Raw genomic sequence first — 288,358 nt, 5'->3', positions numbered from 1 at the left:
AGCTTTGATTCAGCAATCGTAAACATTTCATCCACACTTACAGCTTCTCACAAATTTAAGACTTCTCCTTTATATTTACATAGCATAAAAGCACATTTGAAAATAATATATATATATATATGTGTGTGTTTATAGAAGTTAAAATTTGTCACGACATGATAGGGACTGTGATTGCATTTTCTCTTGGAAAACCAATTTGTCAGTAAAACACGATGTAAAATTACGTAAGAGAATCAATAGAGGCCGCTGAACAATATCAGAAGTTCTACCAAAATATTTTTAACTTTTACCAGCATCAGATTGGTAGTTACATATTCGAGAGCAAACTTTAAAGTTTCAAGTCTGAAATGTTTTTGAACGCATTTACTAATTGGCTGTGTTTTAATTGTTTCTTTTTGCCATTTTATCTGAGAAAATTGAGAAAGGGCCTTTTAACACCCTTGGAAAGTTGCACATGTTTCTTATCATTTACAACAATGCTCTTTTGACTTACATAAATACTTTGTCTCAGTCATTCTGATCCTAGATTAATACTGTTCCACACTGCCTCTTCCATAACCTCAACGGCTTGTCTTCCAATCACGATGCTTCTGTTCTCTGGAACTCTTTTACAAACTCGTTTCCTGATGCTACTCCTTCAGAAACCTCCTAAACCTCCTTAAGCCTCCTTAACACCCTGCACAGTTTCTTCACAAGAGCACCACCACATATTCCACATGAGCATGCTATAAAGGTGATGCTTTTTTTTTTGAAACAAGTTTATTGTGTGTTTAACACATACAGTGGAGGACAAATCTTCATCTATTCAAGTTACAAGTAGTTGGCAGCATTTGTAGTCAGTCAGTCTAAATTCATCCCATTGATGTATTAAAAATGTACATTGCAAATATATTTAAAAAAGATCTGGAAGGGAGCAGTTTTAAAATATATTTGCAATGTGCATTTCCAATGCATCAGTGAGATGCAATGGATTTGCATTGATGATGTATATCCAGTCTTAAAATATATGAGGAAAGCCCCATAATGGTACTTTCAAACCTCAGTGGGGGGCTCCTGACAAATTTACTGCAACTCTATGTCGAGTGACACTTTTAGGATTCACTTTCTTCCCTCAGCAGCAAATCACAATGATGGGACAAATGAGTTAGGTCAGGTTTTCCTGGTACTCTTAAGGTGGGTGTGCAAATGTAGAGCAGAGCTGAACAGATTTTGAATATTCCCACGTCATCTCTCTCCTCCAGTACTTTATGATTTACGCCGTTCTTGTCATATTTTAGTGAGCTTGGGGACTTCACCCAGTGTCTCCTCAGACTGACATCTGTTGATATGTGACAGCAGTAAAGCCTGGCAGAAAGCATTGTTACAAGCACCGTACTGCTGAATAATCTTTATTAGTGAGCACTTTCTAATGACATTCAGGTTTCATTGCCTTTTGGTGGCTGTATTATCTGCCCAATTACTCAACTGTTCTGCTTACTCTGACAATTCCTTCTTCTCTGAAGTTTATAATGCAGTTTTTATTTCCCTCCTCATGGGATGTTTTGGCTACCAGCTTGTGAGCAGTTTAGCCGCAGTCACCATTAAATATGAGCATCGTTACTTCTATTATTACAATATATTTGTATATATTTCCCAGTCAAAACCTGAAAGGTTTTGAATTTCAGGAAAGCCACAACCAAATTCATAAAATAAGATATCTAATATGCAAAAACTTACCATTTTTTCTTTTGCAATTAAGAAACAAATGGGTGAAGACGCTAGAGACTGCAGGGGGTGTAATCTGTAATGCATGAAGATATGTCTTCCACTGTGCATGTTAAACACACGATAAACATGTTTCAGAAATAAACTAGAACGAATAATCAATCAGCCATACAACTAGAAGGTCCAAACATTATTCCTCAGTACGGGCTGAGTTATCTGAGACAGGAGAGGTACTGCTGAATGCTGGAAATCTAGAGCAATGCACACAATGTGCTGGAGGAGCTCAGCAGGTCAGGCAGCATCGATGGACGGGAATTAACATTTGATGTTTCAGGGTGAGAGACCCTTCATCAGGTGCTGATGAAGGATCTCAGCCCAAAACCGACAACATTTTGGGCTCCTCCAGCACGATGTGTGTATTGCAGGCTGAGTAGTCCGACCTCATTCGGGTGAACAAAAAGACTGCACGATTGGTCTCTGCTTCTTAAGCTAATTGGGTGAAGGAGGAATGAGAATAGAGTCAGATTTAATATCACCTGCATGTGTCGTGAAATTTGTTTACTTTACAGCAGCAGTACAATGAAACACGTGATTAATAAACATAAAGGAATATCCTGTTACATTAAGAGTGTGTGTGTGTGTGTGTGTGTGTGTGTGTGTGTATATTTAAAAAATTGTTAAGTTAAAATAAATAGTGCAAAATAACAGAAATAAAAACGTAGTGAGGTAGTGTTCATTCAGAAATCGGATGGCAGAGGGGAAGAAGCTATTCTTGAATCTCTGAGTATGTATCTTCAGGCTTCTGTACCTACATCCCAATAGTAACAATGAGAAGAGGGCACATCCTGGGTGGTGGGGGGATCCTTAATGATGGAAGCCACCTTCCTAAGGCACCATGCCTTGAAGATGTCTTGGATACTATGGAGGCAGGTACCCATGACAGAGCTGACCAATTTTACAAGTTTCTGCAACTATTACAATCTTATGCAGCAGCTTCCCCCCCCCCTGCCCCCCCATACCAGATGGTGATGCAGCCAGTCAGAATGCTCTCCAAGGTACATTTGTAGAATTTCACGAGTGCTTTAGTTGACAAACCAAATCTCTTCAAATCCCTAATGAACTATAACTGCTGTCTTGCCTTCTTTATAGCTGCACCAATATGTTGCGTCCAGGTTAAATCCTCAGGGATATTGACACCCTGAAACTTGAAATTACTCACCGTCTCCACTTCTGATCTCTTTATGAGGATTGGTTTGTGTTCCCTCATCCTACCTTTCCTGGTCCACAATCAGCACAATCACAATTGGTCTTGCTGACGGTGGTCCTGCTGAAGGGTTTCAGCCTGAAACATCGACTGTACTCTTTTTCCATAGATGCTGCCTGGCCTGCTGAGTTCCCCATGCTCAGATTTCCAGAATCTTTGGATTTTTTTCTTGTTTGTTGAGTACAAGGGTGTTGCTGTGACACCTCTCAACTAATCAGTGTATCTTGCTGTTGTTTGCCCTTTTCTCACCATCTGAAATGGTGCCAACAATAGTTGTATCATCAGCAAATTCAGGGAACAATCATTTAGAGTCTATTTAGCCCAGAGATACCCCAGTGAAAAGTGTGCGTACATTAACATAAAACTATCCAAGGTCATTCATGTATTATCATTAAAGGAATGGGGTATCAAAACCAATTGATGCAAGCATTTGGTCTTTCAAAATCAAAAGAGGGGGTTGAAAAACTTTAAACTGTAAAATTGAAATAGTCAACCCATGTGAAAGAAGTTAAAATGGTTTATTTGAGGAAAGTTAAGTAGATTTACTTGCACATTATCAGCATGATAGATGTTCCCAAATATGCTTTAATTTTGAGGAAAAATAGTCAATGCAGCAAATGATCTCTTTATATTAGTGCCATTCACAAGTGAGTGCCAATTGTGGATGAATTTAAAGGTGCCATTCACGTAAATGAGCTGATAGATTTTGAATATTCCTTTAATATGTTGTAAGGATCTTGCCTCTGATACTTGCCAGTGTATCCACATAAGACTTATATGAGGTGAAGAATTACTCTTGGTAGTCTTTAAAAAAAGACTTGCTAAAGACATAATGAAAACTGCACTGAGCTCAGAAGCAAAATAGACAATGATGGTATGGATCTGAGTCAGAATTAAAGTCTCACTCAAATTCTGATTTATTGTCATATACTCAAGAGTATGTATGCACAGGTGCGATGAAAAGCTTGCTTGCAGCAGCATCACAGGTGCACAGCATCATATAAGCATCATTCACAAGAAAAATGTAAGCTAAATGCAAATTATACACAATTGTTTTACAAGGATACACAATGAATTAGTTTAGTGCAAAGCGATCATAGTGTTCCAGAACTGCAGCGATCAGGTTGGTTGAAGAACCGAATGGTCGAAGGGAAGTAGATGTTCATGAGGCTGGGGCTGTGGGACTTCAGGTGTCTGTAGCTCCTGCTCAATAGTAGCTGTGAAAAGATGGCAAGGCTCGGAGAGTTGGGATCTCTGATGACAAATGCCCACGATGTATTGGACAGAGTCTGTGAGCTTGATCACAAAAAGAACAAGACTGACGCTTCAGTGCACCTCAGAGGGAGTGTGGGACTAACACAGACGTTGTTATTCAAGTCGGACTTTAATCTTGGCCCCTCTCAGTTATGTCATCTTGATGAAAAGCATCCCATGGTGATATTTCAGAGGAAAGCAGGGGAGATACCATTGTGTTGTAGCCAAAGTTTATTCCTCACTCAACATCACAAAACCAGATTATTACTTTGCCCTGCACAAACTGACTGCTGCACTTTCAACATTACTGCAGTACTTACACTTAAAATGTACAATACTTTGAGATATGAGGTCATGAAATATAAATGCAAGCCTTTCCTTCCTTCTTTGCTCTGGGACAAGCTTTACTAGAACTGTATGAGTGAGGATCGGATTTGGCCTAGTTCTACTGTCACTGAGGTAAAATGCTTGCTGACACCTCAGTGCTCGGGAAAGTGGTCCAAAATATAGAAACAACTGAACATATAGTAATCTTTTAAAGAGAAAATTCCAACCTGGGTCTTGTTTATTTGGCACATTGTGAAATAATGTGTAAAAATCAACTGAGTAATTTAAACTGAAATTGTATGAAGGTAGGGTCCTGCTTCTCTTCCAGTCCGTGGTATGATTCAGTTAACAGGTGAAGCTCAATTAAGACAGCATTTGTAAATAATTTGTCGACAGGAAGTTTATATTGACAGACAGCTGCCTCTAGCTGAAACCCACTAGTAGTGAACTGTTGTCTGTTCTCATCATTCGATCCTGATGGAAAATCCAATCTGTCAATAGCCTTACCAATCATTGTGATGAACCACAGTCGTCCTCCTTGAGCATTGCTGTTTCAGCTCTCATCGTAATCAATGCCCCAATCAATAGGCAGCAGTCACTATTGATGACCCCATCGGTTACCTGATTTCCTTTATATCCAAATCAAATCAACATGGATAATCCCACACTTGTTGACTACCACTAAGCCTACACTTCAACCTTCAATTCCTAAGGAAACAGGTTAACACAAGCATTTTGCAGTATCTTTTACAAAGTACTCCACTTTTTAAAAATAACCCAACCATTATACACAAAACTAAATCCACATAAACACTCATCAATATACACTCAGTGGCCACTATATTAGGCACACCTGTGCACCTGCTCACTGATGCAAATATCTAATCAGCCAATCATGTGACAACAACTCAATTTATAAAAGCACATAGACATGGTCAAGAGCTTCAATTGTTGTTCAGACCAAACATCAGGATGGGGAAAATATGTGATCAAAGTGACTGTGGCCATGGATGATTGTTGGTGCCAGATGGGGTGGTTTGAGTATCTCAGGAATTGCTGATCTCCTGGGATTTTCATGCACAACTGCCTCTAGAGCTTACAGAGAAGGGTGTGAAAAAAAAACCAAAAAAAAAGCAACCAGTGAGCAGCAGTTCTGTGGGCAAAAACACCTTGTTAATAAGGGAGGTCGGAGGAAAATGGCCAGACTGGTTCAAGCTGACAGGAAAGCAACAGTAACTCAAATAACCACATGTTACAACAGTAGTGTGCAGAAGAGCATCTCTAAACACACAACACATCAAACCTTGAAATAGATGGGCTACGGCAACAGAAGACCACACTGGGTTCCAGTCCCTAACCAAGTGGCCACTGAGTGTACTTATTTGTAAAAGGTTTCAACAAGTCACTTTTTTAACACATCTTCAATGTCAAAACCCCACAGAGAGAATGTATAAATTATTGTGTTTGTATTAAGCCACCTTGTTTGAGAGGCTAAGAAAAAATATTCCATGCCATCTCCTGTAAGAAAGTTATTAACGTCTCAGTTCAATGCGCTATAAAAATTCACAGCTATTACAACATCAAATATTTTTTGAATTATAAATGACATGATTGAATATTTTCTGGGTTTTTTATTGTTTAAAACAGTCACAAAATGAAATTTCACAAACATGGTTGATTTATTCACTGGCTAGAATAAGTTTTTCTATTGGCAACTCCCCTTTCACCCCTCAATCCAGCCATACCTGGATAAGAGTTTACCTGAAACTAATTACCTTAATGAATATACTCCCATCATCTGCACTTTTATCATTTCCAAACTCAAATAAACACACGTTTCAAGATCAAAATTCCTGCTGCAGGAGAAATATTGCAGCAATAAACAGAATATTCCAATTATAAATAGTAATTAGCTTGTCTCCCTCCACCAAATGATTTTTTATGTACTATTCAATTTATAAGTAGTAACAAAAAACGTTTTCTTTATCTGTAGTGCAGGTTGAATTTGCATAAGTTGTTTTTTCTCCTCCTTTAATCCTAAAGGCATAAAAACTGGTGATTTATCAGCTCTCCAGTATCTTATATAACTCGTGTACCCGTAGCACCAGAACAATGAGTCTTGTCGTACTTTCAGATTGTACAATAATGGCCAACCACGGGCACCTTTGAGCACGAACTGAATGACAATTGGAAGTAATAGAGCTCGTTCATTATTCCTGTGCATGGCTGAGAAATACAGAGAACAAAGCCACCTCAGTAGACTAAATATGGGACTTACAATCCTTCAGCCAGAAATGAAGATTGTAATACTCACCTTCAGGTTCAGTAGTACTTTACGAACGATTCCTCTAGTCCAGATTCACAAAAGATTAGACAATTGTGCTGGTTATCACTGTGCCCATGAAATCCTATGTCAGAACAGAGTCAATTCTATTATGCCTTAGAATCATAGAGTTATACACCATGGATACTGGTCTTTCAGCCCAACTCTTCCATGCTGACCAAGATGCCCACCTGAACTTGTCTGATTTGTCTGAGTCTGATCGATATACATTCAGCCCTCCTTATACGCGAGTTCCGCATGCGCGAATTCAACCAACCACAAACTGAGAAAACCCAGAAGTGCTCTTCCTCAGCCCTCAACCTCCACAGTTCCTGACTTTAGCATTATTGAGCCTCCTCCGAAGCGTCCTCATTCCCTAAGCAAGACAATGTAACAACTACTGTACAGGTATTACAAGTTTCACTCATTATTTGATCATTGTTCACCTCGCGTTTCGTTCGCTCGCTGCTTGTGTTGTAAGTGAGAGGAACATGTACAATTTTTTTTCTTGTCAATATTCCCTAAAGACAGTGTAACAACTATTTACATAGCATTTACATTGAATTAGGTATTATAAGTGATCTAGAGATGATTTAAAGTATACGGGAGGATGTGCGTAAGTTATATGCAAATACTACGCCATTTTATATAAGGGACTTGAGCATCCGCGTTTTTGGTATCCGCGGGGGGTCCCGGAACCAATCCCTCGCGGATAAGGAGGGCCGACTGTACCTGTGAATCTATGCCCTCTAGTTTTAGACTTCTCCCCTGACCCCACCGCAGTAAAAAAGACTGTGCCCTATTCACCTTACTTGTACCCCTCACGATTTTATGAGGTAACCCTCAGCCTCTTACACTCCGGGGGGGGAAAAGCCTCAGTTTATCCAGTCTCCTGAGAAGTCAAACCTTTCGGTCTCGGCAATATACTTGTGAATTTTTCCTGAACTTTTCCAGCTTAATAACTTCTTGCCAGTTGTTAGGCAGCCAGAGCTCCGCACAAAACTCTACTGTCTCACCAACATCTTACAAAATATAACATAAAATATTACAAAACATAACATCTTACAAAAATTAGCACTCTTGTTCTAAATGCTCTACCCAGAACAGGCAAACAAGTCAATGAACACCTTATTCGTCACTTAGTCTACGTCCTTCACCACCCATCAGCCTGCTAAGGGGAAAGTGTTACAGGGAAAAGCAGCAAGTACAGTATCCTCAATCAAAAATCTACAGTTTAACTGATCAAAGTGAAGACGCCACTAAGAATGCCCTAGCTTCATGGACATTAGTGTCTGAAACATGCAAATATGAATGGGATAGTGTTCCATTCTAAGACAGAGAACTGCAGCAATAAAGTCAACCTAAAATGTTCCGGCTATTGCAGAGATAGGAGGAAATGATAAGGAATAAACAATTTTAAAGTAACAATAGCAAAGGAGAAGATAGAGATGAAATAGCGAGAGAGTGGGTATTTTTGTGGTTTTATTACTTTATGCATCCGTAACTGGAGGATTTTTTTCTGATGCACTCCCAACTATAGATATTCGAGGAAAGATAATTCTCAATCATATTTCCATTTAAATTTGTTTGTAAGGAACTGAGTTTACTGAAATTATCCTTGGCAAGTCTGAATATGGTTGAATGTGGCCAAGCCACTATCATTTAGCTAAAGGCTGCATCTACTGAATATCCCATTGTATATTAAATAATCATGACAATTAAATCACCATCCTAGCATCGTCTATGCAGTATAACTGAGGGATTTTCAACCTATCACAGACATTGCGGGACAGGAACACTTTATAGATGGTGCCTAGATTTCTTCTTTCTTTGATGATGCATGAGATAACCTAAGACAATATGAAGAGCAGAGACCTTCATCTAGTGCCCTGCTAATGTGTGTCCCTCTGACTAACAAAACTAGGGAAACCATAATCACTCACTTATATCTGCAATTCTGCTTTCGTTTGGAATACAAAAGAGGCTGAGCATTTTGTGAGCAGCTGAAAGATCTATGATATCATTCAATTTGTGAAAGCTGGTATAACAATACTTCCTATCATTGCTCCATTACCAACACCTAAGCGTTTCATTGATTCGATTATGGTTATTATTCTATTATGCATTTATTGAGCATGCCCACAAGAAAATGAATCTCGGGTTTGTGTATAGTGACATATATGTAATTTGATATTAAACAGTCAGATTGGGATCCTTCTCTGGAAACAGGCAGCAATGCTCTGCAATCTGTCGTTTTATAGGATTATGCCAAAAGTACATTCAGTACAAAGTTCCATTTGAATCTATACTCTTCCATTCTTTGCTCCCTTGTGTGTTTTTCACTCTAAATGTTCCTTTGTACTTGGTGGTGACACACTCTAAACACTATCTGAGTAAATCATCAACACAAGAAAGTCTGCAGATGCTGGAAATCCAGAGCAACAAACACAAAATGCTGGAGGAACTCAGCAAGTCAGACAGCATCTCAGGAAGTGAATAAATTGTTGATGTTTCAGGCCAAGACCCTTCTTCAGGACTGAAAAGGAATGGTGTAATGGTTCAATTGGATACGTTTACGGTATACAACCTGAAATCCTTACACTTTGCAGGCATCCACGAAACAGAGAAAAAAACAAAAAGAATAAATGACAGAAAACATTAGAACCTCCAAAGCTCCCCTCCCTCTCCCACATACAAGCAACAGCAAAAATATCAACCCTCCCCCACTTACTCCAACAAAAGCATCAGCCACCGCCACTCACCATGCAATAGTAAGCCCCCAGAGACCATGATGTAGTACTCTCCATCCTAACACTTTGATATCTCAACAGACTTTCTTTCTCACTAAAGGAGGGAAAAAGAGAGCCAGGGAGGCCTACAGCTCACAGTTTTGATGTAACAATCTGCAGGAAAGGGGGGAAGACGCTAGAATTTAAAAGGTGGGGGGAGGGGAAGGAGGCTAGATAGAAAGTGACGGGTGAAGCAGGTCTGGGTGAGTATGTGGTCAAAGAGCCAGAAGGCAGCAGAATTCATAAAGTGGGAGCAGTAAGAGAGGGTTTCACTGAACTTCAGTCGAAGAGATTTAAACTTCTTCAGGGTAAAGTTTTGAGTAAAGTTTTTTTCCTAAACTCCCATTCTGTTTATTATTTGCTACCTTCTGTGTCTGGAACCCAGTCCTGTTCTTGCCTGCAAGGTGAAATGTCTTCTCTATGTCCACCCTATCAAAACCCTTAATAAAATAACAAATTCAATCGTATCACCCCTCATTTCTATGGAAAGGCTATCCAGTATATTCAAAGCTTCCAGAAAGGTATAACCTCTTCAGCTGTTATTGTCGTTATAAATCTCTTTTGCAACTTATCCAGTGCCCCTATATCATTTTTATAATATGGAGACCAGAACTGTGCGCAGTTTCACAACGCTGCAGTTGTAACATAAATGGACCTTAAGAGAGTTAGACCGGAATGCATTATTAGAAGGGAGGAGTACAGAATATAAATGGAGCATTTCAAGAATACATTACTCAGAATACAAAGTAAGCATATTGCACTGAGCTGTAGAGCAGGGGAAGAAAGAAACAAATGTTGATAACAAGTGAAGCAATTTGGGAGATAAGGGAGAACAATAACTTTCCCAAATTTACAGGTAAATCGGAGAACAGAGATGAATGTTGAATGTTAAGGAGATTAAACTACTGGTCAGGAAAACTTCAGTAGAAAGTAAGATGAAGATTGCAGACAGAGTAGAGCACAACGTGATAGGTTTTCCTAAATACATTTATCAGGGAAACAAAAGGATCTCTGAGCAATCCCAAAGCTGACATGGTATGAAGTGATCAGAGGTTGGCAGATATTCTAAAAGACTTCTTTATAATCAGTGTTCATGGCAGACACTGTGAAGTAATTCCCAGAGCAGGGATAATTAAGAGGCACAGGCTCAGGCACTGACAAGGGAAAATAAAAAGACATTGAGCTTCATTCTATTTATTCAAAAAGACTTCCATGCATACAGTGCTGTACAGGTCCCATCCTGTGTGTTTTCCAACATATTAGGTACTTTTGACGAGTAGTCACTATTGTAAGGTCAGAAACAAGGTAGCCAACCTGCACATAGAAAGCTCTCACAAAAAATACTGTACCTGCGACAAAGAAAAAAATCATTGTTTTAAAACCAAGAGAAGGATGTCAAGAAACACCCAGCAGAACATCGGCCAGTTTATCAAGGGAAGTTTCCCCTGCTCTTTTTTGACACAGTGCCATGGGATTTTTTTTTAATACTTGACAATGAGAACGGATTTAATGGCTCACTGAAGACACACTTCCAATAGCTAATGCCACGTTAACGTAACATCTCAGATAATGTACTACACACACGACGCAGGAAAGCAGTGGATGATACTTGCAGACAATAAAAGTCAAGTACATGATGCTTTAGTGAAAAAAAATTCAAGACTACAAGGTGAGTGGGACGTTTTCTCAAGAGTGGGAGCGGCCAGTGTCATACAACACCCTGGATCTCTGCATTCTTACAAGCTAGGCTGCCTCTGAGCTACCATTCATCAGCTCAGCTCACAAATTCCTATCCCTCGTCAGTCATGACGTCACCTCAACAATTCCAATTATACAGCAAATGTATCTGAAGTTTAAACGATGTTTTTGTATTATGTATTTGCAAGCATCGATTTTTACAGTCTGTGCTGCTTTATTTCATTTAATAAAAATGTGCTAGGGTCCCTATTAACCCTCCATAAGACTGAAATGTATATATTCATTCCAAGGACTAAAGCCCATGATCTATTCTGGACTAGCACTGCAGTACAGAGGAAGAATGGCACTACCGGGTGAAACATTAAACTGAAATCCTGTCTAGGTTCAGAGCATTTATCACATGTACATTAAAGCCTACAGCGAAATACATTGTGTGCGCTAACAACCAACACACCTAAAGACGTGCTGGGGGAAGCCTGCAAGTGTCACCACACATTCTGATGCCAGCACAGCACGTCTACCATGCTTGACTGAGCAAAACAGAACACTACAAGCATCAAGACAACAGCAAAACAAGCGCCTTTACTCCCTTTCACCTTTCCTCCCATGTAGCCATGCACTCGGACAGCCCTCCAACTCCAGGACAGGCCTCTGGGCCTGCAATCTAGCCACTGAGCTGGGCAGAAGAGATCTCGTGGGTATTATTCTGAAGAAGTATGAGAGTTATACCAGGATCTAAGATAATAATTATTATCTAACTCTATGACCATTTGGCATGGTATCATTGCCGTTTTTCTGAAGATAATTATCTACAAAATGGCTACCAGCTTTTTAAATAAAATACAATGGGCTTCTCACAGCGAGGAAAGGCATCACACAAATGCAAGCCATTATCTTTTTCCAAATATGCCCCCAACAACAATTTCAGTGCAATGAAGATCACTTTTATATTATGGATAAAATTTTCAGGGCACATCTGCCAGCATAGAATCATACTGAAGTGTGAAGTGAGCTTGTATGAGTGAAACAGGATAAACGTTGTATTCCCAAGTTCCCATCTAAAAAAAAACTTCCCACTGGCCATAGATACTAACAATCTCTACAGTGCATGCATCAACACATTTTCATATTCACTCTTCAGTTTTGTTGCAGCTGCTTTCCACTGCATTAAAATAAACTGATGGAGACAAAATACCTCTTTGTGGATGATGAATTGTGACTCAGGGTGTATATGTTAAGAGACAGTGCGACATAAATTTATATTAGTGCACAGTGAAACACAGAAATAAAACATACAGAGGAAATAGGCACTATGCTGTTGAAACACGACTATAACTTCACCCAACAGAATAAATTATAAAATAACATGCATAACAAATACAAAACAGCATTGTCTGACAACATGTTCGGTTTTACCCAGGCTAATTACAGCGGCTGCTGTTTCCCCAGGCAGTAAGTGAGGCTGCACCATAGAGTCACTTTAAAACAGTTTTGTATTTGATATGATATTTTTGTTTGATTTTGAGAAAACTATATCCACAGTTATACTCCAACTGGGGGTAGGTATGGGGTTGTTGACTAAAAGTGCATGGGACATGATGAGGACATTAATTAAACTGGTGGACAATTTTGGCCACTGCATGCTACGAGCCAGCCTATGTCAGAAGAACCATTTTATAGGACTGTAGAGCTTAGGGTCTGATGCACCAATTCAAATGCACAGGAACATAAGATGCTGCAGAGTGTAATGGAAACTCAACCCAAAACATCAGGTCACATCCCTCCACACTATCAACAATATCTACAGGAGGCACTGCCTCAACAGGCCAACATCTACCATCCAGGCCGTGCCAACTTCTTGTAGTTACCGCTGGGCAGTAGACAGAGAAACAAGAAGCCCCACGCCACCAGCTTCAATTGTTCAGTTCTTGACCCAAATGGCACCACACTATTTACCGCAAGATAACAATACTATCCCTGCTTTGATCACCTTGCAATCACTAAAATTGACTTTTTCAAATGTATGTTCTAACTACGTCCTTGTAAAAATGTTATCATTCGTCTTATTTGTGAACAAAGCACGCAACATGCTGGAGGAACTCACCACGTCAAGCAGCAGCTGTGGAGGAGAATGAGCAGTTGGCGTTTCGGGCCAAGACCCTTCGTCAGGACTGGAAAGGATGGATGCAGAAGCCAGAGTAAGAATGTGGGGGAGGGGAAGGAGTACAGGTTGGCAGGTGATAAGTGAAACCAGGTGAATGGATGTGGGTGGGAGTGAAGTAAGAAACTAATAGGTGATAGAAGAGATAGGCCTCACCTATCAGATTCCCTCTTTCAAAGAGCTAAGAGGCGGAAGAGGGAATCTGACAGGAGAGGACAGTAGTAGTAGTAGTCTCTCAAAGCCCGAGGAAGACGGATGTGTTGCGCAGTCAACGTCTGTGGGCACGCATATGACTTCTGAGGCCGAGGTCTGAAGCGCAGATACAGTCGCAGATGGGGCAAGGAGCACCGCCTGCTGGGGCAGGAGCGGACGCCTTCCTGTGTCTTTCTTGACTCGCCTTGAGGCGCTGCATGCGCCAGTTGGCTTGGAAGTTGTTTGCTGCCTTGGAGCATAGATTGCGCCACTGGGACCGATCAACAGCAGTGTGTTCAAGATCGCGGGGCTGGAGTTCGGCCCACTTAAGGTTTGACTTGAGGTTGTCCTTGTACCTCTTCCTTGGGCGACCTTGGGCAGTGGACCATGCAAAGAAAGGGATAGGGGCGCCAGAGGAAGGCCAGTGGTCAGGTGAGGAGAAGAGAAGGGGGTGAGAGGTTAACCAGAATGGGGAATGGAAAAAGAGAGAAGGCACAAGGGGGGGAAATTACCAGAAGTGAGAACTCGATGTTAATGCCATCTGGTTTGGGGCTAACCAAATATGAGATGTTACTCCTTCAACGTGAGTTAGCCTCATTGTGGCAGTAGAGGAGACCATGGACTGATGTGTCAGAATGGGATGGGAAGTTGAATTGAAATGGGTGGCCACCAGAAAATCTCACCTCTTGTGGCAAACAGAGTGAAGGTGCTCGATGAAGCAGTTCCCCAATTGAAGTCAGGACTCACTGATGTAGAGGAGGCCACACTGGGAGCACCAGATACAGTAGATGACCCCCATCAAACTCACAAGTGAAAGGTCACCTCATTTGGAAGCTCTATCTGGGGCTCTGAATGGTGGTGAAGGAGGAGGTGTAGAGGCAGGAGGTATAGCATTTGTCCCACCTGTAGGGGTAAGTGTCATGAGAGAGATCAGCGGGGAAAGGTAAGTGGACGAGGGAGTCACACAGATAGTGGTCCCTACAGAAAGCGGAGAGTGAGTTGGGTGGGGTGGGGGGGGGTAAGATGTGCTTACTGTTAGGAATCCATTGTAGATGGTAGAAATTATATGGAATGATGTGGAGGCTCGTGGGATGGTAGGTAAAGGTAAGAGGAACCCGATCCTTGTGGATGGGGTAAGGAGGTTCAGGTGAGAGCAGCACCAATGGTGGTAGAAGACAAACATCCACCACAAAGAAAGATGACATCTCGGATGTCGGAGAATAGCATCATCCTGAGAGCAGATGTGGTGGATATGGAAGAACTGAGAAAAGGGTATTAGATTTTCACAAAAGACTGGGTGGGAAGAGACAAATGTAAAAGTCAGTAGATTTATAGAAGGTATCAGTAGATCGTCTGTCTCCAGAGATGGAGTGAAATCGAGAAAGGGGAGAGAGGTGTCAGAGAAAAGCCAAGTAAAATTGAAGGCAGGGTGGAAGTAGGAGGCAACGTTGATAAAATTGATTAGCTCAGCATGGGAGCAGGAACCACCACCTATACAGTTGTCGATATAGCACAAGAAGAGTCGAGGAGCATTACCAGTGTAGGCTTGGAACATGAACTGTTCCACGTAGCCAATGAAAAAGGCAAGCACAGCCTTGCCACACGCCTATGCCCATGGCTATACAAGCAACATACACAAAATACTTGTGGAACGCAGCAGGCCAGATAGCATCTACAGGGAGAAGTACAGTCGATGCTGCCTGGCCTGCTGCGTTCCACCAGCATTTTGAGTGTGTTGCTTGAATTTCCAGCATCTGCAGATTTCCTCGTGTCTGCCCATCGCTATACCTCTGGTTTAGAGAAGGTGGGAGGTGCAGAAAGTAAGGTTGTTGAGGGTAAGAACCAGTTCCGCTAGATGAAGGTCTGTTCTCCAGAAAGACGCAGAGAGTTTTAAGGCCTTCCTGACGGGGGACAGAAACGTATATGGACCAGACATTTATAGTGAAAATGAGGCGGTCAGGGCTGGGAATATAAAGTGATTGAAGTGATGGAGAGTGTGTGAAGTGTCACAGATGTAGGTGGGAAGGGATTGAACCAAGGGGGTCAAAATGGAGTTGAGATACGCGGACACAAGTTTGTAATGTAGGGATAGGCAGTAACAATAGGTCATGTTGGGTAGGAGGCAGAAGTGAGCAGTGCAGGGTAAGGGAGATAATAACCTGATGCTCCATAATAGGGTCCTGCTGAGGGTTACTGCCTGGCCTCAACAAGGTAGAGGCCAGTCCACCAGACCAGATCCACACCCCTTTGTCTGCGGGTTTGATGGCGAAGCTGGGATTGGAGCGGGGAGAGTGGAGGGCAGTACGTTTAGAGGGCATGAGGTTCGAAATTGAGAGAGGGGAATGCTGAATTCGAGATGGCTGATGTCTTGTTGGCTGTTAAGAGATGAAAAGATCCAGAGCAGGAAGAAGATCAGAGCGGGCTGTCCAAGAAAGAGGGTTGAAGACAGAATGGGTCACTGGGGGTGAGTGGGGATAAATAGGTTTGTAGACAGAGTTTCTCCCCAACTTTATTCTGGATTCTGTCCCCTATCTCTCCAGTCCTGAGGAATGGTCTCGGCCTGAGAAGTCAACTGTGTGTTCCCCTCCATAAATGCTGCGTGACTTACTGAGTTCCTCCAATATATTTTGTGTTTTGCTCAAGGTTTCCAGCATCTGTAGAATTTTGAGTTTGTAATGTTTTTCTTGTGAACATTGTGTATCTGATACTATGTGCCTGTGATGCAGCTGCAAATAAGGTTTTCATTGCAGCCATATATATATGCACTCAAATTTTGACTTTGATTGCATGTCATGGGTTCTGAAACAGTTTATCTTCTCAGTTTTCTCCTGAGTTTGTAGATTTGATTTATTCTGTGCTTTCTTACCACCAGCAGCCATCCTCCATTTGTTAGGCTTGGCAAGAACAATGCTTGTCCAAGCTAAGACATATAGTACTAGTGGTTCAAAACTAGGAGTCAGCAGTTCAGAGCTACAGAAGAAATTTCTTCACTCAGAAGGTAGTCGATCTTTGGAATTCTCTGAACAAGTGAAGTACAGTCATTAACAAAATTCAAGACAAATTGGTATGTTGTTAAAGGATTCGAGATGTGTGGTTACTGCAGGAAAATGGCAGTGAGGTCGCAGATAAGTCTTATTTTGAGATTTAGCAAGTGTTGGAAGGGCATGGGTGTTCAAGCTCTCTACATCTGCTTCTCTATCTGATATGTGTTGCAGGAAGCTCATCAAGCGTGGTCAGTTTCTGCCTTCAATTGTTTTCCAGCGAGAACTATTCCTTAGAAGAAGGAAACCATCCCTAGTCCAGGGCCCCACAGGTCAGCTGTAGTATCTCAAGTAATGTGCTGTCTGAGAACACCTGAGCTGAAAGCACAGATCCAGCAGAGGATGTTCTGAACTTTGTGGCTTAGTCCAGACTGATGAATTTGCAATAGGATCTTGGCAGACAGTAAATCAACTTTCTTGAAGGCATTACTAAGCATGATACAGCAAGATTTCATGTTATTAAGTACTGTATTTTGCTAACAGAAAATGTCAGAAATATAAATACATTTGTTGGATTATTAGTTATAACAGTGATATCTTCAATGTGATAAACATTGTCAATAAACTGTCCAAAATATTAATATAGATATTATATCAAATAGTTAATCATAATAGGAAAACTCTTTGAACAACGAGGTTATATATTTATAGTAAAAAAACAAATTGAAGAGTGTTAAAGTGCAGTGTAGCAAACATAAACTAAAAGCAAAATGCAATATCCTCACGCAGGAGCTTCAAGTTTACTTTGAACTTGGAAAGTTTCCAAGGGTAAACATCACCATGGTCTAACCATGTAAGTGCCAAGGCCAAGAAAGGTCACCAGCTCCTCTACTTCCTCAGGAAGCTAAAGAAATTTGGCATGACTCCCTTGACCCTCATCAATTTTAATGAATCCCAGACATCCCACCCTGCAAAAACTCATTTCACGGAGGTAGCACCACCACCCCCGCCACCCGCAACCCCATTCTCCCCCCCCCCACCGGTTGACCTCCAAGGGTGTATGTATACAGGACATTTGATTATGAAAGAACACAATAATTTATTTGATCACATATTGAAACTATTTACACACACACACACACACACAGTATAGTCCTTGTTGAGTATTTTGTTGGCAGTCTCAATGCTAATAGCTAAATGCTAATACAAGTAGCTTTTCTATTTCTTTTTCAAACTTTCCTTGTACTGTGATGTGGCTTGCTTGGCAGATTTGAGCACTTTGCTGGAAGTCTCAACCTTATAGCAGTCTGCGTCAATGAATTTATTAATTTTGCAAGACATCAGATTCACAAGTGTTTTGTGAGACAGCTGACTTCTGAATTCTGTCTTAATGTGACGCACCATTCTGAATGCCCTTTCTACATCACAATCAGAATTTGGCAGCACCAAAAGCAACTTCATCAACTAGCAGAGCTCTTTAAATCTCAACTGCCCTGTGCTCATAGATTTTACTTTGGACAGCTTCCCCCAGAACTCACCAACTGGCAAACTTTTGTAGTTTGGCACCAGTCCTTCAAGGTTAGTTGAGACATAAGTCACTGTTGCAAACAGTGCAGCGAGCAACACTATCATTATTTTTTACTCCTATTAGGCAGGGGTACACTTCAGTGTAGTCTGGGGTGAAGTGTGTTTTATATTTTCCTTCTTTGGAGCACTCTGCCATGGCGCTGCAGGACACTAAACTGAACTGATGGACAATGAAAGTCAGAAAGAGGTCGACTGTAAAGCCCACCCACAGAGAAAACTGATAGGTCTACTTAGCACAAAGAGAGACCAATCAGGATGCTCTCTCTGCCACTCTCTCGTTGCGTCTATCACTCACTCTCTCTATCTCTTTCCCTCTTGCTCGCTTGTTCTAAAAAAAAATCAATTTTCAGGATATTGTATATAACTTATGGGCGCCAGGGAGCTGCTTTCGATATGCAGGAGAGTCCCAGAACTTCCAGGAGAGGTGGGATGTCTGCAATACACCACAGAAAGCAGCTCACTGGATGCTTCATGATTTGGTGTGGCATGTACTTTGACCTAGGCCACAAAAAAAACTGCAGAGAGTTGTGGACACGGGTCAGCACACCAGAGAAGACAGCCTCCCCTCCATGGTCTACACTTCTTGCTGTCTCAGTAAAAGAGCCAGCATTATCAAACGTCCCACCCACTTCAGACATTCTCTCCTCTCTTCCCCCCACCCCCAGTCAGGTAGAAGACACAAAAGCCTGAAAGCACGTAGGACAGCTTTTATCCTAAAGACTATTGAATGAGTCCTAGTTCAATAAAATGGAGTCTTGACCTCACACCCTAACCCTTTATGAATTTGCATCTTATTGTCCACTTGCACTACCCTTTCTCTGTACTGAACACTTCATTCTGCACTCTGTTATTGTTTTATTTTGTACCTCAACGTACTGTTGCAATGAACTGATCTACATGAATGGTAGAAAAGGCAAATATGTCACTACACCCCGATACAAGTGACAATAATGATAACCTTGAACACAAGAAAAACTGCAGATGCTGGAGAACCACACAAAATGCTGGAGGATCTGACGAAGGGTCCCAGCCCAAAACATCGATTGTTTACTCTTTACCATAGACGATAACCTTGATCTTGAATATTGAAGCTGATGATGTATATGTGACAAGTGTAAATTTTCCAGTAGAAGCATGACCATTAATCTCTAGCCATCTGGCTATAATCCACTACCTCCTCTCCTCTGACTTCACAGCCCTGCAATTTTTGTGTGTTCAAGTACCATCTTGGAAAGAGTTAACTCGACCCGCTCACTCCATCCTTTCAGATCATTTTTTTCCCCTCGGGTCATCACCAGTTATTTTGGCCATCACTTTTTATCCATGCCTTTGGTTCTCAGCTCCTGACTCATTCAGGACAGTCTAGATTTTCATATTGATGAGTATAACATAAACATAGTAATTGAGCACAGCAATGGAATTTATTATTGAAACTGTGCTAAATATGAGTCTACTTTATGTCCCATTTACTTGGTTTCCATTAAACTAATCTTACTGGCTCCGTGCCCTTTCACCCCTCAGCACCATCCCCCCTCCGCTGCATATTTCTTGCTTTAATTATCCAGTACCTTTTTGAAAGATGCATTCAATTTATTGTCAACTACCACTTGCGACATTATTTTTCATATTCCAATAAGTCTGTCTTTAAAAAAATTCCTTCTCCTCTCCCCATTTACGCTTCAAGTGTTTACCTTGACATTGCTGCCTCTTGTCCTCAATTACTTTGCAGTGAAAATAAATGTGCCTATTTTGTCTAGTGTTATTATTTTGAAGAGCAAATCCTCTCTCAACTTTTCCCACTTCAAAGTATGCAGCACAGATTGCAGCTGCCTGTAAATCTGACACTCACCTCCAACCATTAGCCATCCTCTCACACACACACATATCTACATAATGCAAATCAGGCAGACCCACTGAAGAGCACAAATGATGAAGTCCACCTTGGGCCCATTAAACTGGATCCAGACGAAGCACAAAGAAAACCAATTTGAATAATGCATATTATAACATGGAATAGGTCAGGAAATAGAAATGAAAAGAAGAAAATTGGGATGATGAGGCAGACAGTGATGTCATAGTAGTTCTGATATCTGCTCAGCAATGAAGATGATTAATCCCATCTTGACTCTGCTCTACTTGTCATTCGCAGCTTTACTATGTCAATTTGATGTATATCATACTCAATCTGAGTATGATGTCAATTTTCAATACTAATTATATCTATCATATAGCTTTCCACACATTTATTTTTTCCATGGATTATTTCAGATCATAACAATAAGTTTTTGACTGCTGATGCTTTAAAATTTCCCATTTTACTCTTTAACTGGTTTGATGTACATGCTGCCAACTGCATGGCCCATCTTGTGTACTTCGACCGGATATATACTTGCAAGAATATACTCTGAGGAAGAGTCTCTGCCCAAAATATCAACTGCTTCTTCATTTTCATGGGTATCACCTGACCTGCTGAGTTCTTCCAGCATTTTGCGGAAGTTGTTTTGGATTTCCAGCATCTGCAGAATCTCTTGTGTTTAAAATATATGAAACACTTCTCTTTCCTTAAGGGAAGGGTCAATTTTCTTTAACTGTCCACCCTCCAATTTGTGGCCAAATACAATTATAAGGACAGTACACTGTGGATTCTAGATCTAACACTAACACCATGTTGATGACCAAATAGAAGGGTTGGTAAAATAAAAGATGTATGTTTTTTTAACCTACCAAAAGTCGCATTTCACACAGAGCTTTATCCATATTCATCAATTAGTGACAAGACACAGGTTATATCAAATCCCTACTATTTGGTTTGACCTCTGCATTGACCTTGCCAACATTACAGCTGGTACAGAGTTTAATGATAGTTTCCATAATTACAACAAAGAAATATTTTGCTAATTAGCAGAAGCCCACAGTGTACCCTCCATGGGGAAAATGCTAAACTCTTCTGCCCTTTCCACTAGAAAGTGAGGGAGAAGAATACAACAATATTTAACATGTTGTAGCCTATTTGTAAACACCATTAATCACAGCTTAGCAGATGGTAGTGTTAATTGCACCTGTGGAACTAACAAGACCCAAGGTTGATTACATTTACAAAGTGCTATTATCACATTACAACCAGAGAATAGCAAACTTTACCCAGTGGTGTCGTTTATTCAGGTAAGGAAAGACAGACTGTAATGAATGAATAGCTATCACCGTTTGTTTTCATACACTTTCATCCTCGCCTTTTCTCTCTCTTCCGCCCACCCCTTGACAAACGCAAATACAGATTCAGCTTGATACCGCTGGACTCAGTTGCAATCAAAGCTACTTTTTCCTGCCCACAGCTATTTTAGTTTTAAATGCATTACGTCCCTCAGATCCAATAAAGGACCGCACCCATGGTGGCACTGCATTTACAACCTTAATTAAATGGTACAAGAGGTAGATAGCTCGATCAATAAGGAGAAGAACCAAAAAAAAAATGGTCCTGTGAGAGTGACGGACAATGTTCCTGAGGAAAAAGTTCTTTAGAAACAAAAGTAATTAAAGGATACAAAAATCCCAATCCAAATAATGCACAGGAAGTCAGCAAAACAAGCATGTGAATAAATTGCCCTGTATTCCTTTCTTCCAATGTACTGTAAAAGGAATTCCAGACGTCATTCTTTCTTCTTCTTGGGCTCTTAGCTCCCAGTGGAGCATAGGCCATTGATGACCTCTCGTCTCCATTATCCAAAGTGGATGGTATGTCAGGAGTTCAATGTTTCTGTAACCTATTGTGTCCACTGTACAGGCCTACACAGCTTCACCAGAGCCCTGCTGACCAGCCGTAATCACTTCCATCTCTCATGATGTAAGATTGGATTTTGAGAGGCCCAAATGACATTGCACACTCCAAATTAGTAAGATTCTTGCACTCCCATTTTAATTGGCTGTTCCTAATTTCCATGAAGGGATCTCAGTTTGAAAGAATTGTCGGATTTCTCAGTTCCTGGACTCATGGGGGTTCTCTGTTCTGCCTTTTCTGCACTGGTGCCACAGCATCACTTCTGCCTGTCATATACCAAATGATGAGCCTGCACAAGAGGCAGGCAGCTGAAATAGAGAAATGCTTGCAAATCAAGCCAACTCCACGTGCCCAGCACAAGTAATTTAAATGGTATTGATCCCAGTGATGAAAGACTCTTCCCTAAGAAGATGGCAGGAGCAGTGGTTGGCCCGTATCTGTGGAGACAAAAGCAGAGATAACAATTAAGGCCAATGAGCTTTTATTAGAACTAAGTAAAATTTGGAATCAAACATGCTTTGATTTGGAGTAAAAAAGGATAGTTTAGAGAAACCAAGGGGAAAGAGTCTGCAGTGGGAAGAGCAAGAGAGACTGAATGGTGGTGTTGGTTTGGTAATCTGAATCGGTAAATAGAAGGAAATAGAAGAGGACAGAGGGAAGGATAAATAAAAGATACTGGTATTGTGAGATACAAAACACTGCCCTGCTGGAAATTTAAAATAAAATGGTGAATGTTGGAAGTATTCAGCAAGTCAGGTAGCATCTGTGGAGAAAGAAAATTGAGATAAAGTGATAGTTTGATGACCTTTCCTTGGAAGGGCCCAGTTGTTAAGCATGCAGAGGCTTGCAACCTGAAATTGTTGAAGAATGAGTTTCAAGGTCCGTTGAGTGAGAAGATAAGACGATGTTCCTCAAGCATATGCTGAGTTTTGCCAGAACTGAAGGTCAAAGGTAGAGAGATAGAATAAGAACAGTATGGAGAATTAAAGTGAGTGTGGGTCACTTCTATTGATTGACTGGAGGTGGCTGTACAATGGTCACCCAACTGCTGTTTGGTTGGTCTGTGGCAGGAGACGCTACTTAGTGATAACTAAGTTGGTCCTGGATGGTGAGAAAGGTGGTGTTAAAGGTCAGGTTTTTGCATTTCCTGTGGTTGCATAAAAAGGTGCTGTGAGAATGGAATAGGTGTGATGCGGATAGTAAAGTGAACCAGAAAATCTTTGATGGAACTCAATGAAAGGGACTTGGAGGTATGTTATCTGCTGGGGCGATGGGGTAGTGGTGTGGAGATCGAAGCCTGGTGTCTGGAGGCCTGTCCTGGGGTTAAAGGACTGTGCATGTGCATGGGTGGGAGGGAGGAATGAGGCTTGAGTTGCTGCTGTTGTTTTGTTGATGGTTGCTTATGGTGTTCTGACGAGCATTGTGGGAACACTATGTGGGTGTCAGAACATGTGGCGACACTTGCGGGCTGCCCCCGGCTCACCCTTGACTGTGATGGTTGTTAATACAAATGACGCATTTCACTGAACGTGTCAATGTACATGCAAACATGGCAAACTTGAATCGTGAATTTTATAGTGATTGAAGGTGGCAGAAATAACAGAAAATCACCTGTTAATGGATCACTTCTTGTTTCAGTCCTATTCAGGCTGACTCCCTGAACTCATTTTGCACAGAATCAGATGTTTCAGTATCATGCTGCAGCTTTCATTCTGCAACTAACTTCATCTTTGACTTCTAACACTTGTCCCAATGCAGCTTAAAGCAAACTCTGGCTTGGTATGTTAAAGCACTGGGACTAAACTCTGCTCCCACTTGCACATTTGCCCGTTTCTGATTTCACTCGACTCCTCTGTCTCCTTCTCTGTGGATAGATTAATGAGCAATATTCACTGTAAGACATGGATTCCCATGCTTCTTGTACTATTCCTCCTCCCATGCTGCCCCTAGAAAGGACTCTTATTCCTGCAAGAGGCCTATGTGTTACACCTGTCCATACACCTCCTCCCTCGCCCCCCCCCCCCCCCCCATCCAGGGCTCCAAGCAGTCCTTCCAGGTGAGGCGACACTTCTCCTGGGAATCTGCTGGGGTTGTCTATTGTGTCTGGTGCTCCAGATGTGGCCTCCTCTACATTGGTGAGATCCTTCGTAAATTGGGGAAGGCTTTGTCAAGCAGTACTGCACCCTCCGTCACTAAAAGGACTTCCCAGTGGGCAAACATTTTAATTCTGATTCCCATTCCCGTTCTGACATGCCGATCCATGGCCTCCTCTTGTGGCGAGATGAGACCGCCCTCAAGGTGGAGGAGCAACACGTTATATTCCATCTGGATGCCCTCCAACCTGATGGCATGAATACAGATTTCTCCTTATGGTTAAAAAAAAGTCCCTTCCCCTCTCCTCTTCTTCTATTCCTCACTCCTGCCTCTTACCTCTTCTCAACTTTCTATTACCTCCTCCTGGATCCCCTCCTCCTTCCCTTTCTCCTGTGGTCCACCCTCCTCTCCTATCAGATTCCCTCCTCTCCAGCCCTTGACCTTTCCCACCCAGCTGGCTTCCCCTATCACCTTCCAGCTTACTTCCTTCCCCTCCCCTCACCTTTTTATTTGGGTGTCTTCCCCCTTCCTTGTCAATCCTGAAGGGACCCAGCCTGAAACGTCTTCTATTTATTCTTCTCCATAGATGCTGCCTGACCTGTTGAGTTGCCCAGCGTTTTGTGTGTGATGCTTTCGATTTCCAGCATCTGCAGATTTTCTCATGTTTATGACTGTCTACTCATTGTATCTGTTCTAATGATGATCATTTCTGCACTTGGATTTCTGACCTGATTCCATATTCCCTCATCGCGATTTAGAACATAGAACAGTAGAGCACAGTGCAGGTCCTTTGGCCCACAAAGTTCTGCCAACCTTTTAACCTACTCCAAAATCAATCTAACCCTTCAATCCCACATAGACCTCCATTTTTTCTTTTATCCATGTGTCTATCTAAGATTCTTAAATGTCCTTATTCATCTGCACCCACCCACCACCCCTGGCAATATGTTCCATGCATTTACCATTCTTTGTGTATAGAAACCTACCCCTACCGTTCACCCTATACTTTCCTCCAATCACATTAAAAGTATGTCCTTTTAATGGACATATTAGCCACTCCTATCCTAGGGAAAATAAACTGATAATAAGCCGTAGCTACCCTAGGGAAAATAGACTAGTTTTCTCTCCACCATCCAGGGACTCCAAGACCCTTTCCAGGAGAAGCAGAAATTCACTTGGATATCTTCTAATTTAAGGCATTGCATTCAGTGCTCACAATGCTATCTACTCTGCACGTTGCAAGGGTGACTTTGTGTTTCTTTCATTCTGCTGCTAACTTCATAACTTGGCATATTACAGCTTCGGGATTGAACACCGAATTAAATAATTTCAGATAATATGCATTTTTGGCCTTACCAGAACGGCCGAGGCCCACAACCTCTATTATGAACACCATTTTTCTCTCTATAGATACTACGTGGTCCTCTGAACAGTTTTAACATTCTTTTGTTGCAGATTTCCAGTAACTATATTTTGTTTTTCAAACCCCAGCACTGTTTTATCTTTCTCTCACCTTTCTTATTTCTCTCACCTTATCTCCTACAGACATATCATCCGTGAATGGACTTTATCAGACCCCCTCAGCCAGTGACCACCACTGGCAATGTTCTGTTCCTTCTGGTCTCCACCTCATCACTGATCCTCCTTTTGTTCTCTCCACTCCCGAATCTCCTCTGAACATTAAAACATTCCTAAATTTCACCAGCACTAATGAAAACTCTGATCTGAAAAAGTAACCCTATTTCCTCCACAGATTCTTAAGGGGAAGCTTATTATTTCCAGCATTCTGGAGAGTTACAGAAGCACGAGGGGATGGGTTGATGTAGGGTCTTGGTGAGATCTTTAAGGATTTTACTTAGATTGTAAATACACAAAAGTTATTTTTCTGAATAAAATATTCATTTTTAACAGTAAGGGTTTAAAGTTTAGAATGTTAATCGCAAGAAATATATTGAATAGTTGATACGAGGAAATCTGCAGATGCTGGAAATTCAAACAACAACACACACAAAATGCCGGTAGAACATAGCAGGCCAGGCAGCATCTATAGGGAGAAACGCTGTCGACGTTTCGGGCCGAGACCCTTCGTCAGGACTAACAGAAAGGAAAGATAGTAAGAGATTTGAAAGTAGTGGGGGGAGGGGAAAATGTGAAATGATAGGAGAAGACCGGAGGGGGTGGGATGAAGCTAAGAGCTGGAAAGGTGATTGGCGAAAGTGATACAGAACTGGAGAAGGGAAAGGATCATGGGAAGGAAGGCCTCAGGAGAAAGAAAGGAGGGGGGAGCACCAGAGGGAGATGGAGAATAGGCAAACAACTAAATATGTCAGGGATGGGGTAAGAAGGGGAGGGGGGCCATTAACGGAAGTTAGAGAAGTCAATGTTCATGCCATCAGGTTGGAGGCTACCCAGCCGGTATATAAGGTGTTGTTCCTCCAACCTGAGTTTGGATTCATTTTGACAGTAGAGGAGGCCATGGATAGACATATCAGAATGGGAATGGGACGTGGAATTAAAATGTGTGGCCAGTGGATCTCCAACATTGACTTCTCTGACTTCCATTAATGCCCCTCCTCCCCTTCTTACCCCATCCCTGACATATTTAGTTGTTTGCCTGTTCTCCATCTCCCTCTGGTGCTCCCCCCCTTTCTTTCTCTTGAGGCCTCCCATCCCATGATCCTTTCCCTTCTCCAGCTCTGTATCACTTTCACCAATCACCTTTCCAGCTCTTAGCTTCATCCCACCCCCTCCGGTCTTCTCCTATCATTTCGCATTTCCCCCTCCCCCCCACTACTTTCAAATCTCTTACTATCTTTCCTTTCGGTTAGTCATGACGAAGGATCTCGGCTCGAAACGTCGACAGCGCTTCTCCCTATAGATGCTGCCTGGCCTGCTGTGTTCCACCAGCATTTTGTGTGTGTTGTTGTTTGAATAGTTGATGAAGGGTCTTGATCCAAAATGACAACTATTCCCCTTCAGAGATGTTGCCTGACCCGCTAACCTCCTCCAGCAACTTGCGTGTTGCTCCAAATTTCAGCATCCAGAGACTCTCCTTTGGCAAGTTTGCCCCCCATGAAGATGATGTTATTTGTGTAAAAGATTACCACTCAAGGGCAGGTTTAAAAAAAAAGCCTGAATTCCTTGCAGCAAAAGGGATGCAAAACTATTAGCTTCTGAAACATGATAAAGAAATGGATGGGATATTTTGAAGGTTAGCCTAGCAAAATCAATATTTTCTTTTCTCCTCCTGCTAGAAACATTACTGTTCTACAGTCTATGTATGTTTTAACCATTAAAACAGCAAAATATAATGGGTAAATAGAAACTTAGAAATAAATACAATCATTTACAAAGCAAATAATAGCTGAACAGAAAAAGAAAAAGCAAACTGTATTACATATAATGGTGTACTGCTTCATTGATTACATATTTCCTTCATTTCAATATGTCTAGAAATGTACTTTTTACTGCATCACTAACAGCATTGGCTCTTCCAAACCAGCATATTATAATATTAATAGACATCACTTTAAATTAAATCTGAAATTGTGGTAAATTATAAGCACTATATAAGTATTTTTCAGTAACATTAGTATCAATCATCTTTAGAAAGCCAAGAAATTTATTGCCTCTATGATGTACACGGTGTTTTATATCAATAGTTGAAAAACACTGCTGTCAATACTATCCTTCCTTCTTAGCACAATGGAAGATTCCAGAAACACAAGGAAACATCACTGAGCAGAACAGATAACAGTAAGGCACCCATAATAGTAAACACAAGAGATTCTACAGTTTGCTGGAAATCCAGAGCAATACACAGAATGCTGGAAGAATTCAGCAGGTCAGGGAACTTCTATGGAGGGGAATAAACAGTTGGATTTTCAGGCCAAGGCCCTTCACCAGAAGTCAACAGTGTTCTAATTGGACCTGAAGTGTCAACAGGGGCAGGCAGAGATGATGTGGTGGAGGGGTGTAGTTGGTGGGTTTGTAATTCAACTGAGGTATCTATTCCTGATCACTGCCCAGCCACAGCAGCTTGAAAGAGGCACCCCCAGAGGGAAAGTGACAGTGATAGTACTACAGGGACCACACTGGAGCTGGTATCACAAAAGAACAAGAAAACCTACCAAAGTACTGTTTTATAAGCTGACTGCAGGTACACATAGTATATTTTTATTTCTATTTTTTGCACTATATTTAAGGTAACTATTACATAGATAGATAGACATACACTTACTGGAATTCACAGTTTTTTCTCTATTATTGGTTATTGCATTGTACTGCTGTCATGGAGTTAACAAATCTCACAACATATACCAGTGATATCAAACCTGATTCTGATCTACAAGTAGACTAAAATTTTAGCAGTAAAATCTCTGTTTTGCTCAGTGGTTCTGTTCCGGCATGTATATTATGAGCATTAATATACTAACATCTCAAAAGTTAACCGGAAATAGCACACATTACTTATTGGTGGCAAGATTCGGCTGAGGAAATAAGACATAATTATTTGTACTGTTATATCAACAATGAATATAGAATTGAGACAGGCTTTTATAAACAAATAAAACATTTATTAAAAACTGCTCAAAAAAACCCAAAAGTAAACAAATGACTAACTTAACCAGAAGTTAACTGCTATACAGCAACTCAAACAGTTCTTAAAAGTGATAAATGTGAACACAGTTCTTAAAGCGATAAATGCGAACATAGTTCTTAAAAGTGGTAAATGCAGAAGTCCAAATGATTTACAGTCCATTAGGAGAGACTTTCCTGAAGTAACGAATTCCTCGATGACGTGATGTTACTGCTGATCCCAGTCAAAATATGCCTTGCCCAAAGGATTTACGATGAAGGAAATAAAGGCACTGGCCTTTCCTTGGCGAGATCCTGCTCCAGCGCTTTCTGCTCTTTTAGCAGGGACCATCTCGGATGCAGGTTACTAATTCCTTCCGAATGAAGAATAAGGTTGAACCTGTTTTACCGCTGACACCACCAACTTTTCTCGATCCTTCGGGTTTTCCGTACTTCAGTAAATTCTTCACTCTCCAACTGGACTACAAAGGTAGGAATCAAAACTGGCAGTGGTTTTAAAATCTGCCGGCACAACTTACAATAGAAAGTAAAACTCCACTTTAAAACAAAACATGCGTCAGGAGACAAACACACAGCATAACGGAGTCACTGACGGATCAAGCCACGTACTGACCTGCATCACTGCAGGGCTTTCCCCTTTTATAGCTGCTGAAACAGGCCATCACATGACCTCTCACTGGCAGGAAAATTACATCATGTGACCTCACATTGGCTGGAAATTACATCACTCCACCATCACAAGACCATTACATCATGCCCAGCAGAGACTTAATTACATCATGGTCATGTGACAGTCACAAGATACCCACGTGGTATGTAACAGTACAATAGTGAAATAAGCTTTCAACAGTAAGGCTTGAGTCATTAATGTGTCATATTGGCTACTTAGGAGAACTAAATGAGTGGCTAGAAATCAGCACTACGTCGGTGTAAAGAAGAGAGAAGGCAAAAAGAATTTACTGTCAAAACTCTTGAAGCTAACACTTCCTTCATGAGTTTCCAATAGCAATAATGTTATGACTATTTCCCTCTCTGTAATTGCTTTGAACACTATCCTGTGATGTTGTGTTGTGTGGGAATTCTATAGTACTACTGGGACAAGTACTATTGGGCCTTTGCACAACTCTGAAAAGTACTGTGTAGCTGAAAATAGGTCTCACCTGGAGCGGAACAGTTCTGAAACTTCTTCAAACACGAAGTACACTGCAGATGCCGTGGTCAAATCAGAACGTACAAAAAAGCTGGATGAACTCAGCAGGTCAGGCAGCATCCGTTGAAAGCAGTCAATGTTTCAGGTTGAGACCCTTCGTCAGGACTAAAGAAGGAGGGGGCAAGGGCCCTATAAAGAAGGTGGGGGGAGGGTAGAAAACCAATCAGAGGAAAGATCAAGGGGTAGGGGAGGGGAAGCAGGGAGGGAATAGGCAGGAGAGGTGAAGAAGGAATCTAAGGGGAAAGCACTATGGGTAGTAGAAGAAGGCAGAGTCGAGAGGTGATAGGCAACTAGAAGAGGAGACAGAGTAAAGGTGGGACGGGGGAAGGGAGAGGGAGGGAATTACCGGAAGTTGGAGAATTCGATGTCCATACCAAGGGGTTGGAGACTACCCAGACGGTATATGAGATGTTGTTCCTCCAACCGAAGTTTGACCTCATCATGGCAGTTGAGGAGGCCATGTATGGACATATCGGAATGGGAATGTGAAGGAGAGTTGAAGTGAGTGGCAACCGGGAGATCCTGTCTGTTGTGGCGGACGGAGCGGAGGTGCTAGACAAAGCGGTCCCCCAATCTGCGTCGGGTCTCACCGATGTAGAGGAGGCAGCACCAGATGCAATAGATGACCTCAACAGACTCACAAGTGAAGTGCTGCCTCACCTGGAAGGACTGTTTGAGGCCCTGAATGGTGGTAAGAGATGAGGTGTAGGGACAGGTGTAGCCCTTACGCTAGCAGGGATAAGTGCCAGGTGGGAGATCTGTGGGGAGGGATGTGTGGACCAGGCAGTCGCGAAGGGAATGATCCCTGCGAAAAGCAGAGAGGGGTAGAGAGGGAAAGATGTCCTTAGTGGCGGGAATCTTCTTCCCTGTCTCTTAGTACCAGATGGGAAATCAGTCAGTTATGTCAGCATTAGAAATTTTAGTGTAATTTCCCCCAAATAATATCAATAATAATACACAATTAGTTTACAGCTTAATTGTCAGCCTTCCTTATCTGATTCTTCACCAGCCAGTCCAGGTACATCCCTCTGACAACCAAGGAGCACTCTCCAAGCCCTTCCCATCATTCTTTAGGTATCAGATCTTCCCAGCAGCTAAAGAATGCTGCTGCATTTGAGGTATATCCTTTTAAAAGCTAGTTGCCAAGATCACAATTTCCAGGCGGGATTTTTATAGAACTTGTGGAACTTGTGGAACAAAAATCATTAGGGTGACACACAACTGTTTTAATGTCATTAAAATGTAATGAAGTAATTTTTGGACCACTATTGTGAGGAGAGCTTCAATTATATGTATCTTCAAACTTTCTATCTCAAAATTATGCATTTTCTTGAGCAGTTAATTAGTTTTTATGTATATATTTGTGTGGCTTTACCTCTTTTCTCTGTTGTAGCAATTACCATTTATATAGCATCTTTAGTATAGCAAAATGATACGTTATTTTACAAGATAAAAATTCACACAATCATAAGGAAATATTGGAACATATTGATCAAAACAGTACGTTTTAAAGGGTGTCTTTAAAAATAAGGAGAAGAAGTTTCTTCTAACATCCAAAGAGAGGATGGGTGGTGGGGGCCCTTGATGATGGATGGTGCTTTCATGCAACAGCGCTCTGTGTAGATGTGCACGGTGGTGGGGAGGGTTTTGTCCATGATAGACTAGGCCATATTCACAATTTTTTGTAGCATTTTCCATTCAAGCGTATTGGTGTTGCCATATCAGGCCATGATGTAACCAGTCAAAATACTCTCTCTATCACACATCCATAGAAGTTTATCAAAGTTTTAGATGTCATGCCGAACATTCCCAAACTTCTAAGGAAGTAGAGGCACGGCTATGCTGTCTTCATAATTGCACTTACGAAGGACAGATCCTCTTAAATGATAACACAAAGGGATTTAAAGTTGTTGACCCGCTCCACCTCCACTCACCCTGATAAGAACAGGCTCATGGACCTCTGGTTTTCCTTCCAATCAACAGTCAGTTCCTGATATTCAATAAGAAGATGTTGCGCCACCACTTAGCTGGATTTTCAATCCCCTTCCTGTATGCTGCTTCATCACCAGCTTTGATTCAGCCAACGACAATGGTGTCATCAGTAAACTTAACTATGGCATTGGAGTGGTGCTTAGCCTTAAAGTTATAAGTATAAAGTGGGTAGAGCAGTGGGCTAAGCAACATCCTTGTGGTGCACCTGCGATTGTGGAGGAGATGTTGTTGCCAATCTGAAATGACTCGGTCTACCAGTGAGGAAATCAAGGATCCAATTGCACAAGGGGGTACTGAGGCCAAGGTCTTGAAGCTTATCGATCCCCATTTTGAAGGGATGGTAGTATGAATGGCAAGCTGTAGTCACAAAGAGCATCCTGATGAATGCCACTGGCCTGTCCATATGTTCCAGGGTTGAGTGAAGAGCCATTGAAATGGCATCTGCTGTCGGCCTGTTGTGCTGGTAGGCATACTGGAGTGGATCCAAGTCATTCCTCAGGAAGGAGTTGATGTTTCTTCACCAACCTCTCAAAGCACTTAATCACACCGGATGTAGGTGCTGCTGGGTGACAATCACCGAGGCAGGTTACCACGTTCTGCTTAGACACCAGCATAATTGAAGTCTGCTTGAGGCCGGTTGGCACTCAGACTGCCGAAGCAAGAGGTTAAAGATACCAGTGAATACTCGGCTAGCTGATCAGCACAGGTCTTCAGTACTCGGCCAGATACCCCATCTGGGCCAGTTGCTTTCCATGGGTTCAGCTTCCTGAAGGCTGCTCTCACGTCAGAGACTGAAATCACAGGGTCATCAGGTCTGTGGGAGTTTGTGAAGAATCCTCCACGTTCTGATCGAACATAGGCATTGAGCTCATCTGGGAGCAAAGCATTGTTGTCACTTTGTAAGGGGTAATGGCATTCAAGCCCTACCACAGTTGTTGAGCATCCTTCAGTGATTCAGGTTTGGTCCGGAATAGGCACTTTGGACATGAGGTGGCTTTCCAGAGATCATACCTGGACATCTTGCATCTTACTTGGTCAGCAGATCTTAATGTACTGCTCTGGCCCACAGCAGATGGTGGAGCTCATGGTTCATCCAGCGCGTCCGACTGGAGATGATTCTGAATCCTAGAACATGACCCAGTCCACCAACTGAAAGCAATCCCATAGCCACTCCATGGCCTCCCATGACCATCTCCTTGTTGTCCTTATCATTGGAGTTTTGCTCTTTAGCCTCTGCACGTATGCAGGTCAGAGAAGGACAGCAAATACTCTGAATTTTCCAAAATGCGGTCTAGGCATGGAACAGTAGACTCTCCTTATCGTAGTATAGTGGTGGTTGAGTATGTTGGAATCCCTGGTGCTGATGATAATTGGGCAGAAATTTCTTCAAACAAGACTGATTGAAGTCCCCAACTATGATTTGAAATCTGTCGGAGTGGGCTATTTCTTTCTTAGTAATGGCAGCATTCAATATCTCGAGTGCCTGATTAACATCAGCTTTGGCAGTATGTAAACTGTGGTCACGATCATGGAGAACTTTCCTGGTAAGTAGAACAGTTACACTTGATCACTTGGTGTTCCAAATCAGGGTAACAAGAGTGCCTCAAAACCACTACAGCCAAGCACCACGAAGAGTTTATCATGAAACAGACCCCCACTTTTTGCTGTCTACGAATCAGCAGTTCAGTCCACACTGTGCATCATGAAATCTTTTGGGTGTTAACAACGTATCCGGTGTGAGCCAAGTCTCTGATATTGGAGTAAGCTATGTTTCTGATTCTGTACAGTGGCCCCTCCATACCAGATGGTGATGCAATCAGTTAAATGCTCTCCATGGTACACAAAATTTGCTGGAGTTTTTAGTGACATACCAAATTTCCTCAAACTCCTAATGAAATATAACCTTTGGTGTGTCTTCTTTTTAAATTGCATCAATAAGTTGGGTCCAGGCCACATCTTCAGAGATGATGTCACCCAGGAACTTGAAACTTGACACCTTTTCCACTCAACAAATCAAAGTGTATATTTGCAACAGTGACAATTGATAACACTAGTAGATCTTGCAAAAGTATGGAGATATAAGACCAAGAAAGGACGTGATGCAGACATTTGAATTTGGAGAAGGAAGTCTGAGAATCAGAAAGGGAGTGCTGCGGGAGCCATTTTCATTTTTTGTCTCATCGGGGTTAGGAGAGGTGGGACTGTGCAAGCGTGTGACGTCGGGCAGTGAATTGCGGAAGATTTAAAAGGACAGAAATCCTGATTCGGGTTTTTTAAAAAAAGGGATAGATAGAGTTGACGTGGATAGGCTTTTCCCTTTGAGAGTAGGGGAGATTCAAACAAGAGAACTTGAGTCGAGATTTAGGGGACAAAAGTTTAGGGGTAACACGAGGGGAAACTTCTTTACTCAGAGAGTGGTAGCTGTGTGGAACGAGCTTCCAGTACAAGTGGTAGAGACAGGTTCGATATTGTCATTGGTAAAAAAAAATTGGATAGGTATATGGACAGGAAAGGAATGGAGGGTTATGGGCTGAGTGCAGGTCGGTGGGACTAGGTGAGAGTAAGCGTTCAGCACAGACTAGAAGGGCCGAGATGGCCTGTTTCTGTGCTGTAATTGTTATATGGTTATATGTTATATGGTTATTAAAATCAAAATGCCAGAACTTTAACTGATGTGGTTGACTGATGGGTGAACAGGACATCCTGAGTATGAGCAGCAAGGGTTAGGATAAGCTCAAGTTTCCTGATGAGTGTGGATGGTGGGTTAACAATTCTAGGGTACAGACTGATTCAGAACCACAAGAAGTTTGTAAATGGCTCTAGCCCATCTACGGAAGGTTAAGGTCATTACTTGTCAATGATTTGCATACAAAGTAAAATTTCCTCTAATTAGTATTTAAATGGTATCATCAATGTTCTTAATTCTTGAATACACTCACTAATTGACTAGGAATATCAGCCAGCAGAAATCTCCCTTTCCTTGTTTATACTGCTATAGCAACATTCTCCCCTATAAAAAATAATTTTTTTTCACTCCACTTTAGGAATCAAAGTAGCTTTGAAAACCTTGTGCTAAGATTCATGCTTTGAAAAGCAAACAGATTTCTGCTAATCAACCATTTCAGTCTGCAGATTAAATGATATTACAACAGAAATATTTCTGAGGGTGATGCCTTGAAGTAATGCATCAAGGCAATGAAAATATGATTTGTTATGAGAAAACTATAATTAACTGTATAAGTATAATCTTGCTTTGAAATGGTTTTGCTTTTATTACACTTGTAAATCTGTACAGGATGAGTATTTTCACTGTGGGAGAAAATCAGTAGAAAGAAAGGAGAACCAAAAAGATAAGAATTATCTGCATGAGTAATCTAATTTGCTGTGACTCTGTATTTTTCAGCCTTTAGATTGGTATTAGATTGTATACACAAATGAATGTTATGGCATGAGAAAAATAATTTTCATTCATTTACTTTTATTTTGCTTATTAAGATGAGAGGGAATAAAATATTTTTTCATCTAAAATCAGCATTAAGTACTCCCTCATCAGATGCTAGGATGAAGGGTTAAGCCTTCTCTATATTACTCCAATAATGATCGAAACTTCCTTCCATTAATTGCACGCGGAAGAAAATCTGCACAATATTGTAAGGCAAGTTCAACTAGAATGGAGTTTGTTGCAACTTGCACTTTCCGCATTGTTATTTTTTGGTTCATTCTGATTGGAACATGTTGAGAGATCATCACAAAATTCCCAAACTCCTACAGTGATCCATTGTGGCCCACGTTGAGGTAATACGCCAGCCAACTCAGGAGATTAACTGAACATATGCTGTACCTCAGAAGGCCCTCAAAAGAACATTTGTGGCAAATTAGTTATTTGCAGCTGGGACAGCAATTGGATTGCTACTATTGACTTTAGTTAGTAATACCATTGTTTCTAATTCAGGATTTGTGTGCTTAAAATCTACTTTTCAAGGTTTGACTAAATAATCTACTTTGACACTTCAGTGTAATACCAGAGGGAATGCTGCATTGTTTTAGTGTTAATTTTGCACAGTATGTTAAACTGGATTAATTCATCATTCAGAAAACTGTGTAAATAGACAGAAAAGACATGGAACTTCCCCAGATAATTTCAATCCCAAAGGTAACAAAGAAAACACATTAAATGGCAGGGAGAAGAAAACAAAAACACAAATTCCTTTCCTGAATCTGAACCAAAAGAGTAATCTGCAAGATTTTTATTTGAGAACTTCTATACTGAGGATGAGTTGTTTCTACTCTTAAGTTCTCTGCAGTGGAAGATGCGGGCACAATTCTTTAAATTTTACGTGGCCGTTACACGGGCTACCACATGGACTCAACAGCAAGGTCTTGCAAAACGGGTTTGTCGAATATATCCTCAAAAAGTTGCCAATATTCCCGATTAAGGCTGAAATGAAGGCATTTGGGTCGATTTACTAAAAAACAGGAATTGCCACAGTCCAAAAGAATGGAGAATAAAAAACAAGTAGAGAAGAAACATGAAGATCCCTAGTTTTTCTTGATCACTATATTTGTTACATCTGTAACTCGATGATATTAATGTCAATGACAGTAAAATACATAATTAAGATATATGAAATGGGCTCACAGCTCATTGTCAGGAAAATAATAACCTTAGGTCTATCGTGCTTGTAAAGCAGAGGACATGATGCATAAAGACCTCCCCAGAATGTGACTCTCAAAGATATTTAACAACCCTTTGTACTAAAAAGACCATCATTGATTGAAATAAATGAAGTTACAATAGATTTGTGTTCACCTGCTGAAAGTGGATTGAAAATGGGAATTGTCAGAGTATTCAGTTTGCACAATGATAACACAACTCACAGTCACTGCATAATCAATATATTGATAAAGCATTGCTTTTTGTCTTTAAGGTTTAGTTATATGAGGATCGAAAGAGAAATGAACAACAAATTCAAAGAAGCATCTACAACAGTGACTACTCATCAAAAATAATTCATTGACTGTAAAGCACTAAGGGATAACTTGAAGCTGTTTGTGATGTACATCATTATTTTGTTTTCAGAAAAATGTATATGTACTGATACCAATCACTAGGATGTGTAAGGGAATGGCCAATCTGTGGCTACAGATGTTGATTCACATGTTGGAGGTCAAAAGTCCATTGTGGTAAATTCCAAAACTGAACTTAATAAATCTGGTAAATTTGTGAGTTGACTCAAATTCAATAAAGTTCTTTAAGAGAGCTATTTTCCTTCCTGTCTAATTTCTTAAAATGCCCTTAAAGCAACCAAAATTGGGCACTAAACATTCTCATAACCACATTACCCACCTGGCTAGAATACATTTAAATAATGTTTGAGTTTTTAAAAAAAAAGGTGAAATATGTGACCCCTGTTTGACAGAAAAACATGAAGGTGTTCAGTGGAAATGAATAGGGAAACTTGCCAGGTGTCAATCAGATGGCTGGCTTTTGTGGATAACAAAGAGAGACTAAGTGGAATTATCAGTGTTTCAATCCTGCTTTATCCCTTGATTTAAACCAAGCACTCTACCACAACCACTGAGACATCGTCTAATCATAAAAATAAGCCCTATAGCTTTTACAAAGTAAATACTGCAACAAGATATACATAAATTACTAGAAATCTTCCTTTGATGCTCAGATGAAATTATCAGTCTCTGCCAAATTCACCTTGGTGAATAAATTAACATAGACTTCAAGCATTGGCCCAAAGAAAAACTCATTTTGTTTCCATCTTTGCATATGCTTCCCTTTTTCCCCCATTCTATTTCTTTATTATTGCCTTGAATGTGATCAGTTACCTCAGCAAAGACAGTGAAATCTTGGTCCCTTAGTATCTCAGACAATCCCTGAATATATCACTGAGTAATGACAAGAACTGGTTAAAAAAAAAGTAGTAATTCCATAAGTACTAAACTTGTTCTTATTAAACTATTCTTATTTTCTGACTAAATAATTTAAGATTTGAAACAATATTCTCTTTGATTGCGATCTGATCCAATAACCTCATTGTGGGTTGAATATTATAATTGCCTCCTTTTAATTTTAACAGAAACTACTTCAACACATTTGTAGCTTCCAGCCAGGTAAAGATGCAGCCATGTGAATCACAATACGGGAAGACTTGGATCCATTTTCTATTCTGAGGTAGTGGATTTCAGTCAGTTTGGCAATCACATTTCCTGTTAACTGAAAAACCAGCTACTCCCGACAGATCTGCATCCACGTCAACTCAGGGCAAGATCAATTTTTCTTCTGAAACCTCACACTATGATCAAACAACTTATTTGCACTCATTGCCTTGGCTGACTTAAGGAATTAGCTTGATGCTTGACTGTGATAAAGGCGAAAGGGATATATCTATCAGAAATCAATTCTCTTCCCCAGGGAGACAGGACAGAGAAGGAACTAATAATTTTACAACTACAATGACGACTCTAAGACAATTCAAACATTTGAGGAAGAACTAGTATACAGGAGTTTTTTAAAAGGAAATTACCACTTAAAATGACAAAGTAGGCCTGTTAGAAAAAGTTTATTTAAATGATTAGGAAGTTTTCATAATATGCCTCAAAATATAGGATATGCATTCGAAGTGAATCGACTGTATGAAGAACAGCTTTGGTATGATTTTGTTAGATTGGACAATGTTATCATTAGTAGCAAAACACGCCTGCAAAGACTAACTGTTAAAGATTTAAAAGGCTGTTACTCTTTATCAAATAATCAAAAATGTCCTGGGAATATTAAGCTTGCACATGACACAATAATCTGCACTGGTATCAGCAACCTCAAGAAAAAGGTAAAGCCTGATTTAAATATTTAATATTGATAGGGTGATGCATATTATGGTAATTGCCAAACATGTAGAAGGCAGGCAGGATTCGGAATTGAAGCCTGCGGAGAAAAATTGCACTGTATGAACCTCTAACAATCCACAGGTAAAGCCAAGGAGTAATGGCTAAAAAAAAACAGCAAGTATATGACACATAGAACCATCAGTCGGGTTTTATTGGTTTGTCAGCCTCCCTCCTATTCACAAGCTGGAAAATATGCAAAAGGTACAACCTTGTAAAATCACTTAGAGGGAAGTCTGTACTAAAAACCAGCTTAAAATACCTCAACTATCTATTATCCTAGACAGCATAAACGTTTGAGGGTCTTGACTGACATATTTGACTTACAGAACTAAACTGTTCATTGATTAAATTATTATTTGAATTAGGGAAGAGGGACAACTTTATAGAAAACAGCAAGAACCTGGGAAAAAGGAAAGTAAAAGATATGCCAGCTGTGCAGTTGATAAGAGGGTCAAAACCGATGTTCAAATGGGAGCCAGAAGTTCAAAGAAGTGATATTTCTCCATACAACGAAAGATGTGACAAACGACAATATTTTTTATGGCTAATACTGTTAAATGATATGTTCTTCATTGGATCAAATTTACCATTTTGACCTGATTTACCAATTATCAATTGGTAAACGGGTGGACAGTGATACTATAAATCCAGAGTAACACACACAAAATGCTGGAACTCAGCAGGCCAAGCAGCATCTAAGGACTAGAGACTCGATGTTTTGGGCTGAGACCCTTCATTTGGACTGGAAAGAAAGGTGGAAGAAGCCAGAATAAGTTGGTGGCGGGAGCTGAAGGTGTATAAGATAAGAGGTGATAGGTGAAGCCAGCTGAGGGGAAGGTGGGTGAGTGGGGGTGGGAAATGAGGTGATAAGGTGGAAGGTGGTTAAAATGTAGATCCTGATTTAAATATTTAATATTGATAGGGTAATGCATATTATGGTTATTGCAAAAATGTAGAAGGCAGGCAGGATTCTGAATTAAAATCTGTTGGGAAAAATGCACTGTATGAACCTCGAAAGACTGGTAAATTGGTAAATTAAAGTCACACATACCCAGGTACAGTGAAAAGCTTGTCTTCTATATAGTTCATACAGAACAATTCATTACAACCGTGCATTGAGGTAATATAACATAAAACAATACCAGAGTGCAGATTAAAGTGTTACAGTTACAAAGAAAGTGCACTGCAGGTAGACAATAAGATGAAAGGTCATAGTGAGGTAGATTGAGGTCAAGAGTCCATCTTATTGTGCTTGGAACCGTTCAATAGTCTTACAGCAGCAGGATAGAAGGTGCCTGAGCCTGGTGGTACGTGTTTTCAGGCTTTTGCATCTTTTGCCTGATGGGATGGGGAAATAGAGAGAATGACTGTCTCTGATTATTCTAGCTGCTTTAGAAGTGTAGATAGATTCCGTGCAGGGGAGACTGGTTTCCATGAAGTGCTGAGCTGTATCCACATCTCTGCGCAGTCTCAGACAGAACAGTTGCTATGATGCATCCGGATAAGATGTTTTCGATAGTGCATTGATATTATCCAAGCTTAGGAGGGAAGGTGGAGAATACTGGGAGTCTATGGCTTGTTTAGCACACAATTTAAGCAAGACAGAATTTGTGAATCGAGTGATCTTTGCCCGTCTACCTTCTTGTCCGTAAGTCTCTGATTAATTGGGCCACTGGACATCCGAGGAACGAGAAAATAGCTGGGATACCCTTCATTTATTTATGACACCTCGCCACTTAACTGGGACAGGAGATTATTGCTGAAGTCTCTAATTAATGTAAGTTACATGCACTTTTGTGGCCGCCAGACAATACACTGTGCTTAGAGCAAAGAGTTTTTAAAATAGTGTCAGTTGTGTGTGCTTGTGTTATCTGATGAACACCGATTTAAAAAGCAGTGCTTTTTGCTCATTTTGTTTTCTCTTTTGACTTTACAAGTCTTCAAACCTTTGCCAAGATGCCCTGAAAAGACATGACACTAGCTGACATAGTTATTGTACTGGCCCAATTAAAAGCCATCCACCTAACACCACTCATTGTCGACTGGCAGCGATAACTGGAGTGCCAAAATCTACAATTGCACACTTGATAGCTCAGTAAGATAAACTGCAAGAAGAATGGACGTTACGCAAGAAACAGCACAGAGCAACCCAAAAAAAAAGCGGTAAGGAAACAGATGTTGAAGAAGACCTGAATCAATGGTTTTCCGTTGCAACTAGACAAGGTGTATGTGTTTCACTGGACCGATATTTTTAAAAAACCCAAGTCAGAGGAGCCAGCTAAGAAGCCGGTCATGAAGATTTTAAAGCAACAAATGGTTAGAGGTCTCGATAGAAATGCTGGCAAATTAAATTTAAGAAAGCACACTGTGAGAAAGATAGGACTGATGCTACACGTGCAGGAACGTGAAAATTTACAGAACTCCCCAACTTGTTTCAAAAATTTTGTGCAGAAGATATCTCCAATGCAGATAAAACAGGGCTTGTTGTTCTTAAAGAAAAAGTGGTGCCATGCTGAACAAATACCTTAGCTACAAACACACACCATCAGGTCGAAAGAAACGACTGGATCAATTATCTGCACTAGGCGTCCACGCTGATTTTGTTCATTTACACTCAATCAAAAGAACACAGCAGCATGCACTGCATGAATCCCTCCATCAATTAATTTTAGGAACTAATATAGTGTTCTAATTTTTCTGTATTTCATTTAACAGTAGTTTGTCTTTTTTAAAAGACCTTTTTAACTACAGTGAAATCTGATTAATTGGGACACATCGGGACTAATACAATTTTTCCCAAATAAGCCACTGCCCAATTAGTTGAAGTTTCATGGAAATAGTTAAAAAGGTATAAAAAGACAAACTACCATTTAACTGAGTAACAAATTATGTACTTAAATGAAATACAGAACAAATTAAAACACCACCAATACTACTGGTGGTTGTCTGTCAAATCCGATGATGACAGGAAACCTATGTGGGAGACTTTTTATAAAGTGGAAAAGTTATTGCACTGGGGCAGTTCCACTCGCTCAACCTTGGAAGTCCAGGTCTAGAGGCATATGTTGACCTCACAACTGGGGTCTTCCCTGGCTGCAGTGGAGAACCATGATTTCAATGCCTCGTCTTGCCCTTCGCTCTCCGCGGAGTGTTGCAGACCAGCCTTCGTGGCTGTTGGATCTCTTTGTAGACCTCATCCACCCAGTCCTCCAAAGGTAACTTTGCATACTTGGACAGACGTGTCCCACTCTCAGCAGGGTTTGAGACCCACCGGCTGCCCTCGTCTGGCTTACCCTGCCTGTCAAAGTGGCGTACTGGTGTGTGGCTACCATTTGGAACCGCGGGTGAATGGTAATTGTCCGACTGGCACTAAAGGTACCATTCAAGATGATTGTCATACTTACAAATTTTCTGTAGTTCCTAACTTGCTGAAGTAGTAAATTGTTTCATTTTCACTCCAGGCCATTACTCGCATTTCCAAGTATGAATACTTGAAACCGAGGTGAGCAATATAGTTCTGAATTGTCTTACTGCTTATTTCTTGCCAATTATCAGTGATAAAGATCACTGCTTTTTGAACATAAACATACACAACTGATGCTATTTAAAAACTATTTACTCTAAGCATGGTATAGTGTCTATCAGCCACATAAGCACACATGACTGAAGGTAGTTAGAAACTGTTTGGCAACAGTCTCCTGTACCAAATAAGCAAAATAGTGTCTCAAATAATCAAAGGGAATTCTGGCTATTTTCTCGATTAGCTCTTGTTCTAAGAGTTGTCCCAAATAAGCAGCTGCCCCAATTAACCGATGGCCCAATTAGCAAGAACCCACTGTATTTCCATGAAACTTCAGCTAATTGGGCCAAAGTGTATTGGTCTCAATTAACCATAATCTACTTTTAATATACAGCTGCCTTTCAAACTCTGTATCAGCAAGGAACTAGCTTCTTTAAAGTGAGCAGGCAAGCAAAAGTGAAAACTATAGGAAAAATCTGGTGTAAAAATAATGACTTCCCAAAATATTTTTTTGCTTTCCATAATTTTATGGAATACAATTTCCCTGTGTACAAATAAACAAATATCTATCTATCAGACAATGAATATTCTCTGCAGTCTTACCTCCAGAAAACTTGACAATAAATGTTCAGGACCGATGTTATCCTGAATGCTGACATAATCCCGAAGTAGACAAGACTGATTCTCAACATTTTATTTTGAAACAAAATGCGATTCAGAAACCATAGGAAATACAAGTATCTAATATTCTTGCAGGAATTAGGTGAGAATAGATACATACAGAAGAGAAAATAAATGCAAAATGTTAACTGAGTATAATGAAGTGAAATGGGAAACGACTAATCACGTCTATAAGCCAATTAGGCTGAATGACCTGTTTGAGTAATTTAAGATAAGTGCATATACTTTTTAAGAAACATGTTTCTATTTTCAATGTAATTTTTACAAGTTCTAAATCGTCATTATAACATGATCAGATCCTGCAGGCTGCAATATTCACATAAAGTTACCCAACTATATTCAGAGGAGTTTAAAACGAAAATACTTCTAGTGAAGAGTAGAACAACCTGAACTCAAAAGGCAAAGTTTATATAAATAAAATTTACATTGTACATCATAAAAAGGCAGTGTTACTAACACTTTATCCATTAAAGTTCAATTTACACTGATTGAAAACTTCTAAAAGGACGAACATTCAAGAGCAATTAAAGTGGTCCAAGCACTGATTGGATATAGCTCAGTGGCTGTGTGTAAACAAAGTAAATCACTTTGAGATGGTTTGAAGAGACCTATTTGAGGAGCCTTTCATCCCTTCATCCTTTTGCTGCTTAAGCAATGTAAGAGAATCCCTGTAGGAGGTAAAATTAGGAATCAAATCACATCAAGCAAATGAAACTTGAATACAAGAAGCTCTAACCTTCCCTGTTAAACCCGCTGAGATTTAACATAATGTCTTCTTTGCTTAGGATGTGGTTGAAGCCTTATCTCAAACTACAGATCACGAGCTGACTTAGTCCTCCAACTTGTTGCTCCAAAGAATCCAGACGTTGTTCATTTCCATTAACATTCATGGGAACCATGCAGCTCATCTATGCAGAGTGAATGGACTATTTGCACTTTTTCTCTCGTTTCCCCCCCCCCCCCAAAAAAAACAGCAAAGATAGCAGTCTTCTATGTGATACCCTACCATGATATGCTATTTCAACCCAGATGTTCAGATCACCATTAGCTCAACCTCTGTGGTTACACAAAACCTAAATTGTGGAAGAAAAGGATCTAATCTGGTCATTTCCCTTGAAATGCTGTCCTTAGCCAGATGTTGGGAGCTGATCCAATAACAAAACTAATAGAAGGACAAAGGGCAACTGGTCACATTAAAGGCAGGTTTTGGTTAAAGTCATACAACTCAGAACTAATATTCTGTCCACATAAAGAGCAAGCATTTTTGATCTCCATGATCATGACTATTTTCATTATGGAAACCATGAATTATTAAGACAATCAGAGCTGATCCCAAAAATTGGGTTACCCAAATAATCTAGACTCGTGATTACACCAAAATGATCCATATTTTTCAAATATAAAACATCTATCATGGCGTTATTCCTGAATATGCCAACACTATTATTAATAGCAAAACTTCTAAATTACAAAATATTCAATTCTATATTACTGTAAAAAAATGCAGTTCACAAAATTCTGAACGACTGATCACCTGTCATTCAAACAATAGTATTAATTAACGTGGTACCACTAAATAAGGTGCCCATCAGCAAAGAGTGAATTTTGAATTAAACTACAACATGCACTTTTCACAGCTTTGGAGAATGCTTAGAATCCTCTGAAAATTATTCAATGTAAAGTTTACGACCAATAGCTGACTATTAATTCTTTAGAATGCTTCATCTTCAACATGCACAGTTGCTGTTTTTCACCAAGGTGAAAAAATAATGACACTGAAAGCAAGTAAATTGGCATGGAATTATTTCAGTAACAGTTACCTGCAGCAACAGACACATTCAAAGATTCAATCCCAGGCTGCAAGTCTCTACCTGCTGGTATTGTCAGCATTGTGTGGCAAAGGCTGCTTACAGCATCAGAGAGGCCCAAACCTTCATTTCCTGGAAACAAGGAACAGGAAAACACAGTTGATAATATGTAAGATGAATTGCTCCAATCCACTACTGAAACCGACAGCAAGGATAGCACGAAAATAAACAGTGAACCCTAAACATACTGCAGAGAGAACTTAAGCCTGGACAAACACACAGGACTAGTAAAACAAAATCCTTACACTTGCTATAAATTATTTTTCAACTGTAGATACAAATATCGATGCCAAAGTTCACAGAGGAGCTCTTGAACTTTGACAGTCACAATATGATGTCCAAGGACCTGGATATCCAAGTAGAATCTAATTCCAGAAACTTTACGTCAATCTTCAGTTTATGTTGCAACACCGACACAAAAATTCCCTGTGACCAGTTTAGTACTTAGAAGCAAAAAAGCCACAGCCAACTGCAGAGAAAAACTTTTTCATCAGATTAAAAATCTGCATTTTTTTTGAATTAGTGAAAAATTGTAAAATTAGTCAGCTCCATCATGGGCACTAGCCTCCATAGTATCCAGGACATCCTCAAGAAGCAGTGTCTCACAGAAGCACCATCCATTATTAAGGACCCCCAGCACCCAGGACATGCTCTCTTCTCACTGTTACCATCAGGAAGGAGGTACAGAAGCCTGAAGGCACACTCTCAGCCACTGAAGAACGGCTTCTTCCCTTCTGCCACCGGATTTCTGAATGGACATTGAACCCATGAACGCCACCTCGCTACTTTTCTTCCCCCCCCCCCAATTTTTGCACTACTTATTTAACTATATATATTTACCGTTATTCTGAATTTTTTCTCTATTATTATGTAGTGCATTGTGCTGCGACGACAAATTTAACAAATTTTGTGACATTTACCCGTGATATTAAACCTGATTCTGATTACACAGTTCTCAAAATAACATCCTTATGATATCTCAAACCACTTCTGTTAGAATTTTACTACCAATGTGCAATTAATGCTGTATTACAGACAAGTTCAGCTAAATTGCAAGCGAAGCCTTATACAAATAGATTAGCATATAACCTATTTTAACAATATTAGTTCAGGAATAAATATTGAGTTTGAATCCAGATAACTCCCCTTATTTTTTCTAGATAGTATGTGGGAAGCTTTCCCAACAACAAGGCAGGCAAGCTCTCGGTTCAATGCCTCTCTGAAAGACGACACAGATCATTTAGCACTTTTTTGGTGTTAAACTGATGTATCAGCAGTGCTTCAGTTACTTGGACAGGGAAAAATGGTTATTTCAAACCCTGTGTTATAACACTGTAAAACACAATTAAAAATTTAGCATAATTAAAACTTAATTTTGTATCTTTAAACAGTATCATTGCTGAAGTGCTACTGATTATGACATGAACAAGGAATTTGTTTTACATTTTTTTTTAAATGAAACCTTCACTCCTAAGTAAGTCTCTGCATATTGGGAGCATTATAAGAGCAGTTTAATGCAGAGTTGAACAACCCAATACTTTGTCAACTTCTGATTTAAAAAGTCCAATACTCTGCTTGTCAGTTACGAACAGCATCTAACACTACCTAGAAGAAGAATGGTCCGTTCACTCCACTGGAACTCAGTACAAGGGATGACTGGTACGCGGGTGCCTTCTGTAGAATTTCCAATAGTTCCTACTATTTTCCACCCTTTGGCTGCTTTTGCCTGTGTTGAAGTTAAAGACAAATTGAATTAAGTAACATTACAAAATTAGCTGGAAACACTCCTGGAAAAAAATACTTCTACACCTGGATTTTCATTACCTTGAGCACTTGAGGCAAGCTGTGTGTGCAATAAAGTGTCATAACTTCTACAACTCCAGCACTAGCTTTGCTCACAGTTGGTGTTAGAGGGCAACTGGAAGATAATGCAATGTGAATATTAATGAACGGAAATCCTCCATGTCTCCAAGCATAAAAGCCGACAATAAACAAATAAATTTATACAGTACTTTGTGATATTTAATTTACATCTGAAAATAATTTTATCATCTTTTTAAAACTGGCACAGAACATTACCTTCTCGAGTTCAGCATTCTGACTGCTATCGTACCCTACTACAGGAACGGAGCAGGTTTAGAAGCAACTTAATTAGTTTTGTTATTTTCCATACTAGAAGCTATAGCTGCAGCCTTAACATAAAAGGAGGACAACCTTCTGAATTTGAAACCAAAAAAACACTTTGCTGGTATTTGTGCACAGGGAATTTGCACAAATATTACTGAGGCAAATGATTAGTTAATGTTTTAGTGCTGTACCCTATGAGAACATAATGATAATCAAGATACAGAGATCACTGAAAAGTGGCAAGGATATTTTCACATTAGCCTGGCCGCCTCAGTTTATATTGCCCCAGTGATTAACACACAGAAGGGCCCGTTGCTATCCTGAGTCGAGTTCGAACCATTATTTTTCAGATTCAGATGTAAGTATTTACTGTTTTTATTTACCTAATTATTGGATAAATTTAAGAATATCAGATTCTTAAGACCCAGTTCTTAAAGCATAGATTATATATATTCCATGTTTAGAAGCACAAATCATGCTGAGGTAATTCTAGTTACTTTACAAAATGAATCACAACTGAACAACTGTCATAAATGTTAACCATCCTCTGTATAAAATGGCTCACTAAAAATGTTATTTTAGTGACAGATCTTCTGTCAATCAATAAAGTCAAGGAAGGATTTGTGTAAGCTGCAAATATAGCATGGAGATCGATAACATAACAAATATTTTGAAAAGACTTCAGAGACCTGAAATTATTATTGTTTTCAGTAAACATCCCCATTCTCTATCCATGTCAATTATAAAAATAAGTTCTACATGCAAAAAGGTACCAACTATATTAAGAGTGAAAAAAACTAATTCAAAAGAAAAATGAAGTGAACTTATGTGCAAGTTTTTATTGACAAAGAACTTTTATGTCTTAATTGCAGCAAAGAATCTCTATAGTGGGACTGTACTGATTTATTAAAGTTGCCAATATCCTTAAATATTATTGGACTCACTGATTTAAACGTGGGGAGAAAGAGAATGCCTTTCACGTTCATTAAACAGAGTTGCAGTGCCACCTGCTGGATGATATTGGTGATTCACCCACAGTATTTAAATAACCTATTGCTTGGCTTGCATGTTAAATAACAAAATATGATTTATGATAAAAATTCTACAAACAATTCCAAAATTGTCACCATACTCTGAAATGGCCAAACACAAGATTAAATAACACACAGATTTAATTTGCTTAAAACAAGGAAGTTAATTGCAGGAGCTATAAAAAATTATTTGCCAGAACATAAACGTATAAAGTAAAATAAAGTTGTCATTTATGCAGCTGAACTTTTACAAAGACTATCCTTTACCAGAAAAAAATGTTCAAGACATGAATCTTTTAAATGTCTCAAGGTCAACAAATAACACACAGATTTAATTTGCTTAAAACAAATAACACACAGATTTAATTTGCTTAAAACTAGGAAGTTAATTGCAGGAGCTATAAAAAATTATTTGCCAGAACATAAACGTATAAAGTAAAATAAAGTTGTCATTTATGCAGCTGAACTTTTACAAAGACTATCCTTTACCAGAAAAAAATGTTCAAGACATGAATCTTTTAAATGTCTCAAGGTCAACAAAGTGCTTCATGTCTTCTAAAATTTTTATTTTGATAGAAGATATTTATAAAAGTTCACTCACATGAAGAGCTTTATTCTACTTTATACAGTTAAGAAATTGAATTCAGAAAAATATTCTGAATAATCATACAAGCTGTAAGTCCATAAATTAAACAAATTCCTTTAAAATACAATGGCTTTAATAGTTACCTGTTAGGCTGACTTACTAGAACAAGATCTGTTCCGAGGTAATATGCTGAGCGAAGCAGAGCTCCCATATTCATGGGATCCTGGATTCCTTCCAGTGCCAGCCACAACACTGGTTTGTTGCTGCCTTCAAGTTCAGAAACATCAATAGCTGCTGAATAGCATTGATCATAGTTCACATAATCTAGTGGTGTCACCTCAAGACAAATGCCTTGGTGAACTCGACCCTCACACAACCTGTCAAGCTCCTTTCTCGTCACCTGATGTACTGGCACACTAGTCTCTCTGGCTCGCTGATAGATTCCCTGCATTTCAGTTCTCTGTGTTCGATTTTCCTTAACAAACAGCCTGAAAATCTTTCTGCGTAATTGGGAAAGGGCTAGGCTGCACGGCGCCACACCAAATAGTATTTCCGAGCCTGCCTCCCTGACCAAAGGTCGGGAGGTCTTTAGCAAATTTTGTTTTTTAAAATCGTCGTCTCTAAGGTTCTGAAATTCTGATTTACGGATCTGACAAGGTTTTGAGTTTGGCCATTTGGAAGGGTTTTGAAACCACTGAGTCAAATTGGCATGATTTTGTCTTCCTGAAGTTCTAGTGGAAAGATTGATTCCTGGCCTCTTTACCATTCCATCTGCAGCAGGCTTTTGGAAGCTCTCCGGGAACTCAGTTAATCTCTCTGCATTACCTTTAACATCCAGTTCTGACTTATTGAAGTCAGGTTTGTGGCTCTTATTTGACTTTGATGCCTTCTCAGATTTAACCGTGGAGTAGAGTTTGACTGATGCTCCGTCAGGGGACATTTTCCTTTTGTAGCTGCAATGACGAACGAACAGTAACCTTGAAAACCACCGCAGACTCCTCCTCAGACACCTGGCAGCTTCGTTCAACATAACAGATGACATTTTTGTCCGTTTTAAAAACTCCACCTGTCAAAAGCAAATTGTTTCTGTCAAGTTACTATTTACAATTGCTCACTGCTGAAGCAATAGTGACAGCCCAGTAAGTAAATGCATCACTAAATGTAGAACTAGACTGTGTCAACCAACGGGCCCAACTTTGATTTTTGTTACATGCAAAGGCAACTCATCTAAGCCAGTAGATAAGATACCAGCACAATGTACCCAAGTCAAGCAGGGTGATTTACTGAGTTACCATACCTAATCACTATTCAGTGAACTCTATTGTACACTAGACAAGGACAGAATTTCATCTGAATGTTGGACAAACAGTATAAAAGGGATGCTGGAAACGACACTAAATTCCAGAAATTGAACTAACCAGCCAAATCCACAATTCCGCTGCAAGATCTGGTTAAAGGCTAGATATCCTGCAGCAGGTAATCATCAAAGCCAGGATCAAGTCCCAAGTGCAACTGAATAACTGGACCTGCTCTCACCCAGGTCCAGTAACACTCAAGAATCTTCACATCATACAGGACATAGCAACCCCCAGGTGGCACCCCATCCAAATCCATTCACCCGCTCCACAAAGCGACTGTAGTCCACACCCACTCACAGGATGCACTGCAAGACTGCTTAGCCAGCACCTTCCAAATGCACCCTCTACCAGCTAGAAGGTAGCAGAAAAGGCATGGGAGCACCATCACCTGGAAGTTGTCCTCCAAGCCACACGCCATCCTGACGTTACACTTCATCATTTTTTTCACCAGGTGAAAATCCTGAAATTCTCTCTGTAAAACGCCATTGTAGGTATGGTCTCATCTCAAGGTCAGCAGCAGTTCACCTTCTCACAGGCAATTAGGGGTGGGTTTTTAAATGAGACTCGGCTTGCAGTGCCCACGTCCCTTTAATTCATAGTAGTGGGTACGACCCAGTCCATCATGGGTAAAGCCCTCCTACCTACTGAACAGGTCTACATGAAACACTGTTAGAGGAAAGCAGCGTCCATCATTAGGGAGCCCTACCACCCAGGATATGCCCTCTTCTCTAGGCTGCCATCAGGAAGAAGTTGCGAAAAGGGCCTCAGGACTCACACCATCTGGTTCAAGAACAGTGAACACGCCTCAACCATCAGACTCTTGAACCAAATGGGATAACTTCACTTGCCCCATCATTGAAATGTTCCACAACTAATAGACTCACTTTCAAGGGCTCCTCATCTCATGTTCTCGATATTTATTATTGGTTTATCATATTTTTTTCTTCTTTTTGCATTTGCACAGTTTATGGTCTTCTGCACTCTGGTTGAACGCCCTAGTTGGGTGATCTTTCATTGATTTGGTTATAGTTACTATTCTATAGATTTGTTGAATATGCCCACAAGAAAATAAATCTCAGAGTTGTATATGGTGACTTTGATAATAAAATTTACTTTGAACTTTGAATAAAGGAGTACAGTAAGTGTGTATGTACAACAAAGCATTTCCAAGGGATATTATGTAGTTCAGAAAAAAAAGAGCACAGAAAAAGACCCTTCACTCCACCTGGTCCATGACGACCAAAATACCCCATCAAAGCTTGACCTGTTTGCCAGCATTTGGCTCATAATCCCCTAAACCTTTCCAATCAATGTACCCATACAAGGGTTTTTTAAATTTGTTATTGGACCTGCCTCAACTACTTCCTTTGGCAGCTTACTCCACATACTTGCCACCCTTGCGTAAAAAAAGCTCAAAGTGATTTTTATTATCCGAGTACATGTAACTACGTACAAGTTTGAAAGTTATTTCTTGTGGGCATAATCAGCAAGTCTGTAGAATTATAACTATAAAGGATCAATGAAAGACCAAGTCAAGTACAGAAGACAACAAACTGTGCAAATGCAAATATAAACAAATAGCAATAAATAACGTGAACATGTCATAACAAGGTAAAGAGTCCTTAAGGTGAGATCATTGGTTCTGGAAATATCTCAATGGATGAGCAAGTGAGTGTAGTTATCCCCATTTGTTCAAGAGCCCGTTAGTTGAGGGGTAGTAACTGTTCTTGAACCTGTTGTTGTGAGTCCTAAGGCTCTTGTGCCTTCTGGCTGATGGCAGCAGTGAGAAAAGAGCATGGCCTGGGTGGTGAGGATGCTGCTTTCCTCCAACAGTGTTTTATGTAAATGTGCTCAACGGTTGGGAGGGTTTTACCCATGATATACTAGGCCGAATCCACCACCCTTTATAGGATTTTCTGTTCAAAAGTATTGGTGTTTCTACACCAGGCTGTGATGCAGACAGTCAATACACATCTATAGAAGTTTGACAAAGTTTTTGATGTCATGCTGAATCTCCGCAGGCTCCCAAGAGCTGCTGTCTGTCGTGCTTTCTTCTGAATTGCACTTACATGCTGGGTCCAGGACAGGTCCTTTGAAATAGTACCACCTAGGAATCTCCTCTCAAGTTTCTGTTAAATCTTTCCTCTCTCACCTTAAAACTATGCCCTCTAGTTGTTGATTCCTCAACCCTGGTAAAGACTTGTGATTTAGTGTACCTCTCTAAAAGTCAGCTCTTTTACAGGTCTATCCACGTTCTCCCTATAACTCAATCCCTCAAGTCCTGACAGCATCGTTTTCTGCACTTTTCCAGTTTAATAGCATCATTCCTAGAGGAAGGCAAACAAAATTCCAAGTGTGGCTTCACCAGCATCCTGTACAACAGCACTGTGACCTCCCAGCTTTTGTACACATTGCCCTGAATGATTAAGGTTAGCATGCCAATAACCTTCTTCACCACTGTGTCTATCTGTAACTCCACTTATCATGTCATAGACTCACAGTCATAGAGTACTACAAAAGAGAAATATGCCCTTCAGCCTATCTAGTCCACACTGATACGATCTTCTGCCTAGTCCCATCTGCCTGCATCTCGACCATATCCCTCCAAACACATCTTTCCCTTCACTCCACTTTGTGCACTCTGCAGGGATCACTCCCTCTGTGACTCCCATGTCCACTCCCTCCCCACTGATCTCCCTCCTGGCATTTACCCCTGCAAGCAGAACAAGTGCTACACTTGTCCCTACATCTCCTCCCTCACTACCATTCAGGGCCCCAAACAGTCCTTCCAGATGAGGCGACACTTCAACTGTGAGTCTGTTAGGATCATCTATTGTATCCAGTGCTCCGGTATATCGGTAAGACCTGACGGAGATCGGGACCCCGCTTCACTGAGCACCTGCTCTCCATCTGCCAGAAAAAGCAGGATCTCCCAGTGGCCACCCATTTTAATTGCTGAAATATCCATCCATGGCCTCCTCCACTGTTGCGATGAGGCCACACTCAGGTTGGAAGAGCAACACCTTATATTCTGTCTGGGTAGCCCCCAAACTGATGGCATGAACATCGATTTCTGGAACTTCCAGTAATGCACCCCTGTTCTCTATTCCCCACTCCCTTTCCCCTCTCTTGCTCCTCCCACGACCTTGTTACGTTCTCCTTTCTCCAGCCCCTTATCTCTTTCACCAATCAACTTCCCAGCTCTTCAATTCACCACGTCCCCCTCCCGAGTTTGACTAACCGTGTTGGATGACAGTTATAATGAATTTGCACAGGGTAAAGAGAACTGTGGCATTCTTGTGGTAAATAGATTTGTCCTGACCCACGGTAAGAAATGGAGAGGGACAGATTATCTACATCTGGGACCTCAACAAGTGAAGGGACTCTGAGATTTGAATCGATTAACAGCAGAGAAGGAAGCAATGCTCCGCTGGAGGGGTTCGTGGTGAAGCAAATCGGGGAATGTCAGCAGTCAAAAATGCTTCAACTTACAATGAAGATGTCCGTGGAGCCTCTGCGTTTGTATACGTCCGCCTCCCCTGAACACTCACTCCCTGCTGCCGAAACTCCACCGGAGATTACGGGGCCCGGCCCAACCACACCACATGGAGCTGGCAGGCCCCAATTACTAACGACGCCGAACCTGCCCCAGCCGGAAGGGGAAGTCCCTGCTGGAGCCTCCGCCTTCAGTTCTTGATCGCTCATTATACCGGTTTAAATTAACAGTTCATGACAAACAGTAAAAGCCAGGTTTGGAGTCTGTGGACGTTAAAGTGAGACTTAGTAATTTAAATCCAGAGTTTGTCTCCTTTATTCAAAAGTCCCTAATCGCAGTTCCAGATTTTATGCTGTCCTTTGGAGAAATGGTTGGTGTTTAGTGAGTTGAAATCACTGTGATGGGGGAAATCAAGTCTTTCTTCGTTTTCTCTCCCCCCCCCCCCCCCAGCGTACTTATTATTCATTAGACTCCAGATATCATTTGCTATCTGGTTCCGTACTAGATGGAAGTGAACCCTTTAGCTAGCCCTCCAAATTTAAAAGTTTTGATTTAAAGTGTTGGTTTCCTTAGCTGCAAAAAGTAATTACTAAGTTAAACCGATGACCTCTTCTGGGGTGCAGCTCGGCAGAGACGTCCGTCTCGGACCATTCATTCAAGTCGTCATGCGAAGATCTTTATTCTCTCAGGAATTATCTCTCAGAATCTTCGCAGATCCTGGTTTTAAAGACGGGGCTGCTAACCCCACATCCAACGCTCCTTACTTCACAGCAGGTAAGAGGTGCATAACCTCATTTAAATAGGATTTTGAAATAAAGTGGCAGCATCCATCCATTATTGAATTATGGGAAAGCAAAACAATTTGCGACGTGTATTGATCTGGTACGCTATGGCCTATAAGCTCCACCCCGTTTCCTATAAATTAATAAAACTACTGTAAGCGATAGCTTAAGAACTGAGTTCTGTGGTCCCCAGGCCTGCTGGAAGCATACATTGTGCGTGGAGCATGCCTGAATCCAGGAGGCAGGGCATTATCACCTTCACATACATCAACAAGGGTTAGGACATCAGCAACTGCGAACACCCCTCTGTTGACTGTGGATTATAAAATCCTGCCAATGCCTATTGGCATTCTGATGAGCAGTTGATAGACGAATTCCCCCTAATCAAACCTGTACCCTACCCAGTAGGACCCTTATCGTTTACCAAGGGGGTCTATGGACCCCTGCTCCAACAGCCATGTGCTGCTTAGCTATATGCTAAGGATTGGGGAAAAGATTTGCCTGCTTAGGTTGGACCAAGAGAAAACCTTCAGCCTGATACATACGTAGTAGAAATGCTCTTCAAAATAGGTTTTTAGTTAGGAAATCAGGAATGATTCGAATACATTAAAGGCAAGAGTCATGCAGTCCAAATTAACAAAATGTATGTTTTTTTTCAGTCTAGTCAGGCAAGGTTGCCCACTCTTTCTCTGAGATGCATAGAATCATTTATTGAATGCCATCAGGAAGGGCATAAGCCAGGCAGTGGAAGCAATCAGATCAAATTCTCCCCATGGTACTACTTTCAACTCAAAATCCATGGGTAGAAAGGCTGATAGCAACTAACAATCTGAGCTGGCCTCAGAAAGTGCCAAGGAGTCTTGTTGAATTGTTGCAGTGCATGGTGTAGGTGGTAGAAACTGCTGTTACAGTGCATCAATGGTGGAGAGAGTGAATGGAGTACCTAAAGAGCTGTCACAAAGAACTTGGAAGGTTGAAGCTGCATTCATCCAAGCAGAGTATTCCCATTGCTCCTGACTTGAACCTTGTCAATGTTGGACAGTTTTTGTACTGTTACTCTGTCCTGCTCCAGTTACTGATAGGGCGATTCCACAAGGGTAATAGCATTGAATGTCAGGAGGGATAGCTGAATATTGACTGTGGTTGTGATGCTTTCTCCAAGTATTTTGTTGCACTTATACTTCACCATACTTGCACACGACAATGTTACACAATGTGTGACATGAATGTTATATATTGAGATACAATGAGGTATAGGCTCTTGCTTCAACTCAATTAAGCAGTTATTCCACACAGCAAGATCCATTTCTTCCAAGGCCAAGTTATATTCAAACCACAAAAGGGCCTAAGAGCCTTCTCCACTTGTGTTTGGGACACAGGAATTTTGGACATAAATTACATGCTTGCAATTTAATCAGCATCAGTTATTGATATTTGCTTAGATCTCTGTACCAAAATGTATTATGCCTTGAATGTTCCAAAGCAGATTTAAAATTTCAAGCTGCCATTCTGAACCAATCCACTTGGCACATGATCCCTCCGCCAGTCTAAACCAATTCACTTAGCACCTCCCCTTCTTCCGTGATCTGTCCTATCCCAACAGATTCCCCCATCTCGTCCTTTACTTCACACCCTCCCAGTTCCACCTATCGCATACCACCTTGCACTTCTTCCATGCCCCCCCCCACCTTATTCTAACTTCTCCCCTCCTTTCTAGTCCTGATGAAGGGTCTCAGCCTGCAACATCAACTGGTTACTCTTTTCCAGAAATGCTGCCTGGCCTGCTGAGCTCCAAGTTTTGTGTGTTGCTTTGAAATTCCAGTTTCTGCAGATTTTCTTGTGTCTCCAACAATGGTCTTGTTAGCAAATGCATGACATCCCGTGCTGAAAGCCCCAAATGCAGTAAAGCAGAATTAAAGAGGCCAGGTAGAACATAACAGTTGGAAGAGACAATGGCATTGATGATAGCTCCTACAGATATATCAAAAATAATAGAAGTAATACAGAAGATGGAAGGCTAAAAGCTCAACTCAGGTTCAAATGCATCCATACAGAAGCAAAGAATTTTGAAGCCAATAGTTCCAAAAAAATGTACCCCCATTCATGCACTGGCATGAAGTCTTCATGAGTCAGTCAGACTGATACAAACTGAAGAGAAAAGCAAACAACATAGATAATTGAAAGTAATTCTTTCTTTTAAATTTTTTATTGCAATATTTATAAAGGTCTTCTTGTAAACATATCAGATGATGCCAATCTGCAACAAAAAAAGGATGCAAGTGAATGAAAACACATAACATCAAGTTTACACAATACACTTTCACAATGTAGATGCATAACCATCATTAAAGAACAAAACAACTTGCGATTCTGGTTCTTAGTACTTAAAACAGCAAATACAAAGCAAATCCTCAAACCCACCATTTTAAGCTAGCAAGTCTTAACAGCCAGATCTAAGAGACATCTAAAACCAGTGTACTAGTGCACAAGGGAAAACTATGCCAGAGAAAATTTTCTTAGATCATGTTATTATGGGCAGCCATACATATTTGGGGAATTGAAATGATCCAAAGTGATCCTGTTCCTATGAGAGCCAGCGATTGCTGTTGAACCCAAAACAAAGATCTTTCATCTCCTATAATTCATGGTGTCATATTTTATCTATTGAGGCAAGCACTAAATATAGGAAATAACTTCAGGAAGATACATACAAGGCTTACACAAATAGCAAATGAACAAGTAACACTGGAGTGATTAAAATGCATCCTTGGGTAAGAATGTTTGATCATACAGTTAGTTACCTTATTAGCGACATCCAATGCATCATAGTCTGGGGCCAGGCGTACATAGGCTTTCTTTTCACCATCAGGCCTAAAAGAAAAACAGTTGTTACAGAAGGAAGATGAAAGTGATAAATGCTTAACCTGTACTTGTCAATGTGCATCAGCGGTTCCTTTGAATCAACCTCTTCATGTTAATCAGGTGAAACAAGTTTCCATCATTTTGCACAATGAACAAAATCTATAATCATCACCCTAACAAAAGTACAAAGTTGACCAAACTTATGCCTTCACACTACTCTTCGAGAAAACCAAACTCTATGTCACTTTATATCTCCACAAAAGTCACCTGCCGATGTCTTCAATAACAAAAATCCAATTTACTTCTAGAAGGCATATTCAAAATCAATGTCCTCTTTTACCCATTCAGCCTGCAAAATCTCATCTGATAATTAAACCGTTATCCCTTTGTCCTCATATGGCATTAGACCATGGTAACGTAGAAGTTAGCATAACGTTATAGCCCGGGGTGTTCTGGAGTTCAGAGTTCAACTCCAGCACCTTCTGTAAGGAGTCTGCATATCCTCCCCATGAATGTGTGGATTTTTTTCCCCAGGGTGCTTCAGCTTCCTCCCACAGTCCAAAGGCGTACTGGGTAGGTTAATTAGTCACAGTAAATTATCTCGTGTTTAGGTTTGGATTAATTAGGAGCTACCGGGGTGGCGTCGCTTGAAGGGTCAGGAAGGCCTAGTCCACACTGTAACTCTAAATAAAAATAAATGCTGGCAGGAATGCTTCAGCTAATTGAGCTACCTCACAGCTTCAGCAACCAAGTTTAACCATAATCTGGGTAGAATTTTTCTGTGACTGACTAGATTCCCTGGCAGTGCGTAATTCCTACCACATCCCAAAGCATAATGAAAGGCCAATTTGCTACTGTAAATCACACTTCATATACAGGCAGATGTTAAAATCAGGACAACTGAGGAAAAAATGAGATTAGTGTAAACAGGTGACTTATAGTTAGCATGTACTCAATGGGCCAAAGTACCCATTTCTGTACTTTCCAAATACACGCAGTTTCTTATAATTAAGCAAAGTTCGTCTTAAGCTTTAACATTAATCTAAATTAAACCAATACTGATAGCAAATGATACACTGGATGACCAAAATTAAACAAACATTGAGGACCATTCGCCTTCCACGTGTGCTAATTTGTTGTGGATAAATATCCCACACCCCATGCTTCAATTTGGAGTACTACCACACAATTGTTCATAAGAATTTTCCTTTGTAAAAGAAAAGTTGCATTCCTTCTCAAGTAGGCACATTTTTAAAAAACTGTGCAAGTTTTGTCACATCTTCGACAATTTTTATTCCTCAAACAAAACCAGTAAAATCTCTTTTGTCAAAGGATCATTAAAATGCCACAGATCAGACTCAATTCAATTCTGCTAACTTCAATTCTCTCAGAAAACATAAGTCAAATATTTTAATACATTTCCAGTAAGGATATCTAAATACAAAGCTTGAAGAATAAAATGTTGCACACATCGCCAAACCAGTAACAAATTTAAGATTAACAAGTTGAAACATTTTCAACAATGACATTAATATTTAAATGGTAAAGCTAAAAAAAACCTAAGTTATTAGGAAGCATCCCAATTTGGTTGAATGTAGAAACCCAAAGGGAATCTAAATATACAATTTCCCATCCCTTTTTATATTTTTGATATTACAGCTTTTATATTACAGATTTGATAATCAATTGCAGCTCACCTGATAAGTGTGTTGACTTTGGCTACATCAATATCATACAGTTTCTTAACAGCCTGTTTGATTTGGTGCTTGTTGGCCTTTATATCAACTATGAAAACCAAGGTATTGTTGTCCTCTATTTTCTTCATAGCAGACTCAGTGGTGAGAGGGAATTTAATAATAGCATAATGGTCCAACCTGAAGATGACAAAAACATTAAATTTTAATATACAATTCAATTTATTTGAGGAAAACACTGACATGAATTGAACATTGAACTGAATATTCCTATATTTTAAGGTGCATCAGTGCAAAGTTAAGATAATCACAAATTCTCATTCTTTGATCGCTATAAAACATCATTTGCACCAAATACCTTACCAGAATCTCAATAGTTTATTGAAGATTTAAGCATGACATCTTACTGCACAGCTATATTTTAATATGATGTTCAAACCAGATAAAAGCACCTCTTTTTAAACTGGACCAACACCTCAGCTTTTTCCAATGGCATGGAAGCCAAAAAGTTTAATGCAGTTCTATAACAAGTTATCAAATTTTAACATCAGTCTGTATCTGAAGAGCAACAAGAACTTTAAGAACTCTCTACCAAGCCTCCCAGTAAAGAAGTTCCACTAACATGTTTCATAAGATGCCATTTAACAAATGGCTGAGAAAATATGAAGCCAGCCAGCTTTTCAAAAAATCTAGTTACACAGTAGTCTGCAGATGCAAGAAAAGGGAGCAAACAATTGTTGGAGGAATTCACCAAGTTAAACCTGGATATATACCTGGATGTGGAGGCCAAGTTAAGATGTGCTAAACTGCGACTCCTTGGCTTGCATCTTCAGAAACAGCTCTATGTCCATCTTTAATACCTTTACTTTTCCCTTTCAAGCTTCTTTTGAAGACCCTGACCTGGAGTTACACACAGACTTCAGTTCTTTGTGGGAATGGAACCCGCTCATGGGATTTCAGGACTGGGCGTTATTCCACATGCCAAGGGTTTGGCCTGAGTCCCGCTTGTATTGGGAAGCATACGATCTCAGGGCTCTGGAGGCAGGCGGATCGAGGGTCGTTGTCACGGTAGGAGACTGGTGTGTCATGGCGGGGAGGGGGGAATCTTTCACTGTGGGCCCGAAGACCCGAGATCTTTGCAATCTTCAGGCACAGAGCTCATAAAAAGTGATAAAACAGACTCTTTTAACATTGTAAACCAGCAGATCTCCCCGCTTGCTGTGAAAATGGGGGACACTTCCCTCTCCCTTATTAGGGAGAGAGGTTTGTCGAATGCAGGATGAAATGCGAAGTCTTTGGGGTAATTGCAAGTCGGTGTCTTTGCTATCGCCTAGCTCACACTTGTACTAGGTGGTGGTACTGATGCTTGCTTTTTTTGCCCAATTGGGGGGAGGGACCTTTGGGGTTTACAGGTGGCCCATTTTTCAAATGTTTGCTTTACGACAGCTGAAACACCTACATTAGTACCTGTTTTCGCTAAACACAGGATTTTCACTTCTAAAAAAAGACACGCGCTTTATGTGTGTTTACCCCGAGAAGACTACATGACCATGAAGCCTTGTGCAGGCAGTTGTGTGCACATGCGTGTATGTGCCGATGTTTTCTCCAAATCGATTTTGGCTCGCTGTCTTCCCTATTCTGATAAGTGAAACTACACCATACATACAATATTTCTACTTTATATAGGCTGTATATTTAGAATATCATTTCTGCTTTTACTATATGTTCCTGTTATTTTAAATTTTGTGTGTTATTTGGTATGATTTGGTAGGTAACTTTCTGGGTCTGGGAACGCTCAAAAATTTTCCCTCACATAATGGGAATTGCTTCTTCCCATTACTTTTCGGCTTACAAACGGTTTCATAGGAGCATTCTAACTTTGGTTACTGGGGGGAACCTGTAACTGTCGTTCGTTCTCTGGGGCTCTCCTCTGTTTCTGTGGATGTTTGTGAAGAAGCATGTATATTGTATACATTTCTCTGACATTAAATTGGGCCTTTGAACCTTTGGAACAGGTTGGGGGTGGGAGAGAATAGAGGAAGTTGTCAGTGATTCTGGCCCAGGTCTGCTGCACTTTTTCCCATCCCCTGGCACCACAGAGGTAGTCAATCTGCTGAGTACCTCCAATAGCTTTACTTTTTATTTGTTGAAATTTATCCAGTTCTGATGCTGTCATGACCAGAAATATTAAGACTGCTGTTTTCAACATGTTTCTAATTTATCAACTTTTGCATTAAGAACATCGTTAAAGTAGCCATTTGAGCTATTGTACAGATCCAGAATATTCTGTTCATAATTTACAAAGTTTAAGGTAAATTTATCATCAAAGCACACGTCAGGGTCACATGGGAGCAGGTGGTGGATGGTTGTATGAGCAGCTGGTGCGTATCACAAGTCCTGATTATGCGACCACTGATGCCAGGCAATCTCTGAAAAGTATTGACAATGGCTGGGGTCACCCATCTTGCAAAGACACTGCCCAAAAGGTGGCAATGGCAAACCACTTCAGTAGAAAATTTGCCCAGAACAATCATGGGCATGGAAGGACCATGATCGCCCACATCATACAACATTGCACATAACGAATGAACACATCATATACAAGATTCATTTTCACCATCTACCATCTACACAGCACATTACTATCCCCCATGTCCAAATATGGCTTTCACTCTGGCTTGCAGGGGGAATACAGAAAAAATTAAACATTTTAAAGATTAGGAACAGTTCAAAGACATACTTGTTCCTCCTGGGAGCACTCTTTCTGGGATACTTGGGTTGCCTTCTCAATCTGAGTGTCTTTGGTCTCCTGAAGGTAGGTGTTGTCCTAATTTTCTTCCGCCTGTGACTGTGAACACCTTTCAAAACAGCCTTCTTAGCCTTCAAGGCTTTAGATTTAGCTTCAGTCTTGGCAGGGACAGCTGAGAGAAAAAACTCAATTACATTTTCTGCATTTTGTACAAGATTCTTAAGTAAAATCCATTTTACTTGCATTCTGATTAAATTAATGCAGCAGTTGAGAAGTTTAGTTTGGTTATCTGGAAACATTCTATTACATTGCCCATGCTTGTAGGTCAAGGTGCATCAGTATAAAATAGTCATAATCATATACTATCATCCTTTGATCGCTTTAAAACATCATTTGCACCGATAACTTCCAAAATTCTAAACTTGTGTACCATTCGTGCACTTCCTTTCAAGTCAGTCATGCTTACCGTAAGGACCGTTTGAATAAATTGACTAAAATTACCATTATTTAAACTGATTAACAAATTCAAAGTGAACCTGGATTACTAACAAACTAGCAACTGCAAAAGGAAATTTACCATCTTTCACTAAATTCCAATTAACAAGTTGATAATTTGTAGTAAGCCTTTAATTTAACTGGAAATAAAACCAGGCTTTAACAAAGCTCAAGTACTAAGAATTTCTTTTTAAAGTTTTTGAAAATTCCAGAATTAACCTTTATAAATATTAATGGGGAAGCATTTCTCCATTTATTTCAGAAATAGGTGATAGCAGAAATTCCACGTGGCAAGTTTGAGAAAGTCATTTAGATCTAATTCTGTTGCTTTTCAATGAAACCTTTCCAATAGTTTTGGGCTGTCCAGATTACAGAGTTTAAAATTTCAAAGAAAACTACCAATCATACTACAGAACCATACAAGAGGGATAATATTAATCCTGTAACACAGAAGGCTCCAAATAACGAGTATTTTACTAAGGGCAAAACCAGGACGAACCTATCCATCCAAATGAAATGGTCCCTCTACGGTAAAGGCGTCGGTGTGTACCCCGAGGATGTTCTTGGGCCTGATCAAGATATCCAGTTGCAATTCGCAATGACCCATCCACCACACACAGAAGCAAGGGCGAGGCCTGAAGGACCACTAACTGCTGGTCTAGATCCTCGCCCCAGAGCCCAACTCCCTACTGAGGCTTCCCCCACCTTCAACACCCCATGCTGCAGAGCTCGAAGGCGCCTGGTCTGCAGCCCGGGCTTCAGGCCCCTGTACCACGTTGCCAAGTGGCTACTGGGGCGCCGCGGGGCAAATTGCCAGGGCCGGGCTAAACCAGACGCCCTCGCCGACCAGCGTGGCTACACTGAGCGGCAGAAGTGGGCGCCGCTGTTAAGCCCGAGGCGGGACACAGTCGCACGGCGCTCACCTTCCTTCTTCACCTTCGGAGCCATCTTAGGGAAAGAGAGCGGGCACGGGGTTGCACGGGCTGAAATCCACGGCTTCACGAAGTCTCGCGAGAGTCCTGCCGCAACGAGCGCAAGGCCGAGTGGAAGTTGTAGTCCTCCCAATTCAAGATCCGTAGTTAAAATGGTTAACCGCCTCAGGGCGTTCAGAAGCCCATGACACAAAATGAAGAGTTGCTTTATTGAAGGGCTGTACAGGAAAGCAGAAAGCAAAGTATCATACTCATGGACATGGGCAAAGTGGTGTATGCGCATGGGAGCTTCATAACCACGGGCAGGTTCTCTCTCAGACGCCACACCATCCTGACTGGGAAATATGACACTCGTTATAAATCCTGGAGCTCCCTTCTATACCGCATCTGTGAGTACAGTTAAAGAACCGCAGTAGTTCAAGGTGAGGTAGCTCATTACCATCTTTTAAAGAGCATTTAGGGAAGAGCAGTAATGAAGGCCTTGCAAGTAATACCCAGAAAACACGAAGAAATATAAATAACTTGATTCTCACACCCATTCACTTTGCTATTCCTTAATATATTTTTAGTCTGTTTAGAAAACTTACGTCCAGTCTTTCAAGTTCATTCCTTTAATAATGTGGCTCATGTAACAGAGAACTGGACTGCCCGGACACCTAATGTCCCAAACCAATCCCTTCTTCCTTTTTTCGTTAAAGTGTAAGAGAGCCCAAACCTTGCCACGAAACAACACATTTTATGTTTCAGTGATAATCTGATTCAGATTCTGTCAGAGAGTTAAATTGCCTTAACCATTAAATATAGAAAGCCCATACCAGAGTTGAATGTCCAGCAGGTGGCAATAACGCCATAAAATGTAATTATAAATAATGTAAAGGAAAATTCTTAGCAAAAAGATTATTGTTAGGAATGAATAATGTAGATTAAAGGTGCAGTGGCATAGTATACACACTTTATAGTCACTATATTACTTTTGATAAGTTAAAAATGAAGAAGTTTTTTAAAACTACAAAAGAAAATAATATACAAGTAATTTTGCAGATACTGGAAATCCACAGCAATACACAAAATGCTGGAGGAACTCAACAGGTCAGGCAAAATTTATGGAGGGGAATAAATAAATGATATAAATGTAAATGATATAAGTTAATTATAATTTATATCATTGTCAAAACACCGGGCAGTTTCTATTTGTGTTGTTGGTGCCAGCCGATCAAAACTTTAAGAAAAAGAATGTACTTCACATATGAGTTCCTTATTTTTCCAGACATTTGAATTCTATGTCAGTAAATCAATAGGATAAGAATATCTGGTTAGTCAAAAGTTTAAACACATCAAGGTTAATTTTAACTCCTTCTGCCCAGTGGAAACAAGATCAAACCAGGATGAAAATCTTTCTAAATGTGGGCCAGAATGAATGAACCACACTCCAAGCCCAATTATGCAAGAGGCCTTACCTTTACATCAAGTCACCTGGTTCAAATAGCACCCTCATTTAAGATGCAAATTAGGGTTGTATCAACTCAGTATTTTATTGTATCCACAATATTGGGGCTGTGCAGTAGCGCAGTGGGTAGCACAATGCTTTACAGTACCAGCAACCCTGGTTCAAAAGAGATGGTTGTTGACTTCAGGAGGGCACGGAGCAATCACTCCCCGCTGAACATCGACGGCTCCTTGGTAGAGATCATAAAGAGCACCAGATTTCTTGGTGTTCACCTGACAGAGAATCTCACCTGGTCCCTCAACACCAGCTCCATAGCAAAGAAAGCCCAGCAGCGTCTCTACTTTTTGCGAAGGCTGAGGAAAGTCCATCTCCCACCCCCCATCCTCATCACATTCCACAGGGTTTGTACTGAGAGCATCCTGAGCAGCTGCATCACTGCCTAGTTCGGAAATTGCACCATCTCGGATCACAAGACCCTGCAGTGTATAGTGAGGTCAGCTGAGAAGATGATCGGGGTCTCTCTTCCTGCCATCATGGACATTTACACTACACGCTGCATCTGCAAAGGAAACAGCATTATGATGGACCCCATGCACCCCTCATACAATCTCTTTTCCCTCCTGCTACATGGGAAAAGGCTCTGAAGCATTTGGGCTGTCAGGACCAGACTATGTAACAGTTTCTTCCCCCAAGCTATCAGATTCCTCAATACCCAAAGTCTGGACTGACACCTTGCCTTACTGTCCTGGTTATTATTTATTGTAAATGCCTGCACTGTTTTTGTGCACTTTATGCAGTCCTGTGTAGGTCTGTAGTCTAGTGTAGCTTTCTCTGTTTTTTTATTAAGTAGTTCAGTCAAGTTTTTTGGACTGTGACATGTAACACCATGGTCCTGAAAAAACGTCCTTTAATTTTTACTATGCACTGTACCAGCAGTTATGGTTGAAATGACAATAAAAGTGACTTGACTTGACTTGAATTTCCGCCACTGCTCGTAAGGAGTTTGTATGTTCTCCCTATGGATTTCCTCCGGGTGATCTGGTTTCCCTCCCACAGTCCAAAGAGTAGACTTCTCTAACAATTGAGTCTACTCTGCTGAGCTGATTGATATGTTGTCTCCAGATGACATCAAACGCAATCTCCACTGTGTAGGAAAGTGGTCCAGTCCTGTCCCTAATCCTTGATCGGTTAATTGGTCATTGTAAATTGTCCCATGATTAGGCTAGGATTGAACTGGGTGAATGGCAGGACACGAGGAAATCTGCAGATGCTGGAAATTCAAACAACAACACACACAAAATGCTGGTGGACCACAGCAGGACAGGTAGCATCTATAGGGAGAAGCACTGTCGACGTTTCGGGCCGAGACCCTTCGTCAGGACAGGTATTTAGGAGTCCCTGTGCAGGATACCCTTAAGGTTATCCTCCAGGTTGAGTTGGTGGCGAAGAAGACGAATGCAATGTTGGCATTCATTTCTAGAGGAATAGAGTATAGGAGCAGGGATGTGATGTGAGGCTCTATAAGGCACTGGTAAGACCTCACTTGGAATACTGTGTGCAGTTTTGGGCTGCTTATTTAAGAAAGGATGTGCTGACATTGGAGAGGGTTCAGAGAAAATTCACTAGAATGATTCCAGGAATGAGAGGGTTAACACATGAGGAATGTTTGACCACTCTTGGACTGTACTCCTTGGAGTTTAGAAGAATGAGGGGGGACCTCATAGAAACATTTCAAATGTTGAAAGGCATGGACAGAGTGGATGTGGCAAAGTTGTTTCCCATGGTGGGGATGTCTAGTACGAGAGGACATGACTTGAGGATTGCAGGGTGCCCATTCAGTACAGAGATGCGAAAAAAAATTTTAGCCAGAGGGTGGTGAATCTGTGGAATTTGTTGCCACAGGTGGCAGTGGAGGCCAAGTCATTGGGTGTATTTAAGGCAGAGATTGATAGGTATCTGAGTAGTCAGGGCATCAAAGGTTATGGTGAGAAGGCGGGGGAATGGAACTAAAGGGGAGATTGGATCAGCTCATGATGAAATGGCGGAGCAGACTTGATGGGCCGAATGGCCGACTTCTACTCCTTTGTCTTATGGTCTTACCACAACCAAGGGAGATGAATGACTTCAGACCTGTTGCTTTGACGTCGCACGTGATGAAGACCATGGAGCGGCTGATAATACTGAATCTGAGGCCACAAACCAGGCACGCCCGGGATCCTCTTCAGTTTGCGTATCAGGAGAAGGTGGGAGTGGAGGATGCTATCATGTACTTGCTGCACAAATCCCTCTCTCACCTGGACAGGGTCAGTGGTGCTGTGAGGATTACATTCCTGGACTTCTCTAGTGCCTTTAACACCATCCAGCCCAGGATCTTAAGGCATAAACTAACGGAGATGGGAGTAGACTCACACATGGTGGATTGGATAACGGACTACTTGACAGACAGACCTCAGTATGTGCGGTTGGGAGACTGTAGGTCTGACACGGTGGTCAGCAGCACAGGAGCGCCGCAGGGGACCGTGCTCTCTCCGGTCCTGATCACCCTGTACACATCAGACTTCCAATATAACTCGGAGTCCTGCCATGTGCAGAAGTTCGCTAATGACACAGCCATATTGGGGTGTGTCAGGAATGGTCAGGAGGAAGAGTATAGGAAACTGATACAGGACTTTGTGATATGGTGCAACTCAAACTACCTGCGTCTCAATATCACCAAGACCAAGGAGATGGTGGTGGACTTTAGGAGACCTAGGCCTCATATGGAGCCAGTGATCATTAATGGAGAATGTGTGGAGCAGGTTAAGACCTACAAGTATCTGGGAGTGCAGTTAGATGAGAAGCTAGACTGGACTGCCAACACAGATGCCCTGTGCAGGAAAGCACAGAGTCGACTGTACTTCCTCAGAAGGCAGGTGTCATTCAATGTTTGTAGTGAGATGCTGAAGATGTTCTATTGGTCAGTTGTGGAGAGCGCCCTCTTCTTTGTGGTGGTGTGCTGGGGAGGCAGCATTAAGAAGAGGGATGCCTCACGTATTAATAAGCTGGAAAGGAAGGCGGGCTCTGTCGTGGGCACAGAACTGGAGAGTATGACATCGGTGGCAGAGCGGAGGGCGCTGAGTAGGCTACGGTCAATCATGGAAAACCCTGAACATCCTCTGCACAGCACCATCCAGAGACAGAGAAGCAGCTTCAGCGGCAGGTTGCTGTCAATGCAAGCTCCTCAGACAGGATGAAGAGATCATTACTCCCCAATGCCATTCGGCTCTACAATTCAACCACCAGGGGCAAGACATGTTAAAGTGCTGGGGTTAGGACTGAGCTTAAGTTACCACTCAATGCACTTTAGTAAACTATTTAAGAACTTTTTAAAAGCTATTTATTAATGCTTTTTGGGAGGGTGATTTTAGATGCATATCATATTTATACTGAGTTACATACTGTATGTAATTAGTTTTGTTACAATAAGTGTATGGGACACTGGAAAAATGTTGAAATTCCCCTTGGGGATGAATAAAGTATCTATCTATCTTATGGAATGCTGGCTGGCAAGGCTGACAGGGCCGGAAAGGCCTACTCTGTGCTGTATGTTGATAAAAATACAAAGTATTGTAAATTGAACTGAGTGCAACAGATGTAGAGGTCAAGTTAAAATATAAAACTTAACACTCTGAGGCTGGCTGTTCCATATTTCATCGAGAGTGCTTGGTCTGCTTGCACCTGTTACCTCTACTATGTTAACCTTCATCACATCCTCTATCACGTTAACAAAACCTTTCCCATTTCCTCTGCCAAGTCTTGCAATATTACTTGATGGTGGACGATACAGACAGAACCCAGCATCTTATCTTCACTCCTACTTCAAATAAGCAGTTCATCGCTTCATCAAGTCGGTGTTAAAGGAGTGTTAATGCAAAACTCTAGAGATGGTGAGCAGCTTGGAAGAGATTCCTTATAAATCCTTCCTCTCCCACAGTCTTTCCATTCTGCTTTTGCCTTTCTGCCCCCATCACCCAGTATCTGTAGCCTCTCCTGCACTACTTTGCCTTTTTTCAATCCTTTTGTCAGATTATAAATATGTAATCTTGCAAGGCACAAGTTATCTGAGGAAACAATAAATAGGTGGATCAGTAGTCACATACTGACTAGACTGAGTAATGGGGGCAATTTTCCTTCTGTGAAGACTACTAATGTATTTTATGACGATCTATGATTTTATGATTACAATTACTAATGCTATTGGTTTTTTAAAAATTCCAAATTTATTCAATGTTCAAAGTAAATGTGTTATCAAAGTACATATACGTCACCATAAAGCATCATGAGATTCATTTTCTTGCGGGCATGCTCAGTAAATCCAAGAAACATAACAGAATCAATGAAATACCTCACTCAGCAGGATGAACAAAAAGCCTTTAGCTACTATGGAGGGATTTGAATCTGTTTCTTAGATCTGTAGTCCAATTATCCAGTCTAATGAGTTACCCATTGAGTTAATGTGACTATTGGTGCTTTCACCTGACTTTTACGCAATTTATTTTACATCAACATGTTTATTTTAAGGTTAATGCAGCCACAGAACTAAAACTGGAAACAGTACCTGACAGCATTAACCTTTCTTCACCACATCACATCAGCAGTACAGCATCTATTCAGAATTAAACAGAAAATAGTGGAAAAAAGATCTCAGCAGGTCAGGCAGCATCTGTGGAAAAGGAAATGATAAAAGCTTCATGTTAGTGACCCTTCATCAACTCTTTACACAAATGCTGTCTGACTCCTTGCAACTTTACAGCATTTTCTATTTTTATTTCACATTTCTGACAGTTACACTTTTTGTCTTTAACTTTCAGGTGATTTATTGGGTTGGATTGTCCTGGGTATGGCCCTTTGCCCGAACTCACCACCAAGGAACAGTCACCATACTTACCTTTTTTTAGATTTGGAGGACTGGACACATAGCACTTCCACAACTGACTGGCACCTGCCGAGGCATACAAGGTCCTGAATGGCAACTGGGCCTCAAACAACATATGCTGAAGTCCTGCCCCAAGACATCCATCACTGTCAAAGGTTTTTACATTCTCTTTACCAGAGGGTTGAAGTCTCAAAAAAAAGGCAGGCCTATTATCAGAGAAAGAAGAGGAAATGTCTTCATTCAGATGGTGGTGGTTAAAGCAATTTTAAAACATTTTAAACAGAAAAGTAAAATATATAAAACACATACTTGTACTAACATTTCTTCAGAGTCAGTGAACCTATTCAAATGTTTGGGTCATTGACTGTATGCTAGCTCTCCCAGAAGGAAAGCTAAGGATTCAAAACATCCACCATAGTCCCTGTACCTAAAAAGACCAAGGTAACATGTCTGAACGACCGGCATCCTGTCACACTCACCTCAATAATAGGCAAATGTTTTGAAAGACTGGTCAAATATTACATCTGCAGCATGCTGGCTCCCACACTGGACCCCATATAATTCAACTACTGACACAACCGATCGATCGACAGATGACACAATAGCCACAGCTCTGCACATCTTCCTTATACATCTAGAGAAGAGAATGCTTTTGTGAGAATGCTGTTCCTGGACTGCAGTTCAGCACTCAACACCATAATTCCCTCCAGGCTCGACAAGAAGCTCAGAGACCTCGGCCTTCACTCTGCCTTGTGTAGCTGGATCCTGGACTTCCTGTCAGATCGCCAGCAGGTGGTAAGAGTGGCTCCCTCACCTCTGACCCTCAACACAGGTACCCCTCAGGGCTAAGCCCCTTCCTTTAGTCCCTGTATACCCATGACTGTCGCCACCCACAGCTCCAATCTGCTAATTAAATTTGCTAATGACACTACACTGATTGGCCTTAATCTCAAATAATAATGAGGCAGCCTTCAGAGAGGAAGTCATCACCCTGACACAGTGATGTCAAGAAAACAACCTCTCCTTCAACGTCATAAAAACAAAGGAGCTGGTTGTGGACTACAGGAGGAACAGAGACAGGCTAACCCCTATAGATAGACATAAATGGATCTGGGGTTGAGAGGGTGAATAACTTTAAGTTCGTGGCATAAACATCACTGAGGATCTCACGTGGTCTGTACATACCAGCTGTGTGGTGCAAAAGGCATAACAGCACTTCTTTCACTTCAGACATTTGAAGAAGTTTGGTATGGCCCCCCAAATTCTAAGAACTTTCTATAAGGGCATGTTTGAGAGCATCCTCAACACGTACAAAGAAGCTGGATGAACTCAGCAGGTCGGGCAGCATCCGTTGAAATGAGCCGTCAAGGGATGCTGCCCAACCTGCTGAGTTCATCCAGCTTGTTTGTACGTGTTGATTTGAACACAGCATCTGCAGTGTACTTTGTGTTTGAGAGCATCCTGACTGGCTGCATCACTGCCTGGTTTGGGAACTGTATTCCCCTTAATCGCAGGACTTTGCGGACGTTGTGCAGACAGCCCAGCGCATCTATAGATGTGAACTTCCCACTATTCTGGACATTTACAGAGACAGATGTGTAAAAGGGGCCTGAAGGATCATTGGGGACCCAAGTAACCCCAACCACAAACTGTTCTAACTGCTACCATCTGGGAAACGGTACCACAGCATAAAAGCCTCGACCAACAGGCTCCATGACAGCTTCTTCCACCAGGCCATCAGACTGCTTAATTCATGCTGATGCTACTGTATTTCTATGTTATATTGACTATCCTGTTGTATGTAACATTTATTATAAATTACTATAATTGCACATTTGAATGGAGACATAACGTAAATATTTTTACTTTTCATGTATTTGAGGGATGTTATTAATAAAGTCAATTCAATTTATGTAAAGGGTGGATCAGCAATGGAATGGGCAGCCAAGTGCAAGGACATCTCCAGCTTGTACATTCTGCCTTTCACTGGACATGCATGGAAATCTCTCAAATAGTGATGGTTCACTTCAGAGTAGAGAGCTATTGGTCAGCACCATTTGGACTGATATTACAGTAGGAGTAGCCAATTAAATATCAGAAGAACGTAAGAGGAAACCAACTAGGATCATGGCCCCTTTAGACACAGGAGCAGAATTAGAACATTCGGTCCATTGAGCTTGCTTTGCCATTTGATTATAGCCGAATTATTTTCCCTCTCACCTCCATTGTTCTGCCTTCTCCCTGTGACCTTTGATGCCTCTACTAATCAAGAACCTATCAACGTCTTCTTTAAACCTTCAGAATTTATATTGGCAGCACAGCGGTGGAAACTGCAAGCAGTTTCAAACTCCTGGGAATGCACATCTCACACAACCTCTCATGGTCTCAGAACACTTTCTATACAATCAGGACAGCTCGCCAATGCTTCTATTTCCTGAGGAGGCTGAAGAGCGCTGGACTATGCACATCAATACTCTCTGTTCCAAAGGGGTGTCCTTCTATTCTGAGGCTGTGCCCCATAATCCTGAACTCTCCCACTATAGGAAACATCTCGCCACATTCACTCTATCTAAGCTTTTCAATATTTGATAGGTTTCAATGAGATTCCCCCCTTTCTTCTAAATTCCAGTGAGCACAGGTAGGCCCAAAACATTCAAACAAACTTCATCTGCTAAACCTTTCATTCCTGGGATCATTCTCATAAATCTCCTCCGGATCCTCTCTAATGCCAGCATATTTTTTCTTTGATAAGGGGCCCTAAACTCTCACAAGAGTCCATATATAGACTGACTAATGCCTTATCAAGCCTCAGTATTATATCCTTGTTTTTAGGTTCCAGCTTTGTTGAAATGAAAGCTTACATTACATTTGTCTTCCTTCCTACTGACTGCAAGTTAACCTTTTGGGAGTCCAGCACTAGGACTCCCAGGCCGCTTTGCGTCTCTGATTTTTTAAAATTAATTCCTTATTTATAAAATAACCACATGACCATACACTCTTCTACACTGTATTCCATCAGCCACATCTTTACTCATTCTCCTAATCTGTCTAAACCCTAATGCAGACTCACTGATTCCTTAACACCACCTGCCCCTCCACTTGTCTTTCTTTGCTGATGCATCATCCAAAAATATTATGGTTGATCTACCTTGATGCCATTTTCCTGCCTTAAGTTTACTTCCTTTAATTTGTGTAAATTCTGGAAATCCATCAACCTCTATTTCAAATGTAAACAATGACTGCACCTCCACAGCCCTCCAGGATAAAGAATTCCAAAGTTTCACCATCCCGTGAATAAAAAAATTGTCTCCTTGTCTCAGTCCCAATCAGCCTATTTCTGGTTCTTCATCAGCACCTCTGTCCTAGGCTCCACAATCTGTGGAAATATTTTCCCTGCACCTAACGCATCAGGCCCTTAATGCAGTCAGGATTCTCCATTGATTCTGCTTGGCCCTAGTATGTCACTAGCTCCAGAGAGATATCCACTCTGCTAGTCATCTGTTACCTCTCATTCTACTAAACCTTAGAAAATACAGACTCGGTTTACACTTATCGACTTAAATGATCGATCTGGGATCAGCCTGGTGAATGTTTGGCACACTCTCTGTATAGAAAGAATATCATTCCTTAAGAAAAGAGACCAAACTTTTCTAAAATGCTCCAGATGTTATCTCACTGAGATTTGGCCCATCGAATCTGCTCCATCATTCAATCAAAGCTGATTTTTTTTCAATTCCATTCTTCTGCTTTCTCCCTCTAAACCTTATAACCTATAAATCGACCTTAAATACACCCTTTGTGGCAACAAATCCCACAGATTCACCACTGTCTGAAGAAACTCCTCCTCAAGCAGGACGAAGGGTCTCGGCCCGAAACGTCGACAGCGCTTCTCCCTATAGATGCTGCCTGGCCTGCTGCATTCCACCAGCATTTTGTGTGTGCTGCTTGAATTTACAGCATCTGCAGATTTCCTCGTGTTTGCTTTTTAAATTCCTTCTCATCTCAGTTTTAAAGGGATGCTCCTTTATTCTAAGGCTAAGCCCTTGGATCCTGCGCTCTACAACCAATGGAAACACCCTGTCCACACCCACTCGATCCAGGCCATTCAGTGTCTCGTAGATTTTAACGAGATTCCCCCTCATTCTTCTGAATATTATTTAATTGTAGTAAAATATCTCTGCTCGTGGAGATACAAGAGTCTGGAGCAGCAAACAGTCTGTGTGAACTTAGCAGGCATTTGTAGGAGGAAAGGAATTGTCAACATTTTGGGTCAAAATGGTGGTCCTTTCCTCATTCTCTTGAGGCACCTTCACATCCTCCTCACGACCACATATTCATCATCAATTTGAAATGTTACATTTGAACCCTTTAGCCATATTGTATATATAAATTGTCAATTGTTGAGGTGCTCAAACACAGATCCCTGCACTGCACCATTAGCTTGCAGAGAACCTCCATATTTTCCCTAAGTAGCACACACAAAATGTTGGAGGAACTCAGCAGGTCAGGTAGGATCTATGGAAAGTAATAGACAGTCAACATTTCTGGCCAAGACCCATCTTCAGAATAGGATTAAATCTCCCTGTTTGTTTTTCAGCTGTTAACAAACTGACGATTCAAATTAGTATCATAACACACATTCCAAGGTGATGCTTTAACTTAATTTACCCCTGGATGCAGGATTTTATCTGAACATCCAAGTCTATCACATTTACTGGCTCCTCTTCACCCGGTTTTCTGGATATATCATCAATAACTAAGTTAGAATCAGGTTTATTGTCACTGGCATACGTCGTGAATTTTGATGTTTAGTCACAGCATAACAAATTATGATAAGTTACAATAAGTCGTGCAAAAGAGGACGAGTGAGGTAGTTATCGAGATCATAAACAGGTTAGAAAGGGAAGTCAAACCTAATTTTCCTTTACTAAGCCCCATATTACATAAAGCCAAGTTCTTAGATATCGATCCTTAAATCCCCTTTTGTGGCGGGGCGTGACATTTTGTTTTTGATTACACTTACCAGCAACTTGATAAATTAAAGGCGCTGTGCAAATACAAGTTGTTGTTACAGCCGAATACTAGGGAAATCGTTCTCACATTCTTAAAATATCTTTGAATGAACAATTCTCTTAAGAGGATTAAAAATAGAGTAATAAAACACCTCCTTATACCTGTGCTTCAAACTCTTTTCCTGTAGCTGAAATATTCAGCAGCAGCTGAAATTCCTGGGATGAATCAGCAGGGTGCCCTGGAACGGGGAATGGAAAACAGCTGCCGACTGTAGTTGGGCGCCTTGCGGGATTGGGGAATTTTCTCCACAAGAAAATCCGGCCACGTTGGGATGATCTCTGCTCCTCTTGGGCGGCGAAAGTAAGGCGGAGATCGCGGATTTTAATTCTATCTTGCTCCAGGTCGCCGGTCCGCTCGGAAACTGAAAGAAACGCCTCGGGCGTCGTGTAGCACTTTCACAGAAGTTAACAAGGTGAACAAAAAAACTTTAATTCGAACTCTCCGTCAGCGCTGCGATCGGGTAATGTTATACCTCCCACTGCTTAGGAGGCAACGCGAACGAATCTGAACTACTTTAGAACAACAATCGCACTGCAACTGTGATTTTATTTTCGTACACAACCAACCTTTCAGGTAGAGTGGTTTTATTTGTTTCAATGTTCAGTGCCTTATATAGAGAGGCGATTACTCTGTATAATTGAATCGGAACTTGTGGATTCAAAAGTTAGAGAAGTAACGATTTCGCTTTAGCTTCAAATTTTAATACTCTGTGAAGGTGATATAATTCTAAAAATGCGTAAAGCGAATTATTCCTTTTGAATTTCGATTTGCAAACACAACGGACCCATTAATGCAAATTTAGCAATAATCGTTCATTGTAACATTTATCTTGGCTCTTTTCCAGCTGCGAGGAAGTCTTGTTTTGTAGTTTCCGGAGAGAAGCGGGGGGATGACGGTTTGAGATTGAGAAGTTTAGAGCAGGCAATGACAAAAGGTGGAGGGAAAGGCCTCCTTTCTGTGCGACAGAAAACAGAACGAGGAGGAAGTTGAGGGAAATACAGTCAGTGAGTTCACATCTCCAGAATCCCATCCGTTAACCCTGCGTCCCTCTCTTATTTTCAAATGAGAGAGATTTTCCTTGCGGAAAATGCTGGGTAGGATTATGCCAACAAGAGCTGGATAGCCGCCTTTAGAGACTTCAGTGGTCCAGAGCCCAGGCTAAAGGCGGATTTAGGGAGAGCGGTTTATATCGAGCTGCATTTTGCTGTCAGTAAATTGCGATCCGACTGGGATGCGGGCACAAGTGATAGTACAGGGGGAAGGATTGCAGATGTGCCCCTGCACAGGCACTCGGCAACTCTGCCCTGTTTTGTATTCATTTTAATGGCTACAGCGACTGGAATTTTCCTGACGCGGAGAGTTACTTTGGACAACACGTTATGTGTATTAAGAAGGGTATGGCCTTTGATGTTAACGACGTGAAAACCATAAGAAAGAGACTAAACCGTTCAACCCCTTGTGCCTCCTCCATCGTTCAATAAGATCTTTTACCTCCGTGCACTGATGCCTTGTACCCAGATTCAGCTAATATTGAAAACTCTGTCAGTCTCTGAATACACTCAGTGATACCCATGAGATTACATAGGTTGAAGATTACGAAGATTCACACAATCTGGATGAAGTTTCTTTGTATTTAGCACTGAACAGCTAGCTCCTTGTTTAAATTTTATGGTCCCTGCTTCTAGATTCCTCAGCCAGGGCAACCTCACTCCTGTATCCTTCCTGTCAAGCTCTTAAATGAAGTCGCCCCTCTCTGAGAGAAACACACCTTTTCTGCATAGTTTTTCCTCATTGATCAAAGACCAATTTGGAGATTCTTTGTTGCATCCTCTCTATTACAAGGGTAAGTGGACTGGACCCTTACACAGTGGCTAAAGAAATTCCCCCTCTTCTCCATTCCACCGTTATAGACACTGCACGTGGTTGTCTATGGATAGGGTTATAGACGTGTGGATAGTCAGAGGCTTTTTCCCAGGGCTAAATTGGTTGCCACAAGCAAACACAGGTTTAAGGTGCTGCGGAGTAGGTGCAGAGATGTCAGGGGTGAGTGATCTACTCAGAGAGTGGTGAGTGTGTGGAACGGGCTGCCGGCAATGGTGGTGGAGGCAGATACGATAGTCTTTTAAGAGACTTTTGGATAGGTACATGGAGCTTAGAAAAATAGAGGGCTATATGTAAAACTAGTAATTTCTAGGGTAGGGACTTGTTCGGCACAACCTTGTGAGCCAAAGGGCCTGTATTGTGCTGTAGGTTTTCTATGTTTCTATGTAAAAGGATGCCCCTCTATTCTGAGGATGTGTCATCTGGCCTTAGACCCTCCCACCATAGGAAGTATCCTCTCCACATCCACTCTATCAAGGCCTTGCACCATTTGATAGGTTTCTATTCCTTTTGAATTCTAGTGAATAGAGGCCCAGAGCGATCAGATGCTCTTCATATGACAAGCCTTTCAATCCTGGAATCATTTTTGCAAATCTCCTTTGAACCCTCTCCTGTTTCAGCACATCCTTTCAAAGAGAAAGGGCCCAAAACTGCTCATAATACTCCAAGTGAGGCCTCACCAGTGCTTTATAAAGTTTAACATCACAGTGCATCCATGTTTTTATATTCTAGTCCTCTTGATTGTAGGATTTCTTGAAAGCAAAGACAGGTTACACATTTCATGTCACTTTCAGGATATCCCAAATGTTTTACGAGCTGAACTACAACAGAAGTTCAAGTTGTGTTGTAATTTTTATTTACTTAATGACACAGCACAGAGTAGGCCCTTACAACCCTTCAGCCACTCCGTCCCAGCCACCCCACAACCCCGATTAAACCTAACCTAATCACGGGATAATTTACAATGGCCAGTTAACCTTCCGGGTACGTCTGTGGACTGTGGGAGGAAACTGGGGTGCTCGGAGAAAACTCATGCTTTCCACGTGGAGGAAATACAGAGGCTCCTGATAGAATGATGTTGAAATTTAACTCTGATCTCCGAATGCCGTGATCTATAATTGTATCATGCTAACCGCTACACTACCAAGATACCCATGGTAATAGAGGAAGCACAACAGCTAATTTACATGTTCAAGTTCTCATGAACACTGGCATGATAATGGCCAAATAATATGTTTAAGTAATATTAAGTCCAAGATAAATATTGGTCAGGGCAGTGGGGATAGGCCCTCTTCCCCTCTTCAGAGTATCACCATGGAATCGCTTCAGGAAGAGTCGATGTGGGTCCAGTTTGACATCCCATCTTAAAATGCACCACTAATAGAGCAGCATTCCCTCAATATTGCACTGCTGTGTCAGCCGCCTTATTTGTTCAGAGACCGTGATGTTAATGAAAATTCTGGCACTTATGATACACCCTGAATTGCCACTTGCTGGACCATTTCAAAGTACAGTTGGGGGTAACGACACCAATCTGTCTGAAGTCGCACTTGGCCGTAACTGGTTGAGAACCCAACATTCCCTTTCTTGATTTACTTAAGGGAACCAGGGGTATTATTTGGAGCTCAGAAATGCATTCTCTAATGACATGAATATCTTTTTGTAACTAATTAGTGAACCAGATCTGTTGTTCTAATTGCCAGTGGTGCCTAAGGGTATTGCAAGTGTGCCTAATGCAGCTACAGTCTCAGAAAGGGGAGAGAGCTTCTACATTTTCATTGCCGGGCACGCCATCTTGGTGACGTTGCTTCTCAAAGCAATTCCACTTAATTATATCAGAAGAAATTAGAGATCAACTCTGAATTAATTGTAAAATTTGGTTTTCAGCATTGTTATGTCATTGGTAAGTAATTGTCAATGAATGAAGATTTATTATGATTAGCGATATGAGATATGAAGAAATGAATATTGTATTGACCCACCCTCTGTATGTGGCCTTTGGGATTCCATGACACCAGCAATGGATTGGAAATCAAGAAGAAACCATCTAATAATTATTGATTTAAAGTGAAAGAAATTAAAATTGTTGGCTGGTGATAAAGGCCAAGGACTTGTCTCATTACATTCTGGCCTTACCCATTAAGTAAAAAAATACCAAAATTTTGACAAAGACACAGAGAAACAGACACAGGCCAGTCACTCCTAAAACCCATTCTGTCATTCAGTGAGATCCTTGCTGATCTCTGAACTCGGATGCTCTGTAATATTTGATCCATAGTTGTTGTTACTTTTTCCCCTCTGAATGTTTTAAGGAACATGCTAATCTATTGGAAAAATACTTTCTGATTACACTCATTTAATACACTTAATGGTCAATAGCTAATTTTAAGGTTATACTGTTTTAAAACATCTTGAATAGATTTACTTCTTGATTTCCTTAACCTAAGCTATGAAGTCTAGCCTCATCATCTGACACCCCCACCCCTTCCCTTGAATCACCCTGATGATATTGTTTCCTATTACAGTACATCTTGTGACTTACCTCCCCAACTATGCTAAAGAAATGGCAAGGTTGCTGCCCGATGCACAACAAGGTATGGAGAGGAACATTTTTTTTACCTCTCCAACTAGTTTACTACAAAGCTATAAAAACAAAGTGCTGCAAATTTTCCATAGGCCAAGCAGCATTTGTGTTAATAGTTCAGATCATCAGAACCTTTCTAATGAAGGTTGTATGATGTGTAACATTAACCAGGTTTTTCTTACCGTAAATTCTGTTTGACCTGCTGGTCAATTCCAGCACCTTTCCAGCATCTGCAGTTTTCTTACTATTTTCACTTCAAATTGTTCCACACTGTTCTTTTCCCAAGATTTGTTTTTCTTTCCCAAATTAAACTTCATAATTTGCTACAGTGGGGTTTGAACCCACAACTCCAAAGATGTTGATCTGGTATTCTAATCACTCAGCTGCCATAGGACAAATTAGTGCCCTATTCTTAGACATTGGTTAATTCACTCATTCAGAACGTGGTAATAGTCTATTTTATATTTTGCGATGGGAGCTTAGTTAGAGAATAAAGAATGAAAGATGACTGATGTAGCATAGATTTTGCAGAGCAGCTTTGTGAATTAAATTACTTCTCATCATTCAAGGAACTCACTTTTTAATAAATTACTTTTTCTTCTCAGAGGAAATACCAACAATGAGTGTCCTTCCACCAGTCAGAAGAGACCGAATTATACCAGAGCTACCCTCGGTAAAGTAGTTTTTTATCTACCATTTAGACCATCATTCACACTTTTCTAAGTTTAAGATGTACAAGACACAACACAGCAAATGGCTGAACAATAAAGTGTTCACTTTGGTATGATTGCAGGTTTGTTGGAATTGATGACATTAATAATGCCATTAGCTTTCTGATTGGCTAAGTTCCAACTAATAATAAAGTTCCAGAGATTTAACTTTTTACAGGACACAAACTGCAAATCAGATTCACATCTGCCATGGTGGGAGCTGCTTTCCATATTCCCTCACAATACAAAAGGATTTCTTTCAGCCAGTTGATTCTGTGCTCAATAATTTTCCACTGTAACTTGTTCCTTCCACATTCCCGTGATGTCCCCCAGGTTCCACAGCCACCTTGCTTGAGGAAATTCAGGGTGAGCGGTTAATGTACCAACCTACCCATCCTTGGGAATGTGAGAGGAGGAAACCCGGAGGAAACCCACATGGTCACGGGGAGAATGTGCAAGTCAGCACTGGAGGTCAAAATTGAACGCGGGTCACTGGCAACATGAAGGGGCAGATACTAGCCGTGGCACTATGCTGCCTTACCCAGGCATTTTCAATGCTATATCAAATGTTTAGCGCACACAACAGAGGACAAATTAAGCTTACTAAGTTGTAGTGGATGCCTATGAGCAGTGGAAGGTGGCTAACTAAGTAAAATGTGGTCCTAATGATGTTGTGAATTGATAAGTAACAGTCAAAAAGTTTCTATATATATAAATATTGTGACTGTATGTGCCTATCAGATTATATCTAATGATATTGCAGGTAATTCTCAAAATAGTTGAAGTAGGTATGTCTGTAGAGTTGCTTTCTCCCAAAAAAAGTGTTAAATTGGTTTATTGTGTATTCAGGTACAGTGAAAAACCTTTCTTGTGTACCGTCCATATAGATCAATTTGTTACAAAAATGCATTGAGGTAGTTCAGGGTAAATCTACAAAAGTGCAGAATATAAAGTGTTACAGTTACAGAGTAAATGGACTGCAGGTAGATAATAAGATGCAGGCTGGTACAGTGAATGCCAAATTATCAGCAGATGTACAGCTGTAATGCACCACATCTGGTCCAAGGAATCAGTCTGTCCAGTCCAAATACTCTATTGTCCTAGTTCTGCCTTTTCAACACTGACTCACCCCAATGCCAATGGTCTCCAGGGCAGGCTTGACGAAATATGTAGTCTGTGTTGTCAACAGGGAAGTGTCTGGGCACCAGGAAGCACTCTGTGTAAGCTGAAGCTTTAGGTCTTCGGTGTAACTCCTCTGACTGCTCTGTGAATATGGAGTCCAGATTCTCACTGCCCTGTATAAGTCATGCTCCAGAGCTCAGGGTTCACCCGATGTTCTGGGCCGATCAATAGTCTATTTGATACTGGCACCTTAGACTAGAGATTCAGGGACAACAGCAAGTCCACTCTAATCTGTTTAGGTTTAGTTGAGATCCATGTCCATATCCAGCTCGGTGTACAGTACTGATGGACACTGATATGGAAAGGAACTCCAGAGATATGGTAAGCGGCCAGTGAGAGCCTTGGAATGCGTGTCTTCAAGGATGAGTTAAAACATTGCTGTCATGGTTAAGATAAAATGGTTTCCTATATGTGACAATGGGAGTGGTTCAGATTGTCAACATGACCCACCTCTCAAACTACATTGAACACCACTGATTTATAACCTATGGATTACAAGTGGCAAAAGCTGCTTATTACAATAAGTGAACTGGCATTATCTGCTTCCAACTTCAGTGCACTCTATGGAATTGAAATACGTGTTTATATAAGGAATACTTTACGTTACAAAATGCTCCACCTAACAAATCCCAGTGCTAGGGAAGAATTTAGTTGTTTTTTGTTATTTCATTTGATATTAGGATTTCAGATGATCACCTTGTCCAACTGGTGTCAAGAGATTGATTTGTGTCCCAGGTAAACCATTGAGGCTTCCTACATTGAATCCATTGAATTATTGAATCAAAGCAAACATTATATGTAAACATCCATATGCCTGCTAAATGTAACATCGATACATTGCTGATATGTACTCCATTTCAGGGAAGCAGATTTGTTTGTTAAATGTACTCTTGGAAAAAAAATAAAGGAAAAACTAGCTTTATTTATCTGTACTGTACAGCACATACACCGAGACGTATAGTGAAGTGTCTCATTTGTGTCAGTGACCAACACAGTCCAAATATGTACAGAATTGCACATAAAATGCATGTGTGTGTATGTATAAAATATATGATTGATAGAAATACTGTTTTTAGCCTCAGATGTACATGGGTGGGGAGGGGGAGAATGTTGCTGTGAAGGTGCACCTCCAGCAGGATTCTGCACTTTCACTTTCAGGAGCAGAAAAGAGGAAAAGAAGCTAAATTGTAAAATGGAAGAATTAACTGAACGTGAAAGAAGACTCACAAAGACCAAAGAACGAGTCAAAAGTCTCAAAGTTTGGAAAGTACACTTGGCTGCCTTAGCCCACTAAAGTTTATAAACTTTTGCAAGTGACTTTGCAGCAATTAAATTTATACAAGAATTTAAAAACTAACCTGTCAATATGAATATAAACCCTTGAATTACCTACTTCTCTCTACTTCTAAGAGACTTATGGGTACTAAGGGACTCAAAGGTACAGGAAGATGGTACTGAGATTTTAGGAATGGCAGAGTGACACTGAAAAGTTCAAAGGCCTACTCATGGTTCCACTTAGTACATGATTAGTTACCAAAACAGCTGGGAAAGGCATCTTAAATAACTATGCCATGTATTCATGTAACTAGAGTTGTTTGCAATAATTTCAACGCTTATGCCTTTTATTAAAATTGATCAAGAAAATTAAAAAGCCCGAAGATTTAGCTTAATGGGTGGCAAAATGTTAACTGCACCCATTGAGAAGTTCTAAATGTCTGAGCATGAACTGAATTTAATGATTGCTAAGAGCAATTTTACTTCAGTCACAATACATTGCATTTGTAGAATAGCCTTGGCTTTCATTCACATTTAGAAAGATTTAAAATGCTTGATCAAGGAGACTTTTTGGCATTGAGGTTGTTGTTGAGACTTGTCACTCAAAATAAAACCTTTCTCACTTGCCAGAAGGCTCCTTCTACATAAATTTAGCTGTGATATTACAGCCAAGGCTATTTACTTTTGTGTGGTCTGCCTAAAGCATCAAAGCTTAAAAATGAAAGGTAACAAACATGCTGGAAATCTGAAATAAAAGCAGAAAATATTACTAGCATTCGCCAAGTTGGGCAGCATCCATGGAAGGAGAAACAGAGTTATTTTTCTTGGTCGTAGACAACTTGTTGGTTTTCTTGAATGTAAATTTGCAGTGAATGCAACAATAAATGAAAATTAACAAGCAACACACACAAAATGCTGGTGGAACGCAGCAGGCCAGGCAGCATCTATAGAGAGAAGTACCGTCGACGTTTCGGGCCGAGACCCTTCATCAGGACTAACTGAAAGGAAAGATAGTCCTGACAAAGGGTCTCGGCCCGAAACGTTCTGACGAAGGGTCTCGGCCTGAAACGTTGACAGTGCTTCTCCCTATAGATGCTGCCTGGCCTGCTGCATTCCACCAGCATTTTGCATGTGTTGCTTGAGTTTCCAGCATCTGCATATTTCCTCGTGTTGCCTTTTGAAAATTGACAAGCTGTTCTTGTTGGACATCTGAAATAAATGTGGAAGATTTAGTAATATTTAGCAGATTAGGTAGCATATTTGACTTTGTTTATCTTTCCATAGATGCTGCCTGACCTGCTGAGACTTATCACCATGCTTTTCTTTCATAACAACAAAGCTTTAGCAGAATTTAGTATTATAGCTACTATTACCACTTCCCACAGTTATATACAGAATAAGCTGTGATTGTGCAAAGTAGAAATTACACTATCTATATAATTGTTAACCATGAGTTTCAAGGAGACCCTTGTTTATCATAAACCCTTAATAGCAGTTCGAATTGCATTTTTAAAGCTTGTTGAGATGTTTTACTGATACAGCTAGCTGCTTCATTTAATTCTCTTCCTTACATTTACACTTCCAACCTCACCATCATTCAGGGCCCCAGACAGTCCTTCCAGGTGAGGCAACACTTCACCTGTGAATCGCCTGGTGTGATATACTGCGTCTGGTGCTTCCGGTGTGACCTTTTATATATTGGTGAGACCCGATGCAGACTGAGAGACTGTTTCGCTGAACACCTACGTTCTATCCGCCAGAGGAAGCAGGATCTCCCAGTGGCCACACATTTTAATTCCACGTCCCATTCCCATTCCAATATGTCAATCCATGGCCTCTACTGTCAAGATGAAGCCACACTCAGGTTGGAGGAACAACACCTTATTTACCGTCTGGGTAGCCTCCAACCTGATGGCATGAACATTGATTTCTCTAACTTTGGTTAATGCCCTTCCTCCCCTTCTTACCCCATCCCTGTTTATTTATATTTTTTTTCTCTCTCTTTCCCTCTCACAATAACGCCTTGGTGCTCCCCTCCCCTTTCTTCCAAGGCCTTCCATCCTATAATACTCCCCTTTCTCTAGCCTTGTCTCCCTTTTGCTGATCAACTTCCCAGCTCTTAGCTTCACCCCTCCCCCTCCTGTCTTATCCTATCATTTCGGGTCTCCCCCTTCACCTCCCACTTTCAAATCTCTTACTATCTCTTTTCCCTGTTAGTCCTGACGAAGGGTCTCGGCCCGAAACATTGGCTGTACTTCTTCCTATAGAAGCTGCTTGACCTGATGCATTCCACCAGCATTTTGTGTGTGTTACTTCATTTAAAAACTGGGATTGTTGAGCAGGTATTAAGTGGAGTAGGAATATTGAAACCTAGACCGGGAGTCAGTAGACCACAGATTGGAGCTAGAAGATCCTCATAGAATGGAGGTTGCCACAATAGTGCTACTTGATTTGATTGACCAAATTATATGCAAAAATTGGTGAACAGTTATCAAAATGTGTCTGTCAGCAGAAGACACTGCACTATGACTGAGCCAGAACAATGAAATGTAAGGCCTGCTGAAACCCAACAATTTTTCACAGACATGGTGCCTCCAGCACACTTCTTTCATGTAGCAATCTTATGGAAATAATATGTTAGCATAAAACATCAGCGTTATGCATAGACTGTGGTAATAACCATTTGACACAACTCATTCATGAATTGGTTGCACTAATTTTGAACTCTGATCAGATTTTTTAATATCTCTGTTTATGTAGAATGAATTAGAAAGGTTGAAATTAATGATGATGAATGCTGAGGGCAGCATTAAGAACAGGTCTTCAGACGATGTCACCATGTCTAGACAGGACAACACTTTCAGCCACTCACCTTTTTATTGCAACTTGCATCAAAGCTCATGGCATGTGCTATAAGGTTGCAAAGATATTTCAGAACCCCCTCCCCTCCACCACTTTCTGTGTGTGTGTGTGTGTGTGTATCCAGAAAGTAACAGAAAATAAATTACGAATGGTGATAACACAAATGTTCTCTCTCAATCTGCACAGCCAGTTATTTTCTAATTTGCATACTGCTCCAATTTTATCACTTCTTTCCTAAAGCGAGTGTCTCAGTTAACCTTTAAGATGTTTATTCATGTGGCCGCACTTTTTGTAGGAGTGCAGGTGGTGCATGTCAGCTCTTCGTTCAGCTGAGGAGGGAATCAGAACCCAGCCTAATCCTGTTCTGGTAATGACCTATAGTTGATACTAGATGGTGAACAAGAACAGAAAACCACTGATTGCTTTTGTTGCATTTTTAGTCTGAGGATAGTGATCTGTTGCTCCCCACAACTCAACTCATTCAGTCCAGTTTATTTGAAGGCAATCTTCAAATGTAAATAAGAACACAACTTTACTGTGATTTGTCACTTTGCTATTTCAGTGTTTCACAAAAGAAGCAGCCCTCCACACAAAAGACATATTCAATCCCAAAGTGAAGCGTGCCTGCCACGATGACCGGACTGGAACAGTTGGGTAGGTCCTTTCTAAAAACTTTCAAGCACCTCTCATGAATGGATGTGGCCTATGTAAATGTAATTATATCTCTGAATTTGGTGAGAACAAATCCAATGTTGGTAAGTTCCTTCTGTGAATGTTTCAGCCTCTAGCAGACTGCATTGCCTAAATAAAAATGTGTATGTGGTGAGATCAAGGGAGTTGCTCTTGAGGTGGTATGCCCAGTTATATCACAAACGTTAGATGAAGTAATTCAAAGTTTAATTACTTACAGATTTTGACCATTTTTTTAAATGTGAAGGACCAAAGCAAGCAATCTAGTCTAGGTGTTCTTACTAAGATCAAAGTCATGCTTGTTGTTGTACACGCAAGTAAATATATCCAGAGGTGCAGTGAAAAATTTATTTGCAACAGCAGCACAGGAACATTGCATCATACAAGCTGCATTCACAGGATAAACATAATTTATACACAACTTTTACAAGCAAGAACACTATTAGGATAAATATAAGGACCATTGTGGTGCAAAGTGGTTGCTATATTGAGGTAGTGATTCCGGTTGTTCAGGTTGGCTGAAGGACTAAATGGTTGAAAGGAAATAGCTGTACCTGGTGGTGTGGGACGTCAGGCTTCTGCACTTCCTACCTGATGGTAGCTGTGAGAAGATGGCATCGTGCACATCTTTGATTATAGATTTTGTCGTCTTGTCACGGCACTTCAGAAAGTGCTACAATTGTTGGAGAGGAATGTGTCCATGATGTATTAGGCTGAGTACACCACTCTTTGTAGCTGCTTGTGTTCCTGCTTATTTAATTTACCTAGTGCCTGCATTAGGACATCTTATCTGACCTGCAGAGAAATTTTGAGTGGGAGGGTAAAGATCCAGTTGGGTACCAATGTCCATAGGTAGAACAAAGAAAGAGGTTCTGCTGAGGGAATTTGACGAGCTTAGGACTAAATTAAAAAGCAGAACCAAAAAGGTAATAATCTTTGGATTGCTCCCTGAGCCAGGTACAAATTGGCACAAGGTCAATAAGATTAAAGATTTAAATGCATGGCTCAAAACATGGTGTGTGAGAAAAGGATTTGAATTTGTGGAATATCGACAGGGGTATTAGGGAAGGAGGGAACCGTTCTGATGAATGGGCTGATACTTCCCTGTCTTAATCCCATTCATCTGCCTTCTCCCCATATCCTTTGATGCCCTAACAAATCAAGAACCTATCAACCTCTACTTTAAAGATACCTAATGTCTTGACCTTGGTCTCCACAACCATCTACACTACTGTGTAAAAGTCTTAGGTGTGTGTGTGTGCCTAGGAATTTTCCACAGAACTGTATTTGCCAATGTAGAGTGGAGAGTGAATTTGTAAATCTGGTAGGAGCAAAGGATATCAGGATGGTGAGAATGGAGAACAATGGGAGGGCTGTAGAAGAGGTGGCAGAGGATTGCCAGGAGCGGGGTAGGGACGGTGGTGTGGATACAGACATACCCAGCCCTAAGACACCAGGAAAGGCCATTTGGTTCCAAACAATTAGTTTACTGATCTTTACAGAATGTCTCTCTGGTGCTTCCACCTCTTTCCTCTCTCTTTACCCCCTTCCCACTCTCAGTCCACAATAAAGATGCATATCAGAATGAGGTTTATCATCACTAATATATGCCATGAAATGTGTTTTATTTTTTCATGGCTGCAGTGCAGAATCAGAATCAGGGTTAATATCACTGGTATATGTCATGAAATTTGTTATGCTGCAGTATATTGCAATACGTAATAAAAGACTAACTTATAGTAAGAAGTGTGTATGTGTGTGTGTGTATATATATATATATATATATAATATAATATAAAGTTAAATTAAATAAGCAGTGCAAAAAGAGAAAATAATGGTAGGTGGCGTTCATGGGTTCAAAGTCCATTCAGAAATCTGATGGCGGGGGAAAGATGCTAGTAACATCATTTAACCAAATTTTTATGGACTACAAATCAATAAAAGAAAAAAACATCTGCCCATTCACCTGCATTCAAGGCCTCAAGCAGTCCTTCCAGGTGAGGCAACACTTCACTCGCGAATCTGCTAGGGTCACCTTTTGTGTCCAGTGTTCCCAAAGCGGCCACCTCTACGTTGGTGAGATCTCTGGTAAATTGGGGGACTGCTTCGCCAAGTTCTTTCACTCCATCTGCCGAAAGCAGACTGCTCACTGGCCGAACATTTTAATTCCGATTCCCATTCCTGTTCTGGCATGTCGGTCCATGGCTTCCTTATGCTGAGGGTGGAGGAGCAACACCTTATATTCTGTCTCAGTAGCCTTTAATCTGATGGTATGAATATCAATTTCTCCTTCCAGTAAAACATTTTCCCCTCCCCTCTTCTATTCCTCACTCTGGCCTCTTGCCTCTCTCACCTGCCTATCTCCTCCTGCATGGGTTTCTTCTTTTTTAGGTTTGCTTTCTCCTATGGTCCACTCTCCTGTCCTATCAAATTACTTCCTCTCCAGCCCTTTACCTTTTCTACCCACCTGGATTCACCTGTCACCTTCTCGCTATCCTCCTTCCCTTTCTCTCAGCCAGAAATGTTCATTTCCATAGATGCTGCCTGACCTGCTCCAGCACTTAAGTGTGCAACTTTTAACTAATATTTTAAAGAGCCTAATATAAAGGATGTGTTGAATTGAAGAATGCTTTGATTATGATCAAAACTGGAACATAATTATCTTTTTAAGCATTTTTATTCTGTAACATTTATCTGATGAAACCACGTCTATCAAACATTTTTATCGTCTTAGGCCAGAAAGTTTGCTAAGCAGTAATTAAAGCTTAGCATGCTGTCAATAAAGATTCACTAATATGTTGTTAAACAAAATGCAGTGGTTTTTTTTAGGGATTTTACAGCAAGGTTTGTTTATATGTAACTATTTGTCAGTTGACTCATTTCCCACAAGTGAGCAGGGACAAAAGATGCAAGTAGCACACTTTGTAGACAAGAGACTGACAGCTGGCAGAATTGCGAGTTTTCTGAAATGTTATACTCACATAACAGTCCTAAAGTTCCAGTCAGTTTCATAATGTAATGCTGGTGACATTACACTATGAAACCACATTACTGCATCCATAAAATCTCGGTAATTATTAATGAAGGAAATTGGTTTTGAAAGTAGACTGAACACTAAGGATTCCTCACTTTTTCATTAATAATTCATGGTTTCAGCAGTACAGCTTATTTTTCACATGTTCTCAGTTACTGGCTCTGAATTAAATACAGAAACTTCATTGTTGTTTTAGTCCAGCCCTTTCGCATCAATGTTTTTTCTCATTAAATAATATAGACTGATTCAAAAGTCAAGCGTTTATTTATGCACTGTTTAACGAAACTTGCACCAAACTATTATGTGCCACTGTGACACATTTAATTATTGGCTTATCCAGACCAAATCTGTTGCGATTACATTAAACACTTCTTATTTCATGTCAGTCAAAACAGGGTCCAAGTGAAATCTACGTTTGACGAACATAAAATTCTCAATTTGGCTTTTTTTGGTTGAGAAAGATCAGACAAAATTTATTCCAAAGTCTGTATAGGCTTCATTGGCTAACTGACATTCATTTCCGATCCTAGTTGTTTGAAGAGCTTGCTAAACCATTTCAAAGGGCTGCAACACTTGTGTGTGATTGGAGTCACAAGTAGGCAGATGTTAGTGGATTGTGTGTTTTGTTTAAATAAATACATAGCTTCATGGGCAGAGTCTCGTTTGAAACCAGATTTTTTTTTGCCGAAATGAACTTAACACATTGGAATTGAACTAACAAGAGCTGGATGATGGCCAAACATTTAACACTTACTACGAAGAACAACTGTTTATTAGTATTTCTAGGACTCCAAGATTACTACAAGGAAATGTCCTTCAAGTCACACAAGCCAGACAGATAGAGTATATGGATTTAAAAAATGAGGGACAGGATTAGTCTGCACTTAGAAAGGTGGGAATTAATTAAAGATATGGTTTTGTTTAGGAAAAATCCTATCTGACCAATTTAATTTTTTTTGAAGAGATAACAAAGGATATTGATGTAACAAGGGCAGTACAATTGATGTAGGCAGCCTGGAATTTAGTAAAACCTTTGAGAAGGCTGCCCTGAAAGATTAGAGTTCATATGATCCAGGCCTAGTTGGTAAATTTGAACCAAAATTGGCCTGGTAATAAGAGGAAATGGTTGATGGTGGAGTGTTATTTTAGTAATTGGAAGCTTATGGTCTTGGATGTCCAAAAGGGATTGCTGCTCTGACCTTAATGGTGATAAATATTAATGATTTGACTGTGAATATGGGAGGTATGATTAGGAAGTTTGCAGATAGTCAACAGAAAGAGTTGGTAAAAAAAGGCAGAGCAATTTTAGATGGAATTTAATCATGATGAGTGTGAACAGATATATTGTGGGAGAACTAGTACGGTCTGGTCACAAACGAGTGGCAGAAAATCAGGATCTGGTGTACAGTACAAGGGGCTAAGGCATAGAGGTTAAGATACAACTATATAAAGCATTGGTTAGGCCACAAATGGAGTACTGTGTGATGTTCTGGTTTCCACACGATGGGAAGGCTGTGATTATACTGGAGAGGGTGCAGAGGAGATTTACCAGGACATTGCCTAGGATGGAGCAGTTTGGGTATAAAGAGAGACTAGGTGGGCTAGTTTTTCTTTCCGGAGGAGCAGAGAAGATGGACGGGGCCTTGCTACGAACTTATTAGGGTCATAAATAGGGTAAACAGTAAGAAATGATCCCTGTAGCAGAGGTGCCTGAACCTAGTGGGCATAGATTTAAAACAAAGTGTAGAAGGTTTAAAGGGAACCAGAAGAGGAATGGCTTCAGCAGATGGCGGTTCAATTCTATTTCAGATTCTGTCTAAATGCCCATCCTGACAGAGGTGGTGGATGTATCTAGATGAGCATTTGAATTGCAAAAGCATAGAAGGCATTCCCCATGTCACGAATGGCTTGGAAAATCTGACTAAGCAAATTCTCCAATGCATTTTTAAAGCATTTCTCAAGCTCGTAACAATAATAATGTTACATTGTGTTCATTAATGACTGGATTAGGTATATATTCAATGAGGTTATTTATAAGTAGCATCTAGAGTGATTATTCAATGGAATTAAAGAATTATAGATAGCGTTATGTAAAGTGAAATGGCACAGGTAGCTATAGAAAATGAATGTTTCTGACTTATCCCATTCCCAAGAACTGTGTATATATGTGTAATTGTGTAATATGTGTAATACTATGTGTAATTGTGTAATATGTGTAATACTATGTGTAATTGTGTATATAAAACACACAAATCATTGAGTATTTATTTCCTTCCGGAGATGCTGCCTGATTTGCTGAGTTCCTCCAGCATTTTGTGTGTGTTTCTTAGGATTTCTGGCATCTGCAGTCTCTCTTGTACCGCAAGAACATTACCCTTATGTGACTCAGAGGCAGCATGTATTGGAAAATTGCATTGAGCATTGATGGATTTTTGATATTGTATGATGATGACTCCCTGACCCTGTGGCATGGTGTTAGTGTTTACTTGAATTTCTCTCTTTTGAGGTGTTTTCCTTCACAAAGTCGGTGACCAGTGTTGCTTCACAGGGGACTGATTTGGGACCTGTGCTCTTTTAAGTATTTTTATAAATGACATGGATGAGAAGGTGAAAGAGTTTGCAGACGACACAAAGGTTGGTGGTGTTGCAGATAGTGTAGAAGGTTGTTGTAGGCTATAATGGGACAGCTACAGGATATAGAGCTAGCTGAGAAGTGGCAGATGGAATTCAACCTGGAAAAGTGTGTTGCGATTAACATTGGAAGGGCAAACTTGAAAGTAGAGTACAAGGTTAATAGCAGAATTCTTAGCACTGTGGAGGAACAGATGGATCTTGGGATCTGTAGATCATCAACTTGCATGGCAACTTTGAGCGGAGTGGTTAAGAAGGTGGATGGTGTGTTGGCCTCCAGTAGTCAAGGGATTGCATGCAGGAGTTGTGAGGTAATGTTGCAGCTCTTATTAAGAACTTGGTATAGTGTGTTCAGTTCTGGTCACCTTGTTATAGGAAGGATGTGGATGCTTTAGAGAGAGCACAGAGGAGATTTCCTAGGATGTAGCATGGACTAGAGAGCTTGCCTTATGTGAAAAGGTTGAAATTTTCCCTTTGGAGTGAAGGAGAATGGAAAGCGACTTGACAGAGGTAGATAAGAGGGATAGACAGAGTTGACAGCCAGTGCCTTTTTCCCAGATTGGCAAAGAGAAATATGAGAAGGGATACTTTTAATGCAGGGGTTCCCAACCTTTTTTATCCCATGGACCAATACCATTAAGCAAAGGGTCCATGGCCCCAGGTTGAGAACCCCTGGTTTAATATCATTAGAGGAAGCTGTAGGGAGGATGCCAGAGATGTTTTGTACACAGACAGGAACAGCTACATTAGGAAAATTTAAACAGCTCTTAGAGAGACACATGGATGAAAGAAAAATAGAGGTCTATGTGTGAGGGAAGATTAAATTAACCTTGGAGTAGGTTAAAAGTTCAACACAATATTGTAAGCTGAAGGGCCTGTACTGTAATGTACTCTATGTTCTGTTGGCAGTTCCCTGCATGAACCTTCAGAATTCCTATAATCTAATACTAGGGAGAACTGGCATGTTGGGCAAAGGGCACTGAGCACCTTTGGGTTTTTGCTAGCTAAGTGATCTATGTTCTGGGAATTTTGAGAAACTATCATTCTCTGATAGCAATATGAAAAGGAGACATACAAGCAATTTGTCATGGCAGCCCTGTGCTGCAGGGAGGATTCCATTAACTCCAGCAGTACGTGTATATAATCAAGTGCACCTCAATCATATCCTTAATGTTGAGTACTTCAACATTAGCCAAATAAAATCAGTAAAAGCAGGGGGCCGGGAATCTGAATTGGAAACTGAAATAGTGGAAATACTCAGCTAGTCAGGCAGCATTTGTGGAAAGAAAACAAAATAGAATTAATATTTCAGGTCAAAGGTGAAAGGTTTGTGGGGAGGGGTTGGAAATGAGGTTTCTGATCAGAAATGTTAACTGCTTCTCTTTCAACTGATGCAACCCAACCCTGGGGAACATTTCACCCAATGTTCCCCCTATTTTTTTTTACAGCTGCATGGACCAGCCATTGCTCTAAGCAGGGAATTTTTGCACAGCCTGAAAACTGCACAGCACTTCTACTGTTTTTTTGTAATATGCATGCTATGAATATTTAGAATGAAAATTGAAAGATCACATACTTTTGATTTTATTATTTGATCAGTGTAGTGAAATACAGTACAACAAAGAAAATCTTTTCATGTTTCGGAGACTTTTTCAAGCTGCGTCTAATTCCTCTTGCACAACAAAAGCTATGTGCGCGGGAGCATTTCAGTTACTGCATGGCCACAAACCTGCACAGCTTAGAGGGAACAATAATTTTATGCTTTTATTTTAACTTTACAGTAGGAAAAAATAATGTCTTCTGGTTGTAGCAACTGTGTGGATGGTCAAGTGCTGCAAAGAAGGAAGTTGTCCGTTGAACCAGCTCTTGTCCTTTGTGGGGGGAAAAATCTGATCTGGTTTGTTTTTCCAGTAATTGAGAACTGCCCCCATCAGAGAATGTACTGTTAAGTAGTTATAGTTCAGGTGTTTCTGAGGGTGAAAGCTATGTAGCCAAACAGTTGTAAAATTAAATGTTTTCATGGTTTCCTAATAGTGTCTTAAACAATTCCAAACATGCAGCCTAGCACTCTTAGTACCAGCGATGGGGCACGTGAAGTTGAGTGAAGTTAACCCATTTGTTTCAAGAGCCTTATTGTTCAGGGGTGATAACCTTTCCTGAACCTGGTGGTATGAGTCCTGAGGCTCCTATACCTTCTTCCTAATAGCAGCAGTTTGAAGAGAGCATTTCCTGGATGGTGGGGGTCCCTGATGATAGATGCTGCTTTCCAGTGATTATGCTTCGTGTAGATGTACTGAAAGGTGGGGAGGGCTTTACGAGTGATGGGCTGGGCCATATCCAGTTCATTTTGCAGGATTGTCAGTTCAGGGGCATAGATGTTTCCATACTAGGTTGTGATGCAGCCTGACAATATACTCTCCGTTACTTATCTACAGAAGTTTGTCAAAGTTTTAGATGCCATGCCAAATCTTGCAAACTCCTAAGGAAGTAGAGCTGCTGCTGTGCTTTCTGCATAATTGCACTTGTGTACGGTACAGGTCCTCTGAAATAGTAACACTGAGGAACTTAAAGATGCTGACACTCTCCACCTCTGATCCTCCAATGACAATTGGCTCATGGACCTCTGGGTTCCTTCTCCTAAATTCAATAATCTGCTCATTGGTCTTGCTGATATTGAGTAAGAAGCTCATGCACAAAATGCTGGAGGAGCTCAGTAGGTCAGGCAGCATCAATGGAAATGAATAGACTGTCAATGTTTTGGGCCGAGACCCTTCTCAGGACCGAGAAGGAAGGAGGAGTATGCCAGATTAAAAAGGGTGGGGGGGGTTGGGGGAAGGAGGCTAGTTGGAAGGTGATAGGTGAGGCCAAGTGGGTGGGACAGGTCAAAAGCTGGAGAAGAAGGAATCTGATAGGAGAGGAGAGTGGACTATAGGGGAAAGAAAAGGAGGAAGGGACCCAGGGGGAAGTAATAGGTAGGTGAGAAGATGTAAAAGGTCAGAGTGAGGAATAAAGGAAGGGTGGGGTGAAAATTGTTTGCCGAAAGGAGAAATTGATATTCATGCCATCAGGTTGGAGAATACCCAGATGGAACACAAGGTTTTGCTCCTGCACCCTGAGAGTGGCCTCATCTTGACACAAGAGAAGCCCATGGATAGATATGTCAGAATGGGAATCAGAATTAAAATGTTTGGCCTCCAGGATGGTGGATGGTGTGGAGGTGTTCAAAGAAGTGGTCCCCCAATTTATGATGGGTCTCATCGATGTAAAGGAGGCCACACCAGTGGAGGTGTATGGGCAGGTGTAACACCTCAGCCGCTTGCAGGGATAAGTGCCATGACGGATATTATTGGGTCTCACCAATGTAGAGGAGCCCGCATCGGAGCTCCAGACATAATGGACAATGCCGGCAGATTTCATGTCAAATGTTACCTCCCCGAAGGAGTGCCTGGGGCCCTGAATAGAGGTGAGGCAGATATATGGACAGGTGTAGTACTTGGGCCATTTGCAGGGTAAGTGCCGGGGGGCAATTAGCGGGTTGGTGTTACCACACAGTCAGATTTTCAAACTCCTTCCTGTATCGTCACCTCCTTTGGAGCACTGGTGTTTCTATTCTGAAGGCATGTGTTCTCTAATCAGTGTGTTTGCATCCTGACAGCCTTTGTCATCTGAATCTGACTGCACTCTGAAATCTGTCTGTATGCCGCACTCAGACTGAACACCACACCCCGTATCTTCTGACTGAAATCTGGCTGAAACCCTCCAAATAAACGCTGACTGTTACTCCACGTTCTCTGAGTGAACTCTAGCTGCAGTCTACTTCATCTGACTGCAGTCAGAATGTAATTGACACCATGTAGCTGAAACCTGGCTGTATTTCATATTGTCTGACTGAGATCCAGCCATACCCTTTACACCCTCCAGCTGAAGTCTGGCTGCTCAACAGCCTCTGACTGAAATCTGCCTTTGGACTGAAAAATAATATTCATTCAGAAGTTACTGAAGTGGATTTTGGAAAAAAATGTTTTGGCTAATATCTGAATTGACAGTTGTTTCCGTGAAACCTGATGTCTTCATTGGTTTCTGTTTGGGGTGGGCTGCACCTTCCATATATGTCTGTCGAAGTGAGCTAACAGAAGAGGAATGTAGCAACGTTGGAGGTCCCGGCGCTGCACAGACAGAAGAGGGGCGGGACTGTGAGGAGAATCTTTTATAACTTCACTGCCTCAGGGTTTTGTGATCCCTGAGTGTGTGTCTCAGCAAAAACAGATTAAGTTTGATGGAGAAAATTCAGCATCTCTTCCCCTGGGATTTTTAACCCTGGTGATAGCAGCTCCCAACAAACAGTGGTTTGGGTTTGAGATTTTCCTCCCAATTCTTGAGGATTTTCCACCAACTCCGGTCAGAGATTTGTGAAAGGGACTGAAGTTAAACCAGGAACTGGATAGAATAGCCCCTGCAGGGGGCCCTGCTAAGCATTCATATGACTCCGATTTAGAGGGGCAGGGACACCCTGCACTAGAAGTATCCACAGCCTCGGGTGAGAAACGAGTAGTCATGTCTGTGAGTTTCTTTGGTATTTCTGAGAGACCTAGAGAGAGCTAACAATAGTACATCCTTTCCAGTTCAAAAACTTTCACAGAAAATTTATTATCAAAATATGTATACATTATACAACCCAGAGCTTCATTTCCTGACTCGTATCACGAAACAAAGAAACCCAAAAAATACTACCCATGTATTAAAAACAAAGACTGTCAAACACATAGTGTACAGAGAAGGAAAAAAAAAGCAAATAGCCTTCTGAATTGAAGACTGCAAGAGAGTCCCATAGTTTAGTGCAGAGCCAAGTAAATTCATGGAGCAGCGATCTGAAGCAGCCCACCGTTCGCCTCAAGCCCCAACACACTGACCTTCTCAAGCTGTCTTGGTGCCTAAATCGACATCCAAACATCAGGTTCAATCGCCTCGTTATGCTCTGGGGCCTGGATTTTACTGCCTCAATTCGGCACTTAACCAACCTTTCCAGTTTGGCACGGCACGATGTCCAGACGTCGAGTTCAGTCTAATCAATATGCTCTGGTGCTTGAACCTTCCCACTTCGATTTGGCCTTTGGCACGGCACTTAAATTAATCGAACTTCGGGTCCTCCTCGTTCTCAACAACAGACCTCTGTTCTGCCATGTCAAATGGTCTTCAAGTCCAAAGGGAAGTTACAGACTATTACTTGCAATGATCATTTGCTTGCTTTTTTTTTGGGTGCCGTACTCTAGCAGAGCCTCAGCAACCTCTTTTGATTCAAGTGGTTGTCTTAGAGGAAAGATTATGTGAGTGGTCCCCCACGTCCTTCTCACAGTGCAGTGCTATTTTTTAACGAGGCCAAGTTGCGAGCTCGACACTCAACCCGGCACAGATGGAAAGTGTGTCTGGGAGCGGCCTGACTGGATTCGAACTCGGGAACCTTTGCTCCAGAGTCCGGCACTGATGTCACTGCACCACCAGGCGGTTCCATTTGCCTGTAAAAGTGTGATTAATGAAGTATTTAGTAGGTTTCCTTGTTTCATTAGCCACCAGTCAGAAGCTGCTGAAGTTCACAAGTGCCATCTTTAAAACCCTTGAAACCATTTTTTAATAATAGTGTTTGCATTGTCAATACACATTAGTACTTACTGTATGCATTTATGAACATTTTATTACATATCTGCATTTTACGATCTATTTTGATATAATTTTTTATTGTTTATAATTGTTGAATGTTCTTGTTTCTTTGTTGCATGTTGTGCCAGCACACCACAGCGGATTACTAATACATGTAAAAATATACTTGAATAAAGTAGATCCTTTACTGAGAGCTGCCATTATCAAATTGTCGAACAGTTTCTGGTGTAACAAGCACAAGAGATTCTGCAGATGCAAGAAATCTTGAGTGCTGGTGGAGTTCAGGCAATGTCCGTGGAGGGGAATAATCAGTCGATCCTTCAGACTGAGACCCTTCTTCAGGACTGGACGGGGAGGGTGAAGAAGCCAGGATAAGAAGGTGGGGTGAGGGGGAGTGGGGATGAAGTAAGAAGCTGGGAGATGATGGGTGCAAGAGGTAAAGGGCTGAGGAATCTGATAGGAGAAGGTAGTGGCCCATGGAAGAAAGGGAAGGAGGAAAAGCACCAGAGGGAGGTGATTGAGAGGGAAAGTGAAATGGTGAAGGAGAGAAGGGGAGACATTACTGGAAGTTGGAGAAACCAATGCTTATGCCCTCAGGTTGGAGGCTATCCACACAGAATATGAGTTGTTGCTCTTCAAACCTGAGTGTGGCCTCATCAGTTTTGTGCCCAATATCTAAGAAAGGAGGTGATGGCATTGGCGAGGATGCAGAGGAGGTTTACAAGAATGATCCCAGGAATGAAAGAGTGGATGTATTGGGAGTGTTTGATGGCTCTGGGCCCAAATTCACTGGAGTTTAGAAGAATGAGGACAGATCTCATTGACACATAGTGAATATTGAAAGGCCTAAATTGGACATGGAGAGAGTATGTTTCCAACAGTGGGAGAATCTAGGACTAGAGGGTACAGCATCAGAATAGAAGGACATCCATTTAGAACAGATGAAGGGAAATTTCTTTAGCTAGAAAGTGATGAATCTGTGGAATCCATTGCCACAGATGGCTTTGGAGGCCAATTCATTGGGTATATTTAAAGCAGAGTTTGATGGGATCTTGATTAGTTAAGGCATCAAAGATTACTGGGGGAAGACAGGAGAATGGGAAAATAAATCAGTCATGTTTGAATGGTAGAGGAAACTTGATGGGCTGAATGGCCTAATTCTGCTCATTGGCTTTATGATGAAAAGGGAACAAAATAGTCATTTATTCTGTCTGCATGTTTATACCTGTTCATGTTCCATTGGTGGGGGATGGGTCTAACAACAATGTAAGAATTTTTACATTCTTGAAATATCAATCATTGTTCAGTCGGCTTGTTCTGGAGAAAACTAATACTTTAGACACTGTTGCTATGTACTTGGCCAATTACAGGATCGGTCACAGGCTGTGAGCATTCTGGGGCCAAGCACAAGTATTTGCTGGCAATTGACTTTCCTCTAGGGCTACTCCTATTAAAGCCTCAAAAAGCAAAAATCACTGCATGTGCTGACAATCCACACACAAAAACTGAAAAATGTTAGAAGCCCTCAGCAGGTAAGGGAGCATTTGGGCAGAGAGAAGAAGAGTTAATATTTCAGGTCATTGACCTTGCATCAGATCTGAAACATCAACTCAGGTTCTTGTTCCGCAAGTTTTGCCTGAGCTACAAAAGACTTTTTGTTGAAGTAAATGGTCTCAGTTATGCTGGTGGATAGGTTTACCAATTTAAAAAAATAAATAAAAGAAGAAAAAGAAATGAGAGAACCAAAGGAAATTAAAAGTAATTTAAAACGTAAAAATAGGTTTACCCCAAATCCCGTGAAGTATATCACAGCAGAACCAATTAGATTGATAAAGTGAAAGACTTGCTATGGGTAGAGTGTGGTTGGAAAGAAGAACTAGGGTATAAAGAAGGAAAGGAGCTGATAGACTCCAATTTAAAGCAGGGTGATCATCAGTTCACAACAAAGGATAAAGTGTAATGCATAAGAAAATCTGCAAATGCTGGAAATCTAAAGAAACACACACAGAATGCTGGAGGAACTCAGCAGGTCGGGCAGTATCTATGGAAACGAGTAAACAGTCAAGCTTTCGAGCTGAGACCCTTCATCAGGACTCAGTGCTTTCTAAAAATGTTAATGGAACTTGGGAAGGGGGTACTTGTGTTGCCGCAGTTTCTTGGTGAAGGTTGCTGTCTCCCTGTGGATCAGGCTTCAGGAATGTTTCAGCTGGAACTGGTTAGGCTGAGTGACAGTAGTACAGAGTCAATGGCTTCCCTAGGGTGGGTGATTAGTGGCTCATATAGGCCCCCATTGTTGCCTTCCATCCTCTCCCACTGCCAAGCTGCTGACTTTGGAGCCTAACCATCTAAAATGCCTCCTCCACTGTCAAGATGAAGCCACACTCAGGTTGGAGGAACAACACCTTATATTCCATCTGGGTGGCCTCCAACCTGATGGCATGAACATTGATTTCTCTAACTTCCCGTAATGCCCCTCCTCTCCTTACCCCATCCCTGATTTATTTATTTCCCCCCTCCTTTTTTTTTTCTCTCTCTGCCCATCGCTCTGCCTGTTCTCAATCTCCCACTGGTGCTCCCCTCCCCCTTTCTTTCTCCCTAGGCCTCTCGTCTCATGATCCTTTCCCTTCTCCAGTTCTGTATCCCTTTTGCCAATCACCTTTCCAGCTCTTAGCTTCACCCCTCCCCCTCCTGTCTTCTCCTATCATTTCGGATCTCCCCCTCCCCCTCCCACTTTCAAATCTCTTACTATCTTTTCTTTCAGTTTGTCCTGACGAAGGGTCTTGGCCCGAAACGTCGACGTTGCTTCTTCCTATAGATGTTGCCTGGCCTGCTGCATTCCACCAGCATTTTGTGTGTGTTGCTTCTAAAATGCTGTTTGCTTACCGGATGATTTTAATAGAGACACCAGGGAGAGCAGATGGTGGATTCTGGAGCAACGATCAGTGGGTCAGGCAGCATTCTGATGCATGGTTTTGATGAGATGTGGACAATTCCTTGCAACCCCTCCCACCAGCAGATTCTGCTCAACCCGCTGTGTTCCTCCAGCAGCTGGATCTTTCTAAACTGAGCCTGAGTCAAGCGAATAGGGACAGTGGTCTTTTAATTATCAGGATATTCTTTCTAAAGCATCATTGAGCAGATGATGAAAATGCCCTCTGAGATTGTTCTGTTCCCTCAATAATAGGTTCATTTATTTATTATTATCAAAGTATATAACTCTGAAATTATTCTTCTCCAAATAGCCACGAAATCAAGAAAGAAAAGAACAGCAGCATGATTATCAACCCCCCCCCACCAGATCCATCCTCCCCGCACAAAAAAATGAACTAAAACAGAACAAGCACATCAGCCCCCAAATCCCCCTCTCATATACACAAAAGAAAAAAAAATGAGAGATTGGGCGAACAACCTAATAATAGCATAGTGATGACATCAAACATTTTCCTGGTTACAGACATTAAGTTAACTGGCCTATATTTACCTCTATTTTGCCTATATCCTTTTTTTAAATAATTACATAACATTTGTTGTCTTCCAATCCACTGGGACCTGCCCTGAGTCCAGAGAATTTTGGTAAATATCACAAATGTATCCACTATAATTTCTGCCATTTCTTTCAGTACTCTGGGATGCATCTCATCAGGACCAGGGGACTTGTCTACTGTTAGGCCTACCTCTTTAATGACAGTGATTGTACTGAGGTCCTCACCTCCAACTGCATCCATAACGTCTCTCTTTGGTATGTTAGACATATCCTCCACTGAGAAGACTGACACAAAATAATCATCCATAATTTCCACGTTACCCCCTCCTCATCTTCCAAAGGACTTGAGTTATCTTTAGCCAGCCTTTTCTAGTTTATATAATTATAAAAATGTTTACTATATTTTCTGTGCAAGTTAAAGTCCTCCTTGACAACTGGTGTTACATTCTTACATGCATCAGGTATTTCTTGGTTTATTGCCCATGCCACTGTAAGGTTATTATTTTGTGGCCTATAGACAACTACAGATGATTTTTCCCCCCTTTACTATTCCTAATCTCTACCGAGATGGACTGAACTTACTGCTCCTTAGATTTTATATTGTCTCTCACTATCACTCTGATCTTATCCTTGATTAAGAGGACTACCTTACATCCTTTACCTTCCTGCCTATTCTTCCATGTTATCTGATACCTTTGGATACTTAATTTCCAATTGTCTCCACCCTGCACCCACATTTCTGTAATGGTCAGCATAGCAGACCCCTTTGTACTGATTCGTGCCACAAGTTCACTGACCATGTTTTGAAAATTACGGGCACTCAGATAGTGCCCTTGCACTCATCAACCTTTTTAGAATCTAGTAATTTTAGCGTTCTTTCTAACTTTCACTGTGCTTTCTGCATTTCTTCCCTGTCTTTTTGCCTGGATTCTCATACCCCTGTCATATTCCCTTCCCTAAAGCACTAACAAACAGTTGCCCTTGGACATTGATCCCAGCCTTGCCCAACTGTAAACCATCCAATTTATACTGGTCCCATTTCCCATTGAAACACTGGTTACAATGGAACATTGACAGGATGCAGAGTTGAGCTAAGAAGTGGCCGATGCAGTTTAACCCAGTGAAGTGTGAAGTGATTCACTTTCGAAGGTAGAATGCAGGATTAATGACTGGATTCTTAGCAGTGTGGAGAAACAGAGGGATCTTGAGGTCAATGTCCATAGATTTCTCAAAGTTACCTTGCAAGTTGATAGGGTTGTTAAGAAAGTGTGTGGTGTGTTTGCCTTCATTACTCAGGGGATTGAGTACAAGAGCTGCGAGGTGTAAAGTTGCAGGTATATAAAACTCTGGTTAGACCACATGGAATATTCTTTTCAGTTCTGTTCTAGGAAGGGTAAGGAAGCTTTAGAGAGGGTACAGAGGAGATTTAGTAGAATGCTGTCTGGATTTAAAAGCATGCCTTATGAGGATAGGTTGAGCAAGTTTGGGCTTTTCTCTCTGGAGAGGAGGAGGATGTGAAGTGATTTGATAGAGGTGTACAAGATGATAAGCGGCATAGATCGAGTTGATAGCCAGAGACTTTGTCCCAGGGCAGAAATGGCTAATGAAAGAAGGCATAATTTTAAGGTGTTTGGAAGCAAGTATAAGGGGATGCGAGAACGAAGTTTGTTTTTTACAGAGTGATGAGTGCGTGGTGATAGAGGTAGAAACATTAGGGGAATTTAAGAAACTCTTAGATAGGCACATGGATGATTAAAAGAAAAAGTGGAGGGCTATGTAGGAGGGAAAGATTAGATTAATGTTATAGTAATTTAAAAGGTCAGCACAACATTTTGGGCCAAAGGGCCTGTACTGTGCTGTAATGTTCTATGTTCTATATAACAACCTGCCATCCCAGAAGAGTGTCCATTGGAACGGGCACAAATAGAAATGTGGTGAAAGCCTGGGACTAGATTTTGATAGAACAGGATTCTTGTGACCAAATAGCCAGAGGTGAGTACTGGTGATTCAGAATCAGGTTTACTGTCACCGGCATGTGACATGAAATTTGTTAACTTAGCAGCAGCAGTTCAATGCAATGCATAATCTAACAGAGGGAGAAAATAATAATAATAATAATAATAATAATAAAAAAATAAAATAAAATAAAACAAGATAAACAAATAAATCAATTATGTATATTGAATAGATTATTAAAAAATGTGCAAAAACAGAAATACTGTATATTTTTAAAAATGAGGTAGTGTCCAAAGCTTCAAAGTCCGTTCAGGAATCAGATGGCAAAGGGGAAGAAGCTGTTCTTGAATCGCTGAGTGTGTGCCTTCAGGCTTCTGTATCTCCTACCTGATGGTAACAGTGAGAAAAGGTGATAGAAAGAAGGGAAAGAGGAGATGTTGGACCATGAATGAGGGAGGGTATGGGAGGAAGTTCTGAAAGAGATGAGGAAATGGAAGATAGGATGATCGTAAGAAGGGCGAGGATGACCTCTTTGCAGGCTTAACACATGCAAGTTGCCCTTAGCTTATCTACGCGCTAAACATACTAATTTGTACTCGATTTCCAAAGTTCAGCTTCACTGACTTCATTCCTGCTCATCCTACCAGCAGCTTCTGCCTCCCTATTGCAGTAAGATTTCTTGAACTCTAGAAGTCCAAGCTGGCACCTATTATATTTGAAGTTGATTATTGGCTGCACTATTGTTTGCCTGGTTACAATATGATAAGTACACAGGAAACAAACCCAGGCTCTAACTTTCTACAATCAGCATCTCAGTAAGTGCACAGCGTGTTCCATTGGTAAGACATTTTCTGATTTATAATCTGTAAATCATTGTCCCAGATCTCCCACTTACCTTTACCAACCCTGTCCTGTGTGTCATGGCAATGCATAATACCAGAACTAATATGTTTGGGCTCTTTTGGACACAGTTTAAAGCTTCTCATGTGTTTTTAAAAAAGATACAAATTCATCAAAAGACCATGAAAAGTGACATGGGCAAGCTGTGCTCAAGCAGAATATCAAGATTAGGAACTCATATCCCAAGACTTCAAGAGGGCACCCCACTGGTGATCTCCATTTTCCTCTCCTTTGTTGACCATCTCTTTTTTTTATTTTCATCCTTACGTTAACAATCCAAGTCAGAAATGAGACCAGAACTCAGTAAAATTACTGAGCCAGATGCCTTTTGTATGAAGGGAATAAGGTCTTTATGAAATTAGTGGACCTCATGTCGATATATATTTGTTATTCATTAATATGATTTTGACCTGTGTTTGTCCCCTATCCTCTTTAACAGGGAGAAAAAAGTTCTAGTTTTAGAGAGCTGAATTACTAGCTCATTCATGAGGGTAAGACCAGGTCATTTAATATCCTATTTCATTAGTCTATGTGTAAATGTTCTGCTGCATTTGTAAAATCACTGTAAAACTTTGACCTCAACACAATTTTCCTATCATTTCTCCATTTTCCTTTGTGCCCAAAACTATTCTGTGTAACCAGTATTATTCTCACTCTATGTGGCTTTACCACACTGAATGGCATTACTACAGTGACACTGACAAGAAACTGGTATGTAGTCATACCATAATGCTGATTTGGAACTCAGGCGCATTTCCTCCAAAAGAGTGTGTGTTTCTCTAACATACATGTTATCCGATTACTCGTAAAAGTATTCAGTGCTCAAATAAAGCAAGTTCTTTTCACAAATGTAGGGCAAACATAGATTAGTTAATGTTGAGTAAACTGCACCAGCTAGCAATTCAGTCTGCTCATTGAAACCCAGCAGGAACAATATTTCGATCTCAGTACAAACAAACACTCGATACGTTGACTATATAATTATGGATATTTACTGCACCCGTTACTAATTAGACAACAGAAAATGTTCTTTACAAAATAAAATAGTATAGAGCTTATTGTAAAATGTACAAGTTGAGTTTACAAATAGCGATTTATGGAGAAATTTGTTTGGTTTATGGAGAGTACATACATTTGTTCAGTATTAAAGATTTTTCACTCTGATAGTGAAGCTTGATTAATACATGGTTGCTAAGATAGCTCTATGCATAATATTTTTGATGACATACTATAATATGCTTCAGTTCATGTGTAGCTAGGTAACTGGGGCTTTGTTCATACAAATTCAGGAGCTGTTATTTCATTGAGCAAAGGTTAAAATAGGGAGGAGGGGGTTGGTGGCTAAAAAAGCTGTTTTGTTTTACTTTAAGTGAAACATCTACACCAGAGTCTTAAATAGAATGAAGGTCTATGTGAGAGCTTGATTTCTCATGTATCTGACTACAAATTAAAAGTAAACATGCTGAGCATTGCCAGGGTGGAAAAGCATTTACTTTTGAAAATCAGCAAATTGTGTGACATGTTTCCACAAGGTTTCAGTGCCACAATTAAGAGTAAGACAGTTTAAGACACTGAATCAACAAGCAATGAAGTGGTGATTGCTTTGGTCTCCATGACTATTAATGTAACAAATACCTCAGAGATAAATTGCCTGTATCTATATGAAGTGTGTAATATTTTTATTTTCCTAGCTTTCATCTGACACTTTATCTCCCAGTCATTAAAGCTTCAGATGTTAGTTGTTATTTAAGAATTTCTTGTTTTTGACAACCTGTGCAAAGTCTATATTAAACTTTTCCAGATGAAGCATGGCACATTCCAGGCATAGTATGAAGCTTCCTCAATATTTTTTTGTAATTCCTGGAAGAATTATCTGTGTCAATATTTCCATTTTCCAAACCAAACTCCTTAGAAGCTGTCAGTGTTATGGAATTTGATGACAAATGATTCACACATCTCCACATACTTGGGTACTTTGTAGTAGAAATAGGGAGTATGGAATGCTTCTTGGGAAAAGATATTTGAAATTGTAGGAACTGTGGCCTGTTAGCAGTGAAGGAGCATTGAGTTGGGGCTAAGGACTTAAACAATTCATAACATTTGGATGCTCTACTCTTTTAAATTAATTCTAGTTAACAGTGACTCCATAAGGCCATAATCATCGCATCATATGGGACCCAAGCGCTCCCTAAGATGGGGAAAATAATAGCAAATAATGAGATTAATAGTGTTTACAAATGTAGCAGAATATTTACATGCTGATTAATGAAATAGGACAGTTTAATTACCTCAATTATTACTCAATGAGCTAGTTATTCAGCTCTCTAGAAATATTTTCACCTATTTACAGGATAAAGGACAAATATAGGTCAAATAGTATTGTATTATTTTAATGAACAACAAATATATATCCACATGAAGTGTCTTGACTACCAATTTCATAGAGACCTTATTCCCTTAACACAAAAGATATCTGGTCCAAATGGTGTACCTGCCCGGTTACTAAAGACCTGCACGGACCAACTGGCTGTAGCATTCAATCTCTCACTTGCATGGTCTGAGGTTCCCATCTCCTTCAAATTTGTTACCACAGGCAGCTGTAGAGGCCAGGTCATTGGGTGTATTTAAGGCAGAGATTGATAGGTTCTTGATTGGACACAACATCAAAGGTTACGGGGAGAAGGCCAGGGAGTGGGGATAACAAATTCCACAAATCCACCACCTTCTGGCTGAAGAAATTTCTCCACATTTCTGTTTTAAATGGACACCCCTCTATACTGAGGCTGTGCCCTCTTGTTCTAGACTTCCCCCACCATGGAAAACATCCTTTCCTCATCTACTCTGTCTAGGTCTCTCAACATTTGAAAGGTTTCAATGAGGTCCTTCCTCATCCTTCTATATTTCAGCGAGTACATACCCAGAGCCAGCAAATGTTCCTCATATGATTACCCTTTCATTCCCAGAAATAACCTTGTGAACCTCCTCTGAACCTTCTCCAATGTCAGCACATCTTTTCTTAGAAAAGGAGCTCAAAACTGTTCACAATACTCAAGGTAAGGTAAGGCCTCACCAGTGCCTTATAAAGCCACAGCATCACATCCCTGCTCTTGTATTCTAGACCTCTTGAAATGAATGCTAACATTGTATTTGCCTTCCTCACTACCGACTCTACCTGCAAGTTAATCTTTAGGATCTTCTGCACAAGGACTCCCACGTCCCTTTGCTTCTCAGAGTTTTGAATTTTCTCCCCATTTAGAAAATAGTCTGCACATTTACTTCTACTACCAAAGTGCATGAGCTTACATTTTCCAACATTATATTTCATTTGCCACTTTCATGCCCATTCTCCTAAGCTATCTATGTCCTTCTGTAGCCTACCTGTCTGCACAACTCTACCTGCCCTCCACCAATCTTTGTATCATCTGCAAACTTGTCATCAAAGCTATCTACTCCATCATCTAAATCATTGGTATACAGCATAAAAAGAAGTGGTCCCAACGCTGACCCCCGCAGAACACCAGTAGTCACTGGCAGCCAACCAGAAAAGGATACTTTTATACCCACTTGCTGCCTCCTACCAATCAGCCAATTCCCTAAGCATGTCAGTAACTTTCCTGTAATACCATGGGCCCTTAACTCCATAAACAGCCTCATGTGTGGCAACTTGACAAAGGCCTTCTGAAAGTCTAAATTTACAATATCCACTGCATCCCCTTTATCTATCCTACATGTAATCTCCTCAAAGAATTCCAACAGGTTTGTTAGGCAAGATTTTCCCCAAAGGACGCCATGCTGACTTCTTGTCACCAAGTACTCCATAATCTCATCCTTAACAGTTGACCCCAACATCTTCCCAACCACTGAGATCAGGGTAATTGGTCTATAATTTCCTTTCTGCTGCCTTCCTCCTTTCTTAAAGAGTGGAGTGACAGTTGCAATTTTCCAGTCTTCTGGTATCTTGCCAGAGGCCAGGGATCATCTCCAGTTTGCTTGCCATCACAGCAGGTCAACATCAGATGTAATTTCTCTTGTTCTTCACTTTGCTCTAGGCCAGGGGTCCCTAACCTGTGGTCTACAGACCCTTTTCTTAATGGTTATGGTCCATGGCATAAAAATAGTTGGAAACCTCTGCTCCAGACCATGTGGAAAACAAGAACTGATACATTGTCTGCAGATGCATCCTATCTTGATGCATCATAGTTTGGTATTGCAACTGTTCTGCCGTTGCATCTGCGCATAGAGGCATGCAAAAGTTTGGGCACCCCGGGTCAAAATTTCTGTTACTGTGAATAGTTAAGTGAGTAAAAGATGAACTGATTTCCAAAAGTCATAATGTTAAAGATGAAACATTCTTTTCAACATTTTAAGCAAGATTAGTGTATTATTTTTGTTTTGTACAATTTTAGAGTGAAAAAAAGGAGCACCATGCAAAAGTTTGGGTACCTCAAGAGATTTGAGCTCTCGGCTAACTTTTACCAAGGTCTCAGACCTTAATTAGCTTGTTAGGACTATGGCTTGTTCACAGTCATCGTTAGGAAGGGCCAGGTGATGCAAATTTCAAAGCTTTAAATATACCTTGACTCCTGAAACCTTGTCCCAACAATCATCAGCCATGGGCTCCTCTAAGCAGCAGCCTAGCACTCTGAAAATTAAAATAAATGATGCCCACAAAGCAGGAGAAGGCTATAAGAAGATAGCAAAGCGTTTTCAGGTAGCCATTTCCTCAGTTCATAACGTAATTAAGAAATGGCAGTTAACAGGAACGGTGGAGGTCAAGTTGAGGTCTGGAAGACCAAGAAAACTTTACGAGAGAACTGCTCATAGGATTGCTAGAAATGCAAATCAAAACCCCCATTTGACTGCAAAAGACCATCAGGAAGATTTAGCAGACTCTGGAGTGGTGGTACACTGTTCTACTGTGCAGCGACACCTGCACAAATATGACCTTCATGGAAGAGTCATCAGAAGAAAACCTTTCCTGCATCCTCACCACAAAATTCAGTATCAGAAGTTTGCAAAGGAACATCTAAACAAGCTTGATGCATTTTGGAAATAAGTCCTGTGGACTGATGAAGTTAAAATGGAACTTTTTGGCCACAATGAACAAAGTTAAGCTTGGAGAAAAAAGGGTGCAAAATTTCATGAAAAGAACACCTCTCCAACTATTAAGCACAGGGGTGATCGATCATGCTTTGGGCTTGTGTTGCAGCCAGTGGCACAGGAGGAAACATTTCACTGATAGAGGGAAGAATGAATTCAATTAAATACCAGCAAATTCTGGAAACAAACATCACACCGTCTGTAAAAAAAAAACTGAAAATGAAAAGAAGATGGCTTCTGTACAACAGGATAATGATCCTAAACACACCTCAAAATCCACAATGGACTACCTCAAGAAGCGCAAGCTGAAGATTTTGCCATGGCCCTCACAGTCCCCCGACCTAAACATCATCGAAAATCTGTTGATAGGCCTCAAAAGAGCAGTGCATGCAAGACAGCTCAAGAATCTCACAGAATTAGAAGCCTTTTGCAAGGAAGAATGGGCAAAAATCCCCCAAACAAGAATTGGAAGACTCTTGGTTAGCTCTAGAAAGCATTTACAAGCTGTGATACTTGCCAAAGGGGGTGTTACAAAGTACTGACCATGCAGGATGCCCATTCTTTTGCTTCGGGCCCTTTTCCTTTTTTGTTATTTTAAAACTGTAAAAGTTGGAAATATAAAAGTAATCTTGCTTAAAATATTAAAAGAAATCTGTCATCTTTAACTTTAGGCCTTTTGGAAATCAAGTCATCTTTTACTCGCTTAGCTATTCACAGTAACAGAAATTTTGACTGGGGTGCCCAAACTTTTGCATGCCACTGTCCTCTACTTGTGGATATGACAATAAATTCAACTTTGACTTTGAATTCAGTAGCTCCTCTGTAAAAGTAATGACAGTAAAATCCCATGAATACAATAATATGGCAGTTTTAAATACCTCTGGATTCCCCAAAGGAAGAGATATGCTTTTGTCAGATATAGAAGTAAATCATATATGCACTTTTCTATAGTTTTTTGTAAGATCTATAAAATGAATGTGTTTTTATTTCAGGTTGAAGATTTCCAAGATTATTGTGGTTGGGGACCTGTCAGTGGGAAAGACATGTTTAATCAACCGGTGAGTATGCCTAGTTATGCAACAGTGCTGTGGATCTCGAGTCCCATTTTGTTCAGACTAGTAAGAATGACAGATTGCTTTCCCTCAAGGACTTCAATGAAGAAGATAGATTTGGAAGGATCTACTGTCTTTGGAGGTGGTGCAGAGGAGGTTCCACAGGTTGATTCCAGGGATGAGGGGGTTAGACTATGAGGAGAGAGTGAGTTGCCTGGGATTATACTCACTGGAATTTAGAAGAATGAAAGGAGACCTGGTAGAAACATATAAAGTTATGAAAAGGATAGATAAGATAGAGGCAGGAAAGTTGTTTCCACTGGACATAGCCTCAAGATTTGGGGAGTAGATCTAGGATGGAGATGAGGAGGAACTGCTTTTCCCAGAGAGTGGTGAATCTGTGGAATTATCTGCCCAATGAAGCAGTGGAGGCTACCTCAATAAATATATTTAAGACAAAGTTGGATAAATTTTTGCATTGTAGGGGAATTAAGGGTTATGGGGAAAAGACAAGTAGGTGGAGATGAGTCTGCGGCCAGATCAGCCATGATCTTATTGAATGGCAGAGCAGGCTCGATGGGCCAGATGGCCTACTCCTGCTCCTATTTCTCACATTTACAAATATCCTGTAATTTCACGATCATGATTGAAATGAAAATCAGAAAAACAGCAGACTCTGGAAATCTGAAATAAAATTTTTACTATTAATAATGCAAATTCTTTTAAAAAATCAGTACAATTTAATTTACAGCTTCTAATAATAGCTTCAATAACAATTTAATTTTTCATCTGATCTGGAGGGAATTTTGCTAACATTTGTTTCTGATTTGCTGGACTTGTAACCTGACCAAATCGGCTATATATCTTGCTGTTTATGTCTGACTTGATAAAGTGTGAGGAGATATGCTTTTCATACCTTTTAAATGTTTCCATATTCCCTTCAGTTTCTGTAAGGATATCTTTGACAAGAATTACAAAGCTACTATTGGAGTGGATTTTGAGATGGAACGGTTCGAAGTACTGGGAGTCCCCTTCAGTTTGCAACTGTACGTATGCAGCTGAATGTGTTGATTGCAAAAATTAAACCATATCAGCTTTCATTACTAAAAAGAATTTGTTCTCATCCACCACATTTATTTAATAGCATTTGGTCATATTGTAGCACATTTCCACACAGCTTGGTGAAATAGAATATTTACAGAGTAGACAAAATTTGATACGGAGTCATGAGAAATGGTGCATTTTGTAAAGAAGGTTGCGGGAAGTTGTACATATTGATCATTGAAGATGATAAAATTGATAAACCTGTTTAAAAAAACATAGAGAATTATTCAACTTATATGTAGAAACAAAGTGCAAAAGCAATGAAAAGAGGGAAAGGGTGTAAAGACGGAAAGGGTGAAAAGGTGATTGGGTTGCGTGATACCAATGATGTTAAACTCCAATTATGCGGCAAAACAAAATGAAGTGTCATTTCTGACCTTTAGAAATTCAAAGGAAGATAGAATCAGGTTTATTATCACCAGCTTGTGACGTGAAATTTGTTAACTTAGCAGCAGTTCAATGCAATACATAATCTAGAAGAGAAAAGTAATAAATATAATTAAAACAATAAGTGTATCAATTACAGTATATGTATATTAAATAAATTTTCTAAAATGTGCAAAAAAACAGAAGTACTGTATATCAAAAAAAGTGAGGTAGTGACCAAGGATTCAATGTCAATTTAGGAATTGGATGACAGAGGGGAAGAAACTGTTCCTGAATTGCTGAGTGTGTGCTTTCAGGCTTCTGTACCTCCTACCTGATGGTAATAGTGGGAAAAGGGCATGCCCTGGGTGCTGGAGGTCCTTAATAATGGACGCTGCCTTCCTGATACACCGTTCCCTGAAGATGTCCTGGGTACTTAGTAGGCTGGTACCCACAATGAAGCTGAATAGATTTACAACCCTCTACAGCTTCTTTTGGTCCTGTGCAGTAGCCCCTCCATACCAGACAGTGATGCAGTGTGTCATGGTACAACTATAGAAGTTTTTGAGTGTATTTGTTGGCATTCCTAATGAAGTATAGCTGCTGTCTTGCCTTCTTTATAACCACGTTGATATGTTGGGACCAAGTTAGATCCTCGGAGATCTTGACACGCAGGAGCTTGAAACTGCTCACCTAACAGAGATGTTCAAAATTATAAAAGGTTTTGATAAAGCACGGAGATGAAATGTGTTCACTTGCAGGCAGCTCAGTAACCAGAGCGTTGTATTAATTGCTTAAGAGGAGACATAGCCACTTAATAGTTTCCATTCCCCATGATCAACAGAGTATACCAGACAGGCTGTATCTGCTTGGATTTCAATCTTAATGCCCTCAAATGTCACCCATTTAGTGTACTTAATTCATTTAGTTGTGTTCAGTCTATCATTTCTCAGCTTCTAGCGCCATTCTCACTCTCTACCCTCACCAGCTCTTGCTCCATCTCTTCCCTCCAACATTTTATGCTGGCTATCTATAGCTCACTCCAGCTTAAGGAACTTGACCTGACCTGAAATGCTGCTGTCCATTTGAGCTTCCATACACACTGCCTGACCAGCTGAGTTCACCCAACTTGTTCTAGGTTCCACAATTTGCCGTCTCTGGTGGCTCCAATTAGTATTCAATGGTCTTTGATCACTATTTGCAATCCCTGATCAATACTTATTGATCCTAATCGATATTTAGTGACATACCCCACCCAATCAAGAAATGTTTGTCCGTTCATAGGTGCTCACTGACCCATACCCAATACAAATTGATCTCTGATTGATATTCAGTAACCATTAATAAGTATTCAGTAAACCATAAATGCTGCTCATAAATCTTTGAACAAAATATGCTGATACCTCATTGATTTTCTATAATTTCTGATTAATTACAATTGATGACTGATCAATGAACCATTGATTTATTGACCCTTGAGTGGACTCCAGCTACCAAGCAGGAAACACTTTGCTTTGAAAGCAGGATTGGGTTCAACTTTATTGAATTCTAAGTTTGACTAGGTTGTTGGCTATCTGTATAAAATACTTTTGACTAGGGCAGTCCAGCATCATCTTTGCAACTAACTACTAGCAAAAGAAAAAGGCAATAACACATTCCTGAAAATTATGTGAAGTACAAGGATAGGTCTGAACTTGAATAGTGTATTAGAATACTCTATGGCTTTTAATAAGCTATATAGCAAACTTATGAACCAATGCTCCTGTATAGATTCGGTAAGGCATAATAAAATTTGTAAGATTCTGGTCCTGTTGAGGTGAGAGGTATCAACAACACAGGTGTACTTTTATGAATTGTGGTTTTAGATAGCCCCTCTCTGAAGAAAGCATACTGGACTTATAAGGGCCCTGAGAGAAGCCAAAGCATAACGCTAATTTTGGAATGAGAGGTCAAACTGTTCAGTGGAAAGCAAAGGTAAAATAACAGTTCTGAGAGATATTGGAAAACAGAAAAGAAACTTTATTCCAAGAATTATTACAGAACTAGAACCTAACACTCAGAAATAAATATGTTAAAATATACTTCATCCCTCAAAATTGCTCTCAAAAGATGGTGTGACTGAGTATTGCAGCATAGTATTTAACTGAATCTGGTTGTGAATGTTTGTCCAGAGGTTTCAGTTTAGACTGCATTCATTCATTGCCAGAATCACATTCAAACTGCAGCACATCCAGGCAGAGAGGCACAGGCACAAGGGTGAGCAGTGAAGCCTCTGCTGTTATGGTCTGACCAATAGTAACACTGAATATCATGCCTCTTTTCCTCACATAAACTGGAATTGAAATTGTCCTATCATGGTCCTTCTTCAATCCACAAGCTCTTGCAAGTATTTGTCATAGGAATGACTGGATGACCTTTAACTGAGGAAATTATTTATATTTGACATCCTTTGTGGAGCTCTCTTACTTCTCAGTAAGGCTAAGAATAGTGGAGCAGTAACAGTGCCTATAGAATGGATTAGGTTAAGTGGAGTAGGGCCAGGTATATGGCCTGTAGATTTGCTAAAGGCAGTCTTAGAATCACAGAAATATCAGCCAACACCACACAATCTTAGAAAGGAAGTTCAGTGGCATGTGAAGCCCTTTTGACAGTGTACATGTTGCAGAATGTTAGTTTTGTTCATTGATTTTTGGTTGGCGTAGTGGGATTACTAACTTTATCCTATATTCTGGTGAATTTAAATTCAAGTTTAAAATTAAATTTAAAAGCAGGTATATGGTCATCATCTAATTAAGATATGGTGCATGCTTGAAGATTGGAATGGCATCTCCCTTTTCTGTTTCCTCAGAGGGAATGATAACAGTAGGTTCCTTAACACTGAATAATAAATCCTTTGCTTTTCATCCCTGAGCTACTGTTGACTTGAAGTTTGAGGTAAAAATAATAAAAGAAAAGTATAAAAGAATGAAAATTAAGATAAAGCATGAGCAAGTGGAGCATAAACCGAGAGAACAAAGGGGATGAGGGAGGAGGTTGGGGGGGAAGAAGGATTTATACACAGTTCCTTGTTGAGGCAGAACCAGATTAATAGTTATATCAATAGACTAAAATGTGAAAACGGCCACAGCAGATCAAATAGTTACAAGTAGCAAGATAATGATAATACAAAGGTACATTCAGATGGAGGTCAATATTGGCATATGTATTATATTGAAATAAATCTAAACATCAATATATATTCTCCAATAGATGGGACACAGCAGGTCAGGAGAGATTCAAGTGTATCGCATCAACGTACTACAGAGGTGCCCAAGGTACAATTTATCTATAGTTCTGATATCATGAAATGTAGTTTTATCAGATTTGGAGAGGAGGTTTACATGTATATCGAAACATAGCCTGGGATGCTTGCCTAGTACTGTACAAAGGGGGTGCTGGTAAATTAATTGTTACTGCCTTTCTTGTGAGATTTTCAGCTGGTTCATAAAATATCACAGCTTGCCAAAGGGAACAGGGTCTCCAGAGGCATCTCAGAAATGTCATTCCTCTCATTTGCTGTTGGAATGATATATTTATTGATGTAATATTAGTAGTCATTGGGCTATCAAGTAATCTATTTTGTCCGATATCTTGAGGTACTCCCAAGAGTCTGTACAAAGGCAAGTATCTTTACTGGTGACTCATAATCTAAGTTTGTCTTTGTATTCAACTGGGAAATCCAGCGAACACAGCAGAATTAACAATTCCCACATTCCTGAATCTGTGTTTGATGGGGGAGAAGCCCCTCCCACCCTCGCATCATGCATCCTGTTCTCCTGCTAGTCCTCCCCGCATTCCCCATCCCACCCCGGCAAGCTCCGACACGGGTGAGGTGAGATCCTCCACAGACGTGCAGTTGGTGGTGAAGCTTCCCACTGCTCCAGGAGAGAAATATCTGAGCTCTGAGGCTTGCTCTTCCCTTGTCCAATGCCTGCTGCTGGCAGTTCAGAGGGCTTTTTTTCTGGTGTCCATCCATGATATTTAAAGATTAGCTCTATTTGTCGCATGTGTATCGAAACATACAGTGAAGTGCCTCGTTTTGTGCCCAATCAAATCGGCGAGAATTGAGCTGGGCAGCCCGCACTTATCGCCGCACTTCTGGCACCAACTCAGAATGCCCACAACTCACCAACCATAACGATTCGTGTTGAGAATGTGGGAGGAGGTCACAGGGAGAAGGTACAAACTCCTTACAGACAGCGACGGGATTTGAACCCTTGTAGCTGGTGTGATTTCTGTGTAATGCTGTTCATGCACGGAACAATGACAGCCAACACCCGTCCCTTTCGCTAGCAACGCAATTTTTAAAAATCGGGGCCAATCAGCTGCAGAAGGTGATTGGAAGGCGTAATGAGCATCTGGAGACTAGGAGGCTGCCTTCCAGCAGATTCTGGTACTGATCATTCAACACATCCACACAGCTCTTAAGAGATTAAGAAGCAGACAGCTTGAAGCAAGCCAGATCACAAGAAAAACAACTCCTCAGTAATCTCACACAAACTGCAACAACCTAAACCAGGAGATGCTCTCCTTTTGCTGAAGCCTGCGACAGTTCTGATTCTGCGACAGTTCTGATTTGTGCAGTGCCAAATAGTCTGAATCTAGGCTTGATGCCTCAATCTAGGCTTGAAGCCGTGTCTCCTCATTCAGACAGCTGTAAAGTGTGGCATGTTGCTATTTCAGGGGGGAAATGGGATATCTGTCCATGGTGTCCTGGACTTTATTTTTCTCTAGCCTATCTAATCGTTAATATGATGTTTTTGGAAGCCTGCTATGCTCAGGTTGGTCGAGGCATTCCCTACACAAGCAATTACATTTAAAAACTGCCTTACTGGTTGTAAACCACTTTAAAGTATTAAGGGCAAGTCAAGAAATGCACGGCCTTGTTCACAAAAATAGCACATTCAGCACCATCGTGTGGTGGGGAAATGACTGACAACTATTGATAATTTTTCAGTCTCATTTTGGTTCCATGTCATGGGGTGAAGCAGATCAACCAGTGCTGTCTGTGCTGCTGAGAGCTGGTCACAGGGTGTTCTTACCAGGTGCCACTCTGTCAGAGAAGAGCAGTTGAAGCTCCTTTCTCCAGTGACCTGTATCCAAACAGAATCAGAATCAGGTTTTATAACAACAGCGTATGTCATGAAATTTTTTTTCTTTGTGGCAACAGTACAATGCAGTAAATAATATTAGAAAATAATGTGAAAAGTATATATGTTAAATATCGCAAAACTAGAAATAAAAATATAGTGAGGTAGTGTTCGTGTTTTTGATGTCCAATCAGAAATTGGATGGCAGAGGGGAAGAAGATGTTCTTGAATTGTTGAGTGTGGGCCTTCAGGCTTCTGTATCTCCTTCCTGATGGTAGCAAGAAGAGGGCATGTCCTGGGTGATGGGGATTCTTAATGATGGATGCCATCTTTCTGAAGTATGGCTTCTTGAAGATGTCCTGACATCTGTTGCTGTTAGTGTGGAGGTTGCATATTCACACTGTGAATACATGGATTCCTTCTGGCTGCTTCAATTTCCTCTCACTTCCCAAGGACATGCAGGTAGGTGGGTTAGTTTGTCATAATAAGTCACCTGTGGTGTGTAGGTGTGTGGTACACTCTGAGGAATTGTTAACAGGTAGGTGGAATGAACAAGCTTCTGTGAGCTGGCATGAACTTGGTGGGGCAAAATTACCTATGTATTTGCCATAAGGAAGTTTTGATATTATGTGAATAACAAAATGAAGGAATTAAGTCTTTCCAACCAGATGTATTCCTGAAATAAAACAGAAACTGCTGGACGAACTCAGCAGGTCAGACAGCATCTTTGGCAGGAATTTGGATTAACAGATATAGCTAGACGTTCTGGGCATTTTCTGTTTCCATTTACTTTGATTTTGTGCTTGTATAATTGCCAAGCTTGGGCTGTGAAATAACCTATGGTAAGAGCATGTGTGTCTTGTGACAGTGAGGCAGTGCACAGTTCACTTATACATACATCTAGAATATAAATTCAAGTATCTGATCCAAATTTTAGGGTTTTTTTTCTATTTTGTAACTAAGTGTAATAGTGATGCGGCTTCTGATGATGGAGAAGAAAGATAAGGCTTTGTCTCATTTAGAAATGAGATGGAAACTTACCACTTGGAGATTTAGAAAGTAGGATAAATTTCTCCCATATGGCATGGTTAAATCTTCAGCAGGCCTTAAACTTAAAAGAAAAGGGTGTGTTTGTGGGCAAGTTACCGAATCTCTAGACCTCATTTGTGCTCCTATTAAAAACCAAAATCACCTGGAGCATTCCTTTAGCAAGGAGGTTGCTGCATGCCTGCCCTGTCTCCTGTCCATCACTGCGAGAAGTGAGTGTGGTGCTCAGAACATATCTGTCAGTCATCTTCAGGATGAGCTATTAAATCACTTCTTGACTGCTTTCCATTCCATGGCTATGTGCTACAGGGAGAGTATCTCTGGTGATCCGGCCAGCATGTATCCTTAAGTTAGCCTTTCTTTAAAAGATGAGTTGTATCTGGTCATGGTTAATTAATGAGTGGAGTTGGTGTGAGCACATTTTTCTTGCATTACAGCAGTGGCTGCTCTCCATTGACTATAAAGCTCTGTGGGGTCTTCTGCAAGAAATGTGAAAGGTGCAATATAAATGCTAATAATTCTTCCTTTAGTTAGATAATTTTTCTCAGCTGGCTATATCTTTAACATGTAATTTTTTTGCCTTTCATTTGAATGCATTTAGCTCACTGTTCCATTTCCTGTTATTTCAAATAAAAATAGTACTGCAATCTGTTTTTCAGCAATAATCATCGTGTTTGATGTTACTGACATCGCATCTCTGGATCATGTAAAGTAAGTAAAAAAGTGAAGCTTTAGCTGCCATTTGAATAGAAACCCTCAAAACAATCCAGTTTCTGGTATAACAAACATAAGAAAATCTGCTGATGCAGGAAATCCTGAGCAACACAGACGAAATACTGGAGGAACTGAGCAGGCCAGGCAGCATCTATAGAAAAGACTAAACAGTTGATCTTCTGGGGCCAGGACCCTTCATCAGGATTGATGGAGGGTCTCGGCCAAAAACGTCGACTGTTTCCTCTTTTCCTTGGATGTTGCCTGACCTGCTGAGTTCCTCCAGAATTTTGTGTGTGTTGCTTGTTTCTGGTATAAAATTTATTTTGTGTGTATTGCTCTGGATTTTCAGCATCTGCAGAATCTCTTGTGCTTTTTTATTTTGTTACTCTCCTCTGAGATGAATTGTCATATTTATGATAACTGAAACTCCAAAAATTCGTTATACTGGTTTGAAATCAACCGCTTTTCTACACACTAAATATACTATCCTTCTGAACTTGCTATAATGAAGGCAATGAAATCAAATGCAGAAAATGATGTTCAATGTGCAGTTAGTAGAACAAATGGGTATAGCGGTTAAAACAACCTAGTAGGTTGTATTTTGACTCAAACAGCTTGGTGCATCTCCTTAGGGAGCAAGGACAAGACTGATAAAGGTTTAAGACCCCTACATTGCTCTTTTAATAATGGCTGCACTTTAAAAGTATTTTAATTACAATAAAGTGTCTCTGTGAGGGTCTCCAATCTATGGTTTCAGAGAGGAGCACCAAAACCAGGGACTGTTTTATGCCTGGTTTTTGGTACACCTCTCAAATACCAGGGACAAAAATGTTAACACAGGGCAAGAGAAGTGAGAAATAAAACATAGCAACTGTAAACGTATTTTAACATGAGTTCATTAATAAGGCAGTGTGTACCAGGCAACTAAGACCCCTCCTTTCCCCAACTATGTCTCACAGGTCGCAGCTGCATGTAGTTGGGTCTCTCGGGGTAGGTTGTGTACTGATAATACTCCAAATGTACTGGAAAGAGAGCTGGGCATCCATGAGGGATGTGGTTAGATTGAGTATTTAATATAAGCCAAGTTGTTGCTGTATAAGCTTCATGAATTGTTGCAATTGTTGTCGTCGATGAGACAAAGTCACAGTTGAGTTTATTGTCATGTGCACAAGCCCATTTATGCTTAGGTACAGTGAAAAACTGACCTGCAACAACATCATAGGTACATGACATACTGTATATGCAGCATTGACCAGAAAAAATATGAATTAAATAGTTTTTACAAGAAAGAACACAGTCCATTATAAGGCAAAGTGATCAGTGTTTTTAAACTCTAGTGATTTTGGGCTGTGCTGAATGGTTTGAGAACCAAATACATGAAAGGGAAAAAGCTGTCCTTGAATCTAAAATAAAGGAGAAAAGCAGAGTTGCTAAATTGCACACTTTATCACTTTAGCCCAGCATGTAACAATGAAAGTACTTCCTAAGCTGGCTACGGTTCCAAATACAAAAGGTTTTGAAAAGTGACAATAAATGTCATCAGTTTGAGTCAGAGGGCTCTGTGACGGGAGGGGTGGGGGATGTGGCGCTCGATCCAGCGTACCTGGCCTACTTGCATTGCTCATTTTATTTGAGCCAACTCTGGTGGCGGTGGGTTCCTCCTCCATTTGTGGACAGGAATACATAGAAAATGCATCCTTGTCCAACGTACATCCAACTGCAGAAGTGGCCAATGAACATCTATTGTTTTCTTTACAGTTGTGGGTATGTAGGGAAGTTTTTATTTTGCACACGAGTTTGTGTACATTCTAACAGAACATTGACTAGAGGAACCCACGTTTTAGCTTTTGAAAGAGGCCGGGAAGGTGCATGTACTTAAATCAGCTGTTGTAATCTGACATGTAAGTTGCATGCCTATGTTGAAGAGATTCTGAATATAAAGCTTGGCTAAGATCTGATGGGAAACAGAGGAGCATGATCCCAGAAGTCCTCAAAGATATCTGTGATGTTTTCTTGGCACAGAAATTGTACCCTGCCACCTCTGTGGTTTGGAGATGGATTATGTGCTAATGTAGCAATGAGGTTTCCATGGGTAATGTGAGCACCGTGTCTGTGATCGCTTTTCATCTTCCATATCCTTTCATTGCGCTTTGCAATATCTCAGTAAAATACATGCAAAAGGAAAGCAATTTTTGGTCAAGCTTCGTTTCAGCATAGAATGATGATGCTGTGAAAAAGTAACAGATCTAACAAGTGTTTCAATGTGTAAAATTAGTCCTGTAAGATTAGCACAGAATTTGAAACATGATTTTCTTCTCCATTTTCTCTTTTATCTTCTTAATACGTATTCCTATGCTTTTTGGTCCTCAGACAATGGTTAAAAGATGCTCTCAAAGAAAATGACCCTGCCTCTGTGCTGTTGTTTTTAGTTGGGACAAAGAAGGATCTTAGTGTAAGTACCAACAAAAAGTTGTAAGCAATTTACAAAAATATTGAGTTGTATTTTAATTTAAACACTACGTTGTATTTGAATTCAAATTCTACGTTATATTTTAATTCAAACACTACAACAGTTATTTTTCAAATTTTTTGCATGCCCCAGGATAATGGGGGAAGGAGGAGCCATTGATATCAACAACTTCCAGAGGAAACCTTAGAAAATGCTATTTCCCTCAAAACCCTTGTATCTTTTATACTATTTTATTCATCTGCCTTGATACTCTTAAGGAAAACAAATCCAACCTGTCTCAGTCTCAGTGTTAGCCCAGTGTTGCAGGCTATAGAGAGGATAATTCCACATTTCCAATATCCTAGTAGATCTGCTTTATTCGTTTTCATGTGAAGATTTTGATTTACATTTAGTTTTCATTAATTAACATTTATGGTTTTATTGAGTTAAAACAATATATCAGAATTACTCTTGAGGATGTGCAGGATCACAAGAATCAGAAGTGGTCATGTTAAATACCGCTAGGACACCTTCTCTTGGTTTCCTCTCGTTGCCTTTCCCCTAACTGGGGTTCATCCTGCCCATAGTGTTAGCAAGTATTTTGATGGGTCTCCAGTAATGGGTTTCCAATTGGGAAGTTTTAAGCTAGGAAGCCAATTTCTACAGGCCAATTGACCATGAGATTGGGGAGTGGGGTGCATGCTGTAGATGCCCAGTTCTTGAAATCAACCAAGCCACCCCTCTACTTTTCAATGTCGTGAGCTTACCAATGTTGGAGATAAAATCAACCTTGACTTAGGGTGTGACAGCTAAAGCCAGGTCTATTTTGTTTCTTCTACTTACCCAGTATACCATTCATTGTCCTGTACAGTCTGCTTCCCAGTACAGCCTGATAGAGAAAGATGCTATCAAAATTGCTAAGGAAATGAAAGCTGAATATTGGGCAGTGTCTTCACTAACAGGTGAGTACAGTTTTATCAAGTCCTAAATATATAATACCTATAATCAGCACAGTATCTGATGTTGGTCATTTCTTTGCAGAAGGGATCTATGAAATTCTGTGAGAAGAGGAGCCAATAGTAGAGAATGGACCAGTGCCTAGTTTGGATGAAGGGGTGCTTTGAGCTTATAATGAAAATGTAATTGTAGATGTATTGCTGCACATTATAATCTCTCCTTTTATTTATTTAGTGAGGAGCAGTGTGTAAGAGTCAGCGGATTCTTTATCTGCTTTCATTATTGCCATGGCAGAGTAGCTTCAAGAGGTTGAATGGTCTAAGCATATTCCTCATTGTCTCTGTGGCACCTTTAATCTTTCAATAGGGCTTTGTTATGTAGACATACAGTATATTTAAAAAGAAAATGATTCTAGATTTAATGCTGAAAATAATGTTTGCAAGTTTGTCAGCATTATGTTTACATGTTTCTGTCATATTTCAGAACGAACATGGAATAAGATCTTGTGTTTGAGGTTCCAACTCTACTGGGACTACATTCCCCATGTTTTAGATTGATAGCTGTAGGGATAGTGTCAGAAATTCAAAGATTGAGAAACTGATTCAAAGTTGCAAGGAAATTGTACCAAATATATATTTAAATTGTCCCTGGGTATTTGTGTGTGCTTGTTTGTCAGTTTGTCTGATTGCATGGTACATGGTGTGGTGTGTTTGTGGCTATGTCTGAGGGATTTGAATGGAAGGTGTTTGGTGGAGATTTGAATTAATTTGCAACTCCTGTCACAGTTTCATCCAGCTCCATGTCCTATCTCTCATTCTATGAATATTGTGTGCTCCTTCTCTGTAGTTTGAATAGTGTGGGTACTTCCATTAAACAGCACCTGTATTGTGGAATTTTCTTCTTAAATTTTGTACTTGGACTAGTTTTGAATCATCTATCCTACTTCAAGTCTTGTGAAGTTAATTCCCTCATGTTACTTTGCAACAGCAAAAGGACTCACCTGAATTTTCCAAGGGGATTCTCTCAGTCAGTGAAATTTCAGTGGGAACAAGGTTTTCATCAGTTATGGCATTCATTCAGGAGAATTCCAGTCGACTTTCTGAGGGCTATGAGTTGTAAGGGTGCAGTTTCGTTGCCTACTCAACAACTCCATTAGGTGGCACTGTCCAACCATTCTTCAGCAAATACTTCAGCTCCAAATGTGTTATCAGCCTTATGTCTAAAATGGCAGTGACAAGATTCCTGAAGTAAGCAGTTTAGTTTGTGCAGTTAGCCTTTGAAGCTGAAGTAAAGTGGACCTAATACTTACCTGTTCCCTTTCAAAACAGCATTTTCATTAAAGAATCTATAATAACTATAATATCTTATGGCATCAAAAGTGCATATCAAATAATATGTCTGAGTGCATTGTGAACATTTATATTTCTGCAGGCTTTGGTGTTTTTCTATTATTTTCATAGCCGTGCATGATTACCAGCTTTACCCAGCGTGTGACCTGCCTTTAAGTATCTTTCAATGGAGCTTCTGAGGAACTTAGAGCTTGAGCACCAATTGTGACTGATGGTTTTGTTTTTTAAGCACCAGGCCTTATCCACTGGCAGACTGCCACAGTGAACATGTACATATCCTGCTCCTACAAAGCATCAACAAGGTTGCACATTTATGTGGTGCTGTGTTTAAAAGAATATTAGCGCGAGGATTTTTACAAGTCAGCTCTTTCTTTTGAAAGCTAACACATTCTTCTTCATTATATTTAGGAGAAAATGTAAATGAATTCTTCTTCCGGGTTGCCTCCTTGACATTTGAAGCTAATGTATTGGCTGAGCTAGAAAAGACAGGTCCGAGGAGGATTGGTGATGTTGTTCGTGAGTATAGCCATTAATTACACATGAAACACTTCTTTTCAACTATAGCTGTTCAGCTCAAATCAGTAGAGATGCCAGTAGCAAGGGATGGGCAATGGGCCAACAATGCCCATCTCTCATACAAGTTTTACAGAAAACAATGGATCAAAAGAGACATTATTTTTAAGAACTAAGCACAAGAGATTCAGCAGATGCTGGAAATCCATAATAATACACAGAAACTGCTGGAGGAGCTCAGCAGGTCAGGCAGCACCTATGGAAAGGGATAAAGAGACAACATTTTGGGGCAAGGCCTTTCATCAGGACTCATAATACAGGGTCTCAGCCTGAAGCATCCACTGTTTATTTCCTTCCATGAATACCGCCTGGCCTGAGCTGCAGAGTTCCTCCAGTGTCTTGTGTATGTTATTTTAAGAACTGAAGTTGTTTCCCAAATGATGATTTGCTGGGTCATTGGAGGTGGGACAAGCTGCCTAGACTAGGAAAATTAAAATGGTAGTCAATTTCTCACGATGTCGAAGGAGGTGAATTGGCCCATTGAGATGATGCGATTTCTCAGATCAATCCCACTATTATTCTTCAGTGTCCCAAGTCCAATTCCCTCTCAGATGCTCACTGACACGATCCAGTTCTCCAACCGTCCATTACACCAGTACTCATTCAACACACTGGCATGTCTTTGGGATATGGGAGGATACCGGGAAACTCGTGTGCTCAAAGGGAAAAAGAGCAAACTTCAAAAAGAGGACGCAGGTGGGAACAGAATCGAACACTGGTTGCTGGACTGAGTGGAAGCAATAAAACTCACAGCTGTACCACTCTCCAGCATCATTGGATGTTGTCTGTACCTCTGAGCCGATTGTGGCACAGACTCAAAATAGAGTGCATCCTTTTCGAATGGAGATGAGGAGGGATTTCTTTATCCTGAGAGTGGTGAATCTGTGGAATACAATGCCATGGGTGGCTATGGACACCAAGACGTTGGGTATATTTAAGGCAGAAGTTGACAGATACTTGATTAGTCAGGGCATGAAAGGATTTGGGGAGAAGGTGAGATATTGGGACTGAGAGGAAAAATGGATCAGCAATGATGAAGTGGTGGAGCAGACTTGATGTATCAAATGGACAATTCTGCTCCTATATCTTATGGTCTTAACAGAGGGAGAAGCAGGTCACTTAATCATCCTATTAACTGGTAATGCTGATCATTGAGTGAAGGATAGGGAGAAAACACCCTTTTTAAAAAGTAAATCCTAGTGATTGTGGTACCAGAAGGTTCAGGAGGCATCATTTTTAATTTCACAGCCTGAGCTCTAATTTGGATCTCATCCCTGTTCTAAAATTCTATGTACAAGTGTCTCCAATGATACGGCAGTTCAGGTAATGGAAATTTGCCCGTACAGAATTTGCAAATCACTCTCAAAAATTCTGTGGTACAGAATAAAATTACACTCTTGTGGAAGCTTATGTTGAAGAAATAAACACAAGATATAATTGTAACTTCTCAGGAATAATCAAGCAGATGCCATTGTCTGTAAACATTGCTGCTGCCAGTTCATTTGGCAGCCAGGACGTGGTGGGTGGAGAGGCAGGGGAGCTCCAGTATACTCAAGGCAATGGGGCATGCTCCACTTGTTTGCACCACAAAATTGTAATCCAGCTTCTACAAATATGAGAGGGACCAAAATGAACCATCGTGCCTCGAGTTACTGCTGGAAAGGCTTACAGTATTTTTCAGAAGCTGGTACTAATCTAGTGTTGGGATAAATAAGGTGAAGAACAAAGCATCACCATTCCTGCAGTCATAACTCATTCTAATCTACTGATTCCTGAAATGGATGCTGAGGCTTCCACCTGAGAATAGTGGTGATTCTAGGTCTGCTGATGTCAAGACGTGTGCCCTCATCTCTTTTGTGTTGCCCTTCATCACATGCCCTGGCTTGACTCCTTTAAAAGTTCAAAATTTCAAAGTAAGTTTATTATCCAAGTACATACATGTCACCATATACAACCCTGAGATTCATTGCTTGCGGGCATACTCAATAAATCACGATAGAATAATAACCGTAATAGAATCAATGAAAGAGCACAACAACTTGGGTGTTGAACCAGTATGTAAAAGACTGTCCAGATACAAAATGAAAGTAATAATAAATAAATAATAAATATCAAGAACATGAGACGAACTGTCCTTGAAAGTGGATCTATAGGTTGTGGGAACATTTCAGTGATGGAGCAAGTGAAGTTGAATGGAGTTATCGCCTTTGGTTGAACAGCCTGATGGTTGTGGGGTAGTAACTGTTCCTGAACCTGGTGGTGTGACTTCTGAGGCTCCTATACCTTCTTCCTGATGGCAGCAGGGAGAACAGAGCGTGTCCTGGGTGATGGGTGTCCCTGATGATGAGTGCTGCTTTCCCATGACAACGTTTCATGTAGATGTGCTCAATGGCGGGGTGCATTTTACCCATGATGAACTGAGCCTTACCCACTACTTTTTGCCGGTCTGTCTGTTCAAGGGCATTGGCATTTCCATACCAGGCTGTGCTGCAACCAGTGGATATTCTCTCCACTACACATCTATAGAAGTTTGACAAAGTTTCTATATGGTGTTCAGAGTAGGACTAATCTGGATACTATGCCAGATGACATGGGGTGTGCATCCCCAATCCCTGTCCACTGTCTGGATAAAATCAGATCGGCACTTAAACTGGCTTAGGCCCTGGGACCAAGAAAGCCTGACTAGGGTACAAATGGTGGAATTTTCAGGAATCCACTCTTGTACATGCTAAATTAAATATTTCCAAATTAATTGTTACTATAATCCATAAAGTAAAAAAAAACTCTTTTTCTTTCCTTACAGGTATCAACAACAATGATAAAAACCTATTTAGAACTGGGAAGAAATCTAAGGCGACCTGCTGTCAGTGAGTGACTGGCAACATCAGAGGCTACCTGTTGCACTATAATTTCTGCTTTAACCAAAGATCTGTCATGCCAACAATCATTGGCGCCAACAGAACGCTTTTGTAATGAGAAAACTTGTTAGAAGCTGATGGAATGTGAGCATCCTGCTGGAGACTTTTCCCAAATAATCGCTGTTAAGACACTGCCATTTATGTTAATCCCACATCTCAATATCTTTACCAGTGGAAGAAGTAACGTTATGATGTACAATTCCCACTCTGATGATGCATGGGTTAAAGTTGGTGCTGGAACCAGAAAGAAGATATTTGTAATTTTTTTGACCCCCTCAACTGTTGTTATTATCCTATTACAGGATAGGAATTCATCCCTGGACACACACATTAAGCACATGGTATACATGCATGGAAATTACATCTGAAATTTGGTTCCACTGAAGTCAATAAAATGGAATTTGGGAGTGCATTTGAACATCATTACTCTGTATGCTTAGCGCATGTGATTGAGGAAATATTTTTAGTCCACCTCTCTGATCTGGGAAAAAAAGCAGGGACAATATTCTGTCGCAGCACTATATTTCTGTAGATATTTCTGATGTTTGTGTGTGGGACACAAATGCAGGGAGTTAATTAATAGTACATGCTCTGGAGGAAAGCCATTCATGTTATTTATTATTTAGAGATAGAGTATAGTAACAGGCCCTTGAAATTGCACCACCCAATCACACCGATGCGACCAATTATGTCTTTGGGATATGGAATGAAACTAGTGAAGCCACGGGGAGAAAGGCGGAATTGAAACTGGGTCACTGGTGGTGTAATAGCTCTTCACTAACTGTGCTGCCCCATTTCATCTGTTTATATGAAGGGATGAGAAGTTGGCTATCTGCCTCGGGGTCTGAGGTATCCCACCTGATTTTCCCTGTCTTTGCTAAACACCTTGTTTCAGTAGGTTCAGATGCCAAACTATGATCATGGTTCTGAGTTTGACAGAATGTAAAAACTGGGCAAGATTGATGGTGGCAATAAATATCCAACGTATTCCCAATCTTGAAACTCCTACCAAAGTCATTCACTGCCTGTACTGTGCTTACTTAATATTGATGTGGAAAACTATACCTTCCCTTTCTCCTATGTTTCCAATCTCCTCTCCTATCAGGTTCTTTCTTCTCCAATCCTTGACCTTTCTCACTCACCTGGCTTCACCTATCACATTCCAACTAGCCGCCTCCCCTCCCTCCACGTTTTTATTTGGGCATCTTTCCCCTTCCTTCTCAGTCCTGAAGAAAAGACTTGGCCTGAAACATCGACTGTACTCTTTTCCATAGATACTTGCTGTTCTGCTGAGTTCCTCCAGCATTTTGTGCGTGTATACTTTGGATTTCCAGCATCTGCAGACTTCCTTGTGTTTGTGAAATACATCCTCTGTTTTTCAAACTTATGACGATAACATTTTATGGAGCCAAATTTCGGAAGTAAAATTCCTTGCCCATGCAGTATGTTCATACAATTTTATCGAAAGGTAGTAGAATACTTACACACACTCTCTCTCTATCAGACGCACACATATACACGCACACACATCTGACATACTCTGAGATACTCAAACCACCCTTTCTGGCACCAATAATTATTCCACGGTTAAGGTCACTTAGATCACATTTCTGCCCCATTCTGATGTTTGGGCTTAACGACAACTGAACCCTTTGACCTTGTCTGCATGCTATTATGCATCGAGTGCCTGCCATATGATTGTGTGATTAGATATTTGTATTAACAAACAGGTGTGCCTAGTAAAGTGGCCAGAGTGTACATCAAGGCCAATCTGGATTTAACTCTTCCCCCACGTTTGATTCCATAATCCTTAATACACTTGCCCAACCAATAGCTACCAGTCTAATCCCATATTGCCAGATCTTCCAAAGTGAGAACAAATATTCAGCTAACAGCTTGATGAGTTTTAAGGTGCTAACAGCCACTGAGAGCTCTAGAGATCGAAATGTCCATGAATCTTTACAATTTGCATAAGCCTTTAAAATACAAGTTGTGCAGGCTGTGATTAGAACAAAGTCATTTTCAAAGTCACAGTGCATATAGAACAAAGTCATTTTCGTGGAAGGAACTATCAGTTAAAACAAGTCCAGTATATCCTTTCAGCATATGATCTTCAAGCTTAACCAGGATTTTCTTGCCTTCAAATTTCTTCCTTTAAACTGAATCTATTGTATCTGTGCTGTTAGCAGGTCAGTGATATAGGAATAAAGGGTGCAGGGCAACTGATTATTAAGTACTTCTATGAACTGTTAGAAGAGGTTAGTTTTCAGTCATAGTCCAGCTCTCCAAGAATATAGCAAGTGTCAGAAAAATATGTTGGTTCCCTCATATGCTTGCCTCTTATTCCAAGTTCTCTAATCCCTGATGACACAGTCTTCATCCCACTGCCCACTGCACAAAATTACATCCTTTCACACCTGCTTTTCCCTTCCGGCAGCTGGTAATGAAGACTGTTGGTGGGGTCTGTATCTCACCATTCTATTATTATTCTATTAGTATATTCTATTAGTATGAGCAAAGTTTGCTCAAAACTTCTTATCCATGAACTGTCCATGTTGCTCGAAAGAAAAGCAGTGCACAGATTGAATGACTTTGTAACATTGTTCTTTAGACTTTTTTCTGTGTTCATTATACTACACTTGTCCTTTGTGAAGTATTTTAATGCCATTCACTTTATGTATTTTAATCTACTTGCTTCACCTTCCTTCCTAAATGAGCTCTTCTTATCTGTGATAGTTGTTTTAGTGACCTGACCAATATTCTTTCTCATCCTTACCGACCACAGTGATTAACTATGCTTAAAATAAATGCTCTATAATTACATGATGAAGTGCTGGGAAATAAAAGTATGGTGGCAAGGTATTGCAAATGTAATAACAAACTCTAGATAAAATGTACGAAGACTTGTTGAGAGATGTGTTGTGAGAAAAGTTAAAGAAAATTCTGGTTAATCAATTTAATAAAATTACTATTTTAATGTTCAATAGGAAGAAAATATGCCTTGTCTCTGTACAGAATGCATTTCTTATGATTGAATCGATGGCACACAAAAAGTGCTTTTCTGCATCATAAATCTGTTCACAAGAGAAACTTACTTTTACTCATTAATGTTTAGAGCAAACAAAAATAATTGTTATTCAAATGGAAATTACAAGGAGGCAGATTTATCTGCTTTCTCTGTAAGGTGATTTTTATTGAAACAATAGAATGGAAAATATGGCAGATTGTACAATGATCTCCAACTACACACTCTCCTGAATCCTGCAAAAGTTAAACTTTACCTAATGGTGGTATTGCTGTGTTCAAGTAAGCTAATGAATCCTTCCTTGAAGAGTTGTAAGTGAAGTTGAAAATTCAAAGTAAATTTATTATCAAAGAACGTATATGTCACCATATACAAACCTGAGATTCATTTTCTTGTGGGCATTTGCAGAAAGTACGAGCAAATACGATAGAATCAATGAAAGACTGCAGCCAACAAGACTGACAAACACAAATGTACAAACTTACAATAAACTCTGCAAAAACAAAAAAAGGAAAAATAATAATAAATAAGCAATAAATATTGAGAACGTGAGATGAGGGGTCCTTGAAAGTGAGTCCATAGGTTGTGGGAAAGGTTTGGTGATGGAGGAAAGTGAAGTTATCCTCTCTGGTTTAAGAGCCTGATTGTTGAGGGGTAATAACCGTTTCTGAACCTGGTGATTGGGATCTGAGGCTGCTGTACTTCCTTTCTGATGGTAGTAGCAAGAAGAGGGCATAGCCTGATTGGTGGGGAGTCCTTGATAATGGATGCTGTCTTCCTTCAACAGTGCTCCATATTGATGTGTTCAATGGTGGGGAGGGCACTACCTGTGATAGCCTGGGCTGTATCCACTACTTTTTTAGGCTTTTCCATACAAGGGCATTGGTGTTTCCATACCATGCAACCAGTCAATGTACTCTCCACCATACACCTATAGAAGTTTGTTAAAAGTTTTAGACGACGAGCAAAATTTTTGCAAACTTCTAAGTAGAAGCACCACTGTGCTTCAATACCTCCTCGAGCAACTGGATCCTTGACTTCCTCATTTGCAGAACCCAGTCAGTTCCTGGGTCATGCACATAAGTAACATAATGGCACTTACCTATGGGATCCAGGACAGATCCTCTAAAACCAAGGAATTTCAAGTTTCTGGCTTTCTCCGCCTCTGATCCACTGATAAGGACTGGCTCATGGACATCCTATTTCCTCCTCCTGTAGTTAATAATCGGCTCCTTGATCTTGCTGACATTGAGTGAGAGGTTGTTATGGCACCACTCAGCCAGATTTTTATTTTCCCTCCTATATGGCCTATTTTGTCACCACCTTTGATTCAGCCAGTGACATTGGTGGCATCAGCAAACTTAAATATGGCATTGAAGCTGTGCTTAGCCTTACAGTCATAAGTATAAAGCAAGTTGAGCAGGGAGCTAAGCACACAGCCTTGTGGTGCATCTGTGCTGATGGTGATTGTGGAGGATATGCTCCCGCTGATCCAAACCAAATGAGGTCTGCAAATGAGGAAGCTGAGGATCCAGTTGCTCAAGGGTTGAAGCCTAGGCCTTGAAGTGCATTGTTTAGTTGTAAGGGGATGATGGTATTGAATGCCGAGCTGTAGTCAATGAAGAGCGTCCTGATGCATGCAGATCCGCTATCCAGATGTTCCAGTGTTGAGTGAAGTCCTTTCTCAGGCAGGAGTTGATATGTTTCATCACTGACCTCTCAAAGCGCTTCCAATGTTACTAGATGATAGTCTTTGAGGTAAGTTACCATTTTCTTCTTGGGCACCGGTATAATTGAAGCCTGTTTGAAGCAGGTGAGTATCTCGGACTGCTGAAGTGAGAGATTAAAAAGCTAGCTGATCAGCACAGGTCTTTAGAAACAAGTAACCCATCTGGGCCGGATGCTTTCCATGGGTTTACCCTCCTGAAGGGTGTTCTCAGAGACTGAGGTCATGGGCTGTTGGAGTTTGTGAAGGTGCTTCTGTGTTTTAATGGTCAAAGAGAGCATAGAAGACATTGAGGTCTCCTGAGAGCGAAACCTTGTTGTCACCTCGGTTCACTTTGTAAGAGGTAATGGCATTCAAGCCCTGCCACAGCTATTGAGCATCCTTCGGTGATTCAAGTTTGGTACAAAATTGGCACTTTGTACGTAAGGTGGCTTTCCAGAAATTGTACCTAAACGCCTTGATTTTACTTGGTCTCTAGACCTGAGTATCACTGATTTGGCCCTTAGCAGATTGTGGATCTCATGGTTCAACCAAGACTTATGGTTGGGGAAAGATTTTAAGTGATTTTGTGGAGACACACTCGTCTATGACTTTTTATAAAGTCCGTGACAATCATGGCGTATTCATTCAGAACCTATGATGAGTCCATGGCCACGACCCAGTCTACCAACTCAAAGCAATCCCATAGCTGCTTCTCTGCCTCCCGCGACCACCCCTTTGTTACCCTTTCCTCTGGATTTTTACTCGCTAGCCTCTGCATGCTTGCAGGTAGGAGGAGGACAGCCAGATGATCCCGATATGTGGTCTCAGGATCAAACAAGGGCCATTCCTAATCGTAAACAGTGGCCAAGTGTGTTGAGACCCCTTGTGCTGCTGGTAACATGTTGATGATAATTGGGCAGAGATTGCTTTAAAGAAGCCTGATTGAAGTCCCTGGCAATAATTCGTAAAGCGTCGGGGTAAGGTGTTTCTTGCTTGCTGATTTTGGTCCTCAATACATACAGTGCCTGCCTAATTTCAGCCTTTGGCAGTATGTAAATAGTGGACTTTAAAATAATCAAGTTCTTACTCGACCAATATCTACAATAACCTGTGTTTTTATATTTATTTCAGTCTAACAGATGTACAACTGACATCCATTGAGGGGTAGCAATATATTGGAAATAGCAAGCACAAAAATTTAGGAAGTCACTGCTAATTCAGTCAGCTAGTTATAAAAATGCCATTGACGGAACGAGATCAAGTCACAGTGTATAACATCTGAAACAAATACGTTAGGAACTTTCAAGAGTTGATTTAATTTGACTTCTGTTAGGAAAGTAAATATTTAGGAATTAATTCCCTTCGACTGAAAGTGAAGAGCATCAATCCAAAACTGAATTGAATGAAGCAGTGACAACTTTGTGACAGAATAGTTGCTTTTAAGACAATTGTGCTGATGGAAGCCTCAATGTGTGTGGTTGCTATGGTTGGTGTATTATCTTCAGTGCATTATTCATTTTTATCCTAATTTTTAAGGACTTGCCATTTTTTACTTTACTGTAGAACAATACCTGTTCTTGTAATAAAGATAATTTTGAAATTGATAAGAGTCATCACATCATGGGTGAGACTACACAGAAGACTATGCAGGGTGAACTGTTAGACATTTAGAGACAGGTGGAGTGAATTAGGTGGAGTGAAAAAAGTCCTTTTTACTCAAACTTTACCCCTCAGAAAGAGGGGAAACTTCCATGTTTACCCACATACTGCACAGCAGTGTCTGGTAATGTCTAACTGCAGGATGGAATGAAGCAGGGCAGGAAAAGGGGAGAGAATGAATGTATCAGCAAAGGTACCCAATGTATGTGAGAGATTAGATTTCAAATTGCACAGCTAGGGGAGTGGTGTGGGCAGAATCGATAATACATTCAAAGAGAAATTGGAAGATTAAATGAAAAACTGCAAGAATGTTGGGAAAAGGTGGGGAAATTGGACTGGTTTGTTATTTATGAGCATAACCAACTGGCTCCTTGCATGCCAAATCCTTACTGTGACTCTGTACAGTAAGTGCAAATGCACTAGTTTGGGACAAGGACACATTCCAGTAATTTGCCATGCATAAAGACCAAGCAACTGTATATGATAAAATAAGCCCTGTGTTGTGGCTGGCAGGTTAGAGATAAGTCTATAAGGATTCCCTCTGCTACCCTGCAGGTCATCTTGGGGCAAGGTGTAGCACTTTCTTAACTCCACTATCAGTGTCACAAGAAGCCATGGGAGCGGGTGGTGGCTTGCTGTTTGAGCAGCTGGTGCATCTCACAAGTCCTGGTTGTCAGCCTCTGAAACCAGGCAGACAGTCTCTGAAGAGTATTGATAAAAGCTGGGTTCACCCGTCTTGTAAAAACACTGCCCAGAAGAAGACCATGGCAAACCACTTCTGTGGAAAGATTTGCCAAGAACAACCATGGAATGACCATGATCATCTGTGCCATGACATGGCACATAATTAATGAATGAATTGTGTGAGTGGGTATTGCTTTAAAATTGAAGTGTGGATTGAGCTGGTTGGGTGGGAGATGATCAGTAGGGAACACGAGGAGTTTGGGGGAAGGATGGTAGTGTGATGGAAAGAGGTGGTATTAAATCATCAGGAGATCCGAGGAAGCCAGGGGAGATGATCGGATGGATGTGATGCTGCTAGGAAGAAAATTGGGAGAAGATTCTGGAGGGAAGGCAATCAAATGGGACTGAACAAAAGGTGTAGATGGTCAAGGAGAAAATTATAGAGATGGACAATGTCAGCCAAGATTGAATGTAGGTCAATAAATGACGTAAAAGCTTAACAAAAAAAAACTATCAGTAGAAAGATGAATGTATCAGGCTCTCTAGCATCGGCCCAAGTAAGAATGGACTCTTTATCTTATTTCATCTGTGCATTCGAACTGCTTTTCCTGAGCTTTATTTGTGTCCAGATCAATAAGAGAGACTTCATGATGCATGTTATGCTTCACTTTTTTTAATTACATTTAGTTTTAAAGGCTTTAAAGCTCTCTAGGTATTTATTGTTAAATTGCGGCTGCAGGAGCTCAGGGACACAAGTTGAGCATTTGTATTTCTCTTTAATTTTTCTTCCTCCCTCCGTGTCCTGAATGCAAATTGCAGCAATACCTGTGAAGGCAACAAAGAACATCTTCAAAGAACAGAAAGGCAAGATGACTGTAACCTGTAAGACTCGGTCACTTCATATCAACTTCCAGTATTTCTGAAAAAAGCTGTGGGGTTTTACTTTTATTGTATCCTAAACACCACTGATGTTGAGCAATGTTTAAATGGCCAAATGGATATACTCCAATTCCTCATTTTGCAGCCCTTTTGGCTTATTTTGTTGTGATGTGCCCACCTCTTCACCATGCAGAGGGGTTCCAAATAGCAAACCAGGTGTTGTATCATGCACTTTCTTCTTCCAAAGGGATGTCCTCCTATTTAACCCTCTTTAGTGCAAATTGACAAGAAATCAGTCCTAGAGAGCTAATGAGCCAAGCTAGCTGGCTTATCAATCAATAGTGCCTCTCCACCCTGCTTAGCTCAGGGCTTGGAACATCGCATCTGCATCTAGAACTTGTTTTAGTTCCACTAACACTTATGCAACCTTTGAAGCAATTTGACCCTAAAGAAAGCCTGCCTTCCTTTTGCACACTAAGGGACATTACCTTTAGTTCGGCTGCAGTCTGCCTGAGGTCAGTTGCTACTGTAGCGATCTATGCTTGGACTATTACTTGACAGCGTTTTTATCAGTGATTTGGATGGAAGTTTTAGGGGAACAGATCTTATGCTTGCTAAGTGCAAGGGCAAGTAGACATCACACTTGCCAAGAGCGAAGCTGGCCAAAAGGGCCTATTTCTTTGGATTCTGATTCTATGATTACAGAAACACAAGACACTGCAGATGCCGGAATCTGTAGCAAAATACAAACTGTTGGAGGAACTTTGGGTCAGGCAGCATCTGTGGAGGGAAATGGCCAATCATTGTTTCAGGTTGAGGCCCTTCATTTGGACTAATGATAAAGAACCTATGATTTTAATGACTCAAAGGTGTGTAAGAGAGTCAAGATTTTAGATTAAAGAGGTTTAGGTTCTCCTTTTCCTCCTTGTAATATTTCCTTTGTCTCTCTTACCCTTCTTTCCATTGTTACTCCATGTCTCCCACACCCTAAGATAAGCAGTGACCGTGAGCGACCACAAAATTGACCAAGAATTTTGATGAACAGTTTGCATAGTTTACTACTCCTCATAACCAAAGTGGGTGGAGCAGGGACGGGGGCTGTCATGGCATGGGAGGACTAGAGCGGAGCTGTTGCAAGAAGACCATTAACCCTAATGTTAGGATTCAGGCAGGCTCTGCCTCAGGCCATTTGTTAGATACTTGTTGACTGTATTTTTACTCCCAAGAGTGTTCCTGTGAAATAATGGAATCTTCAGTGGCATGCGTGCAATTGCAAGAGTCATATTCTGTTCATTCATTATATTATATTGACAAATGAAGTGCATGGTGCATAAAATAGATTGGACAAGGCTTTGGGTGAAATATAATAATTGGAAAGACCATAAGACATAGGAGCAGTATTAGGCTGTTTGGCCCACTGAGTCTGCTCCACTGTTCAATCATGGTGGATCCATTTTCCCCTCCTCAGCCCCACTTCCTGGCCTTCTCCCTTTAACTTTTGATACTGTGTCCAATCATGAACCTATAAAGCTCTGCCTTAAATACACCCAATGACCTGGCCTCCACAGCTGCCTGGGGTAATAAATTTCACAAATTCACCACCTTCTGGCTAAAGAAATTTCTCCACATCTCTGTTTTAAATGGACGCCCCTCTATTCTGAGGATGTGCCCTTTTGTCCTAGACTCCCCCATCATGGGAAACATCCTTTCCACATCTACCCTGTCTAAGCCTTTTAACATTCAAAAGGTTTCAAAGAGATCCCCCCCCCCTTGTAAATTCCAATGAGTACAGAGACAGAGCTATCAAATGCTCCTCACATGATAACACTTTCATTCCTGGAATCATCCTTCTGAACCTCCTCTGAACCCTCTCCAATGCCAGTACATCTTTTCTTAGATGAGAAGCCCAAAACTGTTCACAATACTCAAGATGAGGCCTCGCCAGTGCCTTAAAAAGTCTCAGCATCACATCCCTGCTCTTGTATTCTAGACCCCTTGAAATGAATGCTAACACTGCAATTGCCTTCCTCACCACCGACTCAACCTGCAAGCTAACGTTTTAGGGTGTTCTGTACAAGGACTCCCAAGTTCCTTTGCCTCTCAAATATTTTGATTTTCTCCTCATTTAGAAAGTAGTCTGTATAATTATTTCTACTGCCAAAGTACATGACCATGCACTTTCCAACATTGTATTTCACTTGCGACTCTCTTGCTTATTCTCCTAATCTGTCTAAGTCCTTCTGCAGCTTACCTGTTCTCTCAACACCACCAGCCCCTCCACCAATCTTTGTATTATCTGCAAACTTGTCAACAAAGCTAGCTATTCCATCATCTAAATCATTGATATACTGAATTTTTAAAAAAAGGTCACAACACCATCCCCTGCGGAACACCACTAGTCACTGGTAGCCAAACAGAAAAGGATCCATTTATTCCTACTCACTGACTCCTCCTACCAGCCAATGCTCTAAACATGCTAGTAACTTTCCTGTAATACCATGAGCTCTTAACTTGGAAAGCAGTGCAGTGTGTGGAACCTTGTCAAAGGCCTTCTGAAAGTCCATATACAACATCCACTACATCCCCTTTATCTATCCTACTTGTAATCTCCTCAAAGAATTCCAACAGATTCATCAAGCAAGATTTTCCTTTAAGGACACGATGCTGACTTTGTCCTTATCTTGTCCTGTATCACCAAGTACTCCATTACTTCATCCTTAACAATTAGCTCCAACATCTTCCCAACCACTGAGGTCCCTTCTGCTGCCTTCCTCCTTTCTTAAAGAGTGGAGTGATTTTTGAGAGGCTGGAAGATTTGTAGAGTCTCACCTGTACCAGACATAATTATATACAACCTATACAACATCTACATCAGGGGTTCCCAACCTGGTGTCCACGGACCCCTTGGTTAATGGTAGGGGTCCATGGCATAAAAAAGGTTGGGAATCTCTGATCTAAATGCATGAATATCATCAATGTCCTCTTTTAAGGATATCCTTTAAGGCTCACGGTTCATATCATATTATCACACGTGGTGCTATTCCATTTAAACATCAGAATGATGAAAGATGTACCATGTACAGCACTGATCTATCAGCTGTTTTCTTTCTACCTGCTATCGTTCCACCTTCCTGTTCAATGAGTGTTATTACAGCCTCCATTGTTCCTCCAGTCTCAATCCACTGGTCCACCAACAGGATTCGCAAACCTGAAATAATAAATTTCAGAAGTACTATTGAGATGAGTGGTCATTCTGCAAAGAAACTGTGTTTAGTGATGAATCAGAATAGTATGGAAACAGGCCCATTGACCCACTATTAAGAATTGGGCGCCACAGCAGCATAGTGGTTGGCGCGACGTTATTATGGCTTGGGATGTCAGACTTTGGAATTCAGTTCTGCAATATCTGTAAGGATTTTGTACGTTCTCCTCATGACCTTGTGGGCTTCCTCCCTGTGCTTTGGCTTCCTCCCACAGTCCAAAGATGTATCTGTTATTTGGTCATTATAAACTGTCCTGTGATTAGGCTAGTATTGAAGAGGTGGGTTGCAGGGCTCGTTGGGCCAAAGGGCTGTATCTCTAACTAAAATAAAACAAAAATCCATTTACACTAATGCTGCAGTAACCCCAATTTATTTTCTCCATGTTTCCATTCGCAACTCCCAGATTCCTACTACACACCAGGAGCAATTGCCTAATTAGTCCATCAAATACCACGTCTTTGGAAAGCGTGAGGAAAGTAGAATCCCCAGAGCTTTATCGTGTCAGTAAGTTGTATGATTGCTCAGAAGAGCAAACACTGAAACAATATTGACACTTAGAGATCAATGTTATTAAAATGGACAATTATAATAGTGGGCCATTCCTTTCAGAACTTTTGGTTCTCTTTTCATATTATATAAAACTTTGCCAGAACTATCACTTTACACCTGCCACCATATAATTGCTTCAAATGCCAACAGTTCAATTTGAAAGAGAGATGTAAGCTGCTGCTATTACACTTGGAATTAGTTTAAAATTGTCCCATGTACCAAGATAGTGCTGGTAAAACACAATGACAACTTGCTGGCAAGAAGCACAACCATTATATTAACCTAGGTGCTGCCTAGCCTGCTGTGTTCTACCAGCATTTTGTGTGTGTTGTTGTTAGCACAACCATTAATTACTTTATTATTTACATTTTTTCTTGAAAATGATCACTGCAATTAATAGCTTATAACTTCCCCCATTGGAGTTGAGCTTTTGAACTGTCTGTGCAACCTGGCACTTTTGCAGTGTGAACTCAAGTCTCAAAAGTGCAGGACGGTTGTAGCGTGGCGTGCACGGGCCAAAGCTAGAAGGCACGGCCTGGGCCCAGAAACAAGGAATGACCTGCCATTTTCCTCACCTGTCTGACTGAGAATGAGAGATGAGTGAGGTTTGACCAATTTAAGCACTGGGCTAGATTGAAAAGGTCAGGGAGTCGTGGCCGGGGATGAGGGATGAGCCAGTGTTCAACCTGCCGCTCAGTTTACTTGTCTCTGCGCTGAACTGAGGCTGTGGCCTGCAACTAGCAGGCTCCCGGATTGGCTGCCACTGGCCTTGCGGCTGCGGAATCATTTTCAGCTATGAATGTTATTTAGTTACTTTTATTGTTCGTATGATTTGCTTTTTTTCCTGCACATTGGGTGTTTGATGGTATTCTTTATTTTAATGGGTTCTATTGGGTTTCTTTGTTTTGTGACTGCCTGTAAGAAGACAAATCTCAAGTTTGTATGTAAAGTACATAATTTGATAATAAATGTACTTTGACTTTGAAGTCGCAGTTAAACCGTTGTGTATGTATGCCATCCGGACAGATAGAGCCATACATAACAACGCTGGGGTAGTAAAGAGGAATAAAACAGAATGCAGAATAGGGTGTTGAGTTACAGAGAAGGTGTAGTGAATGTAGACAAATAATGCAAGAGCCAGAACAAGGGAGATTGGGAGAACAAAAGTTCATCTTGCTGCATATGAGACACCCATCCAAGAGTCTGATGACAGCGGGACAGAAGCTGTCCTTGAACCTGGTGGGATGTGCTCTCAAGCTTCTGTATTTTTTTCTCCATGGGTAAGGAGGGAAAAGAAAATTACTGAGGCGGGTGGGGGCTTTGGGTATGTTGGCTTCTCTCCCAAGGCAGCAAGATGTGTGGACAGAGTCCATGCTTGACGAATGGCATTGATGCGGGCCTCTGCAGAATGATTACTCAACAAGAGATGTGGCTGTGGATCTGAGTTTTGTTCACAAAGAGGGAAATTGAAACAATGGAGAGTGAAGAGGTGAAGGGGACAGCAGAAACCTCTCATCGAGGGGCAGAGCTTAAAGCTGGAATTATGGAAGAAAAGCGGCAGGGAAGTTAATGGTAATTGTCAAACAATAAAAATGCACAGGGTAGAAATTTGAAATACAATCGCATTTTTGGTTTTATTTTAAAGATGTGGCATCTGCAGTTTGCAGAAATTACACTTGACTGTGCTCCATTCCTTCATTTTGGCTCCAATTAATCCAGAACATAAACAAGAAAGGTTTAAGTTAGCAGCAAACTTCTCTGTTGTGATTGTAACCAGATTGTGTCATAGTGCTATCTGTAGCAGTGTAATAGTTACCCCAGGACCAATAATCTAGAAGTTTATTCAGGGAAGAAAACCTGCTGTTGTGACCTCGGTCTACATGCTTTACAATTCTGACTGTGAGGCTAAGTACAGCTCTAATGCCTTATTTAAATTTGCTGATGACACCACTGTTGTTGGCTAAATCAAAGATGGTGACAAACCAGCAGATAGGAAGGAGATTGAAAGTCCAGCTGAGTGGTGCCACAACACCAATCTCTCACTCAATGTCAGCAAAACCAAAGAGCTGATTATTGACTACAGGAAGAAGAAACAGGCTGTCTATGAACCAGTTTTCATCAGGGAATCATAGGCGGTGAGGGTCAGCAACTTTAAATTCCTTAGTATTATCACTTCAAAGGATCTGTCCTGGACTCATAACATAAGTGCTAATTGTAAAGAAGGCACGGAGTGACTCTACTTTCTTAGAAGCTTGTGAAGATTTGGCATGTCATCAAAAACTTTGACAAACTTGTATAGAAGTGTGGTGGAGAGTACTGAGTGGTTGCATTACAGCTTGTAGTGGAAGCACCAATGCCCTTGAATGGAAAAACCTCCTAAAAGTAGTGAACGCAGCCCAGTCCATCACAGATAAAGCCTCCCTACCATTGGGCACACCTACAAAGGGGGGCTGTCACAGAAAAGCAGCATCCATAAGGATCTCCACCAACCAAACTCTGCTCTCTTTTCACTGCTGCCGTCATAAAAGGGATCTCACACCACCAGGTTCAAGAAGTTATTACTTCTCAAACATCAAGCTCTTGAACCATAGGGAATAACTTCATTCACCCCAACACTGAACTGATTCCACAACTTATGGACCTCACTTTCAAGGATTCTAGAACTTGTGTTCTCAATATTCATTTGTTATTTTTTACTATTATAATGATTAATATTTTGTTTCATTTTCTGTTCTGTGTTTGCACAGTTTGTTGTCTTTTGCATATTGGTTGTTAGTCAGTTTTTGATGTATGTGTTTTTTCATTGATTCTGTTGATTCACTGTGAATGCCAGCAAGAAAATTAATCTCAGGGTAGTATAAGATCACATATATGTACTTTGATAATAAATCTACTTTGAATTTTGAAATATTGCTCCCAATTCCATGCTAGAATGGTTGACTTATAAAGGAAAGTGAGCCATTCAGTTAAAGACTCTCAAAATGGGTATGGATACTAATCAAGGACATTCACATTCCAAGAATATTTTGAAATACATCTTTCCAAATGCCAACCTGCTCTTACGACATCACAGCGCATCTCCATCACTTTCTGTCGACCTGTATAGTCTGAGTAGGCCATTCTTTTAGTTTCCACACAGAGGTGACCTTCTTTCCGGACTGCTAAGAAACCTTTTCCAAGGCGGTTTGCTATGGCTGCTCCTGAAATGTAAAATAGATTTGAGTCTTAGTGGTCCTTGCTGAATTCATGTCTTTAGCTTACACTTCCCCTCAGCTGGATGCTTGAAACCCCCTGAAAATAGACTTGACCTTGTGTCTATTCTCTAAATGTGAATTTAGGAATGTTACACCTGATACCTCAGTTAGTGTCTCCCTTCTGCCAGTACCCTGGCATAAGCCCCATCTTCACTTCCTCCACAAACGTTTGTATTCACAGCTCACCTGTGATATGGTGAAACATCCCAAGACTTTTCACCAGAACTATATTTGGCATGACCTGCTTTTAGGTGTATCATGACAACTTGGCTTAAATAAAGAGTTTGTATTCTAGTCAAACTGCACTTTGTGTTCAAGATAGTTCCATAGCTTCTACAAAGAACAATTGTATTTGCTTTGCATTGTTTCTGCAAATCTGGGTTATTTTTCAGATGGCCAAGACCTATTGTTGAACATTCAGAAGGAGATTACCATTATCACACTCTGAAACAAACTATTAGCTTTTTTCCTACAAGGCACCTGATGTAGGGTCAGGATGCTGCTGAAAGACAACGACATGGAGTTTTCCCACTCTCCTCCTCAGGTAGTACCTCTGAACTGAGTATGATGTGCTTCCAATGCAGTTCTCTGGGGTTCTGGGATTGCCAGTGAAGCCACCATTGATTCTCCCAGTGGTGTCACTGGGCCGGTTTCTTCATCCTGAGCAGTTGGACACACTAAACTCCGTTTCTCTCAGACATAGTCAGCTTGACGTCTCTTTTTCAAGGAAGAGGCTGCTGGTGGCTAATGAAGCAGGTGGGTAGTCTATGTGATTGGACACCCCTTCCTTTACCTACTAAGGGTATCTGATTGCACACACTGCTTTGCCATGAGATGTTTAACACCATCCCAATTACTCATTCTCTGAGCAGTCGTCAGCCAGAGGCTCTACCAGGTCTAGTAAGGATCTTGTAGTTCTTCAAGGACAGTTTGAACCCATCCTTGATATTTTTCTCTCTCTGCCTCATGATCTCCTCCCACAAGACAGCTCAGATGAGTGTATTTGTTTTGGGAGCCTGGTAGCCTGCCCGGTGTTGCTGGCTGAGACCTTGGCGCTGGGAATAAGGATAACAAACGGTGATAATGAAGGCACCATTTTACACCATTCAGCACCAGATTGAGCTATTGTATCACTGAATCAGCCCAGTGGTTCTGAGCCTCTTGGATTCACGTTCTCATGTCCAGAATTTTTCAGTGCCTGTGATGGAAACTGCTACATACCTTCCTGCAGGTCAGAAAGAGTTTCCTTTACAATGTTCTTCAGATCAAATTCCCTAAAGCACTCTAAAAACATAGTCAAAAATTGAATTGTCTTCTGGCTCATAAATGACTGAAGGGAATTTAGTGTAGTGGTTAGCTCAACGCTATGACAGCTCGGGGCATTGGAACTTGGAGTTCAGTCCTGGCATCCCCTGTAAGGAGTCTGTACATCCTGTGTGTGGAAGGTGTGTGTTTCTTCCGGGTCCTCCAGTTTCCTCCTGCAGTCCAAAAGCATACCAGGTAGGTTAATTGCTCATTGTAAACTGTTGTGTTAAATTGGGGTTGTCAGGGATTGCTGGGGTGTATGCAGAGCCAGAAGGCCTATTCCGCATTGTATCTCTAAATAAAATAAATAAATTTTCAATGAATTTCCAATGAATTATGGATGAAATTATTCAACAGAAAAATGAAAAGATCAGTATTCGTGAACCTCTGATGGTGCTTTGACCGCTATCTGTTGCTGAGAGCGGGTGAACCCAAACACAGGACACTGACACGGAGGTAGAGTAATCTAAAGGGTGTTTATTAACGGTTGCAGGGAAGGCCGGGGAGCAAGCGAGGCTGGAGCTGAACGGCAAACAGGAGAATGAATGGAAAGGCAGGCGGCCAACAATCATTTATCTAGACACGGAGTGTGGCTGGAGCTGAACGGCAAACGGAAATGCAGGCAGCAGGCAATACTTATCTGGACACGAAGAGACAGAGTTACACAGGAAAACCTCAGTACTGTAGTAAAACTTAGAATACTAAGTGGCCAGGAACATGAATTAGCACACTGGCTGAAACAACGATCTGGCAATGTGTGGATGCAAAGCCGGGGTATTTATGCTGGAGGTTTAGATGAGAATCAGGTGTGTCGCAATCAAGGAGCCCGGGAGAAAACAGGGAAAAGGGAATTAGGAGTATATAAGGAATCAACAGTCGGGAACGTGACACTCTCACGTGTTCAATATCTTGAACCTGTGATTTGGTCCAATGTGTAGATCAAAATTTTATGCATCTATTGCCTGTAGTTGTGGGATCATCGTCAGAATGAATGAATGGTATTGCACCCACAGTCTTTCAGTGCATTTGGTATCTATTAGGAACATGACTACTATATCTGATATCCTAATAATGAGATAAAGTGGTATTGGTTTACTATTCTAAATTTAGACAGATAAATTTTTCAGCCAAGAAGGTTGAGCTTAGAAATCAAATCAACAAGGAATGTTAATATACTTCCAGCAAGCAAATGTGCAAAATTAATCATACCAGTTATTACAATCCTCAAATCCAACTTCTTTCAAATGGTAGAAATGAAATTGGGATTAAGCCACTGGAATAAGGACAAACTCTACTTAAGCAAGTACTGTACTTGCTCTACCATTCCAAAAATATTTTTTCCAGGCGGCCACGGCACTTAATTTAACCTTATATTAATAATAACATTGATGAATGGGAGGTTTAATGGAATGAAAGGACCAGAGACCAGCAGTGCAGAACGAGTCTATTTGGCTCTCTGCCCATACTCAACACAAAAGTGCTATTGAGCCCATTCTTATCTTTGCTAAGGGAAATGGATGGTACAACTGTTCATTTATTTTTAACCAGACAGTGATGAACAGATACTTAAATCTGTCTTATAATGGGAGAACATAATTCATTCTCTGGATACTTGAGCATGGAGTTTGAAGACCTCCCTTGCACACCTTTATGGAGACTTAAAGAGGTTGCGATCCGGGCCAAAGGTTTTCTGTGGGCTCACTGACTAGAGCAAGCTGCAACCATCCAAGGTTTACTAGCATACCTCTTCCTGCTTAAAATCTGCCTTCTTAACAAAGCACTAGATTGCCTCTCCTGATGTCTCCTTTGTGTCTCACTGTGAAATGTAACCTAGTATCTCTCCAGCAAAAAGTTCTGGAATGTTTTACTATGCTAAAGTTGCTTTTCAATGTAAATTGTTGACTTAATATGGTATAAAAATGAACTTTGAAGTTCAAAATCCATTTATTATCAGAGTACATATACCTTATGCAACCTTGAGATTTGTCTCCTTACTGGCAGCCAAACAAAGAAACAGAAAAGTATCCATTAAAAAATAACCAACAAACACCTAATGTGCAGGGGTGGGGGGGGGGGGGGGGAGAAAAGGCACAATAAATGTAAGCAAGTAGCACTCAGAATGAAAGGGAGTCCTCAGGTAGGAGGCCCAGAGCTGCCAAAGCAGGCCCACAGCCTCAGCGTCAGTCAGCACATAGCGGAGTAAAGGCCACGGAGCATGCAATCACGAACCTCGGGGCAGGCTCAGCGGTCCTGGATTCCAAACCCACTGTTCAGTCGATCTGCTCATCTACAGTCTTGGCACATGAAAGGGACAAGCTTTGAGCTAAAATCATAATGCTAGAAGCTCCCAGCAAGTTAAAAGAGAGAAAGGGAGAGAGAACATTGGATGTTTCAGGCCAAGGGCCCCTTCTTAAAGATGGATGAAAACTGCTGGACTATTGTTTAAGTTAGTTAATTCAGCTATATCTTTTAAGAAAGAGACACTGCAAACTTCCCTGGTCAGGCTGTTTGTATGACTGCTGTCTGAATGTAAGTGGTTGACAATACCAATATCAATGAACAGAATATAGGTTTCAAACAACAAAAAATCCAATAATGCTAGAAATCTGAAAGAAAGAAAATTGCTGGAGGTAGCCATGCAGGTTAGGCAATACCAGCAGCAGAGTTTACGCTTCTGGTTGATGACTTTCCATCAGATTACTGATAAGGAATGTTTCTTATGTTCTCTGTGAATAACTAGATATAATCAACTTGCCTGTCTTTTTGTCTTGAGTGAAGCTGTTTCACAGCCAGCTGGCATAAACACTTTGTTACTGTTTTGCCGCATCTACCTCTCACAGTGCAAATTTGTGCTTCCAAGCTGTCAATCACTGGGACACCTAAATAATTCCACCTTTAAAACTGTGAGGGAAAAATCACAGAATCCAGTAGGGCTGTTCATCATTGGGTGTAAACAATGCCTTCGCCAAGCAACTTGTTGTCAATCAATGGCACCCTGGGAGTTCCTTGTTTCAAAGCTACAAAAACTTGTGAAGCTGAGCCTTAATTAATCAATTACCTTGGCAACTGATCTGGTGTCAGTGCTGCTAGTTTAACGTTGACAAGAAACACACTGAATATTATACTGTGGAGATGTTATCACTTACAGAAACCTATACAGAACCAATTGATCAGATTACAAACATACCTAAAATAAAACCCATGGCATCCACTCCAGCTACGAGGTCTATGGTGTCATTTTGGAATGGTTGGATCAAGTCTTCAACACAGTCCTTAAAGGCCTTTAAAAAGAAGAAAAAACAACACTTTAATCACCATCCATAACATGAAACAAATATTAAATTTGTTATTATCATATTTATATTGTGCTTTTCACAGGAATACTAAGATGATAATCTCCCAACGCAGTGGCTGTATAGATGGATAGAAACAGATACACAAAATGCTGGAGGAACTCAACAAGTCAGCACCTATGGAGGAGAACAAACCATCAATGGTCTGGTCTCGGCCCGAAACATCAACTGTGTATTGCTCTTCGTAGATGCTGCCTGCTTCCAAGAGGACCACAACCCTGTCGTGGTTTGGAGGCTTGTGTGCCTCAAAGGCCCAGAGAGCTATGTTGTCAGGGGTCAAGGCTGCATGCTTTGGCTCTTGCTAGGGTCACCCATGCCAAACAGGTCAAAGGGTAGAGGCCTGACTAGAGTGGTCCACTGGTCCTCCAGGTTCAGGGGGTTCACCTCAGGGCTAACAACCCTGACTGGTAAAACAAAATTGTTACGGAAACAGCAATGAAGAGTCCTTCTACATCTGAGTGTAACAGTATTCCAGAGTCTCCACTGGGACTTGCAGGACTGGCAGTAGTGAAAACCGGGAGGAAGCTGCTGGCATAAAAGCCCTGAACATCACCAGAGACAGAGGACCTCCATTGCTACCCTAAAAGCCAGCTGTGTAACAGGCAGTAAGTAACTAACTAAGTATAGGTGCTGCCTGATTTGCTGAATTCTTCCAGCACTCTGCACATGTTGCTCAAGACTTTCAGCATCTGCAGAATCTCTTGTGTTTATAGATAGGAAGAGAAATTGGTTCACCCTTTGGGTAATTTCATTATTCAGTCAAATCAAGGACAAATAAGAACATTAGTGAAGGTTGCGGAGACTGTTCTAACACTACCATCCCAACATCAGAAGAAGAACTGTATAAACTCTGGAAAGAAACCACATTAAGATCACTTTTCTGAAATCATGGTGGAAGAGTATGACTAGGAAAGTTCAGATGAAACACATCCCTCTAATGTTGGACACCGATTGCCTTTGTCTAAAAGGACAGAAGTTTGGACAAACTTGGGTTGTTTCGTCTGGAGCAGTGGAGGCTGAGGAGAGATCTGATAGAGGTTAGTAAGATTCTGAGAAGCATATATAGAGTATACAGATAGTATCTTCTTCCTAGGGTTGAACTGTCTAACACCAGACAGCTCCCTGAGGGGGTAATTTCAAAGGAGATGTGAGGGGCAAGTTTTTTACAGAGAAAACAGTGCGTGCCTGGAATGTATTGCTCGGGTCGTGAAGGATCGGGGACTTCTAAGAGATGTTTCGATAGGCACATGAATGACAGGAAAATGGAAGGATATAAAAATTGCATAGGCAGAAGGGATTCGTTTAGTTGGCTACTTGATTAATAATTTATTTGATTCAGTACAACATTGTGGGCTGGAGGGCCTGTACCTGTGCTGTACTGTTCTATGTTCCGAGATATTATTGATTTTATTCATTTCAAAGGAAAGCTAAAAGAGGGCAAATCACCTTTCCGACTGGGTGGACACCTCGGTTACCCAGCAATAAGGAATTGGTGGAATGGCAGTAGAGATCTCACAATCTTCTCAAATAGTGGAAGAAAATGGCAAGTGTTCACAATAATTAGTAAAAAGGAGTGTGTGTGTGTGTGTGTGCGTTTGCGCGCCCGTGAGTTAAAAAAGTGTAAAAGATTTCGGAGTGGACACTGGCAATCAGCCAACCAGTGAGAAAGAGTGGTGGGGAATTCTTCAGTGGTATATAGGGGCTTGCCCCTCTGTTATGCTGTTAAGGATAAGCCCAGTCAAGGAAGATGTAACTGTGGGACTAAGAACCTGCACCTGAGAATAGAAGGACATAAGGAAGCTACCAAACTAGAAAAAGTCTGTGTGTCTGGTAAATAGGATAATGTGAAATTGTCCATTTTAGCAAGATAAGTAAATAAAAGAAGGATATTATCTAGAATGTGAGGTTGGATTTACTTTGTCAGGTCTTTTCTGGGCATTATCCAGCTCCTGATGAATTTGCCCAGGTGGGACTCATACACTGTTTCTGCAGGGAAGCACAGGTTAAAATTGGGCAGATCCTGCTCAGCTTTTATGCTCTCTCTGTGATTCACACTGATCCATATCTAAGTGATATTTATTATAGCTAGACAATAGTAAAAACCCGAAAATAAACTAAAGTCTACCTTAAAAAAGAAACAAATTAAAGTATGAGATTAACCTGAGTATTTCAATAACTGTAGTCTTCCTTTGCTGGGAAAGGGTCAATGTCTGATGATCTATGATTACTTTTATACTGTACTTCATTGGTCATGAAACTCCATATCAATAAAGGTGTTTAGTTGTTATAGACCATGTGTTATTGAGTTAACTAACCTGTTGGTTACAATAGATTCTGGAAGGATCAAGCCAGGCATATGATGGGCCCTTGACGTTGGGTGCCATTAAAGCTAGGTACCATCCTTTGGCACACTCTGCTGGGATAGTCAATACATTCATTCTAGAGAAAGAAACAATGTAAAATTATATAAGAACTGCAGCACAGAAACAAGGCCAATCAATCCAAGGAGGTCTACACTGATGTTTAAGCTTCAGAAACTCTCCTTCCCTTCATCCCTTCCCTTAAATGTATTACTTATACTTTAAAGTTCAAAGTAAATTTATTATCAAAGTACATACTGTATATGTCTCCATATACAACCTTGAGATTTATTTTCTTGCAGCCATACTCAATAAATCTATAGAATAATAACCATAACAGAATCAAAGAAAGATCGCCCACCTAGGGCATTCAACCAGAGCGCAGAAGTCACCAAACTGTGCAAATACAAAAAGAAGAAATAATAAAATAATAAATAAATAAGCAATAAAGGTCAAGGACATGAGATGAAGAGTCCTTGAAAGTGAGTCCATTGGTTGTGTGACCATTTCAATGAATGGGGGAGAGAAGTTGAGTGAAGCTATTCCCTTTGGTTCATGAGCCTGATGGTTGATGGGTGGTAACTGTTCTGAAATCTGGTGGTGTGAGTCCTGAGGCTCCCATACCTTCTTCCTGATGGCAGCAGCAAGAAGAGACCATGTCCTGGGTGGTGGGGTCCATGATGATGGACGCTGCTTTCCTGTAACAGTGTTTCATATAAACGTGCTCAATGGTTGGGAGGCCTTTCCTGGGATGTACTGGGCTGTATCCACTAATTTTTGTAGGATTTTTTTGTAAGATACGGAAGAGATCACCAAAAACTACACAAAGTAAGAAGTTATGTCCTCTTTGAAACAAAGCCTAAGAACTAAGCCAAAAACAAAACCTACACCCCAAATGGTTAAAAATAAGCTAGATAACTAGGCCTAATAGTACTAATTGGATCTATCAAATTAGACCATTGAGAATATGACTGTTCCCTATAAATTTAATCTAGACTGGGATTCCGGACACATCCAGATACAAAGGAGATCACTGAAAATTACACAAAAAAGGAAGTTATGTCTTCCTGAACAGCCCTGTACATCCCCCCACTACAGAACCAGCTTCCCCCCCCCAGGCAGACCAACTGTAGGGGTAGCCCATCCTATCCTGTAGGTAGATGTACATCATATAATGCTGCAGACCAGCTGTCCTCAAGCAGACCAAGCAAAAACCTTCTCTGCAAGGCCCCACTCCCTCTTACCACCAGGCCCTTCTCCCTTTCTCTGCCAGGCCCCTCTCCTTCTCCCCGCAGCATCCCACTCTTTCTTCCCAGCAGGCCCCACTCCCTTTGCCCAGCTAAGTCTACCACAGCCTCTTACTGCCAACCCTCAACCTTACCCCTATCCCTAACGCTAACCTCCACACATCCCACAAACCCAGGCCCGCAGCCCAACAAATCATATTTCCCTCATGTGCTCTGGGTCTTTTTAAACCATTGTTTCTGTAACCAAAAATAAATGGAATATTTGTATTTATCTAAAATTCTGTATAAGTACCATGCTAATATCCGCAACAGATGAAATAAAAAGTGCAATGTCCATATTGGTTCATCAGTCTGTGCAGCCTTTCAGGTTTAGAACACAAGACACATGAAAGCAGAAGCAGGTGTTGGCCACCTTTCCCCTCGAGCCTGTGCTAGTGATGATAGTGGATTCATACAGACTTCATCCTTTTCTGTGCTAGTTGCCAATGCCCTATGATCCTATAATCCCCCCAAAAATTATTGCCTACCTCCACCTTAACTACTTCTAATAATCTAACTTTAAATGGAAAATTATGAGAAAACTGAATTCCTTAATTGCTGCTCTTATATGCTACAACACTCTCTTTCCCAGACAAGATTATTTACCCGCATTTAGATCAAAGTAAAATCTGAAGTCAACCACGTGTCAATAGGCACCAAAAGCACACAAAAATAGACAGTCGCTTTGGTTTCGAGTCCTCTCACAATTAACATGTGAAATCTCAATCCATTGTCAGTGGGGTTCTGACTTTAATGTTTGCACATGTGATAATTGTCCCAGACATACCTCCTTCTCCTTCTTCTTCTCTTCCTTCTCTTCCTTGGGAGCTGCTCCTCGTGTTTCAACCTTCTGTTTTGATTCCCTTTCAAGCTCTTGGAAAATATAATTTCCCTTCAGTGAAATCCATTTCTGCAACTTTAATATTAACCACACTTGAATGCTAAAACTGAGAGCAGGACTCCAATTTTGATTAAAGAAATAATGGATCTATTACTTGGTTGATTTGTCTCCTGTGCCTTGGAGCTGCTGCAATAATGCTTGCATAAGTGGTTAGTAATCTTAGGGTCAGCTGCAAAAATAGATTTGCTCCACCCATGAAATCTAAAATAGACCTTGAAGTTAACCAAGACTATCCTGACTATTCAAAATAATAATGAGAATAATCTTAAATCCAATTTTCTGCTGCTTTTTAATATCAAGCTGGACAGAGTACAGAAATTGAGGTTTCAATAATTAATCTAGATTTTGTAATATTTCAAATGATTTCAGCTTGTGATCAGTTTTCACAAGTCTAATCTTACAGCATTGCAATGTGAATAATTTGCATTGCACAGCATATTCTGTTGTTAGCAGAGATTTGAGACACAAGTCCTATTTTCTTATGAAATAGGAGACTACTTTGGCCATTGAAGTCTATGCCAGTTTTCAGACCAATCCCTTTCCTCAAATAATTTTCCTTGTAATATATACCGTAATCCCCTATCAATCCTCTTCGGATTCTATCACCCACCAAAACACTAGGGACATTTACAGCAGTTAATTCACTGATCAACCTGGACATACTTAGGATGTGCAAGGACACTCACTCAGTTAGGGAAGAATAGAGCGTCTAAACTCCACTCAGACAGCATCAGATTTTGGGACTGACTCCAGGTCACTGGAACTGAGAGATACCTGCTCTGTCAACTCTACCTGATGCTGAGAAACTGGAAACTGCTCAGGGTACAATAGATATGATCGATTTATAATCTTCCTCAACAACACTGGTATATGTATTGATTGTTTAATGTTATATTAGAATCAAAATCACATTTATTGTCACTGAAGTTTATGGTATTGTGACAACAACACAGTGCAGGCATAACAAATAACTACAAGTCGCAAAAAAAAAAATCTGTGCAAAAGAGAATAAACAAGATTTGAGCTATTCATGTATTTGACTGAATTGCTTTGTTAATACCGGCCAGCAATTTTCTTTTGCAAGTTTTGCTTCCTCAGATTTTTTTTTATGATACTGTAGCGGTGTGCTACAGGCAGCGCTAAAATTACGACGGAGTCGGTAACTGCAGTCAAAGGAAAAAACTTTATTCGAAATCCTCAGCCTCACTTTTAAGCCTCCCTCAACCTGCCCCCCGTGGCGCAGAGGCTCCAAAGCTCTGTGCTCGCAAACCCCTGTAGGCTATCTAATTGTGAGCCGGTTCGAATGTGCCAGGAAATGGGTCGCCACATAACCCCCCCCCCCCCAGAACCGGCGATACACCCCCCAATGTCCACAGTCTGGGCCAGAACCTGCTTGGGAGGTCGGCCTCTGCGCCGAGGTGCTGGAAACTCGGCCGGTTGTGCCAGGTCCACATGGGCCGGTTTGAGGCGGTCCACCGTGAAAACCTCCTCTTTCCCCCCAACGTCCAGCACGAACGTGGACCCGTTGTTCCGGAGCACCATAAACGGCCCCTCGTATGGCTGCTGCAGCGGTGGCCGATGCCCGCCCCTTCGTACAAACACAAACTTACAGTTCTGCAAGTCTTTGGGTACGCAGGTCGGGTTCCGCCCGAGCTGTGAAGTGGGTATGGGGGCCAGGTTACCGAGCTTCTCGCGTAGTCTGCCCAGGACTGCTGCAGGATCTTCCTCTTGCCCCTGTGGGGCTGGTAGGAACTCCCCGGGGATGACCAGGGGCACGCCGTATACCAACTCGGCCAACGAGGCGTGCAGGTCGTCTTTGGGTGCTGTGCGGATGCCGAGTAGGACCCAGGGAAGCTCATCCGCCCAGTTGGCTCCTCGCAGGTGGGCCATGAGGGCCGACTTCAGGTGACGGTGGAAACGCTCCACTAGCCCGTTCGACTGTGGGTGGTAGGCAGTTGTGTGGTGCAGCTGAGTCCCCAAAAGGCTGGCCATAGCTGACCACAGGCTGGAGGTGAACTGGGCGCCTCTGTCGGAGGTAATGTGGGCCGGTACACCAAAGCGAGATATCCAGGTGGTGATCAGGGCTCGGGCGCAAGATTCGGAGGTGGTGTCGGTGAGCGGGACCGCCTCTGGCCATCTTGTGAACCAGTCCACGATAGTCAGGAGGTAACGCGCTCCGCGTGACACTGGCAGGGGGCCCACGATATCCACATGAATGTGGTCGAAACACCGGTGGGCGGGATGGAACTGCTGCGGTGGGGCTTTGGTGTGCCGCTGCACCTTGGCCGTCTGGCAGTGCATGCACGTTTTGGCCCATTCACTTACCTGTTTGCGGAGTCCGTGCCAAACGAACCTGCTGGAAACCATCCGGACAGTGGTCCGGATGGAGGGATGTGCCAAGTTATGAATGGAGTCGAAAACACGGCGCCGCCAGGCTGTCGGGACGACGGGACGGGGCTGGCCGGTGGCGACGTCACAGAGTAGGGTCCTCTCACCCGGGCCTACGGGGAGGTCCTGGAGCTGCAAACCGGAGACTGCGGTTCTGTAACTCAGAATCTCCTCATCCGCCTGCTGCGCCTCTGCCAGTGCCTCAAAGTCTACCCCTTGGGAAAGGGCATGAACGGTAGGGCGAGAGAGCGCATCCGCCATGACATTGTCCTTACCCGAGACGTGCCGGACATCCGTCGTGTATTCAGAGATGTAGGACAGGTGGCGTTGCTGGCGGGACAACCAGGGGTCGGACGCTTTCGTAAACGCAAAGGTAAGCGGTTTGTGGTCCGTGAACGCGGTGAAGGGCCGACCTTCTAGGAAGTACCTGAAATGCCGGATTGCCAACAGTTCCCGGTAGAAAGCACTGTACTTGAGCTCAGGTGGCCGCAGGTGTTTGCTGAAAAATGCCAGGGGTTGCCAGCGACCTGCGATGAGTTGCTCCAGCACCCCACCGACTGCCGTGTTAGATGCGTCCACTGTGAGGGCGGTAGGGGCGTCCATTCTGGGATGTACTAGCATTGCGGCGTTCGCCAAAGCTTCCTTCGTTTGAACGAAAGCGGCAGCGGACTCCTCATCCCAGGTAATGTCCTTGCTCGGACCCAACATCAGGGCGAACAGGGGGTGCATGATCCGGGCAGCTGAAGGGAGGAAGCGGTGGTAGAAATTGACCATACCTACGAATTCCTGAAGGCCTTTGATCGTGGTGGGTCGGGGGAAGTGGCGGACCACATCTACCTTAGCGGGCAGAGGGGTTGCCCCGTCTTTAGTAATCCTGTGGCCCAGGAAGTCAATGGTATCGAGTCCGAACTGGCATTTGGCGGGGTTGATTGTAAGACCGTACTCACTCAGTCGGTTGCAAAGTTGACAGAGGTGGGACAGATGCTCCTGACGACTGCTGCTGGCTATGAGGATGTCGTCCAAATAGATGAACGCGAAGTCCAGGTCCCGTCCCACTGCTGGAACGTCCATTAACTGCTGGAACGTCTGTGCGGCATTCTTCAGGCCGAACGGCATGCGGAGGAACTCGAAAAGGCCAAACAGGGTGATGAGAGCTGTTTTGGGGACGTCGTCAGGATGCATCGGGATTTGATGGTACCCTTGGACGAGGTCTACCTTGGAGAAGATCCGTGCGCCGTGCAGGTTTGCTGCAAAGTCCTGAATGTGCGGCACAGGGTAGCGGTCCGGTGTGGTAGCCTCGTTCAGCCTACGGTAGTCGCCGCACGGTCTCCAGCCTCCCGTCGCTTTGGGCACCATGTGCAGGGGGGAGGCACAGGGGCTGTCGGACCGCCGGATGATCCCCAATTCCTCCATCCTCTGGAACTCCAGAGGAGCTTGTCCGGGGGAAGCCGCCGAGCGCGGGCGTGGAGGGGTGGTCCCTGGGTCGGGATGTGGTGCTGTACGCCGTGTCGGGGCATGGCCGCTGTGAACTGTGGTTCCAGAACCGATGGGAAATCCGCCAGGACCCTGGTGAAGTCGTCGTCGGACAGCATGATGGAGCCGAAGTGAGAGGCTGGCAACTGGGCTGCACCCAGGGAGAACGTCTGAAAGGTCTCGGCGTGTACCAGTCTCTTCCTGGGCAGGTCGACCAGTAGGCTGTGAGCCCGCAAAAAATCCGCACCCAGAAGCGGTTGGGCTACGGCGGCCAGTGTAAAGTCCCATGTGAACTGGCTGGAGCCAAACTGTAGCTGCACCTGACGGGTGCCATAGGTCCTTACTGTGCTGCCGTTCACGGCCCTCAGGGGGGACCTGGTGCCCTGCTGCGGGTGTCGTAACTCATCGGAGGTAAAACGCTGATCTAGGCACCAGTATTGACCAAAAACCGGCGTCCCGACCTTCTATCCCACACATACAGGAGGCTATCCTGATGGCCAGCCGCCGTAGCCATCAGCGGCGGCTGGCCCTGGCGTTTCCCGGGAACTTGCAGGGCGGGCGACAATGGCAGGCTTCTACGTCCCACTGCTGGTGGTAGAAGCACCAGTGTTCCTTGGGCCGGGGGTTGGCGGGCTCTGCGGCCGGGCCTGGACTGGTTTGCTGCTGGGAGCGTGGCTGGGAGATCTGTGCGATGGACGCCCCGCTCACCTTGTTGGTGTTCCACAGCAAGTCCGCCCGGGCTGCCACCTTCCGGGGGTCACTGAAATCCGCTTCGGACATTAGCAGGCATATGTCCTCGGGTAGCTGCTCCAGGAATGCCTGCTCAAACATGAGGGAGGGCTTGTGTCCTCCAGCCAGAGACAACATCTCATTCATTAAAGCCGATGGAGGTCTGTCGCCCAAGCCATCCAGGTGCAGTAAACGGGCAGCCCGCTCGCGCCGTGAGAGTCCGAAAGTCCTGAGGAGCAGGGCTTTGAATTCCGTGTACTTGCCGTCTGCCGGGGGCGACTGTACGAACTCCGCGACCTGGGCCGCTTTGTCCTGGTCGAGGGAGCTCACCACGTAGTAGTAGCGGGTGTCTTCTGAGGTGATCTGGCGAAAGCGGAATTGGGCTTCGGCTTGCTGGAACCATAGGTTCGGTCGCTGTGTCCAGAAACCCGGCAGTTTCAACGAAACCGCATGAACAGAGGCGGCGTCGGTCATTTCTGGTCCAAAAATCGTTTGGACCGTCGGGGTCACCAATTGTAGCGGTGTGCTACATGCAGCGCTAAAATTACGACACGGAGTCGGTAACTGCAGTCGAAGGAAAAAACTTTATTCGAAATCCTCAGCCTCACTTTTAAGCCTCTGTCAACCGGCCCCCCGTGGCGCAGAGGCTCCAAAGCTCTGTGCTCGCAAACCCCCGTAGGCTATCTAATTGTGAGCCGGTTTGGATGTGCCAGGAAATGGGTCGCCACAATACTCTGTTTGAAGCTGAATACAAATATAATTTCAGACAACTTGTATCATGTAGGAATTTGGAGAAATAAGAAATTAACTTTAATTGAATATAATGTGTTTCATTGCATAATGGTGCTGACGCTTTGCATTAGTTCAACTAAGCTAAAAATATGTTTCTGATGATTTTCATTTGTACTCATTGTCTCAGGCTCCTCGCTCTAGTATCCAACAATAATCAGCCAGCATTGATGGATTCCAGTTGCTCTGATACCATTTCTCCATGACTGCCATGTCCTGGTGAAACTTTTCACTGTGCTGGTCATTGACAGCGCCAGGATTTTCAGGGAAGATGTAGAAATGGGAATGTAGAAAATGAATCTTTAGTGACATTCTGCACTTAATGGTTTTGTGGAGGCCAAGTCCGTGTGTATATTTAAAGCAGAATTTGATAGATTCCTGATTGGTCGGGGCATCAAGGGATATGGCGAGAGGGCAGGTATGGGGTTGAATGGGATCCAGGATCAGCCATGATGAAATGGTGGAGTGGACCTGATGGGCTGAATGGCCTAATTCTGATCCTATGTCCTATGTCCTATGGTCTTATGGTCTTATGCTTGAAGCATGTTGTCAACCAGCTGCATGTAGTTTGGTGCTCTGTAATTGCCAAGAAACTTTTTCAGCACCATCCTTGAATGGCTTCCACGTGATTAAAATTCTTCAAATTGTCTGTTTTTGGCGACCTGTTGATTTGTGGACCAACAAAAATACCTTCCTTAACCTTGGTATCAATATTCAGACTTGAATTATGAATTGAAATAACAAATATGGGTGATTTCAAAGAATGGTGCGTGATAGGGAAATTTCATAGCAATTTTCATGATCAGCAGCCCAAAATCAATAAGATACACCCAAATGTATTCAAGAAACAAAATCTTTGTTGTCCAATGTAATGGAAAGTGGTTCCGCTGTCAGTGAGGATGTCGGATTGAAATTTTCTTTCTGGGCTAATTGACATGAGAGATAGCATTTGTCATCTCCACCTGGTATACTTTACAAATAGGGATCTCATTACAAGATTCACTGAAAAAATGGCCCCGATTTTCATGGACTGGCCCAAGTCTTTTTTTTTTTTTTTTTTTTCTTTCTTTTTTCTTTTTTCTTTTTTAGCCCAAGTTTATCCACAGAACTCTCAGATTTAAGTTTGACTTTTTCCTCTGTTTCAAAGAAACCAATTCAAACTTAATCAAACTCTCCAAAAGGGTGTCACTTTTCAATCCCTCAGTCTCCTCTGCATTAGTACAACAGCCAGTCCTGGAGATGGTATTCCATTTGTGGCTGAATCAGTTCCAAATAAATCCAGGACTTCCTCACTCAACACCACCCCCAGTGACTAGAGAACCCCACTTACGTTCTTTAAACACCTTGCCTTTCAGCCCAACTACATTTAAGGATCCGTTACAAATATTCCAAAATTCAAAGTTAAAGTAAAATTCCCTTCCTTGCTGCTCACTGCTTAACCATAGATCATGTTTTCTTCATCTTGTGTGTCTGCTCCAAATGCTTTACATCAGAATTTCCAAGTCCCATTTGCCCCCAAATAGTCCAGTTAACTTCACCTTTTTTAATCATTATAATGCCGATGTTGGAATCGCTAGCAAACATCTTTACCATGGACCTTACATTTGAGACCAAGTCAACACATAATAAAAAACAAGGGACCTGAAACTGAGTTTCAATCAACCACATTTAAATCTAATCAATTTCAACCCAACTCATGACTCACTTTTAAATCGCACAAGTTTTTACTTTTCTGTAAACCTGCCAGATGCAGTTTCAATTATTTCATCACCCAAAGTTCACACAGACTACACCAAATACACTACCTTCATCATCCTGTTACATTAACTCTTTAAAAAAAGCTTAAAACTAGTTAGACACCACCTTCCACTGAATTTATACCAAACTTCAATTTGCTTATGCTTCCCTAAACATTGTTTTTCATTATCCCACATTCTCCCCCATTAAGTGCATAAAAAAAACAAGGTGCACTGTGCTCTTAAAAGTCCTACCAAGAAAGTCAGAAAAATTATGCTAAGCTGATCACCTTTCACCAATTTTAATGTGAGCAATGTTTAAAAAATAAATGAAGCATCTTTGATGACCTGAGAATGTCTAAAAGGGCCTAAAACTTTGACAAGCTTCCACAGATGCGCAGTGTATCACAGCCTGGTATGGAAACAATCATTGCCCTTGAATAGGAAAGCCTACAAAAAGTAGTGGATATAACCCAGTAATAAAGCCCTCTTCATCACTGAGTACATCTGGAAGGAGCACTGTTGGAGGAAAGCAGCATCCATCATAAAAGCCCCCCAACTATCCAGGCTATGCTCTATTCTCACTGTTGCCATCAGGAAAGAAGTACAAGAGCCTTAGAACTCACACCACTAGGTTCAGGAATAGTTATTACCTCTGAATCATCAGGCTTTTGAACCAGACAGAAAACTTCACTTACCCCAACCCTTGTATGTTTCCACAACCCCCACAACCTCACTTTCAAAGACATTTCATCTCATATTTTTAATTATTTTATTTGTTTTTGTTTCTTTTTGTATTTGCACAGCGTTGTTTTTTGCACATCTTGTGATCATTGATTCTACTGTTTCTCTGTATTTACTGTGAATGTCCACAAGGAAATGAATCAAGGTAGAATAAGGCAACGTATGTATTTTGAAGAACAAGAGGTACGAAGTTTGCCAGAGTTTCACTCAAAGGAGATAAATAAGCCACTGGAAAGGTGGAGGAAGCTACGTATTCGTGGCAGGCACAAAAGACTGGGAAGCTCTAAGTTGGAATTGTATCTGCGGACTCAAACTATAAATCACCGAAGGGGTACTGATAACCGAAGGTAGCAAGGAAAAGTTTGGGGACCTCGGTGACAAAATGAAGGAGTCGTCCCAGAGGCTTTCCTACCACGTGACTTGAGCTTCCTCGATTTTATCGGCGACCACAAGACAATGGAAATAGCCCCCACCCCTGAAGATTGGTCCGTTTCCAACACACAGCAACAACGCGGGTGGTCTCGGTGCGGAGTCAACAGCGCTGACTTCGAGACTGGGGGAGGGAGGGAGCGGCAGAGTGGCTGGAGCTTGACATAGGCCTAGGCTAAGAAACAAGGCCTCACTACACGCACCTTCTCCTCCACGCAGTGCACCACGATTGACGGATACTTCCGACTGAGCCAGCGGAAAAACGCTGGGACTCCCATCTTCTTTCCCCCTCCCGATTTAAGTCAGGTCGCGGCCGCCGAACGCAGTAATGTCGGCCACAGATGGTGGGAGATATCGGCAACCGAGACCCAAATCCCTGCCGCGGCTTCAGTCGACGAGAAACGCCAGGAACTCTGGGGCGGCTGGTTTCAACCAATGGAGAAGCGAGAAATTCGTGCCGGACTGGCCCAAGTCATTAGCACTCTTCAGTCATTACATTGACATATGAGAGCTCCATCAAACTCAGTGATGAAGTATGTACAACCAGAAAGCCAATACTCTCACCCAGAAACCAACAACAAACCTCAAGCACATAGAGCCAGGGGCAAACACTATGAGGTGGAGGATGTCAAATTATAACTATGTGTTCCTTAGGGACCGTGCAACAATGGCTTGATAAATTGTTTCTTGGGTTGACATCTTTTGTTCTATGAGGTAGGATTGAGTAGAGAAAGAGTGTCTCAGTCTTAAGGAGTGCAGAAGAAAAAGGAACTTATTAGAAAAATACTAGATTCTGAATGGTTTTAACAGTAAGGGATGCGTGGAAGCATAGTGGTTAGCGTAATGCTGCTACAGCGCCAGCTGTAAGATTGGCTTTCAATTCCCTCACTGTCTGTAAGGAGTTTGCACGTTCTTGCCGTGATCGTGTGGGTCTCCTCCAGGTGATTTGGATTCCTCCCACATTGCAAAGACGTACGGGTTAGGGGTGGTGAATTGTGGGCATTGTATGTTGACTCTTACAGGCTGCCCAGCATAATAATTGATGAATTGATTTGATATAAATGACACATTTCACTTTATGTTTCGATGTACTGCACATATGAAAATTAAGCTCATCTTTAGGATGTTGAATGGCTATTCCCCTTTGCTACCAGTAGGGGGCAATATCTAAATATATTTAGGACTATGACAGGGAGGAATTCTCTCACCTATAGAGGAGTGCAAATCCTTGAAATTTTCCTCTCCAGAGGGTTGTGGATACTGTTACGAACCCCGTAACTGGGTCACTTACCAGCAAAGATAGAGAGGTCTGTTGAAGTCTGATGGTACTATTCTTAACAGTATTTATTGATAAAGATACACAAAAATAATATCACTGCAAACATACAGATAATATACGTCATCAATACTAAATCTAAAAGCGCGGGTATAATAATAATCAATAAGAAATAGCTCTATCGTTGTCTAGGGGATAATGTATTGTCCGATGGAAATATAAACGTCACTGTTAGTTCGTTCAAGCTGCAGTGTTTTGGTTTGAGAGAAAGACGGGTTAAACTTGCCCAGTCCTTTTATGAGGCCAATCCTTCGACAATCTTTGGGAGTTGGTTTCCCCGTTGTTAACTAAAAGCCGTTCTTCCATGGTAAAAGCCACCGGTTCCGGGGCAAGTGGAACCGAACGCACGTGGCCTCCTCCCAAGTTTTCACGTTTTATTGTTTTACAACATTCAATCACAGTGGATTTAATTTGGCTGTTTTGACATTGATCAACAGAAAAAGAATCTTTCGTGTCAAAGTAAAAATAGATCTCTACAAAAAAATAAAAAGAAAAAGAAGCAGTGAAGTAGTGTTCATGGGTTCAATGTCCATTCAGAAATCAGATGGCAAAGGGGAAGAAGCTGTTCCTGAATCACTGAGATTGTGCCTTTCGGCTCCTGTATGTCCTTCCTGATGGTAGCAATGAGAACAGAACATGACCTGCATGATGGGTGACGGACAGAGTCACACACACACACACACACACACACACACACACACACACACACACACACACACACACACACACACACACACACACACACACACACACACACACACACACACACACACACACACACACACACTACCTCTCCCTCCCCCTCTAGCTCTATTTCTCAATTAGAGAATGATGCACTTTGATCCCATGACACACTTCTGAAAAAGTTAAGGGGTTTATCTACAGTGCGCTGACCAATATTTATTCTGCAATGATCATCACAATATAGACCACATATTTTCTCTCATTTTGTTGTTTGTGGCCTTCTCCTGGGCATCAATCAGCTGCTTTACTCTTCCATAAAAGTGCTGTCTGCACTTTTGAAATCACATCGCTGGTTGTGAAGTGTTCAGTGCAAGGCACAATAGAAATGTCAATCGTTCTCCTAGAATTATCTTTTATGACAAAGTGTGTACAGCCCTCAAAATGTAAAGGTGTCAGTGTGTTGGAAGTAAGGGGATGTGCATGTGGGGTGATGTGCTGTTCCTTGTACTAGAAGGGGTCACACCTTGGAGTCTGTATATTCTTCGATATGATGAGGCAGGAGATCCTCTTCCCATGGGAGGGTAGGAGATGGTGTGATATCGTAGCAGTCAGCATGTCATTTTATGTCACCAGCAATCACCGGATGCTGCTCAATTCCCACAGCTGTCGGTAAGGAGTTTGCACGTTCTCCCTATGACCACATCAGTGCTGTACAGGTGCTTCCATCTGCTCCAATATTCCAAAGACATCTGGGTTAGGGTTAGCCATTTATAAGTTGTGAGCACGTTAAGATGGCAATGAAAGCATAGCAACACTTGTGGGCTGCTTCCAACATAATTCCTGCTGATTTGATTTGAAGTAAAATTATGCATTTTATTCTATTTTACCTTTTGATGTATACTGTTTTTAAAAAATATTTCAATAATATTGAGTAAGCTTTGTGTACTCAAGCTTGTTTGATTAAGCATTCTTGTTTGATTAAATAATTCATTACGGGTTATATGTAAAAATACATTAAGTGCATACATCATTGTGCTACCATTTGATATATGCATGCCTCACTTAAAGTAAACTAAAACTACATCTGTATTTTCAGACTCCTTGCATTTTCATTTGAATTAATTTAAAGTTTTGAAGTTACAAAACATAATATACACGTGGCAGATATAGATCATCTTTAGAAAAACCTTTACGTCCCTGAAGAGTTAGATTTGCATATTCGCTGTGAAGGCAAACGGCAGGACCTGCACGGACCACGAAAAGGGAATTCTGTTAAAGTGGATCACATGCGCAAAATGGAAAACCTTTGGTTTTCCAGCTACTTCAGTGAAACAAAAGGAAATCTGCTCCTCATTTGTGATGCTTTGAACTAGGTCTTAGAAGTTGTTCATCATTTAGCTAACACATTAGCTCAGTGGGTAAAAGCAAAATTCGAAAGCAAATCCTGCATTAGGACTTCCACCTTTAAATTTTTGCAGAACAGTAGCAACTTAAGAAAATGACTGTTTTTTTTTCTGTTTATTGTACTACATCCATACTGGATTTCTGGAAGTTTGCTAATAAATTTGCATTTGACTCCCTTAAGATGTAACTGGTCACTAATTAAACTGCAGTTATTTATCTGATGAAAGGTTATTGTTCTGAAACACCAACTCTTCTCCCCTGTCAATAGATACTTTTTGAACCTGCTGAATATTTTCAGGATTTTCTATTCTTAAGTCTAGTTTTTTTTATACCTGCAGCTTTTTTGTTTTTTGGGTCTTTGTTCACTCATCTCAAATGGCAGAAACAGAACAGCATTAAATCCAATTCTTAAGTGGCTTTGCATTCATCAGATAAAATTGGCAATAATACTTGGCAAACCTCTTCTGTTAAGTTACTTACTTTAAAAAGGCAAATGTTTTCCTTGTGTTGTTCACTTAACACCAGAGAGAGAAAAAAATATATTTGGAGTACAAGAACTGCAAGAGAAAACTTAAGAATGAAATTAGGAGGGCTAAAAGAAGGCATGAAGTTGCCTTAGCAGACAAGATGAAGGAGAATCCTAAGGGATTCTACAGAAACAGTATGTTAAGAGCAAAAGGATTGCAGGGTTCAAAATTGGTCCTCTGGAAGAACAGAATGGTAATCCATCCCTGGAGCTAAAATAGATGCATGAGATCTTAAATGAATTTTTTTGCATCTGTATTTACTCAGGAGACGGACATAGAGTCTATAGAAGTGAGGCAAAACGGCACCAACTTCATGGACCCTATACAGATAACAGAGGAGGAGGTGTTTGTTGTCTGGTGGTAAACTAGGGTGGATAAGTCCCCAGTGCCTGGCAAGGCATTCCCTTGGTTCCTGCAGGAGGGAGCTACAGAAATTTTGGGGCCCTAGCAGAGATGTTTAAATCAACCTTAGGGGTAGGTGATGTACCAGAGGATTGGATAATAGCTAATATTGTTGAAAGGCTCTAAAAATAAGCCAAGGAATTACAGGTCGGTGAGCCTGACATCAGTAAACAGAAAGTTATTGGAAGGTCCTCTAAGGGACCAGATAGTTGTGGACTGATTAAGGATAGTCAACATGGCTTCGTGCATGGTAGGTTATGTCTAACCAATTTTTTAGTTTTTTGAGGAAGTTACCAGGAAAGATGATGAAGGCAAGGCAGTGGATATTGCCTACATGGAGGCAAGGCATTTGACAAGATCCCACATGGGAGATTGGTCAAGGAGGTTCAGTCGCTCGGCATTCAAGGGGAAGTAGTAAATTAGATTAGACATTGGGTTTGTGGGAGAAACCAGAGAGTGGTAGTAGTTGGTTGCCTCTCTGACTGGAGGCCTGTGACTAGTGGAATGCCACAGGAATCGGTGCTGGGCCCTTTTTTGTTTGTCATCTATATCAATGATCTGGATGATAAAGTGGTTAATTGGATCAGCAAATTTGAAGATGACACCAAGACTGGTGGTGTAGTGAACAGTGAGTAAGGCTATCATGGCTTGCAGAGGGATCTGGACCAGCTGAAAAAATGGGCTGAAAAATGGCCAATGGAATCTAATGCAGACCAGTGTGAGATATTGCACTTCAGTAGGACCCACCAGGGTAAGTCTTACACAGTGAACAGTAGGGTATAGAGGAGTACAATAGAACAAGGGATCTGGGAACACGTCCATAATTCATTGTAAGTGCCATCATAGGTAGATAGGGTCGTAAAGAAAGCTTATGGGACATTGGTCTTCATAAATCAAAGTACGGAGTACAGGAGATGGGATGTTATGTTGAAATTGTATATGGCTTTAGTGAGGCCTAATTTGGCGTATTGTATGTGGTTTTGGTCACCTACTTACAGGAAAGATGTAAATAAGGTTGAAAAAGGACAGAGGAAATTTACAAGGATGTTGCTGGGGAGTAGGCGAATCGTGAGGAACGATTGAATAGGTTAGGGCTTTATTCTTTGGAATGTAGAAGATAGCGTGAAGATTTGATAGTTATCAAAATTATGAGGGGTTTAGATAGGGTAAATGCAACCAGGCGTTTTCCACCGAGGTTGTCTGAGATTACAACCAGAGGTCATGGTTTAAGCGTGAAAGGTGAAAGATTTAGGGGGACAATGAGGGGAAACCTTTTGACTTAGAGGTCATGAGATTGTGGAATGAACTGCCAGCGTAAGTGATGCGTGCAAGCTCAATTTCAATGTTTCAGGAAAATTTGGATAGGTACATGGATGGTAGTGGTATGATGGGTGCTGGTCCCAGGGCAGGTCGATGGGAATAGGCAGTTGAAATGGTTTAGCACAGACTAGAGGGGCTGAAGGACCTATTGCTGTGCTGTGCTTTTCTTTGACTATGATTCTATAGGGAACCGATGTCTTAAAACACAGGTAACCAATGAAAGCAGATTCAAAATCTTCAAGGTATAAAGACACATTTATTCACTAGCTTTTTGTATAATCAAGTTTTATTTCAACAATTCCACATTTGCAGGAAATTTTGCAGTTCACCTACACTTGAAATTAAATCAGGGCTACAAGTAAATGACAATCCTGATATCTTTGATACAATAATCATATTTAGTACTGATTTTCCGAGGCCCAAATGTAATAGTTTTATTATTCCTTAAAACTATCCTCCTGAATTGATTTCCAGATATGAATACTTACTTGGTTATATTCCCGCTGAAGAGCACATTTACTGCACAATAAACATTGTTCTCAAATAGAAATGTATAAACACTATCCACAGCAAACCAAAACAGTTTTAAAATACTTCCAAGCTCATTCCAGGCTTCAGAATAGAATTTTGCAAGCACCAAGAGGTCTCTTCACGATTCCCAATATTTGAAATACTTAACATTTTAGATGTCAGAATTCATGTAAAAGTATAACACTGGAAAAAAAATCCATGTATGTAGACGAAGAGATTTCATTCAGGAACCTTTGCTTATAAAGTTATACATCAGTACTGATGATTCCTTATCATAGATCAGAATGTACACTTCCAGCCTTAGGCCCCTCCATTGGTTTCATGAAGATTCCTTCCATCACTTTCCAAGAATTATATTGGTTTGAATACTGCATGCCATGAACTTCATGTTGGCCATTTATTGGATACAGGAGGTGGGATGTTATGTTGAGGTTGTGTAAGACATTGGTGGGGCCTAATTTGAAGTATCATACGCAGTTTTGGTCACCTAACTATAGGAAAGATGTAAATAATGTTTAAAGAGAAAATTTACAAGTATGTTGCCAGGTCTGGAGGATCTGGGTTATATGGAAAGACTGAAAAGATTAGGTTATTCCTTGGAACATAGAAGATTGAGAGGAGAGTTGATAGAGATACACAGAATTATGACGGGTATAGATAGGCTAAATGCAAGCAGGCTTTTTCCACTGAGGTTGGGTGGAACTACAACTAGAGGTTATGGGTTAAAAGCGAAAAGTGAAAGGTTTAAAGGGAATTTAAGGGAAACTTCACTCAAAAGTCGTGAGTATGAAATGAGCTGTCAGCACAAGTGGAGCATGTGAGCTTGATTTCGGCATTTAAGAGGAGTTTGGATAGTTACATGAACAGTAGGGGAATGGAGAGCTCAATGGGAGTAGGCAGTTGTAATGGTTTGGCACAGACTGAACAGGCCAAAGGGCTTATTTCTGTGCTATGCTTTTCTATGACCCTATGATTCTAACTGATGCAGAAGTTACAGTTCTATTGTACTGTCTGTTATTCTTCATTATTTCCTATCTCGTATGTCCTTATAATGTAGAAGGAGTCTGTTTGGCCCATTGAGGTTGCGCCAGCTTGTCCCTGTACCCAATACTTTCTTACTCTAACCCTAATGCATGCCCATTAACAACAGCCTCCATTTCCCTTATCATCAACACTACAACCAGGGAAATTTACAGGAGCTGATTCACTCAACAAGTATACATCTTTGGGGTGGGAGGAGAGAATCGGAGCGGGCTGTCAAAATCTGCTTGTAAACATGAGAAATTCTGCAAATGCTGGAAATCCAAATCAATATGCACAAAATGCTGGAGGAACTCAATGGATCAGGCAACATCTGTGGAAATGATAAACTGACAACGTTTTGGGCTGAGACTCTTCTGCAGGACTGGAAGGGAAGGGAGAAGACTTCAGGGTGAGGCACAGAAGGATAGCTGGAAAGTAGAAGGGAAAGCCAGCTGGACAGGAAATGTAAAGGGCTGGGGAGGCTGTGATCACTGGGAGAACATGCAAACTCCACACAAATAGCACTGAAAGTTAGAGTTGGATCTATGATACGACTTGTGTTGTTCTCCCTACAGTATTGGAAGCTGAGGGAAGAACTGATACTTTTTCTTAAATTATGAGAAGCATAGATAATGTAGATATTTCTTTCCCTAAAGTAGAAATGGCAAACACTAGAGGATATGCCTTGAAGTTATAAGGGGATTGTTTAAAGGTGATGTGAGGGGCAATATTTTTACGCAACGAGTGGTAATTGGTTATCAGGGTAGGCAGTTTGGTAAAGTTCAAGAGACTTCTAGATAGATGGATTAATATGAAGGGAATGGAGGGACTCCAAGTTCAGAATGTTCAAAATAAACTTATTATCAAAGTCTGATGGATATTTACTTCCTGGGCAGGGGCCACTTCGTTTTTTGCTAAGCTCAGCTTTCTAAATGCAGCAGCTGACACTTATAGAAATCAAGGTGTTGTTTTTGATTAAGTTACACTTTCAACCAATATTGGTTGTTTAGCTTCTTGTTGTAAAAGGGAGCCAGCCTTCAGTTCTTAATATACATGACAAACACTAATCAGTTTGAAGTCAAAAGGACAGCTTTGCAAACAATTACAGTTGCAAACAGTTGAAATCAACTGGACTGATTTCTCAAGAGTTGCCGTGTAAGATAATGGGTTATTGAACTGGGCATGGTTCAAACCAGTTAAGTTATTTAGTTCAAGAAAACTTGCTGACCAGATTGATAATACAATATCACTTAGCATGTCAAATGACTGATCTGTTATTGGAAAGTTTGTATGCTCAAAGAGTCAGCTTCACAACATTAATTGTGGAAATCTGGGAACTGTCTCACCAAGAAGCTTTTAGACTGTGTAAAAAGGATATCTGAAAAAATATCGTTTACATGTGAAGTCACACAACCGGCAGAAAAACAGTATAAATGTAGAGAGCAGTTTAGGCTTATTAGAATGGTTAAACAACATCAAGAAAAATGATAGGAAAATGGAGTGAAGAATCTATTCCTCTGCCTTTGATTTCTGTGTTGGATAATTCATTTCTCTACATCATTGGTATGTTATTTTAGCTTATAGGAATTGTACCTGTGGTTTGAAAAACCTTTATGCTTTAGAAATTGTAATTTGGAAATGCTATCAAGATAAAATCCTCCTTGAGTTTTAAATGCATTTTTAGAGTTTTGTCTGGATTGTCATATATCACTAAAAATAAGTGAACTGTGTTTAAACTACTTTCTTAGCTGGAGGTGTCACCTCCTTCATAAGGAGGGGAGGGACCTTGTTCAAATAATGGGTATTGGCAGCTAAACTCACCATGGAGAATAAAGAGTGAAGTGAACTAACTTTTGAAAAGTAGGTAGTTACAGCATTATCTCTCTTTGTTGAGAGTACTCATGGCTATTTATATCTGATAGGGCTTAAAGTCTTCATTTGAGTTTAGAACTTCATGGTAATCAAACCCAATATCATCACAAAAGTAGGTACTTGTCACTATACACTACCCTGAGAATCATTTTCTTGCAGGCATTCAGCTGGTGATATTAAAAGAACTAACAGTCTTGAGGGAGGGTGGCATGAATTACATTTTTTACACATTTACACTGTTTTTCTAGAGTTATGTTGATCCTCTGTGGAGTAACACAAAAATTCCAAGCAACAATACACAAAAGCATTCCTTACCGATTTAAAGACAATAACACAAAGTAACTGGAAACAAAATGGGAAAAAACTTTTCCCTAATCACAGCCCAGAATATTTGAAGGCAGACTGCTTTCTGTTAGCTTTTTCCCTTGTGAAATGTACAAACAAACTGTACTCAAGTGAACAAAATAACAAAAAAAAAAGATTTACCTTTCTGAATGCTGGATGATTCTCAAAAGATATTTCACCAGTTTTAAAAACACTTCCCTAGAGGAAAGTTCAATTTACAGTCTGTTGTCTATTTGAAGCTTCTATTCTCAGAGTTTTTCAGTTCTGCTACTTTGGACTTTGTCTCTCTTTTTATTTTGTTAACCTTTGAATAGTTGTCACAGTTGGACAGAGGGGTTGGTGGGGGGGAGGCAAGGAAATCTTGATAAATTAACTAATCCTACGTGTTCTGTAAAGTTTTCAAACCGAACTGCAGACTGTGTACCTGTGGAAATTTCCTAGCTAACCTGATTGTCAAAATGTATAATTCTGTGTCTAATTGATTTTGTTTTGTTACATAAACCTATAAGACTTACGAACAGAATTAGGCCATTGGCTAATCAAGTCTGCTCCACCATTCCATCATGACTGATTTAATTTCCCTCTCAACCCCATTCTCCTGACTTCTCCCTGTAACCTTTGATGGCCTTACTAATCAAGAACCTAACAACTTCTGCTTTAAATGTAACCAATGAATTGATTGCTGTAGATTCTGTAGCAATGAATTCCACATATTCACCCCCATCTGACCAAAGAAATTCCTCCTCATTTTTGTTCTAAAGGGATGCTCTTGTATTCTGAGGCTGTGCCATTTGGTCCTTGACTCTATCACTATTAGAAACATCCTCTCAACATCCACTCTATCTAGACCTTTCAATACTGAATAGGTTTCAATGGGATCCGACCTCAGTTTTTTAAACTCCAGTGAAAACAGGCCCAGAGCTATCATATTCTCCTCATTAATGCTTTTGTTCCCGGGATCATTCTCATAAACTTCCTCTAGATCATCTCCAATGCCAGAACATTCTTTCTTAGTTATGGTCCCAAAACTGTCTACAATACTCCAAATGTGGTCTGACCTTTGCTTATGAAACCTCAGCATTACATCCTTCCTTTAATATTCTAGTCTGCCTGCATTTGCCTTCCTTACTATCGACTCAGCCTACAAGTTAACCTTTAGGGAATCCTGAAGCAGGACTCCCAAGTCCCCTCTGAACTTCAGATTTCAGTCCCTGTTTAGAAACTAGTCTATGCTAGTCTTTCTATAAAAGTCTTTCTTATATAGTCTTTCTGTAAAAGTGCATGGCCATACATTTCCCTACACTGTGTTCCATCTGCCACTATTTTGCCCTTTTTCCTAATCTGTTCAAGTCCTTCAGCAGATTGTTTGCTTCCTCAACACTACCTGCCATTCCACCTACGTTTGCAAACATCTGCAAACTTGGCCACAAAGCACACAGTTCCATCATCCAGATCATTAATATATAACGTGAAAAGTAGCAGTCCCAACATTACTAGTCCCGGGCATAGTGACTATTTAATTTTGCACAGTTAACTTTCTGATGATTTTGCAGTCAATAGTTGGCCAGTTGAGCTGAATGGACTGGAAGCCAGGTGAGTTAGAAGTTCAATGCAGTATAAGACCATAGGACCATAAGGTACAGGAGCAGAATTAGGCTATTTGGCCCATTGAATCTGCTCCACTATTTCATCATGACTGATCCTATTTTCCTCTCAGCCCCTATCTCCTGCCTTCTCCCTGTATCCCTTCATGCCCTCACCAATCGAGAATCTATCAACCTCTGCCTTAAATATACATAAAGACGGTCGACACAGCTGCCTGTGGCAAAGAATTCCACAGATTTACCACTCCCCTTTATTCCTACTCTTTGTCTCCTGTCAATCAGCCATTGCTTTATCCATGCTAGAATCTTTCCTGTAATACCATAGGCTTGTAGCTTGTTAAGCAGTCTCGTGTGTGGCACCTTGACAAAGACCTTCTGAAAATCCAAGTACACAACATCAACTGATTCTCCTTTGTCTATCCTGCTTGTTATTTCCTCAAAGAATTTCAACAGATATGTCAGGCAAGAATTTCCCTTGAGGAAATCATGCTGACTACAGCCTATTTTATCATATGGTTGCAAATACCCTGAGACCTCATCCTTAACAATCAACCCCAACATCTTCCCAACCACTGAGATCAGACTAACTGGTCTAGAGTTTCTGCCTCTCTCCCTTCTTGAAAAGTGCAATGGTATTTGCAATTTTCCAGTCTTCTGGAACAATTCCAGAAGCTAGTAATCTTGACAGATCATTACTAATGCCTCCACAATCTCTTCAGTCACCTCTTTCAGAAGCTTGGGGGGTACACCATCTGGTCCAGGTGAATCATCTATCTTCAGATGTTTCAGCTTCCCAAGTATCTTCTCTCTATTCATGGTAACTTCACACACATCATGACCCCTGACACCTGGAACTTCCACCACACTGCTAGTGTCTTCCACAGTGTAGACTGATACAAAATATTTATTCAGTTCCTCCCCCATTACTACCTTTCCAGCATTGTTCTCCAGCGGTCCGATATCCACTCTCACCTCTCTTTTACACTTTGTGTCTGAAGAAACTTTGAGTATTCTCTTTAATATTACTGGCTAGCTTACTTTTGTATTCCATCTTCACCTTCTTAATGACTTTTTAGTTGCCTTCTGTTGGTTTTGAAAAGTTGCCCAATTCTCTAACTTCTCAGTATTTTTGCTCCATTATATCCCTCTCTTTGGCTTTTATGTTGGTTTTGACTTCTCTTTTTAACCACAGTTGTGTCATCTTGCCTTCAGAATACTTCCTCCTCTTTGGTATGTACTGTATATATGCTGTGCCTTCTGAATTGCTTCCAGAAATTGTGTTCTTTTCCAATCAATTCTGGCCAACTCCACTCTCATGCCTCTGTAACTTCCTTTACTGCACTGTAATACTGATACATCTGACTTTAGCTTCTCTTTCTCAAATTTCAGGGTGAATTTGATTATATTATGATTACCTCACACTAAAGGTTCTTTTATCTTAAGCTCTCTAATCAATTCTAGTTCATTGTACAACACCCAATCCAGAATAGCATATCCTTTAGTGGGCTCAGCCATCTTGTAGTCTCTTTAGAAATTCTCCCTCCTAGAATCCAGTACCAACCCAATTTTCCCAATCTACCTGCATATTGAAATCCCCCATGACAATTGCAACTTTGCCCTTTTGGCATGCCTTTTCTATCTCCAGTTGTCATTTGTAGAGCACATCTTTACTACTGTTTGGGGTCTGTATACAATTCCCATCAGGTTCTTCTTACCCTTGCAGTTCCTTAGCTATATCCACAATGATCCAGCACCTTCTGACCCTAACTCACCTCTTTCTAATGATTTGATTTCAATTTTTACCAACAGAGCAACTCTGTGTTCCTCCCTGTCCATTTGATACCATGTGTATCCTTGGACATGAAGCTCCCAGCTATAATCTTCATTTAGCTATGATTCAGTGACGTCCACAATATCATACAAGCCAATCTGCAACTGTGCTATAAGTTCATATACCTCATTCTGAATACTGCGCACATTCAAATATAACTCCTTCAGTCCTGTATTCACCCTTTTTGATTTTGTCCGCCTTTTATGCTGCAAACTCATCCTTTTAACTGCAATTTTGCCCTATCAACAGCATCTCCTCACTACACATTGCCTCTGTTTGTAAACCAGCTACCTCATCTTCAGCACTACCATCCGCCTTTCCTACGATACTTCTTGCATTGAAATATACACAGTTCAGTACACTAGTTGCACCATGCTCATCCTTTTGATTCCTAACTGTGTCTGAGGTCTTACGAACATTTGCCTCCACAACGTCTCCACTAACTGTTCTGGCACTCTGGTTCCCATCTCCCTGCAACTCCACTTTAAACCACACCTTGCAGCATTAACAAACCTTCCCCCTGGGATATTAGTCCTCCTCCAGTTTGGGTGCAAACCATCCCTTCTGTACAGATCCCACCTTCCCTGGAAGAGAGCCCAATGATCCAAAAATCTTATGCCCTCTCTTCTACACCATCTCCTTAACCACATATTAAACTATATAATCTTCCTACTTCTGGCCTCACTAGCACATGGCACAGGTAGTAATCCTGAGATCACAACCTACTGTTTAAATTAGCACTAATCTCCCTGAACTCCCTACACAGAACCTTGTCCCTCATCCTATCATCGGTACCTACATTGACAACAACTTCTGGCTGTTCACCCTCCTGCTTAAGAATGCTGAAGACTCGATTCGAGATATTCCAAACGCTCACAACCAATGCCATCTGGGAATCTTGTTCGCACCCACAGAACCTCCTGTCTGTTCCCCTAACTAACAACTCACCTAACACCACAGAGTGCCTCTTCTCCCCCACCACTCTCCCTTCTGATTTGCAGAGCCTGGCTTAGTGCCAGAGATCCATCCACTGTGACTTTCCTCTGTTAGGTCAACCCCACTCCCACCCCCAACAGTATCCAAAGTGATATACCTGTTGTTGAGGGGGATGGCCACAGGAGTACTCTGCAATGGCTCCTTAACCCCTTTCCCCTTCCTGACTGTCACCCAGTTTCTTGTGTCCTGTACCAACCTCTCTACATGTCCTATCTATCACCTCCTGAATGATGGGGAGTTAGAAATATAGAAAACCTACAAGCTGTGCCAAACATGTCGTTACCTTAGAAATTACCTAGAGTTACCCATAGCCCTCTATTTTTCGAAGACTCCTGGATAAGTACATGGAGCTCTTGAAAGACCCTATTGTATCTGTCTCCACCACCATCGATGGTAACCCATTCCACGCACTCACCACTCTCTGCATAAAAAACTTACCCCTAACTTCTCCTTTGAACCTACTTCCAGGCGCCTTAGAACTGTGCCCTCTCATGCTAGTCATTTCAGCCCTGGGAAAAAGACTCTTTCTATCCACACAATCAATGACTCTCATCATCTTATACACCTCTATCAGGTCACCTCTCATCCTCCGTCGCTCCAAGGAGAAAAGGCCAAGTTCACTCAACCTGTTTTCATAAGGCATGCTCCCCAATCCAGGCAATATCCTTGTAAATCTCCTCTGCACACTTTCTATAGTTTCCACATCCTTCCTGTAGGGAGGCGACCAGAACTGAGCACAGTACTCCAAGTAGGGTCTGACCGGGATCCTATATAACTGTAACATCAGCTCTTTGCTTCTAAACTCAATCCCACGATTGATAAAGGCCAATGCACCTCATGCCTTCTTAACCACAGAGTCAACTTGTGCAGCTGCTTTAAGTGTCCTATGGACTCGGACACTGAGATCCCTCTGATCCTCCACACTGCCAAGAGTCTTACCTCAAGAGTTCCAGATCCAACTCAATGCGGATTGTTAGAAGCTGCAGCTGGCTGCCCTTCCTGCAGTTATGGTCATCAGGGACACTGGAAAATCATCCAAATCATTACTCCAATACTGCAGTAACAAGCTCTACCTTGTGTAGTGTTGGACACCTGCTACCCTTATTCTGCTGGTTATTTTACTTATTTAGTGATACAGCACAGAGTGGGCCCTTTGAGCCATGCCATCCCAGCCACCCCACAACCCTGATTGACCCTCACCTAATCACGGGACAACTTACAATGACCAATTAACCTACCCAGTGCATCTTGGGAGGAAACCAGAGCACCAGGGGGTAACTCATGCATTCCACAGGGAGGACTTACAGAGACTCCTTACAGAACAGCGCCAGAATTGAACTCTGAAATTCGGAACACCCCAAGCTGTATTCCTAGGATGTTTCCCTATGACCAAGCAGTTAGAGAAAGCCTTGGAATCATTTTCATTCCCTTTCAGTCACATGAGCCATGTACTAGTTGAGAATGAAAATGCTGCTGATCGCAGTGTGGTCATGTCCAAGTTCCAATAAACCGAAGTGATTAAATTAAGACTTGAAAGGAATTTGCATAAATCGGATTAGCGCTTGAGTTTTTGTCTAATTAACTGGCTGGTTGGATCACATAACAATTATTGCATTTTGTAGGTCACTGACTCTAACAGAACTCCAACCGGTTTTTATGAGACTATATTTCAGAACCTGTTCTGTATATAATTGTGGCAACAAGTCAAAACAGTAATATTCAGTGATGGAGAGAAAAGAAAACATTCTTTGTTTAAAATTTTCATCTATAACTATTATCCCCTCTTATGCTTAAGTGGTCAGTGTAGTAGTATTACTGGAAATTAAACCCACTCATTTAACTTACCCATTTTTTGTTCATATATTGGATATATCTCACTTGGATGTAAATCCAACATATCAACAAAAAATATCTTCTGAATGTCATGTAGAATACTATTTGTAGATAAACTACTTCTAGGCATATACACCGTGTAAATAATATTTTCTGGTCAATAAAGAAATACCATACCCCCTCATAATTAGAAGAAATAAACCTGTTTTCATCATTTATTTCCAGTAATGTCCTTCCTATTTTTGTAGCATTTGATATTGTATGTATCCTGTTGACACTGTCTCTGATAAGACTCAACATTCAGCAATGAATTTCTCTTACGTTTATTCAGTCAGCCAAATTTTTGAAGAAATATATTTCTTTGCGTCTGTCACAGATTCTCTATTCTTTCGAATTACTTCTTTTTTCAGTGCTTTGACCTTGTCCTCCTTGAATCTTCTATTTCTTCTTTGCTGTCCTGCCCATTTTCACAGCCGTTCACAGATTCTCTCTGTTCCTGTTATCTCAATCAGTGAAGATTGACTCCATTGTGTCCTTGTCTCTATTACCCGTGCCTTTTCCTGCATCTGATGCCCGCTCATATTCGAACCCAAGCTTGATTGGTTTTTGTATGCCAGTGTCAAGGGTTATGGGGGAAAGGTGGGATTTGTGTAGTTAGTCATCAAGTTAAACATAACTTTATTAGATGGCATTGAATGGCTTCCTCTTGTTCCCATGTTCGCCATTTTAATCCCACAGTATATTTTATCCCCCAGAAATAGAAATCTCCCCCGCCCATTTAGAAATACACTTACAAACTTCATTTGGATAGCTTTTTGTCTAAATATTCTTGTAACAAGATTCTTCATCCTTGATCCAGTTCAGTCAAGCCCTTTTTTTGCTCACACGTTGTAACATTCTTCCCTCCTTCTGTTTATCCAAAGAGCACAGTCTTGATTACCTGGCAGACATCTAGCTCAGCCATTCATTGCAAAGCTTCTTGGTCAATAGCAACTTCTATCAGCTCCTACCTTCTACTGTTAATAACTCTGAGAACATCTTGGAAATAAAAATATGACTTTTGACTTCGGTTCTATGCTTTAATCTGTCATGTCGCTTTAATCGGTACACAATGGGGGCTTTAATTGGCGAAATGGAGTCGAACATCAGTTTGAGCCCATCCCACAGCCTGCTTGCCACTAGATTCGCACACAGACTTTGGTCTCCTGGGATTCTCTCGAAGGCTGCAGAGCACTGGAACACCCAAAAGATCTCCAAACTTCTGATTTTATCATCACATTAATCGACGAACAATGGAAGCTTTAAATAGCGAAATGAGGTCGAACACTGGCCCGTGTGCTGTCCTGCAGCCAGCCCACCATGAGGTTTGTGTACTCTGTCTCTGCCTTCCAGAATCTTCTCAGAGACCATAGACTGCTGGAACACCCAAACAATCTCCAAATAGCAAATCACAGGCTCCAACAGTCCCAGAATCATATCCAAGTAGAAAAACAAATGTAAAAGACATAGAAGTGAAATATACAGTTTCATGATCTACCAAAGGAACATTGTACACAGGCACCATCTTTACTGGAAGTTTCACTGGCATGTGTCCTGCAATGTGTTGTTTTGTGGCAGCAGTCCAATTCAATACATAAATTTAAAACTATAAAATTACAATAAAAATATTTTTAAAAAATCAAATTAAGTAGTGCAAAAAATAGTGAGGTAGTGTTCATGGGTGCACTGTCCATTCAGAAATATGATGGTGGAGGTGAATGAGCTGTTCCTGAAATGTTGAGTGTGTGTCTTCAGGTTCCTGTACCTCTTCCTTGATGGCAGCAATGAGAAGAGGGCATGTCTTGGGTGAAGGGGTCATTGATGATGGAAGCCATCTTTTTGAGGCATGTCACCTTTTTAAAGCATCCTCAATGCTGGGGAGGTTAGCAGCCATGATGGAACTGAGTTTACAACTTGCTGCAGTCTTTTTCCGAACCTTTACAGTGGCCCCTCCTTACCATAGATGATGCAACCAGCTGGAATGCTCTCCACGGTACATCTGCAGAATTCTGTGACATACCAAGTCTCCCCAAACTCCTAGTGAAATATAGCCTCTGTTGTGCCACTTGTATGTTGGGCCCAGGTTAGATCTTAGAAGATATTGGACCAGATCCATGCCGGAGGGGGAGATGGGTACACAGGATCTCCAGTTATATCAAAATAAACTTTATTCAAAATGAAACATATTTACAAGAATAAGCCATGCAAAGCCTTTTCATTGTTACGTCCATAGTCCTTACATTAAGTAGTGTTCTAATACACTCTTCATACCCAGTAGGACTTGTCACTCACGGGACCCCCTGGCGTGGTATTCAACGGACTTCCTCACCCAACCCGGCCATTACCTGTCCAATAGCAGAAGAACTCTTCATTATGGCTTTTCCCTGCCGAGCTCTTGTGTTAGCTGCAGTATGCTTCTGTTGCAAGGACGAGGCTGAGGACAAACCCAAGTGCAGGACACAGGCGCGGAGGCAGAGTCGTGAGGCGTTAGCACCGTCGCAAATGGGGAACCGGTATCCAGGAGAGTCTTTACACAGAGACAAGGTTAACGTAGAGTATCCAGGAAATGACACAGAGCTTAGAACTGACAGTCCTAAGGAATCAGGAAAGGAGGTTTATTCACACTAGAGTCGACCAACGAACTGACAAGGCATGGCTGTGACACCCAAGTTTTATCCTATGTTCGCTAATGGGAACCAAGTGTGCTGTAATTAGTGGAACTGGAAATGATTGGAAAACAGACAAAGGATTAAGGCCCAATTAAGGAGGTAATAGCAAGATGGGGAATTGTCAGACAGGACCATGACAGTAACCCCCCCCCCCCACCCACCCAAACGGGAGCCTCTAGGCGATCCTCTAGGCTTGTCCGGATGATCCCGATGGAAGTCTTGGATGAGGGAGGAGTCCAGGATGAAGAAGCGTCGAACCCAGAAACGCTCCTCTGAGCCGTGCCCTTCCCAGTGGACCAGGTAGTGGAGGCCCCTGCCCCGACGGCGCACATCTAGTAGCCGCCGGACGGTGTATGCCGGGTAGTTGTCGATGATCCGGCGGGTGGAGGGGTGGAAGCCTGAAAAATAGGGTGGTTGTGCATAGATCTTGGTAGTTTAAGTCAGACTGCTGTGGGGCTGGTGACACTTTCGACCTCGAAAGGCTCAGGAAGCGAGGGGCGAGTTTTTTTAAATGTTTTTGAGAGGGATGATTTTGGATGAAAGCCACACCACCTGCCCACGTCGGTACTCAGGCGCAGGAGCCCTGTGTCGATCGGCAATCCTCCTATTGCGATCGGCTGATCTGAGCGGCACCGATCGATATGGGCCTGAACAGACGGTACCGCAATCTCCGCCTCTTGCGCGGGGAGCAGCGGGGGTTGGTACCCAAGGGAGCACTCAAAGGGAGACCCCCCGATGGCAGTACTAACCAGAGAGCTGTGGGCGTACTCGACCCACGCGAGGTGATCACTGCAGGTAGACGGGTTGTGGCTGTTGTACCACGTAGCGTCGCCTCCAGGTCCTGGTTGACCCGTTCCGTTTGCCCGCTCGTCTGTGGGCCGAAGGCTGACCGAGGCATCTAAGGCTTGACAGAAGGCCTTCCATACCTGCGAGATGAAACGGCGACCTCGATCGGAGACGGTGTCCGCGGGAATTCCGTGGAGGCGGAAGACGTGGCAGACGGTTTCCTGAGCAGAAGGCAGTTTAGGGAGGGCTACAAAGTGCACCATATTGGAAAACCACGGTGAGTGTGGTGGTGTGTCCATGTGAAGGGGGTAGACCAGTGACGAAATTTAAGGCGATGTGCGACCAGGGACAGTTAGAGGACGAAGTAATCCCGCAGGTGGCCGATGAGAGGCTTTTCCCCGGGCACAGACGGAACATGCAGGGACATAGGAACGGGTATCCGCCTCCATGGACGGCCACCAAAAGTGTCTTTTCAGGAGAGCCAGTTTCCGATCACTCCCGGGGTGGCAGGCGAACCGATATGTGTGCCCCCACCAGAGAACCTGAGACCTGACGGAATCAGACACAAAAAGGCGATCGGCGGGTCCAAGTGCCGGGTCATCCTGTTGGGCTTCCTTTACTATCTGCCAAGTGAGGGTCGCCATCACACAGGATGGTGGGAGGATAGTCTCCGGGCTGGAAGTGTCCTCCTTGGAGTTGTACTGGCGGGAGAGCGCGTCCGGCTTCCCGTTCTTGGACCCAGGATGGCATGCGAGGGAAAACTAGGACCGTCCAAAAAATAATGCCCAACGGACCTGGCGGGAGGTCAAACGTTTGGCGGTCTGAATATATCCCAGGCTCTTATGATCAGTCCAAACAATGAACGGGTGTTCCGCCTCCTCCAGCCAGTGCCTCCACTCCTCCAATTCTAGCTTGAGCGCCTGTAGTTCCCGATTCACCAAAAGAAGGCACAGGGATGAAGCTTTTCATCCGGACTTGATCGGTGGGACAGGACTGCTCCTACCCTGGAGTCGGAGGCGTCAAATTCAACAATAAATCGATGAGAGGGGTCCGGTTGGACCAGGATTAAGGCCCAATTAAGAGGGTAATAGCAAGATGGGGAATTGCCAGACGGGACCATGACGGCTTCAGTATGTCCCTCAGCGGATCCTCCTACAGTCTGGAATGTGCCGGTCGGTGTCATTCCTCTATGGAGATCTCAACGCGCTAGCAAACCAACAGCTTTCGGGCAGACCAAAGGGCGCCTTTCACTGCCTGCGTGATCTTCCAGCAGCACTTGATGTCCATCTGTGTGTGTGTGTGTGTCCCTGGGAACAGCCTGTAGATCAGAGAGTCCTCTTTCACGCAGCTGCCCTGGATAAACAGCGACACGGGCCCTTGCATCTTTCTCCTCACCCACAGACCGTCAACTACAATCCACCAACACTCGAAGTTATTCTTCACAGAACCCTTGGCCAGAGGTGGATATGCTCTGGCCTATAAATAACTCAAGCCGCTTCACAGAAACATTATTACATAGATTTTCTGAATAAGGAACCAAAAGAACATGTGAGCATTAATTTGAGCAGCCTGGATGGTTTTAAAGTTACCTTAATGGAGGAAGAGAGTTAGGGATAAAGGGAGATTTAAGGAGGGAATTCTGGAGCCTAGTTTCGGAGAAGCTAAGGCATAAAGCCAAGGTTAATGCGTTTATAATAAAGAATATGTAGAGAACTAGTAATGGAGCTGTGCAGGCAACGTGGGAAAGTATAAGGCTGGAGGAGATTCAGAGAAAAAGAAGAATGCAGTCCGGAAGGATTTGAAAACCAAGATCAGAATCTTAAAAACCAAGCATTGATCAGCTCAGAATCAATTTAGGTCTGTACACACATTAACGGGATCTCTACTTACTTTTGCTAAACAAAATTACTTTAAAATAGTCAAATAAAACACAAACGTTTCCAAATCAGAGCGAGTCCTCCTTACCTTGTTACGCGACGTGCACTGTGAATATCACCCGCGCTCCCTGGCTCGCTCTCCAAACGCAGTGAATTATGCACAGACCCGTTAACATTCACAGCTAGTACTTTTCAGCCAGGAGGCCTGTCGGATCTTCATTGTTAGTTTTCTGGAATCGGAGGGAATTGCTTCTATTTCAGCGTTGGCTACATATCCCGTTAACTCTTTGGACATGAAGGAGCTGGGTGCTTTCGGTAATTGCTGTAACTCTTTCTACACGCGAACTAAGCGCATGTATCCGGAGCTGTAAATCTGATTCTGTGTCTCCACGTTCGAACATCTCACGCAAGACAACCGTCCTTCTTACGACTGCACACCGTCCTTTGGTGTTCTCTCCCCCCCCCCCCCCCGATCCTGATAAAACCAATTAACGTGATTGAATTTACTACAATTGTACACCAAACATACCAATCTAACTGTTGAGACGTTGAACTGAACAGGAAAACGCTTGAGCACTGCCAGCGTCGAAATAACACAGATCATTTGCAAAAAAGTTCACACTGATTGTTCCTCTGGTAATGCCCGTTGAAGTTTTCTTCCCTCCTGTGCCCCGGGGGCTACTTTCAAACCGGTGATCGAATTGTGATTACAAAGGATCAGCCGGTGGCGGGTAAGGAGAAATAAATCGAGGTGACGGACCCGGGAATTCTTTTCTCTCTCAGAGTGATTTTCACCAATGGTTTAATGTTTCTGATTACATCTGGCGGGTATTTTTTGTTTTGACATTCTAATGGAAGATACTGCCAACATCTGGTGGATCGGGCAGTATTTGTGGAAAGGGTTTCAGGGCGAGGGGTATTGGGGTAACTATCGGTCACTGACTATCGGAGTTCGAGGTTCCGTTCAGTCTTCGCCTAATGGAGCTAAAGCGAAGGGGTTACTGTGGGTTATTCCAAGGAGCAGCTGGTGTGTTGTCGTTCATAAAGTCGCGGGATTTACTGCGGAAGCTATGTTTGGTATAATTTCATTTAGTGAAACTACATGCATTGATTGCTATAATTACACAGACTACTTGAATTACTCCATTCACAAATGAAGTTATCGAATGCATTCAGCGCTACAATGACACAGGAAATGAAAATGCAGATGCAGAAAATCCGAGATAAAATGAACATGTAACAAGCAAATTGCTGAAAGGACTCAGCAAGTCAGGCAACATCAATAGAAAGGATGAAATAGTCGACATTTCGGGCCGAGACCCTTCTTCATGACCCTTCGCCAGAATAAAAAGGTGGGTGGGAGGGGGAACAGTAGATTGCAGGTGAGTAGGAAAGGGAAAGGGCTGGGGAGGAAGGAATCTGATAGGAGAGGAGAGTGGACCATAGGAGAAAGAGAAGGAGGAGGAGACACAGGGGGAGGTGATAGGCAGGTGAGAAAATGTAAGAGGCCAGAGTAGGGAATAGAAGAAGAGGGGAAGGAGAGGGATATTTTTCACTCGAACCAGAAATTGCTACTCATGGCATTGGATTGGAGGCTACCTACATGGAATTTAACAGTGCAATACTGAGGGTGGCCTCACCGTGGGATAAGAGGAAGCCATGGACCGACATGTCGAAATGGAAATGGGAATGACAATTAAGGTATTTGGCCACCGGGAAGTTCCGATTTTGGCGGATGGAGCAGAAGTGCTCGACGAAGCAGTCCCCCAATTTCCGGCGGGTCTCACCAATGTAGACGAGGCCGTATTGGGAGCACCGGACGCAATATTCGATCCCAGCAGATTTACAGGTGGTGTGCTGCCTCAACTGGAAGGGCTGTTTGAGGCCCTGAGTGGTGGTAAGGGAGGAGGTGTATAGGCAGGTGTAGTAGCTTGGCCGCTTGCTGGGATAAATGCCGGGAAGGAGATTATTGGGATTGGCCGAATGGACAAGGGAATCGCTACGAGAGCGATTTCTGTGGAAAGAAGGGGGTGAGATAAAGATGTGTTTGAAGGTAGGATCCTTCTGGAGATTGTGGAGAATAATGTGTTGGATATGGAGGCTCATGGGGTAGTAGGTAAGAATAAGAGGAACTTTATCACTTTTAAGGCGGTGAGCGCGGATGTGGGGAAATGGAGGAGAAGCGGACGAGGACAGCATTAATGATGGAGGAAAGGAACCCCGTTCTTTAAAGACCGACTCTGATGATTAATGGTACATGTACTCAGCAGAAAACCCTTCTGCTTTAAACATTAACACCGCTTCTCCTTCCATAGATGCTGTCTGTGCTGAATTTTGCAGAATTTTCTGATTTGTTTTAGATTTCTGGTATCTGTGGACTTAATATACAGTATATACAGTGCGCACGCACACACACACACACACACACATATACACGCACTCACACACACATACATACACACGCTCTACATGAGAGAGAGAAGAGAAAGAAATGGATATTTAGACATATAGATACATAATTCTTGCGTAGGATATATTTCGTACTTTCATTTTGATTGGATCGATTGAACGGGTGTATTTAATTTTTTTGCTGCATATTAAATATGCTTTCAGTATTTAAACTGGATTTGAAGGGCCGTACCAATGCAATGCAGCTCTAAGCAACTCAGTGTGTGGAAATTAAAGAGCAAAGAATTGGGAATGGGAGATAACCAGCATCTTTCGAGTCTATTTTGCTCTTCCTTAATATTCTGGTTGATATTCTTCTCCACGCCATTCTTCAACACAATCCACATTACTCCTGATTTCCTTAATGCCCATAAATAGAATGAACACCGGGACTGAGCCTCTGCTGCCTTCCAGAGAAGAGAATTCCAAAGAATCTCAGAGCTACCTGGACAGTATCTCTTCCTACCCTGTCACTTGTAAAAATGCTATTCCCTTCTCTCAATTCCCCCGTCTCTGCCGCATCTGCTCTCAAGAAGAGGTTTTTTTTTTCATTCCAGAACTAATGAGATGTCCTCCTTCTCAAAATAAAGAGGCTTTCCTTCCTCCACCATCAACGCTGCCCTCGCTCGCGTCTCCTCCATTTCACACTCCCTCCACCCGCCACCCCAACATGGATAGGGTTCCTCTTGTCTTCACCTACCACGCCACCGGCCTCCAGCTCCGTAACTTCCGCCACCTTCAAAGGGATGCTGCCGCCAAGCCCTCCGCCCCCGACCCCGTTTTCTGCTTTCCATAAGGATCGCTGCCTACGCGACCCCGTTGTCCATTCGCACCCCCCCCCCCTAATGATCTCCTTCTGGTACTTACCCTTGAAAGGGGAAAAAGCGCCACACACGTCCCTACATCTCGTCCCTCACTACCATTCAGGGACCCAAACCGTCCTTCCAGATGAGGTGAAACCTGAATCTGTGGGGATCATTTTCTGTATCAGGCGCTCCCGTTGTGGCCTCCTGCACATCCGTGAGGCCCGACATAGGTTGGGAGCACCTATGCTCCCTCTGCCAGAAAAAAAAGCGGGATCTCCCAGTGACCACCCATGTCAATTCGACTTCCCATTCCGACATATCAGTCCATGGCCTTTCCCCACTGCCACTATGAGACCACACAGGTTGGAGGGGCAATACCTTATGTCAGTCTGGGTAGCCTCCAACCTGATGGCACGACATAGATTTCTCAAACTTCTGGCATTGCCTCCCCCCTCATCATTCCCTATTCCCATTTACTTCCCTCACCTTACTTCCTTACCTGGCCATCACCTCCCTGTGGTGCTCCTATCCCTTCCCTTTCTCCCGTGGCCTTCTGTCCTCTCCTATTAGATTCCCCCTTGTCCCGCCTTTTTTTCTCTTTCACCACTCGATTTCCCAGCTCTTTACCCCTTTCCCTCTCTCGGTTTCACCTATCAACTATTATCTAGTATTTTTTCCTCCCCTCTCCCGCCCTCTTACTCTGACTACTGCTCTTATTTCCAGTCCTGATGGAGGGTCTCAGCCCGAAACGCCGACTGTTTACTCTTTTTCCATAGACGCTGCCCGGCCTGCTGAGTTCCTCCATAACTTTGTGTGTAATACTTTGATTTCCAGCATCTGCAGATTTTCTTTTGTTTTAGAATTCCAATGGTTCCACTCCCTTAAGTGAAGAAATATTTCCTAATTTCTCTCCCATTCTCAACCTCTGCTCCCTGTCCAAAACTCCACGGCCAAGGAAGTATCCTTCCTGTGTTTGGTCGATCTCGCCTGTTAATGATTTTGCATGCTCGAATTAGATCTCTCATTGGTTTTGAATTCTGCCGAATCCAGTCCCAATCCACTCAACCTCCCCCAATGAAGCAAATTCACCAGTCCCGAAATCTGCCTGCGCGATTTCCGCTCAATTTACACCAATAAGTCTGCAATGTCAAATAAAACACGCGAGAAGAGCTTTCTATCCGCGCAATTCCAGAGAAATCTCCTTTTATTTCAATCCTTGGTTTAACTGCACCACCATGTCCTTGAGTGCGTAACCAAGCGAAACTCTTCATGTCTGAGGCGAGGGTTCCTCCGCGCTGCATACTACCCTGATTAATGTATGAATGCACCTTGCAGTGCAGTCTCCGTCACTTATTAGATGAAATCTCGCTAACAGTGTTCTCCGCAGTAAATCCCTGGAATTTCTTAAGCACGACTCTTCAGCTGTTCCCAGAATAACCGACAGTAACCCTCACTTTCGTCCCATTGTGCCGGAGAATGAATGGAGTCTCGGATTTGGTGACCGATAGTAACCTCGCAATGGAACTCCGTCAGGAAGTTTCAGAAACTCCCACTTTTGTGCATCTTTTCAATCAACCTGCAGCGTTTCTATGTATCTCGTTTAATTGTGACATACTGTGAGAACTATACAACAGACGGAAGTATTTTAAAAACGAATGCTTTTTAAAAATGAATCTTTTTGAAAATAAATCTCTGTGTAGTATATGGCGGCACACGCCTATTTTGATAATAAATTTACTTCCAACTTTTTAACTAATTTATTGAAATCAAGTATTTGTCTGAAATCTTCTAATTCCAGTTGTGACATTTTGAAATTAAATTCAATATCACCTCCGCTCTGTGCATTGAACATAATTCGAAATACCTCCAATAACAGGCTACTTGATATTAAAAAATCCCGTGTCCCGCCGGTTACTGAAAGCAAATACGGAATGACCATTCAACAGGGATTTATAACTGAATGATATTTTTATAAGGCAGAGACTTCTGAATATGAATATGAATTTGAAATAGAAACTTTGTTATTGGCACTCCATTAAAGAATTGTTTATGTAAAAGTAAAACAGCGCCAAGGTGTTGTTAGTTCTTTCCGTCGTCTACATTGGTGATTAGCAAATTCTCCAGCAGGCGGATTAGGAGTCCGCTCGCGAATTGTGTCGCACTCACTCTGCCTTGAAAAGTCGATGTTGCACCCGATCCGTCTCCCTGAGAGAGGGTAGACATCGCCTGTTGCCTCGTATGATTTGACATCAGCTGTGTCGCTCCTTTCACCCTGGCGGGGCATTCATCTTCGCCAATCCTTCTTATAGGCTGCTCCGCCGAACAAAGAGAGCTGGGGGAAGTCAGTAGAATAGTTAAGCACATTTCAGAGCCTTTTACTGAAGGGAACTTTGTTTTCACATTCCACAATGAATTTGGCACTCGCTGTAATTTATAAACCAATAGCGCTGGGTATTTGTGAGTGTGTGTTTGGATGGGAGAACTGGTATGAATAAGGTTGAATTAATGAATAGAAATCCGTAATAAGGCTATTTGTATAGTTACTTCTCCAGTCTTAGCCTTGATGGGTCGAATGGCTCTCTTTAATTTCACAATGACCCTATAATTCTAAGATATTTAAAATCCCATTTAGAAATAGGTCAGTGCGAACTTACCAGGCAATGGAATCACTGCACTGACTCTCTGGGTGCATTTTGGGTGCACTGTGCCACTCGTTGCCCATCCAAATTCCCTTCGGGACGTTGGGGTGAGCAGCTTTACTGCCGATTTAAAGGGCACTTCAAAGTACATTTATTATCAAAGTATGCATAAAGGATACAACCTTGAGATTCGTCTGCTTACAGGCAGCCACAAAACAAGGAACCTAAAAGAACCCAGTCTGAAAAAAAAGACCAACATCCAATGCACAGAGAGAAAAAAAAACACAAATTGTACAAACAATAAAAGCAGGCAACAGCATTCAGAATGAAATTGAGTCCATAGACTCAGAGTTGGAGCGGCCGGAGGAGGCCCATAGCCTCAGTCTCACTCCATCAAAAAATGGCAATACAATCACCCAGTCCCCTTCCACTAACATTCTGTGACCCCTCAATGACCAAACAGTTCAAGTGGTTCAATTTAATATCTGAGAATGTATAGAGTATACAACCTGAAATTCTTACTCTTCGCAGACATCCATGAAATAGGGAAAAAAAATCCAAAGAATGAATGAAGAAAATGCTACAACCCAAAGCCCCCTCCCCCATGCATGAGCAGCAGCAAAAGAATCAACCCTCCCCCCACTTGCTCCAGTGAAAGCATCAACTCCCCACCACCCACCATGGAAGCAATAGCAAAGCCCCCAGTGAGACTATGATCTAGAATCCATCAAAAATTACTGTCCATCCCAACACTTCAACATCTCAGACGGGCTGCCTCTCACTAGTGAGGGGGAGAGAGAGATATCACTCCCGCAACAGTAAGAGGGGAGATCAACAGCTTACTGTTTCGATGTTACAATCTCCCACTCCGGTTCTCCAAGCACCTCTGACTTGAGGACCTACAGACTCTCACTCATCATTGAGACAGAGATTTATCTCTCGAGTGCAGGAGCCTTCTGATAGTAGCGCACACCACCACATTTGGATACAAAAGAAGACCCTAGAAGGTTATTTTGCAGCGAGGACTCACTCCTGGTACCTAGAACCACCTCCAAAGTCCAGCTATGGGTATGATAGAATAGGTTCCAGTTGACAGAAAAAATGGAGCTCCACCAACTCTCGAGATGTTTGACACTGTCAGGATAAAGCAACTTGCTTGATTTGGATCCTTTCCCTTGATCACCAGTGCACTGTCATTGCAATGCACACAATTCTACAAGATATATTGGAGTTGCTGATCTGTGCTAATCTAACAACATCGCCCAAACCACTGACCCCATCCACGAAGGACAAAGGCAGAACGTTCACAGAAAATTAATTGCTTGCACATTCTTTCCAAGTTACCACTGTGATATTGAAAATACATATTGCTGAGTTGAATATGAGTTGAACTCCTCTCCCGGCAATACTGTGGGAGAGCCCTCCCCTGAAAGGCTCATAGTGGTTCAAGAAGGCTGACCACCAGTATCACAAGCACAATTTGGATTGGGAACAAGTGTTGATTTTACCAGTAGAGTCCATATCCTATAAAAGGATAAAGAAATAAGCTATTTACATTGCTATGTGTCTGGAGATGAATGCAGGTGATAGCAGGTGAGCGCATCAGATTTCTTTTTCTAAAACCTTTTAAACGGGCATTATCAGAAGTAACAATTTAAAGTAACACCCCATATAAATTGCGCAATTAAATACTAGTTTAATAAATAACACTAAAACAGTCAAACACTCAAACACTGGGATGCAGATATTAGTAATGTTAAAATGATTCTGAACCTATTGCAGCTTTCTGCAAATGATTTGGGATTGCACAGGTAAGTTTTATCTATGGACAGTAACTTTCATACACAAGGAGAGATTATATAATTTTGCAGAGGTGGTAGTTACTTCAAAAATCCTGAGATGCAGTTTTAAGTTACATAATGATTTGCACTCCAGAACACCAAAGGACTTTACAATCTATGTAGTATTTGGGGTATTTTCACTGTTGAAATGTGGAAAGAAAAGTCAATATCTACACAGCATATACTCCATTAGCAATTTAATTATTAGTGGTGTTTTCCCTCCAAACTTCATGAAATGTGCAAATTTACAATATAATCATGTTACAATGCTCATTGCAAACCAAGCCATTCCATTTACTTTATACCAGCATGACATTATTTTTCCTTCACACTTCATGAACAGTAGATCCAATGGTTCTGGCACAGGTTCTTGCTGTTTGGCAGGAGTGCCTTAAGGTGTGGTCTTTCCCAACAGGGTTTTAGGTGTGGCTGCTACAGTCTGGAGCATTGCTCTTTGGACTGGGCCACTGGTAGGTTTCAGCAGGCCATAAGTCTTTCACCATTCTGACAATCTTACAACAATGGTTGGCGTTTGGTCAGCATGCATTCCTGGCATTAGCCTGCAGATCACAGAGTTCTGTGTTACTGAACTGTTCGGGATGAGCCTCAGGAAAGACCACCGTATCTCCTCCCATTACTTTTTGGTCAATGCATATTCCTGAGGGAGATGGATGATGGTCCCAAGGGCAGTGTATGATAACACACACAAAATGCTGGAGGAATTCAGTAGCTCAGGCAGCATCTATGGAATGCATTGTTCCCTCTAATTGTGCAGGTATGCAGCCGAGCAGTAACCAAAATGCTGTCACACACATAACCTTGGTTGCCATGCAGCTGGGAATTTTGGCTGACTGTCTCTAGAGAAAAAAGGCATGGAATATGAAATATAGAGCAGTGTAGCACAGTACAAGCTCTTGACCTACTGTTAACCTACTCTAAGATCAAATTAATGCTTTACTCCTACGTTACCCTTATTTTTCTTTCATCCATGTGTCTATCTAAGAGTCTCCAATGTAGATGCCTCTACCATGACCACTGCCAGTGTATTCCACACACCCACCACTCTCTGTGTAAAAAGAACTACCTCCGACATTACCCTACACTTTGCTTTAGTCACTTTAAAATTATTCTCTCTCGTATTACCCATTTCTGCTCTGGGAAAATGGTGCAGGCTGTTCACTCTGTCAATACCTCTTATCTTGTACACCTTTGTCAAGCAACCTCTCATCCTGCTTCTCTCCAAAGGCAAAAGCCCTACCTAGTTCACTCAACCTTTCCTCATAAGGCATGCTCTGTAATGCAGGCAACCTCTCAAAACGTTCCACATCCTCCCTATAATGAGGAGACTCGAAGCAAACACAATGCTCCAAATGTATTCTAACCAGTGCTTTGCAGAGCTGCAGCACTACCTCACTGCTCTTGAACTCGATCCCCCGGCTACTGAATGCCAACAAACCATACGCCTTCTTAACCACTCTAACAAATTCTGCAGCAACTTTAGGGGATCTAGGGACATGGACCCCATAGATCCTTCTGTTCCTCTGCATTGCTAAGAATCCTGCTACTAACTCTGCACTGAATCCTAAAGTTGGACCTTCAAAAGTGTATCACTTCACTCTTTTCCAGATTGAACCATAAAAGTTTTTTTTTGCAACTTTTGGTATTAGAATGACATTGTCTAGCCAGAATTCATATGAAGGCTATGAGGCTCTTGCCAAAGATGCAACAGTGTAAGAGCACCAGAAGTGTGTTGCAGCTAGAATGTAAAGGGTAGAATCCAAGGAAGTTATATTTTTCTCAGTAGCAGGATAAATCAAGATGAAAGGGAGCTGGATAATGAACAGGCGCAATTGATATTGACTACAACAAAGTAGCATTGTAGAAATGATGGGAGTACATTGCTCCCTACATGTCTTTTGGATATGATGTATGGTTTAGAGAATGTGTTTAGCCAAGCCCAGACACACACACACACACACACACACACACACACACACACACACACACACACACACACACACACACACACACACACACACACACACACTGTGTACAGGGCTACATGGCTCACACCCATTAAGGTGACAATGGGTAATTGCACAATTCATCCATGAAATCTGGCTGGAAAAGAATAGCCACTTCCCCACCTGGTGTTCTTTACATTGCTGGTCTAAACTGAAGCTTTAATATTCAAGTTCAAGTTTATTATCATCCGACTGTACATATATACAACCACATGAAACCATGTTCCTCTGGACCACAGTGCACCCCCAATATTATATCACACAAAGCATAAAAAGCTAAATATTACCACCAATAAGATAATAAAATATAATTCAAAATCCATGTGAACTGTGACCAGACTCTGCTGCAGACAACAGGGAAAACTTGTGGCTCACTTGGCCCTAAAAGGTATCATTTAGCAAAGCAAGAACACTAAGTAGCAGTTGCCACGATAGGCAAGTCACCAAGATTGGAAAGGGTTCTTTGTGAAATTGAAGCATCTTAGAGATAAGGGTGAACTCAATGAAAAGAGTTTTTACTCAAGAGTACAGTGGTTAAAGAAACTTGGATTTAAGTAACACAATTCCAACTTCAAGATAATACTAAAGACTGTCAGATGAAAATACTGTGGGGATATTTTATATCCTCTGAATAGAAGTGTATGAAATTATGAGAAGCAGTGAAAGAGTTAGACAGCCAGGATCTTTTCCCAGGGTGAAAATGTCTAATGTTAGAGGGCATGCATTTAAGGTGGGGTGGGTGGTGGGGAGGATTCAAAGGAGATGTACAGGACAAGTTTTTTTTGTACAGCGAGTTCAATTTAATATCAGTGAATGTGTACAATATACAGCCTGAAATTCTTACTCACCACAGACATCCGCAAAACAGAAGAAAAACCCCAAAGAATGAATGACAGGAAAACGTTAGAACCCCAAAGTTCCCCTCCCCTCCCATGCACAGTCAGCCGCAAAGCATCAACCCTCTCCTCACCTGCCTCAGCAAAAGCATCAGCGCCCCCCCCCCATCACCCGGCATGCAGGCACTGGCAAAGCTCCCAAAGGGACCAGGAACGAGAGTCCATCAAAAACCACTGCGCACCCAGCAGCTCTCTCTCTCTCTCTCTCTCTCTCTCTCTCTCTCTCTCTCTCTCTCTCTCTCTCTCACTAACAAGGGAGAGAGAGGTATCACTCCTGCCACATTGAGAGTGGGGTGGGTATCTCGAATGCGTTCTCATGGGTGGTAACAGAGGCAATGTGATAGAAGTATTTAAGAAGCTCTTGAATAGGCACATGAACGGAGAGAGATGGACCCTGTGTAGGTCGAAGGGTTGTGTTTAGTTAGGTTTTTAATTACAAGGTTTATTAGTTTAGTACATCATGAGGCTGTCCCTGTGCTGTACTGTTTTACGTTCTATGAACGGCATGCAGAACCAGTGCTCCACTCAGAGATAATGAGGTTTTAGGAGGTGGGATATGTGGAGAAGGTGGTGAGTGAAGGGCGTAAGCTCCCTCAGTGAAGGGGGCGATTGAGGAATTGATGGTTGGTCTGTGTAATTTGGAAAAACCTGTCACATTTTGCTTTAATAACGTGGTCCATCCAATGTCTGGTATAAACGTTTTTAAGCTTAACATTTCAAAGAAACTTAAATTATTCTACAGCAAGATGTTCTGCAGTCTCTTTACCGTCCCGTATACTTGGCCAAGAATTCCTTTTAAGGTACGTACACTAAGCAAAAGCGCACATGTATACTAATTATTGCAAAGAAAAAGCATTGGAGTAATTATGATGTAAGTTTCAGATGTAAGCTTGACAACTACAGACCGCCCCGCTGTTACAGAACAATCACTTACAAAGTAGCCCTATTCATTTTCCGTGGGTTTAATTTTAAACAAAAACCTTTTTACGCATCTGAAAGTGAGCTGAGTCACGTTTGTTCCCACGTTCTCTCCGATGTGTCTTTTCGCGGGAAACAAAAACAAAACACAAAAGAAATCAGAAGCCAAGTCAGAATGGGGCGCTCGCGGGAAGGGGGGGGGGCGCTCACTAAATCCCACAGGAAACCGAAGCTGATCGGTCCTTACAAATCATCCGATCTCTGGCCGCCAAGGAAATCTCTGCGTACCACTCCTCCCTTCCATCGGGGAAAAAAATCCTGCTACTTGGCGACTTTAAAAGGGGGTTCTCCAGGGTAACTGGCGGTCAGAGCCGTCGCTGCCGATGGAGCGCTGGTTGGCTTGCTAGGCTTTAGCGCGGCGCCAGCGCTGTCACACTGAGCGGCGGTGCTGAAACTGGCGGTAAACGGCGATGTGGCCGCTTCTCCTGGCTCTGCTCTGGCCCTCAGCTCATCACTTGGCCGGCTGCCACCGGGGCGCCTGGGAGGGGACAGGACGGCGGGAGGCTTACTACCTGACGGACGGCCCCTACTGTGCCAAGTGGTCCGCTGCCCCGAGCGCTGCGAAGCAGCTGCGGTTTACCCAGATCAGCGACGGCGCCGAGATGGTTAAATCCATGTTGCAGAGCAACGGCCAGGTCCTGGAGTGCTCCGTCACGGGAGATCAGGTCGCAGTCCGTTCCTTTATGAACGACTGCATGCTCCGGGCGGCGGACTCTCCCTTAACTGGGCGGATTCTCCTGAACCAGCAGTGGGCGACCGGTAGAGCCGAGTGCCTGAGGCTGCTGCAGCTGAAAAGAGCCGGGAACTTGGGTCATTTCCAAGGAGACGTTGTTCCACGCCGGTCGCCTCGGGCGGCTCGATCCAGTGGGGAAGCCGTTCTCCGCAGGAGGAAACGAGGTTTCACTTACCCCGGCACCCTGTGGTGTGGGGCAGGGAACAACGCTAAGAGCTATGACCATTTGGGTAACTGCACTGAACAAAAACATCTTTATCGCTTTGCCGTTTCATTGAAGCGTTTTAATCCCCCCTGGGCACTCAATAGCGGAATTGTTTGGCTGGATTTAAGGTCTTAAAGCCGACACTTCAAAGCAAAAGTTTGCAGCTACAGACTTGGTGGAGCGAATAAGTGCCGTACCCATGTTCCCGGTGTGGAGTAATTCTGGCCGTAACTCACCTTTAAAACGGAGACACGAGAGAGCACCGATGCTGGAGCAACCGAGAAACAACCACGGAATTGTCAACGTTTCGGGTTGAAATCCTGATGCCAGGTTTTGACCCGAGATATTAACAATTCACCCCCCCCCCCCAACAAACACATACACCACCATAAATATGCCGCTTTACCCGCTGAATTCCCCCAATAGATTATCCGTTGCTCCAGATGCTAGTATCTTGCTGTCATTTGTGTTCCCAGAACGGAACGGCCTTGGCGTAACTACGTTTTAATCCCGTCCAGATTAAGGGTTGGAAATCTGAGTTTGAAACCGGAGCTGTAAAACAAAACCTGAAGATGGCAGATACGCCCAGCAAGTCTGGCTGCAGCCGTGGAGGAGGAAAGTGTTTCTGTTTCTCTTTGCTGCCGAGCTTGCTGAGGGCTTCCAGCATGTTCAGGGTTTGGTTCCCATTTGCAGCATCCGCAGCTTCGGTGCGACTACCCGTCGTCGCTGCCTGATTCCGCCGTCAGGTCGGTAACAGTCGGACTTCGCGTCCTCCTCCAGTCCCGATGTCCGAAACGCCGGCTGGTCACTCTTTCCCGTAGATGCTGCCTGGCCTGCTGAGTTCCTCCAGCGTTTTGTGCGCGCTGCTTTGGATTTCCAGCGTCTGCGGAATTCTCTCGTGTTTAAGGGTTCCTATTCAGCCGTGTGCCGGGATTTTACTAACTTTTCTCTCTCCCTCTCTCTCTCTCTCAGGCCAGTTTTCTGAGACGGACAAGTGTTGCCGGGAACATGACCACTGTTCTCACGTGATCTACCCTTTCTCTTATTCCTACGGTCACAGGAACTTCAGGCTGCACACCATGAGCCACTGTGACTGCGATACTGAGTAAGTTGCGCCATAACCGTCCTAGGGAGAGAACTTAATGGGAAAGTGGGGAAAGATTGTAACCATAACTGGGACGTAACAGTGTGTGGTGAACTACATATACCTGTCTGGACTCGCCCCCCGCCCCCCCGTTGACTGCTCCTGTGGCTCCTCCCTCAGACCCATGTAGATAGATAGATAGGTAGATAGATACTTTATTCATCCCCAAGGGGAAATTCAACATGTTTCCAGTGTCCCATACACTTATTATAGCAAAACTAATTACATACAGTATTTAACTCAGTATAAATATGATATGCATCTAAAATCACCCTCCCAAAAAGCATTAATAAATAGCTTTTTAAAAGTTCTTAAATAGTATAAAGGCGATTGGAGGCACTGCTCCTCCCTCAGTCTCCAGGATGTTGTGTGATGGTCTCTTGCTGCTGATAGTGCTCTCTTCCAGCTAATTAAAGCCTATCTCTCGCCACATGTCTCGGAGAGTTATTGGTGGTGCATCACAGTGGGGACAGGGGTCAGTAGTGTAAGGGGAAAGTGAACACTGTAAGGAGGCATGTTAAATTTGTAGACGTCTAATTTGCCTTCCCTCCCCTCTCTCACTCTCCAAATGGTTTCTCCACGTAGGTTAAAGCAGTGCTTGAGAAGAGTGAATGACACATCATCCCGGATCGTAGGTCAGGCCTTCTTCAATGTGTTAGAGGTCCCTTGCTTTGACTTGGCCTACAAGGAGCAGTGCGTGGAACGGTATTGGTATGGCTGGTGAGTTCATGTTTAATGGTGGCACTAAGTAAAGCCGTGGAGGTTACTCACTGGGAATTATTGTTACCAGCCTTCTCCCAGCTGAAGCATTCCTCCCAGCTATATCAGGAGCCTTCAAAGCCCAAAAATGTGCTTGACAGAGGCAGAGAGTGCTGGGAAGAGCAGCACAGGTAACAGCTGTGAGGGAGGAAACCAGGCCCCAGGAAACATGTACTCCCCCTCTCTTTTTTTAGTGTTTTTAGCATTTTTCTTTAAAAATTTCTGATTTTCACTCCCAGTGTATCTTTGCTTCATTTACTAAAGAATGTCAGAGACAAATATTCCTTTAAAACAGGGATGAGGAGGAATTGCTTTAGCAAGAGGGTGTTAAATTTGGGTATTCATTGCTTTAGATGGCTGTGGAAGCCAATGGGTGCATTTAAAGCAGAGGTTGATCAGTTCTTAATTAGCAAGGGTGTCAAAAGTTACAGGGAGAATGCAGGAGAATGGGGTTGAGAGGGGTAATAAATCAGCCATGATGGCATGGTGGAGCAGACTTGATGGCTTAAATGGCCAGATTCTGCTCCTATGTCTTATGATCTTGTGGCACAGAGCCCCTCATTTGATAAATGCTTTTAGTAAATAAAAATAATTAAATCATGAAGGCAGATTCCTGATACTCCACCCTGAACATGCAAACACGCTAAAGAATTTGTCCTACATTGAAACCGGAATTCTCCTCAAAGTGTGAATTTATTTGTTTGACGTGAATTTACATCCTTAAGACTATGTAATTTTCTGGTGAACAAAAGTCATTTGTAAATAGCTTCATTCATGTTGATGTGTAATAAACCTGGTCACACATTCAAAATGCAGTGAAAACTGGGATAGAAAGACAAGTCACCAGGAACAAGGGATTAAGGTTCCGATGGGATAGTAGTGGATTAGGTAGATTTACATTCATGTGGTACTCACTTCCCTTTCTGTGCACCTCAAAGTTCTTGACAGCTATTGAAATAAGTTTTGATTGTAGTCATTGTCGCAGTGTAAGAACTGTGACTAATAATGCTCCTACAAAGAGTGTTATGACCATGTGCTCTGCAATACAGTCATATGGACTTAATGGGTCTGATAACGGAGGAATCCATTTTTACTCATTAAGTCTATATCGGTTCTATAGCAGTTCAATCCAATTAGCCTTATTGCCTCTGGTTCTCCACAGCCAGACACTTGCATTTCTGTTCCTTTCCATTTTTGAACTCCATGACTGTATTTGTCTTCACTACTCTCCACAGCGGGGCAATCTAAATCCAAACTATTGCCTAAGAAACACAAGAAAGTCTGCAAATGCTGGAAATCCAAAGCAACACACACAAAATGCTAGGGGAACTCGGCAGGTCAGGCAGCATCTAAGGAAGTGAATAGATAGTTGACATTTTGGGCCGAGATCTCCCTTCAGGACTGTAAAGGAAGGGGGAAGATGCCAGAATAAAAAGGTCGGTGGGGGAGGTGGGGAAGGAGGCTAGCTGGAAGGTGATAGATGCAGCCAGGTGGGAGGGGAAGGTCAAGGGCTGGAGAAGAAAGTATCTCAAGTCAAGTCACTTTTATTATCATTTCAGCCATAACTGCTATATACAGTACATAGTAAAAATAAGACATTTTTGAGGACCATGGTGTTACATGACACAGTACAAAAACTAGACTGAACTAAGTAAAAAAAACAGAGAGAAAGAGAAAAAAACAACTACACTAGACTACAGACCTACCCAGGACTGCATAAACTGCACAAAACAGTGTAGGCATTAAAATAAATAATAAACAGGACAATAGGGCAGTAAGGTGTCAGTCCAGGCTCTGGGTATTGAGGAGTCTGATAGCTTGGGGGAAGAAACTGTTACATAGTCTGATCATGAGAGCCCAAATGCTTCGGTGCCTTTTCCCAGACAGCAGGAGGAAGAAGAATCTGGTAGGAGAGGAGGGTGGACCATAGGAGAAAGGGAAGGAGGAGAGGATCCAGGGGAAGTAATAGGCAAGTGAGAAGAAGTAAAAGATCAGAATGGGGAATAGAGGAAGGGTAAGAAAGACGTTGTCTTCATTTCACTTGACCCCATAGGAATGATGTTTCATATAGTTGTATACATGTAGTTGGTATAAAAAAACAGAGGGAGAGGGGTTCAACAGATAGGTAATAGTTGAACCTTGGAGGGGTGAGGGATGATGAGCAGAAGGAGCCAGGTGGATGAAGGGGAAGGGTGGAGCTGGGGGATGGAGGCAGGTAGGTGATGGATGGAAACAGACAAGGTTGAATGACCTTGAACTTGAATTTGAATCTCAACTTTTGAAACCTTTACCTATCATCTTCATTCAATGACTCTTCACCATCGCAAAGTTTTCAGTGATGTTGGTATTAGTTTGGATAGTTTCCTTCTCCTCTTCAAAGACCTCAGTTTAACGTTTCATTAAAAAACTAAATTATTGAATGTACTGCATGCCAGTCTGGATCTTTGCACACACATACCTGGAGAGAGATATGAACACCCCACCTTTTGATACAGAGTGACTTCTAATGTTCAAGTTATAGTTTATGAGAGGATCAGTTGCAGTTATATCTAATGGAGAGAAGGTTGAAACTGATGGTATGATCGATCACTGTTCCTACACCTTCTGCTCTTATTCACATCAAAGTAATTTGTTTTTATGAAAACAATGTATGTTTCTTATCATCACATCTACAACACCTAAGGAAACTAGATGCCTATATTATTTATTCTGCAATTTCACGTAATCCTTACTTCCCTGTGTACCCCACCTCTCCAATCCATCTACAATCCTTCTATTTTCATTTCCTCTCATACAACCTCTCCAGTTCCATCCATATTTGTCCTCATCCACCCCCCCCCCAGTTCCATCCACTGATAGACTCCCCTACTCGCCTGTCTGATTCCATTCACCCTTTACATCTCTCTAAATGGTTGCCATGAGGACCTCCTAAAATATCGGATTCCAGGATTTGTAGCTTTTCTTCTCCCATTGCACCTCTGCACCTTCCCCTTCCCCTCCCCCACCCAGGTCCACCTGCCCTTTTTCCTTGTCTGCTTCCATCCATCACCTACCTGCCTCCATCCTCCAGCTCTACCCTTCCCCTTCGTTCACCTGGCTCACCACCTCTCACCCCTCCAAGGTTCAACTATTAATTTTCTGTTGAACCCCTTTCCCTCTCTTCTTTATACCAACTATCATTCCTGTCCATTGTTAGTCCACAAGAACATAAGATATAAGAGCAGAGTTCATTTCCCTCTCAGCCCCAATCTGCTGCCTTCTCCCCATAGCCCTTCATGCCCTGGCTAATCAGGAATGTATTAACGTCTGCATACACCCAATGACCTGGCCTCCCCAGCCACCTGTGTCAATGAATTCCACAGACTCACCACTGTCTGGTTGAAGAGATTCCTCCTGATCTCCATTCTAAATGGACATCCCTCTAATCTGAGGCTAAAACTCCCCCACCATAGGAAACATCCTCTAGTCCTGGTGCAGGGTCTCGACTTGAAACATCGACAATTCCTTTTCCCGTTTAGGTGCTGCCTGATCTGCTGAATTCCTCCAGCAGCTTGTACTTGCCTATAGGTTCCAGTATTTGTGGTCTCTTGGGTCACTGCTGATTTAGTGGGTACTTTGTAAAATCTTGTGTAGAGGTCAATTTTGAAATCCCCATTGTTGCTGGTCAAACATGATCAAATAGTTTCAGAATTAACGTCTACATAATAAATAAGTGAAAGAATCATGGATTATTTAGACCTTTGCAAAGTAATATGATACTTTATTAATTCAGAATCAGAACCAGGTTTATTATCATTGACGTATCATTAAATTTGTTGTTTAGTGGCAACAGTACAGTGCAAGACATAAAATTACTGTAAGTTACAAAATGAAGTGCAAAAGTCGAGTGATGAGATAGTGTTTAGAGATCCATGGGCAGGTCAGAACTCAGTTGGATTTGGGGAAGAACTCTTTTTAAAACATTGAGTTTGGGTCCTCAACTAAATCACCAATCCTAGTGAGTGGCTACAGACAGAAGAACTTTCTCAAATGTTATACCCTAGTAGATTAATTTTTCAGCTAACAACTTCCGAATGTTCAGATGTTGATTAAGTTATCTAGATGGCATGGCAATACTGTACAAAATGTCTTTATAATGAATGCAACCATTTAGAGTGTAAGGAGGGTTTTAATTATTTCCATTCATGTTTGAAAGGTGCAAGAGGTACGATCATATTCTTGTTGCTGTACCAAGAAAGTCTGTGCTCTTTGATTACGGAGGAGATCTGATCGATAAGCCAACAATAGAGCCGAAATACAATTCCTTTTTCCCAGCAACCTTGCCTTGGATGAGCAGCAGCCCATCAGTTACAGCCGCTTCTGGCGCCGCTAAACCAGAAGCTACAAGTCAGCAGTCAACCCTCGGTCAAGTACTCAATGCGGCAGAAGACCTCCTTAAAGTCATGGCGACTGTCACTCAGAGCTCAGTCCACGGCAATGTGCCCGGGACTGCAAGCAGTTCTGTAAATGAGAAGACTGACATTTTGTTGGACAAAGCCAAGCAGAAGAAGAAGAAAAGAAGGAAAGGCAAAAAGAGAAGAAAGGGGAAAGGGAAGAAGAAGAATCGTAAAGGTAAACTTGGTTCCAAAGGCAGCAAGGCAACGAATGTCATTGAAAAGAAAATTCAGAACAAGGAGTATTTCACTGAGATTGAGAAGACCGGAAGCAGTAATGAACTTGACCAACATTTATTTGATAACTCTTTGGATTCAGTGATAAATAGAGATATATTTAATAACATGATGAATGATGACTCCCACAGAGTGGATAGCTACACGCAACTGCATAAGACATCTACTGAGACAGTGCCCAAACCTGATCAGATATTTCAGCATCTCAGAATGGAAGACGATACTCCTCTGTTGGTGACACAGAACCCTTCAGCTGAATTCTATAGAGAAAATCTGACTGCCAAATTATGGCACGAGCCAGTTGATGGGCATCAGTCCTACACAGAAGGAACATTCACCTTGGCGCCCACTAAACCAAACCCTAATTCCCGCTCCTTCAAAAAAGAAACTTCTGTTTTAACATTGATTACTCCTCGACAAGAGGAGACAACAACTCCATCAGTTACCCACACAGTGCCCAAACAGGTGGCAATAAATTCTACGTTGAAACCAAACCACTTAGTTCCTCCAGTTGGCAACGTAATCAAGAAACCACGGCGTAAAAAGGGCAGGAGAAGACACAATCTAAAATCTCGGCAAAAAAGAAAGATGACTATACCAACGGCACCTGGCCAGGTTATTGATGGAGATGTTGAAACGTAGTGTTGCAGCAAAATTCCCGTTGACCTCATAACAATGTATGTACGTACCAAATCAAAACTGTACTATAATACTTTAACATTTTGTGAATGGTGAAATAATGCATGACTTTACAGTTGATTAGTGGACAACGCAGCGATAGACTAGAAATATACACAACACTGATACTTCTTGTGATAAGTTTTGATTCTTTATTGTTTTACATTTGTACAGATGGACTTAACTGCATCATAGAAAGGAATCTTTATAAAGTTTAATAAATTTAACACCTTTTAATCATCTTGCTGTGTACATTTAGTTTAAGCTTACTTGTATATATCAAGCTGCCATGTTCTAAAAATAGAAAACACAGAAAACCTACAGCTCAATACAGGTCCTTCGGGCCACAAATTTGTGCCGAACATGTCCCTACCTCAGAAATTACTAGGCTTACCCATAGCCCTCTATTTTTCTAAGCTCCGTGTACCTATCCAAAAGTCTCTTAAAAAACCCTATCGTATCCGCCTCCACCACTGTTGCCGGCAGCCCATTCCACACACTCACCACTCTCTGCATAAAAAACTTAACCCTGACATCTGTTCTGTATCTACTCCCCAGCACCTTAAGCCTGTGTCTTCTTGTGGCAATCACTTCAGCTCTTGGAAAAAGCCTCTGACTATCCACACGATCAATGCCTCTCATCATCTTATACACCTCTACCAGGTCACCTCTCATTCTCCGTCGCTCCAAGGAGAAAAGGCCGAGTTCACTTTACCTGTTTTCATAAGGCATGCTCCCCAATCTAGGCAACATCCTTGTAAATCTCCTCTGCACCCTTTCTATGGCTTCCACATCCTTCCTGTGGTGAAACGACCAGAACTGAACACAGTACTCCAAGTGGGGTCTGACCAGGGTCCTATTTAGCTTCAACATTACTTCTCCGCTCCTAAATTCAATCCCACAATTAATAAAGGCCAATACACCGTATGCCTTCTTAACCACAAAGTCAACCTGCGCAGCTGCTTTGAGCACCCTATGGACTCAGACCCCAAGATCCCTCTGATCCCCCACACTGCCAGGAGTCTTACCATTAATACTATATTCTGCCATCATATTTGACCCAACAATTGAGTAACCTATTACTTACCTATTGAGCAAAATTCACATATTTATCACAATTCAACCTTTTCCTACAAGGCAATTTCAACAAATGGCACCATTGGCCAGAGTAAAGTTTATAAAGGTAACATTTAATTAAGAATGATACAGCTTGTTTGAAACGTCTGTATGAAGATTGATTGATTAGTTGTAGGAGCAGTAATTTACAGTCACTACCATTTCCTCTTTCAATACATACGAAAATAAAAATAACACAACATAGAACAGTACAGCTCAGGAACAGCCCATTCAGCCCACAATATTGTGCCAAACCAGCTAAAAAGCAAATCAGAAACACCCAAACACTAATCCTTTCTACCTTCACCATGTCCATATGAAATTAATGATTTGATTCCCCCGGTTGTTTCAAAAAACATTTATTCTTGAAATGATGAAGTACTTTTATAATCATCTCTTGTCATCTCATAACCTTAAACCTTCTGAACATCATCATTACAATCTTTCTGGAATAGAACCCTTTTGAACTTTTGGGTCCACATTTACCAAAGTGTTTTTGATTATTTATTATGTTGATCTGTTTGATATGATTGGGCTTTTAATGACTTTACAGAACATGACACATCCATATTTAAATATCCAACCACAGAAAGGGGTTGGTGGAGTCAGTCTGTGTCCTTGCTTACTGTTTGAAGCACATCTCAGTGTAATAAGTTATGAGAGGAAACATGCTGGGGAATGCTTGGTGAAGGCAGGATTGGACTCAACAACAATGAAGCTGCATCCAAATCTACTAGAAATACTGAGTGCCACATAAAGAGTTGCTGGGGGTGAATTATGGAGTGATTGGATTCTGTGGCATCATCGATGCAAGCAACTGCAACTAGATGAAAAAAGGGCAATTTCTAAAAGCTACACACGTGTTTGTGTGCATATGCAGTCAGTGGGCACTTTATTAAGTGCAACTGCCCGTTAATGCATTTACTTAACTTGCTAATCATGTGGCAGAAACTCGATGCATAAAAGCATACAGACATAGTCAGTTGTTGTTCAGACCAAACATCAGAATGGGGAAGAAATGTGATCTAAGTTACTTTGACAGTGGAATGATGGTTGGTGCCAGACAGGGTGGCTTGAGTATCTCAGAAATTGATCTGGAATTTTCATGCGCAGAGTTTACAGAGGATCGTGCAAGAGACAAAGAAACATCCAGTGAGCAGCAGTTCTGAGGGCAAAAACACCTTGTAAATGAGCGAAGACAGGGAAGGTCAGAGGCTGGACTGGTTCAAACTGACAGGAAGGAGACAGTATCTCAGATACCCACATGTTGCAACAGAGGTGTGTAGAAGAGCATCGCTGAACACACACCTTGACATTGAAGTGGCTGGGCTACTACAGCAGAAGACCACAATATATGGAGATACACTAAGTGGCCACTTTATTAGGTACCTCCTGGAGTAAAGAGTGCCTACTGAGTGTTTTTGTGTGTGTGTGTGTGTGTGTGTATTGGTGGAAAATATAGACACAAAAATATCAGTTTAACAAAGAATGTTCAATGGATAGTTAGGATATACAGGTTTTCCATAAGTGAAATGTAACTTTTCAAATGGTACAATGAACTGGCCTGACCTACACACTTCACCTTAAGAATCAACCACCACAAAACAGCATGGTTTCCAGCTTTCTCAAAGTTAAAGTTTATTTATAATGCACCTCCATGGTACAGCATTTCAGATAAATGTAAATCTGCCTTTATAAAATAACGAATCACTACCAAGATATTTGGGATACAGAATAAAAAGCTCACTCTAAAAATAAACTACGTAACCATAATTTAAAAGGAGTTGCTGTAGCCTTTTGAAATCCTATATTCTACACACAGCAGTGAAATAATGCTTTAAATGGTGGATCATGCTGTTTGATCGTGGTTGTTATTTTTGAATTCACTCATAGCTTGTGGGCATTTATTACTCATTAGTTGCAAGCCATTAGAGCAAAATGAACTGTAGTGTATTATTAATAAGAATCTCTTATAAATGAGGCATAGTTCTCAGTTTTATTGGAAGAAAAAAATCTAAAATCCTGTACTTTATCAAATATTCTCCAATAGTTTAAGTACTATTAATATTTTACACAACTAAAACCATGGATTATTAATAAAGATGAGCACAATAAGTTTATCCAGTTAACAATATAGATGCATATTAAGGAGTGGGTACCTGTTTTGCATTTATTGTTTTGTTTCCTTACTTAATTTCTCGTTTGTTTTTATGTCCTCTTCTGTTAACAGTAACACTTCATTCTACAACATCCAGTGCCTCTTTTGTACATTATTCAAATGTCTTCATTTTTGTATAAATCCTCATGATTTCGGTTTCCCAACAAGAGTGACACAGTTGATCCACTCTTTATGCTGTTGCTCTAATTGACATTTCAATCCTACATAGACCAGGTTTAAGACGGATTCACCATTTGATATGTCCTATATAGTCTAATATAGTATTAGGTTATGCCATTGGTAGGTTAGTGGAGAAATCTTCTGGCTTGTATTATTTACAAAGTGACAAGACAAGCGCAGAATTAGGGCTTTGGCCCATTATGTCTGCTCTGCCATTTCATCATGGCTGATTTATTATCCCTCTCAACAGGATTCTCCTGCCTTCTGCCCATAACTTTTGGGCTTTACTAATCAAGAACCTCTCAACAAATGCTTTAACTACACCCATTGACTGGGCCTCCACAGCAGTCTGTGGAAATGACTAACAGATTCACCACCTTCTGGCAAAAGGTGGTCCTCCTCACCTCCATTCTAAATGGTTGTCCTCCCGAGGCTGTGCCCTCTGGTCCTGGGCTAGCCCATTATAGGAAACACCCTCGCCATGTTCACTCTACTTAGGCCTTTCAAAATTTGATAGGTTTCAATGAGATTCTTGTAACCTCCATTGAGTACAGGCTCAAAACTATCAAATGTATGCAAGAGCCAGCACAAGAGGGGAGTATATTCCTTAGAAATTATAACTTGCAAAGCAATTTTAAGCTTTGATCTGAAAATTGTAAATTCATTTATCTTATCTCAACTATGCCTTTCTATGGATGAAGGGAATGGGCTGCCTGCACAAGTTATGTTGTATTTATTCTGAATTCAACTGAGGGAAAAAAAAGCTACTCAACCCCACATTTGCAAAACAGACAAAAAATAGGACAAGTGAAAGATACCCTCCCCCCGATAATTTGTACAATGTTCCATATTTCATCTTAGCAGCGTATTCACATGCTTATTTGCATATCCACACAAGCTGCTGAAAATGCAAAGAGTAATCAGACTGCATTTAGATGGACAAAGGAAATAAAGGTTCAACATCATTATGTGCAGGAACATAAATAGAACATTGAACGACAGCCCTTCAATCCACCATATCTTAATCAACCATGATGTCAAACTCATCCATCTGCTTGCATAAAGACCATAAACTTCTATTCCTTGCTTGTTCTGGTGTCATTTAAATGATGTGTTGTGACACAGGATTACGCTGAGATAGAAGGAAACGCAGACTAAGTTTTGTTTTAAAAGCTCAGTGAAAAGCATCACAAACTAGGCCTTCCATCCAAATTTGTCCATGTTGACCAGGTTGCTTAACTGAGCTGGTTTCATTTACCCTTGTTTGGCATGTCCACACAGGGATTCCCAAACTGGGGTCCACAGACATCTCAGTTAATTGTAATGCTCCATAGCACAAAAGAGTTTGGGAACCCCTGCATTTAAGCCTTTCTTTATCCATGTATCTGCCCAAATGTCTTTTAAATGTCGTAACTGTAGCCACCTCTATTACCTTCTCTGGAAGCTTGCTCTGTAAACACAGGACTCTCATCAGCAACTGAACTCACCAAACATTTAAACTTAAAGAATGGAACAAGATTACAATAGCTTATTTTCAGTATCAGATTGACTAGCAGCACTTAACTGAAATGGATATTTTTTAAAAAATGTTTTAATTTGGTAAGTTAAAAAAACTTTCCTCCCCACCCACCAAATGATCTCCAGTAACTTTGAAATTCAGTCACTTTTTAGCTCTCCCCCCCAAAAAAAGTTAAAATGGAAGTGATTTTGTGATTTGAATCCAGTGGTTCTATTTCTTTTAGTTAAAATTGGAACCTGCATTTTAGAAAATGTACCAGGAGGAAGAACCTCATTCTGTATACAAAATGTAGCTTACAAAACCTAGATACCATGGTAAACTTTGAATCACTATGGGATCTTGCCATTGAAGCATTGAAACACGAATGGTTTGGTGTATTTGCTTTATTCATGGAAAGATACAAGATAGAGAATGGAAAGCATGATAATCTGGATTAAGATTCCTTGTTTTGAAAATACAATTTAATGCAACTCTGAAGCCATAAAACTTTTAAATTATTTAAATAACAGAGCACAAGGAGAACCCCATTATTTTTCATGTATTATACTTCCCAATAATACATAAGTGGGAAGAGGCACTCACCAATAAAAAAGAAATAGATTATACTAGCATACACTAGTAACTATACGGGTTTAAAGATTTTTCCCATGTAAAATGGAATATAATTACATTATTTCAAAAAAATATTACAGTCCCCAGTGTGCATAAAACTGCCTTCAATGCAAAGCACAAGCTTGCTTATTCAAATTGAATTACAACTCCTTAAAATAAGATGCTTTCGAAAATAAGGTAACTTTGCCATGGCAGATTTACTCAACTTGCATATGGTTACACTTGCAACTGTTTGCAGTAGTTACAAAATGCCTGCTTCAATAAGCAAGATTTGAATTCACAGTACTTTTATTCAGAGCAAAAGCTGTAGGAAATTTACAATGTGAATGAAATTGAAAATATCATTTCTCCTCTTCAAAATGACATCATTTAAGGTTGCATAAATCATTCTGCAATGCAAAACAATTCAGCTTAAAGTTAAACTATTCTGGATATATCATTTTGCAACCCGCATATAATTTCACTAACTGATCAAAATTGTTCCCATCCATGTAACTAAGGCATTTCAAAATGCCTTTGGATACAACTTGGACTCAGTTTTACAGGCTCATGCAAATCCAACCTATTTTAGTGATTGTGCTTCTATAAATTAACGATTAGAAAAGTTTTGTTTAAAGTCATCTGGATAAATGGAACACTGCATTGTATCATTGACTACAGCCAAACTCTACATCTTAAAATTTGTCTTATGAGTAAATCAACACCAGAATTATCACCTCAAAATTTGGTTGAAACCACATATTTGAGAAATACATCAGTAAAGTTTTGTTATTCTGTATTGGAATTTTTTTTTTAGCTGTGGGTTAGGCATTTGTAATCCAGGTACAGGGCATTTCAAAAACGTTTCTAATTTCAGGAACAAAATACAGGTACTGTAGGGAGCACTACAGCAACTCTCAATACTCACTAATATTTTTCCATAAGCTACACAAACCTTTAAAACAATGTAGTTACAAACTCCATTACTGTGACTATTTTCAAAAAATAAATAACCAAAATATGGGTCATGAAGGCCTTCAACTATTTCTGAGCCAAAGGGTATTATATTCATTGACTGATGTGATTGGAAAGAACTGCAATATGATAGGGTTTACCATTTTGCCACAACTCAATATTTGAGTCTTTTACCTGAAAAAAATGGAACTTAATACCTATACCAAACATGGTAGATCTACAGTATTCCATTTTCCTGCATCATCCCTTACGAATGGAATGTGTGGGATAATTTTCTGCCAGTTAGCAGAAGCTGTAGGATAGACTTTATGTCTGAATGAAGCAAGCTGAGCAGAAAACACCATCACATCATGATTACAGCAGCAAAAACATTACATTTCACCGGATGCTGCTGGGGAACAGCAGACCCTGTGACGTACTTCTGCAACAAACTGTTGCAGATGAAATGACATTGCACAATGGCCTTCCAGCTCATATGAGGGTGTGTAATTGTTGGTGTCTGCCTTTGCTATTGCTACCAAGAAAACCTGAAAATTGCATGAACACACAGGCACACAAGATGCATGCCACTGGAGTTCAGATACTGATAAACCGAGATTTTTCAAATCCCTCGCTGCACAATCTCTTCCCTTCATACACTGAATGGCTTTGGAATACAAACACGTAAGTATAGCTAGTTGTGTTTGAATCATTTAGTATCTAAAGGACTTTTGATAATAAAATTGTTCTGATTTAAGTTACAGAAGCAGAATGTGAGAAAGTGTCTTGAAAAGTAAATACTCTTATTGGGGGGGGGGGGGGGGGTGGGAAAGAAAAGCTTATTAAATCAGGTACAATTTCTCTTTTCCCACCAGAACATAAGTACCACATGTTGGTGACTGTTTCTGTGTTTGTCAAGTTTCACCTCAAGCATTAAAAACAAGTTTGCATATACCTACTTATGTACACCATTATATGATGGAAACATCTGCATTTGTCAAGAAGCTGATAACCAGTATGCTTTACAGGGCTATCCCTTACTTAACAGTTATAAATGTCCAACTCCCAAGTCTGTTGAAATTAAAATTAGACTGGCTGTAAACTGACTTTTTTTTTTGCACACGTGCAAATCACAATAGGATTATGGATATGCATTCTGTTTCAGCTATTAGGCATTGTATCCAAGCCCAGCGACCTATTCATTTCAGCATTCCAGTGACTTCCCTTGGCGTCCTGAAGGTTTCACACTTCTTGTTAAATGAGAGTCAAAGACAACCTGAAAGTAACCAATATATAGCTTAGAAAACAAATCCTTAGCCAATCAGTAGTTTTGGGCATCAGGAAACACTGAAATTAGCAGACCCAAGGGGGAGGGCAGGGGTCAAAGTTCAAATGATGTTCACACTGCCCTCCTCTATCGATCCATTTCATCTAGCAATGGTGTGGCATCACCAGCGATAGACATTGGGGTGCCTTCAATCATGGGACTGGGTGAAGGTCTAGGAGTCATCTTGGCTTTCTGTTTTCGCCTCTCTTGTTCCTTCTCCTGTAGCCACTGCTCTGCTATTTTGCCCCAGTCAACAGCAGTATGGGCAGTTGAAGTCCTAAGTCAAAGAAGCAGAAACAACGTTAGGAATCTTGAACTTATGATAATGTTACATTAATGTAAAGCGCATCTTGGCTTCCACTCACTTCTTGCCTGTATCTCTGAAGTTGGGATAGTATTGTATCCCTCAACAGATGCAAACGTGAAGCTTGCCCTGAGATTCTGGAATAATGTTCACATATATAGATATCCCTGACAATTTCAATCTCCAATATGGCACCCTGGTAAGTTTAGAGCATACTTTGGTAGATCAGGAGTATTCAACAGGAAGCTAGTAAAAGCACTTTAGTCACTTGCATACTTTTATCATTCATGTACAATCTAACAAATTCCTGATGCACAAGATTTTCATTGGGATTACAGAAACTGTATTTCAATTTATGTGATATACAGATATTGGTATATTCACTTCTCAAAGCATATTCTGAATTTAAATGGATAATGGCAGATCTGTTTCAACTCAATCAAGTTATAATTGATCCCTATCCTCTGATACTGCCACAGACCCAAATGATGTAGTCCTCAATAATGTAACCAAGAATTAAACACAGAACTTAAGATTCCTTCAGATGAAAAATCTTACACTTGACCCTAATACATCCAAATTGAAATGAATCTAATAATTTTTAAATAACTTGTGCATTTGGACACCATGTTCTCAGAAATTTTGTAATTCCCAGCTTTAAAATTACTCTTATTTATCTTCCCTGGTTCAAGAGTTGATGATCTCACATATTCACCAAAACTAAATCACCGGATTTACTTTCCACGCATCATTTCAGGACCTACAAGCACTATTTACTGCCCCTTTCAATTTAATGTCAATCAACTTTCCAGAGACACGTACTTTGGCTGTGACCTTTGTCGGGTTGTGGCAGGAGTCTGTGGAGTAGCACTGCCATGGTACTGTGGCGTTGTAATAGGTTGCTGACTGGGTGTCGTATACGAATAGCTTGGAGTCATTAATGGCGTTGCTACTGGTTGTTGTGCAGGGGTTGCAAAAACCTGAAAAGGAATAAAACCACTAAGTCAGATTCCACTACATTAAAGACTGAAGAAAAAAAAATCACAGCCATTGCACAATATTTCAAGCACGAGTAAACATAAACTGATCAAACATTCAGGACCATAGCCTGTTTTCGGTATTTATTTATGTATTTAACTCTTAAGTTGGTGGCTAAAAATCCAATCCCAGAAAATATTTCATTATCATTGAAAATTCTAACTTCATTTGGACAGAATATATAGAGTATCGATTCTTCCCAAAGTAAGGAACATGACAATGTGTATTCAAATAATCAATTATAGAATAGTTGTCTGCTACTTAAATCTTGTTTCACTTCTAACTTTATCAATTTTGAAAAACGGTTGTTGACCTGACACGCCAATTCAAAATCCATTTCCATAGAAATTGCCCCATTTCGTATTTCTAGCACTAGCAGTTTTGTTTTGAGCATTCAAACAGGCTATGGCATGAGGGGAATACAGAATGAAAATACAGGTTTCCATTTGAGTAACAGTGTCTGAACATAGCTTGAACTTAGATTTGGTAAATGATTACATCATTGGCTGAGTTGGTCCTTACTAGAAAAGTTCAGGCATTTGTAACTGCTGATTAAGTATTGTGCACTTTATTCATGTAAAGACTTAAATGTGCTCTGAAGCTTCTACTTCAGTAGAGAGAATATGTAAAAGTCTGAAGAGCTTTCCCACAATCTGGATTAATTTATAACATAGATAAATATCCAGTGGATGAGGGACCTTAAAGTGTCATGCTGTTGCTTTTGTGCATTGCATGTGGTAGAGACAACAGGGGAGTTCCTTCTTAATTTTATTATAATAATTCTTCTACAAAAGTAACACGTTAATTGTTGTAAAATTTCATAACAAAATAAGAAAATGTCATTGTGTACTGTTAAAATTTGGTTGTTAATTATCCTTAGCATTTTATGTATTAGTTGTGATGGATGTTTACTTAATGGGCATATTCTGTCTGGAGATAGTGAAGTTGAATCAAAGATATAACGACAACATCTGGAACATCAGTGACATTTAGAACTAAGCACCAAAATATTCTAAGACTTAAAAAGCTGACCAGAAATCCTGACAGAAATAGTGACAAACTTACATGATAGGCACTGCTTCCTCCATAGCCATACTGACTGGATCCCCACTGTGCTGGTGTGGCATTTGGATTCTGACCCTGTCCAGTAACAGCTGCTATTGCATTGAACATCTGCGTTGTCATGTTCTGTGGGAGAGCATTAACTGCTCGGGTAAGATCTACGTCAGAAGAGAACGTATTTACTCAACGAATAACAGTGTACACCCATCATCTTGATTAAAACTATAAATCTACTTTCATTAGCACATCTGAGTAAATTCATTCCTGTAAAGACTTGAATTTGTTTGAGGTTTCTGTGAAGTAAGCAATTTATTAGAGCACAAGTACAAACAATTTTAACAGGTTTCAAAAATCCCATGACTTAATGCGATTGTTCAAAATGCAACTGATAAATTTCAACAGTGTGAACAAAAACTACATTATACAATTTCCCCCCATCAACATGCATTTGAAAACACATCAAACTTCATACTGAGATTCTTAGCCTTGGAGACTCGAACTTCATTTTAACTTCTTTGGATAGAAATTTGATGCCCAAGATAAGAATCTCCATTTAAATTCTCCCTGTTATATTTATTCACAAACCTAACAGAATTACGAGAGTGGCCAATTAGGTCACAGACTATTATTACTGTGGAAGATAAGATGTTGGGAAGAGAAGAAACAGTCACATTAACTTCTCAATTACTAATCAACTAAAATCCTATCAGTGAAATTTTAACAACTTTTTATGTTGCACTCATGCTAATTATTGAACTACTTAAATTGTAAATTCAAGATGATCCCATGATAGTGTTTAGAAAGGCAATAGTAAGTGAAGGGCAAACACGAGGAAATCTGCAGATGCTGGAAATTCAAACAACAACACACACAAAATGCTGGTGGAACACATCAGGCCAGACAGCATCTATAAGTACGAAGGGTCTCTGCCTGAAATGTTGACAGTGCTTCTCCTTATAGATGCAGTAAGTGAAGGGTTTGTGTAAAAATTGCATACGATCTACTGAGATCATTGTATATTACACCACATCTATTCAACGGCATCTCTACAATCAGGCCATGTAACTTTATTTAACAGTGAAAATAAAACAAAAAAACCAACAGCCCAAGAAGACAGCATGATTAGCATAAAATCAGGAATGTTAAGTGATGGATATTTTTAACACAAGAAATACAAGCATTTTCACACATGTACCTGCCAAATTAATATTAGCTGGTGTTGCATCCATCGAGGCAGGAGTTCTACTGGACCTACTTGTACTTGAAGGTGTTATACCTAGGAAGAGGGATCCACATTTGTTAGCACATTCAAAGAATGTTTACACAATGTTAACTACTAAAACAAAAAATCAAATGGCAATGTACATCTTAAAATATATTGAATTATGTTTGTCCTCAGAGCCCTTTTTTTTTGAGAGTATCTTTAACATTCAAAATTACTCAAGACTATTAAAAACAAATTTAAAGCAAACAAGCATTTTAAAAAATCAATTAAATTGAATTATTGATCCCTTTACAGCTACTTTATTCCACTGAAAGGAAGTTGCTGCTGGAATATCAGGCAGATTTCCCAGACTTTAAAATGGGAAGATCTGCAAAAGTCCAAGGAATCCAACAACACAGTACAATTGTCACAAGAGATGCACCACACAGAATGCTGGAGGAATTCAATATCAGTGGAAATGAAAAAATAGTTGACATTCCAGGCCAAGACCCTTCATATAGGACTTTATCATAAGAGACAGTAAGTGCAAAGCTCTAACGTCAGGTTGCATTGATGTTCTTGAGCTTCTGTCCAGTTTAGTAGGCAAAGGTCAGGATCCAACTGGATTTAAGTGGAACATCTTACCTATTAAGTCTATTAAATTTTTAGTATTCTTACCATTTAATTCCAGCCCACTTAATAGCATTTACACTTTACATATGAATTATTTTCACTGATATCTGTATTTAAACTCATCTTACCTGGCACTGGGTCCTGGAAGTGATCCTTAAACCATCTAAATAAACCATTCACACTCGGGAAAACTTGCCCTCTATACCGATATCCTTCTGGTGTCACTGTGACAAACTCTACCCTGCAAAGCAAAATTGCGTTGACTGTAAATTATTTCAGTTGATGAACTTTTACAACTGCCACTTCAACTAATGTTTTACACATACCTCTTTCATAAACTTTGTTTCATATAAGATTCTTTCTAATAACATACTGTATGCCTTGCCTACATTTGGCCTATCGAGTCTGCTCCACCATTCAAACATGACTGATTTATTTTTATTTTCCCTCTCAATGTCATTCTCCTGCTTTCTCCCTGCAACTTTTGACACCCTTACTAATCAAGAACCTATAAATCTCTGCTTTAACTGTATCCAATGACTTGGCTTCCACAGCAGTCTGTGGCAATAAATTCCACAGATTCACCACTCTCTTGCTAAAGAAATTTCACTTCAGAACAGAGATGAAGTTATGTCCTTTTACTCGGAGGCTATACCCTCTGTTTCTAGACTTTTCCACTACTGGAAACATACTCTCCACACCCACTCTGGAGTGACATCTGCAATTTTTCAGTCCTTTGGAACCATTCCAGAATTTAGTAAGTTTTGAACAATCACTATTAATGCCTCTGCAATCTCTTCAGCTATATCTTTCAGAAGCCTGGAGTATAGTCCATCTGGTTCAGAAGACTTATCTATCTTAAGACCTTCCAGCTTCCCAAGCACCTTCTTCTTAGAAATATCAACACTCACTTCTGCTCCTGACTCTCAAATTTCTGGCACACTGCTGATGTCTTCCACAGTGAAGACAGATGCAAAGTACTTATTCAGTTAGTCCACCCTTCATTTGCTCCTCATTACTACTTCTCCAGCATTTTCCAGCGGTTAGATGTCACCTCTACTCTTTATATAGCTAAAAAAAGTTTTGCTATCTTTCTTAAAAAATATTATTAGCCATCTTACAGTTGCAAGAAAAAGCTTGTGAACTCTTTGCAATTACCTGGTTTTCTGCATAAAATGTGGCCAGATATTCATCTAAGTCACAAGAATAGACTAAATAACACATAAACAATTGGACTTCTGGTCAATATTGAGTACACCATTTAAACAATCACAGTCTAAGTTCAACAAAGTATGTAAACCTCTGGGGCAATGCCTTCTACAAAAGCTATTTGGAGTCAGGTGCTCCAATCAATGAGATGAGATTGGAGGTGTGGATTATAGCAGTGTTTGTGTTATTAGTTCAGACCACATTTAATAAGTAATTAATGCAGAAAAACAGGTAATTGGAAAGGGTTCACAAACTTTTTCCTTCAAACTGTACCTTTATATTTCATTTTTTTTCACCTTATTGCTTTTTTTTAGTAGCCTTCCATTTTTTTTAAAAAAAGTTTTCCACTAATTTTTGTTATATTGAATGTCCTCTCTTTTGCTTTTATACTGTTTTTGGCTTCCCTTGTCAGCCATTGTTGCCTAATCCTGCCATTAGAATGCCTTTTCTTTTCCTTGTGATGAACCAATCCTGTGTCTTCCAAAATACTCCCATAAACTCCACCCATCATTACCTTACAATCAACTTTGGCCAGTTCATCTCTCAAACTTCTATAGTTAACTTCACTGAACTAATACATCTGATTTTAGCTTCTCCCTCTCAAACTGCAAGATGTTTTCCACCATAGTATGAGCACTGCATCCTAAAGGTTTCTTTTCCTTGAGCTCCCTAATCAAGATCTACTTCATTATGCAGCACCCAATCCAAACTGCCTTTTCTCCTAAAGGGCCTGACCAAAAGTTGCTCTAAAAAGCCATTGTGCTGTCTTTACGACAGTTATTTAGTTTATAATATTTTCGCTTAGTAATTCATTCAATAGTATTTTCTAGTTAGAATTAGGAGTGTTTAAAGTATATTCATTGCATGTAAAATATATCGGCATGCGATGACGTCACATCCGGTTTCGCCGCGTCTTGTGGGAAAACACCGGTTTGAAATCAGCGCGAGGGTGGGGGCTTTCCACGAGGCTCACCTGAGCACAAGCAGTTTTGCAGGCATGAGAAATCACAGTGAGAGCAACGCTGTAAGTTAATAGATAATCGATATATTGAACTAAGATGTTAATGCTGATCCTGTTAGAGGTAACGACGGTAGATAATGTTTATGCTTTCGTTAGTTAAAGAGTCGCGGATAGTTTGCATGGAAGTGTATTTAAAGTAGTCAATGGAGCAGGTAAACTCTCCCTGTATACTGCACCTTAGTGTAATGTAGTTATAGTCACCTTTGCAAGTATTTACACTTGAAATGTGATATTAAGGAAGGAACAAATACTGTATCAATCTTGTATTGTTTTATCAACAGTTTTCACCATATGTTAATGTGAAGAGTGAACAGTAAATGGTTAATCTTACTGCGATCTGGTTCTTATTAACTGTGGTTTATCCGGACGTTAAATTCGGCGTTTCGTTACACCCGAAGGAGAACGTTACAGCCATCATGTAGGCACTTCACAAATTTCTTCGAGGTGCAGCAGCAACCTGATTTCTCAATCTATCTGCATAATGAAATCCCCCTTAACCACTGTAACACTGCCCTTTTTACATGCCTTTTCTATCTACCACTGTAATTTGTACCCCACATCCTGGCTACTGTTTGGCGCTGGTATTTAACTCCCATCAGGATTCTGTTATACTTATATTTTTGTAACTCTACACACAAGGATTTGACATTTTCTGAACCAATTTCACTTCTTTGTAAGAATTTGAATCAGTTTTTTTTTAACCAAAGCCACCTCAGCTTCAACTGCCCATCTTTTCAATACAACCTGTAATCTTGGATAACATGCTGTTAGCTGTGATCTTTTTTCAACCACGACTCAGTGATGCCCACATCATGCCTGCCGGTTTTTAACTGTACCACAAGATCACTTATCTTATTTTGTATATTGTGTGCATTCAAGTAAAATATTTGGAGTCCTGTATCCATCAACTTTTCAATGTTATTTCCGCCTGAACTTAAAAAATTCATATCCCTTTTGTCCCTTTTCTTTGTTCTGGAGACTTCACTAATCACTTCTGTGCTCTCCTTTCCTTTTACTTTATCCATACTTTTCCAAGCAATTTAACCTATCCCCCATACTATTTAGTTTAGAGCCCTATTCATAGGACCCTGGTCCCAGCATGGTTTAGGTGCAGTCCATTCTCTCCCTCCCAAATATGATGCCCATGTCCCAAGAATTCAAACCCGCTTCTCCCACATCAGTCTTTACGCCACACTTTTAACTCTCTGATTTTATTAAACCTGTGCCAATTTGCATGTGGCTCAGGTAAAAATTCAGAGATTATTACTTTTTCGGTTTTAGTCCCTAGCTGCTCAAATTCCCTCATTAGAACTTTTCCTTTTCATTGGTACCCCCAAGGACCATGACAACTGGATCGTTCCTCTCTCACTTCAAACTCCTCTGCAGGCCAGATGTAATGTCATGAAACCAGGCACCACCAAGCAGGCAACACAGCTTCTGGGACTCTCAATCCTTCCTCTAACTACAATTAGAACTACACTGCTCTACTCTCTCCCCTCTTGAATGGCTCCCTAAAACAGTGTCATAGTTTGGTTGATCATTCTTTCTACGGCTCCCAGTCCCATCGTCACAGACAGTAACAATCTCAGACCTATTAGGCACTACCTCTTGGATACCCCTACTTGCCTCACTCACAATCACACCCTCTTGTCTCTGGGCAAAGACTGAATTTGAAATAGATAAGTAGATTTGAAGCGACTACCTCGAAACAGCGTCCAGGTTCAGATAACTCTCTGAATCCCTGAAGCATGGGAGTTTTTGAAGCTCAGCTTCCAGATCAGCTACTTTAAGCCTGAGTTCCTCGAGCAATCAACATTTGATGCAGATGTGGTCATCCAAAACCACAATGGGATCCATAATTTTCTACAGCATGTGGCTACAACACCTGATCCCACATCTCTATTTAGTTTGTTGCAATCTGGTACTTTATAAATTAACTACTCTACATTAAAAGAAAATTTACCTGTTCTTACCTATTACTCACATGTATCTCCTTTCCGAAGCACTTAAGCCAAAGCCTCAGAGTCAGAAAATGTGCTACAATCTCATTAAAACTTTTCTCAACTTTCTATTGAGAGCCTGAGTTTTATTCATAGAAAACCTACAGCACAATATAGTCCCTTTGGCCCACAATGCTGTGCCAAACATGCACTTTCTTTACAAATTACCAAGGTTTACCATAGCCCTCTACTTTTCTAAGTTCCATGCACCTACCCATGTTCCTGTCTCTTAGAAAACCCTATTGTATCCGTCTCTACCGCCATCACCGGCAAACCGTTCCACACTCTCACCACTCTCTATGTAAAAAACTTACCCGATACCTCCTCTGTACCTCTATTCCTTAAATCCTAACCCACAAGCATAAAGTCACCCATCTTCTACAGCAGCTGTGTTGTCATCTGAAAATTCCTTAAAATTCTCAAATCAATTTATACCTTTATGATCAAAATAGTATAAAAATATTAGATTTTTCTTTAAAATTGATATTAAGGAGGAAATCCACAGATAATTTGTAATACAGATACACAGGCCTTTTCAGATTAAAACTGTTATTGTTAATCATTATCAAATCCAATGACCAACAGAACTGGCTTTCATTAGTTTACATTGTGTGTATGATAATCCGAATTACGTTCATAATAAATTCAGGGTAGAGTTAGAAGCAATCACATAGACTTACTCAGTGACAATTATTTTCATCCAGGTTAACAAGGTGATAATTATTTAAGTTTATCTACTAAACATAAAGTCACTTTGTAGATACTAACCTTGGCTTGGCACGAGGTTGGTAGCCTAACAAAAACTTTCCAGGCAGTTCCTTTGATGCTGAAATGAAATAGGGAATAAAAGAAGGCTTTTCCCTTTTGGATTTTGATAGGATCTCTTCCATTTTCTAAAAAGAGTAACAATGCTACATTTAATATTTTCTTAGTTCACATGGGAAATGAGAGTACAGTACAATTCCAAACATTAACTATTTAAATTTCTGGTGGATAACTAAGATTGACCTAATCTTAGTGCTATCTGGGCCTTCTCCAATGACTAAAGGCTGATGGCACAGTATACTTGACCAATGTTTTAATTAATAAAAAGCATTGTTCAAAATCCATCTTAACATGCATTTTACATTTGAATCTATGGCTCCTATTATTTCAGCTATCAGAAGGTAGCCAATTTTATTTTCATACTTTTTAAATACACCACATTAGAAGTTTTGCATCTTTTCAAAACTTAATACAATAGTTACTGAGACCAAATAATTACTTTGTTCATATTGTTATCAACACCTGCTGGAGGTGATACTCTAACTCACATTACAATCAAGTCCAGACCCAAGGCCATAAGATCAACAAACACCATTGGCAATGAAATAGACAGAGTGCACCACATAAACTACTCAGGTAAGACTTGCATGCAGACTACTCCATTCACTTCAGGTTGTGAAACAACACTGCCATGAAAAAGGTAACAAGCCATTCACACTGAAGATAAAGGTATATGTGCAAAAAGTAAATTTGAGAGGGTTCACCTTTCGTTATTTTACGTGAGTCTTAATTTCAACTGAGCTTACTTGCAACTCGCCATGTAATTAGCAAAACAGTATCAGAAACTACAAGAAGTTTTAAAATAAAAATTTGGAATATATGTTGTATACATATTGGCAGCTTTTTGCAGCTGATGCAAAGAACAGAATTCTTTTATGGTAGAGGAAGAACATTGATGGCAGTTGGACTATAATGAGGAAAATTTAAGTATTACCAGATGTAAAACTGTACAGCATAAATAGTCAATGTAGAGTAAGATTTTCATAAATACAATTTTCTGCGAGACAGATTTGATCTGTGGTCTATACCACAGCACATTCCAAGGTTTTCCCCATATATATCAATGCACAAATGCATGTTTAAATCTGCAGGTCACACAGCTGTGAAAGGGGCAAAGGCAAATTAAGTAAATGGGCAGAAATGTGGCAGATGGTATTTCATCTACAAAGTTATCAGCTACCAGATCCAAGAATGACAAATTCTTGTCAATCAAAACAGTAATGGTACATGGCCAAAAGGACTTGGATCGGTAGGATTACAGATAGTTAAAAACTTCTGATGGTTATAGCAATTATAAATTTATAGCAATATAGCAATAAAAAGAAAAAGTGTAGCTGTTATGCTGAGTATACTCCAATTTAGACAATCTGAAAATCAATGGCCTGAAAAGTTAATTCCTTCTCTCCCTCCCTCGCCACAGATATTTGATTAATTTCTATGAAAACAAACATACAGGACTCATTTAAAGAGAATGTTCAGCCTATTGTCCCACAAAGTGCTGCTGTAGTAATCCCATTTCTGTGCTCCTTCTCCTCCTGGCATTCATCAGCTTTATTAAAAATGTAATTCCATTATTCTTTCAAGCACTGCATTTCAAACCATAACAATGCAAAAAAAGTCAATTCTATTTTTTCTTATTATTTCATTGTATGCTCTTTGATCAACATTTTAGCAAAGAGATTCTCTGGAATAGCTCTACCAAAACATGTCATTATAATGAACATCTCAGCTAAACTGACCTTTCCTTCTAACGTGAGCAATCCCAAGTCACTCACTGCTTGCAATTTCTTTCTTTCTTTCCCAATGGTCAAACTTATTTATACATTGCAAAACTAAACCAATCTTCCATTTGAGTTCTGATCCTAATTCTAAAACCACTTAGTGTCTGCATTCAATGATTTGCTTATATAAACTTAAAAGCTTTAGCTTTGACGAATTTGCTTTAAAACAGCAGCGTCTGTTCATGTTGGCTTTCCTTACTCTTCATTCTAAAATGCACCACAAACAAAAACACTGGCTTTTACCTCAAGAAAACTATAACATAGTTGGAACAAAATTGCATTTCAGTTCTACCTATTCTTCATTCTTCCCATCTAAAGAACTATGCAAAATTTGCACTGTGCCCTTCAGGAAGAATGCATTGGCCATGAATAACTAATGGACCTAAACACTTCTAAGTATGATAGCAAGTTACATAAAAGTGGGGTATGCTCCCTAGAATTATAAGGGTCAAAGGTGGCCTAAATGAAATGTTTTGATTGACAGCTTTTTACGAGACACCTACTTTCTCTGCTGGGGGATTCTGTTATCCAGCTCACGGTGACATAACATCAACATTAAACAAAAGCCACTTCACAAGAACTCAGGACTCAATTTTGACACAAAAGAGGTAGAAATCTGGAATTCTTTCCATTTAAAGGCTGCAGACTGCTGTTTTCCAAAGCTAATGCAGACATATTTTTAGTAGATAATGGCATCATGCAGATCAAAGACTGGTAAATGAGTTGCGATGGATCAGTATGATTCAATGAGTAACTGAATGGGCTTCAGGGGCTCAATGCCTCATTCATCCATCTACAAACATTTATGAACTGCTTGTGCAAATCTACTGCCAGTTGCAGGACTCACTCATTTGTCGAAGATATCCTGAAGTGGGAGAGTGAGGAGCCAGAGGTCGTGGTACATGTAGGTACCAATGACATAGGTAGGAAAGGGGAAGAGGTCCTGAAACGAGAGTACAGGGAGTTAGGAAGGTAGGTAAGAAGAAGGACCGCAAAGGTAGTAATCTCGGGATTACTGCCTGTGCCACGCGACAGTGAGAGTAGGAATAGAATTAGGTGGAGGATGAATGCGTGGCTGTGGGATTGGAGCAGGGGGCAGGGATTCAAGTTTCTGGATCATTGGGACCTCTTCTGGGGCAGGCGTGACCTGTTCAAGAAGGACGGGTTACACTTGAATCCTGGGGGGAACCAATATCCTAGCGGGGAGGTTTGCTAGGGCTACAGGGCAGACTTTAACTAGTAAGATGGGGGGGGGGGGGGGCGGGAATCGATTTGAGGAAACTATGGGAGAGGAGGTTAGTTCACCAGTAGAGCAAATAAATAGACAGTGTGTGAGGGAGGAAAGGCAGGTGATGGAGAAGGGATGCGCTCAGCCCGAAGATGGAGGGGAGAAGAAAGAAAAGGATAATAAATTTGAATGCATTGTTAGGGATGAAAAGAGAGGAGGAGGTGGAGAGTATCTTAAATGTATCTATTTTAATGCTAGGAGCATTGTAAGAAAGATGGATGAGCTTAAAGTGTGGATTGCTACCTGGAATTATGATGTTGTAGCTATTAGTGAAACATGGTTGCAGGAAGGGTGTGATTGGCAACTAAATATTCCTGGATTTAGTTGCTTCAGGTGTGATAGAGTAGGAGGGGCCAGAGGACGAGGTGTTGCATTGCTTGTCCGAGAAAATCTTATGGCGGTGCTTTGGAAGGATAGATTAGAGAGCTCCTCTAGGGAGGCTATTTGGGTGGAATTGAGGAATGGGAAAGGTGTAGTGACACTGATAGGAGTGTTTTATAGGCCACCTAATGAGGAGCGTGAGTTGGAAGAGCAAATGTGTAAGGAGATAGCAGATATTTGTAGTAAACACAAGGTGGTGATTGTGGGAGATTTTAATTTTCCACACGTAGATTGGGAAGCTCATTCTGTAAAAGGGCTGGATGGTTTAGAGTTTGTGAAATGTGTGCAGGATAGTTTTTTGCAACAATACATAGAAGTACCGACTAGAGATGGGGCAGTGTTGGATCTCCTGTTAGGGAATGCGATAGGTCAGCTGACAGATGTATGTGTTGGGGAGCACTTCGGGTCCAGTGATCACAATAGCATTAGCTTCAATATAATTATGGAGAAGGACAGGACTGGACCTAGAATTGAGATTTTTGATTGGAGAAAGGCTAACTTTGAGGAGATGCGAAGGGATTTAGAGAGAGTGGATTGGGTCAAGTTGTTTTATGGGAAGGATGTAATAGAGAAATGGAGGTCATTTAAGGGTGAAATTATGAGGGTACAGAATCTTTATGTTCCTGTTAGGTTGAAAGGAAAGGGTAAAGGTTTGAAAGCACCATGGTTTTCAAGGGATATTAGAAACCTGGTTCGGAAAAAGAGGGATGTCTACAATAGATATAGGCAGCATGGAGTAAAGGAATTGCTCAAGGAGTATAAAGAATGTAAAAGGAATCTTAAGAAAGAGATTAGAAAAGCTAAAAGAAGATACGAGGTTGGTTTGGCAAATAAGGTGAAAGTAAATCCGAAAGGTTTCCACAGTTATATTAAAAACAAGAGGATAGTGAGGGATAAAATTGGTCCCTTAGAGAATTAAGGTGGTCAGCTATGTGTGGAGCCGAGGGAGATGGAAGAGATTTTGAATGATTTCTTCTCTTCAGTATTCACTAAGGAGAAGGATATTAAATTGTGTAAGGTGTGGGAAACAAGTAAGGAAGTTATGGAACCTATGGCAATTAAAGAGGTGGAAGTACTGGCACTTTTAAGAAATTTAAAAGTGGATAAATCTCCGGGTCCTGACAGGATATTCCCCAGGACCTTGAGGGAAGTTTGTGTAGAAATAGCAGGAGCTCTGACGGAGATCTTTAAGATGTCATTAGAAATGGGGATTGTGCCGGAGGATTGGCGTATTGCTCATGTGGTTCCATTGTTTGAAAAGGGTTCTAGAAGTAAGCCTAGCAATTATAGACCTGTCAATTTGACATCAGTGGTGGGTAAATTAATGGAAAGTATTCTTAGAGATAGTATTTATAATTATCTGGATAGACAGGATCTGATTAGGAGTAGCCAGCATGGATTTGTGCGTGGAAGGTCATGTTTGACAAACCTTATTGAATTTTTTGAAGAAGTTACGAGGAATGTTGACGAGGGTAAGGCAGTGGATGTATATGGACTTCAGCAAGGCCTTTGACAAAGTTCCACATGGAAGGTTAGTAAAGAAGGTTCAGTCGTTAGGTATTAATGCTGGAGTGATAAAATGGATTCAACAGCGGCTAGACGGGAGATGCCAGAGAGTAGTGGTGGATAATTGTTTATCGGGATGGAGGTCAGTGACTAGCGGGGTGCCTCAGGGATCTGTTTTAGGCCCAATGTTGTTTGTAATATACATAAATGATCTGGATGATGGGGTGGTAAATTGGATTAGTAAGTATGCCGATGATACTAAGGTAGGAGGTGTTATGGATAATGAGGTGGGTTTTCAAAGCTTGCAGGGAGATTTATGCCGTTTAGAAGAATGGGCTGAACGTTGGCAGATGGAGTTTAATGCTGAGAAGTGTGAGGTTCTACATTTTGGCAGGAATAATCCAAATAGAACATACAGGGTAAATGGTAGGGCATTGAGGAATGCAGTGGAACAGAGAGATCTAGGAATAACAGTGCATAGTTCCCTGAAGGAGTCTCATGTAGATAGGGTGGTGAAGAAGGCTTTTGGAACGCTGGCCTTTATAAATCAGAGCATTGAGTACAGAAGTTGGGATGTAATATTAAAATTGTACAAGGCATTGGTAAGGCCAAATTTGGAATATTGTGTACAGTTCTGGTCACTGAATTATAGGAAAGATATCAATAAATTAGAGAGAGTGCAGAGACGATTTACTAGGATGTTACCTGGGTTTCAGCACTTAAGTTACAGAGAAAGGTTGAACAAGTTAGGTCTCTATTCATTGGAGCGTAGAAGGTTGAGGGGGGATTTGATCGAGGTATTTAAAATTTTGAGAGGGATAGATAGAGTTGACGTGAATAGGCTGTTTCCATTGAGAGTAGGGGAGATTCAAACGAGAGGACATGATTTGAGAGCTAGGGGGCAGAAGTTTAAGGGAAACACGAGGGGGTATTTCTTTACTCAGAGAGTGATAGCTGTGTGGAATGAGCTTCCTGTAGAAGTAGTAGAGGCCAGTTCAGTTGTGTCATTTAAGGTAAAATTGGATAGGTATATGGACAGGAAAGGAGTGGAGGGTAATGGGCTGAGTGTGGGTAGGTGAGATTAAGAGTTCGGCACGGACTAGGAGGGCCGAGATGGCCTGTTTCCGTGCTGTGATTGTTATATGGTTATATGGTTTCCATCTAATGTATTATCTGCAGTTAACTGATAATTGCAAGCTGAGTCCAAATACGCAAATTCTCTTATTTCTGTAATTTTTTCCCCTTATTTCACAAAATTTGCTTCTAGGCTACAGCCAATGCTAGCTAATTCTGATCTTCCATACATAACTCATTTGGTTCAGTAAAGGCCTTTTGTAAACAATTCTAGTTTATCTGTTGGTTGTGACTCTCTACCCTGCACAACAGCAACTTAAGTATCCTTATTCAATGTGGATATTCTCTGTTTGCCTTCAGACAGATCATCATTGGGTCAATACTACACAGAATTTAGAATAAACTAAGATAGCAAACATAATATATGTGCACCTTAATCTGTCTAAAGGGGTCATGGCATACTCAATTATCCCCCTCCCCACCACTGGATATTGATTTCAGGCATTTACTCTCAAAAATGACTCAGAGGGGAATCCTATCATAGTATTCAAATGCTTTTAAGATTCCTTAAAGTTAAAAGTACTCACATTCTGCATTCTTCCATGGAAACTGATCAAAAGCTGAGGCCCTCATCAGTACCAGAAATGTAACCAGTTTCCATGAAACCTGGAGGCAATAGTGTCTGATCATAAAGAGCACCCCTCTACTAATTGATACACTTCTCAACAGGGTCTAAATTACTTTATTGCACTATCCACATTGGGTAGGCACTAAGGTGGCTTACTATAAGGTGCGCAGTCTATTGAGACAAAATGGCTGAGTAAAAGATGTAAAATTAATGCAAAGATGAACATTGTTATTCGTCACTTATCAACATTAAAAAAAACACATTAGAATTGTTCACCATGTAACTGTTACTAAGCTAGTTAAGTTTAACTTTCATACTAGTACCTTACGGTCTCCACCATTGCAATCCTGGTAATATTTATGATAGAGCAAGTCACGAGCAAAAGATGCCATCGGCTGCACATATCGAGCAGTAATTTCATCAAGGTCTTCAAATTCCTGGATGATGAAAATGCAGATTAAGATTCTTATTTAAATTAACATACTGTATGTCACTATTAAATACAAACAGCAGAATCACATTAAAGACAAACTGAATCAAGTACTGACTACAAAGGGATTATACATCAAGGTATTTTCAAGCAGTATTTGATCTCAGATGAAAAGTATATCCTCCAATAGATATGAACAAAGCAAATGTGTCCACTTAGTTTGAACGTTTAAAGTAATATATGAAACAACTTACTCCAAGTTTGAAAATAGTAACTGCTACCAATTTTACACTACATCTGCAAGTAAAAGCAAACATTTTGGTAACACGCTGTGTAGCATGATCTATAAGCAACAGAAATTCCACAAGGAATAAATTAATAAATGTCTGATACATTAGAATAAAACCCATTTTCCTTACCTCATTGTTGATCCAAAGAGATTGTCCCAAACTGAAGGCATTCTCCTTGCCTTCTTCTCTCACATCTATATGTTGATAGATCCCATCTGTCACTTTCCAGGTTACAGTGAGATGATTCGCTCCTTTGCTGCTGGGTCTGATAATGACATCTCCTTGGTCCATAGTTTCCATCATCTTTTCAGCCTGCTTGAAGTTGATATTGTGGAATGATGGGTGCACTATTACTCGCTTGATGTATGCTAAGGAAGAGTCACAGAGTAAATAATTAATAAAACAGAATTGGGTTGAATATGGACAAAGCTTGCACTTCCTTCAACACAACAGTGATTTTATTTACTTATTGAGCAACAGTGTGGAATAAGCCCTTTGAGCCACACTGCCCAGAAATCTCCTGATTCAATCCCAGTCTAACCGTGGGACAATTTACAATGACCAATTAACTTACCAACTGGTATGTCTTTGGATAGTGGGAAGAAAACAGCAAAACCCGGAGGAAACCCATGTGGTCACAGGGAGAACATACAAACTCCTTATAGGCAATGGCGGGAATTAAAAGCCAGTACTGTTAAGTGTTGTGCTAAAAAGTTTTCAAGTTGAAAACCTCATGTTAGATGGAAATAAGTTTTAAAATAAGTCCAGCATCTTAGACCAACACAGCACAGTACAGATAATGTTCCCTCTAAGGTGCACACATCATTTGCTACTAGCACACAAAGGAATTTAAACTGCGCACAAAAGGTTGTCACCCACTACCTAGTTAGCATGCTAAGTATAGTTCACGATTATACACAATCACATTTCCTTTTCCAGTTTCTGATGCAGACAGTGCTGATAACATGGGATCCACATGTCTTGTCCGCAGATTTTAGAACTGGCTCATTAACACATTTTATTGAAGAAATTATTCAGTGAGCACATGTTTGTTGTCACTGGGCAAAAATGCACAGCAGAAGCGTTTTGTGCATGCTGGTCATCCATAAATTAGAGGAAACATCAAGTCCATGATGGGTTATTAAGTTTGCAGATGACATGAAGGTTGATGATGTTTTGGATAGTGCAAAAGGTTGTCATAGACTACAATGGGACATTGACAGGATGCAGATGGAATACAATCTGGAAAAGCATGAAGTGATAAACTTGAAAGAAGAAATATGGAGAAGCAAAGGGATTTTGGAGTCCACATTCACAAATCACTCAAAGTTGCCAGGAAGTTGATAGGATGGTTAAGAACGCCTATGGCGAGTAGGCTTTCATTACTCAAAGGACTGAGTTCACAAGTTGTGAGGTACTGCTCTTCTTCTTCAGTCCAACACCCCTGCTAGGGCATAGGCTGCCAAAAGCAGCATGCCAGAATCCTCTGTCACGGGCTGAAGGATGATCAGCCCTGTGGTTTCCATTTGCCCCATGATTTTCATAACTTTTCTAGGCGAAGATCCTTCCTCTCTCTCAAGATGTGGATTTTGGAGCTTCTGTAGCTGAGTTTTTACAGGATAGGGTTGCTAGCCCCATGCCCAAACCTCCTTTTGCAGTCTGGCTCGGCACTATCCATGGTGAACTGCAGTAGATCAGAGGGATCTGGGAGTACAGATACATAATTCCCTAAAAGTGGCTTCACAAGCAGATAGGGTTGTAAAGAAAGCTTTTGGTACATTGGCCTTTATAAATCAAAGTATTGAGTATAAGAGTTGGAATGTAATGGTGAGGTTGTATAAGTCATTGGTGAGACTGAATTTGGAGTATTGTGTGCAGTTTTGGTCACCCAATTACAGGAAGGATATTAATAAGGTTGAAAGAGTGCAGAGAAGGTTTACAAGGATGTTGCCGGGACTTGAGAAACTGAGTTACAGAGAAAGGTTGAATAGGTTAGGGCTTTATTCCCTGGAGCGTAGGAGAATGAGGGGTGATTTGATAGAGGTGTATAAAATTATTATGGGTATAGATAGAGTGAATGCAAGCAGGCTTTTTTCAAGGGGAGAAAAAAACCAGAGGTCATGGATTAAGGGTGAAGGGGGAAAAGTTTAAAGGGAACTTGGGGGTGGGGGGGGCGCTTCTTCATGCAGAGAGTGGTGGGAATGTGGAATGAGCTGCCAGATGGAAGTGGTGAATGCGGGCTCACTTTTGACATTTAAGAAAAACTTGGACAGGTATATGGATGAGACTGGTTTGGAGGGATAAGGCCCAGGTGCAGGTCAGTGGAACTAGGCAGAAAAGTGGTTCGGCACAGCCAAGAAGGGCCAAGAGGCCTGTTTCTGTGCTGTAATGTTCTATGGTATTCAGGGAAATATACAATGGAAATGTGGAGATTGTTTAGGGAGCAGTTGCATGGGGTTCTGGATAGGTTTGTCCCATTGAGTTAAGAGAAAGTACAGCAAATTCTAATGCTACAAGGCAGGAACTTGGGTGCATAAATTGGAGTAGGTATACTTAGGGAAATATCCAGTGGAAATATCAAGGTTGTTTAGGAAACACCTGCATGGGGTTCAGAATAGGTTTGTCCCATTGAAGCAGAGAGACGATAGTAGGGTAAAGAAATCAAGAATGACAAGAGAAAGAAAAAAAGCTTAAGTTTAGATGGAAGGACCAAGCAGGCTTTTAGAGTTACAAGATGGGAATCAGCCTAAGAATAGATATAGCAGAGCTAAAAGGAGATATGGAAAGACCGTGGCAAATGGGATTAAGGAAAACCCCAAGATTTTTCACACATACACAAAGAACAGGAGGATGAAGGGAGAGCAGTGGATGTGGTGAATATGGATTTTAGTAAAGGGTTTGATAAGTTTCCCCATGAGAATCTCATTTAGAATGTCGGGAGGCATGGAATGCAGGGATTCAGAATTGGCTTGCCAACAGAAAGTAGAGTGTGTTAGTAGATGGAGACTATTCTGCAGGGATCTCTGCTCTGAGGTTTTTGTAAATGACTTGGACAATGAAGTAGAAGGATATGAGACAAGACCTAGTTCATTCAACCTATTCTCTTAAGATGTGCTCTGTCATCCAGACAGCAACCTGGTAAATCTCCTTTGCATCCTCTCTAAAGTCTCTACACCCTACCTGTAATATAGTGACCAGAATTGAACACAATACTCCAAGTGTGGTCTAATCAGAATTTTTTTTTAGAGCTACAATATTACCTCACTGCACTCCTCAGTGTCCCACCATTTACCTTGTATATTCTACCTTGGTTTGACCTTCCGAAGTGCAATACCTCACACTTGTCCGCATTAAACTCTATTTGCCATTTTTCAGCCCATTCCTCCAACTGTTCCAGATCCCTCTGCAAGCTTTGAAAACCTTCCTCACTATCCACTACACCTCCAATCTTTGTATCATCAGCAAATTTGCTGATCCAATTTGCCACATTATCATCCAGATCATTGATATAGATGACAAATAACAATGGACCCAGCACTGATTCCGGTGGCACACCACTAGTCACAGGCCTCCACTCAGAGTAGCAATCCTCCACTACCACTCTCTGGCTTCTTCCATTGAGCCAATGTCTAATCCAATTTACTACCTCTCCTAGTGACTGAATCTTCCTAACTAACCTCCCATGCGGGAACTTGTCAAAGGCCTTACTGAAGACCATGTATACAACATCCACTGCCTTCTCTTCATCCACTTTCCTGGTAACTTCCTTGAAAAACTCTAATAGATTGGTTAAACATGACCCATAAACACGACAATATATCTATTCCCCAGTTATACTCCCAAGTTCCTGTGAATTAGCATTATAATTCACTCTCTCCCAATTAACTACTTACTCATTCTCTCTGCTCCTATCCTCTCCAAGACTATGCTAAAGGCTACTGAATTGTGGTCACTGTCTCATAAAATGCTCACCATGAAGAGATCTGTCACTTGACTAATACCAGATTTAGTATGCCCTCTTCCCTAGTCAGCCTGTTTACATATTGTGTTAGGAATCCTTCCATCCTATCAATTTCTGCCCTATCTAAATCTTTTGCACTAAGGAGGTGCCAATCAACATTAGGGAAGTTGAAGTCACCCATGACACCACCCTTGTTATTTTTGCACCTTTCCAAAACTGCCTCTTGATCTTTTCCTCAGTCCCCTATTGCTATTGGGGTACTGTATAGAATACTCCCAATTAAGTGACTGCTCCCTTCTACCCATGCTGACTCAGCAGAGAATCCCTCCACTGTCCTCACTTTCTACATTCATGATACTATCCCTGATTAGCAATGCCACTCCCCCGCTTCTTTTACCTCCTTCTCTGTCCCTTTTGAATCATGAGAATCTTTCAGTGAGGTTTTGAGTACTTACACAGTATGATGATGAACCTACACAGTCAGAGGTTGCGGCAAATTTAACGAGCAAATGGAAACTTAAGACTTTGAAAAATGAAATATTAAAAAAAGTAAACTGTTGATTTTCTAAACAGTGCCTGCCGAGATTACTCACTTGTACGTTGTTGCTTTTTCTTTGCATCCTCTTCAACTTTATGATCTGCAGCCTCAGAGTCAAAATCATAATATGTATCCTTGGGTAACTTCCACTCATTGTTCTTATCCATCAGATCAGATGTTCGACAAGTAAGGTCCACACTAAACTTTTCAATGTCTATTTTCATTATTCGGCAATGCACAGTCATGCCAATCTATAAGAGAACAGCAATGGTCAATTAGACACCCATCAGATATCTAGCAATGCTCTAAATTATTTCAATAGAATTATATCTACCTTGACCCTTTCTTCAGGATGTTTAACATTTTTATCACTGAGGAACTTTGTTGGAATAAAACCTGTAACATTGTTGTCCAGCCTTGTCTTCACTCCTATAGCCTGGCCAGGACATGCACCACTGTCAAAATGATTCCAAACCTGGAAGGGAATGGGTACAAATAAGGTTTTAAGATTAACTTGAAAAATTTGGTATAATAAAAAACTGAAGATGTTGGACACCTGAAATTAAAATAGGAAACACTGGAAATATTCTGAAGACAGGCAATATTTGTGGAAAGAAAGCAGAATTAACTTAAGCAACACACACACACACAAAATGCTGGAGGAACTCAGCAGGCCAGGCAGCATTTATGGAAAAGGGTACAGTTGACGTTTCAGGCCGAAACTCTTAGGCGGGACTGAAGAATTAACTTAAGGTTGTAAACGTTTCACTTACACCATTGCTGCCTTGATCTGTGCAGCATTTGCACAATTTTCTGTTTTAAATGACTTAAATGTTGAGTATTTTACTTAAAGAACATTTGAGCAACAACGTGGGAAACAGCAGCAGCTTCTACACATACATCCATTCCTAACACTTCTTTTAAAGGATTAGAGGTTGACTGGTGTTTTAAAAAAAACTCAATGGCCTGCAGTTTGGAACTTTTTTCAGTGGATTATAATTATTGAATTAAGTGGAGGAAAGGAGGACTAATTTCTCCAAAATCTAGCTTACGGACCTAGCAGAGATCTGTTTGTCTGTGTGCACATCCCTCCATGTGTCTGTACGTGCTCCTCCACTTGTGTGTTAAAAGGGACATTCTCCTGTTGATTTTACTGAAAAGAAACAGCTGCAAGGATCCCAGAAACAAGTCTGGTCATTTAGAAAGTGTTTCAGAAACATGAGCACAGGAATGTTTTAAATCCTTCTAAAGACTTTTACAAAAACCATTAATGACCTGTTAATCAAGTTTTATTTTTGAAAGGTGTTTGAATGCTTTAGAGGTTTAAAATAAATGAAAGCATTTGAAAACCAGGTAATTTGATAGATTAAAATTCTGGTTGGCGTTGGTTAGAACTGTGGGCACAACCTAAATGACTGTTAATTTCCTTCCTTTGGTGGGTGAGGTATGGTTAGCATGCCACTTGCCCTCTGCATTCTTTTACTCTGGAAATTCCCACCTAATGGACTGACAAAAGTGACTCACACCTGTCTGGAGAATCCATCTAACACCTTTCTTCAGTCCTTTACTGGAAATAGTTCTCTGAGCAGACAGGCAGAGACACAGCACTGCATTTCTTGATCTGTGTCTCAAAGAGGCAATAATCCAGAATTGTAGTCACCTTTACAGGACATACTACAGGGATTTTGTGTACAATTTGTGTGCAGCAGAGTCCAACAATACTTGCAATGATTGAATCTTCCCGTTTTCTAACTACACTAATTGAAGGATAAACTTTCGTAAGAATCTTGGGGAAAGCTGCTGGTTCCTCCTCAAAATGTGTTGTGGATTTCTTTATAATTACCTGTGCAATTAGAAAATTTATACCCCAGACAATACAGTACACCAGAGTTAGGCACTGCCTGTTCAGGTTTCTAGACTGGAACTAAACTACAGTCTATGGCTCAGAGTCAAATGTGTTATTCAGATACTGACCTACAAAATGTCAGGATAGCAGTGTTTCATAAAATAATCTATCATTTTTAAGCAGATTCAATTTTTAATTGATAAAAATGCTGCAACGTGAAGCAACTGTAGAAAATGTTAAAGAATTATACCTCACTAAGCTCTGGAAAATTGTCCTGCTGGCAGAAAGGACATTGCCAAAGACCAGTTTCATCATTCCTGATAGCCTGATCATAACTCTCACCCTGAGGCCTCCTGTGAGCAATTCCCGTGACATTGCACGTTATTAATTTACCTAAACAACAAAAAAAAGTTAAAATTATGGGAAATCTAAGAAGCATACAGAATTATGAGAATGCTTAACACTACTTTTCCATTTAAGGAACAATGAGAAAGCCGTACCAATATAAAATGTTTCTGGCGTTTCTTTTGTAAGCATGTTGAAAATCTCCTCAGAGTTGGGTGCACGGCATGGTACACGCAAATCCTTATATCTGCAGCTCAGTTCAGCTCGAATGTCATACAATGTGATACCTTTGTTACCATAGCCCTGTGAAATGGTTGAATTAGAACTGATCACTTCAAACAGACATCAAAAACTGTTTCTTGCTTTAATTAATTAGTACACACTGTAAGAAATGTTTGTGCCGATTGCTTATAAAACAATTAAAATTTTAGGAGTGAATTTTATCTATTGTGACAAACAAATATTTCCAAGAACAGCGCACACTTCCAATTCACTGAATGTTCTGGGAATACAATATTTTTCTGAAGCTTTTGAGTACTGCACATTATCATTCAAATAAATCCCATCAAACAATATTGAGGCTTGGTGTAGGTAGCTCAAAAGCTGAAGTAATTGAAAACAGGAATTACTAATGTACCAAACACAAAGAAAATAAAGCTTGTTATAACTTATACCATTCAAGCATACCATAAAGCAATTCATCTAGCAAATTCTGTAAACAATGTAACAAGAAATACCAATTACAGACTATGTTTACTGTACCAGATCAGACAAAAAATTTACAGGAAACCATAAACATTAATGATTCTGCAGATGCTGGAAAGCGAGGGCAACATACTCAAAATTCCGGGAAAGCATTTTGCGTGTTGCTAAAGATTTGTAGTAAATTGGTTCTACCAAACAATTCTAAAAGACATATTCTGTTGAAAAGCCACCAAGGGAAATACCGACCTGCCTTTCCAGTTCTTCTGCAAATGCATCAAGGTCAAGATCCTTTAGTCGTTCAGGATTTTCCAAAATTTCTTCAAGTGCTCCAGCTGGGTTGGCATCCTCCGCTGATTCATCATATTCAAGAGCATCCACAGCCATTTTCCTGGCCCACTCGTAAGTTTCTGGGTGAACTCTGGAGCCATCCAGAACCTCAATGTAGGAATCAGTACTGCCAGTAGAAAAAGATAAACATTATTTCCCAAGGAGATAAATCTTACTTGCTAAATGTGTCATACAAATGTATATAGTTTTATCCCCAATGTACAGAGCATAAGCTTTTCTTACACTAGTGAAATGGAAGAATTTTGAATGAGTTGAAGAAGATTTCTTCAACAGAAATAGGACTATACTTTAGTTCCATTAATATCATTCAAAATTGACAATTAATTGAATATATCTTGCTTTCTGATTCATCGCAACTTGATTGGTTAAATAAATGAATCATTTTAATGAATATATGATTTTTTTCTACTTAACAATTTACCTTTCATTTCAATAAATGTCAATTTTATTTGGTTATGAGATGGAAATTCTTAACTTTTGAATTTGGTTTTTATCTAATTTATCAAACAAGTTCTGCACTAGTATGAATTACTTTATATTACAACAAAAAGACATACTCCACAACTAAATGAGGACAGATATTTTACAAAATTAATTAATGATTTGGAAATCTGCCGCCAATACCTTTCAAATACAATTGCAAAATTACACGTTTAACTACTAAATAGATTCTTGGAAGTTGTTATGGAATGCTTACATAGTTAATAAAATTTAACCTTTGAAAGAATTAGCACTGTATTTACAAAGAAACCATCCTGCACTCAGAGACCGGGCACATTGTAATAATTGCAGTGGCATACAGTTGATTCGCAATGGTAATTAAATATTCAGACAATTTTCATTTACAAGTTCTTAGGAAAATGACTTGGGGATATGATTAATGCTGTCCAGTTTCAGAAAGTATATACCAGTACTCTTAAGACCAACCTGTCCCCTAACGATGCAGTATCTATTTTAATAAATCCTGCACAATTGATGAAGACCTTTGGACCCATATGACACATCGTAACTAGCTGCGTCCTATTTTCCAAGCGAGTATTATTCTGTTTGAGGATCTGTACAAAATAATCACCCATTAGTGTGATTAGTACATGAAAGTCAAATATGCATAATTGTACTGCAACAGTAGTTCACAAAACAAACTATACATATCAGATTTGATTTTTCAGATATGGTTGTAGAACATATCAGTAATTATAAAGTAACTAGCAATCAAAATGAAGTCACTTTATACTTCTGCGAAAACGCAACCAAATAATTAACTAATAACATTGCCAACATTGTAAATTACCGATTGAGAATGCTTAACCTTTATTTAAAATCTTTCTTGTAAAGCAAGTTTACTCTGAAAATAGAACTTTTAAAAATAGCAATCTGTTGCCACTCTTTCCCCTCAATGCATCTGACCCAATTGCTCCCCACTCCCTTCCAAAAAGCCCATTCATTAAATGTTCTGCTTCAGAAAACATTTTAAGCAAATCGGATTTACTGAGTGGAAGGCTTGACTGAGAAGGCATGCATTTTTGTTATTTTAAGTTCTATGCAACTCATTACAATTCACAAAATATAAGGGATTTGGCTCCAAACAAATAAAGTGAGAAGTAACTTTTATATGTAGAAGGTAGTAAATGTATGGAATTCCCCATAAAGGAGGGTTATAGAAGCTCAGCCACTAAGTATACCCATGACAGGCAAAATCAAAGGACTGAAAATCAAAAAAACATTAGCAATCAAAATGTTACTGGATATTAAAGACATAGGGGAAGGTGGCAATGATGGATAAATGCTACCATGTTATTGAATGATCTAACTGCTTCCCTTTAATGCATTAACACATTCTTAACAGTGTTCAGTTAGTTTACTTTCTTACCTTCTGTAGGTGCGATCCTTTACGAGGTCCTAAACCACAAACATACTGAACTAGCGCTTGAGTATGTGGATGAGTTATTGCTCTGTTTACATCCACCCCTACTTCATTCACTCGGTTAATGAATTCACAGTAAAGTGCATTCAGCAATTCTTCTTTTATTACTTGTTCCTGAAATTTTGAGGGGGTGGGGGGGAAGGTGAGGCAAGAAAATACCAAGAAAGCAGTTTAAATCTCCTAATTCAGTGAATTGAGAGAGGGAAAGTAGTACAGGTTGTGTGATTCAGCCTGTATTTCTCTTGGAGTGCAATGAGAGAGAGTGAGTTAACTTTATCCCACTAATAACACATCTTTAATATTACAGACAAGGATTAAATTATAGCCAGAAACTAACTTTAAGAAAGTCAATAGCATCATTTTAACATTCACTTTGTTTTCTAAAAGCATGGTGAGACAAAATTAAGTACACATCAATCATCTATACATCAGTGACAATTATCAATTAAGTTGTTGGGAGCTCACCCAAACTTACCATACATAGCGCACAAATCAAACAAAACCCACTTCCTTAAAGTTGTAATAGAAACAAAATAAATTTCAGCGTTTTCCTTAAAAAAATGCTTGAAAGCTTGAAGTAACAAATTACCTGCAAAGGATGGAATTTGAGACAAACAATGTCATCATCTGTCCCACAAACTTGAGCAAACTCAACAAGTGGATCTTGTACCCGGCGAGCGAGCGATACTGCCTGACGTAGTAGTGGTGGATAATCCCTGAAGTCATTCTAGTAGACAAGGGAAGAAAATGAAAGATCTAGCACATACATCCCTCTACTTTCCTTAATACCTCATTATTTTTCATATTATTCATATTTGCAAAAATGCTTCCAGTCTTCTGCCAGTATCTTTCATCCTTAACTTGTTGGAAGATAAGCATCAAAAATAATGAATGCAACTATAAACTTAAGATATTTTACAGATGCTGGGTATTTTGAGCAACACACAAAATGCTGGAGGAACTCAACCAGGCAGCATCTATGGAGGGAAACAGCCAGTGTTTCAGGCTGAGACCCTTCATCAAGACTGGAAAGGAAGAGGGCAGAAGCCTGAATAAGAAAATGGGGGGCAGGCAGGGGAAATAGTTCAAGTTTTCAGGTGATAGATGAGAGCAGGTAAGGGGGAAAGTGAGTGGGGAAGGGGCTGCAGGGAACGAAGTGAGAAGCTGGGAAAGGACAGGCAGAAGAGGTAAAGGGCCGAAGGAGGAATCGATAGGAAATATTGGACTATGGGAGAAAAAAGAGAAGCAAGTGAACCAGAGGAAGATGATGAGCAGGTGAGAAGGTAACCAGAATGGGGAATGGAAAAAGAGGAGGAAGGGAAAAAAAAATGACCTGAATCTGGAGAAATCAATGTTCATGCTATCAGAATGGAAGCTACCCAAATGGAATGAAGGGTTGCTTCTCTAACAAAAATGGGTAGCTACCAGGAGATCCTGCCTTTTGCGGTGGACTGAAGGCGTTCAACAAAGTGGTCCCCTCTGTCTCAGGTCTCAATGCTACAGAGGAGGATGCATCAGGAACACCAGATGCAATAGATGACTACAACAGTCCCGCAGGTGAAGTACTGCCTCACTTGGTAGGACTGCTTTGGGCCCCAAATGGTAGTGAGGGAGGAGGAATAGTGGAAGGTAGCAATTAACATAATTGCAGAGATAACTGTCAGGAGAGAGATCAATTGGGACAGATGAGTGGACAAGGAAGTAATCCCTAAGGTAAGCGGAGGGATGTGGAGTGTGGCGGAAGGAAGATGTGCTTAGTTGATAGGATCCTTTGGACATGGCAGAAGTTACACAGAATTATGTGCTTGATATGGAGGCTCATGGGGTGATAGGCAAAGACAAGAGAAGCATATCCCTGCTATGACAGTTGTAGGATGAGGGAAGATGCATGGGAAAATGGAGGTGTCGATGAGGTCAGCATCAATAGTGATGGAAGGGCAACCCTCATCTGAGAACAGATGCAGCAGAAGAGGAGGAACTGAGAGAAAGAAATAGCAGTTTTACAAGTGACGAGGTAGAAAGATGGATATATTCAAGTTAACTGTGAGACTCCGTAGGTTGTAAAATAACCAGAACTGATTTTTTTTTGAAGAGTCAAGTCATATAGCACAGAAACTGGACCCTTTGACGACCACTTCATGCTAACCCTATGGTTATTTACACTAATATAGTTTTCCTAGATTAGGTTTGTATTTTTCTACATTGTGTCTAAATGCCCCTCAAATATATTAATTGTATGTCATTCCATCATATACTCTAGCAGTGTTCCAGGTAGCCATTGTGAGAAAAAAAAACCTCAGATACTCTTTAAATTCAGTTCTCTCACATTAAAAAGATTCTGACTATCTACTGTATCTGCACCTCTTGTAATTTTATATCCCTATTAGATACCTAAAATCACCTCTCAGTCTTCTTCATTCCAGGGATAACAATCCCAATTTATCCACTCTCCTTATGACTGAAATCCTCAGTCTGGAGTCTCTAACACTGTTGATATGGAGAATGGATAGAAAGAGGCTAAAAAAACCACATTTCAGATTTCCACCAAATGGCACACACATGAAAATGCCACTAAATGATTTTAAGGTGATCTGTATATTAATATACAAATTGGAACAAAACAATATACCATGCCATACTACAGTTTCTATAACGTACAATATAATGCACATCTTCGTAGGTTGGCTTTCTTTCATTTTCCACTGCTTATGTACTTGTAGCCAATAAGCTGCTAGTTCATGTTCAGGTTGCTTCTAGTTACCCATTTCTTACCTCAGATTTTTTGCTGTTCATGTAGAGAAGAGCTAGCTCATTGTCTACTAAGTGCACTCCAATAGGCGACATTTGATGCTCCTGCTCCAGTTCATTCACTATTCGCTTTATGTCCTCTACAACCATAAGTGCATCTCTAGGCGGAGAAACAATCATAACTTATATTTCTTATGAGTAATGTACGTAAGCTATGCAAATGAGAACACTTTTATGCTAATATTCATAAGAACAAAACAACCAATGCAAATATTTAAAAGAAAATCAAAGAGATTATTACCAAATTGTATCTACTGCTTTTGAGATGGGTTAGTTGAACTGGCTATATATACAAAATGCTGGGGGAACTCACTGGTCAGGCAGCATGTATGGAAAGGAATTAAAAGATGATCTTTCTGGCTGAGACCCTTCAACAGAACCTGAAACACTGGCTGTTTATTCTTTTCCTTTGATGCTGCCTGACCTGCTGAGTTCCTCCAACAACTTCAGAATCTTTTGTGTGTATGTTCAACTAGCTATAGTTTTATTCTTCTATGAAGAAAATGACTAGTCTCCCTGAGACCCCAAATAGATTTAGCACATTGGGAAACATTGTATCAAATTGAACACTTCCACTACTGACATAGTGGTTACACAATAAATAATTAAATGCGTGTGCTAAGTAAGACTTTGGCATAGTATTGTAAATGCATATCTGTGCTTTTTCTATTGAAAAATGTCAATTTTCTTTTAAAAAAATAACACTTGAATCAAGGTTCTAAACAATTCAATGAAAAAATTGACAAATGCAAAACAACTTGAATTTTACTGAGACAGAACCTGAGATAAAAATCATTCCTTGTCTAAATACTAACTCAACGAAATTAATTCTCACCTATTTTCTCCACCGACAGCCACAACGTGAGGCTTCTTACTCAATAGAAACTTCTTCAAGGTTTCAATGTCCTGTGCCTGTGGATAGGGATATACAGAACTGAGTTGGTGGACTCCAACAATTTACTTTTAAGGATCAGAATTTGTTTCTTTTGATTCCACATGTAGTTACTAATCTATTGATGACAAAGGGACATAAATATTAAAAGACAAACTAGAGTCTTTTGAGTCAAACTAGAGTCAATAACTTGCACAAATAAAACAGGAAGCACTGGAAAGCCATCAAAAAAGAAGATGCTGAATATGTAGTAGTCTTTACAGAAAAGCTAGCTATTTTATATTACGAGCTTCTACATTCTTGAGCTCTGTATATTTTCTCTGATATTTATGGTGGATTAATAGAAGTTTGACTGGATGAGAATAGTAACTGAGCTGAAACCCAAAAGGAAATGATCACTTGGGCACGAAAATAATGCATACAGTTACTAAACCCTTTACATGCCTCCACTTAGTAGAACATGTAACATGGTCCTGCCTGCTTTTTAAGAGGAAAGGATAAACTTTGTCTTTTTTGCAAAGTGTTTGGCCACTAAAACCATGATCTGTATCTGTTTGAATGCCTTGGATATCTCCAACCTAGCACATAATGTAGCCTGCCTAATAAAATTATCTTCCATTCTTTATACCAAATTAACTGCTTCCTGCTGCACACATCAATACTTTTGAATCTATATGCAATTATTATTTATTCCTGCTCTTAAACCATCTAGATGCAATTCCAATTATGAATCTAAATTATGAAAATTATCTCTAGCAGCTCATCATCACCTTCACTGATCACTTTCTATCAACCACGCTTTAGTTACATCCAGTTCAATACGCAAAGATCAGTCGAATGGAAGTTGTAATTTCCTGTTGGAGTTCATGATTATTATCTTAAATTAATGGTCAATTTATGGCTAACATGAGAGGACACAGTTTTAAGGTGCTTGGAAATAGATGGAGGAGATGTCAGGGGTAAGTTGTTGTGTGTTTTTTTTAAAAAACGCAGAGAGCGGTGAGTGCGTGGATTGGGCTGCCGGCAACGGTGGTAGAGGCGGATGTGATAAGAGTCTTTTAAGAGGCTCCTGGATAGGTACATGGAGCTTAGAAAAATAGAGGGCTATGGGTAATCCAAGGTAGTTTCTAATGTAAGTACATGTTCAGCACAGCATTGTGGGGTGAAGGCCCTGTATTGTGCTGTAGGTTTTGTATATACATATTCCCAGAAGAGTAAACATCTCCTTGAATCAAAAACCTTCATTATTTTAAAGACTTTTACAAAATCATCCTTCAGCAAACATTTCTTATGAGAAATGATATCCAATCTGATCACCTTTTCCACAATGCATTCTCTAATGTTTCTGTTACCAGAGTTATAAACATGGAAACAAGCCCCTTGATCCAACTCGTCCACACTGATCAAAATGCTTATCCTATTCCTGTCCTTTTTGCCTTCATTTGGCCCATATCTGTCAATATGTTTGTTTAATGTTGTAAATGCACCCAGCTCTACCACTTCCTCTAACAGCTCAATCCACATCCTCACCATCCTTTTTATGGAAAATCTTTCACCCAAAGCCTTCTTTCAGTCTTTCCCTTCTCATCTAGTTCCAGCTGAGATAAAAAAAATTCCTGGAATCATCTAAGCTTTGATTTTATAAACCTCTATAAGATCACCACTCAGCCTCTCACTTCAGGGAAAGAGTCTAAAGGCTTTTCAATCCCAGCAACAACCTGTGAATATTTTTTGCACTTCTAGCAAAGTCACATCATAATTCATTATTGTAAATTTTCCTCCCTTCTCTCCAGTGACAAAGGCGGCTCTATATAGGTTTAGTATAAAACTTCCCTACTTTTTATTTCTATCTCTCAAGGAACAAATCCTGATTTTTAATTGGCCTTTAATTTAAAATGGCCTTGCTAAGGCAGGGCACAACTTTTAGTGAACGGAGCATTTGTCAGCTATCCAAGAGAAATTAAGATGAAAGAATAAATGCCAACACTGCTAGTCTCAAATCCAAGCACGTAACACCCACTGTCTCTCATCTATTAGATCCTTGGCTTCAGACTGGGTACAGCCTTGTTTAGCATCTATCTATCTATCTATCTATCTTCAAAGCACTGAAACAATCATTTTACCTTCTTCTCTCTTTCTTCCTCTCGCCAAGCATTCCTACGTTTTAAGAAATATGGCAAACGGAGGAAGTCTGTCACTTCCCCTTCTCCATTGACAAGAGAACAGAAGGCTGGTGTATCCCTAGTGAAAAAAAAACAAAAAACAAATTTTCACGGGTCCATGAGCCTGCAAATAACAAATCTACAGTGGTTTATTTAAAACACAGCCTACAGGAATACTGAGTTGCAAGATCACTCAATTCTCATATATGCATCCTATTTGGAATTTAACCACCACATCTTGTAGATTATACTGAGTCTGGTGTACTTAATGCAAAAATCAGTGTTCATTAAGAAAGCAAGTCAATTGAAATCCAGGGGCCTGAACACCAACCAGCATGATGGCTGCAGAGCACCCCTCCCTCATCAATAATTTTTGATATTACTGAAAAAAGTATCAAAAGTCAAGGACTTCAAGAAGTGTGTCTTGTGGGGGGGGGGGGGGGGGCATGGTTTATTTTAATTGTCAAAAGTCACTGTCGTACTTGGTTAGCTCAGAAACTGCAGCTGCTTTTCCCAGTGGCCAGCTGCCTGGTATATATCCTGGATGTACAGAGAGCCCGTGTGGAAGATTCTACCTCTCTTCCTTTGTTTAAGGCAAGTGGTGCGCATGACCATTGGGAAGGTATGCTCTGTGTGCCCTTTATCTAAGTATGTTTGTTGAATGTATGTATGTTGCTGAATATTCAGCTTTGTAGTGTCTGTAATTTGGGGAACATGTATGTTTGGCTGAAATTTTACTGTTTGTAAATAAATGATTAATATTCTTATCCACAGTGTTTTCTGTCTCTCTTACCAGACCTGCGAACCTTATTCAGCATTACAAGGTGGGGCTGTAATGATTCAATAATAAAGAAGATTTCCAGACTTTACAATGTGGCGTAAGTTAGTTGAATGCACAACATAGTTCTGGCTAAAGCAAAAAAAACAGCAGCTACTAGAAATCCTAAGTAGCCTTGATTGTTTGCTGGCTGACTGTTCTTTAAATAGATGAATTTCAACTGTTCTGCCTTTATAGATTTCAATTTCAAAGCACACAATAAATGAGACTGTAAAGCAAATTAGTAATATTGATTCCACCTTATAGGTTATACAAAGTAGTAGCCTCGTGTGCACAGGAAATTCTCAACTTGAATTACTTTTGAAGAGAAACAGAAATTTTCACAATATTTGCTGAACAATATGGAGATACAATGCAAGGCTGAGGTTACACTCAAAAGCGAAGTTCCCCTTTTTCATATAATACTGATTCGATGGTCAAATCATTAAGTGCATCACCAGTCCTTGCACTTCACTAAAGTACACAAGGTAAAGTACAAAACTAGGACAAACTCTTAAAACTCCACACCATGTAGTGTGTCTGCCCTTCATTACACTGTATTTTATGAAGCAGTATGGATTCAACAATTTGGATAGAAGATCTCAATTTGGTTCAAAATGCTGTTGTTGCTCACTTCTACTGTTTGCATGCTTTGTGACTGCCTGTAAGCAAATAAGTCTCAAGGTTGTATAACTAACACATTCTTTGATAACAAATCTTTGAATCTTTCTGAAACATTTAAGGAAATGCTGTAAATTTGCCCAGCTTAACAATCAATTAAAAGACTTAAATATACATAGCTGTGTTGAACCACTAATTTCTTTACACAGGTGGCCCCCGTTTTTCAAACATTCACTTTATGACAGCTCGCTGTTACGAAAGACCTACATTGGTACCTGTTTTCGCTAACGAGAGGATTTTCGCTTTTACGAGAAAAAGACGCCCGCTTAATATGTGTGTTTACCCCTAGAAAGACTAACATTACTGTGAAGCCTTGTGCGGGCAGTTGTGTGCACATGTGTGTATGTGCATATGCGTGTAGATGCGCATGCGTGTACATGCCAATTTTTTCCCCTCCAAATCGATTTTGGCTTGCTGTCTTCCCAGTTCTGATAAGTGAAACTATACCGTACATACTTCTACTTTATTTGGGCTGTATATTTATCATATCATTCCTGCTTTTACTATATGTTTGTGTTATTTTGTGTGTTATTTGGCATGATTTGGTAGGTTATTTTTTGGGTTTGGGAATGTTCAAAAATTTTTCCCATATAAATTTTTTTCCATACAAAAGCTGGATGAACAGCAGGTCGGGCAGCATCCGTTGAAATGAGCAGTCAACGTTTCGGGCCGAGACCCTTCGTCAGGATTGAAGGAGGAGGGGGTAGGGGCCCAAAAAAGGTGGCAGGAGGGTGGAAGGTACCAGGTGAAAAACCAATCAGAGGAAAGATCAAGTGGTGGGGGAGGGGAAAGGCAGGAGAGGTGAAGAAGGAATGTAAGAGGAAAGCACTATGGGTAGTAGAAGGCAGAATCATGAGAGGGGTGATAGGTAGCTAGAAGAAGAGGCAGAGTGAAAGTGGGATGGTGGAAGGGAGAGGGAGGGAATTACTGGAAGTTGGGGAATTCTGCTCCCAAGATGAGGCTTTCTGTTCCAGGACATCTCAAATGTCCTCTTTCTTTAAGTGTTGTGGTTTCCCTTCTGCCATCATCAATGATGCCCTCACCCACACCTCCTCCATTTCCTGCACTTCGGCCCTCACCCCATCCTCCTGTCACCACAACAGGGACCGTGTTCCCCTTGTCCTCACCTACCACCACACCAGCCTCCGGATCCAGCACATTATCCTCTGCAACTTCCGCCACCTTCAACAGGACCCCACCACTAAGCACATCTTTCCCTCTCTACTTTTCGCAGAGATCGTTCCCTCCGCGATTGCCTGGTCCACACATCCCTCTCCACAGATTTCCCACCTGGTACTTATCCCTGCAAGCGTAAGTGTTACACCTCCTCTCCTTCCACCATTCAGGGCCCCAAGCAGTCCTTCCAGGTAAGGCAACACTTCACTTGTGAGTCTGTTGGGGTAATCTATTGCATCCAGTGCTACCGGTACAGCCTCCTCTACATCAGCGAGACCCGACGCAGATTGGGGGACCGCTTTGTCGAGCACCTCCGCTCCATCCGCCACAACAGACAGGATCTCCCGGTTGCCACCCACTTCAACTCTGCTTCACATTCCCATTCGGATATGTCCATACATGGCCTCCTCTACTGCCATGATGAGGCCAAATTCAGGTTGGAGGAGCAGCACCTCATATACCGTCTGGGTAGTCTCCAGCCTCTTGGTATGAACACTGAATTTTCCAACTTCTAGTAATTCCCTCCTTCTCCCTTCCACCATCCCACTTTCACTCTGCCTCCTCTTCTAGCTGCCTATCACCTCTCTCATGATTCTGCCTTCTTCTACTACCCATAGTGCCTTAGATTCCTTCTTCACCTCTCCTGCCTATCCCCTCCCCCATCCCTTGATCTTTCCTCTGATTGGTTTTTCACCTGGCACCTTCCACCCTCCCCACTCCTTCTTTATAGGGCCCCCTGCCCCCTCCTCGGATAGCAGGGGAATCCTGTATACTGGATCACATTGGAAGTAATTTACACAGTGTATCACAGTGGAAGTAATTTACACCATCCTTCATTGCAACCACTTTTCAAAACATGAGCAACATCCTACTTTTGAAACCCAAATTTTCACTATCTCTAAATAATTCTTCACATATACAACTCTTCCCTTGCACACATACCTTTCACTTGCAAATGCCAGGCCCAACACTCGAACACCTTTACTCTGATTTTCCTCCATAAAATCATCATCGTCTTCTTCATTTTGTTGGTCAGGTCGATATGGTGCGACCTTCAACCAATTGTAAAGTTTGCGACTACAACACTAACATAGAAAATATAGAAGATTAACATAGAAGATTCATAGAAAATAACATCTTTTGTTAAGTGATTTGTTTTCAAGCGAACAGTCAAGAGCAAAGAAAAAATAATCAGGTATTTATGACCGATAAGTAGGTCACAAGACTTCTAGCTGACATCAATTACATTCAAAGCATCAGAGTTGTTAGTTAACATATTAAAACCTAGTAATGCATTGATAATCAACCGTATAATTTTCCACTCTACTCTTTAAGCAAAAGTATATTTACTAACAATTTATTCTATAAGTGGTCTTGAGCAGGAAGTTCACATTTTTATTTTTAAGTAGGTTGATTTTGGCTAAGCACATTTTACAAGGATCTGCAGGCTTCAAATTACAAATTTTAAGATGAAAAAACTTTCTTTTGGGATGGCACTTAGAAAAGTGGTGTCTGAACAAACCATGATAGAATTGAAAATCACTTTAGAAGTGCCTGCATTAGTAACAATAGGTATTTTTAGGAAATTACCAACTTTTAAAACATCAAAAGTATATTAACAATGGTTTTAAATAATGCATTCCACAGGTTCAAAATAAATGAAATTTGAACCAACTTTTTCTGCATCCTGCCTCTTTCTCTGAATAGAACATTTATCACTTTGAGACTAAGTGTCCATTACTGTTGATTTGCCAGATAGAAAGTTACATGCATCAGATTACAGGGGAAATTAAAGTATGAGTTACAGACATGACCCTACACTACTAAACAAAAAGTTTAATGCCCAAAGCAGAAGTTAAGTATTCATTAAATACCTTGCAGATGTAGTCTCGTGCCTCATTCAGCAGTTTGTTTTTCAGCTCCTTGCCCATCTGTGGGTACAGGAACTGATTCAATGCTCGTTCAATTGCCATGCTGCGTTGTCTATTCCACTCTTGCACTTGGTGACTGAATTCATCACGGTAATAAAATTGCTTGATTTCATCAAAATAAGTCTGCTCATTTCCATATCTAAAAGGTAGGAAATATAACCATAAATCAAATTCATTATCTAATAAGATACAAGGTTACATTCTGAATACACTACTTCCTCTGCTTAAATATCAAGAAGGGGCAATCAATTTTCCAGTTAGAATGATGGACAGCATGTGCTATCATAATAACTCAAAACCGATGGCAACTTTTGAAGCGCATGTACTGTTAAATTTACCTCAGAAGCAGTGTTCATTGACATCCTTCTTCAATATTTAAAAAGAAATTTACAGTCTTCAAGTAATGTCAATAAACTGATGAACACCAGGTATTTACACTGTAATAGCCTGAAAATGTGACACTTTGTTGGATAATATAACTGTTTTTTTAAAAATGTCTTGAACTAAAATCATAACATGAGATTTTGCAGATGCAGGAAATTCAGAGCAACACACACAAAATGCTGGAGGGTCTTCAACAGGTCAGGCAGCATCTGTGGAAATGAATAAACAGATGACATTTTGGGCCCTTCATCAGGACCTTGCCTGAAACCTCGATTGTTTGTTCATTTCCCTTGATGCTGCCCAACCTGCTGATTTCCTCCAGCATTTTGTGCCTATTGCTTTTAAACTGGAATTATTGCTTACATGTTATTTGGGAGTTGCAATATGTGATCATAAAACTTAAATCAATCTCACAGCTGCACCATCTTTCTCATCATATTCCAACTCACCCCTCAAGTCCTTTCATATCAATGCAGATATCCACAGTTAATAAGTTATCATCCTCTGCAAGGCACATCTTCAAGAACTGATCATCTCTTAATTCTTTGACAGGCTTATTCTTTACATATTTGAAAGAATAAGCGAAGTGAGCTTCATCAATATCCTGGAACCATAAATTTCAGTATTGTAAAACTTGTTTTTATGTACTTTTATTAGATATATTTACATGCATTTATTACTGATATTTTTCAATTATTTAATCATCCCTTCATTTGCCTAGAACTGTATTTAAATGCCAACCTTTAAACATCAGAATTCTGATATACTACCCTCCCTAATCTTTTCAGAAGTCAATATCAGATTCTTAAACAGATACTTCAAGTTTTTAATGTACAAGTACACATCATAGAGTATTCATAACTCCAATTTACTTTGGTCATAGAATACAACAGCACAGAAACAAGCCCTTCGGCCCATTTAGTCCATGCCAAACTATTAATCTACCTAGTCCCATTGACCTGCACCTGGACCATCGCCTTCCATACCTCTCCCATCCATGTATCTCTCTAAATTTCTCTTAAATATTGAATTCGATTCCATATCCTCCACTTCCACTGGCATTAAAGGAGTTTAATTGTTTAGAGTTTAAAATGATTAAGAGATTAACTGTGCACAAAAAATCTTAACAGAGTAGACAACTATCCATAGGCTTCCATAAGGGACAAAACTTTTGTAGTAGTTGAAATTTAAAACACTCAGCAGACCTGGCAGCGTCTGTGGTGGACAAAAGTTTCTGTTTCAAAGAAACTGTTTCTGTGGACAAAGGTCTTTACTAATTGGGGAAGAGTCTCAGATCTGACGGATCAACTATTTTTCTTTCCAAAACTATTGCTTTACCTAATGAATGTTCTAGCATTCTGTTTTTTTAAAATCTTAGATAACTTTGCTCCTTGCAAATAAAATAAGGGATATTTTGATTAAAATACTTAAGATTACCTATTTTATTCCAGGCAACTTTGGATTAAATTTACTCTGCACTATTTTCAGAGTTGCTCAGTTTCAGTGCTGGGCTTAGTATATGGCTTGGAAGACTTGTATCCAAAGATAATTCACAGCATCACAACAAAAATGCATACCTTTGCTTCGTGAATGTAATATGATACAAGTGAAGACAAAATAAATACTTCAGTTTTGATCACCCTGATTTTTATATAAAAGACTGATCAATTTTATATTACCTTTCTGCCTTTCTTTGTGGGAGTAATATTAATCTTGGCTCTCTCTTGAAAAGTTTGTCTTAGAACTTGTTTGACCAATGGTTCTCTGGCAATCTGCATGGCCACCATGTATCGAGAACCTTCTAATACAGCCTCAGGTGATGGAAATTGACTGGAAGATGCAAATATTATCAGGTAGATATCCATTAGTTTCACAAATGCAAAGTCTATTATATTCAAAATTCTCTGAGTTAATTTATTTTTTTTCCAGATTCAGTGATAAGCACAGTATATTTCAATGCAAAAATGAGTCTATAAATTTCTAAAAACCAATTATGAACAGTAAGCAGCAAATTTAACTGCGAACCTGCAGACATAATCTTTTGCCAGTTCCAATGGTTCCGCTGGAAATTGCTCAGTCTCATGACGCTGGTAACTGTCTCTTAGATTTTCACCAAACTGTTCAGGGGTCAGACCAAATTTCTTTGCGAGCCCATCTATAAAACATATGGATGTATTAACAAGTGGTACATTTTGATTTATTGCTACATATAGTTCCAATTATATAAAGGATGAATATACTTTTAAAAGCTACATTTATACAACAATAGTAGAAAATAAGACTAAGCACAGCATTGCTGTACGCAAATGGTAATACTCTTGGTAGTGTGGAGGATCAGAGGAATCTTGGGGTCCGAGTCCATAGGACACTCAAAGCAGCTGCACAGGTTGACTCTGTGGTTAGAAGGCATATGGTGTATTGGCCTTCATCAATCGTGGAATTGAATTTAGGAGCTGAGAGGTAATGTTGCAGCTACATAGGACCCTGGTCAGTCCTCACTTGTGAGTACTGTGCTCAGTTCTGGTCACCTCACTACAGGAAGGATGTGGAGGCCATAGAAAGGGTGCAGAAGAGACTTAGAAAGATGTTGCCTGGATTGGGGAACATGCCTTATGAGAATAGGTTGAGTGAACCCGGCCTTTTCTCCTTGGAGCGACGGAGGATGAGAAGTGACCTGATAGAAGTGTATAATATGATGCGAGGCAATGATCATGTGGATAGTCAGAGGCTTCCCCCACCCCCCCAGGGCTGAAATGGTTGCCACAAGAGGACACAGGTTTAAGGTGGTGAGAAGTAGGTACAGAGGAGATGTCAGGGGTAAGTTTTTTTAATCAGAGAGTGTGAGTGCGTGGAATGGGCTGCCGGCATCAGTGGTGGAGGCCGATACAATAGGATCTCTTAAGAGACTTTTGGATAGGTACATGGAGCTTAGAAAAAGAGGGCTATGGGTAAGCCTGGAAATTTCTACCGTAGGGACAAGATTGGCACAACTTTGTGGGCCGAAGGACCTGTATTGTGCTGTAGGTTTTCTGTGTTTCTATGTAAATTTTAGTTTTAGTTTATTGCAAGGTATTCCCTTCAACTTCGTGGAAAATTTGCTCCCCACTGCCTGGTAATTTGAAGTCACTTTGGCTTTAGTAACATTACTTAATCACACAGAAAACATGTCAATTTCATATTCATACAAAAAATGTAACCTATGATTGGCCCCACAGATATTCATATTTTAATCCAGATGTTTTTCACAAATGCCATTTCATGCAATAAAATTTTTTTAAATAAATAAATAAATAAGCAATTCCAGGCAAAGATCCAGCTTAACAGGTTCCAATACCTTACCTAGACCAGCATTCTGGCAAATGGTGTACATATCTCTGCGAGAAGCCTGCTTAAGCTCTGGTCCGTGATGTTCATCATCTTCAACTTCTTCATCACGCTCTCCTGAGAAATGTACAATGAAAATATCTTTCAATTAACATTTCAATAAAACTCAACTTTACTGAAGTTATTAACTAGATTATGGGCAATATGAGAATGTTATCAGTCAGAATCATAAGACACAGAAATGGGCCCCATCGGTCAACAACGCCCAATGCCAACCTTTTGTACATCTATACTAATCCCAACTGTTTGCATTGGGACACTGCCCTTCTGCCTACCTTCATGCTTAATTGGTTCTTAAATGCAAAATTGAATCTGATTTCGCCACTTTCTCTAGCAGCATGTTCAACATAAATGTCTATCTAAAAAATACTCTTACCCCTTAAATCCCCATTACAACCTTTTCTTGTCACCTTCAATATTTTTCTCGTTTATGGTACCTCCTACCATGGGAGAAAGATTTTGACAGTCTACTCTATTCACACTTCTCAATCTTATATATTTCTATCAGGTTACCGCTCGATCCCTAGGGAGAAGCAAGCCCAGCATATCTGATCTACCTTCATCACAAGGGAACATAAATGAAATCTTAACAGTATTTTGCTAAAAAAATTCCCTACAATCGTATATTTAGATAAAATGGCCCACTCCTGCTTTTATTTCTTTGTTCACATCCCAACACGTTGTACAATATTCTGACATCACTTTGGACTAATAGTATCAAAAGTAATATTCCTCATTAAATTTAGTTTCATGTGCTGATATGGAAAAGAAAAATAAAGCGGATTTTTCTGTGAAAATGGAGACATACCAACCTTCCTCCTCATCCTCTCCACCTTGCTGATTCTTTTTGTATTTCTTCTTACTTGGTTTTAAGGCATTTTGCATTTTTGGAATATCACGACCATAATACAACAAGAAGTGGTTATACACATCTCGCAGCTCATCAGTTGACTGCACATCCTTTAATCTATAAAAATACAAAAAAGCTTAGCAGAACAAATAACAATAACACAAAATTTACAGAAACAAATGCAGGAAATGCAAATATATTTTGAAAGAGAAATAACATGCAGTTCCATAAAGATAATGGGCAGGCACAAAAAAAATTACTACCAGGTCTTTATCTCAAGGAGTTGTTATACAAATACATTGAAGTTATATTTCACTTGAATGAATGCCTTGTTTACACCAAGTATGGACTACTGCCGAGTTCTGGGTGCTGTATTTCAAAGGCATTTGGTAGAAATTTCATCTAGATGCACAAAAGTAACAGGAATTCTTCAGGGGTAAATTAAAAGGAACAACTGCAGAAATCATGACTTCACTTGATGGAAGGATTTTTGTACAGCAAAGATAAATTACCTCCTCTAGCTGAGAATCCAGAAAAGAGCATTCTTTTAAAAATAAGCTCAGGCCATTCAGGGCTGAAAATGGGGAACATTTCTTTAAACAAGAAATAACAAAAAAATCTGGAAAGTATTCCCCCAACATAGCGGAGTCTAGATTAGTTGAAGCCATTAATACTTTTACACAAGGATACCAACAGATACAGAGCAAAGGCTGGTAAATGTGTTTGATTTTCTGTTTTCTTTTCTGTAGCTCATCAAATAAAATAAATGCTCAGAATATATATACACTATGTAGTAAATATAAAAAATGTCAGTAATTTACAGCATGTCAGATTGTGGATCACAGACTGTAATTTCTCATTCTCAAATACTGTTGCAAATTTCATTTTTGTTATTTGGTTCCATCAGTTTCAAAGCATTTGCTTTGCAACTGCAATAACCACATTATGCAACACTAGAAGAGCAAGCAAAGATATATTGTAAACTGCTAACGACTTTCCAGGAATGTCTAGCAGACTACTTGATAACATCAGAAGGTTACCTTTCAATATCTGCAGTGTCTAGTGCCCTAACACCATCGGCCAGGGGTTTGTCTGGATCAGCAGAGATTTGTTCATACTGGTATGCTTGCATCTTCTGGAATAGTCGGGTAAGGTTTTCTTTTCGAGTCTTCAGCTGTGTCCACTGTAATGGACCATTGCAAAACGTGACTCAAGCAGAAGTGCAGAATATTCATCAGTGAACAAAAAGAGATTCCAACAGACCCAATAAGTGGGAGGAGAAATATGACGACTAGCTTTCATTTCATTCAGACTTCTAAATAAATTTACAACGCACTCTATGCTTTGTGCCTTAAACACGTCTTGGTAACAACTCAATACGGAATAGGAACTTGAAATTGCAAGGGAACAAAAGCCTTTTGCTGTGTGAGCAGAATTAAAACATTCATTACATTCATTTTCCTTAACACCCTATTCATAAAAATGTCATCACAGAGAAAACCTTATTACTCAGTTTTGAATAGGCTAATGAGAAACAGAAACAGACTGCAAGTCATAGAACACAAGAACATAGAAATTTACAGCACATTACAGGCCCTTCGGCCCACAATGTTGTGCTGACCATGGCACAGCCCTCTATTTTTCTAAGCTTCACATATCTCTCTAAGAGGCTCTTAGAAGACCCTATTGCATCCGCCTCCACTACCACTGCTGGCAGTGCATTTCACGCACTACCACTCTGTGAAAAAATGTAGCCCTGACATCCCCTCTGTACGTATTTCCAAGCACCTTAAAACTATGTTCCCTTGTGTTAGCCATTTTGGCCCTGGGAATAAGCCTCTGGCTATCCCTCATGATCTCATACACCTCTATCAGGTCACCTCTCATCCCCTGTCGCTGCAAGGAGAAAAGGCCAAGTACACTCAACCTATTGTCAGAAGGTACGCCATCCAATCCAGGCAACATCCTTGTAAACCTCCTCTGCACTCTCTCCACATCCTCCTGCAGTGAAGTGACCAGAACTGAACACAGTACTTCAAAGTCCTATAAAGTTGTAACATTACCTCAGGGCTCTTGAATTCAATCCATGGTTGATGAATGCCAACACACCATATGCCTTAACAACACCGTCAGGCTGTGCAGCAACTTTGAGTGTCCTATCAACATGAACCCCAAGATCTCTCAGATTCTCCTCACTGCCCAGAGTCTTACCATTTATATTATATTCTGTCTTCAAATTGTACTCACCAAAATGAACCACTTCACTCTTATCTGGGTTAAGGTCCAACTACTTCTCAGCCCAATTCTGCATCCTATCGATGTCCTGCTGTAACCTCTGACAACCTTCCAGACTATCCACAACACCCCCAACCTTTGTGTCCAGCAAACCTACTAACCCATCCTTCTACTTCTTCATCCAGGTCATTGATAAATATCACGGGGAGGGGGGTCCCCAGAACAGATCCCTGCAGAACACCACTGGTCACTGACCTCCATGCAGAATATGAACCATCTACAATCACCATCTGCCTTCTGCTGGCAAGCCAATTCTGCATCCACAAAGTAAGGTCTCCTTGGAGCCCATGCCTCTTTACTTTCTGACGGAACCTTGCATGGAGAACCTACCAAAAGTCCTTCCAAATATGCAATAAAGATGATCAAAGGTTGATGTGGGTCTTATATAGACATCAAAGAATATTGAGATCAAGAGTAGATCCAGATAAAGAAAGTCAGCAAATTTAAATACTATGTGTCTACCTTCATGGAAGGGGAATCAGAGCATTTCTTCAAAATAATAGATACTATAAATCTAACATACATAAAAAACATTAACAAAAACTAATATGGGAGAAATTAATGGAACCAAAGGTGTTAAGAATTGAGACAGTGATGTACTGGTTGCAATTTTCCAAAATTCTATTGACTTGAGGACAGGGAACTATCTACAACAGCTAACGTTAAGGAAAATGCTATAATTAATTATTAATGAAGTGGCAAAGGACAAGAAAAATAACAAAAGGATCAGGCAAAAGGAACCTACAAAAGGAAAATTACAATTAACAAGACTATTGTTTTTTTAATGGTTACATTAAACAATAGAGATGTTTGTGAACCAGCAATGTGGTATCTCCGTAGTTTCATAAGTCTTCTGAAAGGCATATTCACATTTTTAAACAAATGTTGAATGGACAGAATTGAGGGAAATATACCATCTGGATTAGTGACTTATTGAAGGACAGAAAACAGAGAAATAAACTAGTCAATTCCTGGCGGTTGATCACAGCAAAGATCAATACTGGGGACACAGTTCTTCATAACATACGTGAATGAGGGAATTGGATGTAACATATCCAAGACACCAAGCTCGCTGGCAATGAGGACTGTGAGGAGGATACAGAGAGCTTTCAGGAGATAAATAGTTGAAAGGAATGGAAAGGTGATGTGAAAAATAATGTGAAAAATGCTAAGTTAATCATTTTCATTACAAAGAAAGCTAAAGTACTTTGAAGTGGTGAGAACCTCAAAGGTGCTTATGCATGAAGCAACAAATATCAGTATGCATGGGCATGTAAAAAAATCCCAAGTGGCTTAACAGCATTGGTTAAAAGTTGAGGTGGTATGGTCACAATTCCAGAATTAGAGGACAACAACTCAGGACAGATAAAAGAAATTTCTTCATTCAGAGGGTAGCAAAACCTCATTTCAATTTGAAAACAAAAAAAGACACTTGCCTGACCTCGGCAAACTGATATGCCTATTAAGAGATTCATCCTGGAAACAATGGGCTGGAATTCTTGGGGAAATGCCAGCTGTTCGGATTCTCAGTGCAAGTTCCACCAAATTCAGAATTTTTGTGTACATATGAATGCTCAAACTTGCTGGTCAGTTTTCCTGACCATTATCAATTTTTGACTATTAGCTCAATAGCTTGAGTGGTCAATGAAAGCTTTGAGAGAATAAGCAACATGTATTTTATGCATTAACTTCAATGTTTTAAATTTAAAATATTAGGTTTAAGTAATTTAATCACTTTAACATTTATACTTTGAGAAGTCTGACAACTAGCAAAATCTGGGGCATTATCTAGTTTCCAAAGTCCTTCGGTAGTTTCACTGGTTGGGCTTGTTCCACTTCCACCCCATTGTACTGCATGCAATGACATTACATTGTGCAAGGCCCTACTATGTGGATTGTGACAGCTGCCTTCCAACACCTTTAATTCCAGAAGAGGAAACTCTGCAACTCCATAAAACTGTATTTCCTCTGGATGTCTCTAGCTGTACCTTTGCAGCAAAGTTGGTTAGATTTAGAATGCGTGCTAGTTGTTATTACAATCAACTTTCCTTTAATGAAAAGCTACGTTCCATATATTTCATTACTTAACAAATTTTACTTCAAGCATTAACCAGCAACCCCTACCTTCTCATCCCACTGCCAGACCTTCCAAAGATCATTGATGTTCAGTTCTGGCTCTACATACTCCTTTCTGTAGAAGGCAATAAAAGGCACCTAGGAAACAAAATAGATTTTAGTATAATGTTTTTGGAAAGTACGAAATTATAATCAGCTACAGCATCATAAACCAAATCAATGATGGCAATGAATAGGCACATAGGGGGGAGATTGAAAATCTGGCTGAGTATTGTCGTAACAACAACTTTTTACACAACGCCAGCAAGACCAAGGAACTAATTATTGACTTCAGAAGGAAACCAGAGGTCCACAAGCCACTCCTCATCAGAGGATCAGAGATGGACAGCATCAGCAAATTTAAATTCCTTGCTATTATTATTTTGAGGGACCTATCCTGGTCCTAGTAAGTAAGTGCAATTATGAAGAAAGCACGGCAGCATCTCTACTTCCTTAGGAGTTTGTAAACTTCTGACAAACTTCTGCAGATGTGTGGCGGTGGATATATTGACTAGTTACATCATGGTCTGGTATGGAAACCGCAATTCCCTTGAATGGAAAATCCCACAAGTAGTGGTGGATACTGCCCAGTCCATCATGGATAATGCCCTCCCATCATTGAGCACATACACACAAAACACTGTCACAGGAAAGCAGCATCCACTATCAAAGACCTCCACCACCTAGGCCATGCTCTCTTCTTACTGCTGCCATCAGGAAGGTGATACAGGAACCTCGGGTCCCTCACCACCAGATTCAGAAACAGTTATTACCCCTCAAACATCAGTCTTTTGAACCAAAGAGGAAAACTTCACTCAAGCAACACACACAAAATGCTGGTGGAACACAGCAGGCCATCTATAAGAAGCACTGTCGACGTGTTGCTTGAATTTCCAGCATCTGCAGATTTCCTCGAGTAAACCTCACTCAACTTCTCTTGCCGGATCACTGAAATGACTCACTTTCAAGAACTCTTTGTTGCACGTTCTCAAAAGTAAATTTGTTAACTTACTTATTATTAATATTTCTATCTTTTTGTTTGTATGGAATTATTGAGTATGTCCGCAAGAAAATGATTCCCTGGGTTGTATATGGAGACATATATGCACTTTAATAAACTTACTTTGAACTTTGATAACGTTAGTACCACCACAAATAAACAATATATGCAACATCTTTCCACAACCATGATTTCATTTAATATATACATTTTTATGCAAGTTCAACTAATACCAATGTTTTACTTTACTATAAACAGTAAAAGTAAATAAATTATGTTTGTAATATATTGTATATACAGTTATACAATAGCTTTACAATATGAATGCACATCAGGTGTTTACAAGCATCACTAATGAACAGTTAGCACTGAACCATAGGGGAAATATCAGGACACGTGATGAAAAGCTGGAATTCAATTCAAATGGAACTGAGGGGAGAGTCATACCAAGATTTCTTGAGGAAAATAAAACGGTTTCAGATTCAAATTGTACTGCATTTCAAAACGCTCAGTGAAACACGTTGTTTGCATTAAAATCAACACACCAAAGGATTGGGGGGGGGGGGCAGTCCACAAGTGTTGCCACACATTCCAGTGTCTAAACATAGTATGTCCACAATTTCAGCTTCAAAAATGTCTTGAGGAAAGACCTCGGTGATGGCATTCCAATGTTTACACCTTGCTACTGGTGCAATCAATTCTGTCAGAAAACCATAATGGAGGATGAGATCTGTCACAAGGATCACAGCGCACTTTGCCAGGATACCAGAGATTTCATCCCAAAACCTGCTCTGTGCCCAATAATGGACAAACCCCCAGAATGAGAACTAATGTCAAAACGTGTACATTCTATTCCAAATTCCTTTTAATGACTTTGCACTTTAACTAGTTCTCTGTATTTGTAAAGTATTACAAAAAGTTCATAGTATGCAATTCACTAACACAGCAAATACTGGAAAACAGAATTACCTCAAAATGCTGGTTCCTCATAAAATTGAGTGCTTCTTTTATCTTCTGGATAGTTGCAGGACCTTTTCGGCTAAAATTGCTGATACCCTGCCCACGTTCCAGGTACTCTGAACTCTCCTATAATGGAAAACCAAATATTTTGGCAACAAGAGCTTAGTATTGATAAGATCATAAGCACATTAGATGCAAAATTAGACCATTTGGCCCATTAAGTCTACTCCAGTATTCCATTATGACTCATTCATTATCCCTCTCAACCTGACTCGCCTTCCTTCTCCCTGTAACTTTTGATGCCCTTACTAATCAAGATCTACAACTTACTAATCATCCCACACTTTAAATATACCCAATGACTTGGTCTTCGCAGCCGTCTCTGGCAATGAATTCCACAGATTCGCCATCATCTCAGTTCTAAAGGAACATCCTATATTACCGAAGCAAAAGACAATATCCTTCAGTAATTTGTTTAAAAAGTTGATATAAGAACTGGATAAAACAGATGGACAAAAGCAGTACAATTTAGCTCTCAAATATCTATGTGTATTTGAGTTTTTCTGGCAGCTCAGTCAACGTAAATGAGTGTTTTGTTTCCTAATGTTAGAAACTAGTTTCCCCAAGCTAGTTTCTAGTATTTTCAACTGTTGCTCTTACTCAAAATAAAAATTGCAGACTTACAAATGTATGCCAGAAAAACTATCAAGTCACACAAGATTGCCAATTTGGCCTTGTCGATAAGGCCATCCAGTCACTCACTAACTATGCTCCTTCTCCATAATTCCACAGATTCTATTCCAAACTCTTTAAAACAGAGTTTTGTTTAGTTTCTAAATTTGGCTTAAGTTGTTGATTTCCCTGCCATATTCCTGGTATTTAGAGCTTTCCTGTAATAGTAAACAAATATTTTGGAAACAGATGCTGTCAGAAACAAGCTGTGGTAGCAGTAATCTTCCATCATTCTTTCACCAGTGCATTCCAAATCACAAATTAATTTATTTGCTAAAGTGTGCTTGCATCTGTTTCTTTCAATGATGATCATAAATATGCATCTCATGATTCGTGACCCTACAACCAGTGGATAAACTTCTCAACCTTATTCACATTACTGATTCTTATCATCCATGGTACCATATGGTCTCTTTGTGGTTTCTAAAAATGGGATATAATAGTCAAAATGAGGCTTCAGTATTGATGTACACAAGTTTGTCATTATCCTTTTTGAGTATGCAGTCTATTTGCAACTCTGGTAAATCCTTCATACTTTTAGCCTGAAGGATATAGTACGATAATTTCAATAAATTTTGTATTGATATCTTCTAACTATGAAGGCCAAGTGTACAGAAAGTAAACTGTATTCACTGGAGAAGGTGACTAATCATTTTTTTTTCTAAAATTGAATGTAGGCACTCTAAATCCAATGAGTTTCTCTTTGCAGGTGCCACTGCGAATTGTAAAAAAAAAACTTATTAGAAGCAATATAAAATAATCCCCGAGGAGCACAAGTCATGGCCTTCAGTTACTTGAGATATTTTGAGACAAGACTTGAAAAACATTTCTTCTGTAACTTCCACCTTACTTCACCTGGGAAAAGAGCACCTTTATACTTAATGTATCAGTTGAATCCTAATGTTGATAGCATTATCAAAAACTAAATATAAATTGTAAAGAAACCAGCTGCACAGAAACTACCATTTAGACCTGTATTTTTAGAAACCACAAGAAAACATTTTTCAACAGAAAATAGATATGGACTCCAACCTGTAATGAAACAGTGGGTGTTGAGAAGGCATTTCTGTAAATCCACTCAGACTCCTCCTCAAGTTCTTCATCTTCACATGACTTGACTGGAATTGCACGAAGCTGTTGAAAGAATTTAATTTTGACCACTGTGGGTGTTTAGTTTTATTAACCCAAGTTAAATATTTCGTGAAATGTATTCATTATATGCAACAAAATTACTAAAACATGAATCCTGAAAAGCTATTCTCAGGATGTAGAGTCTAGAAACGTTGCATTTACTTATTGTCTCCTAATGCTCCTTGAGCCGGTGACTAGCCTTCTCTTAAAACTAGTGCAGTGATGTTAGGGAAAAAAATTAAATACTGATTTTGCAAGGATTAAATAATGATATTTATAATCATGTAATGCGTCCCGAGGCACAATTCCAAGCATATTACGCAGAGTTTGCTAAAGGTAATGTAATAGCCTAGAGAATGGGATTAGTTAATAGAATTCTTAAACTTCCATTTCACCCATCTACTGATGTGGTCTTAATTGATTCTGTTATGCTTATTATTCTATTACATTTACTGAGTATGCCCACAAAAAAATGAACCTCAGGTTGTACATAATGACATGTATGTACTTTGATAATTAACTTACTTTGAACTTTAATCTACTGAAGGACTTTATTACCTTGAGCAGCTGCTTTAGATGTCAGAGAAGATAATTGAAGAACCAGTTGATTATAATTGTGGTATTCCTTGGTAAACTATCAATAGGACTATCTGGTTGCCCACTATTATATAACGTAATGTTTTGATTTATAAAACAACTAGTAAATTTGCAACTGCATAAGAAATTAAGAGTGGATCTGTGGCTCTGGCGATATGAACATTGGTATCAGAATTTTATTGGGAGTTAAGGAATAGTTATCAAACCCTCAGTTAAACTTGCTGACATTCACTTAAGAGGATGTAGTGAGTTATTAAGTGAAAGTGATTTTCAGAAGGCATTTGATAAGGTCCCACATAGAAGATTGGTGTGTAAAATCAAAGCTCAGGGCATTGGGGGGAAGGCATTGACATGGATAGAAAACTGGTTGGCAGATAGAAAGCAAAGGGTAGTGGTGAATGGGTGTTTCTCGGAATGGCAGGTGGTGACTTGTGGGATGCCACAGGGCTCGGTATCGGGACCACAGCTGTTTACCATTTACGTTAACGATTTGGATGAAGGCATAGAAAATAACATCAGCAAATTTGCTGATGATACTAAGCTGGGTGGCAGTGTGACATGTGATGAGGATGTTAGGAGAATTCAGGGTGACTTGAATAGGCTGGGTGAGTGGGCAGATACTTGGCAGATGGCATTTAATGTGAATAAGTGGTTATCCACTTTGCAGGTAAGAACAGGAAGGCAGATTATTATCTGAACTGTGTAGAGTTGGGTAAGGGAGAAATACAAAGAGATCTCAGAGTCCTTGTTCATCAGTCACTGAAGGTGAATGAGCAAGTGCAGCAGGCAGCGAAGAAGGCTAATGGAATGTTGGCCTTTATTACAAAGGGAATTGAGTACAAGAGCAAGGAAATTCTCTTGCATTTGTACAGAGCCCTGGTGAGACCACATCTGGAGTATTGTGTACAGTTTTGGTCTCCAGGGTTAAGGAAGGACATCCTGGCTGTAGGGGAAGTGCAGCATAGATTCACGAAGTTAATTCCTGGGATGTCTGGACTGTCTTATGCAGAGAGGTTAGAGAGACAGGGCTTGTACACGCTGGAATTAAGGAGACTGAGAGGGGATTGATTGAAACATATAAGAATATTAAGGGATTGGACAAGATAGAGGCAGGAAATATGTTCCAGATGCTGGGAGAGTCCAGTACCAGAGGGCATGGATTGAGAATAAGGGGTAGGTCATTTAGGACAAAGGAAAAACTTCTCCCAGAGAGCTGTGGGGGTCTGGAATGCACTGCCTCGGGAGGCTAATTCTCTGGATGCTTGCAAGAAGGAGCTAGATAGGTATCTTATGGATAGGGGAATCAAGGGATATGGGGACAAGGCAGGAACCGGGTATTGATAGTAATTGATCAGCCATGATTTCAAAATGGCGGTGCAGGCTCTAAGGGCCAAATGGTCTACTTCTGCACCTATTGTCTATTGAAAGTAGACAGGCAAGGAAAAATGCAAGTTCTTGAAATTCCACATAAACTATAGTTAACCAGGATTAAAATTACACTACAAATAATTTAGGATCAGCATAAAATAATCGTAACTTTCGACTTTATACAAGTCTGCCGTGAAATAATCCAACGACCCATGCCAAATAACAGACACCCATCTATACTAATCATCTATTAATCCCTTTCTCCATACATTCTATTAAAGCATCCAAGCTCCCACCTGCCCCCAACCTCATAATTCTGAGTGGCAACTTCTAGTCATGGAGGGTAATGAGTACACGGAGTGAGCAGTAAAAATGCTGTGGTTGGGTTAGACCAGTTGTGCCACAGGGCCTGTTTCCACGCTGTATTACTCTGTGGCACTAAGCACATGAACATGATCAAGACTAAAAGTTGTAGCTTCCAAAGTATTGCCTCTGCTAAACACTATAATAAAAGGCAATATCAAAGTTAAAGCAGGTGACCCATTTCCTTGAAGACTAAGTGAACTAACCTGAAATCTTTCTGGCATGTCTGTGACTCTGATCTCGTTGTCCTGGTCTGTGAGATGGCTGCTCTCCAGTTCACTGGGTTCATAGATCTCAAAGATGCTACGCCGGCTTACACGCTTTTTGGCAGTTTTCTTTGGGCGAACTCTTGTTTCACCTTCTCCTAATTCCTCATCTTCAAACTCATATTCCTCCTCCAGCTCCTCATCATATTCATTATATTTTTCAAATTCATCGTAGTCAAAATCTACTCCGAAGATCTCCTGAGCTTCTTGAAGAGCACTGTAATTAAGATCAAAAACTACCAATCACACAACATTTAGTAGTTTTTAAAATTATGTTGGATAACATACACACGGATGGTCACAAATCAGAAAATAAATCCGAAAAATAATCATCTTTGAAGGTCATCCATACATTGCCACCACCATGAAATTCATTTACATAACTTCACAATGTAATACAAGACCATCTTGATTGTCACATCATCTCACTTAGGTATGTAGAAAATGTAAAATATGTATTTACCATTTTCTCTTAAGCAAAGATTTGAGCACTACATAGAACAGCATCGTGGAAAGGGTTTAATGGTAGCAACTTTTCTTTGTCACATATGCTGGTCTTTAAACTTGTATAACAAAAGAATTACTAACGTTTTTTCAGAAGTGCTTTTCTAGTGGGTCTTGATTATACCAGCATAATGCCGGCTAGCTAAGAGATAATTTTCTGTAATAGAATGCTAACTTACGCATCTGTGTACCCCGAAAATTTTCTCTTCCACTTTGGTTTCTTGAGTGGTTGCCCATCATCATCAACAATGAAGTCATCGATATCTACATATATTTGATTATATTTAATAAAAATGATTATATTTGCATAATCAATTTAAAAGTAAACCAAAATACTGTTCTTTAATTTTTGTAAATCAGTCATGAAGCCATTCAGCACTGAAACAGGCCTTCAAAGAGTCCACACTAACCATCAAACATCCATTTAACAAATTTAGACCATGTGACCATTAGATATAGGAGCAAAATTGACCATTTGGTCCATTGAGACAAATGTAAAACCTGCTGCAGCAAAATACGAAATCTGACTAACAGGAACTGATTGAAGTGACTAAGGAAATAAAACACTGGTCACAATCAGCTCCCCTTCAGTAAATGGCTCAACCACCAACGATCTTGCGCTCCCCCCAGTACCTGCAACAAATGCTGTAAACTAGAATGCATCAGTAACTAATAGCATACTAATTCCCTTCTATAACTGGAGAGGTCCAGCATATATTAATATGTTCCCAAATTCCTCATGTCTTATTGGAAAGATTCATTTGGTATTGGGGGTGGGGGGTGACAATTATATTTTATGTTCAATTAACTGGAATAGGTTTCAACTCAGAAATAAAAATACTTACAACTAAACCATACTTCATACTTAAATTCTACAAACTTGTGTTTCCTAACTGGAACAGTCATGTTAAATGTTTTCTAAATTCCATTTTAATATAAATTCTATCTTTGTAATAAATGAGGTACGATTCTAAAAGTGATGTTATTTGCTTAACAGGAATGACTTACTGTCACTTGGAACAAAGCAACTGCACAGGTTAATAGAACAGCATATTGATTAGCACTGATTACAAACAAAAGTATCACCTCATGGTGATACAATGATCTTGCTCCCTCAAATCAAGAGGCTTCTATTCTTGGGATTGTGGTGATAACTCAAACATACCTGATTCTTCCTCTTCTTCCTCCTCCTCTTCTTCAGGGGCGACTACTGGTGCTTCCGCCTGCTCTCCTTCTTCCCCTTCAAATTCCGGGAAAAGTTCATCGGCAATAGCCTCCTTTTCATGTCCTTTCTTGGTGGTTTCTTCTTCCTCTTCATCTTCATCATCAGATACTTTTTTCACACGTCGGAATTTTTGCTATTAAGAGTTATTCATCAAGTTTTAAACATTAAAAACTATAAACTAATTATTGACAATAAATCAGAGGGCTGCATTGAAGATGTAGTCATAGCAGCTGGATGAATGTATTGATATCCCCACTAAACACAAGCTATAAGAAATTAAAAAGATCATATTTCATATATTTTATGGCTAACTTAATGCCTAATTTTGGCACAAATGCTGCCTAACATATGAACAATGGTTAAAGATCAACAACTGTCAAGGAAATAACTTTTAGCTGTATTTTCTATTGTAAAATCATACCAAATCCATTCAGTAAATTAAATTCAACCTGAATGGATTTTGTACACATCTCACACTGTTGGACAAAGACAATTAGATAGAGGAGTTAAAAAACATAAGGCTGTTGATAAATATGTAAATAGATTCAGAATTATTAACTCTCAATTTAAAATGAGGGAAAATGTATCTAAAACTTGCTTAGAATTCCTCTAAACTTTCGTTGCTACAAGCTTAAAATTTTCTTTCTGTGAGTATGGGTTTAATTTGGTGCTTTTTTAAAAAAAAAACCTTGGTCAGGTTGTAGTTGAATCTTTAATTTAACTCATTTATCACACAGAAGCTATGGAAAAATTCAAATGAGGATTACAAGAATTTCCCACAGTGAAAACTCTAGAAGCTTAGAATGGTGAGCCCATTCACCTTGCTATCCCTTAGTTTCAGGAAAACAAAACATTTTCCAAAAAAGGTCTCTATGGGCTTAAATTGCATTTCTTTCAAAAACTCTTTCTATTTAATAAAATTGAGGAAAATCTAAAATCAAAAGTTAGGTTCACTGTTAATGAGTTTCTCTTTGCCTGTAAAACATTTAAGATATTAAAACAATTTTCAACCTTGTGGAATAACTGCTAATTTGTCCGAAAGAAATCCTGACTATTTCAGACCCGAGTTGATGGATTCATAGAATGAAATGCCACTCAAGTTGGCCAAATGGGTCATTGTGAATACCCTATGTAATGCGCTGGCTAAGATTTTTAATGTCACTGCTGTAAGGTATTTCAATTAGTAGCTCTCTGTAAAAGCAGTGTGCCCAGCTGGTAGAATGTTTTGGGCTCAGCTAAAGATCAACTTTAGAATTCAGCCAATCAGGATTGTGGAATTGGGAGAAGGTTCAAGAGAGCTGGGCAGAGATGAGAAGATTGAGGGAGATGGTCTCAGGATTTGATTCGATAGGATTACGCAAATTACAAGGAGATGCTTGCGAGATGAAGGAGTCCCAGTTTGGAATTTCTACCGGTGATTGGCGATGAGAATTTAGTGCTTTGAATAACAGTCACACCCAGCTTTTGGGCAATACAAGCTCCAATGTATGTGCACAGACTGGTTTAATTGCAATAGGCCCTTTTTCATTTTTCCCCCCTTTTCTCTTTTCTTTCTATTAATAACTGCTTGATAAAGCTAAAATTAGTAAATAAATTTTCTTTATAATTGTATGCAATGTACAATCTGTTATTTCTTGCCAACTGATAGTTGTGTATGGGCAGTACTTACACAGCGTCTGCTCAAATCAGGGTCATGTTAATCAAAACATCACAACTTTTCTGTTTGGTTGATCCCAAGTTATACTGACCCTAGACACATGTTGTTTATGAAAGGTGCCCTTCTCGTCATTAAGTCTCGTGGCTGTTAGCAGAGCCAGCTAATGAGCCAAGTTCGCATACAAGCTCGGTGAGTGGGTTACACCTAGATCTTTTACAGAACTATACAATTATTCTTTCTTGTTTGTTCTTTCTCTAAAGCTCCATTATCTCAATTCCCGTCAAATCATCATTGAAATCTGTTGAGCATGCTTCCACAACCCCACCAGATAGTGTTTTTCAGATCTCAAAAATGTGCTCTAGGAGCTCTGCTTCTATATCTGATTTTCAGCCAATCACAACTTTGTCCTTTGGATAATAACCATTCTCCATCAGGAAAAGGTTCTCCATATTTATCCCATAAAAACCATCAACTATTTTGAATATTTCAATAAAACCTCCTCTAAACCTTCCCTGCTGTAAACAACCTCAGATGCTTTAGTTTCTTGATAATAGGAATGGAGTTCTTGCACCTGTAACTCTTCTGTACCTTAAGAAATTAACATTTTCCTAAAATATGATGTCCAGAATTGAACGTATACTGGAAATAAATTTAGACAAGTTTTATATGCATCACTTTTGTAGGATATTTATCTAATAAAGCCATAAAGCCAATGATCCCATAGACATTTTTATCTTCTCAACTTAGCTTGTCATCATGAAAGAATTGTGGACCGCTTCTACAAGTCATTCCAATATACAGCTTAAAAGATTGATCAATAAATATATATTGCCTTCTCTGACTTTATCAAATGATACTTAAGTTTCATTCACCACACATCTGCTCGTTTTTACCAGCCACTCTATATTCTCCTGAAATTACCATTCTGGTCATTGAATTCAGATTCTTGACTTCTTCAGACTTTAAACTGCTCTGGAAATCCAAAATTCACATAATTGATGGGCATTTGACACAATAATCTTAATACTGTCTCCTGGAGAACACCACTGTGTACTTTTCCAGGCTGAAAAACAACTGTTTACCGCTACGCCTACTTTTTGTCCTGTAGCCAATTTTGACACCATGGGCTCTAATTCTGACTAAAAATCAGTATTGTAAAGTCACATCAAAAGTCTTTTAAAAGTTTACATCATCTTCAGTGATCCTCTCCTTAAAGATGTGATTAATATAAATCTGGCCAAAGTAATCTCCAAGACTAGTTATTAACCATACAAACGTTAGAGGAAATGAAGAGATATTTTTCAGAATCAGCTTTCTAGTTTCTAAAAAGGCATTTTGCTCTTGTCTGATAGGTTGGGAGCTACATTGGTGTAGAAACTATGTATAAGGCTTGATAGATTCTTGCTGTTAATCATTTATACATGTGCACAATCCTCATTATGAATTGTTTTCAAACGTTTTTTAAAAACCATTAACATCCAAAGTACTGATCAAATTTCCAAAGGCTAGCAATCATATAGAACTAAGGACCCTAAGTAGTTGTCACTTTCCAGCTTGTGTGACAGCTCTATACAGCATACTCAAAGCTAAATGATTAAACTGATGTTGGAAGGGAGACCGATAACACAGTGCTCAAAAGTCAAACCTGTCCATGGATTAAAGAGCCCAAAGCTGAAGCCGAACAAGAGAACAGCTGGATGGAAGATGGGCAATAGACAGCTGCAGAGCAGTCTGGCCTTGAGAGTTTTATACCATGACAAGTTATAATTGAAGGATTACTGGATTCACATTCAAACTTTGCTCACCACCACCCTTCCCCACTCTTTCACTTCACACTTATCAGACAGCATCCAAATTTCATATTTTAATTACAGTATGTCATTGTTATGGCTTTCAAGATTTTATTCCATTTAATCTCATATGTTCTTCCAAATCAATTCCAAATGTAACTGCCCTAAAACTGGAGTCCATTCTATCAGCTGCCAAGGACCTCAGCTCCAGAATCACATGCTGGAATTTTTTTTCTACCATGACTACCATGACCATATTCCTCTACCACAAAACTATGAAGCTTTTAATTATTCTCCCTACTATCTCCATTTACAGTCCAATCTCAGATTTTGTTTGTAACACTCCTGTGAAGTTGGAGTGTTTTTGTTTGTCAAAATGGTTAGAAAACAGAAGCCTAGCATTTATCTATACCAGCCTGATCAAAACCAAGCAAATTCATTGCTCTATTGAATTACCCTTTCATAGTCTCAAATGGAAGTTTCTGAAATCTACTTTCAGCAAGTTGTGGAAAAAAACTGCTTCAGTTAACAGTGCACCCATAAATTTACTCACAGAAAGCAATTGTCCCAAATTAATAATTTTAATTTTTGCTTTTCTGCCAATTCTTAACTTAGCACCTCAAACTATTCCAAGTATGAATGGGACTGACTTGTAACCCTGGTATTTCTTTGAAAAGCTCTTGTACTGCAATGCAACATACAAAAATCTGCAACTACGCTAGCCAGAACTAATGGCACTTTGGCAGTGTTCTGATGACAAAATTAATTTAATATTCATTTTTTACCACATTGTGATATTGGAAATAATAGTTATTTTCCACCCGATGAAAGCTCCACTACCTCTCAATTCTGAATGATCAAAGTAATTGGATAAAGCAAAATAATTAGTTACCCTTTTGACTTTGACACCCAAGTTTTCCTCAATTAGGTCAAAATCATCATCTTCCAGTCTGTCATCGTAAGCTGCACATAATAAATAAAATAACAATTAATATTAAAATAAAATAATACACTGTCTCTAAAGATATGGGTTAAAAAAATGACTTCAACACAAGAATTACCGAAACCTGAGTGGCATTATCACCTTCCACCCAATACTGCATTACATTCTGTTGTGAACCCTCCAGGGGTGTTGATTGCTTACTCTATCATTAAAAATTTATATATTTGATAAGTTCCTGACATTTCTCTCAGAAACAGGTCACACTAAAAAATTTTCTTTGAAATTTTTCAGAACTTTGTCCCTAGCATTAGCAATAATTGAAAGAATGTTTAAATCCCTGAGTTTGATTTTCTATCTTAAAAGTATTTGATATTAGTACTAACATTTGCGTTTCCTTTTCTTAATGATAGCATCTGAACCTCCTGATCTTTCACTCCCTGCATCATCGTCTTCCTCCTCCTCTTCCTCCTCATCATCCTCTTCCACATCATCATTAATGAAGTCCTTCAAATTCCCCTGCTCATCTTGATCATCAGCATTTTCGTCTTCTTCCTCCTCTTCTTCTGCAGAGGCAAAGACAAAAGTTAAGCATCTTGAAAACAAGGTTTCACAATCTGATTTATCATCACTTACCTATGTCATGAAATTTGCGGTTTTGTAGCAGCAGTTTATTGCAAGACATAAAATTACTCTGTTATGAAAATAAATAGTGCAGAAGAGAAAAGATGAGGGAGAGGTCACAAACTCAAAAACATAATTTAAATTGTTGATGATCTTAGGCAGTATGATTGGAGAAAGAAAAACAAGAAATACGGTAGGTCACTGACCAACCTCATCGTCAGCTGTTTCTCCCTTCATATGCTATCTGACCTGCAGAGCATTTTCTGTTTCTAGCACTTGTGAATTTGCAGCACTTAAAACATTCACAAATAAACCCAATGTAATTATTAGACATAAACTGGTATTTCAATTTCATCAGGCCAAAATCAACCATCACTTTGGACAAGTGATCAGCAAGTTCCAAAACTGATAAAGAACACATACCTATCAAGCTCAATACGAGGGGTGATTGATAAGTTTATGGCCTATGGTAAAAGGAGTCAATTTTAGAAAAAAATAAGACAATAGGGGCAGCAGTAGGCCATTCCGCCCTTTAAGCTAGCACCGCCATTCACTGTGATCATGGCTGATCATCCACAATCAGTACCTGTTCCTGCCTTCTCCCCATATCCCTTGACTCCACTACCTTTAAGAGCTCTATCTAACTCTTTCTTGAAAGCATCCAGAGAGTTGGCCTCCACTGCCAGAGCATTCCACAGATCCACAACTCTGGGTGAAAAAGTTTTTCCTCAACTCCGTTCTAAATGGCCTACCCCTTATTCTTAAACTGTGGCCTCTGGTTCTGGACTCCCCCAACATCAGGAACATGTTTCCTGCCTCTAGCATGTCCAATCCCTTAATAATCTTATATGTTTCAAACAGATCCCCTCTCATCCTTCTAAATTCCAGTGTATACAAGACCAGTTGCTCCAATCTTTCAACATATGACAGTCCCACCATCCCAGGAATTAACCTCGTGAACCTACACTGCACTCCCTCAATAGCAAGAATGTCCTTCCTCAAATTTGGAGACCAAAACTGAACACAATACTCCAGGTGTGGTCTCACCAGGGCCTTGTATAACTGCAGAAGGACCTCTTTGCTCCTATACTCAACTCCCCTTGTTATGAAGGCCAACATGCCATTAGCTTCCTTCACAGCCTGCTGTACCTGCATGCTTACTTTCAGTGACTAGTGTACAAGGACACCTAGATCTCGTACTTCCCCTTTTCCTAACTTGACACCATTCAGATAGTAATCTGCCTTCCTGTTCTTGCCACCAAAGTGCATAACCTCACATTTATCCACATTAAACTGCATCTGCCCACTCACCTAACCTGTCCAAGTTACCCTCCATTCTCATAACATCCTCCTCACATTTCACACTGCCACCCAGCTTTGTGTCATCTGCAAATTTGCTAATGTTACTTTTAATCCCTTCATCTAAATCATTAATGTATATTGTAAATAGCTGCAGTCCCAGCACCAAGCCTTGCGGTACCCCACTAGTCACTGCCTGCCAATCTGAAAGGGACCAGTTAATCCCTACTCTTTGTTTCCTGTCTGCCAACCAATTTTCTATCCATGTCAGTACCCTACCCTTAACAGCATGTGCTCTAATTTTGCCCACTAATCTCCTATGTGGGACCTTATCAAAGGCTTTCTGAAAGTCCAGGTGCACTACATCCACTGACTCTCCCTTGTCCATTTTCATAGTTACATCCTCAAAAAAATTCCAGAAGATTAGTCAAGCATGATTTCCCCTTCATAAATCTACGCTGACTTGGACCTATCCTGTTACTGCCATCCAAATGTGCTGCTATTTCATCTTTTATAATTGACTCCAGCATATTCCCCACCACTGATGTCAGGCTAACGGGTCTACAATTCCCTGTTTTCTCCCTCCCTCCTTTCTTAAAAAGTGGGATAACATTAGCTACTGATCCTGAATCCTAGCACATTTATTTTGCAACATAGAAATTGCTTTGAATAATTTCTTTTCTTCGGTAGTCACTAAGGAGAAGGATATTGAATTGCGTAGGATAAGGGAAACAAGTCGGGAAGTTATGGAAACTATGACGATTAAAGAGAAAGTAGGGGCACTTTAAAGGAATATAAAAGTGGATAAACCGCCGGGTTCTGACAGGATATTCCCCAGTGGTGGGTAAATTAATGGAAAGTATTCTTAGAGGTGGTATATATAAAATTATCTGGGGACAGGGACAGTCCATCCAGAACAGTCAACATGGATTTGTGCATGGAAGGTCATGTTTGACAAATCTTAAGGAATTTTTTGAAGAGGTTATTAGGAAAGTTGATGAGGGTAAAGCAGTGGATGCTGTCTATATGGACTTCAGTAAGGCCTTTGACAAGGTTCCACAAGGAAGGTTCAATCATTAGGTATTAATATTGAAGTAGTAAAATGGATTCATCAGTGGCTGGATGGGAGATGCCAGAGAGTAGTGGTGGATAACTGTCTGTCAGGTTGGAGGCCGGTGACTAGTGGTGTGCCTCAGGGATCTTTACTGGGTCCAATGTTGTTTGTCATATACACTAGTGACCTGGATAACAGGGTGGTAAATTGGATTAGTAAGTATGCAGATGATACTAAGATAGGTGGTGTTGTGGATAATGAAGTAGGTTTTCAAAGCTTGCAGAGAGATTTAGGCCAGTTAGAAGAGTGGGCTGAAAGATGACAGATGGAGTTTAATGCTGATAAGTGTGAGGTGCTACATTTTGGTAGGACTATTCAAAATAGGACATACATGGTAAATGGTAGGGCATTGAGGAATGCAGTAGAACAGAGTGATCTAGCAATAATGGTGCATAGTTCCCTGAAGGTGGAATCTCATGTGGATAGGGTGGTGAAGAAAGCTTTTGGTATGCTGGCCTTTATAAATCAGAGCATTGAGTATAGGAGTTGGGATGTAATGCTAAAATTGTACAAGGCATTGGTGAGACCAAATTTGGAATATTGTGTCCAGTTCTGGTCACCAAATTACAGGAACGATGTCAACAAAATAGAGGGAGTACAGAGGAGATTTACTGGAATGTTACCTGGGTTTCAGCACCTAAGTTACAGAAAGGTTGAACAAGTTAGGTCTTTATTCTTTGGAGCGTAGAAGGTTGAGGAGGGACTTGATAGAGGTATTTAAAATTATGAGGGGGATAGATAGAGTTGACGTGGATAGGCTTTTTCCATTGAGAGTAAGGGGGATTCAAACAAGAGGACATGAATTGAGACTTAGGCGGCAAAAGTTTAGGGGTAACTCGAGGGGGAATTTCTTTACTCAGAGAGTGGTAGTTGTGTGGAATGAGCTTCCAGTAGAAGTGGTAGAGGCAGGTTCGATTTTGTCATTTAAAAAAAAAATTGGATAGGTACATGGATAGGAAAGGAATGGAGGGTTATAGGCTGAGTGCAAGTCAGTGGGACTAGGTGAGAGTAAGCATTCGGCACAGACTAGAAGGGACGAGATGGCCTGTTTCCGTGCTGTAATTGTTATATAGTCCCCTCCTACATTTACACACGTAGTACAGCGGATGTGAAGCATACGGATCTTGGGCTTCCAGAACATGTCCACAGATGTGTGATAAGTTTGTGGCCTAAGGTAGAAGGAGTTGAGTTATACAGCTCTCGTTACATCCACATGCAGGTCAACTCAGTGATTATGCAGAAAGTTTGAAGTTAATGACACATCTCCTTCTACTTTAGGCCACAAACTTATCAATCACCCCCAATGAGATATTAACTTCAAATGTTCTGCATAATCACTCAGAGTTGAACTGCATGTGCAAGTAATGAGAGCTGTATGGCTCATCTCCTTCTGCCTTAGGCCACAAACTTATCAATCACCCCTGCTGTGGAAACTTTCTGGAGGTCCAATATCCATCCGTATGCTCCACGACACCTAGATGTGTAAACGTAGGAGTGGACAATGTTGAAAAATAAATGAGCTAGGTTTTCTAAAATTGACACCTTCTACACGAGGCCATGAACTTATCAATCACCCCCTGTACATATTGGACTAAATATGAAACACTGGTGTGGAGACAATCTGGAAGTTATTTCAATTTAATGTCACAAAAAATACCAAAAGGAATCAGGAATAGGATATTAGCCTGACATCTGCTTTGCCATTTAGTTGGATTAAATTGCCCTGTACCTCAACCCTATTTATTCAGAAACACTGTCTGCCCACTTCCCAGCATGGAGGCTGCTCAATGCACTGAATCTCTTACGTCTCCTATTTATCTTATATAGATACATATCATATTACAATATACCAACTAGTATTTCAGAGTTTTGATTCAATTAACTTAGCACCCACAACTCTAAGGATTGATATCCAGATTTCTTCAAGAACAAGTACCTCCTTGCTAAATTTCCTGCTGGGGGATTTACTGTACAGAATCTAATTATCAATTGAAACTTCTCTGTTAAATCTACTTATAATCTAATGAACCAAACACACTTCACAGTTGCATCAAGGATTTATCCATGACGCTTGGCATTACATCTTGGGCATACAAAAAGACAAGTCAGCTAAAGTAGTGTCTCAGAATGCCAAATCACAAGATTGATCTTGGGACTCTACTATTCCAATCATACTGCCTTTTGGTTTTACTAAATTAAATCCTTTAAGTCACTTGCACTGCCACTTACCAGGGTCAAAATTTCCTTGAAAGACTTAGCTCTCGAAAGTGAATGCAAAAATTCAGAAGAGGCTTAATTACAGATTGTTCAATTTCAGCATTATTTCTTTTGGAATTTCAAATGCTTTTCGAACATTCGTGGACATTTGGTCCACGATGACAGACAAGAGAAGTCAGTTTAGCTCAAATGCCGGTTTTATTGCAATAAGCACAAAAACAGAGCGGGTGCTATGACGCAGGGAGAGAACCCACATAGTCACATACAGACAACGGGGAAGGTGATTAATACACATCCCTGTTACAGTAGGGTGACCTACAAACACACAAATAAGTGCATAATCCAGGATAAAATGAAACAATAAATGAACTTGACCATTCGCCATATTCACCATAATCCCACAAGCACATTTTAGAGTAAGAACAATAATTAGCACGGGCCACTAGAAATGCTGGGGTGAGCTGTGACCACCCCCACAGAGCGCCACATTGCTCCACCTGAGGGGGTCAGCTGTCCCTGGCAATCCCAGGGTCTGCAACAAAGTCCAAAAGTCTTAGTGGTAGTCAACGTATCTTGGGTAATGCTGAGTCTGAGTACAGAGAAGAAATTAAGAACCTGGTGGCATGGTGCAAAGACAATAACCTATCCCTCAATGTCAGCAAGACGAAGGAATTGGTTGTAGACTTCAGAAGGAGTAGCGGACCACACGACCCCATCTACGTCGGTGATGCACAGGTAGAACAGGTCAAAAGCTTTAAGTTCCTTGGGGTGAATATGACAAATGACCTGACTTGGTCTAACCAAGCAGAGTCCACTGCCAAGAAGGCCCACCAGTGCCTTTACTTCCCGAGAAAGCTGAAGAAATTTGGCCTGTCCCCTAAAACACTCACTAATTTTTATAGATGCACTGTAGAAAGCATTCTTCTAGGGTGCATCACAACCTGCTATGGAAGTTGTCCTGTCCAAGACTGGAAGAAGCTGCAGAAGATCGTGAACCTAGCCCAGAACACCACAAAAAAACAATCTTCCATCCATGGAGCAAACACAAGGAAATCTGCAAATACTGGAAATTCAAACAACACACACAAAATGCTGGTGGAACACAGCAGGCCAGGCAGCAGGACTGGTCAGATCTGTCTCACGGGCTGCTCCTCATCAATTTCCTCCTCCGTCTCAGTGATACAAGCCTGCGCTTGGGGCATGTGGGGTGAAGCTGGAACACCTCCGGGGGCTAAAATTGCTTTTGCCCTCTCCGTCTCTGCCAGCACTTGTTTCAGAGATGATGGTGATGTCAGGAGAACACATGCCAAAGGCGCTACGACATCAGCAGCTTTACAAAGGCATGGAGGGCAAATTTTTCCTGGACTGTGAGAGGGAACTGGGGGTAGCCATGCAGAGCAGTGGTGGTGATCTGCTGCAAATGCCTCCAGGCTTTCTCCCACATGGCACCGTCTGCTGCCCAATTCTTCCTTCATTGCTTCCTCCAATGGCTTCTGCCTTTCAGCGACACTACCACGCTGCTCAGCTGGCATTAGATCAAGAAAAGCCTGCAGGACACCCCCCTCCAGTGCCAAGGCAAGGTGCACCACCCGTTGTGTCACGCGGCAAGTCTGACTGTGTCAGGTAAGGCTATAGGCGGCTGGTACTGTTGTACCTGGGAAGCTTCAGGGTGGACCTTGTGGTGTTAATTACTAGGGCCTGTTGGTCTTCTCTGGCGGCATTGGTGGTACCTGCCACGAGGGATGCAGTACGCCATGTCCACTGGATTGGAGAGCCTGGTTATGCATGCCCCATTGGGGTTCCCTGGAAAGGCACAACGCTCGGATCCCAGGGTTTCCTTCTACTTTGGTGTCCCAACTTCAGAAGCCCAGCCCAGGGATGCAGAGGAGGCATATTTCACTTGGTCCCTCAACTTATTCCCAGGGTCTTAAGCCGCTTCACCCAACATCGTAGCCATCAATCTCTAATCACACTCCCGACACCAATGTGACGAGCATTTGGTTCACGAGCTATACTGGACCCTGGTCAGACCCCACTTGGTGTACTGTGCTCAGTTCTGGTCGCCTCACTACAGGAAGGACGTGGAAACCATAGAAACGGTGCAGAGGAAATTTACAAGGAAGTTGCCTGGATTGGGGAGCATGCCTTATGAAAACAGGTTGAATGAACTCGGCCTTTTCTCCTTGGAGCGACGGAGGATGAGAGGTGACCTGATAGAGGTATATAAGATGATGAGAGGCATTGATTGTGTGGATAGTCAAAGGCTTTTTCCCAGGGCTGAAATGGCTGCCATAAGAGGACACAAGTTTAAGGTTCTGGGGAGTAGGTACAGAGATGTCAGGGGTAAGACGTGTTTGTTTTTTTACTCAGAGAGCGGTGAGTGCGTGGAATGGGCTGCCAGCAATGGTGGTGGAGGCGGATACGACAGTCTATTAAGACTTTTGGATCGGTACATGGAGCTTAGAAAAATAGAGGGCTATAGGTAAGCCTATTAATTTCTAAGGTGAGGACATGTTCAGCACAACTTTGTATTCTGCTGTAGGATTTCTATGTTTTCTATGACAGAAGCCTGTTTAGCTCAGCATCATGTTTTATTGTGATAAGCACAAATACAGACCGGGCACTATAACTCAGGGAGGACAGACTCAGTCACATACAGATGGGGGAGGTGATTAATACACAGCCCGGTTACAGTCATAGTGACACACTAACACAAATAAATAAATGTATAACCCAAGCTAAAATGTAACAATAAATAAATTTGAACACCCACCATAATCCCACAAGCGCATTTTAAAATAAGACCAATAAACTGCGCTGGCCACAAGGAATATCGCTGAGGTGGGCTGTCGACCGCACCCCTGGAGTGCCACAATATGCTATATCCATTCTCATAGTGTAGAAGCTTCATGCTATTAAAACATATAGGAACTTACAAAACACTCAGTCAGCAAATTTTATATCAGTAATAAAAGACCACAGTGAAACAATACAAATGCAAATGTTACCTCTCCTAGAAAAGGTATAATTTATCTGGACTGCCATGGGAACTATAGATTAAGTCAAGGGAAATATTAAATGAGGAAAGCATATCACTTCATATAATACACTACTTCTGGGAGCTTTTCCCTACAGGGCCACGTATGAATTTCTACAACATTGCTAGCTCAATTAGAAGCTAATGTATGTAACTGATACACTATAAAATCCACGAGTATTTCAACGGCCATCTTCTTTTACTGTTGAAAACCCCTATTAGAGAAAATTAATTTTATTTTGCCCATGGGTTTAAAAAAAGGCTGTACAGTTGACATAGTGCAGTTCCAGAGATCAATCTGGTGATTTGTCATTTGTCATTCAATGGGTGGCCATTTAAAATGACTTTTTTTTTTACAAATTCAGTAAGATGCAAAACCAACAGTATTGCTGAACCCAATATCCATTATTTCTGGAAAACGTATTCAAACTGAATATGACAAACCAGTTAAATTTCTTATTAATGTATGCCCCTCTAGGTTAAGCTGGTTATTGAAGGCCATAGACTTAAAAGGAGTGAACACTGAACTTCTTATTGGAAATGGACATTGCCAGTACTGTGTGTGCTAAGAAATATTAATTGCAATTTATCAGACTTCGCTAGTATATGGTCCAGCTTTGCCTACATGCATGATTGGAATAATACATATCACTGTGTAATCATCAATGAACATCCTCTCTTTATGAATGAAGGAAGATTATCAATGAATGGACTGTAGAACGTAGCGTCGAAGTTATGTTAGGTCATGCATGTAACAGATTGTGGTAGAAATATTTCTCCTGCAGCTGATAGGCCTCAGCTTCAAGGTGCAGATAGGACTCAGTATCACCATCACTGTCATTTGTTAAAGGAGGATGTCATTAGGCTTCGGAACATTTTCTAAGGTGTTAAGTCAATAACTTCTCCTTCTCAAATGTATACCAGCAAGCTATGACTTTTAACTGGACTGTTCTGCTGCGACAGAGGCCACAACCCGATACAGCGATGGATGAATCTGCAACACTGAGAATTACAGAAGCTGTTCTGTGGGGCAACTCCCAATTTAGCCCCATTTATGCTGATGTCACAAAGCTTGCAGAGTTAACCAGGATGAGCGCTTTCATACTTCTCAGAACTGGTCCAAGATTATTGATGTGACCCTACTGGTTTATGTTTTGGCATAAAGATGTAACTGATGTTTTCCAACACCACTTCACAGGGCATCAACCTCATCTGAGTAAGGATGACATCTTTTTTCCACAGAACAGGACAAGCCCATGGTCACCCATGTTGCTCCAGGTTCTCCAGCCATTTAAATTCTCCAGCTCCTGAGGTGAGAGTATAATATGTATCTTTGGATTAGTCCAAGTATCAGAATTGAATGATGGGTGGAATTAATTAAATGCTCGACTACCTTTTCCTCCTATTCCCATGCAGCAAGGTATTTCACTTCAGGTTTTTAGACTGAATCCAGAATTGGCCTTCAAAGCCAATCATATTCAAATTACCAGGCTGTATATATGAGAAAATGAACTGCTTTTGATAGACATGTACTACTGCTTCTTTATATTGGATTCATACAGGAAAATTCCAAGCATTTACAAACCCTTTCTTTATAAATCATTAGATTATAAAGTCCACATATACAAGGAAATTATCAGTATTCCATCAGTTTTTGAGATCCGATATTAAAAATATAATACTTAATAAACCAAGTTGCCATTTTATTAGTTGCTCCAGAGGAACTATATTTAACCCCGCAATAGATGAACCTTCATTTTTAGTTTATTAAATTCCAACCCATACAAATTAATTGTAACGGCTGACTCTCAAGTATTTTTTTAAAAATCAGCCAAGATCTTACAACAACAAAACTAATGCTGCATCTTGGGTGCACATACCATCATCATCTTCTATGAACTTCTTGGGCTTTTTCTGCACAACTGATCCTTCTTCATCATACTCTTCCTCAGACTCCTCAGCTTCACTCTCCACAAAGTCAGACATGTCTGCAAGCTCTACAGAAAAAATGTGAAATATGCAATATAACAGTCTACTTGACACCCACACTAACACTAATAAAATAAATGCCTGTTTATTTTAACCAAAGCCCTCACTGAATGAATTTTAATAAATACTTTTATCTTAATAATAAAAATCATGAGGCAAGCACCATCTAAGTTATAAAATTAAATAGGAAAGCATTACACTATAGTCTTTTTTGATATTTTGAGACAGGACTGGTGGTGTAGAAGAGGAAAGATGCCCACACATTAATCAGTTCGCTTGCTTTAAACGATCCTTATCTGCATCACCCTTAACGCATATGGTGGGAACTAAAGGTCAATCAGAACTTCCAATAAAGTACCCCCACGGAGAAGCGGGGGTAAAGATAATTTTTAAAACAACCCAGTGAATGCCATTGTACAAGCCCCTGCCCACTCCATTCGCTCCCTACGTGCCCGGTCACGGCTTCTCGCCAGGATCTACACCCAGATTCCTCCTCAGCTTCGCACTGAGGCCTTTTAAACAGCCACTCTCGGCCTCTTCCTAGGGGAGCTGTGTCCAGCTTACCACCTACTTCTCCAATCCCCCACCCTCCCCCTGGCTGCGACTAATTCCACATATTTCCAACGGTGATCTTTCCTCCACCTCAGTCCTTAAATTGATTCCTTCCCATCCACCAACTCCCGGTCTCCCGGGGTCCTTGACTTAGACTGGGGGTCTTTACTCGGCCTCAAGGCCCGGGGCCTAGGCCCGGATTCGCGAGCTTCCAGCGGCACCTCCAGCCCCTCTTACAGGGCAATGTTAACCGCAATCCCAACACGACGGCCCGCGTTAAAATGCCACAGCCCTTGCCGGAAGAAATAACAGCGTCAGTACCTCGATCAACACGATGAGACAGGAAAAAAAATCAAATGGACTAAGTTCCCAAGCCACCCCGAGCAGCGACTGGTTTAAAAATGGCCGACTGTGTGCATCAGCAGTCCTTCCTCCCGGCAGTTTCAGACGCTGTCACACGGTTCCGGATGCGGGAGTGGAAGCTTAAAAAAAACAGGATAAGGAATCTATACTCAGCAACCACGCACCGCCTACATGTCAACTCTACCCAAACCCACCCATTTACTACTGCCAACAATAAATTGGCGTTTAAATAAATTTGTGCTTAGTCTTTTCTTCCATTCTACCGCATAATCCGCAGCCAGTATAAATTCAGGAATGGCTCCATGCTTATAGAGTTCTTGAACAAATCTTCACACTCACCCTACCTCAGAAATAGAAAACTACAGACCACAGACTTGTCTCTCATTGTGTTCCTTTTTAATCACGTCCCGTTTTGCAGAGACATTTTCTTCACTGTATTGAATAATTTATTGCATAGTTCATATTCTGCGTGCTGTCTGAATGTACGTGTTTGCGAAGCTGCTGCGAGATTATTATACCTGTACCTCACTGTTTGTGTAGACGACAATAAACTCGACTTGAACTGGAGTCCATAAGGATGCTGTTTGATACAAAACAAACAGTGGGAGGAAATGACAAACACGAGGAAATCAGCAGATGCTGGAAATCCAAGCACACACACAAAATGCTGGAGGAACTCAGCAGGCCAGGCGGCAACTATGGAAAAGAGTGAACAGTCGACGTTTCAGGCCGAGACCCTTCATCAGGAGAAAACGAGTCATTATGTTGACAAGATGTGATTACTGCAGGGGTGTCTATTTGGGCACCAATAATACACATTAATAATTAGCTGTGGGACTAAATACAACATTTACACATTTGTTGATCACGAGAAACTAGTTGGGAATACAAGGAGCAAAGAGCATTCACAAAGGGGATACAGACAAACTCAGTGAATGGGCCATTGTAAGGCAATTTGAAAAAAAAGAAGCTATCTAATATTGGGGGAGAAAAAAACAATAACATTTTGGAAATGTTGATGTTCAAAGGGAACTTAAGCAATGTGGCCTGAGATTGGTGCTCCTCACCACAGCTTGGAGAAATAATTTTAAACCACATTCTATTTTGATGCAGTGATATGATATTTGCCTCTCTTCCATCATATCTAACAACTCTAACTCAGTAGATTAAGCTTATTGGCCAATGTTGTGGTTTTAATTATTTCCATAAAATATGACATTTAATTATGCTAGAACATTTTATAGCCTTCATCAGAAAGATAAAACAATATCCACAAAACAAAGGCCATGATGAATATTTTCTCCATATTACATTTGTTAATCAACACTAGTAGTGGCCAACTCAAAAAGGGATACCCTTTTTAAAAAATATTTGTCACATGCACATCAAAAAACATTGAAACATAGTGAAATGTGTCAAGTAAATGTGAACAAAGATAATGGTAAAATGTAAAATAAATGTAAACGATGTAAGGACAATTGAAACAAAGACAAATTTTAACTTTGTGAAATATGTGTTCACAAAATTATTAAATTATCTTCCAGTTTGGGTGCTGTACATCTGTGTGGGTTTCGAATCTGAGTACACAATTTTTGGTTTGGATTTTTGTTGTTCCCTGCAATTGTTTGCATGATTTGTGCTTTTTTTCTTTTGCACATTGGGCGTTGGTCTTTTATTTTTGTTTTTTTTAAATGGGTTCTTTCGGGTTTCGTGCAGTGTGGCTACCTGTGAGCAAACACATCTCAAGGTTGATAATAAATGGAAATTGAACTTCATTATTGTAAATTATTTTAATATTTAAGCCTTTTACAGTGGCCTCAATTCATGCAATGAAAAGGTTATTTTAACATTAGGAATCTGATAAAAGAGAAACAAAAGAGTGAATAAATCGAATTACAGAGTAACTAAGCCTTAGCCTTGGAGTTACTATCAGGAGGAGCTGAAGATGCTAAGAACTTCCTGCACGTTTTGTGAACAATTAATAATTTCCCGATTCCAGCTGTGTCCTGTGTTCAGGAGACTCTTTACACCTCCCTTCCTACAGAAGTTCCTCTGTTAGCAGCTCCTGCTGAAACCCCACAAAGACGTTGTGGCACTCTGTACCAGCAGACAGCTGCCGTCCTCCCAGCGCGCAGCAGATTGACCGGGTCAGCAGGTCCTCCCGAACTCCCGGCGGCGCCGTCACTTCACCGGGTAGCCTCTGGTCCTCCCAGTGGCGCTACGGCTCGCTTCCCACGGAGCAGTCACTTCACCGGATGGCCTCTGGTCCTCCCAGTGGCGCTACGGCTCGCTTCCCACGGTGCCGCCCGCTCCGTTAGGCTGACGTTGACCGGTCGGCTGTTGGGGGGGTGGGGGGAAGATGAACAGGCAGTTAGAGCGGTTTCTGCTGCTGGCCCGCGTCCTTGTACTTTCCCTTCTTTCTGTGCCCGCTCTTTCGGGCGAGTCCGACCTGAGTTATGTCACTTGCGGGTCGGTTATCAAGTTGTTAAACACGCAGCACAATGTCCGGCTGCACTCGCATGAGGTGAAGTACGGCTCGGGTGAGTGGCGGGACGGGGCGGAGGAGGCCGAGGACGGGGAGAGAATGGAGGGTCTGGGTAGGAGGAGAGGAGGTGGTGTTGGCCGGGGCTGTGGATGGGATGTGAGGGGGCATGAGATGATGATGTGGTGGCATGGGACATGATACAGTAATTGCTGCTGGTGTCGTTAAAGGGACAGGGAGGCATCACTCCCCAGCATTGCTCAGCCTTGGCCTTAAGATCATATGTACATGAAAATAAATCTGGAGATCTGTAATAAAACAAAGAATACTGGAAATAATCTATATACCATTATTGAAAAAGAAAACCGTTTTGAATTGGAGAAGATTTAAAAAAAAATCTGCAAGTGCTTGAAATCCTGAATTAAAACTGGAATTATCAGTAGGGCAGGCAGCATCTGTGGAAGCAGAAGCAGTTAGGCTTTCAGGTCTGGGACTTCATTGTGGAGCAAGGAAGGAAAAGACAAGCTAATTTCTCTTGGTAATAGTTTGGAGGGGGAAAAAGTGGGGAATCTTAGATAGAACGAGTCAGAATGGGGCAGTTAGTAGAGTAGCCATATTAATGGCGAGGCTGTAGGGCATGTAATAGTCTCACCTGTTTTGTGTGTCTTACAGCATTAAGGCTGATTTATACTTCTGCGTAGTAGCCTACGCCGTAGCCTTTGTAAGTGGCCTGCACCGTTGTGAGCATTTATACCTCTGCGTTGGTGTGTCTGCGTCGCTCTGCAATTCACCACCAAAACGCTAGTTGGCGGTGGGGTTTCTAATGGCGACTGAGCGCATCATGTTGGAGTTGGAGCTAATAAATGTTGAACAGGTGTTACTTTTATTGAAATTACTGTAACAGAAAGAGAGAAGACATCGGAGGAGATGGTGTGTACGACCGTTGAACAGATTGAGGCAGAAGGAGGGTGAATTTTCTGTGCTTGTCCGGCCACTGAGAGACATGGATGAGGAAATGCATTTCAAATATTTTTGGATGTGGGCAGGTAGATTTGACGATTTTGTTCATCGCCTCCAACCATTTATTTCACATCAGTGTACGCACAGTATGCCTATATACAGGAGGAAATGTGCTGCTACCAAGTAGACCAATCACAGTTGTTGTGGTCTGCAACGCGCAGTTACATTTTTGGAGAGGTGCGCGTCAGGCTATGGTGTAGGTTACTCAGCTACGCCGTACTTACAGCATTCATTTGACGCAGATTTCTTACTTTCTATTAATCCACTGGATAAAGGTTTAATATAATTTATTCATGATAAATTAGCATTTTTACAGCGTGCCCCTGTGGATAAAATCAGAATGGCTTGGGAGCATGATTTAAATATCTCTTTATCTGATGAGATTTGGGACTCGATTCTCAAATCGGTTAATTCAACCTCTCTTTGTGCTCACCATTGCCTTTTACAGTTTAAGATTGTTCATAGAGCCCATATGTCTAAATCTAAATTATCTGGATTTTACCCTAATATTAGTCCTCTTTGTGATAAATGCAAAAGGGGCGAGGCTTCTCTTGTACTGGTCTTGTCCTAGTGTAAAGAAGTTTTGGAAAGATGTTTTTATAACTTTATCCTGTATTCTGAATCACCACTTAGAACCTAACCCTTTAATTGCTCCGTTTGGTTTTTTGGGTGAGACAGATATACGTCTGAGTTCGACTAAGTGTCGAATATTATCTTTTGCTTCTCTCCTGGCTAGACGTCTAATCCTCCTTAGATGGAGAGATGTTGCCCCGCCCACGCTTGCTCAATGGCTTAATGATATTATGTCCTGTTTAGACCTTGAAAAAATTCATTATTCAATTCTTAATTTGGATATAAAGTTTCATAAGGCCTGGGGACCTTTTATTGAGTACTTTCATAACCTTCCTCTTAATTAAGGTTTTATTTTCAGTCCCTTTCAGCTCTTTTTTTTGGTAGTAGGCATTATTATCTTCTGTTTTCAAGTGTATTTACAGTTTTGGGGGTTTGAATGTCCTGATTTATATTCTCTATATTATAGTGTTGTGGAGTTTTTTTTTGTTATGGGGCTTGGGGAGGATACTAACTTTACATGACTTCAATTTGGGTGCTTTCTCAATTATCTTTTTTATATTATATTATTGTATGTTTATTTTTACACTATAAATTTTTTATTTTGGTTTGGGTTTTTTTATTTGCAGTGTAGAAAATGATTATAAAAATCATTAAAAATACAGACAGGGTAACAAAAGCATTAATAATTTTTAATTTGCTTTGATTAGGCAACTGGTTTCTTGCACTGGAATTGATTATTTTTTATATATAACAAATTGTTACTTTTATCAAGAGTAGATAAAATGTTCTGGAAAACGGACAATTCCCATATTGATCCACTGAAGCTGTGAGCAATATTTAGTTCATGATGAGTTTAAGAGCAAGGGAAAATTTCAATTGATGGTGATAAACATACCAGCATTAATAAAGTTCTAATCTATAGGATTTTATTGGAATCTTCTCTTTTTTTCCACAGTTTTCAAATAACTAAAAAGTTTGTTTCCTCACTTAAGCTAATATTGAAAGCAGCTCCTAGATGCATTTTGCTTTTGTTTCAGGAAGTGGGCAACAATCTGTCACTGGAGTAACTGATGCAGACGACAGCAATAGTTATTGGAGGATACGTGGAAAAAGTGACATTGTTTGCCAACGTGGAAATCCAATAAAATGTGGTGAGACTATTCGACTGACCCATGTCAACACAGGCCGTAACTTGCACAGCCATTACTTTACTTCACCATTGTCGGGAAATCAGGTGTGTTGACTGAACTGGTATTTGATAATGTTGGCATCTGCTTGTTAATTGCCAAGCTGAAAAATTGTAAGTTAGCACCAGCTGTTTGCAGAATTAGTTTGGAAGTGTTAAATCAATCAATCCAGAATTAACTCTAAAGTCAGCATTCTGTCAACTTTTATGTCTCAGTGAATGTTAACATTGAGGTTCATATTAACGTTGCTGTTTTAAAGTAATGTATCTCTGCTGCTGCATATTCTTAAAATCATACCCATAGTTCCTGGGGGGGAGCATTGATGTGTGGTGCCAAGAGGACTGGAGTGGGTATAGGAATGTGCAGAATGTAGATCTAACTTGGATCTCTTTATCATCAATTTTCAATTGACACTTGAAGTTTGCCTAAATATAATAGACCATTTTGAATTCTAGAATTAATGAAGCCACTCTGTTATTTCTTTAAATCTCTGGTTTAATTTGATCATCTAGTGTAAATAGTTTTTAACAATTTTCAATTGTCTTCATTGTATTAAACTTTCCAGAGAAAGCACGTTTTCATTTTGTTATGGCACAAAATGATGTAAATTGTAGGCACTGCGTGTACAGTATACACCCTTAATATAAATTGATAGGTGGTCTATATACTGAGCAATTTCCTTTGTATTAGATCCAAATGGACTGGAAGGAAAATTGATATGTTACGCAGAACAGAAGCATGAATTTACTGGCATTTCAGATACACAGTTAAGGTATTCAGTTAGACATGGCACAATAAATACCTACATCAAGGAATCATTTAGTTTCTTTTACAGTCCCTGTCAAGCTGTATCAGGTCTTTGCATATTTACTGGCATTCAGTTTCTGCCACCAAGTGGTGATTTGAGAGTAACACACACAGTAGAAATTGTGAAGTTTTTCTTCTAAAACTCTAACCCCATATCAGTGTGTTTGGAAATCCCAGCAGCTGGTACACCAAGTCCTTGTTATTCAAAGTGTGTGCAATAGGAATGTTGCCAGAGTTGGGAATCACAGGAGTTGAAATGAGGGCCAGGCTAGGGTCTGGAATACTCACTGTTTCAGCATGTTTTGACAAGTTGGAGTTCATTGGGCTCACTGCAAAATTTATTCTTCTATTGTGTAGCATGCATTTCATTTTGATTTGATGTGTGGAAGGTTAACAAGAGTAACAGAATAGTCTGGAAAACCAAATGTAATAAAATCATAGCAACACACAAAATTCTGGAGGAACTCAGCAGGTCAGGCAGCATCAGTGGAAATGCATAAACTGTTGACGTTTCGGGACGAGACCCTTCTTCAGCACTGGGTCAGTCAATGCTCATGTAATACAACCATGGCTGGCAACGGATCATATAAAATCCCACTTTCTGCATCACTGGACCTTTTCCAGTCCACTTACCGCTCTTACTGGGTGTACTGATGATGTCATAGCCTTGGCCCTCCACTCCATTCTGTCCCACATAAAGAACAATGCATTATATGCCAGGTTGTTGTTAATCGACTTCATCTTGGCGTTTAAAATGGTCATCTCTCAGAGGCTGTGGGTAAACTGTCCTCTTTGGGCATCAACACCCTCTCTGACTGGATTTTGGCTTTCTTGATGGAAAGACCCCAGTCAGTCTGAGTTGGCAGCAACATCTCAAGCTTCTCAAGCTCACTGTTGTTTACACTGCTGACTCAACCCTGCATGGCCAGATCCAGCTCAAACCATACGTCATTGTTCAACAGTGGTTCGTCAACAATAATGTTCAAAGCACATTTATTATGAAACCATGTAAATAATATACAGCCTTGAGGTTTGTCTCCTTACAGGCAGTCACAAAACAAAGAAACCTAATAGAACCCATTTAAAAAAAGACTGTGAAACACCCAATCTGCAAGGAAAGAAACGAATCATGCAAGCAATAAAAGTAAGCAAATAACAATCAGAACTAAAGTTCATGAAAGTAAGTCCACAGCCACGGAGCCAGTCACCACTACAGCCGATCCAGGCCACGACCTGAGTTCAACCCACTAGTTACAGGCCACAGTCTCAGTTCAACGCAGAGATAAGTAAACCTCGCAAAACAGCAAGCTGAACACTGGCCCATACCTCTCTTTTGGTCCCAACATCCTGACTTTTTCAGTCTGGCACAGCGCTTAAATTGGCTAAACCTCAGGTCATTCCTCGCTTTCAGACCTGGGCCCTGCCGCTTCGATATGCACGGGCCTGGTCCCACCTCCTCAATTCGGCCCATACCTGACCTTTCCAATCTGGCTTGACACTTAAATCAGCCAAACAGTGGGTTGTTCTTCACTCTCAGGCCTTGCTCTGATCTCGACTCTGCTTTGCCGCAATTCTGTTACATCAAATTGCCTTGGAGTCTGCTTCATGAATAGCCAAACATTGGCTCATTTCCCAGTCTTGGGCTTGGGCACTGTCACCTTAATTCGGCCCATACCCACCATGTTGCAACCATCCTGTACCTTCGAGACTTCAACTCACACTGCAAAAATGCCAGGTTGTACAGGTTGTTCAAAACCTCAGCTCTGAAAGGGAAGTTACAAGCGGTGATTGTTTCCAAGAAAAAGTGTTATTAACACTGTAAGTAATAGTTGTGTTTGCCGCTAGCAAGTCATCGCTGTGCTTCACAAATCCATCTTAAACAAGAAGGATGAGCTGGCATAGAGAGAGGTAGATGGACTTGTTAAGCGGTGTGAGGAAAACAAACTTAGTCTCAAGTGAATGGACAAGACAAATTAGATGATCTTGAACTTCAGGAAGGTGAGGTCGACCGCTCTCTATTGCATATCACTGGCCCTGCCGAGTCAGAGAGAGAGAAGAGCTCAAAGTTTCTTGGTGTGCACATAATGGATGATCTAACCTGGGCCCACAACACCACCTCAATAGTCAAGAAGGCACAGCAGCATCTACACTTTCTGTGGAGTGTGAGGTGTGTGTGGCCCTCCTCCCACCCATTCATACTGGAGGACCATCTAGAATGTCCTGTCTGGCTGAATCATTTTGTGATATGGGAGCTGCAAGGCATTGGACCACAAAACCCTATAGTGGATACTAAAAACTGCTGAGAGGATCACCAGGGTCTCCCCTTAATTGTGACATTTACTGGGAGCATTATATATGAATGGCCAGAAGCATTGTTGGGACTACTCATCCCACAGTTTCTTTGACCCACTACCATCAGGAAGGAGGCATAAGAGCATCAGGACTAGAATGCCAGTCTGGGTAACATCTTGCCCCAGGCTGTGAGACTAATGAATACCCTGCCACCACCAAGATCTTGAAACTAGGACAGTGAGCTATTTACTGTTCATATGTGCTGTGGACTACATGTACTTCAAATTATATTTTATTAACTTATTTGTGGTAATATTTTGTTCTGTGATTGATGTATGTTTTTGTTAGTGCACCATGGTCTAGAGCAGGGGTCGGCAACCCGTGGCTCTTTCATCTCTGTGCTGCGGCTCCCTGTGGCTTTGGAAAATAAATGATGAGTATTTAATTAAAATGTATTTTATGTTAGTTTGTTAGTTTTTGAAATGTAATTCTAAGTTTCAAGATTATGGTGATCTTGTCAATCTAAATGTGCAATGTCCTGTGTATGTTACTCAAAATGGCTTCTTTGGTTTGTTACGATTAGGAATGCTTCTTTGTCTGATAAGTGTTTCTCTCACCGTTGTTTCGCTTTAGAATGGCTGATATGGTAATTGTATTCATTTGTTAATCAATGGGGAATGTTATTGTGTCTTGAGAGGCTGGGATCTCGGCGGAGGGGTTTTCGTGGGTTGTTGGTGTGAGGGGAGTCGGGAGGAAGATGCCGAGGAAGGTGGACATGCACTGGACTGCTCGTAAGACCACCGGGGTGGTCCCAGGTGTGACGGCGTGGCAGTCGGATGTGTCGTTGGTTCGTTGATTGAGCTCCTATGATGTGCACTACACTGACTGAAATTTGATAAGTTGGCGCCTTTTGTTGTTTTGTTCCTTGTATATATATATATTGTATTGCCTAATCCTTCTTTAGTTAATGTTAGTAAACTCTTTAGAGTGTATTTCATAACGGTATTTGGTGTGAAGTTGATACTGTGGGCGGCTCGAGGCATAAACTCGATTCTCACAGCACCTGCGTGTACGGGAGGTGGAGTTGGTGTGTGGCTGGATCTCCTTTTCCCCTAGACGTATACCAGCCTTTTGGGTAAATGTTACATAAATAAAACGTGTTTTTTGTCGCTATTAATATACGTCACCACTGCCAATGCCTGACACCCACCAGTGCGCGATTTCTTTAATTTTTCGATCCAAGGTAGGCTAACTATGGAGAATTCTAAAAAAAGAAAAGTGACTGAAGAAAACAGAACGTTTAATGATACGTGGGCAGATTCATTTGCTTTCACTGCTGACGAGACTGGTTTACCGGTATGCTTAATATGCAACGAGAAACTAGCAAACAACAAAAAGTCAAAAGTCGCAAGACATTTCCAGAATAAACACGCAGCCTTTGCTCAAAAATATCTGGACGGAGATGAGAGAAAAAAAGCAGTTTTGGAACTGATGCGGAAGGTTGATTTGAGCAAAAATCATTTCAAGAAGTGGATGAAGTCTGGAAAATCAACTACGTATGCTAGTTTTGTTGCCGCTCAGGAAATAGTCAGCCACGGGAAGCAGTTTACAGATGGTGAATATATAAAAGAATCTTTCATTAAGATTTCAGAACATCTATTCACAGACTTTAAAAACGAGTGAAATTGTGCAGAAAATCAGGGATATGCCCCTCTTTGCAAAGACCGTCTAAGACAGAACCATAAAAATGGCAGAAGACATCACAAGACAGCAAATTAAAGACATCAAATCAGCTGTGGCCTACTCGATTGCCTGTGACGAGTCTAAAGACAAAGGTGATATTGAACAAATAGCGCTGTTCTGCCGGTATGTAAACTCTGCCGGGCCACAGGAAGAAATGATTGAGTTGATACCTCTAAAAGGCCAAACACGGGGGGGGAGGACATCTGTGAGGCTGTCTTGAATTGTTTAAGAGCCAAAAGAATAAAGACCACCCACCTGGTGTCAGTAGCTACTGATGGGGCACCAAGTATGACAGGAGTGCACAAGGGATTTGTGGTTTTACTGCAGAAGTCGCTGGACAGAAAGCTGCTGACTTTTCACTGCATCTTGCACCAAGAGGCACTGTGCACTCAAACATCTCCTCCGGAATGCACAGCAGTAATGGATGTTGTCATTCAGATTGTCAATAAAATAATGGCAAAAAGTTTAAATCACCATCAATTCCGTTTGTTACTGGATGAGCTGTAAAGCGCATATTCTGATCTCCTGCTGCACAGCAAAGTCCGGTGGCTGTCCAGAGGGGAGGCGCTGAAATGCTTTGTCGCGTGTCTGGAAGAAGTGAAAACTTTCTTGGGCAGCTGAGGGCTCACCTTTCCTGAGCTGGAACAGCCAGTGGCTGAAAAAGCTACACTTCATGGTAGACATGACAGCACACCTGAACACGCTGAACACAGCTGAGGGGAAAGGACGCACAGCCATTAACCAAATATGATAAATATTTTAATTGCCTATTATACGTATATTCATATTTTTTCATTGTTCAGTGAAATAATCCTTTTATTTTTCAGGTTGACAGCTGGTTGACGCTATTTTTGGTTTGCTGCGGGCGTTTTTCATAAATACAAGAAGGACTCAAATAGACATTCAGTATTTTACTTAAAAGTAACCTTCAACCCAACGTCTTTTTTTCGGAGTTCAAAATGTTTTTGTTGCATGCAGAAATGCAGTTTCGTTTTCTCTGCAGGAGTTCATCGATTTCATAAATGCAACACATTATAGTTTGTTTATACATAGCATAAAGGCAAAAAAAACATTGTATGCAGTGTTATTTCATTTTTCATTTTAAATGTCAAACGGGTTTTGTGGCTCCCGGTGTTTTCTTTTCAGTGGGAAACGGGTCCAAATGGCCCTTTCAGTGGTAAAGGTTGCCGACCCCTGGTCTAGAGGAACATTGTTTTGTTTGCTTCTACATCTATAGTCCCTGGAGAGGGATGGGCTCCGCCAGGTTTCAGATGCCCAAGGCACGCCGTTTGATGAGCAATCACCTAAAAGATAGATACAAAAAGCTTGTCATGATGGCACCCCGACGACTCCACTAGGAGTG

General features: G+C 40.8%; 7 protein-coding genes and 2 non-coding genes across 19 annotated transcripts in view; 3 read left to right on the top strand and 6 right to left on the bottom strand.

Annotated features, from left to right (window-relative positions):
• Positions 1-21,437: 21,437 nt before the first annotated feature.
• On the bottom strand, positions 21,438-54,285 carry mrm1 (mitochondrial rRNA methyltransferase 1 homolog (S. cerevisiae)). Of its 4 annotated transcripts, none has more exons than XM_059973278.1 (6): positions 53,514-54,285; positions 48,807-49,729; positions 46,744-46,837; positions 46,525-46,645; positions 44,872-44,991; positions 21,438-22,492 (listed from the first exon to the last, which is right to left on the bottom strand). In XM_059973278.1, exons 1-6 carry the CDS (start codon positions 53,724-53,726, stop codon positions 22,458-22,460), a joined length of 1,506 nt encoding a protein of 501 aa, XP_059829261.1. In that variant the 5' UTR covers positions 53,727-54,285; the 3' UTR covers positions 21,438-22,457. The 4 variants fall into 4 exon arrangements, with proteins under 4 accessions (XP_059829261.1, XP_059829262.1, XP_059829260.1 ...); XM_059973279.1 differs by having other exon boundaries at positions 44,923-44,991; XM_059973277.1 differs by lacking the exon at positions 21,438-22,492 and adding an exon at positions 43,033-43,719.
• Positions 54,286-56,473: 2,188 nt separating this feature from the next.
• Positions 56,474-63,674, bottom strand: LOC132396004 (large ribosomal subunit protein uL23-like). Of its 2 annotated transcripts, XM_059973287.1 has the most exons (6): positions 63,619-63,674; positions 63,023-63,249; positions 61,596-61,776; positions 58,859-59,035; positions 57,101-57,170; positions 56,474-56,556 (listed from the first exon to the last, which is right to left on the bottom strand). In XM_059973287.1, exons 1-6 carry the CDS (start codon positions 63,657-63,659, stop codon positions 56,542-56,544), a joined length of 711 nt encoding a protein of 236 aa, XP_059829270.1. In that variant the 5' UTR covers positions 63,660-63,674; the 3' UTR covers positions 56,474-56,541. The 2 variants fall into 2 exon arrangements, with proteins under 2 accessions (XP_059829270.1, XP_059829269.1); XM_059973286.1 differs by lacking the exon at positions 63,619-63,674 and having other exon boundaries at positions 63,023-63,329.
• LOC132396225 (small nucleolar RNA Z17) lies at positions 59,137-59,207 on the bottom strand. The gene has a single exon (XR_009512915.1). It is a non-coding gene; the product is annotated as a small nucleolar RNA Z17 (small nucleolar RNA).
• LOC132396224 (small nucleolar RNA Z17) lies at positions 61,934-62,004 on the bottom strand. Its single transcript, XR_009512914.1, has one exon. It is a non-coding gene; the product is annotated as a small nucleolar RNA Z17 (small nucleolar RNA).
• A 10,910-nt stretch (positions 63,675-74,584) lies between the features above and the next one.
• rab34a (RAB34, member RAS oncogene family a) lies at positions 74,585-129,052 on the top strand. 5 transcript variants are annotated; one of them, XM_059973285.1, is made up of 11 exons: positions 74,585-74,878; positions 79,537-79,604; positions 85,523-85,614; positions 109,403-109,468; positions 110,407-110,508; positions 114,182-114,246; positions 117,768-117,819; positions 120,193-120,274; positions 121,119-121,233; positions 122,986-123,093; positions 125,954-129,052. In XM_059973285.1, exons 2-11 carry the CDS (start codon positions 79,551-79,553, stop codon positions 126,019-126,021), a joined length of 804 nt encoding a protein of 267 aa, XP_059829268.1. In that variant the 5' UTR covers positions 74,585-74,878; positions 79,537-79,550; the 3' UTR covers positions 126,022-129,052. The 5 variants fall into 5 exon arrangements, with proteins under 5 accessions (XP_059829268.1, XP_059829267.1, XP_059829266.1 ...); XM_059973284.1 differs by having other exon boundaries at positions 74,586-75,039; XM_059973283.1 differs by lacking the exon at positions 74,585-74,878 and adding an exon at positions 75,346-75,861.
• A 4,743-nt stretch (positions 129,053-133,795) lies between these two features.
• On the bottom strand, positions 133,796-168,326 carry zgc:174895 (uncharacterized protein LOC100126024 homolog). Of its 3 annotated transcripts, none has more exons than XM_059973291.1 (7): positions 168,168-168,319; positions 150,181-150,309; positions 148,063-148,186; positions 145,582-145,675; positions 140,889-141,035; positions 137,136-137,231; positions 133,796-133,969 (listed from the first exon to the last, which is right to left on the bottom strand). In XM_059973291.1, exons 3-7 carry the CDS (start codon positions 148,183-148,185, stop codon positions 133,818-133,820), a joined length of 612 nt encoding a protein of 203 aa, XP_059829274.1. In that variant the 5' UTR covers position 148,186; positions 150,181-150,309; positions 168,168-168,319; the 3' UTR covers positions 133,796-133,817. The 3 variants fall into 3 exon arrangements, with proteins under 3 accessions (XP_059829274.1, XP_059829272.1, XP_059829273.1); XM_059973289.1 differs by having other exon boundaries at positions 150,181-150,266; positions 168,168-168,318; XM_059973290.1 differs by lacking the exon at positions 150,181-150,309 and having other exon boundaries at positions 168,168-168,326.
• Positions 168,327-191,521: 23,195 nt separating this feature from the next.
• Positions 191,522-199,723, top strand: proca1 (protein interacting with cyclin A1). Its single transcript, XM_059971415.1, has 4 exons — positions 191,522-192,256; positions 193,204-193,336; positions 193,961-194,095; positions 198,330-199,723. Exons 1-4 carry the CDS (start codon positions 191,704-191,706, stop codon positions 199,444-199,446), a joined length of 1,938 nt encoding a protein of 645 aa, XP_059827398.1. The 5' UTR covers positions 191,522-191,703; the 3' UTR covers positions 199,447-199,723.
• Positions 199,724-204,826: 5,103 nt separating this feature from the next.
• Positions 204,827-276,988, bottom strand: supt6h (SPT6 homolog, histone chaperone and transcription elongation factor). The gene is made up of 37 exons (XM_059973275.1): positions 276,850-276,988; positions 275,868-275,984; positions 266,083-266,262; positions 265,649-265,719; positions 261,250-261,442; positions 260,264-260,348; positions 259,521-259,797; positions 256,888-256,989; positions 255,133-255,249; positions 253,173-253,262; positions 249,794-249,936; positions 248,716-248,870; positions 247,859-247,960; positions 246,545-246,674; positions 246,199-246,349; positions 244,969-245,123; positions 244,079-244,274; positions 243,147-243,289; positions 239,492-239,609; positions 237,312-237,388; positions 236,441-236,576; positions 234,258-234,395; positions 233,615-233,782; positions 232,672-232,799; positions 231,643-231,850; positions 230,847-230,994; positions 230,597-230,739; positions 228,835-228,975; positions 228,556-228,751; positions 224,131-224,369; positions 223,605-223,718; positions 216,567-216,691; positions 211,697-211,809; positions 210,927-211,007; positions 209,735-209,889; positions 208,454-208,611; positions 204,827-207,604 (listed from the first exon to the last, which is right to left on the bottom strand). The coding sequence occupies exons 2-37, from the start codon at positions 275,971-275,973 to the stop codon at positions 207,415-207,417; spliced, it is 5,172 nt and encodes a 1,723-aa protein (XP_059829258.1). The 5' UTR covers positions 275,974-275,984; positions 276,850-276,988; the 3' UTR covers positions 204,827-207,414.
• Positions 276,989-279,198: 2,210 nt separating this feature from the next.
• LOC132395999 (stromal cell-derived factor 2-like) overlaps positions 279,199-288,358 on the top strand; it is a 19,048-nt gene continuing 9,888 nt past the window's right edge. The window contains exons 1-2 of the mRNA XM_059973274.1: positions 279,199-279,431; positions 282,004-282,200. Of these exons, the coding sequence (XP_059829257.1) occupies positions 279,251-279,431; positions 282,004-282,200 (378 nt within the window). The 5' untranslated portion in view covers positions 279,199-279,250. The remainder of the gene's footprint in view (positions 279,432-282,003; positions 282,201-288,358) is intronic.

The sequence above is a fragment of the Hypanus sabinus genome, chromosome 6 (assembly GCF_030144855.1).
Source record: "Hypanus sabinus isolate sHypSab1 chromosome 6, sHypSab1.hap1, whole genome shotgun sequence".
NCBI classification, from domain to species: Eukaryota; Metazoa; Chordata; class Chondrichthyes; order Myliobatiformes; family Dasyatidae; genus Hypanus; species Hypanus sabinus.
This window is presented reverse-complemented; position numbering and strand designations above follow the sequence as displayed.

Excerpts from the sequence above, each read along its gene's own strand:
- supt6h (XM_059973275.1), bottom strand. The coding sequence starts at position 275,973 with ATGTCTGACTTTGTGGAGAGTGAAGCTGAGGAGTCTGAGGAAGAGTAT. Across the intron at positions 239,610-243,146 it reads CTGGCATTTGCAAGTGAAAG|GGATACACCAGCCTTCTGTT; the intron begins GTATGTGTGCAA and ends TTTTTTCACTAG. Across the intron at positions 234,396-236,440 it reads TGAACAGCAAAAAATCTGAG|AATGACTTCAGGGATTATCC; the intron begins GTAAGAAATGGG and ends CTTGTCTACTAG.
- proca1 (XM_059971415.1), top strand. The coding sequence starts at position 191,704 with ATGTGGCCGCTTCTCCTGGCTCTGCTCTGGCCCTCAGCTCATCACTTG. Across the intron at positions 192,257-193,203 it reads TAAGAGCTATGACCATTTGG|GCCAGTTTTCTGAGACGGAC; the intron begins GTAACTGCACTG and ends TCTCTCTCTCAG. Across the intron at positions 194,096-198,329 it reads GAACGGTATTGGTATGGCTG|GTGCAAGAGGTACGATCATA; the intron begins GTGAGTTCATGT and ends CATGTTTGAAAG.
- zgc:174895 (XM_059973290.1), bottom strand. The coding sequence starts at position 148,185 with ATGAATGTATTGACTATCCCAGCAGAGTGTGCCAAAGGATGGTACCTA. Across the intron at positions 145,676-148,062 it reads GAATCTATTGTAACCAACAG|GCCTTTAAGGACTGTGTTGA; the intron begins GTTAGTTAACTC and ends TTCTTTTTAAAG. Across the intron at positions 137,232-140,888 it reads CTGTGATGTCGTAAGAGCAG|GTTTGCGAATCCTGTTGGTG; the intron begins GTTGGCATTTGG and ends TTATTATTTCAG.
- rab34a (XM_059973281.1), top strand. The coding sequence starts at position 76,204 with ATGAAGTCGCCCCTCTCTGAGAGAAACACACCTTTTCTGCATAGTTTT. Across the intron at positions 85,615-109,402 it reads GACCGGACTGGAACAGTTGG|GTTGAAGATTTCCAAGATTA; the intron begins GTAGGTCCTTTC and ends TTTTTATTTCAG. Across the intron at positions 109,469-110,406 it reads AAGACATGTTTAATCAACCG|TTTCTGTAAGGATATCTTTG; the intron begins GTGAGTATGCCT and ends TATTCCCTTCAG.
- mrm1 (XM_059973277.1), bottom strand. The coding sequence starts at position 53,726 with ATGAGCGATCAAGAACTGAAGGCGGAGGCTCCAGCAGGGACTTCCCCT. Across the intron at positions 46,838-48,806 it reads CTAGTAAGTCAGCCTAACAG|TTGCCCTCTAACACCAACTG; the intron begins GTAACTATTAAA and ends ATTATCTTCCAG. Across the intron at positions 43,720-44,871 it reads GAATGTGTCTGTTGCTGCAG|GGATTCTCTTACATTGCTTA; the intron begins GTAACTGTTACT and ends TACCTCCTACAG.
- LOC132396004 (XM_059973286.1), bottom strand. The coding sequence starts at position 63,314 with ATGCGCATACACCACTTTGCCCATGTCCATGAGTATGATACTTTGCTT. Across the intron at positions 59,036-61,595 it reads AGTGCTCCCAGGAGGAACAA|GTTGGACCATTATGCTATTA; the intron begins GTATGTCTTTGA and ends TGTCATCTTCAG. Across the intron at positions 57,171-58,858 it reads AAAGTCAACACACTTATCAG|GCCTGATGGTGAAAAGAAAG; the intron begins GTGAGCTGCAAT and ends TTTTTCTTTTAG.